This window comes from Crocodylus siamensis, chromosome 3 (genome assembly GCF_052110815.1).
Source record: "Crocodylus siamensis isolate JL-2025a chromosome 3, ASM5211081v1, whole genome shotgun sequence".
Classification (NCBI taxonomy): Eukaryota; Metazoa; Chordata; order Crocodylia; family Crocodylidae; genus Crocodylus; species Crocodylus siamensis.
The window spans coordinates 533,340-801,049 of NC_143397.1; the positions used below are offsets into that span (position 1 = coordinate 533,340).

The 267,710-nt window shown below is 60.2% G+C and overlaps 14 protein-coding genes, 1 long non-coding RNA gene and 2 other non-coding genes across 28 annotated transcripts; 7 read left to right on the top strand and 10 right to left on the bottom strand.

The window, feature by feature from the left end:
• Nucleotides 1-30,901: 30,901 nt before the first annotated feature.
• LOC149867854 (long-chain-fatty-acid--CoA ligase ACSBG2-like) lies at nucleotides 30,902-52,660 on the bottom strand. The gene is made up of 13 exons (XM_090037183.1): nucleotides 52,646-52,660; nucleotides 52,010-52,387; nucleotides 51,806-51,894; nucleotides 50,655-50,775; nucleotides 50,147-50,227; nucleotides 49,652-49,801; nucleotides 47,759-47,923; nucleotides 36,616-36,797; nucleotides 35,947-36,180; nucleotides 35,499-35,716; nucleotides 35,153-35,292; nucleotides 34,737-34,983; nucleotides 30,902-33,259 (listed from the first exon to the last, which is right to left on the bottom strand). The coding sequence occupies exons 1-13, from the start codon at nucleotides 52,658-52,660 to the stop codon at nucleotides 33,183-33,185; spliced, it is 2,097 nt and encodes a 698-aa protein (XP_089893309.1). The 3' UTR covers nucleotides 30,902-33,182.
• A 7,289-nt stretch (nucleotides 52,661-59,949) lies between these two features.
• On the bottom strand, nucleotides 59,950-70,760 carry TAF1C (TATA-box binding protein associated factor, RNA polymerase I subunit C). Of its 4 annotated transcripts, none has more exons than XM_090037451.1 (15): nucleotides 70,558-70,697; nucleotides 69,243-69,385; nucleotides 69,015-69,099; nucleotides 68,593-68,649; nucleotides 68,027-68,122; nucleotides 64,972-65,042; nucleotides 64,610-64,857; nucleotides 64,250-64,378; nucleotides 63,865-63,982; nucleotides 63,620-63,691; nucleotides 63,081-63,216; nucleotides 62,713-62,841; nucleotides 62,155-62,332; nucleotides 61,774-61,911; nucleotides 59,950-61,523 (listed from the first exon to the last, which is right to left on the bottom strand). In XM_090037451.1, the coding sequence occupies exons 2-15, from the start codon at nucleotides 69,272-69,274 to the stop codon at nucleotides 60,022-60,024; spliced, it is 2,991 nt and encodes a 996-aa protein (XP_089893577.1). In that variant the 5' UTR covers nucleotides 69,275-69,385; nucleotides 70,558-70,697; the 3' UTR covers nucleotides 59,950-60,021. The 4 variants fall into 4 exon arrangements, with proteins under 4 accessions (XP_089893577.1, XP_089893574.1, XP_089893575.1 ...); XM_090037448.1 differs by having other exon boundaries at nucleotides 68,593-68,699; nucleotides 69,243-70,143; nucleotides 70,558-70,677; XM_090037449.1 differs by lacking the exon at nucleotides 69,243-69,385 and having other exon boundaries at nucleotides 68,593-68,699; nucleotides 70,558-70,760.
• Nucleotides 70,761-74,563: 3,803 nt separating this feature from the next.
• On the bottom strand, nucleotides 74,564-85,285 carry LOC149867856 (avidin-like). Its single transcript, XM_090037455.1, has 6 exons — nucleotides 84,866-85,285; nucleotides 76,600-78,107; nucleotides 76,376-76,489; nucleotides 76,039-76,252; nucleotides 75,505-75,625; nucleotides 74,564-74,695 (listed from the first exon to the last, which is right to left on the bottom strand). Exons 2-6 carry the CDS (start codon nucleotides 76,669-76,671, stop codon nucleotides 74,632-74,634), a joined length of 585 nt encoding a protein of 194 aa, XP_089893581.1. The 5' UTR covers nucleotides 76,672-78,107; nucleotides 84,866-85,285; the 3' UTR covers nucleotides 74,564-74,631.
• On the top strand, nucleotides 78,810-81,050 carry LOC149867857 (uncharacterized). Its single transcript, XM_090037454.1, has 5 exons — nucleotides 78,810-79,028; nucleotides 79,987-80,112; nucleotides 80,265-80,544; nucleotides 80,803-80,866; nucleotides 80,984-81,050. Exons 1-5 carry the CDS (start codon nucleotides 78,810-78,812, stop codon nucleotides 81,015-81,017), a joined length of 723 nt encoding a protein of 240 aa, XP_089893580.1. The 3' UTR covers nucleotides 81,018-81,050.
• A 143-nt stretch (nucleotides 85,286-85,428) lies between the features above and the next one.
• On the top strand, nucleotides 85,429-89,285 carry LOC149867858 (avidin-like). The gene is made up of 4 exons (XM_090037456.1): nucleotides 85,429-85,593; nucleotides 86,412-86,619; nucleotides 87,263-87,383; nucleotides 89,011-89,285. The coding sequence occupies exons 1-4, from the start codon at nucleotides 85,522-85,524 to the stop codon at nucleotides 89,045-89,047; spliced, it is 438 nt and encodes a 145-aa protein (XP_089893582.1). The 5' UTR covers nucleotides 85,429-85,521; the 3' UTR covers nucleotides 89,048-89,285.
• A 3,587-nt stretch (nucleotides 89,286-92,872) lies between these two features.
• Nucleotides 92,873-94,512, bottom strand: LOC149867859 (avidin-like). The gene is made up of 3 exons (XM_090037143.1): nucleotides 94,305-94,512; nucleotides 93,541-93,661; nucleotides 92,873-92,954 (listed from the first exon to the last, which is right to left on the bottom strand). The coding sequence occupies exons 1-3, from the start codon at nucleotides 94,468-94,470 to the stop codon at nucleotides 92,888-92,890; spliced, it is 354 nt and encodes a 117-aa protein (XP_089893269.1). The 5' UTR covers nucleotides 94,471-94,512; the 3' UTR covers nucleotides 92,873-92,887.
• A 1,069-nt stretch (nucleotides 94,513-95,581) lies between these two features.
• LOC149867860 (avidin-like) lies at nucleotides 95,582-113,895 on the top strand. Of its 2 annotated transcripts, XM_090037142.1 has the most exons (4): nucleotides 110,563-110,769; nucleotides 111,352-111,565; nucleotides 112,910-113,030; nucleotides 113,341-113,895. In XM_090037142.1, exons 1-4 carry the CDS (start codon nucleotides 110,701-110,703, stop codon nucleotides 113,441-113,443), a joined length of 507 nt encoding a protein of 168 aa, XP_089893268.1. In that variant the 5' UTR covers nucleotides 110,563-110,700; the 3' UTR covers nucleotides 113,444-113,895. The 2 variants fall into 2 exon arrangements, with proteins under 2 accessions (XP_089893267.1, XP_089893268.1); XM_090037141.1 differs by lacking the exons at nucleotides 110,563-110,769; nucleotides 111,352-111,565 and adding an exon at nucleotides 95,582-95,898.
• A 14,935-nt stretch (nucleotides 113,896-128,830) lies between these two features.
• LOC149867861 (long-chain-fatty-acid--CoA ligase ACSBG2-like) lies at nucleotides 128,831-181,906 on the bottom strand. Of its 3 annotated transcripts, none has more exons than XM_090037457.1 (20): nucleotides 181,773-181,906; nucleotides 180,169-180,552; nucleotides 179,504-179,857; nucleotides 179,215-179,236; nucleotides 178,460-178,506; nucleotides 178,065-178,127; nucleotides 177,816-177,857; nucleotides 157,731-157,841; nucleotides 157,209-157,462; nucleotides 136,580-136,668; nucleotides 136,239-136,359; nucleotides 135,812-135,892; nucleotides 135,200-135,349; nucleotides 134,842-135,006; nucleotides 133,999-134,180; nucleotides 133,298-133,531; nucleotides 132,763-132,980; nucleotides 132,319-132,458; nucleotides 129,237-129,483; nucleotides 128,831-128,967 (listed from the first exon to the last, which is right to left on the bottom strand). In XM_090037457.1, the coding sequence occupies exons 1-20, from the start codon at nucleotides 181,810-181,812 to the stop codon at nucleotides 128,891-128,893; spliced, it is 3,021 nt and encodes a 1,006-aa protein (XP_089893583.1). In that variant the 5' UTR covers nucleotides 181,813-181,906; the 3' UTR covers nucleotides 128,831-128,890. The 3 variants fall into 3 exon arrangements, with proteins under 3 accessions (XP_089893583.1, XP_089893584.1, XP_089893585.1); XM_090037458.1 differs by lacking the exon at nucleotides 181,773-181,906 and adding an exon at nucleotides 181,269-181,392; XM_090037459.1 differs by lacking the exon at nucleotides 181,773-181,906 and having other exon boundaries at nucleotides 179,504-179,693; nucleotides 180,169-180,354.
• LOC149867862 (uncharacterized) lies at nucleotides 164,178-174,460 on the bottom strand. Its single transcript, XR_016441141.1, has 7 exons — nucleotides 173,127-174,460; nucleotides 171,371-171,479; nucleotides 167,858-167,877; nucleotides 167,706-167,767; nucleotides 165,735-165,771; nucleotides 164,384-164,470; nucleotides 164,178-164,191 (listed from the first exon to the last, which is right to left on the bottom strand). It is a non-coding gene; the product is annotated as an uncharacterized LOC149867862 (long non-coding RNA).
• Nucleotides 181,907-182,796: 890 nt separating the features above from the next.
• TMEM8B (transmembrane protein 8B) lies at nucleotides 182,797-205,043 on the top strand. Of its 2 annotated transcripts, none has more exons than XM_090037463.1 (13): nucleotides 182,797-182,885; nucleotides 191,966-192,155; nucleotides 192,548-192,755; nucleotides 192,907-193,040; nucleotides 193,457-193,728; nucleotides 194,339-194,694; nucleotides 195,026-195,122; nucleotides 195,318-195,441; nucleotides 195,729-195,871; nucleotides 196,051-196,229; nucleotides 197,698-197,844; nucleotides 198,156-198,272; nucleotides 198,548-205,043. In XM_090037463.1, the coding sequence occupies exons 1-13, from the start codon at nucleotides 182,819-182,821 to the stop codon at nucleotides 198,881-198,883; spliced, it is 2,370 nt and encodes a 789-aa protein (XP_089893589.1). In that variant the 5' UTR covers nucleotides 182,797-182,818; the 3' UTR covers nucleotides 198,884-205,043. The 2 variants fall into 2 exon arrangements, with proteins under 2 accessions (XP_089893589.1, XP_089893588.1); XM_090037462.1 differs by lacking the exon at nucleotides 182,797-182,885 and adding an exon at nucleotides 187,711-187,861.
• FAM221B (family with sequence similarity 221 member B) lies at nucleotides 183,891-187,509 on the bottom strand. Its single transcript, XM_090037460.1, has 6 exons — nucleotides 186,162-187,509; nucleotides 185,745-186,002; nucleotides 184,877-185,212; nucleotides 184,579-184,782; nucleotides 184,294-184,413; nucleotides 183,891-184,217 (listed from the first exon to the last, which is right to left on the bottom strand). Exons 1-6 carry the CDS (start codon nucleotides 186,799-186,801, stop codon nucleotides 184,012-184,014), a joined length of 1,764 nt encoding a protein of 587 aa, XP_089893586.1. The 5' UTR covers nucleotides 186,802-187,509; the 3' UTR covers nucleotides 183,891-184,011.
• A 6,891-nt stretch (nucleotides 205,044-211,934) lies between the features above and the next one.
• On the bottom strand, nucleotides 211,935-212,006 carry TRNAQ-UUG (transfer RNA glutamine (anticodon UUG)). Its single transcript has one exon. It is a non-coding gene; the product is annotated as a tRNA-Gln (tRNA).
• Nucleotides 212,007-217,509: 5,503 nt separating this feature from the next.
• TRNAQ-UUG (transfer RNA glutamine (anticodon UUG)) lies at nucleotides 217,510-217,581 on the bottom strand. Its single transcript has one exon. It is a non-coding gene; the product is annotated as a tRNA-Gln (tRNA).
• A 4,718-nt stretch (nucleotides 217,582-222,299) lies between these two features.
• On the top strand, nucleotides 222,300-224,929 carry LOC149867867 (beta-1,3-galactosyltransferase 5-like). Its single transcript, XM_090037467.1, has one exon. The coding sequence runs from the start codon at nucleotides 222,436-222,438 to the stop codon at nucleotides 223,432-223,434; it is 999 nt and encodes a 332-aa protein (XP_089893593.1). The 5' UTR covers nucleotides 222,300-222,435; the 3' UTR covers nucleotides 223,435-224,929.
• A 139-nt stretch (nucleotides 224,930-225,068) lies between these two features.
• LOC149867868 (uncharacterized) lies at nucleotides 225,069-228,645 on the bottom strand. Of its 3 annotated transcripts, XM_090037464.1 has the most exons (6): nucleotides 228,486-228,641; nucleotides 227,971-228,341; nucleotides 227,761-227,835; nucleotides 226,730-226,780; nucleotides 226,373-226,519; nucleotides 225,069-225,802 (listed from the first exon to the last, which is right to left on the bottom strand). In XM_090037464.1, exons 1-6 carry the CDS (start codon nucleotides 228,581-228,583, stop codon nucleotides 225,426-225,428), a joined length of 1,119 nt encoding a protein of 372 aa, XP_089893590.1. In that variant the 5' UTR covers nucleotides 228,584-228,641; the 3' UTR covers nucleotides 225,069-225,425. The 3 variants fall into 3 exon arrangements, with proteins under 3 accessions (XP_089893590.1, XP_089893591.1, XP_089893592.1); XM_090037465.1 differs by lacking the exon at nucleotides 226,730-226,780 and having other exon boundaries at nucleotides 228,486-228,644; XM_090037466.1 differs by lacking the exons at nucleotides 226,730-226,780; nucleotides 227,761-227,835 and having other exon boundaries at nucleotides 228,486-228,645.
• Nucleotides 228,646-229,643: 998 nt separating this feature from the next.
• On the top strand, nucleotides 229,644-235,860 carry LOC149867869 (killer cell lectin-like receptor subfamily G member 1). Of its 3 annotated transcripts, XM_090037468.1 has the most exons (6): nucleotides 229,644-232,103; nucleotides 232,550-232,660; nucleotides 233,715-233,804; nucleotides 234,233-234,381; nucleotides 234,880-234,983; nucleotides 235,244-235,860. In XM_090037468.1, the coding sequence occupies exons 1-6, from the start codon at nucleotides 231,884-231,886 to the stop codon at nucleotides 235,440-235,442; spliced, it is 873 nt and encodes a 290-aa protein (XP_089893594.1). In that variant the 5' UTR covers nucleotides 229,644-231,883; the 3' UTR covers nucleotides 235,443-235,860. The 3 variants fall into 3 exon arrangements, with proteins under 3 accessions (XP_089893594.1, XP_089893596.1, XP_089893597.1); XM_090037470.1 differs by lacking the exon at nucleotides 233,715-233,804; XM_090037471.1 differs by lacking the exon at nucleotides 235,244-235,860 and having other exon boundaries at nucleotides 234,932-235,226.
• Nucleotides 235,861-249,789: 13,929 nt separating this feature from the next.
• Nucleotides 249,790-266,981, top strand: LOC149867870 (uncharacterized). The gene is given in 14 exon segments (XM_090037184.1): nucleotides 249,790-249,948; nucleotides 250,024-250,122; nucleotides 250,528-250,815; nucleotides 251,199-251,855; nucleotides 251,857-252,035; nucleotides 252,366-252,466; nucleotides 262,034-262,167; nucleotides 262,248-262,337; nucleotides 263,251-263,340; nucleotides 263,817-264,134; nucleotides 265,407-265,561; nucleotides 265,999-266,099; nucleotides 266,506-266,670; nucleotides 266,844-266,981. Coding segments are annotated over 13 exon segments (2,421 nt in total). The 5' UTR covers nucleotides 249,790-249,863; the 3' UTR covers nucleotides 266,630-266,670; nucleotides 266,844-266,981.
• Nucleotides 266,982-267,710: the final 729 nt, after the last annotated feature.

A 267,710-nucleotide genomic window follows, 5' to 3' on the forward strand; every position in this document is an offset into this window, starting at 1 on the left:
AGCACTACAGAAGAAAGAGACTTGGGGGTCATCACTGACCACAAGATGAACATGAGCCTGCAATGCGATGCTGCGGCTAGTAAAGCGACCAAAATGCTGGCGTGCATCCATAGATGCTTCTCGAGCAAATCCCGGGACGTCATTCTCCCCTTGTACTCGGCCTTGGGGAGGCCGCAGCTGGAGTACTGCGTCCAGTTTTGGGCTCCACAATTCAAAAATGATGTGGAGAAGCTGGAGAGAGTCCAGAGGAGAGCCACGCGCATGATCAGAGGTCAGGAAAACAGATCTTACGATGACAGGCTGAGAGCCATGGGACTCTTTAGCCTGGAAAAGCACAGGCTCAGGGGGGATCTGATGGCCACCTATAAGTTTATCAGGGGTGACCACCAGGATCTGGGGGAACGTCTGTTCACCAGAGCGTCCCAAGGGATGACGAGGTCGAACGGTCACAAACTCCTGCAAGACCGTTTCAGGCTGGACATAAGGAAGAATTTCTTTGCTGTCTGAGCCCCCAAGGTCTGGAGCAGTCTGCCAGCGGAGGTGGTTCAAGCACCTCCATTGAACACCTTCAAGAGTAAATTGGATGCTTATCTTGCTGGGATCCTATGACCCCAGCTGACTTCCTGCCCTTTGGGCAGGGGGCTGGACTCGATGATCTCCCGAGGTCCCTTCCAGCCCTAATATCTATGAAATCTATGAAACAAAAAATCTGTGCCACCAGCTCCTACAGTGACTCCAAGGCCCTGTCCTGGAGGCGTAGCAGCCAGTGCAGAGCCCTGCACTGCGTACGTGCAGTTAAGGTTACGTTACCCATGTGAATGACTCTACGCACCTGTCAATGCTGAGGGTCACGTGAACGGTGAACTGAGCCCTGGGAGACCCCACCTTGACCATCATCCATCCTGAAAAGTGCCCATTCTGCCTTACCCTTTGCGTCCTGTCCGGTGCCCATCTTTCAGCCCAGGAGAGAGCCTGGAGAGTCTTTGTCACGGACCCTGTCAACTTGCCAGGGGCAGAAGTGAGACTCACTGCTCTGTCGCTCTCGGCCTTTGGAAAATGGGTGTGCCCTGGCACACTCCCCAGGCCTCTGCCATGGAGCCCGCGTGCAGCGATGGGCTACATCCTCGTGCAGCAGTTCTGCAGTTTCGCATGTGCCCTGGCTGGGTTCACATGACCCCAGTGTTGGTGACCCTTTTCTTGCATGCCAGGGACAGGGTCGGACTAGACGGCCCACGGAGGTCCCTTCCGATGCTGGCACCTGTGAATCTATGAATCTGAGTTAGTTCAGAGCTCGTGGGTGAATGCCACCGGTCCTGGCACCTTACTGAGGTTTAATTTACCAAGTGGTTCCAAAATCTTCTCTCACGTCACTTCAGTTTCATCTCACTCCTCAGATCTGATGTGATCCAGCGTGACTGCAGAGCTGCTGGCCATTATCTTTGAAAACTTGTGCCGATTCAGAGAGGTCCCAAACAATTGGAAACGGGCAGATACTGCCCATCTTGAAGACAGATCCAGGGAACTACAGAGTCTCAAGACCTTCTGTGGTCAAGGCTGATGCCAGGAATTCATTTAGCCCCCTGCTTCCCTTTCTCATGTCCTGGTGATGAAGTACTTAGCAGAATTCAAAGATCTGCAGGAATCTGACAGGGCTGCGCCATGAGTGCTTCTGCTATGGCCTCAAACTCACAACCTGTGGCTGTTAACCGCTTGCCTTCATGCCCATGCCGCCCCAACCCCGCTGCTTCTCTGCTATGGCCCCATGAGCCACGGGATGCCTTATAACCACACAAATCACAGGATCCTGGAGCCGCAGGGCTGGCAGGGCCCTCCAGAGGTCATCTCATCCAACCACCGCCTGAGGCAGGACCGGCTCCACCAAAACCATCCTACACAATCCATAATCTAACGCAAGACTCACCTCCACCCTGGCACAGCACACACCTAGCAGCTGACCCTGCCACGGGGAGAGCAGGGGAGCCGCGGCAGCCAGTGTGCTTGTTAGAAATGGAATATTGTTAGAAATGCACAGCTTGCATCTTGCACCCGATAAGAAAGAAACACTGCCAAGGACTTTGTTCCTTTCCCAGCCTTGCCACAGCTTTTCTTATACTAAATCGCAGACTCTCCCCCAGCTTCTCCCTAGCCTTTCTCATGCAGATTACAGAAGCTGGAATTCAACTGACTGTGTCCTTAAAAGGGGGAGGGGGTTGAACTCTTGGTGGCCTATAGTAGTCTCTGAGCATGCTTAATTAGCTGATGCATATTTACCTCTCCGCCCTGCATACTTAAGTAGTTAATTATACTATACATGCGATGCATGTAGTGATGTAACCACATGTATGCTTGTATGAAACGGAAGTGAGCTGTAAGAATTCCTGTTTCTGCACACGTGCCCAGGAGGAAAAAGATAAATACAGCCTGCAAAATTCCTTGGTGGGTTCAGAGTAATCTGAGTTTTTGACTCTGCTCTGACCCTATTTGCAAATATACCTTTTGTGCCATCTAATGAGTGTGTGTCTGTGATTTTGGTGGCCTCCAGAGAAACAAACCGCTTTATGCATCATGCTGGTGCTACGACGTGCTATCAACAGACGGTCGAGAGATCGGGGTGGAGGGCCAGGCCCCTGCTACGGAAGACAACCTTCCCCCCCACCACCCCCACCTACAGCAAGTATCAATGTGACCGTGGGGTAAAATCCCTTCCTGACCCCCAGCATGGTGTCGGGCTGACCCCGCGCACAGGACCCAGTCACAGTGTGCAGCCGGGGCAAACACCGACACCCTCAGCAGCAAGGGGGACAGGGGCAACCAGCAACCCCTGGTCATTAAATGGCCCCACAGAGTCTGTGCTCCTGGTGCATTTACAGCACTTAGAAATACTGGGCTCTTTTGCAAGAGGCTCCTCAGACTCTTCTTGTCTGTTTTTAGCTGGCTTTCACATCTGCCCTGCCAGAGTCCATGCCCTTTCACTTAGGCCTGCCCTCCACGGCCTGAACGATGCCACTTGCCCAAAGCAGCCTCCTGCGCTCAGATATTAAACCAGGCAGGGTTTTCCTGGGCCACACAGTTGCCTTTGTGATCTGTGGCGTACACTTGACTTCAGCCCCTGGCACGATGGCTGCTTTTTAGCTGCTTTCTAGTAACATCCTCATTTCTGGTCCACGCCCCATGCTCGATGCGCATCCGTGGCTGTTGGGTGCCTCTGGCTGGACTGACAGGATCACGGACAGGCAGGCAGCAGGACCATGGCCCCTCACACACAAGCCGCCCTCAGACGACACTGCTGGCACTGCCGGGGGCACCTCTTGCCCCTGGCTGCAGTTGCCCAGAGGTTGTGGTCGCCGCAGGCTGCAGCCAGCCCTGAGACGGCAGCCCGAGGCGGCGATCTGGGTGCACTGGGCACAGGGGACAGGGCAGCCTTGCCCCCTGCTGCAAGCACTGCAGCCGCTGGCAGGGCAGGCTCAGCTCAGGCAGGAGCAGGTGGGCAGGAGCGCCCCACCGGGGCCACAGGACAGGCTGCACAGGGGACTGCAAAGGGAGGAGGCGCTGGCGGCCAAAGACCCACGGGGTCACAGAATTGGTGGCTGCAGGGCGCCAGTGGTGGGGGCCAGGCCGGGCCAGGAGGCCCATGCAGGGAGAGCCTCCACACCTCAGGGCAGGACCCAGGCGTCCAAGACCATCCCGAGCCAGGACAGAGCCGGGGCGATGTTCTTCCCGCCCGCCGTGATCACCAGCTCTGCAACCAGAGCAGCATCACTGGGGTGGGAGGGGGCGGGAGGGCAGAGCCGTGACAGGGGAAAGCCCTGGGACAAAGGCAGGGAGGGTGGGGGTGGCAGGGGGCAGCGACAGGACACAGCAGGGCGATGCTTCCCCTGCCACCCCTCTGCACCAGGCCCTCCAGCCTTGCATCACCCTGCATCTAAGGATTTGGTGACCTGGTCGTAGAAAGGCCACAAGGTTGGTCTGACAAGACCTGCCACTAATGAACCCATGTTGGTTGCCCCTAAGCATGAGATCCCCCCCGGCCCCTCGTGGACACGCGCCAGGATAACTCTCTCAAAAAGCTTACCTAGGATCGAGGTAAGACTGACTGGCCTATAGTTTCCTGGGTCCTCCTTCCTCCCCTTTTTGAAGATGGGAACCACATTGGCCCTCTTCCAGTCCTCTGGCCCCACACCAGAGCACCACGAGTGCTCGTACAGCCGTGCCAGGGGTCCTGCAATGACCTCAGCTAATTCCCTCAGCACTCGGGGGTGAATATCATATGGACCGGCTGACTTGAACACGTCCAGTCCCTCCAGACATTCCCTGACTAGATCCGCCCTGACCCTGGGCCTGGGTGCGCCTCCCCGGGGGCCTGAGGAGGGCGTGGGGGGGCGGTGACTGTTCCAGTCCCTGCTTAGTAAAATGGAGGCAAAGAAATCATTAAATATGTTGGCTTTGTTGTCTGGTGTGACGACCAGATTTCCTAGCGTGTCCTCTTCAACCTTGTTGAAGAGTTCTGCCTTTTCTCACGCGTCCGTCACCAACTGCCCTGCCCTGCCCCGTAGGGGTCCAATGTTACCCCGAGACTTCTTCTTGCTACCTATATCCCTGGAAAAGGACTTTTTGTTATCCTTAATCCTAGAAGCTAATCTAAGCTCCAGTGCTGCTTTAGCCTTCCTCACCAATTCCCTACAAGCTCGGGTCCTTCTCCTTTGTCCCTGCCCCCTGCTTCCACGGCCAGTGCACTTTTTTCTTTGCCCTCAGGCCAGCCTGGATATCTGCGCTCAGCCATGAAGGTTTCTTGGACCCTTTTCCTGCCTTCCTGCACAGAGGAATTGCGTCCTGCTGCGCCCCAAGGATAGCCTCCTTGAGGAAGGACCACCTTTCCTGGACCCCCATACTAGCTAGCCCCTGGGCTCCGAGTGCCTCCCTGACTACTGCCCTGAGCACATCAAAGTTGGCTTTCCTAAAGTCAAGCATTTGCACTGTGCTAGTTATCCTCCCCACCTTCCTCTGAATAGCAAACTGGATCATTTCATGGTCACTGTCCCCTAGCCTCCCTTGTACTAGCACCAGGTCATCCCCAGAGGCTAACACCAGATCCAGCATGGTGTTTCCCTTCGTAGGGATGAGTACCTCCTGCACGAGGTGCAGGTCCTGGATGCACATCAGGAGCTTTCTTGAGTGGCTAGACCTGGCCGACTGCTCCTCTCAGCTGATGTCAGGGTAATTCATATCCCTCATGACCGCAACATCCTTTGCACCCCCAGCCTCCCCCAGCTGCCCGGAGATTTCCAGATCCAGCTCTTCCTCCTGATGTGGTGCCTGTAGTAAACCCCTACCACCAGATCCCTCTCTCCCCGCCCTCCCTGGAGCTTGACCCACAGGGTCTCAGTTAAGCCTTCCTCTGGTTCCATTTGGAAGGTAGAACTGGTATACTGGTCCCTAACATAGAGCACAACCCCCCCCACCTTTTCCCCCTTCATCTCTTCTAAACAACCTGTCACGGGGCGGGGTCCCAAGGGCGGCCGTGATCTCTCCTGGCGCCCCCTACCGTGCCAAGTGGGTGTCCATGCACCCTCGTTCTCACCTGCCACGTCTTTGATGACAAAAGTATTAAGGGAGGCTGCCTTTTTGCCCCCTTGGACACGGTACCCCTGCTGTATTCCAGTTTGTGTCTCGTCTTAGCAGACCCCATGAATTAAAGCCTCAAGGGCTACGCGTGGCTCCTACCACCCCTAATACCATGCCCCAAGCCTCTCATATGTACCTGTGATAACCCGGATTTGAATTGTTTTGAAAGGTGTCTAAACATTTGAAATAACCTGGGAACAGCCTGGAGTTAAACAGTTTGCCTCAAACATTGTAAGCAAGCACATTACCACAAATGCTGACTCTGTGGTAACAAGTGCTGGGGAAAGTAGGAAGCAATGCAGGTCCTGCGTAGGTGGCTCAGTGCACTGTACCAGCTTCCTTAAGCTGCAGCTTGTGTAAAGTTGGTTATTTGCTGATCTGAGCATGTGCCATACAAAGGTCACATTTCGGTCAACTCAGCTACCATCAGAAACCCCCAGTAAGCCCACCGACTCAAATGGGGAAGTTTCTAGAACTCTAAACTGCGCAAGTCCAAGTGACGACAGCCAGAGGCGGAACCCCCATGAGGGAAGAAGATAAAAGGCGGACAGAAAAACGCGCGCTCGTCGACCCATCATCCACGGATCAAGAAAGAAGCGCCAACGACGGAGACACGCGCTGACAACGCAGGATCCAGGGGTGGTGATCTCTCTCTCTCTTTCAAGTTTTCCTTCCTTCTCCTTACCTCAGGCGAATGTTTCTAGTACCGAGTTTTGACCAAGGGTTTTAATGTTGCTATTGAGTTAACCAAAATAAAACAGTGAATTGTTCACCTTGAGAGCGTTGCCTAACCATGCCGCACAGAGGATTGCAAAGTACCTCTCCCTTCACCCTGCCGAGCGGGACGGGACAGTACCGGACGTTGTCAAGTCAGTTTCTTAGGTGGCCTGCGTCCTCACAGATGCTCTCTGGCCTCTCCTTCCTTAGAGTCGCCCACGCTCCCTGCGGACACCCCCAGGCCTCTCTAGGACGAGCCCACACTGGGCCCTTCTCCCTCGTGTGCCCTCCCTGGGTTTCATAGATTTCATAGATTTCAGACATCAGGGCTGGAAGGGACCTCGGGAGATCATCGAGTCCAGCCCCCTGCCCAAAGGGCAGGAAGTCAGCTGGGGTCATAGGATCCCAGCAAGATAAGCATCCAATTTACTCTTGAAGGTGTTCAATGTAGGCGCTTGAACCACCTCCACTGGCGACTGCTCCAGACCTTGGGGGCTCGGACAGTAAAGAAATTCTTCCTTATGTGCAGCCTGAAACGGCCTTGCAGGAGTTTGTGACCGTTCGACCTCGTCATCCCTTGGGGCGCTCTGGTGAACAGATGTTCCCCCAGATCCTGGTGGTCACCCCTGATAAACTTATAGGTGGCCATCAGATCACCCCTGAGCCTGCGCTTTTCCAGGCTAGAGACCCCCATGGCTCTCAGCCTGTCAGCGTAAGATCTGTTTTCCTGACCTCTGATCATGCGCGTGGCTCTCCTCTGGACTCTCTCCAGCTTCTCCACATCCTTTTTGAATTGTGGAGCCCAAAACTGGACGCAGGACTCCAGCTGCGGCCTCACCAAGGCCGAGTACAAGGGGAGAATGACGTCCCGGGATTTGCTCGAGAAGCATCTATGGATGCACGCCAGCATTTTGGTCGCTTTACTAGCCGCAGCATCGCATTGCAGGCTCATGTTCATCTTGTGGTCAATGATGACCCCCAAGTCTCTTTCTTCTGTAGTGCTAGCCAACGTAGCACTGCCGAGCCTATAAGGGTGCTGCAGGTTTTTCCTCCCAAGGTGGAGAAACTTGCATTTTTCGGTGTTAAGCACCATCAGGGTCTCATCTGCCCATTTGCTGAGCTTGTCCAGATCAGCCTGGATCACCCCCCTATCTTCTGGCGTGGATGCTTTGCCCCAAAGTTTGGTGTCATCGGCGAACTTGGCCAGTCCACTCCTGACTCCAATGTCCACATCGTTAATGAAGATGTTGAACAGGATGGGTCCCAGGACAGAGCCTTGAGGGACCCCACTGGTCACAGGGCACCACGATGAGTGACTGCCATCAATCACAACCCTCTGGGTCCGACCACGGAGCCGATTCCCCAGCCAGCGGATCGTGGTGGAGCCAAGGCCACAACTGGGCAGTTTGGCCAAGAGGTGATCATGGGATACCAGATCAAAAGCTTTTTTGAAGTCAAGATATATGACATCAATCTCTTCTCCCTCGTCCAGGTGATAGGTCACCTGGTCATAGAAGGAAATGAGATTGGTCAAACAAGACCTACCCGCAACAAACCCGTGCTGGCTGTCCCTTAGGATGTTAGCCTGGGCCAGTCCCTCAAGGATGGCCTCCTTAATAAACTTTTCTAAGATCTTCCCCAGGATAGAAGTCAGGCTAATGGGCCTGTAGTTAGCTGGATCCACTCTCCTCCCTTTCCTGAAGATCGGCACCACATTGACCTTCTTCCAGTCTTCGGGCACTACACCAGAGTGCCAGGAGCTCTCGAAGACCCGTGCCAGGGGCTGGGCTATGACGCTCGCCAGCTCCTTGAGTACCCTGGGGTGCAGGTTGTCAGGGCCAGCTGACTTGAAGGTATCCAGCTTCTCAAGGTGTTCCTTCACGAGGTCAGCATTGTGTTTTCCCACCTTTCTCCCCCTCCAGGTAGCAAGGCCCTATATTTCCTTGTCATTTGACATTTTGCATTTTGTGCCTTTTTATATTTCACCAACCCACATCATTTGTTCTGCTGTTTGTGTTTTATGTTTTGTTAACCCTGTTTTTTGTCAGTGATTGTAAGTGTCTAACCTTTGTTGAATCCTGTGCCCTTGGGGCATTGTAGTGTCCACTATACCCTCTGATTTATGCCAGTTATGTTCTCAGTATTAAAAGGTACATGGTTAAGTCCCCATTGGTGGTCTGGCTCTGCTCTATAGGGGGAGGAGAGTCCCTACACCTCCCACAGCACTTGTGCTCCTGCTTTGATCCCTTCAATTGGAGAGGGGGCACCTCTTGGAGTACCGCCCGGGTTACACACCTGTCCAGGCGACTGTAGCTGGCCTGCAGCCCAGCGCCCTGCGCCCACTCCACCAGCTTCCTCTTGACCAGGGACAACTGTCTGAAGGCGGCTTTGAGCTTCTCCATCTTCTCCCACACGCGGGGGGGGGGGGGGGGGGGGGGCACAGCCAACGAGATGGTGGGGCACACGTCCTTCAGCGTGGGGAGCAGGGAGCCCTGGGCCCGCACAACAAGCAGGGTCAAGGGAAAGGAGCATGGGCTGGCAGCCCACACACCCACAGGCAGAGCTGGTCCCCCTCCTCTGGAGAACATCAACCCAGCCCCGGCCTCAGCGAGGGGCCATGCTCTGGGGGCTGGACCCTGATGCACTCCCTGCCCTGCCCGGGCTGCAGCTCTGCACTGTCCCTTGGGGAAAGTCACACCAGGCCAGCATGAGGGTCCCAGCAGTGGGGCTTTAGGGAGCCGGGAGTGGGTGCAGGACCAACAGGTGAACATAATGGGAACAACAAGGACAGGAAAGCTGAGTCCAGATGATGCTGCAGGGCAGGTGCTGAGCCATGGGACGTGCCACAGGCAGACTGGACCCCTCCAGCATTGCACCATCACCCCAGCAAGGCAGCACGGTGGGCAGCACAGACATCCCTGTGCACGAGTCCCTGCAATGCAGAGCCCAGGGGACACAGGGACAGGCTGGATCCCCGGTGGGCTCAGAGCTGCAGACAGGCTGCAGAAGTGGAGCGGCAGGTGCGGGGCAGGAAGGAACAGCCCCACCTCATCCAGGGTCAGTGACCTGGTGGAGAGGAGTTCGGTGCAACCCATGGGGCTGTATGTGTATGAGTGAGTGCATGTATGAGTATGTGCATGTGTGTATGGGTGTGTGCACATGCCGGCACTGCGATACCCGGTGGGGGGGGCTCCTCAGGGGAGCTGAAAGCCTCTTCTCTGGCTAAGGTAGAAACAGAAAGAGCCTTCCCTTGCCTGACTGAATGGGGGAGACAGCCTAGTGACAGAGCATGCAGAAAAGGCTGAAGTGCTCGATTTTTTTTTGCCTCGCTCTTCACAGGCAAGGGCAGGTCCCAGGCTGCTGCAGCACAGTTTGGGGAGGAGATGAGCAGCTCTCAGTGGTGAACAAACAGTTTAGGGACTGTTTAGAAAAGCTGGATGTGTACAAGTCCATGGGGCCGGATGCAATGTACAAAAGGGTGCTGAGGTTTTAGATTCATACATTGCCAGGGGCTGGAAGGGACCTTGTAGATCATAGGGTCCAGTCCCCCTGCACTAGGCAGGAAAAAACAACTGGGGTCAAGTGACCTCAATAAGGTGATGTCCAGTCTCCTTTGGATGATTTCCAGGATAGGGGAGCTTATTCCACAGTCTGGACATCCTGACAGTGAAAGTTTTTTCTGGAATTGAAGTGGCCTTGCAGGAGTTTGTACCCATTGCTCCTGGTCTTCCCCAGGAGTGCCCTGGTGAACAGCTGTTCACTGAGCTCCTGATGCGCTCCTCTGATGTAGCAGTAAGCCACTACCAAGTCCCCTCTCAGCCTTCTCTTCTGTAGGCTGAAGAGGCCCAAGTCCCTCAGGTTGTTGGCCGATGTGACTGCAGAGCCGCTGGCCATCATCTTTGAAATCTCGTGGCAATCAGGGCAGGTCCTGGACTACTGGAAAAGGGCAAATCTAGTGCCCATCTGTACGAAAGGGTAGAAGGAGGATCCAGGGAACTAGACGGGTCAGCCTCACCTCAGTCCCCAGAAAAATCATGGAGCAGGTCCGCAAGGATCCATTTCTAAGGATCCACTCAGAGGAGAAGGTGATTAGGAACAGGCAGCATGGACAAGGCATGCCTGACCAACCCGGTTGCCTTCTAGGGTGAGACGACTGGCTCCACAGATGCGGGGAAAGCAGCGGACATTCCAGTTTAGGTTGGATATCAGGAAAAACTCTCTCATGAGGAGAGTGGTTGGATTTTTTGTCAAACAAGTCCTGATGGCATCGGGTGATAAAGCCAACTGGAGGAGGGTGGTGAAGCACTGGAATGGGATACCTAGAGATGTGGTGGAGTCTCCATCCTCGGAGGTTTTTAAGCACTGTCTCAACAAAGCCCTGGCTGGGATGCTGCTTTGAGCAGAGAGTTGGAGTAGATGTGACCTCCTGAGGTCCCTTCCAGCCCACATTTTCCATGATTTCTAAGCAGGAACGGGAGCGTCACTTGCAGATGAAGGGAGGTGACTCTCTGCTCCGCTCAACACTGGTGAGGCCTCACCGGGAGTGCTGTGTCCAGCCTTGGGGCCCACAGTCAAGGGTCCATGAAGAACAGACAACAGGGTCGACCAGGAAAGACAGAGGCAGAGAGAGGCCTTGCAGAGTTCGGGAAGTCTGGGGTGAAGTGAAGCGAGGATGGCGGGAGGCTTGGCTGACTTGGGCCTTTCCAAGAAAACTAAATCAAGCAGCACAAGTTTCTCCAGGCACACGGCCAAGCAGGGAACCAGGCAAGAAGAAGAGGGCCATCGCCTCCCTTGCAATGGCTGGAGAACGTGGCAGTGAAGATCAGGGAGGGGAAGAGCCGGGTAGTGAAAGGGCAGCACGGGCTCGCCGGGGAACGAGCACAGACTGGTCAGGAACAAACTGGACCCGGAGACGGGAAGGTTTCTAGTCACTGGAGGAGCGACGCGGTGTGATGGGGGTCTGACCATGGCAGGTCTGGGCAAGGCACCGAACGGCTTCAGGACGGATATTGCGCAGCAGTGGAAGGGGCAGCGGGAGAGAAAGGGCTGATCTGGGGCAATCATCAGATTGCAACACAGAGGTTGGACTAGGTGCTGTCCCCGCGGCAGGGCAGGAAGGGAAAGCGCTGTCTGCGGGGGGGTCTGGCCATCCCAGGCATCAGGGCTCCAGTGGGTGCCCGCGGGGGGCAGGAAGGGATTTCCCCCAGGAAGGCTTCAGCTGGCTCGTCGCCCACCCGGCATTCGCCGCTGTGGACACTGGCCACGGCTGCAGGAGGAGCCGGTCCAGGTGGTGCCCGTGGGTGCTGGGGGAGGAGCCCAGCCCCAGCACCCAGCCCTCTGCTAGGGGTCCCCCCAGGCTGACTCGACAGGCTGCCAGGGAATGAGCCATAGCAGGGGCCAGACCTGGTCCCGGGCAGGCCGTGCTGGGCAGGGCGAGGCTGTGGGACTGAGGGTGGGGGCTGCTCTGCACTGTGGGGGGTGCAGGGTGCTGGGAGGGGACATACAGGAACCCAGGTCATGGGAGGTGGGACTGCCCTCCACCCCAACCACCGTGGCAGGCCGTACCATGTATACAGTGGGTCTCTCCTCCAGCCGGTCACGGTACTGGACGATGGCCTTGAGGCAGGGCAGCTGCTTTTGCACCTGTAGGGAAAGGGGGATCCATGCAGCTGCCTCAGGGGGAGGAGAGCCCCCACTCCACCCCCCACTGCATTCCCATCCAGTGCTGGGTGCCCCACGCTCTGCAATGGTCCTAGGTGCCAGAGTTGGGAGAGCCGGCAGCCCAGAGTGGGCATCGCTGTGCTGTGGGGCTGAGGTCAGGGGGAGGGGACAGCGTGAACACCAGGCAGATGAGCCCAGCGGGGCTGGGGTCCAGGAGGCCAGGGAGGACTGTGCATAGGGGAGAAGGGGAGACACGACACACCCATTCCTGGAACAGCTGGTGCATGGTGGTGGGGGGCAGGGACCCATGGCCCATGGGGTCCAGGCGCAGCTGTACCACCCCGTCCACGCGGGTGGTGAACAGGCTCTCCGCCAGTGCCACGGACCTGCTGCAGCTCCCTGCAGGCAAAAGGGCAGGGGGTCGAGGGCACCTGGTACCAGCCATTGGACAGTGGCCAAATGGAGACACCGCACCCCCACTGCCTGTTAAAGTAGCTTGTTATGTTTAATGCTTCAAAGTTGCACATGCTGATACTGTAGTATTGTTTATATTTTAGCCTTATTTAATCATTGCTTAAGTTTTGTCCGTATTCACTTTGATCATTACCCCAAGGTCCCTTTTGGCCATGGTGCAAGTCAAGCAACATATCTTCTGGCATGGCCACACTGACCCCATAACTTGGTGTCATCCGTGAACTTGGCCAGCGAGCTTTTCACTCCTCCATCCAAATCATTGATAAAGATGTTGAAAAGCACCAGTCTAAGCATGGATCCCTGAGGAACTCCACTGACCACTTCGCGCCAGTATGACATGGATCCATAGTTTCATAGTTTCTAGGGTCAGAAGGGACCTGAGCAGATTTCATAGATTTCATAGATATCAGGGCTGGAAGGGACCTCGGGAGATCATCGAGTCCAGCCCCCTGCCCAAAGGGCAGGAAGTCAGCTGGGGTCATAGGATCCCAGCAAGATAAGCATCCAATTTACTCTTGAAGGTGTTCAATGTAGGTGCTTGAACCACCTCCGCTGGCAGACTGCTCCAGACCTTGGGGGCTCGGACAGTAAAGAAATTCTTCCTTGTGTCCAGCCCGAAACGGTCTCGCAGGAGTTTGTGACCGTTTGACCTCGTCATCCCTTGGGGCGCTCTGGTGAACACACGTTCCCCCAGATCCTGGTGGTCACCCCTGATAAACTTATAGGTGGCCATCAGATCACCCCTGAGCCTGCGCTTTTCCAGGCTAAAGACCCCCATGGCTCTCAGCCTGTCGTCGTAAGATCTGTTTTCCTGACCTCTGATCATGCGCGTGGCTCTCCTCTGGACTCTCTCAAGCTTCTCCACATCCTTTTTGAATTGTGGAGCCCAAAACTGGACGCAGTACTCCAGCTGCGGCCTCACCAAGGCCGAGTACAAGGGGAGAATGACGTCCCGGGATTTGCTCGAGAAGCATCTATGGATGCACGCCAGCATTTTGGTCGCTTTACTAGCCGCAGCATCGCATTGCAGGCTCATGTTCATCTTGTGGTCAATGATGACCCCCAAGTCTCTTTCTTCTGTAGTGCTATGCAACGTAGCACTGCCGAGCCTATAAGGGTGCTGCAGGTTTTTCCTCCCAAGGTGGAGAAACTTGCATTTTTCGGTGTTAAACACCATCAGGTTCTCGTCTGCCCATTTGCTGAGCTTGTCCAGGTCAGCCTGGATCACCCGCCTATCTTCTGGCGTGGATGCTTTGCCCCAAAGTTTGGTGTCATCGGCGAACTTGGCCAGTCCACTCCTGACTCCAATGTCCACATCGTTAATGAAGATGTTGAACACCTTGCCATGGCAGGAAAGAGTACTGGGGTCAAACAACCCCAGCAAGGTGATTGTCAAGCCTTGTCTTAAACACCCCCAGGGTAGGAGCCAGCACCATTTTCCTTGGAAGTTGGTTCCAGCTCCTAGCCGCCCTGACCGTGAAGTCGCACCTCCTGGTGTCTAGTCTAAATGTCCCCTCTGCCAGCTTGTGACCGTTATTCCTGGTCACTCCTGGTCCTGCTCAGGGGCACAGGGACTCCCCCAGTGCCTGCTGGTCCCCCCTGACTAGTTTGTAACAGGCCACTAGATCCCCCTCAGCCTTCTCTTGTGGAGGCTGAACGGGTTCAGGTCCCGCAGCCTCTCCTCGTAGGGCCTGCCCTGCTTCCCCCGACCATGCGAGTGGCCTCCTCTGGACCCTCTCCATGCTGTCCACATCCCTCCTGAAGTGTGGCGCCCAGAACTGGACACAGTCCTCCAGCTGCGGCCTGACCAGTGCCGCAGAGAGGGGGAGGATCACCTCCCTGGACCTGCTCGAGATACATCTGTGGATGCACGACAAGGTGCGGTTGGCCTTCCTGACCGCCTCCCCACACTGCCGGCCCATGTTCATCTTGGTGCCAATGAGGAGTCCCAGATCCTTTTCCACCTCTGCTCTGACGAGAAGGGAGTTCCCCAACCTGTAGGTATGGTGCTGGGTCTTCCTCCCCAGGTGCAGCACCTTGCACTTGTCGGTGTCAAATCCCATCCTATTCTCATCCACCCACCCCTGTAACCTGTCTAGGTCCGACTGCAGCCTATTCCTCCCTTCTAGCATGCCCACGTCCCCCCACATCTTAGTCTCATCTGCAAATTTGAACAGGTGCTTTTTATCCCCTCGTCCAAGTCACTGATGAAGATGTTGAACAGTGCAGGCCCGAGGACGGAGCCCGGGGGGACCCCACTGCCCACGTCCCTCCAGGTCGAACACGACCCGTCCACCACCGCTCCCTGGGTGCGGCCCTCCCGCCAGTTGGCGACACATCTGACTGTGGGGGTGTCGACACCACAGCCCCCCAGTTTCTTAATGAGAACAGGGTGAGAGACAGTGTCGAAGGCCTTCCGAAAGTCCAGGAAGACGATGTCCACTGCTACCCCTGCATCTGAGGATTTGGTGATCTGGTCATAGGGGGCCATCAGGTTGGTCTGACAGGACCTGCCACTGATGAACCCGTGTGGGTTGCCCCTAAGCATTATCTCCCCCCGGTCTCTCGTGGACATGCGACAGGATAACTCTCTCAAAAAGGCTGCCCAGGATCGAGGTAGGACTAACTGGCCTATAGTTCCCGGGTCCTCCTTCTTACCCTTTTTGAAGACAGGAACCACGTTGGCCCTCGTCCAGTCCTCTGGCCCCACACCAGAGCCCCACCAGTGCGCTCGTACAGCCGTGCCAGGGGTCCCGCAATGACCGCAGCCAATTCCCGCAGCACTCGGGGGTGGAGATCGTCCGGACCAACTGATTTGAACACGTCCAGTCCCGCCAGATGCTCCCTGACTAGTTCCTGCCTGACTCTGGGCCTGGGTGCGCCTCCCCGGGGGCCTGAGGGGGGTTCGGTGAGGGGGGCTGATCCGGTCCCTGCTCAGGAAGATGGAGGCAAAGAAATCATGAAATATGTTGGCTTTGTCGTCTGGTGTGACGACCAGATTTCTGAGCGTGTCCTGCGGGGATCCCACGTTACCTGGTACCTTCTTTTTGCCCCGTGTTTTTAAAAAAGGACTTCTTGTTGTCCTTGATCCGGGTCACTCGTCCCAGTCCCTTCTCCGCCTTGGCCTTCCTGACCTCCCCTGCAGCCCCGAGCCACCGCAGTGTAGTCCTCCCTGGGGGTGGCCCCTCCCTGCCATCGGGTGTGTGCCCCCCTTTTAGCTCGGAGACGTTCCCGGATGCTTCTGGGGATCCGTTCATGAGGACTCTCTGGGTCCTACCCTGCAGCCAGTAGGGCTGTGCAGAGCAGGTAATATTTGATTCGACAGCCATGTCAAATATTAAACCGGGTCCCGCTTTGATTTGCTGTCTGCTCCGGGTCAAGGCGGCTCTGCTTGGACTCGAGGTCGACGCTCAGTCGAATATTCGAGCCTCTTCGACTTCCCCATAGGCTATAATGGGGAAGGCTGAAGCAGGTATAACTTTGGTGTTTCTTTTCTGACCTTGATGAGACTTTCAGGAATGGTAGCTCCTGAGGAGCCCACAGAGGATGCAAAGTTCCAACAAGATAGGTCCAGGAGGTGCAGAGAAACTGCACCCCAAATTCTTGAGAGCAAACCGCCTGTAACTTCTACGTGCAAAGCCACAGGGCGCTCAACCTTGTGGGAGTGGTAGCTCCTGAGGAGCCCGCAAAGCCTGCCAGCTTTCATGGTGCTAGGTGCAGGGGTTTGGGGGAAAATGCACCGTCGGCTGCCGACAGACACAACTCATGACACAGACGGAGCGAGGAGGTGGCGTTCGCTCATCTGCACCTGGCACGTGGGGGCCACGGCCACGGGAGCTTCACCCTGAGGAGCACCAGCTGCTCCCCCAAACCAGGATCCAGGCAGGTGCGGTAGGTGTCACAACCCCCCCAAGCCATGCTGAGCACCCTCTCGCTTGCACGCTGGTCGGTGCGCAGGACAGGCATTCCCGGGCAGCTGTGGCCAGATCTGGCCACATCGGGCTGCGGGTTGCCAAGGGGTCACAGGCCAGGGGCTCCACGGGCTGGCAAGATAGGCGACACCGCGGTGTGCGGGCTGTCTGCCCGATCCTGGGTCGGGTGGGTCTGGACACCCTCAAGTTTGCCTTCGCCCATATCGGCAGCGCCTGTGGTGGAGGGGAAGAGTGGCTCGGGGGCGGCTGGGTTCAGGCAGTGGCTCCCCCGTCCCACGTCCCCCCGCCTCCGCCGCTCCGCCTCCGTCACTGTCTTCATAAGCACCTCCCGCCAGCGACTCGATGTCTCGCTGCCACATCTGGTGCCCTTCACCCTTGGGGCACAGACGGCGGCCAGCAGATGCACTGTGCCGGACCCCAAGGGCTCAAGCCTTTCCCTAAGGCCTCCTTCAGCCGCCTCACCGGTGCCTGCACATCTGGCGACAGTGGCCTGCCCCAGCCAGGGACACTGGCCCCCGGGAAGCTCTCCGTTCGGCTGCGGAGCCCCTTCGCTATGGGGACCACCTGGCTGAGGGAGGCATCAGCAGCACGGAGGGTCTCAGTGGCCGCGAGGAAGGGCTGGAGGACCAGCAAGATCTGGGAGACGGCATCCCACGCAGCTTGGGTCAGGGGGCCGCTGATCCCAATCTCCTCAGGCAAGGCCAGCTCATGGATGGCCTTCTGTTGCTCCACCGGCCTCTCCAGCACCAGGTAAGTGGAGTCCCACCGAGTCTCCACGTCCTGGGTGATTCTGCACTGCGGAGCATTTAGCTCTGCTTGCTTGTCCCGCAGCATCTTGCCCCCCTTGATACTCCGGTGGAAGCAGCCTCCCACCTTCCTGCATCTGGAAACAAGCCTGCTGGTGTTGCTGGCGCCATCACCGGCAGCCCTGTCCCCCTCCAAGGCATCGCTCACAATCGGATGTAAATTGTGTGCCACACAGCGAATACCAGCGAAGTTGGCATCACGGACTGCCTTGCCCACATTGGCCCCGTTGTCGGTGACCATGAAGCCGTGGGTGAGCTCAGCCTGCCCAACGCCCAGCCGCCCCTGCAGCATGCGGTTCATGGCCCCCTTACCTCTGCTGCTCTGTGGGACTCATCCATCACCTTGGCGTGAAGGAGAGCCCACTGATGGCCTGACGGCCACACCAGTGCCCTATGTGGGAGGGGTACGCATGATCTCCACCTGGCTGCTCCAGGTGCGCGAGGTGAAGTGTACGGTCACCTGCGGACTTGCCTCGTGCCGCTCCTCCCACAAGTGCTCCCTGCATGCTTCGTATAGGGGGGCACCACTGTCCTGCTGAAGGTGGTGTGTGTGGGCACCTGGTAGGATGGAGCCAGCAGCGCCTGGAGCCGCCTGAGTCCTGGCCGCTCAGTAAAGGTGAAGGGCTGGCCATCCAGAGCAAGCATCTCCCCAGCGGTCTGGGTGACCTTGCTCGCATTTGCAACAGGTCCCTTTTGCCCCCCATGTTGCAGGGTGCCCTGCCTCTGCTGCAGGGGGACGGGGGCTGTGGGGCGAGCGGGGCCGTTCCTGCAGCAAAGGGGTGGTACCTGCGGAGATGATTCAGCATCATGTGCTTTGTTCCCTTGCCCTGGCTGATTTTGGCTCAGCAGTGCACGCAGACAGCAAACACGGGATCATCTGCCAGCTCATAATGATCCCAGTCCGTGTTAGGACTAGGTCTTTCTCGCTGGCGTGCGGGTGCATCTGTGGATGCTGCTGAACTCTCTCTCTCTCCGGCAGTCAGAGGCACAGCAAGAGAAAGAGCCGAGTTGCCTGCACCTGCTCAGAGGCACCTTCTGAAGCGCCTCGTGGCTTGAAAGCAAAAACCGGAGGGGTGTCAAGCACAAACTCGACTGATTCCCCCTCCTTCCCCAGAGCCTCCCTTGCCAGGGCACTGAGATCCGCATCCAGCGCCAGCTCTTCTTCTGGCGCGGGCAGGCTCAGCATCGGCAGTGCCACGGGGTGGAGCGGGTTGCAGTTATGGTGGGAGAGGTTGTGGCTGCCGTGTCTGGACACGAGAGAGTCTCGGGCACAGGCAGTGGCTCTGGTGGTGCTGCTGCTCCCCTCTCCTTACTGCTTGTAGCAGCCTCATCCCTTGTAGCGGGAGGAAAGAGGCTGCGTCTGAGTTTGGTGGGGGGAGAAACTGCAGCTCTCCCGCTTGCAACCCCCCTTGTTCCCCTTCGTGCAGGCTGGCCAGTGCGGCCACCCGCCTTTCCACCCCGCTTCATAGTGTGCTCCTTCGTATGTAAACTGGGACCTCGAAGAGTGCTGTGCGCCTCGGGGTAGATTTCTGGATGTCATCTCACTGTGTTTGTGTGCGTAGATAATATATTGAGAAGCGTTGGTGTGGTGGAAAGAATGAATGATGTATAAATATATATATATAAACTAAATTCCTGTATATAGAATAGATCCTAGGCTACTACTAACCCGATCCAATATAAGCGTAAACTAATATGAAAAGTAGTTATAAAATAAAAGCACCAAGTTCTCAGAAATCCCTGTTGCTAGCGTTGCAAGCAGGGAATCTGTTGAAGATCAGGGCTTCCAGCCGTCGCGGTCTGACGCAGCGGTGCTGGAGAGCACCAGCAGCTCAGAAACGGCCCGAGGCAGAAAGCAGGGAGCAGAAAAACTGCTGCCTTTTCTGCATTTTCGCTGGCCCTCCCCCAGAGCACTGGGATTGGATGGGATCTCAGAGAATGCTGACAGGTCACTGGCCAGCCACACGTGTCAGTCATGAAAGCTCTCCTTCCCCCTCTCCCCCTCCCGCCCTTACTTTCCTTCCCCCCCCCCAGGGAGTTCAGTATAGGCAAGTCAATATTTGACCCTTGTCGAATATTTGACCCGCGCTGTTAATATTCGACTTCCGGTATTCGATTTGACAGCTATTCGACCAGCTGCTATTTGACTCGACTTTCACTTTTCAGGGTCGAATATGTTGAATATTTGTCGAATCAAATATTAAGTTGAAGCTTTGCACAGCCCTAGTAGCCAGTCTCCCACCCACTGAACCATCAAGCAGCTGAGCCCACAATCTTCTAGTTTTCCCACAAGGATATTGTGGGATACTAGATCAAAAGCCTTTTGGACGTCTAGGTATATAACATTATATTATACCTTTTCTTTTTTATCACTGTGAGAAGTTCTTTTAACATATGGCAATGGCCTTGTTACTAGCCCCAATTAATTGAACTTGACACTAACCAGCTGAATCAGAGGGACGAAAAAGTTGGATATAGTAATGAAAGGTGATAAGGAAGACCAATGAACAATGCCCAAAGTAAGAGGCTGGAAAAAGGCCAAATTAAGAGGTGTGCTTGTAATGGATCTGTTAGACAAAGAAATATGTTGATGGAATAAAAGATGGACAGCATGCTGACTGCAGAGAAACCAATCCGAAAGCAAAAAGCCATCAGAGAAACAAAGCTGAAAAAAAGCATAAAAGGCGGGAGCAAGGAAGTTCATTGCTGTCATCATAAATCCAGCCTTCAACACCTGTCTGGAAGTACCTTTTGTTTCCAGGAACTGAGTGGTCATCTTTTGTGTTGAGCAAAGTAATATCTGAGATGGGGTGAGGTTATTGTACTGAATGGTTTTCTCTCTGAATATAAAAACTGCTAAGATAATACTGGTTGTATTAATAAAGTTCGACTTTGATTTTAAGGCACTGAGTTGTCTGATACTGAGTTTTCTGGGACACCGAGTTGTCCAAGCTGTTGGATTGCAAGACACTGAGTTTAAGTGAAACTTCGATTTTAGGACACAGTGGTCTTCATTTGTATTTCATGCTCCATTTAAGGGTTAAGTGTGCTTTAACGAACCCGGAGCACTGTGGCAGGCCAGTAGGGGGCGCCCCGGCACTTTACCCTCCTCCCACCTCACTGCACCCCCAAAAAGCAAGCCTCAAGTGTCTCCCCTGGGGCGCCTATGTCAGGCCAACCCTCCCGGAGCACACCTGCAAGCCTGGGGTACCACCGCCACCACCCAGACTCGGGTGAAGGTCTGGGCCTTGTGCTGCCTGGTAGACACAGGCCCTGTAGACCTTGGGGTTTTGAGTTGATTCTATTAGCAGGAAGCGTTCACCATCAGTCTCCCGTGTGCAAGGAGAGTAAATAGCCGTGCCCACCTTACCGGGTCCTTTCCTTCTCAGGTCCACACAGCGAGGTGTGGTAAAACAGATAGATTTATTGACTGAGGAGGGATGTGAAGGGGAAGGAATACCAACAGCAAAATAAAGAAAAAAAACCAGCTTGAGCAAATCTGAGTGGCTTGTCCACCTGTTGTCATGCAACTAGATTACAGTCAACTAAATTTCTGTTAGGTTTCTGCTAAGTTTGCCAACCGCAACTTGTCGTGCATCCACAGATGCATCTCAAGCAGGGACAAGGAGGTGATCCTCCCCCTCTATGCGGCACTGGTCAGGCCGCAGCTGGAGTCCTGCGTCCAGTTCTGGGCACCGCACTTCAGGAGGGATGTGGACAGCATGGAGAGGGTCCAGAGGAGGCCACTCGCATGGTCGGGGGCAGCAGGGGAGGCCCTACGAGGAGAGGTGACGGGACCTGAACCTGTTCAGCCTCCAGAAGAGAAGGCTGAGGGGGGTCTAGTGGCCTGTTACAAACTAGTCAGGGGGGACCAGCAGGCATTGGGGGAGTCCCTGTTCCCCCGAGCACGGCCAGGAGTGACCAGGAATAGCGGTCACAAGCTGGCAGAGGGCAGATTCAGACTAGATATCAGGAGGCGCGACTTCATGGTCAGGGCGGCTAGGGTCTGGGACCAACTTCCAAGAGAAGTGGTGCTGGCTCCTACCCTGGGGGTGTTTAAGAGGAGGCTGGATGTACACCTTGCTGGGGTCGTTTGACCCCAGTACTCTTTCCTACCATGGCGGGGGGTCGGACTTGATGATCTACTCAGGTCCCTTCCGACCCTAGAAACTATGAAACTATGACAGTAACTCACTTCTGGATCCTGAGTATGACAGAGGGCTTCTCAAGTCCATGCTGCTTAGCACGTGTCTTTAAAACGTCCACCCCTTCTTCCTGGAGGGGACCTCTTAAATAGCCCTTCTGACCTCACCTTCTAAGCCCAGTCAGGGGCAGGTGTTGTTTGATGCTGAGCAACCGATTTGAAAAGCATCACACCTTGGCCTGGACTCAAGTCCCTGCCCCACAGGTCATGAGGCCAGGGCTCAAGACAATCGAGGCTAGGTGACTCAGATCACATACGCCATAACCCGGGGCAACCAGACTAACAGGCAGGTGAGAAGACCAAGACAAAGAAAAGGAAAAATCCCTGAAAGTTGGAGGCTGGAAGAGGATTCTTCTTTACGTGCACTATCTGGTGGAGAGTGGTGCTAACATGCCCCTGGCACCGCACAGCCCCAGGCCGACCCTGTGCCAGGCACTGCATGCACTGCCCAGAGCAGGTCCCTGCACGTGAGTCAGGCAGCTGGGTCCCCCCTGCAATCCTTCACCTCCTGCCGGGACCTGGACCAGCTGCGCGGCCAAGCGCACCAGCCCAGCCCCGCCGCAGGATGCACGCAATGGGCTGCTCTCACCGGTGTGGCACCAGTTGGGGGTTGGGAGCTGCCACGACCCCCTGAGCCATGCCCGGCAGAGGCTGCTTTTCAGCCAGTGTCCTGCCCTGCGTGCTGCCATGCGGACGTGCTCTGCAGAGGAGAGACAGCGGGAACTGCAGTGTCCCCGGTGCCCCTGCCCAGGCCCGGGGCCCTCTTCGCCAGGAGCTGGAGGAGCACAAGCGTGGTGGGCACACAAGCTGCACGTGTCCCTGCTGACCCCCATGACTGCCAACGGGGCAGGTCCCAGGCTGCTGCCTGGTTGTGCAAATCCCTGGCCGCCCCAGCCCTGTGCCCTGGCCTGCCCCAGCCCTCAGGAGGAACTGAGCGTCCTGTTTCGTACAAGTGTGACGTCGTGGGTCGAACAGAAACTTAGCAGCGCCGGTCCCCACCTGGAATATCGGCACCGAGGGGCACAGCCTGCTGGGAGCCACACTCGGCTTTGAAAAGACGTGCTGAGGCCTGCTGCAGCAAAGAGATTCAGGCTTGTGCTCAGGGCCAGCGAGAAAAGAGCAGCGATCCTGGGTGCACCCGGGCAGACAGAGAGACTAGAAGGGCAGCGATGTCCTGGAGGGGCCCCACAGACACCGCGGCAGAAAGAAGCGGGCGAGGCAGTCTTCACGCAGGGCACGAGAGCGGCCGAATGCGGCCGACGGTCCTAGCAAGGGGTGGACACTCCCCGACAGCGGCTGCAAGAGCACAGCCACGCAGACAGCGCCCGGTGGGTCCCAAACACGAGCACGGGACGAGCTCCTGGGCGCGGCCGGGGCCCCCCTCCTGCGCCTGGGTCGCACCAGCACGGAGGAGCCGCGTGAACGGGAAGTGGTTGGAAACCTGGGGGGAAGCGACCATGTGCAAGGCACCAAGGCAGAGGCAGTCCGGCCTAACGGCTAGGCCACGAAGGGACGGCTGGGGCCAGTGACGAGGTGCAGAGGGAAGTCCAGGGACAGAGCCCACAACGCAGGGCAGGGGCAGGGGCAGGCCCTGCGAGTCAGGGGCCCAGTTGCCAAAGCCCAGGAAGGAGCCACAGGGCAGGGGCTGAGCTCAAGCCACGCCGGGGCCAGGCCCCAGGACAGCCAGAGAGCGCAGGAGCCACGCGGCTGCCCACAGCCCACGGCTCAGCGCTGCCGGGGGCCTGGTGGGGGCGGCGGCCCCCCCGGCACCAAACGGGAGCTGCGCTCCCCGCGGCCCCAGCCGGTCCACGCGCGGGGGCGGAGCGGTCAGGCCGAGCCCTGGCCACGCAGCGGGGCTGCCCAGGCAGTGACTGACCCCGCCTGGCCGGCCTCATCCGGCCCTGCCGTTGGACACCGAGGACTTGGTGGCGCGGAGAGAGGCAAGGCTCGAGACACGGCGCTGCCCTTGCTGCAACTCGCCTGCCGGAGGGAAGCGACAGGCAACCCCCGGGCAGGCGGCGCGGAGGACAAGGGCTGGGAGGACGTGGGGCTGGGGGCTCAACACAGAGGCTGTCCAGCTGGCACCGCTGCTCGTTACACAGTGTGGTGCATGCGGTGATGAGCCTCTGACGTCTGCTGCATCCGGCGTGCAAGTGACCGTCCTGCCCCAGGCAGGGCTCGCCCTCACGGCCGCAGCGTTCTGCGCTCCCCGCCCTTCATCCGCAGAGCCCCCAAGGACGCCCCGGCGTCCCTGCCAGCATCCCGACACCGGCGCAGCGACTGCCTCGTCCTACACCCTTCGCAAGCTTCAGACGGATCCAGCGATCCGGCTTTCACTTGACACCCGAGTCTGGTCTTACTAATCACCGTTCCCACGGCTCACATACTTAACACTTCCACACTGTCTTGCCATCTTATCCAAATAATTTTACGCAGGCATCTGATATGTTTGGTGTAGGCCGTCCATGTTTCTGAGCCATGGGGCAGAGGAGATAAAACATGTCTCAAACAGGGGACCCGGGTTTTGCCTGATAAACAATCGCAAATTCTCTCATAAAAACCCCACAATCTGAGATTAAAAGGAAACAACAGTAATATATTTATATATATATAAATTGAACACAATGTTTTATTGATACATTTACAATTTTAAAGCAATTTGGAATCCGACCAGTGCCTCAGTCACTACAGTAAAATAGAAACTGAATACCTCTAAATTTTGGTATTTTCATAGATTTCATAGACATTAGGGCTGGAAGGGACCTCGGGAGATCATCGAGTCCAGCCCCCTGCCCAAAGGGCAGGAAGTCAGCTGGGGTCATAGGATCCCAGCAAGATAAGCATCCAATTTACTCTTGAAGGTGTTCAATGTGGGTGCTTGACCCACCCCCGCTGGCAGACTGTTCCAGACCTCGGGGGCTCGGACAGGAAAGAAATTCTTCCTTATGTCCAGCCCGAAACGGTCTTGCAGGAGTTTGTGACCGTTCGACCTCGTCATCCCTTGGGGCGCTCTGGTGAACAGATGTTCCCCCAGATCCTGGTGGTCACCCCGATAAACTTATAGGTGGCCATCAGATCACCCCTGAGCCTGCGCGTTTCCAGGGTAAAGAGTCCCGTGGCTCTCAGCCTGTCGTCGTAAGGACTGCTTTCCTGACCTCTGATCATGCGCATGGCTCTCCTCTGGACTCTCTCCAGCTTCTCCACATCCTTTTTGAATTGTGGAGCCCAAAACTGGACGCAGTACTCCAGCTGCAGCCTCACCAAGGCCGAGTACAAGGGGAGAATGACGTCCCGGGATTTGCTCGAGAAGCATCTATGGATGCACGCCAGCATTTTGGTCGCTTTACTAGCCGCAGCATCGCATAGCAGGCTCATGTTCATCTTGTGGTCAATGATGACCTCCAAGTCTCTTTTTTCCATAGTGCTAGCCAACGTAGCACTGCCGAGCCTATAAGGATGCTGCAGGTTTTTCCTCCCAAGGTGAAGGACCTTGCATTTTTCGGTGTTGAACACCAACAGGTTCTCATCCGCCCATTTGCTGAGCCTGTCCAGGTCAGCCTGGATCACCCGCCTGTCTTCTGGCGTGGATGCTTTGCCCCAAAGTTTGGTGTCATTGGCGAACTTGGCCAGTCCGTTTCTGACTCCAGTTTGGTTTTGGGTTTTTTATCATGGAAAAATCAGAGCTCCCCCTGCACCCTTAGCTAGCAGCAGGCAGGTCCAGGTCCCTCACTCCCAAGCCACAGCCCTCTGGTCCCCCTCCACAACTCCCCCCCGCCCCGCCAGCCCTTCTGGTGCTCCCCCCAACACACACATCCTCCCCCGGCCCTGCTGGTGCCCCTCGCCCTTCTCCCACAGCTCTGCCTGCCCCCCCCAGCTGCCAGGGCTACGTGGCCAGGGACCCAGGTCCGCAGCCTCGTGCTCCCCGCAGCAGCGCTCAAGTCCCGGCGGCCGCCCGCGAGAGGTGGCGGCTGCTGCAGGCCAGTGGAGTGCGGGACTGGCCCCTGCACGTGGCGGAGCAGAGCCCGGTGCGGGGGTGCGGGTGCGGGCTGCCCGCTGCAGGCTCGGCTGGGGGGCGCTGGCTCCCCGCCACTGCGTGCACTCCTGGGGGTGGGGGGCAGGAGGGAGACCCGTGCCCCCAGATCTGGGCATGGGGCAGGGGTGGGTGCAGGCTGCAGGCTTGGGCTGCCCACCCTGCTGCCCTTCCCTGGGGCCTCCATGGCCCAGCGGGCAGGACCTGGTGCAGCAGGGCAGGGCAGGGCAGGGCAGGGCAGCTCCTTGCCACTGTGAGCCCTGCACTGCCCTGGTGACATGCCCCCTGCCTGCTCCACCACGGCAAGGGGCATTACCCTGCCCTGCTGCCCCCGCTGCTGCGGGGTGGGCACAGGCTGCTTCGCCAGGGCAGCGCGGGGCTCACAGCAGCTCTCGTCGGCCTCTGGAGATCCTACCTGCCCCGGGGGAGATCAGCAGAGTGGGCAGCCCGCGTCCACCCCTGCCCCACACACAGATCTGGGGGCATGGGTCCCCCCTGCCCACCCAGGAGTGCACACAGCAGCGGGGAACCAGCCCCCACCGTGAGCCACCCACGGGGGGGCCTGAGGCCGCACACTGTGGCCCCGGGCCCCAAGCCCCACTCGCTGCCTGGCTGGGCAGCAGCCCCAGCCCTGCCCAGCTCCCTCCCTATGGGGGCCCCAATCGCTGCCCCCCCAGACTCACACGCGAGAGCTGCTCTCCAGGCTGCCTGGGGCCGTGTGCATGCACATGCCCGTGGCGCTCCCATCGCAAGCGCCCTCCTCCCGCTCCCCCAGCCCCTTGCGGGCTCGAACGCTGCCCGCCTGCGGAAAGCTCTTTGCAAAACTGTAAAATCCGCGTGTTTTTCTGTTAAAATGAAAAAGCCACGGTTTTTTTCGGGTAAAAGGGAGAATCTGTTGTCTTTTCCATGGGAAATGGAAAACACGGATCCCTGCTCATAAGCGTGAATTGTCACTTGAGTTGACAGTTTTTTACTGTTCCAGGATCTGTCTTGCAAAGACCGAAGCTCCTGGCTGCTTTGCGGATCCTACCAGCGAGCTCAGCATCAAGCTCGACGCTGCCGGTAACAGCAGAGCCGAAGTAGAAAAACTGGTTCATAACATGCAGACGAGTGCCATCTAGGCCAGGGGTGGGCAAAATACAGCTCCCCAAGGTGTTTCATCCAGCCCACGGGCAGGTGCCTACCGGTTCACTGCATCTGGCCCAGCCTCGGGCTGCCCACGCCGTACTCGCATGGGGCCGAGCCCCGCTCCCTCCCGCAGGGGCAGCACCTGCTGCGCTCCCACCCTCCCCGCAGAACAGCCCTGGCCCCGGCCCTGGCCCTGGCCCCGCAAGTAGGGAAGCGGTGGCAGTGGGCAGGGGAAGGGCGGCAGCGGTGGCAGGGGGGGTGGGGGGTGAGTGGCACAGCAGGGTGCGGGGAAGGAAGCAGTGGTGGTGGGTGGGTGAGAAGGGCCAAGGTAGGGAAGCAGCAGGGGAAGGGCAGAAGTGGTGGCGGGGAAGTGGTGGTGGGCAGGCCCTGCTCTCCCACCCAGCTGCTGCTTCACCCCCTGGGTCCCGGGCCGGGGATGGGGCAGCAGGAGCACAGAGCCGGGGCCGGCGAGGGCGTGGGGTCCACCTGGCTCCATCGCGCCGGGCTCGCATGCAGTTCCCGCGTTCTCCACGCGAGCTATCCCCGGGTGTGTGGGGGTCAGGCATATGAGCCCTGCACGATGGAGCTAGTGGCCCACCCACATGCAGTCCTGGGGCTCGCCGGGACCACGCAGCTGGCAGGCTCTGCCTGCCGTGGGCCGTGAGCACCCCGAGGGCTGGAGGCTGGTGGTGGCAGTGGCAGCAGGGGCTGCGTGCAATGAGCGGGACAGCGCCTGAGACAGCGGCAGGTGCACAGGATAGTTCATAGTTTCTGGGGTCAGAAGGGACCTGAGCAGATCATCGAGTCCGACCCCCTGCCATGGCAGCAAAGAGTACTGGGGTCAAACGACCCCAGCAAGGTGTTCATCTAACCTCTTAAAGCCCCCCAAGGTAGGAGCCTGCACCACTTCTCTTGGAAGTTGCTTCCAGACCCTAGCCGCCCTGACCGTGAAGTCGCGCCTCCTGATGTCTAGTCTGAATCTGCCCTCTGCCAGCTTGTGACCGGTATTCCTGGTCACTCCTGGCCGTGCTTGGGGGAACAGGGACTCCCCCAGTGCCTGCTGATCCCCCCTGACCAGTTTGTAACAGGCCACAAGATCCCCCCTCAGCCTTCTCTTGTGGAGGCTGAACAGGTTCAGGTCCCATCGCCTCTCCTCGTAGGGTCTGCCCTGTTGTCCCCGGATCATGTGAGTGGTCTCCTCTGGACCCTCTCCATGCTGTCCACATCCCTCCTGAAGTGCAGCGCCCAGAACTGGACGCAGTCCTCCAGCTGCGGCCTGACCAGTGCCGCATCGAGGGGGAGGATCACCTCCTTGTCCCTGCTTGAGATGCATCTGTGGATGCATCCCAAGGTCCGGTTAGCCCTGCCAACCGTGACCTCCCATTGTCGGCCCATGTTCATCTTGGAGTCAATAATGACTCCAAGATCCCTTTCTGCCTCTGTGCTCTCAAGAAGGGAGTTTCCCATCTTATAATTGTGCTGCTGGTTACTACTGCCCAAGTGCAGCACCTTGCACTTGTCAGTATTGAAACGCATCCTGTTTATGTTAGCCCACTCCTGTAACCTATGCAGGTCTTGTTGCAGTCTTTCCCTCCCTACTAGCATGCTCACCTCACCCCAAATTTTGGTATCATCAGCGAATTTAAACAGGTTGCATTTCACCCTGTCGTCCAAATCGCTGATGAAGAAATTGAACAGCGCAGGCCCCAGGACCGAGCCCTGGAGGACTCCACTGCCCACTTCCCCCCAGGTCGAATATGACCTGTCCACCACCACCCTCTGAGTACGAGCCTTGAGCCAATCTGCAATCCATCCGACTGTGTAGGCATCAATGCCACAGTCACCTAGTTTTTAATGAGGATGGGGTGGGAGACGGTGTCAAAGGCCTTGCTGAACTCTAGAAAAACTACGTCCACGGAGACACCTGCATCCAGTGCTTTTGTGACCTGATCATAAAAGGCAATCAGGTTGGTCTGACATGACCTGCCCCTAATGAAACCGTGCTGGTTGCCCTTGAGCATCATCCCTGAAGCCGGCCCATCACAGATGTGCTCCTTGATGATCTTCTCAAAGAGTTTCCCAAGGATAGAGGTAAGGCTGACGGGCCTATAGTTGCCCGGGTCCTCTCTCTTCCCTTTTTTGAAGATGGGGACCACGTTAGCAATCTTCCAGCCCAAGCACCACAAGCACTCGTAAAGCCATGCCAAGGGCCCTGCAATAACCCCAGCTAGCTCCCTCAACACCCTGGGGTGGAGAGCATCTGGACCTGCTGACTTGAACACGTCCAGCCCCTCCAGAAGCTCTCTAACCCGGTCCTCCCCAACCCGAGGTGTGGAGGCGTTCCCCTCGAGTCCGTCTGGCATCACAGCGGGGAAGTCCCGGTCTATGCACAAGAAAACGGAGGTGAAGAATTGGTTAAAGAGGTCCGCTTTCTCCTCTGGCGCAACCACCAGATTGCCCAGCGTACTTTGCAGGGGCCCCACATTACCCGGTGCCTTCTTCATCCTCCCTATATATTTGAAGAGGGACTGTTTATTATCCTTGATCTTGGAAGCTAGTCCTAGCTCTATGTCCGCCTTAGCTTTCCTGACAGCCCCTCTACAGGCCCGAGCAGAGGAGGTATATTCCTCTTTGGAGATAGCACCCCCCTTCCACCGGGTGTACGCTGCCTTTTTGGCAAGCAGGCATTCACGGACGCCCTTGGTGAGCCCCTGGACCTGCTCGAGATGCATCTGTGGATGCACGACAAGGTACAGTTGGCCTTCCTGACCGCGTCCCCACACTGCCGGCCCATGTTCATCTTGGAGTCAATGATGACTCCAAGGTCCTTTTCTGCCTCTGCTCTGAGTTCCCCAGCCTGTAGGTATGGTGCTGGCTCTTCCTCCCCAGGTGCAGCACCTTGCACTTGTCAGTGTTGAATCCCATCCTGTTCTCGTCCGCCCATTCCTGTAACATGTCTGGGTCTGATTGCAGCCTGTCCCTCCCTTCTAGCGTGCTCACTTCTCCCCACATCTTAGTGTCATCCGCGAATTTGAACAAGGTGCTATTTACCCCGTCGTCCAAGTCACTGATGAAGATGTTGAACAGTGCGGGCCCAAGGACCAAGGCCCGGGGGGCCCCACTGCTCACGTCCCTCCAGGGCGAACATGACCCGTCCACCACCGCTCTCTGGGTGCAGCCCTCCAGCCAGTTGGCGACACATCTGACTGTGTGGGTGTCGACACCGCAGCCCCCAGTTTCTTAATGAGAACGGGGTGAGAGACAGTGTCGAAGGCCTTCCGAAAGTCCAGGAAGACGATGTCCACTGCTACCCCTGCGTCTAAGGATTTGGAAGGCCACCACGTTGGTCTGACAGGACCTGCCGCTAATGAATCTGTGTTGGTTGCCTCTAAGCAGAATCTCCCCCCCCCGGCCCCTCGTGGACATGCGCCAGGATAACTCTCTCAAAAAGCTTGCCCAGGATTGAGGTAAGACTAACTGGCCTATAGTTTCCTGGGTCCTCCTTCCTCCCCTTTTTGAAGATGGGAACCACATTGGCTTTTGGTGAGCCATGGGGGCTTTTGCATCCTCCTGTTCCCTTTGATCCGTGTTGGGATTACCTCCCTTTGGGCTTGGAGGATCGTCTCCTTAAGGAGTGACCACTCTTCTTGGACACCTGGCTCCCCTCCCCTCCAGGACCTCATGACCAATGGGAGTCCATGGACCATGTTTTCCGCATGGTTTTAGGAGATCTTGAAGTGCTTTTGAGAAATGCAAGCTGAGCGACGCTACCCTACTGACTCTGGTGAACCACTGCAGATACGGGAGGTGGTAAGGGAAAGGAACAACTAATTGCCCGTAGACTTACGACCTAGGACAGCTGCCAGGCCACGTGGGAGCGAATCTTCCACGAGGACTTGCAGGAGGAGCCCAGAGACCTGAACCAGCAGCCGCCCCCGGGCCTGGAGAAACAGCGCAGGGCAGAGAGGTCCATCCAACTGCCCAACACAGACCTGCCGCTGGCAAGCAGAAACAATTGACCATGACTTCTAGGACTGCCCATACACCAGAGAGGTGTGGAAGGACGTCTGTGCGCTCCTCCTGGTGGTGACAGGGCTCAGAGACCTGACCAGGGAAGCGGTTCTCTTCAGGCCCCTGAGCAGACACCCCCCCCACTATACACACGTGCACACCCCCATGCACAACCCACCCCACATACCTCCAGCCACCCTTCCTCTCCCCACACATCTCCCCAGGCAGCCACCCAAGCCCCATATACCCAACAACCCCCCACATACCCCATACTCACCCACACACACACAGCCCTACAACCCCCCCATACCTACGCACCTCCTGCACCCACAACCCTGCAGCCCCTAACAAACCCCATTCCCCTCCCATAACATACAAGACTGCGACTTCATTTTGAGCTATGATGCCATCACCTCCATGTACGTAAATGCACACAAATCAGGACAAAAATATTTCTTGAAATAAAATTAAAATATGTTATTGGGGATGTTTGATTTTTAGTTTGTTTTTTTTCTGGTTCCAAGACAGTGAACTCCTTCCCAAAAGGAGCACTTCTGGGGGTAAAGGGAGGGACTTCTGATGGCAAAGTTCAGGGCGGGACTTTCAGTCTCCAGATGGTAACCAGGGGGCAGGGCCACCCCTGCGGCCCTTGACCACACACCAAAACTCATTAAGTGGCCCTCCAGCCAAAATAATTGCCCACCAAGATGTAGGGTGACATCTGGGACTGGTTCTGAAGAGTCCTGGTGCATGACAAGTCTTCTTCAAGCTAACTGCTATTCCCAACATTTTGCATGGGCCAGAGACCTCGGGAGGAGACGTTGTAGGGCATCAACACTGTGAGCCCTACCTAAGGGCTGCATCACCTGCAGGCAGGCCCCTCATGACGATCTCCTTCACTTTGTCTTAGCTCTGAACTTGGCAATGATATACAGTCCTCCATCATGTCTAGTGCTGAGACAGATGCCCTCTCGAGCACCAGGGAACACATGTTCAAACAGGAATGAGAAGTAAATGTCAAACCATATGGGAGCCCGAGCGCAGCCCTATTTCTCTATCCAGCACCATGGAAAGAGAAGACCAACTGCAGGGGACTGACGTGGCTACACAAGACATCCACAGATGCCTCACCATCAAGGGAGATGTGAACGGTCAGAGGGGGGACCGGTCAGTCCCCGACGAGCTGCAAGAACGAGAAGGTGCAGGGGCAGAACCAGGAGAGCAAAGGGAAAGGGAGGCAAGCAGACGAGAGAGCAGGGAAACCGCGGGCCCTGCTCACCGGCGAGGGGAGCTGTCGGTGCAGAGGCACAGGAGGCAGAGCCGCTCTGCAAGGACATTGCTCCGACTTCCCAGACTACAGGCCCGCAAGCAGAGAGCGAGCGCAGCGGTGCTGGCAGACGGGGAAGGGCCGCGCTCACAGTCCAGAAGGACAGCGCAGCACCCGGGACCGCGGAGGGAACAGACGATGGCTGGGTCTGGGGAAATTCACCCCAGAGGAAGACACCTTCGAGCCAGCATACTATTCGCGAAATTGTGAGTGACCCATGAGGACCAGAGGACTGAAGAACAGGGAGCTCCATCCCTGGTGATTTTGAAGACCCGGCTCGACAAAGCCCTGGCTGGGATGACGTAGTTGGGGCTGGTCCTGCTTTGGGCAGGGGGTTGGACTAGATGTGGCCTCCTGAGCTCCCTTTAACCCTCACTGTCTGTGGCTGTGTTTGAGAAGAGGCTGGACAGCCACCGGTCAGGGATGATGTAGGGGAGCAGCATCCGGAGTCATTGTGAAGCCCAGGAGCCCCCACACCTGCATCGCTTGGAGACCCGGGAGCAGCTCTGCAGCGCAGGGCAGGGGCAGCTCGGAGAGGATGGTGCTGAGCCGCAGCAGGACCGGGCACGGCTCCACCGCCGCCTTGCACACGACACGGGACGGACGAGCTACGGGCACTGGGCAGGGGTGAGGTGACGGCCAGGGGAGTCCTGACTGCAGCTGGAGGCTGCCAAGGGCCAAGCTGCATTGGCTGAGGGCAGGGTGGAGGGCGCCGGGCTTTGCTGGTCACCGCGTGGGACTGTTTCTTCACCCCCCCGGAGGTGCAGGGTGCCAGCTGCAGCCCAGGCTGGGGACGGGGACGAGGACCGGGCTGGGCACGGCTCCTGCTGGGGCGTACGCCCGGAGGCTCCCGGCTGGGGATCTCGCCCCTCGGCTCAGGACAAAGACCCAGAAATCCTAGGCCCTGACAGGGCCCTGGCTCCGCTGCGGCAGGGACCCACCAGAACGACCCGCCCCAGGACACCAGAGCCCGGGGGCAACGGGACCTCCCTGGGGTGCAGGAGGGGTCCCAGGGACACGGCTCCCAAACCCGAGAGCAGCCCATTGGGGGCCCCACACCAAGGCGGGGAGGGGGTCCCAACCACAGCTGCCATCGCCAGCCCCTCTGCCGGGCCGGGCCCCCACCCGGGTCTGTGTGGGTGCTGTGGGCAGGGCCATGCCCCACACGGCTCAGCCCCCTGCCTGTCCCCAAGGAGCCTGGACACGAGGCACCGCTTGCCCTGCACTTTATTGTTGCTGCTTGCGCGGTCCCCGGAGCCCGGCAGTCCTGCTAGTCCCGGTAGCAGCTGCGGATCACGTCCTCATGGGCGCTCAGCACCACCCGGCGCTTCAGCTTGGCCGTGGGACCTGCCGCCGAGCAGAGGGATGGCGTCCGGGCTGGGCCCCATCCGCACTGCTCTCCGTGCGGGCCCAGGCCGTCCCCCGCAGTCTCGGCTGCACCCCGCACCCGGCACCTCGGGGGGAGGGGGAACACCCTCACGCATGGAGCCCTCCCCGCCCCACGTCGTGCCCACCCCTGGCCTGGAGCATCCTCGCCGGTGCCCGCCCAGCTGCCGCCTGATGCTCCCGCGCCGGAGAGCACGTGGCACCTCTGGGCTCGTCCCTGCCCCCGCCACCTGCCTCTACAGGCAACGAGGGCCGGATGGGACCTTGGGACGTCACGTCTAGTCCAACCCCCTGCTCACACCAGGACCAGCCCCACTACATCATCCCAGCCAGGGCTTTGTCTACCCAGGGCTGCAAAACCTGCAAGGATGGAGACTCCTCCACCTGTCTGGGGAGCCTCTTCCAGTGTTTCACCACCCTCCTCATGAGAGTTTTCCTCCAAATATCCAACCTCAACTTCCCTCGCTGCAGCCTGAGACCACTGCACCTTGTCCTGTCATCTCCCCCACTGCGAACAGCCCAGCTCCCTCCTCTTTGCAGCCCCCGGCAGGGAGGTGATGGCTGCTGTCAAGTCCCCTCCATCTTCTCTTCTCTAGACCCTGGCCCGCCAGCTGCCCGGCCCAGCTCCGGCGCACCACACCCCCGCGGGCTGGCGGAGCCCCCAGCCTGGCACGCAGGCTGCCCCGCGGCACCATCGACACCCCCACGTCTCCCCCGCGCCGGACCCCGCGTCCGGCCCCTCCGACTCGGCCCCTCGGTCTGTCCAACTCGCGGGCACCGCGGCTCGCTGCGCGGCCACCCCCACCCCTGGACGCTTAGTCTCGGTCCCCACTGCCCTGCGAGCGCCCCGTGTCTCTGCCCCCCAGCACCGAGCGCCCCTCACCCAGCCGGCCAGCCGGCCGGCCGGCCGGACCGTCCTGCTCTGGGAGACGGGGGCAGCACCGCACGAGGCATGTGGGGAGGGGAGAGGGAAGAAGAGCGGGGGCGGCCTGTGCCTGTCTTCTTCGCCAGCCACGACCCTCCGGGGTTAAGCCCAGCGCGGGCACGGGCACAGCCCAGCCACTGCCTAGCGGGGGGAAAACTCCTTCCTGGCCCTGCGCAGCCACCAGCAAAGCCCAGCAAGAACCAGCAAGGCCTGGCGCGGGGGGCTGCCGGGCCTTCCCATGTCATCCCCAAGGGATCGGGGGGCCCAGCCCAGCCCAGCCCAGCGCTCGGACCCTGGCTGCACCGGGTGGGCAGGATCGCTGCAGAGGCTGTGGGGAGGCTCCCGGGGCCCTGGAGCAGGTGGAGGCCGGGGCGGCCCCAGGAGCTGCGGGCAGTGGAAGCCGGGCAGGCCCGTGGCCGCAGGGGTCAGGCTGGGCATGGCCAGCTCCTCCTGGCTGCAGCCGTCAGCGCCAGGACCCAGCCCCAGCCCCTCTCGGGCTCCTGCCGCACTCACCCAGCTCCCCGCCGGCGATGGAGAAGTCCCGGGGCAGCAGGGCCCACTTCTGCACGCGGTGGGCGCGGGACGGGGCGCGCTGGTTCACCCGCTCCACGCCCTGCTGGATGGCCTGGTACACGGCCGGGTCCCGCGTGCTCAGCACCTCCGACACCCGCGTGGCCCGGCTGCCCAGCGCCCGGCAGAGCCGCACGGCCTCGGGGCTCAGCTCGTCCAGGGGCGCCCCCGACTCCGGATCCACCTCGCACTGGGGGAGGGGAACCCGTCACACGAGGGCAGGGGGGCAGCCGGTGCGGGCGGTGGGAACGTGGGCGCAGGTGTCTTGGAGTCCGCACCCACGGGACGCCCGTGGCCCTCCCTGCGGGACCCATCCTGCCGGGACGCTGGGTGCGGGCAGGGCCCCGAGGTGTCCCCACCTTCAGTGTGAGCAGCAGGGACAGGAACTTCCTGCCGTCGCCGACAAGCATCGCGTTGCTGACGATCGGCACCTCCCTCTTCACGGCGTCCTCGATGGGCACCGGGGCGATGTTCTTCCCGCCCGCCGTGATCACCAGCTCTGCAACCGGCGCAGCGTCACGGGAGGGCAGAGCCGTGGCAGGGGAAGCCCCGGGACAAAGGCAGGGAGGGTGGGGGTGGCAGGGGGCAGCGACAGGACACAGCAGAGCGATGCTTCCCCTGCCACCCCTCTGCACCAGGCCCTGCAGCCCTGCACCACCCCCGCCCCTCGCACGCCCACCCACTCCAGTGTGCGCCAGCCCGTACCCTTGATCCTGCCCACAATGTGGAGGAAGCCGTCGGGGTCGCGGCGTGCAAGGTCCCCCGTGTGCAGCCAGCCCTCCTCGTCCAGCGCCGCCCGTGTCGCGGCCTCCATGCCCAGGTAGCCCATGAAGACGTGGCGGCCCCAGCAGCACAGCTCGCCGGTGCCCTCCGCGTCCGGCTGCTCGATGCGGGACCTGCAGCCTGGCAGCTCCTTCCCGCAGCTGGAGGCAGCGCCCGCACCCTCAGTGGCAGTGGAGGCTGTTGGGGGGGCAGGACCAGCTCCCCGAGGTGCTCCCTGTCCTGACCCCCCTTCACCTGCACCCCCAGCTGAGAGCAGGGGTGCTTGTCCCTGCCCGTGCCAAGTGCTCAGCCGTCACTAGCGCCTGCACACCCAGCCTTGCGCCTCTGTCGCCGCACCTGCCGCTGCCCCCACCCCCTGGCCCTGCCCCACCTGAGGATGCGGGAGGACTGGGGGGTGCTGGTGGCGTGTGTCCCAGTGCTCTCAGTCAACCCGAACATGTCGAGGATGGGCAGGCGGAGGCTCATGAAGAACTCCAGCGTGTCCTTGGCGGTGGGCGCTGCCCCGGTCAGCAGCAGGGCGCAGCGCTGCAGCCCCAGCTCCTCGCGCACCTTCCTGAACACCAGGCGCTCGGCCAGGGCGAAGCCCCAGGGCACCGAGCCGTCCCTGTGGGGAGGAGGAGAATTAGGAGGGCTGAACCTGGGGAGGTCTGCGGGGCTGACCAAGGCTGCTTGTTCGGGCTGTGAATTTCAGGGACACTTTGCTGACTTGCAGAGCTGTTCTGGGCCCTGGCCCGCCACCGCCTGCACTGGACATGCTCTGCCCCGGGTGCCCCAACCCCTTGCAACGCTGGCCACAGCTCCAGCGCTGCCTCCCGCTCTCCGCACGTCTGGCTATTCTGCCCCCGGAGCAGCACCTGCCAGACCTGCGTCCCGCTGCCTCTCGCCCAGCTGGCCGGTCTTTCCTGATCCTCCTGGACTCTAACCCCGTCTGCCAGCACGCTCGCAGTTCTCCCAGTCGCCGCTCATGTCCCTGTCTGCTCCGTGCCCCCTGCGCGGCCCTCCCCGATGGAGCGCCATGCCCCCCGCTGCCCCTACCCACCCGTCCAGGCGGCTGTAGCTGGCCTGCAGCCCGACGCCCCGTGCCCACTCCACCAGCTTCCTCTTGCCCAGGGACGACTGGCCGAAGGCGACCTCGAGCTTCTCCTCCGTCTTCTCCCACACGCGGGGCACGGCCCCAAGGACCGTGGGGCGCACCTCCCTCAGCGTGGGGAGCAGGGAGCCCTGGGCGCACACAGCAAGCAGGGTCAAGGGAAAGGGGGCCCTGGCAGGCCACACACCCACAGGCAACGCCGGTGCCCCTCCCCTGGGCGCCCCCTGCCGACCCCAGCGAGGGGCTGTGCTCTGTGTGGGCCGGACCCTGCTGCACGCCCTGCCCTGTCCGGGCGGCAGCTCTGCGCTGACCCCGGGGCAGGGCCAGGCCAGGCCAGCGCGAGGCGTCCGGCAGCTCTCCCTGCCCGTGCCCCGCGGAGGCAGCAGGCAGGGCAGCGGTGGTGGGGGCCGGGGCGGTCCTCAGGCAGGAAGGCGCAGCCCCAACTGCCGCGGGGTCAGCGGCCTCACGGCGAGCGCTTCGGTGCCCTTGCGCGTCTGTGCTGGCTGTGGCGGGCCAGGAGGGGGCGCTCCCGCCTCGCCGCGCCCCGCCCCGCCCCGCCCCGCCCGTCCGCCGTCCGGGCTCCGCGGCTCCCCAGGCCCGGGCAGGCCCGCTCTCGAGCCCCCCTCTTATCCCTGTGCGCCCGGGGAACCACGGGCCTAAGAGCCCGACGGGTGCCCGACCCGGTACAGGCACTCGGGGCACCTCGCCGCGTCCGGGGGCCAAACGTACAGTCTCCCTCAGTCCGCAGGCCTAAGGGGCTTCCTAGGCACAATTCAGACCCACCCCTCAATACGTCTCTCCCCCCCCCCCCCCGGTCACAAAGGAGGGCTGTATTGGTTACAGGAGTAGGGGGCGAGACGGAGCAGTATCCTAGAAATCCCATCGAGCAAAACAGCCTGGCTGCGGTAGTCCTTTGATCACGCATCTGAGTTGCTGCCAGCGAGGTATGTCCCCAGATCTCGAGTCGCTCACTCACAAGCGTCATCCCGAGGCTGCTGGAGATCCCCTCTGGCGGCAGCCCGTTCCTCGCTCATCAGTTATGGGGGAGAGAGCCAGTTGCAGATGGAAAAGCTCCTCTGAGTCCCCGCATGGCTGCTGCCCCACCTCCTGGGCAGTCCTAACTTACATAGCCCCTGTAAGTGACCTCGTTCACCTGGTCCAGTGGAGGCCAGCCCCAGTGGGGGGCAATCTGAAATACATCACCAGTTGCCGGGCAGATCCCAGCCCCCCAGGCAGATGCCCCTCACCCAGGGGACCGATGCCAGTCCCGCGGGCAGAGGGAGCCGGTTCCCCCTCCCTCAGGACTGCAGCCAGCTCAGGTCACCTCAAGAGAGAGGGAGGTAAAGGTGCGTCTCCTCTGCTGGGCCGGTCCTCATCACATTGTCACAGGGCAGGGATTTTGGGGAGAAACAAAGGTGGCTTCCTGCCACATGCGTGTGTGTGCGTGCACGAGGGGTGTGTGCATGTGAAGCATCTCTAGATTTCTCCACAAAGAAACATCAGGACTGGTTTGATGAAAATGAGCAGGGAATTCAAGCTGTCATCGACAGAAAGGGCAGAGCCGTCAAAGCCTGGCAAAACAACATCATCCCCAAACAGGAGCCAGACAGCTCTCACCACATGAAAGCCAAGACCCAGGTGAAAATTCGAGAGGGAACGGGCAAGGGGAGGAGGACAAAGCAAAAGAGATTCGAAAGTCTGCCGACAGCCGCAACACACATACTTTCTTCAGCACAACCAAAGCAGTCTTTGGGCCGAACACGCCAGAAGCCGCTGCGCTGAGGTCCAAGAAGGAACAGCCCTCCCTAAAGACAGCTCCGCCACCAACACGCGGCGAAGGAGCTGTCTTTCAAGAGCTCCTATGGCGAGATGCTAATGTTGAAGACAATGCCTTCAAGGCCAATCCCCAACGCTGCACTAAGGACCTGAAAGCCATTAAGCACGTAACAAACAAAACATGCAGAACTGGAGCTTCAACTTAGAAGCAAGATGGATAAAGTTCTGACCAACTACACGTCTTTATTAGGAAGATCCAGAAACATGAACAGATTCCCAATGGCTTGAGAGATGCCAGAATCGTTTCCGTGTTCAAGGAAGGAGATAGAGCAGACTGCAGCAGTTACCACGGTGCTGAGCTCCCGTTCAGAGCTGCCTTCTCCTCAACAGACCCACTTGCCCCACTGACGGGTTTCTACCCAAGTGCCAGCGTGGGCTCAGACCACTCAGGTACAACAGACCCCACCTTTGTTGCTAGACGGCTGCAGCAGTGCCGTGAGCATGACCGAGGTCTTTTCATGGCCTTTGTTGACCTAGCTAAGGCCGGGGATTCAGTGTACTGAGAGGCCCCAAAGAAGAGCCTGATGAGATTTGGATGCCCGTCAACATGCATTAATTACCATTACCAGTCCCCTTCACAACACCACAACAACTGCCCTAAGCAACGGTGCAGAAAGGGACCCCGTCACTATCAGAACTGAATTCCAGCAAGGACGTGCAACTGCACCCGTGCTCTTTCCCACCTATATTGCAGCTGCCCCGCGTCTCTCTGCTGACATCCTCCTGTCGGGAGCCAGCATTCAGTATCGCGTGGATGGGAGTCTCCTTACCATCAACTGCTTTTGTCCCTAATCCAGGGTAACCAGCACCTGCATTGCTGATCTGAAATATGCTGCGGATTGTGTCATGTGCCCACTCAACTGAGGAGCTCCAGGTCATTCTTGACTGCTTCTGTAAAGCGTATGAAACACCTGGTCTCACTGTAAATATCGTGAAAACCAAGGTACTTTGCCAACCTATCCCAAACCAGCCAGCTGTTCCTCTACGTATTGCAATGACAGCACAGCCCTTGGAGAAGGCTGAGCACTTAGAAAGCGTCAGGGCAGGGAGGCCAAGATCACCCCTGCCCGGTGGCTGTCCAACCTCTTCCTGAACACCTCCAGCAATGGAGAGTCCGCACTGTCCCTGCAGTCTGTTCCACTGCCTCGCCATTCTCACAGTGAAGAAGTTTTCTGGATATCCAACCTAAACCTACTTTGCTGCAACCTCAAGTCATTGGTCCATGTCCTCCTCTCTGCAGCAAAAGAAAAAAGTTGCTTTCCCTCTTTAAGGCAGCCCTTCCAGTATTTGAGGACTGCAGTCATGTCCCCTCTTAAGTGCCTTTTCCACAAGCTGAACAAGAAAAGGCCCTTCAGCCTCTCCTTCTGTGACTTGCTTTCCAAGCCCTTGAGCATCTTTGTTGCTGCTGTGGGACCCTCTCCAAAATCACCACAACCTTTTTAAAATGTGGAGCCCAGAACTGCACGCAGTGTCCAGGGGAGGCCGAGCAGAGGGGCACCACCACCACCCGCGTCTTGCACCGGATGCTTCTACGGATGCAGCCCCAGCCACATTGGTCTTCTGTGCAGCCGCATCACTCTGCGACTCGTGCTGAGTCTATGATCTACCAAGACTCCCAAGTCCTTTTCCATAGCGCCGCCATCCAGCCAGGTGTCCCCCGTTTTGTACTGGTGGTTTTAATTATTCCTCCCTTGCGCAGCACCTTGCCTTTGTCTGCAGTGAACTGCATCCTGGCAGCTCCAAACCGGCTTTTCAGTCTGTCGAGATCCTCTGTGTTGCGCTTGCATCCTCCAACGTGTCCTTCCAAGTCTTGTGTCAAATGCAAGCTTGCTCCAGAAGTTTTCTATGCCAGCATCCAAATCATTAATGAAAATGTTGAATAGCACCAAGCCCATGGCAGACACCTGTGGGGCTCCACTCGAAACTGCCTGCCATTCTGACATGTACCTGTTATAATTACCCATTGCTTGTGGCTATTGAGTCGGTTCTCTATCCACCTTGTAATAGCTTTGTCCAGCCCACGACTCCAATTTGTTTATGAGAAGGGTGTGCAGGACCAAGTCCAAAACCTTGCTGAAGTCCACATACATGATACCCACAGCAGGCCATTTGTTCAGCCAAGTAGTTAACTTGTCAAAGAAGGAGATCAAGTTTGTTCGACACGATTTGTTTTTCATCAGCCCATGATGGCTGCTTGTGACCAGCCTTTCTGCCTCCAGAGGCTTGCAAATGGCCTTCCGTAGGACCTGCTCCAGTTACTTCCCAGGTACTGAAGTGAGCCTAACTGGTCTATAATTCTCCAAATCCTCCTTTTTACCTTTCTTAAAGAAGGGCACCATGCTGGCCCTTTTCCAGTGCTCTGGAAACTGGCCTGTCTCCAACAATTTCATTGAGATCCTTGCCAAGGGCTCTGAGATCTCTGTGGGTTCCTTCGGGACCCCGGGGTGTTCTTCTGGACCCTGAGATCAGCCTCCTGAGCCATCCATGGGCTCGCCAATGACTCCCCTATTCACCGGAAGACTGTCATCCCCATGTCAAGGGACCGCCGATGCCAGTGTGTGTGATCATGTACATAGCGGTGCTGTAATACTGCGAGTGGGATGGGGCCTTCCTGCCCAGGAGCTGAGGGCCTGTTTCCTGCCTGAGATCCCAGCAGAGCCTAACTGGAAGGGGAGGAGGGGCTGGTATCAGGCTTTAATTATCAGTCAGCCACTTCCCCAGGGAGTCTGTGACCCCTGCAACAGGTGAATAGGGGAGGAGCAGGTTCGCCAATAGAAGCGTTAAATGAATTGACCGGGGCTTAAAAGATGCACTCAGGGATCGCAGGGCTGCAGCAGAGAAGCTAAAGGGATTCCTTGCACTGGTCTTTACTGCCGAGGGGATTCCCACGCTAGATCAGCTGCCAGCTAGACCGTGAGCCATTGATTACTACTCTCGGCCCAACGCTCCAGCCAGTCCAGCCACCTTACAGTCCATTCATCCAACCCGTACTTCCCCATCTTGCTTGCAACAGTGCTGTGGGAGACAGTATCAAAAGCCGTGCTAAAGTCAAGGTATATCATGTCCACTGCTCTCCCCACATCCACAGAGCCAGTCATGTCGTCACAGAAGGCAATCAGGTTGTCCAGGCATGACTTGCCCCCAGTGAATCCATGCTGACTGTTCCTGATCACCTTCTCCCTCAAGTGCTTAGAAATGGACTGCTTGAGGACCTGCTCCATCATATTTTTGGAGACTGAGGCAAACCTGACTGGTCTGTAGTTCCCTGGATCCTTCGTCTTCCCTTTCTTCAAGATGGGCCAAGCCATGTGGGAACGCATCTTCCACAAGGACCTGCGTACAGACCACAGAGACCTGAACTGGCTGATGGCCCATCGAGCCCCCCTGGTGAGGGCCCAGAGACACAGAGAGGCACGACCGGGGAGACCAAGCTGCCCAAAGGCAATCTGTCAAGGTGCCACAGAGACTGCTGACCACCTCCTGTGGCTCTGCTCATACGCCAAGGAGGCGTGGAAGGTAAAGTGGCTCTGCAAAGCAGTGACAGGGGCTGGACAGCTGACCAGAGAGCAGCGCTGTACAGACAGCAGCAGTGGGTCCTCCAGTGAAAGCGACAGCGAATGAACTGAGTTTTAAACCCTGTATTCAGGGACAGGACTAAGAGACAAGGGGGTTGAGGGAGATGACGTCTTGTGGACAGGTGTGCAGGAGTGCCTTTCCACAGGTGTGCCTATTGTAACAGGTGCGTGGGTTAAGGAGGCAAAGAACAGTGACTAGAACGGGTGTGTGTGTGTGTGTGTGTGTGTACCTATAGACATATTTTTACCAAAAAAAAGAAAGGATTTCTTTTCTCAGCGCAAAAGCATCCCTGGGCTCATGAAGCACGAAGACAACATGGAGCAGGGCACTGGCAGGGAAGCATTGCCCCATCCTGCAGGGAGGTTTGGGTAATGTGTGGGAATGATGGGACACGGGAAAGGACAGAGCACAACTTCACACAGGTGGGGACTAAGACCAGGGACTTGAGCTATAAATGAGGAGGACCAGTGCAAGGCACCAGAAAAACCCCATTGGGAACAGCCTGCAGTTCTGTCACCCATGTTCAGGTCCAGTGCCCTTAGCCTGGCCCAGGGGTGGGGAAGAGCAACCGGGACAGGAGAGAGAACCAGTCCAAACAGAAGTGAGCAGAGCTCAGCTTGTTCCGCCCAACAGAACGAAGTTTGGGCAATGTGATCAATTCTGAGCTGCTGGGGATGAAGAGCAAGTAGGGGAAGAGTCAGGTAGTGAAAGAGCAGTATGGGCTCAGAGAGGAACGAGTACAACCTGGCCCATAATGAACTGAACACATCGAGAAGAAGAAGGAGTCTAGCGATCAGAGAAGCGCTGCTTTGCAGCAGGGGCCAGAACACGGCAGGTCCGGGCACGGCACCGTACGGCTTCAGGAAGGACATTGTGCGGTTGTGCAACAGTGGGGGCAGCAAGAGAGAAAGGGCTGATCTGGGAGCAATAATCAGCATGCGACACAGAGGTTGAGCTAGGTGCCATCCCTGTGGCAGGGCTGGAAGGGAAAGCGCTGTCTGCAGCAGGGTCTGGACACCTCAGGATTCATGGCTACTGTGGCTATTGGCAATGCATATGCACCCCCAGAGACTGGCTGTGGTCCCCCTGAGAGAAGCACCAGCCTGGCTGCAGGCTGCTGCAGCAGAGGGGAGGGGTGCGCCGGGCTCGCAGCCGGCCCAGCAGGCAGGTCAGTAAGGTTTCTTTTCTTCCTTTAGTTTCTGGGCTTGGGGAGGGGTGGGGGGGAGAGATCAAGACCCCCACAGTGCAGGAGGGAGTGGGGTAGGGGCAGGACCGAATCATTCACTCCCACCCCTGCCCCGCTCCCTGCTGTACTATGGGGACTGTCCCACAACCCAGCCCAGCTGGAACCCCATTCATGGTGAGTGGAGCCCCAGCTCGGCCGGGTCGTGGGACAAGCAGAGCCCGGTGGCTCCTGCAGAGCCACACGATGGGCAGCCAAGGCCCCCCTCCGATCTTTTCCAAGGCCTGCTCCATGCCTTGCTGCAGCCTTTGAAAGTGGCATAACATAGCACCACGTGCCTCAGTGCTTGGCCCACCCAGCAGCAGGACACACAAGCTGCCATGCCACAACAAGGCGCAGACAACGGAGCGGGCAGAGCCCAGCTCGCCTCGCAGCTGCAGCCCGCTCTTGCCCCATGCAAAGATCGGTGGGGGGGGCACGTGCCCCCCCTTGGCTGCCCATTGCCACGACTACAGGAGCTGCCCTCTTCCCGAGGATGACTTGGCAGGGTGGGGCAGGGGTCCCGGGGGCTCTGTCTCCTCTGGCCCGGCAGCACAGCTGAGGCTGTCCCCGCATCAGCTCTGGGCCCCCCTCGAGGGCGAGGGGCTGGGGGCGGCCCGGGGCCAGTATGGGGAGGCAGCCAGGGCCAGTGCAGGGCTGGGTGGGGGTGGACACCAGCGCTGAGCAATAACTCCTTGTGTGGGAGAAGGGGCAGTCACACGGGTGCTGCAGACCTCAGCTCCGAGCCCAATCCCCGCCCGGTGCCAGCCCCAGCCTTGCTCCCTCCCCTCCGCCATGGCCTTTTCCCCTCCCCCTGCCCCTTCTGCCACAGACTTTTATGGGGGGGGGGGGAGAGGGGCGTGCGCATGCTCAACTCCCCATCCCAAATTTTTTTTTTCCCTCCGCCTCCGGCCCTCCAGGCGGCAATCAGCTGCTGGTACCCCGTCAGCATTAGGAAGCACCAGTCGCCCATGGCTGTGGGTGCCTGCCAGGGCCAGGGAGGGATTCCCCCAGGAAGGCTTCAGCTACTTGTTCTGGCAGAGTCTGCTTTTCAGCCAGCGTCCCACCCTGCGCACTGCCATGCGGACGTGCCCTGCAGGGAAGATACAGTGGGAAATGCAGCATTCCCGGTGCCCCTGCCCAGGTGTGGGACCCTCTTTTAGCCAGGAAGCTGTGGGGAGCACAAACATGAGGTGCACACAAGCTGCATGTGTCCTTTCTGACCCCCCTGCCTGAAACAGGGTAGGTCCCAGGCTGCTGCCTACCTATGCAAACCTCCTGGCTGCCCCAGCCCTGCACCCTGTCCTGCCCCAGCCCTTAGGCCACCCCCTTTCCTGCCTGTCCAGGGGGCACCAACACTGCTGCCAGGAGTGTCCCTCAGCAGGCCGGAGACCACCGGGCCCTGAGCAGGAGGAGAGCGGGCCTGGGGCACAGGGGCTGCTCTCATCCATCCTGCCAGTAAGAAGTGTGTGTAAGGATCCAGCTGGGACTCCGCACCATGGAGGTGAAGGCCAGGCCCAGAGGACGGTGATGCCAGGAAGGCTCTGCACTCTTGGACGAGGGGTCCCTCACTCCTGCTGCAGGGTCTGGAAGCAGGGGTGCCAAGAAGCACTTGACACCCTAAAAGCTGCCCTGTTCAAACAACCGATCCTGAAGGCACCACTCTACGATAAACCCTTCTACGTAGCCACGGATGCCTCCATGTCAGAACTAGGAGCTGTACTCCTACAAGAGCACGAAGAGACACAGCACCCCATGGTGTACCTAAGCCAAAAGTTAATCCCTCGGGAGTGAAACCTGTCATCTATCGAGAAGGAGTGTTTGGCAATCCGGCCTTCAGTGAGTCCCTGGGCCAGCCCGGTGGTACTCGTCTGGAAGCAGGCTGGGTCCATCCGGTTCTGTGTGGACTACTGGAAGCTGAGCGCTATCACCACCCTATGCCCAGGCTGGACACTTTGCTTGGTCACCTGGGCCCAGCCAAGATCATCTCTACTCTCGATCTGTCCAAAGGATTCTGGCAAATGGCACTGGATCCGGATGCCATTGCCAAGTCCTCCTTACCACCCCTGTGGTATAGTTTACGGTTTTACCTTTCGGTATGCGCAACTCTCCTGCATCTTTTCAAAGACTGATTAATAACTTGCTACAAGGATGTGAGCAGTTTGCCAAGGCTTACATCGATGACATCGCCATCTTCAGTCAGGACTTTGAATCGCACCTGATTCATCTGACCACCGTGTTAAGCAAGATCAAGCACGCTGGTCTTATGGTGAAAGCCAAAAAGTGCCAGTGGGCACTATCTGAAGTGGTATATTTGGGACATCGTGTGGGTAGAGGTCATGTTGCTCCCTTGTGGGACAAGATCGAGGCCATTAAAGACTGGCCGCCTCCACAAACAAGAAGCAAGTCAGAGCCTTCCTTGGCCTGGCTGGATATTGCAGACGGTTTGTCCCGGGATTTGGAGCGACGGCAGCTCCCCTACGTGAGCTGACCTAGAAGGGCAGCCCTGATCCAGTGGTCTGGAAGCAGGGGTGCCAAGAAGCATTTGACACCCTAAAGGCTGCCCTGGTCAAGCAACCGATCCTGAAGACACTGCTCTACAATAAACCCTTCTACGCAGCCACGGACGCCTCCAACTCAGGACTAGGAGCTGTACTCTTACAAGAGCACCAAGAGACACGGCACCCCGTGGTGTACCTCAGCCAGAAGTTATTCCCTCAGGAGTGGAACCTGTCATCTATCGAGAAGGAGCGTCTGGCGATCGTCTGGGCACGGAACAAGATGAGGCCCTATCTATGGGGGCAGCGGTTCACCGTCCTATTGGACCATGCCCCACTGCAGTGGTTGCAGATGATGCAAAACACCAATGCCAAGCTTCAACAACGGGCCTGGCAGCTTCAAGAGTTCAAGTTCACTGTCGAACACATCAAGGGAAGCCAAGAATGTGCCAGCAGATGCCGTGTCGCGAAAGGACTCGGGGTAGTGGGTTGGATGGACTCAGACCCGCCTGAGAGAGCTCTGGTGGGGGAGTTCCTTAATGTGCGATCATGTTTTATATGTGTTATTGTTAGGATCAGTTTTATGCGTGGTGTAATTTCTCTTTAGGTGTGAAAGGCGACCCTTCCAAACAAAGCACACTTGTACCCATAGCTCTGTAAAGCTAGGTGTCCAAGCTTTTAAATGAGGGGGGCAAAGTGTGGCAGGAAGCCACCTTTGTTTCTCCCCAAAATCTCTGCCCTGTGACAATGTGATTAGGATGGGCCCAGCAGAGGAGACATACCTTTACCCTCTCTCTTTAGGTAGCCTGAGCTGGCTGCAGTCCTGAGGGAGGGGGGAAACATGACTGGTATCAGCTACCTGGGAGAGGGGCATCTACCTGGTGGGCTGGAGTCTGCCCGGCAAGTAGTGATGTATTTCAAATTGGTTGTCTGATAGCCAACCGGAGCTGTCCTCCACTGGACCAGGTGAACGAGGTCAGAGGGGCTATATAAGTTAAAACTGCCCAGAAGAAGGGGGCAGCAGCCCTGCGGGGGACTCAGAGAGGAGCTTTACCATCTGAAACTGGCTCTTTCCCCCGTAACTGATGAGCGAGGAACAGGCTGCCTCCAGAGGGGATCTCCAACAGCCTCGGGATGATGCTTGTGAGGGAGCTACTCGAGATCTGGGTAGATATCTAGCTGGCAGTAACTCAGATGCGTGATCAAAAGGCTACCTCAGCCAGACGGTTTTGCTCAGTGGGATTTCTATGATATTGCTCAATCTTGTACCCTACTTTCACCCTACCCCTGGAATCAATACAGTTCTCCTTTGTGACCGGTGTAGGAGACTTATTATGGGGTGGGTCTAAATTATGCCTAAGAGGCCCCTTAGGTCTGTGGACTAAGGGAGACTTTACTTTTTTGGCCTCTGATTTGGGGAAGTGCCCCAGGTGCCTGTACTGGGTCGAGTACCCACAGGACTATTAGGCCTGTGTTTCCCCGAGGACACAGGGTTGAGAAGTCCCTTCTCGGGGTGGTGGCAGGTGACGTTACCCCCGGACTCTGCGGTGGGGCTCGAGAGCGGGTCTGCCCGGGCTTAGACGCCCCTGGAGAGACACGCGGGGTCCGGAAGGTGGACGGACACAGGGAGGTAGGAGGCTCAACGCAGGAGCGCCCCCTACTGGCCCGCCACACCGCTCGTGCAGGACCGCTCATTCCTGGGGGCCGGGCCAGATCCGGGGAAGGCGGGGGTGATGGAGGATGCCCGGGGAGGATACCTGGGGAGGGAGGGGGGAAGAAGCAGGGGAGACATCCCAGCCGGCAGCAGGTCACCTCCCTGGAGCTGCTGCTGAGACTGCAGCCCTTGGCCTTGGGGTCCCCGACTGGGCAGGGATCAACCGGGAGGTCCAACAGGGGCTGCAGACTCTGTGCCCACCACCCCTGCACCCTCCCACCACCACCCCAGCCGGGTCCCCATTACCTTCAGGGCGTTGGGCTGGGCGAAGCAGGTGGTGCCCCCCATGTACATGAACAGCCAGAGGTCTGCGATCTGCGCGGCAATGTGGCTCAGGGGCAAGTAGCTGAGGACCACCTCGTGATCCTGGAAGCCCAGCACCTTCTTCAGCATCCTGGCCTGCCACGTCACCTGCAATGGTCCAGGCATCACTCAGCATTGGCCCCAAACCAGGGCCCAAACCCAGGCCCCTGCTCACCTGCTAGTGCCAGTGTGCCATGTGCTGCAGCCATGAGAGCCTTGGCTGGCTGTGGAGGCTGGGCCCAAGCAACACATGGGCCTGCTCTCAGGGCACAGCCAGCTCCCACCCCACCCCGGTCCCTCTGGTACCCGGTAGCTGCAGCCTGGCCCATTGCACCCCTGTGCCTCTCCCTGCCCCGCACCCCCAGCACCCAGGCTGCACTGGGGCAGGTGCTCGCTGCAGGCCTCAGACAAGCTTGCCCAATATCTGGAACATGATGATGTCGGGGCTGATTAAGGACCTAGAATAAGCCTATGCTATGGATAACATGTGCGTAAGCCTAAGTGTACAGAGGATGCACGCAGCAGTAAGGAGCAGCCTGGGAGGTGGAATGGAGTCTGCTGGTCAACGGCCCCAGTCACAGGCCTGGCCTGGTGCGTCTGCAAGGCCCTGCCAGCAGACAGCGGCAACGGCCACCCCAGCTCGGTGCTTTCCCTCTCGAGGAGAAGGACGGGTTGCTGCGCAGCTCGCCGGAGTCCGACTAACGGCTTGTGCGTGCCTGGTCGTGGAGCGCGGGAAGGCAGCAATGTATCATCGCCTGTCGCCAGCCGTGGCTGCTATCAAGGGCCTGGGCCAAGCGACAGATGCGTGGCTGAAGCAGGAGGCCCCAAGACTCTTTCTGAGTGGCCACAGAGTGAGCCTCCGCGCACATCACAGCTAGCCGGGCCAGCAAAGGAAAGCGAGCGACTAACGGCCAGCTGAACCGGTCGAATTAAGCAGAGCCAAGGGCCTGGGAGAAGAGAGTCTAAAAGAAGGCCTTAAAATAGATCATCCCAGGACACCGTAACATCAGTCTGCAAGTGCTAGCAGTACTGACTGAGGTAGCCCGATGTACTGACTGCTATCTGGCTATGACAGATACGCGTGTTAAGAGGTGGAAACAGAGCAACCTTGTCTGTGAGGGCACAGACCAAGGTGAGAAAAAAAAAGGCACGGGCTGCAGGCTGGGCTGGACGCTGGCTGGCACAAGCACGGATCGGCACACGCGCCACTCACACAAGGCTCTGCCAAGAAATGGCCGAGGACAGAAATCCCACGCAACCAGCACCCTCCCACTCCGTAAAAGTGCTGCCGTTCAGCTCCCAAAGTCCCAGTGAACCAAGCCGGTGAAATCAAATGAACCAGAGGTAGTTTCTTAGATCAGCAAATAACGAGTTAATAACACAGGGCGTGGGATGGAGGGGAAAGGTGCTCACTGAGGGTCTGACAGCTGTGCTTAACTCTGTCTGAGCTTGCACAAAGGAGTCTCATCACAGTCGGGCTGTGCTCTTGTCCAGTGGACAAATGCTGCCCAGTCCTGGCAGCGAAGCGGGCCACTGGGCAAGCTCCACCCCGGGATGGACTCCTGCCTCTCGAGCCCGGTGACGCGGCCAGAGGGGAGGGTTCGAGACCCCGCCGGTGCGCCCCAGACCAGCAGGGTAGCCCCTGGCAGCACGTGTGGGTGAAGCTGGGGTGTGGGCAGGCCTTGGGGGATCCCCCCACCCTGAGGAAGACGCAGCAGCTGAGCAAGCGGGGTGCACTTAGGTGTCTGGCTCAGGTGCCACCCCCCACCCGGGGCCACCCTGCTCTTCCCCCCTGCCCGGCTGCCATGCTGGGCCCAGGCTGGCAAAAGCACTCACATTGTCGTGGCTGAGCATGACGCCCTTGGGCGTGCCCGTGGTGCCCGAGGTGTAGATCAGGGTGCAGCAGTGGTTCACGCACTGGGAGCGGATGACGGAGTCCAGCTGCGAGTCCGGCACGGTCTTCCCCAGCTCCATGAACTCCTCCCACTGCCAGGGGACGGGTCGGCCAGGATCAGGGCCATGGTGGGGAGCAGCTGCCCCCTACCCACAGATGCCATGGGAACAGCGCGGGAGCAGGGAAAGGGGCCAGGGCCCTCTAGGCTGACAGCAAAGGGGCTCCCAGAGGACGCGCCATTGGAGAGGCCACACCAGCACCCCGGCAGGCTGAGCTGGGCAGGGCAAGGCTGCAGGACTGGGGGTGGACGCTGGTCTGTGGTGTGCAGGGCCACCGGTGCGGTGGGTGGTGCAGGGTGCTGGGTAGTGGACACACAGGAACACAGGTCCATGGGAGGTGGGGTTGCCCCCACCCTGTTCACTGTGACAGGCCCGTACCGTGTACACGTTGGGTCTCTTCTCCTCCAGCCGGTCGCGGTACTGGACGATGGCCTTGAGGTGGGGCAGCTGCTTCTGCACCTGTGGGGTCACGGGGATCAATGCGACTGCCGCGGGGGGAGGAGAGGGCCCCCCCAGACACCCCCCACACAGTGCCAGGTGCCCCATGGGTCTGCTTCCCCAGGCTCCCTGGGAGGGGGAGGGCATGTGGGGGTAAATAAGAGCCTGCAGTGGTTGTAAGGGTGACACTGGGGGGCAGCTGGTAGCCCAGAACAGGCATGGCTGAGTCACGGGGCTGAGGGAGGGGCAGGGGACTGGGCACCATGGGGAATGGGAGAGCGAGGACACCAGGGAGATGAGTCCAGCAGGGCTGGGGTCCAGGAGCCGGGGAGGACTGTGCACGGGGGAGCAGGGCACACAAACCCCTTGGGGTGGGAAGGGCAGGGACGGGCGACCCCTGTGGGATTAGGGGGGCAGGAAGCCCCTTGGGAGGGGATGCTGCCGTCACCTGCAGGATCTTGCCGAGCTGCGCGTTGTCCTCCACCACCACCACGCTGGCCGCGCAGTTGGCGGCGACGTAGCCACAGGCCTCGGGGGAGCTGGTGCTGTAGATCCCGACCGCCAGGCCCCTGGGGGGAGAGCAGCAGCGTGAGGCTATGAAGAAATCCCCCTCACTCGCCATCCTGCCTTGGGACTTCCCACGCACCCCTCCTCTTTCACCTGCGTGCTATTTGGTTTTAACCAGGTCACCTATGTGACAGAGCGGAGAGGGAGGGGGAGCTCACTCTTCCCTGTCCTACGAGGGCATGTTGGGAAGAGGACAGGCAGTCGTTCTGGAAATCACTCGCACAGAAAGATGTGCCCCAGAGCAATCCTACCCTCTCGGTGTAAAAGTGAGTAATTTATCAGAAATTTAGCTAGTATATTAGGGATATGTATTTTAGCTGTGTATTCAAAGGGTCTTCAAACCCTTTCTGTTTGGCTGAAGGCGTTTTTATCTAAAATCTCTTTGCTCTATATCTACCCCCATTCTCTCCCTCCCTGAACAATGAAAGGGTACCTGCATGCAGCAAGCTGGCTGCAATTCCTGTGGGGAGAGGAGTCAGACAGCCATTATAGCTCCCTTGGCTCAGCTAGCTAAGGCAGACAAGCCTTTTTACTGTTCTCCGGTAGAGGAGGCTACTTTTGAATGCTTTGAGCTAACAGAAGCACCCCAAGATACCACAGAGGGCCTAAGCACTCCCAAGGTCCACAGGGTCCATATCCCATGGGCTGCACAGAGCCCTAACAAAGACCAGGGCCTGGGTGGTGGCGGTGGTTACCCCAGGCTTGTGGGTATGCTCCTGGAAGGGGTTGGCCAGACGTAGGCACCCCAGGGGAGACATCCAAAATGTGGTATTTGGTTGGGAGCAGTGAGGCGGGTGACTCAGCGCAAGACTGAACCCTACTGGCCCACCACAGAGACCAGGGGCCCCGGGGCAATGCCTCATCAGCCCAGCCGCACCCGCTCCAGTCCCACCTGCTCCAGAGCCACTCAGGGACCGGCCCACGGAGCCCCCTCAGCCGGCCACAGCCTGCGCCCGCACCAGGGCCAGCCCCGAGTCCCCCCAGCAGCGCACGGGCCCCACCCCACCCCGCAGCGTGAAGGCACCCCCTTACCCGGCCATGATGGCCCCGATGTCAGCGATGACCCACTCGGGGCTGTTGGAGCCCAGGATCGCGACGCCGTGGAAGCGCTCCAGGCCCAGCTGGGGACAGCAGCGAGGGCTCAGGCCCACGTCCACACACCCGGGGCAGGACCCAGCCACCCCGACCCCGCTCCGGCCCAGCGCTCCTCAGCCCGTGCCCGCGGCGCCCGCTCACCTTCAGGAAGCTCTTGGCGGCGGCCCGGCACTGCTGCTGGTACTGCCGGTAGCTGAGGCTCTCCCACGTCTGCCCCCGCTTGTAGGCCAGGGCGGGCCGGTCCCCGTGGCGCTCCACCGCCGCCTGGAACAGCTGGTGCACGGTGATGGGGGGCAAGGCCGCGGGGCCCTCGGGGTCGAGGCGCAGCCGCACCGCCCCGTCCGCACGTGTGGTGCACAGGGTCTCCGCCGGCGCCACGGGCCCACTGCAGCCCCCCGCAGGTAAGGGGGCGGGGGTCACGGGCCCCTGGCACCGGCCATTACACAGCAGCGAAATGGGGACACCACAGCCCCACCGCCCCTGGCACCACGCACCCCCAGACTGATCCCGTGCAAGGTGCTACACGTGCTGCCCAAAGCAGGTCCCTGCACGTGCCAGTCAGGCAGCTGGGTCCACCCTGCACCCCTTCACCTCCTGCCGGGACCTGGACCAGCTGCGTGGCCTCAGCTCCCCACCTGCAGGGCCAAGGGCACCAGCTCTGCCCCTGGATGCACACCACGGCCTGCTCTCACCTGCGTGGCACCGGTGAGGGGTGGGGAGCTGCCACGACCTCCTGAGCCATTCCTGGCAGAGTCTGCTTTTCAGCCAGCGTCCCACCCTGCGCACTGCCATTCGGACGTGCCCTGCAGGGAAGATACAGTGGGAAATGCAGCATTCCCAGTGCCCCTGCCCAGGTGTGGGACCCTCTTTTAGCCAGGGAGCTGGGGGGGAGCACAAACGTGAGGTGCGCGCAAGCTGCATGTGTCCCTTCTGACCCCCCTGCCTGAAACAAGGCAGGTCCCAGGCTGCTGCCTACCTATGCAAACCTCCTGGCCGCCCCAGCCCTTAGGCCACCCCCTTTCCTGCCTGTCCAGGGGGCACCGACACTGCTGCCAGGAGTGTCCCTCAGCAGGCCGGAGACCACCGGGCCCTGAGCAGGAGGAGAGCGGGCCTGGGGCACTGGGGCTGCTCTCATCCGTCCTGCCAGTAAGAAGTGTGTGTAAGGATCCAGCTGGGACTCCGCACCATGGAGGTGAAGGCCAGGCCCAGAGGACGGTGATGCCAGGAAGGCGTTGCACCAGCACGGAGGAAACGCACGAATGGAGATTGGCTTGAAACCTGGGAGGAAGTGACCGTGACAGTGTGGACTTCGTGGTTCTGAGAGGGAAGGGTTGAAAACAGCAATAGGAGGACACAGGATTGTCCCTGCTTTGATTCGACTGACTCAAAGGCAGGCAGCCTGAAGGCTAAAGTGTCACAATCATGAAAAGCCTAGGTGGAAAGGATCTCCAGAAGTCATGTAGTCCAAGGATGTCAAACTCCTCTGGCCCCAGAAGAGCAAGAATGTGCAGGGACCGAACCAGGGAAGTCAAGGTGCAAAACGACCCACAACTGGCAGGGGATCGTGAGAGCACGCAAAGGGGCCTGGAAATGTGGCAAGCAGACAAGAGAGCAGGGAAACCGCTGGCCCTGCTCACCGGCAAGGGGAGCTGCCAGGGGTGGAGCACAGGAGGCAGATCCGCTCCCGGGGAGGGTGCAGAGACGTGGGCTCAATGGGATCACAGGGACGTGGCCTGGCAGGGCCCTCTGGAGGTCCCGTTTCAGACCAGCCCTGTCCAAACCGTCCCAGGCGAGTGCGTGTCTGACCTATTGCATAAACGCCACGATCAGCCCTGGTACGGCACTGCAGGGCCGCTTGCCCAAAGGCGCCAGAAGCACCGGGACCGGGACAGGGGGCCAAGGACAGTGTCACCGCGGGGAGGACACAACTGGCAGAATAACCCCAAAGCAGAGTAGCTAGAAATGGGTCAGCTAAGACTCCCGGGTGGTCTCTTGTGGGGTTGTGCAGGGGTCTCTTCCAAGACCCATGCAGCTGAACAGTCTCACCAGGGACTCGGCTCCAGTGCCCAGTGTCTGGCATCAGGATGCAGCCCGGGGCCGATTGCCCAGCGACCCAGGCCCTGCCACTCCGGCACGCATGGGCCCCCTCACCGACTGCCTGAGAAGTGCCCCGTGAGCCGTGGCAGTGCACAGCAGGTGGAGCAGGGCACCGTCTCAGCCCCGACCCCGCTCCATCACCCTCACCGACCTGACATGCTGCAGCCTGGCCCCGCGCTCCAGCTCAGCACAGCTACTGGACTAAGCTGAACTGCTGGACACAGAGCTGGTCCAGACCTATGTGCAGAATGTAAAGGAATAAATCATAATAACAGTGCCTTTTACACAACAATGCGAGTTCATGATTGGGACCACCCGAAAATACAGTATAGTTAATCCCAGCTCCGGCTTTTGATATCGAGTATACCTCATGTCTAACTCTGGTAGCTCAGTTACAAATGTTTCCCTTTCAAAGCGATTGCCTCTCCCTTGTTACCACATTCCTAGGCACCTATTCTGGTTGGCAAATATTTTGGGATCTGCCCTGATGTGTCTATACAGTCCGTGTCTCACCCTTCTTGGTCTATGGGGCGTGATTCAATTAATCAAGTCTTATTGCAATTAATTAAATGGTAACCTCCCGGAGGGATCAAGGTTTTTGTGCATGTCACTTTGACCAAGAAGAACCAGGGATGGACCCAAAAGGTTAACATCTACAATACAATCAAAGGCAGTGACCTGCCACCCTGGAGGCTTTGTCTGAGCTCTGATGCTTTGTTCATCAAGAAAATACGCTTTGAAGAATGAGTGTAAGGAAAGAGGGAAGCTGCCAGCAAAGCGCGCTCATCCCAGGAGAGAAGAACCACGCTGACCCATCGCGAACCGCACCTGCCTGACCACCCTCGGGGCGGATCCATGCCTGATCGAAGCTGCAATGATCAGAACCGCTCCCTTGCCCATGTTGATGAGAAAACACTATTATGGCCAAGAGAGATGCTGGACTTGATTTTAACTTGCTTTATTTGTTCATTGCAAGTCAAAATGCCTGCCAGTCATTTTCCTATAAGGTCATTATCTAATTAATAAAGCCTTTCTGCTAAATATCCACAGAAGTGTGACGTCAATCCTCTTAAAGCACTAAAATACCCCGTTTTATATGCAACAGAACTGGTTCAGGCAGGGCACGGCCTCCCCTCCAGGCACATCTGAGGCAACGCTAGGAGGAGCTGCCCACACGTGGGAGGGCGCCGGGCTCCGCGCCAGGCTCCTGGGAAGTCGGCTCCAGCTGAGCATGGCTGACGGGATCCCACCGACTGGCTCGGGTCCAGCGGCCTTGCTGGGGTAGCCAAATCTCTCCTTGCTTTTGTCCCCATACACTCGCTACTTCTAGGTTTGCACAGTGGTGGCCCCGTGCCCCAGGCAGCCCCCAACCCGCGGTCACATCTCTGAAGAGCTGCCATGGAGAAGAGAAAGAACACCTTTTCTCTCTTGCTGCAGCACAGATGACACACAGCAATGGCACCAAGCTGCAGACAAGCAGGTTTAGACTGGATACCAGGAAAAACTTCTTCACTGTTCAGGCACGGAGACTGGATCACACACGCAGGAAAGTGGTGGAAGCTAAATCACCAGAGGCGTTTGAGAAGGGGCTGGACAGCCGCAGGTCAGGGATGATGTAGGGGAGCAGCGTCCGGAGTCATTGTGAAGCCCAGGAGCCCCCACACCTGCATCGCTTGGAGACCCGGGAGCAGCTCTGCAGCGCAGGGCAGGGGCAGCTCGGAGAGGATGGTGCTGAGCCGCAGCAGGACCGGGCACGGCTCCACCGCCGCCTTGCACACGACACGGGACGGACGAGCTACGGGCACTGGGCAGGGGTGAGGTGACGGCCAGGGGAGTCCTGACTGCAGCTGGAGGCTGCCAAGGGCCAAGCTGCATTGGCTGAGGGCAGCTAGGATCGGGAACCAACTTCCAAGGGAAGTAGCGCTCACTCCTACCCTGGGAGTCGTCAAAAGGAGGCTAGACAGACACCTAGCCGGGGTCGTTTGACCCCAGCATCCTTTCCTGCCCATGGCAGGGGGTCGGACTTGATGACCTGCTCAGGTCCCTTCCGACCCGACCAACTATGAAACCATGGAGGGCGCTGGGCTTTGCTGGTCACCGTGTGGGACCGTTACAGCTGTGACGATTTCTTCACCTCCCCCCAAGGTGCTGGGTGCCGGCTGCAGCCCAGGATGGGGACGGGGACAGGGACAGGGCTGTGCCACGGCTCCTGCTGGCACGTGCACCGGGGGGCTCCCGTCTGGGGATCTTGCCCCTCGGCTCAGGGCCAGACCACGCAGTCGCAGGAATACCGTCCCATGACTGTGGGGGTCTCGTCTCACTCTCTACAGGTGCGAGGGCCTGAGGAGGGGCACGGTCCTCTCCCCGGGGTCTCTCCGGGGATCCTTGCAGCAGCAGGACACTGACAGTGCCCTCGTGCCCCTGGTTGTCCTTTGGCAGCCCAGGCTGTTCCTAGTGTTTTGGGCTCTGTGCCTTGCAGCTGTGCAGAAACGCTGCTCATGCAGTTTTAAAGACAGGTGAGACAAACTTTCTAGAGCAGTTTAGAAAGGGATGATCCTGCTGGGGCAGGGGACCAGAGGTGACCTCCTGGGGGCCCTTGCTCCCCTACTGTCCTGTGGTTTGACGTGCACAGGGCTCGCTGCCTCCCGCCGCCCCAGGAAGGCTCCCCCAGCCCTGCCCAGCCCTTGCCCCAGGTCTGGCAGGGGAAATGGGCTGCCAGGGACAGCTGCCCCGTCTACACAGCCCCCCGTGCCCTGCTCCGCCCCACGAGCCAGTGGCAGCATCGATTGGCTCCAGGCCCCCAGGCAGGCGCGCTGGGCAAACGTGCCCCACACGACTCAGCCCCTGCCAGGCCCATGGGCAGGACCCCTGCTCCCAAGCAGGAACCACAGGCACAGCGGGGACCGAACCGGCCTGTGGCTGGGCTCTGGGCACACGGCACAGGGCCGGGCCAGCGCCGGGCGGAGGCTTCAGGGCCCCAGCTGCCCACCTGTCTCTGGCCTCCTGGACTGCACCTGCACCTGCTCTGGCTCCGTCTCCTGCTCCAGCTGGCTCTGCCCCTGGCTTTGCACTGGGCTCTGCCCGGCAGCGGCACCGGGAAGGCGGCAGGCGTCACCTGGAGCCCAAGGAGGAGCTCGGTGCATGGGGCGGGGTGCAGGGGCAGGGCATCGCCCTTGGGCTGGTGCAGGGAGGTGGGGGCCATGGGAGGACACTGCCTGCCCCTGCCCCAGCCTACAGATTAGGCCCATGGCCCTCGGCCAGGCCCGTGTGCAAGACAGGGGTGGCGCATGGGAGAAGACCCTGCAGGCAGCACTGAGGTCCTTAGCCAGACCAGCGGCTGATCCATTAGGCCATACTGCTGCTCAATGCATTGCTTTGCTTCCTACTTTTTTAAAGGGATGCTGTTCTGATGAGTTTGTTTCAAATCAGCATTCTGGCGTTTGAAGATTGAGAACAACTGTTCAGTCTCCTCACCCTGCCTTTATATATATATATATATATATTTCTCTCTCTCTCTCTCTCTCTCTCTGTGTGTGTGTGTGTGTGTGTGTGTGTGTAGATAGCATCCAGTGTAAGCTCCCGTTGGTTGGTTGGTGTGTACACCCTCACAGTCTCAGGAGGTGACCTGCAAAGCACTTGATAAGACAGGCTGTTTTGGGTGATGGCCCAGCTGACAGCTTGCAGATCTGGCTTGAGTACCGTACCTTCAGGAACAAGGGGATGTCTGGCAGTCCCCTGCCCCAGTCTGCTTCTCCTTGTACAGGGTTTTCCTTGCCGCCTTCTCCATCCTGGATCCCCAGAAGATGCACACAGCTCTCTGGACTCTGTGGGCGATAGGCCGTGGAGGGGGAAGACCAGTGCACCGGTAGCTACACCGCCTTCATGAGCACCACGTGCCCCCCCGCCCCCCATGGAGAGCTGGTGCGCATGCCACAGACTTAACCTCTGCTTCAGCTTGGCCTCCTTCTCCCAGGCCCTCCTTCCACTCAGCTCAGGGTCCAACTCCACCCCGGGGATCTTGGTCCCCTCGTAGGGAACCGAGACCCCCAGGGACTCCAGGTCCCTGAGCTCGCCCACAGCCAGGCAGGGGCTCTCGCGCATGTTGACCTTGGCCCCTGCCCCTGCGCCATAGACCTGTGTGTGCCACAGGGATCTTTGTACTGCACACTTATTCTGGCACAGGATGCTCAGGTCATCCATGTAGGCCAGGACCTTGGTCTCTTCCCTGCTTCCTCTGGGGATCTGGACTCGGGCATCCCGAGGTCCTGTGTCACGTGCTGGGCCAGCGGTTCAATGGCAGAGATGCACCGGAGCAAGGAGAGCGGGCAGCCCTGGCAGACCCCCGCTCTACCGCGATCCGCGTGCTCAGGACCCTGCTGACCAGCACCTCGCTGCTCACATCCACGTGCAGCATCTTTATCCAGCCAGCGAAGAGCACGGGACGCCCATTCACCTCTGTGCCTTGAAGAGAAACCAGCGTGACACTCTCATGGGCCTTTTCCCACTTGCCCTGCCATGGACCCTGCTGGGTGCCACGCTGCCCTGGGCCCACCCTGGCCTGGCCCTGCTGCACGGGGCCACCTGTGCCTTGCGGGGCCAGGGCAGTGCCTGCTGCATCTCACGCACGCACCCGCCCAGGCCGCAACAGCCCCCACGTGCCACAGGGCTTTGCAACACGGCTCCAGGCCCGGACAAGGCCCCAGGAACCCCCAGCCCACATCCCACCCCCAGAGCCCCCGGCTGGCCGGCAGCTCCCTGACACGGGATTGCTTCTGCAGGGAGTGCTGCTTCTTCCCGCATCCCCCCAAACACAGGATCTGCCGCATGCAGGGCGCAGGCATGATACGGCGCCTGCCCGAGCCTGCAGACATGCATCCAGCGTGCAGCCAGGAAGCCTGGTCTATGCCTGCTGCTAACGGGCTGGGCCGAGCTGCGCTGCCGGCTGGAGCAAGGGGCCCCAGACCTTCCCGAGGGACCACAGCACCTGGGCCAGCAACGAACACGTCCAGCCACACTGGACACAACCAAACAGAACCACGGGCTGAAGGAAGAGTCTGCACGGCCTCTGAACAGCCCAGCCCAGAGCACAAGGGCAGTCTGAAGGTGCCAGCACCAGACCCATGGGGCCACATGCACTGGGCTCGGTTTTGCCAGGTGCACGTAACGTACTCAGAAGCACTGTAAAAACAGAGCAGGCCTCACCATGCCCAGCCCAAACCAGGGTACATTAGTGGTATCTGAATTGTGTGTAAAGGGCATGGACCAGGGTCACCCTGACAGGCGCTGGGGCAGCACCTCACCTGTGCCCCAGCTCCCAAGGGGTCCTGACAACACAGCTGCAGCCTGGTCCCGTGCGGTCCAGGGCTGCACAGCCCCAGTCTGCAGAGCCCGAGGTAGGGGTCACAGTGCAGCAGCAAGTAACGCACTGGGGGTGGGTGGTGGAGTCCTCAGGACCAGGAGACAGGTTGTGCAGCATGTGTCCCCATGAGCAGGTGCCTGTGCACATATTGGTGCCCACTGCAGGGCAGGGGAGCCTGTGCTGCCCCCCAGGAGGTGCTACAAGGTGCAGCCCTGTGCCCCAACACATTCCCCATCCCCTCGCACAGCCCAGGCCCAGCTGCACCACATGCAGAGTAGGGCAAGCAGCACCCTCATGGCCAAGGCCAGCAGCCCCACTACCCCGCCCAGACCTGATGAGCCCCAGGCAGGCAGCATAGCATCCTTCCTGGGGCAGGTGCAGGGGACACCAGGCAGGCCAGTCCAGCCCCTACAGGATGGAGGCAGGGAGCCCGCCAGGTCCCTGCCCACCCCAGCTGAGCATGCGGCCTCCACACGTAGGCATGGACATGCCCTGTGATGGGGCAGGTGTGGTGGAGGTAGCCGGGGACTGCTCATTCGGCTAACTAGAGCATGCCGATATCCAACAGCTGGAACCTGGATGTTGCAAGGAAAGGCCCCCTGCCCCACAGAGACCACACCGGAGCCCGCTCTCCCAGTTTATTGACTGCAGCACAGGAGCAGCTACCCCAGGAACGGCCGCGGCCGCCTTGCCCAGCTCAGAAGCCCATGCGGGCACGCTTGCGCCTGGCCTGGGAGCCCGCGGAGGCCTGGCTCTGGGAGAGGGGGACGCGCCGCTCCCCCCCCAGGCTGGAGGCCTGGCTCTGGGAGAGGGGGACGCGCCGCTCCCCCCCCAGGCTGGAGGCCTGGCTCTGGGAGAGGGGGATGCGCCGCTCCCCCCCCAGGCTGGAGGCCTGGCTCTGGGAGAGGGGGACGCGCCGCTCCCCCCCCAGGCTGGAGGCCTGGCTCTGGGAGAGGGGGACGCGCCGCTCCCCCCCCAGGCTGGAGGCCTGGCTGCTGGGCACCGCAGGTGGCGGCTCCACGGGGGACTCGGTGAAGATGGAGAGGAAGTCGCGGAGGGTCTTCCTGCGCTCCCTGGGGACCCCGCGCAAGCGCAGCATCTGGGATGACAGCAGCTGGGAGGGGGCCCCTGGGTCCTGGCTGCCCCCCGGCTCCTGGGAGGGCTGGGTGCTGCAGGCCAGCGGGGAGCCTGGCCCGGGCTCTGCAGGGGCATCCTCCCCTGGCTGCCCAGGCAGGGAAGGTGCGAGGCCATGCTGGGGGCTGGCTGCAGGCGTAGGGGCCCGGCTGCCCGCAAACCAGGCTGAGACATCACTGAAGTCCGACAGGTCCGACTGGTAGGTGAGGGAGGAGCTGAAACTGCCCGAGAGGCTGCGGAGGCCCCGCGCTCGCTTGCGGCGCCGTCTCTGCTCCCGCAGTGCCCGCACCCGTGCCTGCCGCGCCTGGCTCCTGCCCTGCTGCTCCTCCCACCAGCCGCCCCAGTCCCCCAGCCAGGAGGCCGTGAGCCGCTCGCTCAGGTCGTCAGGCCAGGCCTGTGGCTCCACAGGGCAGGGCGCAGGCGGTGGCGGGGGCTGCGGGCCCAGGGCACAGCCCGCCACCAGACCACGCTCCCTCATGACACGGCGCAGCTCCCGGCGAGCCCGCTGGTGCAGCACCCCGGCCCCAGGCGGCTGGCGCAGCTCCCCGGGGGTGAAGAGCCGCCTCGGGCGAGGGGCGAGGGGCACCCGTGGCCTGGCCGGTTCCGCCAGCTGTTTCCAGGCATGGGACAGTGCTGCCAGCCAGCGGCGGTACTGGGCAGCAATGGCAGGGCTGGGGGCAGGGAGCTGGCTGGGGCTGGCTCGGGGGCAGGGGGCTGGTGGGGGCTGGGCCCCAGGGTCTGCGGGCTGCCCGGCCCTGCCACCGTCCTCGTCCTCGTTCACGAGCACCTCCAAGCCAGCCAGGTAGAAGGTCTCCGTCCTTTCCTCCTCCTCACCCTCGCTGCCCAAACCACAGGAAGTGCCTGGCCCTGGCACGTGCTGCACTGCCTGGGCAGGAGTCTGCAGGGATGGGGATGCGGAGGGCTCATCTGCATGGCCCCTCTCCGGCGAGCTGGCTGCTGGCTGGGAGTGCAGCAGAGTCTGGTGGAAGAGGTCCCCGGCCTCGGACAGCTGGAAAACCAGCATGGACTCCAGCGGCCCCCGGCGCCCCAGGGTGGCGGTCACCCCTGGAGAGAGTTGGTTGAGCCAGGCAGGCAGGGGCAAGTGGCAGGGCCCGGGGACATTTCCCCTGGGCACTGGCCCAGCGCCCCCCACCACTGCCACGTGGGGCCATGGCAGAGCCCAGCAAGGGGCCTGTCCCATCCTGTCTGCCAGCGGTGCCCCCCTGCACACAGGCGGCCTGCTTCCCCACCGCCCTCCGGCCCCGTCCTGGGCACCACTGCAGAGGAGCCGCAGGAAGCCTGGCCTGGCACCTACCTGCAGCGGGCACACCCAGCCTCTGGTGCAGCCGGTCCAGCTGGTGGGGTGTCGTGGCAGGCAGGTACTGCAAGCTGTCAGCAATGGTGTGCAGCCTCCGTGGGGCCCCCACGAGCTGACAGGCTGATGTGCTGCTGCCTGCAGGGACAGGAGCGCCATGAGGAAAGGGGGCTGCATTCCCAAGCCCCACCTGGCCAGGGAGATGCTGAGCAAGCCAGTCCCGGGCAGGGAGACGGGACCGAGGGGAGAAGGCCCCCATGCACTGTGACCTCCCCCTACCCCAAGTGCTAGGAGCAGCCTCAGAGTAGCTCCAGCCACCTGCTGCAGAGCAGCTACCGCCACGTGTCCCAGCCCAGCCCCAATGCCCCTCGTGCCCCCGACCTGTGCACTGCAGCAGCAGCAGCTCCTGGGTGCGGTGGGTGCCCAGCAGCACCTTGTGGCTCCTGCCCGGGGCACCGCCCGGCATCACGTGTGCGAAGATGGGGGGGACCGTCATCATGTGCTCCCAGCGCAGCGCCGGCACCAGGGGGAAGCGCTCGTCCACCACGTACACCGAGAACTGCGGGGATGGCAGTGTAGCGTCGCCCAGGGCCCACCCCTCGTGGCCCGGCGGTGCTCTGGGCCCGGCCCACCCACCTGCAGCCGTGGCACGAGCCTCAGGGCGCTGCAGTCCCCACGGCCCAGCACAGGCCCTGCTGCAGTTTCCCTGCAGCCAGGCCCCCAGGGCATCCCGGGCAGCTGCCCCGAGCACCTGGGCCACAGCGCACAGATCTGCGACACAGACCCCGGCCAGCCCTGCAGCCGGGCGTGAGGCTGCAGGCCCCATGCAGCCAGCAGCCCCGAGCTCCAGGGGTCACAGCCCCTTGCCACAGACACAAGCTGCTGCCCTGTACCCACCCTAGCCCGAGGCCCTCCCTGCTGAACCCCCTCACCTCTCACCTGCGTGGCGATGAGGTGCTGGGCAGGGTGGGCCTGGCCCAGGTACAGGGGCAGCACTACACGCTCTCCACGCTGACACCCGGCTTCTGCGCCCACCTTGAAGAGATCTCGCCGGGCCTGAGTGGGGGCCTGAGGCCAGAGAGACCAGGACCTGCGAGCTGGCCTGGGGAGGGAGATGCCCCCTACCCCACTGGAAGGGCCCCGGGCACCCAGTGGGGGAGCTGCGAGGCCCGAGGGAAGGGCCCAGCCCGCCCGGGGCAGCCCCAGGGCCCCGCTCCCCCACATCCTGTACCCTCCTGGCAGGCACAGGGTCTTGCCTGTGGCATGTGAACCCCGATGCCAGGGCACAGCCCCTTGCCCCAACTCACCCGCACATCGAGGCACTGCACGCCAGTGCGGTCAGCGTAGCTCAGCACCCGCGGGTGGGCTGTGAACTCGCTCCAGCGCCACGGCGATGGGTCACGGAAGAACATAGTCTCCGGCTCCTGGCAGACGCGCTGCAGCCTGGGGAGGCCAAGGGTCCCCAGAGGTGGGAGTCAGCGCCCAAGCTGAGGACCCTGGGGGGGCAGCAGGACCTGGGATGTGGTCACTGCTGTGTATGGGCCTGGCTCAGGTCATGGCTGTCACTGCCTGGCCACAGGCCCTCGGACGGGCTAGATCCTGCTGTGGCCATGGCCTGACCGCAGCGCGGGAACGGGGAAAGATGCTGCTGTGCCCCCCACCCAGCTCTGGGGCCCTGCAGCTCCCAGCACCTTCTGAAGGCTCAGAACTGCCCCCACCTCCCCCTGCCACACCATGGACACCTCCCCCTCCCGGCAGCCTGTGCTGCCCGCCCCGCTCATCCCCGACCCTGGCTGGGGCAGGGAGGCCCCACGCAGCCTTTGCCAGTGCCTGCAGCCATGCTCACCCAGTCTCGACGCTCCACAGGTACACAGCCCCGCTGTGGGTGCACAGGGACAGCTCCCCGGGCAGGTGGGGGCTGTGGGAAGGGCAGTGTCAGTGGGGCCTCGAGCCGAAGCAGAGCAGAGCTGGAGCCTTCCTGCAGCGGAGGCACGGAGGGACAGACCGACCTGCCCCAGCTATAGGCCCTGCTGCCCCGGGGCTTGCAGCTGCGCTTGGCTCATGGTTCCCACCGGCAGGGGCAACACTTACCTGGCAGTGAGGCAGGAGGCTGGCGAGGTGGTGCGGACGACCTGCAGCGGAGTGGGCACAGCGCCAGGCTGCAGCCTCCAGGCCCCACAGTGATAGTCCGAGCGGACGCCCACAAAGGCTGCGGGCACAGGGGACACGCTGGTTTAGCTCATGGAGGGGGGAGGGGAGCACAACCAGGTTGTCCCACGGGAAGACAGGGCCATGGAGCGGTGACTTGAACTTAGCCCTCACGGGGATCCCTGCCCCTCAGCCCCTGCTCCAGGGGGCTGTCAGCCTGGGGCTCCCTGCTCCCGTAGCTGGGGTGGGGGGCCCTACCCTGGCCAAGAAAGCAGGGCTGGCTGCTGCCCCGAGGGCAGGGAGAGGCGACAGCCCTGGCCCCGCTCACCTGCCCCATCCAGCTGCATGGCAGACACCTGGCGCACCCAGCCGTTGAGCTTAAACTGGGCAGGGCTGCCCCGGGCGCGGGCACGCAGGCCACCGTCCTCCCCCGGCACCAGCACAATGTCCTGGAAGTCTGCAATGCCCTGGTTAAGCGCCGCGGCACAGTCTGATGGGACCAGGACTGCAACCGCCTGCAGTCTAGCTATCACCCCTGCCACTCTGGGCACCTCCCACCACTGCCCCACTGCACAGGGGCTCAGCTGGATCCCTTCCAGGGGATATCAGGGACACAGCAGTGTCCAGCCCTGGGCCCCCAGCACCTCTCCCCCAGGCCGAGCAGACCCCCCCAGCCGCAAAAGGATACAGAGCTGATCCATGGCGGGGCCGGCTGGGTGCAGCAGGCAGCCGCGGGATGCGCCTATGCCCCCAGCTGGCAGCCAGGCTAGCGCACCGCCAGTCGGGGCATCGTCGAAGAGCAGCTGGTCCCGCTGTAGCGCCAGCTCCTCGTGCAGCCGCTCGCCCAGCATCCCTAGCGGCAGCTCCCACAGCCACGGCCGGCTCAGGCGGCAGAAGCTGCGCAGCCGGGAGCTGACCCACAGCTGGTGGCACCCGCTACAGGAGGGGACAGGTCAGGGGCCACCTTGTACTGCTACAAGGGCAGGTGGGGCAGGCCCAACACACGGAGCCACATGGGCCTGGGGGCGCGGGGGAATGCCACACACTCACCGCCTGGCGTCCGCGTGCCCCAGCTTCCGCAGCAGGGCCGACAGCGGGACCACGTTCTCGCGCACCTTCCCCTAAGCGGAAAGGGGGCAGATGGGCCGAGGTCAGGGCAGGGCCACGCTACCTGACCGGGAAGCGCATGGATGTGTGCAGGCAGCACGGTCGCATGCCAGGAGGCTGAAGGAGGGGAGGCAAGGGGGGCTGATTCTCCCCCTCCAGCCCCATTCCCCACAATACCAGTGAAATGATGGACAGTGCCAGGCCACCCCGTGCTGCAGCCACAGCCCACCAGACGGAGCAGCCTCAGCACCCCTAGTCCATATCCATCCGCCCCCTTGTCCTGGATGGGGGCACGGGGCCAGAAATGGGACAGGGGTGAGGCTGGAACCAGAGGGCAGCAGTTGACAGAAGTCAATCGTCTTGGTGCACTGTGACCAGTGAGGTCCCTCAAGGCTCCATCCTCGGGCCAACACTATTCAACATCTTCATTAATGATTTCACAGATTTCATAGACATTAGGGCTGGAAGGGACCTCAGAAGATCATTGAGTCCAGCCCCCACCCAAAGGGCAGGAACTCAGCTGGGGTCATAGGATCCCAGCAAGATAAGCATCCAATTTGCTCTTGAAGGTGTTGTGCTTGAACAACCTCCGATGGCAGGCTGTTCCAGGCTTTTGGGGCTCAGACAGTAAAGAAATTCTTCCTCGTGTCCAGCCTGAAACGGTCGTGCAGTACTTTATAACCGTTCGACCTCATCATCCCTTGGGGCGCTCTGGTGAACAAATGTTCCCCCAGATCCTGGTGGTCACCCCCGATAAACTTATAGGTGGCCGTCAGATCACCCCCGAGCCTGCGCTTTTCCAGGCTAAAGAGTCCCATGGCTCTCAGCCTGTTGTCGTACGGTCTGCTTTCCTGACCTCTGATCATGCCCGTGGCTCTCCTCTGGACTCTCTCAACTTCTCCGCATCCTTTTTGAATTACGGAGCCCAAAACTGGATGCAGTACTCCAGCTGCGGCCTCACCAAGGCCGAGTACGAGAGAATGATGTCCCGGGATCTGCTCGAGAAGCATCTATGGATGCAAGCCAGAGTTTTGGTCGCTTTACTAGCCGCAGCATCGCATTGCAGGCTCATGTTCATTTTGTGGTCAATGATGACCCCCAAGTCTTTTTCTTCCGTAGTGCCAGCCAGCGTAGCACTGCCGAGCCTATAAGGATGCTGCAGGTTTTCCTTCCCAAGGTGGAGAACCTTGCATTTTTCGGTGTTAAACACCATCAGGTTCTCGTCCGCCCATTTGCTGAGCTTGTCCAGGTCAGCCTGGATCACCTGCCTATCTTCTGGCGTGGATGCTTTGCCCCATAGTTTGGTGTCATCGGCGAACTTGGCCAGTCCGCTCCTGACTCCAATGTTCACATCATTAATGAAGATGTTGAACAGTATGGGTCCAGGGACAGAGCGCTGGGGGACCCCACTGGTCACAGGGCACCATGGTGAGTGACTGCCATCAATTACTATCCTCTGGGTCCAACCACGGAGCCAATTTCCCAGCCAGCGGATCGTGGTGAGGCTGATGCCGCAGTTAGCCAGTTTTGCCAAGAGGTAATCATGGGATACCAGATCAAAAGCTTTTTTGAAGTCAAGATATATGACATCAATCTCTTCTCCCTTGTCCAGGTGATAGGTCACCTGGTTGAAGGAAATGAGATTTGTCAAGCAAGACCTACACACAACAAACCCATGCTGGCTATCCCTCTGGATGTTGGTGTCAGCCAGTCCATTAAGGATGGCCTCTTTAATAAACTTTTCTAGGATCTTCCCTGGGATAGAAGTCAGGCTGATGGGCCTATAGTTTGCCAGATCCACTTTCCTCCCTTTCTTGAAGATAGGCACCACATTTGCCTTCTTCCAATCTTCGGGCACTACACCAGACAGCCAGTTCTCGGTGTGGACATTGCTATCAGAAGCGGACTGCCCAAGTTCACTGACGACACTAAACTTTGGGGTAAAGCGTTCACACCTGAGGACAGGAGGATGATCCAGGCTAACCTCGACAGGATTGGGAAGCGGGCGGACGAGAACCTGATGGTGTTCAACACTGAAAAATGCAAGGTCCTCCATCTTGGGAGGAAAAACCTGCAGCATGCTTGTAGGCTTAGCGGTGCTGCGTTGGATAGCACCAGACAAAAGGGACTTGTGCTCAATCACGACCCCCCAAGATGAACATGAGCCTGCAATGCGATGCTGAGGCAAGTAAAGCGACCAAAACACTGGCTTGCATCCATAGATGCTTCTCGAGCAAATCCCGGGACGTCATTCTCCCCTTGTACTCGGCCTTGGTGAGGCCGCGGCTGGAGTCCTGCGTCCAGTTTTGGGCTCCGCAATTCAAGAAGGATGTGGAGAAGCTGGAGAGGTTGCAGAGAAGAGCCACGCGCCTGATCAGAGGTCAGGAAAGCAGATCTTACGATGACAGGCTGAGAGCCATGGGACTCTTTAGCCTGGAAAAGCGCAGGCTCAGGGGTGATCTGATGGCCACCTATAAGTTTATCAGGGGTGACCACCAGGATCTGGGGGAACATCTGTTCACCAGAGCGCCCCAAGGGATGACGAGGTCGAACAGTCCCAAACTCCTTCATAACCGTTTCAGGCTGGACATAAGGAAGAACTTCTTCACTGTCCAAGCCCCGAAGGTCTGAAATAGACTGTCGCCGAAGGTGGTTCAAGCACCTACACTGAACGACTTCAAGAGACATTTGGATGTTTATCTTGCTGGGATCCTTTGACCGCTGCTGACTTCCTGCCCCTGGGGCAGGGGGCTGGACTCAATGATCCTCCGAGGTCCCTTCCAGCCCTAGTGCCTATGAGATCTATGAGAGGGGGGAGCACACAGCACCCGCACAGCAAGGCCCGGCTGGGTTCTGGTTAGTCACAGCTGGGGACAGCACGCTGCCAGAGGTCAAGGAGCCAGGGCCTCAGGGAAGCAGGGGCAGCAAGATGGGGGCTGCCCCTGTCCCAAGCCAGGAGCGCAGCTGTCCCTGGGGTTGGGCAGGGACCACCACTCACCCGCAGCCGCGCCTCCCCCAGATGGAAGTTCTCCTGCAGTAGCTGGCCCATGGCCCCGAATGCATCCTCAGGGTGGTCCAGGAAGAAATGTGCCAGCTGCAGGGAGGGGCACAGGGTCAGGGGGGCCAAGCAGGGTCTGGCCAGCATGCGGGAGTCTGAGGCATCCACAGCAGGCAGCCAGGCACATGTAGCGTCCTCATGGCCTCAGCCCCAGCTGAAGCCCCCTGCCCCCTCCTCCCAAACCTCGCTCCAGGAGACACTGCACAGAGCCTGGTGGGGCAGAGCACAGCCATCCTGGATCCCCATGTGGGTGGGTGGGTCTGCTCGGATCCTCTGACACCCTCTCCTGCGCAGGGCAGCCCTGCTCCCCTTCCAGCCCCAGCGCTTCTCCCCAGGGAGGGCAGTGAGCCCAGTGGCCCTCTGCCCAGTCAGGCCTGGGGCTTTTGAGCTGGGCCTACAGGAGCGCTGGGACTCGCTGCTTTCCCAAAGACCCCCCTGCCAGGGAAGGGGCCATGTGGCAGGCTGCCTGGGGTGCTGGGTGCAGCCGCCAGCCTGCGAGGACTCACCTGCCTGGTGAAGTCAAGAGCGGCTTCAGTCCTGCCTGCCTGGAGCTTCCTCCGAACCTGCCCCGGGTAGAAGATGTCGTGGGGGGTCACGGCCGGGACCCTGCAGCCTGCAGGCAAGAAGGGGAGGGGGGGACCAGGCCCGGCTGTCAGCGCAGCATGAGCCCCCGGGCACAGGCAGGGGAGGGAGCCACGGAGCACAGCTCAAGGCACCTCCAGCAATACTGGGCGCAGGGATGGGCACGTGCACCCCCAGGCCCTGGCAGCGCCTGGGGATGGACTGCCCAGGGGAACCCGCAGGTCAGGAGCCAGTTCCTGCTGCTGGACGGCATGAAGGCCAGGGGGACCCTGCCAGTCAGGGCCTCGTGCTTTGGCAACCTCTGGCTCTGCTGGCCTGGGGCTCGAGGCAGCGTCTGGGCTCTCACCAGCGTCAGGAGGCAGGAGCGGCACCGCAACGACATCAGCAGGTTCCCAGCTCTCGCCTGTCTCGCTGCGAAGCGGCACGAACCCCTGTAAGGGCAGGACAGATGGATCAGCGCAGCTCCCTGCCCACTGCAGGGGCACCTCCACCCTAGTCCCCAGCTCCCCACCCCAACTGGGCCAGGCCCCTCCATTAGGCCTGCACTCCCTCCCCACTTAAGGTCAATGCTGACCGTGCGAGGAGCTGCCCCTCGGGAGGGATCATCACAAGCACAAGGACAAACTGGGCGACTCCTGGCTGGACGGCAGTGCCAAGGAGAAGGATGGGGGGAGTCTTGGTAGATCAGACTCGATATGAGCCTGCAGCGTGATGCAGCTGCAGAGAAGAGCAGTGCGGTTCGGGCTGCGCCAGGAGGAGCGTCAGGTGCAAGACACAGGAGGTGATGGTGCTTCTCTGCTCGGCCCTGCTCAGGCCTCCCCCGGACAACGGCTGCAGTGCTGGGCTCCATGTGTTAAGAGGGAAGCGGAGCAGCGAGAGAGGGGCCAGAGGCAGAGACAACGCTCAAGGGCTTGGAAGGCAAGTCCTGGGAGGAGAGGCTGAAGGAGCTGGGCATGTTCAGCTTGCATAAAAGCTGCTTCAGAGGGGACGTGAAAGCAGCCTGCAAACACCTGAAGAGCTGCCTCGCAGGAGAGGGGAAGCAGCTTTTCTCTTGGCTTGAAACCGCAGCAAAGTAAATTTAGACTGGATCTCAGATAAAACTTCTTCCCGGGCAGAGCAGGGGAACGGGCGTCCAGGGAGGCTGCGGCTGCTCCAGCACTGGAGGTGCCCTCGCAGGGGTTGGGCAGCCGCTGCTCGCGAGTGAGCTGGCAGCAGCAGTGCCCACAGCACTGTGGGGCACAACGGCCGACGGGCCACTGGGACGCCACGGCACGAGCGCCGCAGCCCAGGGCAGGCGGCACGTACCGTGGGGCAGCAGGAGAATGGAGCGATGCTCACGGCCAGACTGGAGAGGAAGGGAGACTGGCGGAGCTGCCAGGCAAGGGTTTTTGGGTAGATGTGTTATCTTGTCAACTGAGTGGCCCTTGGCAACCTTTCGGGCACAAGTGCCGGTCTCCGGGCACAGGGAGTCTCTGCTGTCGGGAGATCAAGCAAGGAAAGAGCTAAAAGTGCGACAGGAGGCCGGCGAGAACGTGCAAGGCAGGAGCGAGAAGGCCGGTCGGAGAAGGAAGCGGAGGTAACGGCAAAGGTGCAACGGAGAGGAGCTGGGACACGCACAGAGCAGAAGGGGGAGAGAAGAGGGCTGGCGAGCGGTGCCCAGCGCGCAGGGATGCGGCCCCCCGGGCTCCGCTGGAAGGGAACCTCCCTCCCGCCGTGCCCGCCTCGGGGCTCCCGGGGCCGCGTGCAGGCGAGGCGGGGACGGCCTTGCCCCGCGCTCGGGCTCGGCCCCAGCCCCCGCCGCACTGGGCACGAAGGATTTCCTCTGGTCCGCACCGGCGGGCCCGGGTCTCCGGGGTGCGCGGCTCCCGGGGCCCCGGGCGGACACTCACCTGCCGCGGCTCCGCGCCGGCCGCCAGCACCGCTCCGCGCCCGCCCCAGCCGAGCAGCGCGGGGCAGGACGGCTCGCGGCCGGGGGGGCCGGCGCGGTGCGGCCCCGGGAAGAGCGGCGCCGGGAACCGCATCGCGCCCGCGCCGCCGCCACGACGCAGCCGACCAATCAGCGCCCGCCGGTCATAGAGCGCCCGCCGGTCAGAGAGCGCCCGCCGCGCGGAAGGGGCTCGGGAGTGCGGCGCGGCAGCGCCCCCTGGCGGCCGGCAGCGTCGGAGCCGGCGTGCGCTTCAGCTCCCGGGGGCGGGGCTGGGAGTGCCCCGCCCCCCCCGAGGGGGCATGAGGCGGCTGGGGGTGCCCCCCCGGGGCGGGGCGGGCCAGTCGGGGGTGTCTCCCCAAGGGTGGGGCGGCTGGCGGTGCCCCCGGGGGGTGCCCCGACATCGGAGGGCAGGGCAGGGCAAGCTGCTCCAGGCCCCTCACCCCGGCCAGGGCCCCTTGCGGGGGGCAGTGGCCGGTGCCCTGCGTGGCAGGAAGTGGGCCCCGGGCCTCCGCGGCGCTGCGCCAGGGCGCTCGGGTGTGGAAAGGCCCCGGGAGGCCGAGGAGGGGTTTCATGTCAAGAACAGTATTGGAGCCGCGAACACTGGGGCAAACCTACGAGGGGCCCAGGGCCCCTGCGCCTCCTGCCCCGCCAAACCGGGAGCGCCCGCTGCCCCCCGCGCCCGCGCAGCTCGAGGGGGGCGCGGTGAAGGCCTGGTGCTCCCGCTCCCTCCCGCCGTGACGAACGCTGCCGGCAACGTGCGTTCAGGTTCTAGGACGAGCCGCTACAGACGGCTGCGGATCCTATCGCAGATGTCACCCAAACCCTGCACTTCCTGCGCGGTTCCCAAACCTGCTCGGCAACGGCTTTCCATGCCTCGGTTTGGCCTGGCCTTCGGCTGTGGCTTCACCTGCCGCTTCCCCAGCCCTGAGGAAGGCCACGTGCCCAAAAGCTCGTCCCACGCAAGCTCTCCCTCACCACAAAGCCTGTCTGGGCGATGCTTGCGGCCTGGCACAGGCATTAGCACACGTACTCCTTGCTTCCACCCCGGACGGCGTCCACAGGGGGGTCTAGGGCTTTGAAGAGGGGGGCGGGGGCCGGTGCATTAACGCAGCGCACCGTTTTCTCCCGGTAAAGAGGAACAACGGGCGCTGACATGCTGGGGCCCAGGGCTGCGTTATCAAGCTTAAGATCAAAGCAAAACAAAATGCAGCGTTAGTGGAATGGGCCGGACTGTATATTACATTTAGGAAGTGTGACCAGCTGAGCAAAGATAACATTGTGTGGCGATCGCTGCAGTCAGAGCAGTCAAATGCACTCCCCTTCCTGTAGTTTCATAGGTTCTGGGGTCGGAAGGGACCTGAGCAGATCTGGTCTGGCCCCCCGCCATGGCAGGAAAGAGCACTGGGGTCAAACGACCCCGGCAAGGTGTTCATCTAACCTCCTCTTAAACACCCCCAGTGTAGGAGCCAGCACCACTTTGCTTGGAAGTTGGTCCCAGACCCTAGCCGCCCTGACCGGGAAGTCGCGCCTCCTGATGTCTAGTCTGAATCTGCCCTCTGCCAGCTTGTGACCGGTATTCCTGGTCACTCCTGGCAGTGCTCGGGGGAACAGGGACTTCCCCAGTGCTTGCTGGTCCCCCCTGACTAGTCTGTGAGTCCTGATCCTTAATACAAAAGCCCAGGCGTGTGTTACTGAGCTTGTCCCTGGCCAGGAATCTCTCTGTAGGGACATGTTGCACCTGGCAACGGGCCCTCTGCTTTCCGTCCCGGCAGCTCGTTCTGACAAACAAGATACCAGCCAAGCATGGTCATACAGAAGGTGACAGCAACTGTGAGTGACCCCTCCGTGGACTTTCAGTAAGAGGAACAGCCCTTGCCTCACCGTTCTCGCTGGCCCGGCCAACACGGAGCAGCCCGAAGGCCAGCCCAGGCCCCTCCTGCACTTGGCTCTGCCTGTCGCACGCTCTCCCAGCGCAGCCTCCACACCCGTGAGCCTGCACCTCGTTCTCCCTCAGCTGCCCCCACCACACACACCTTTGCCCAGGGTCCATCCCTACCCACAGATGCCACCCGCAGACTACAACCAGCCCACCCAGAGCAGACCCTGCCCCCAGGCCCCCACGCACGGGCCTCCCAAGCCTCACGGCAAGGGCAGTCCACCAGCGCAGCTGGAGGCTGCTTCTAGCCCAAGCCCCCCGGGGAAAGGACCCTCTCCAGCCGACAGTGCCCATGGGGCCTCTGCCCCCAGCTCCGTGCTCACCTGCCCGCTCCGCTGGCCAAGGCGCTCCGGTCCCTGGCCTTGCTGCGGGGCAGCAGGTTCTGCCCCAGGGCTTCCTGAATTGTTCTTCCCAAGTCACCACCAGCTGCACGTGGTCTTTGCCTTATGGGCTGATTGTGTGGCTATGTTCAGCTGCTGTGCCACACCCCATGCCTCGCCAAGGGCGTCCTCGTGGCTCTTCTCTTTCACTTAACCCCCTTCTGGGGCGTTCACTGAGAGCCCAGGCAGCGACAGCCCCGAGGGCTTCTCCCGCAGCGCACGGTGACATGTCCCTTTCCTTATGCACCGGGCCAGGCAGTGCACTGCTGGGCAGCCTCTGCCACGGCCTGGACGTGGTGGATCCTTGCACAGCCCTATGAGACCTGCTGCCCATGACACAGCCTCTCCCACGTGGGGCTCACAGAGGCAATCCTCAGCATTTTCTGCAGGCATCAGAGCAGTCCCAGTCTGTCCCTGAGAGGCTTCCCACAGAGGCCTTGTGGCGACGGTGGGAACAAAGGTGGCTCCTCCTCTCCGTATGGCCCCTCATCCAGCCAACGGGTGCAGGCAGGAGCAGTCCTGGTCCCAGGACCTCCTTGAGAGAGGGGCTGGTCGAGCTGCCGGGCAGAGGGCCGTCCACGGCAGGCTGCCGCAAGCGGTGTGGGGCGGGACAGCCCCTTCCTGCCAGCACTGAAGGCTGCAGTCAGGTGGCAAAGGCCCATGGTGGCATGGGAGTGTGGGGCAGCTGGAAGACCCTGCCCTGCAGTGGCTGGGGCATCTGAGGGCAGGGTCAGCCCTGGGCTGGCTGACGGGTGTGAAGGGTGGGATCAGGTGGCTGAGATGGGCCCTGATTAGGGGACTGCCCCAGGGGCAACTGAAGGGAGACAGAAGGGCGGCGTGGGGCTCGGGGAGCAGGGGGCACGTGTGGGGCCGCCAGCACGGGGGACAATGCAGTGACTGCAGCACGGATACTGCAGTGGGCCCGGGAAGGGGTCGCACCCGCTGGAGGTCAAGGGTCAGGGCCTGGCCCAAGGAGGGGAACAGCCAGATCTGGACGGGGCGGCAGGCGTGGGATACCGGCAGCAGGTGGAGCGCGGGAAAGCTTTGGATGGGAACCAGCTCCAGCCGCGTCCACAGTGTTTACAGTCAGGAAAGACAGGTCCTTGATCCCATCTCCCAGGAAGGACGTCACTCGGAGTTGGTTCCCCAGTCCTGCCGAGCCCCGGACTTCACGTCTCCCTAAAGCACAACCTGCAGGTCCACAGAGCCTCTTATCGAAAACAACTCGCTCTTGGTTCCCGGGGAGGTTGTTGGGCTAATGAATAGCACTCTCTGCTGCAAATCGGTCTGACATCTGGGGTGAATTTACAAATGACTCCAAGCCCGTGTGAAATGGGCCACGCCGCCACCCCACAGAGCAAGCAGCGGAGAGTGGGCAGCAGGGGGGACTAACCGGCACATAACCAGGCGAGTTTTCTGGGGAAAAGGTTTATTTGGCATCCAGGTCCAAGTGGTCACACGGGTCAATGCCAGCCTGGGCCCTGGGCTGAGAGTGCTGGAGGTGGGCAGAGGCCGCTGGCACCAAGCACCGTCTTCACACGGATTGAGAGTGGGAGCGGGTGGGGCAGGGGCGCGTGGAGCTGGGCTGCAGAGACGAGCCGGCGAGGGGCAAAGGGAGAAGGATGACAGCCCCGGCACAGAGAGCGGCTGCTGAGAGAGGCCTGGAGCAGTGCCGCACGGGGGCCTGGAGCTGCCACGTGCATGAAGAGACGAGGCGCAGTCAGGGCCCGCGGGACGCTCCCACTCCCGATGGCTGGACCCGGGTGAAGAGGTTGGTGCCGGCCCTGTGGGGAAGCAGTCACAGAGTTGCTAGGATTTGGCGGGGGGGAACATAAACTCAGGGGGCAGCCAGGGCCACGGGGCAGCCACCCAGCCCTGCCCCTGCCCCTGCCCACATCCGACCTGCTGCGCGTGCCCCTCCGCACGGCAGCGCCAGGCCGGTGCCGTGGGGCAGGCAGGACACCTGCGGCTGCACAGGGAGCAGCTGCTGGTGCCGGGAGTGCAGTGGGGAGAAGCTGCCCCGCGAGGGGTGGCTCCCCTGCCCTGCGCCTCCCGCCCCCAGGGCCCGGCGGAGCAGACATGGAGCCATGGAAGCAGCGCCGAGCGCAGCAGCCCGGCTCCAGCCGTGCAGCCCGGGCCATGCGGGAGCTGCTCCTGGCTCTGGCTGTGCGCGCTGCCAGCGACTGGGAGCCCAGGGGCTCTGCCAGGCTCCTTCCCCATCCCCTGCTTGCGCGTCTGCCCACGCAGCTCAGGGCAGGGGCAGGGGCAGGGGCAGGAGGGGACCACGGCAGCACCACATCCATCTACTCTGGCCGAGGGCCCTCCGCAGCCCCCACTGCCCCTGCCCAGGGAGGGCCCCACTGCTCACAGGGTCGCTTTCCAGTTGTCCTGGCTGGAGTCGAGCCCAGCAGCGACTGGCACCCTGAGGGCAGCAGCCAACCCCTTTTTATACTCAGGTGGCTGGCGGCCCGCAGCATGCCGGTTCCTGTGAGGACCTGACGCCTCCCCACACAGCTCCGGCCCGCAGGACAGGGCACGGCGATGCCCGGGACGGCCCTTCGCGGAGCCCCACGGCCGTGCCTGCCCCACTCACATGGTCGCTTTCCAGTCGTCCTTCTCGGAGTCGACCTTCCCCCTCAGCAGCCACATGGTGCGCAGCAAGTCCTGCCCGCTCTCGCCCGCGAAGCACTGGCCCACGAAGACGGCGGTCGAGTCTGTGGGCAGTGGGCGGGTGAGCGCTGTGGGCCCGCCGTGGGCTCTGGCTCCCCATCCACACTGGCCGTGCTGGCCGGGCTGCCAGCTAGCGTCTGCCCAGCGGGCACGTCCGCAGGGGCCACTGTTGTCACGCTAGCCCTTTGTCCGGCCCTCGCGAGGGGACGGGTGGTGGGGAGGCGGGCAGGCGATGCGGGGCCACCCCGGTGCCTCCTGCCTCTCCTGCTGTTGCAGGCCAGGGCAGAGGGCTGGAGCCGGGGAAGGGGAGAGGGTCTCCTGCCAGGGCAGCCAGCGGCTGAGGGCAGGGGCCAGGCCGGGGCGGCAGGGTGGGAAATGGGGGAGAGGAGAGAGCAGACGAGGGGCAGGGCTGGAGGCTCCCCACCTCCTCCAGGGGCTGCGGCCGCCAGGCACGCACCTGAGAAGCTCTTCCAGTTGACGGTGAAGCCGAAGGTGGACTGGTCCCCCTCATCACGCAGGTTCTGGGACCCGCGCAGCAGCGCGAGCCGGATGGGCGCCTGCGTGGCCGACACGGCTGTCATGTACTCGCCGGAAAAGCTGCCGTCTGCTTCCACGTCAGAGATCTCCATCCGGGATCCCAGCTCGTTCTGCCACTTCCCGGACAGGACGCACTGCGTGGGGGCACACGGGTCAGCACGGGCCGCACGCAGCACTCACGGGCGTGGTCTCCCTGCCCGCTGCCCCAGGGTTGGCGCCCAGCACCACGGGGCAGCGAGAAGGCTGGCACAGCTGACCTTGCGGGGCCTTGCTGTCAGCTTTGGCCCCGGGCTTCCTTCTTGCCCGGCGGTCGCATCCTTGGCCGGCTCCTGCCCCTCACGGAGGTTTCCAGCCTCTTGGCAAAGCGACTTCTAAAAGAGCAGAAGGAAACGCAGCTGCTTCCCTGGGTCAGCAGAAGCCGCGAAGTGTAACCTGGACCCCCCGGAGCAAGCACCCGGCCCCAGGCACCACTGCCCCGCACCTTCTTCCATGACGCCAGGCCCAGCGATGCCAGGCCCAGGGACAGGGCCAGCGGGAGGCCCATTTCCCTCATCGTTTCCCCAGCGGCTGCAGGTGTCAGATGTGCTGCAGCAGAGCCGTGGCTCGCTCGCTCGGGACAGCTGAGCTGCGAGGGAAGGAGCAGCCGCTCACAGATGCTGCAGTGACGCCAGAAACAGGGGGCCTGGTGTCACAGTGAAACTGAAATGAAGACAAAGTTGTTTCTGAAGTTGTTCACGTCATTTCTTGGAATTCGTCTTGTTTTCTAGCCCTGCCGACTGCTTTCAGTTTTAGCTGGAAGTCCTGGCCCAGGAAAGTTATTTTAACTCAGGCAAATGTGAACTCCGGTGTGGCGATGCATAATGGTGCCAGGCTGGATGCTCAGGCAGGCAAGATTGCATCTCCTCGGGCACCTGCTGGGAGGGCCACAACACCGGCGGCGCGGAGGGGGAGCCTCGACGCTCCTCGTGCGTGCGGGGCCAGGCTGTGACGGTCCCTGCCCCCTGGGCGCTCTCTGGGAGGACCCATGCCGGGAAGGGGCAGGACCAGCGCTGGTCTTGGCCTTGGTGCAGAGGCAGCCGGCACTGAGCGAGGAGCAGCTGAGGGGAGACAGAAGGGCGGCATGGGGCCCAGGGAGCAGGGGGCACGTGTGGGGCTGCCACAATGGGGGACGATGCTCGTGTATTGCAGCGGGGCCAGGATGAGGATCGCACCCACGAGAGGTCGAGGGTCAGGGCCCAGCCAGGTCTGGACGGGGCGACAGCAGTGGGAAACCAGCAGCAGGCAAAGCGCGGGGAAGCTCTGGGTGGGAGCCAGCTGCGGCCGCGTCCATAGCGTTTACAGCCCAGAGAGACAAGTCCTCGATCCTGCCCTCCGGGGGGGCTCAGCCCTGCCCCTGGCATCCTGCTCTTGCCTGGCCCCGCTCGGCACCTGCTCGGTGCTGAGCGGCTCCGCCTGGCCCTGCCTCTGCCTCCAAGTGCTGCCAGGGGCACTGAACGCCATCCTGTCAGCTGCGGCCCAGGTGTCGAGAGCCGTCTACATTGCGCTCTGTCCTCCAGCGTGTTCCCAGCCCTTCCCCGTGCTGTGCTGTGCCCTGCACAAACCTGCTCCAGAAGCTTTCTGCGCCAGCGTCCACATCGACACACAGGACGGCCAGCCCCGGCCCAGGACAGCCCGTCGGGCTCCGCTCGAAGCCTCCCGCCATCCTGACATGGACCCAGTCAGAATTACCCTTTGCTGGCAGCCCTGAGCCAGTCGTCTCTCCCCCTTGCAGGACCTGTGTCCCACCTGCACTTCTCCAGGTCGCGTATGCGAAGGTCATGCGGGACTCTGTCCAAAGCCTTCCTCAAGTCCAGCTACACGATGCCCGCATCAGGCCCTTGATCCACAGCATGCCTTCTTGGAGATCAAGTTTCTTGGACACCATTTGCTCTTAGCTGATGTGCTGCAGCAACATGACACAATTTTGCGGGGGTTCCAGCACTACGTTATCTAGTGTAAGATCAAAGCAGAGCGAAATGCAGCGTTAGTGGCATGTGCACAAATGGGCTGGATTATATGTTAAGTTTAGAAAGCGCAACCAGCTGGACAGATAGTCAGAGGATGTTGCTGCCGTCAGACCAGTTTAGTGCACTCCTCTTACTCAGATTTCTCATACAAACTCTCGCCTTCGTGAGCGTCCAGCCCGGCACCCTTATGCACCTCTGCACCGGAGTTCACCTTCGCCTGAATTAAAATGACCGCACCCGGGTCAGGGCTCCCAACTAGAACTGGAAGCAGCTGGCAAGGCTGGGAAATACACGGCGACACCTGCTATATGCACAGAAAGGAGGAGAACTGCACGAACGGACCACAAAGCCCTTCGAAAAGGAGGGGAAGTTGTTAGGGCCTGTGGGGTGCAGAGCCGTGGGCAGGGGCTGCGAACGCCATCGCCTCCTCGCCATCGCTGCCCCCGGCAGTGGTGTGTAAAGTTTGGATGGAGCAGGAAGCGAGGGCGGTGATGCCCCACCCCGGGTCCTCCTCTGCCTGCGGGCGAAGGGCAGCAGGTGAACAGAGCCACCAGACGCAGACGCAGACGCAGACGCGGCACCACCCTGCTCCTGTCGCCAGCCAGTCGCCCTGGCCCTGGCTCGGCCCCGCCCGGCCCTTCTGCCTGTCACTTTCACTGGTGACGCCGGGCTCTCGGTATCCAGCATGCGGGCAGCAGCTGGCGCGGCGTCGGACACGTCACTTGCGGGAACCGCTCCTGGCCCCGCAGCCCAGCTGCCCCGAGCGGGCGGGAAGGACGGAGCCGCCCCTCTGCCGCAGCGGGACCAGGTGGCACGTCCAACACCCGCAGACACTGGAGAAACAGCGAGGGAAATCCGCCTCCCCCTGGCCCTGGCATCGCTGGGGGTGGCATCGTGGAGCGAGGTGCGGTGGTGGAGGTGCGGGGGGGCCGGGCGCTCGCCCTGGCAGGTCTGGGTCGCCGGGAAACACCGTGTATCTGGGTCCACGAAGGCAGTTTTCCTTAAGTGTTCCTGGGGATAACTGTTCTTCTGGCCTGGTTTAGTACCCGCCGAGGTGTTAGGGCTTGAAGCCCGCTTTACGGAAATACGAGGCTCCCCCCAGCTTGCGCCTGCGGCTGTACGGCTGAGGGCAGGCGAAACTTGGGGGCATCTGAACCCCAAGCCTTCGGCCTGGGGCCTGAGCATAGGACGCTCACCAAAAGACTTCGGAAGCATCTGAGGGCCCTGGCGGGGGTGGAGGATTTCTGCCAGTTCTAGGGTCACTTATGGTTCTGGACTGACCCACAGATTTGGACTTGATTTGGCTGGGAACACGGAAAAGGTCTTTAAAAATAAAAAAAAAGGTCTGGGTCACGCTTCGCGGCTTCTGCTGGCCCAGGGGAGCAGCCAGGCTTTCTTCTGCTCTTTTAGAAGTCGCTTTGCCAAGAGGCTGGAAACCTCCATGAGGGGCAGGAGCCGGCCAAGGATGCGACCGCCGGGCAAGAAGGAAGCCCGGGGCCAAAGCTGACAGCAAGGCTTCTCGCTCCCCCATTTCCCACCCTGCCGCCCCGGCCTGGCCCCTGCCCTCAGCCGCTGGCTGCCCTGGCAGGAGACCCTCTCCCCTTCCCCGGCTCCAGCCCTCTGCCCTGGCCTGCAACAGCAGGAGAGGCAGGAGGCACCGGGGTGGCCCCGCATCACCTGCCCGCCTCCCCACCACCCGTCCCCTCGCGAGGGCCGGACAAAGGGCTAGCGTGACAACAGTGGCCCCTGCGGACGTGCCCGCTGGGCAGACGCTAGCTGGCAGCCCGGCCAGCACGGCCAGTGTGGATGGGGAGCCAGAGCCCACGGCGGGCCCACAGCGCTCACCCGCCCACTGCCCACAGACTCGACCGCCGGTCAGTGACCGTGGGCCAGTGCTTCGCGGGCGAGAGCGGGGAGGACTTGCTGCGCACCATGTGGCTGCTGAGGGGGAAGGTCGACTCCGAGAAGGACGACTGGAAAGCGACCATGTGAGTGGGGCAGGCACGGCCGTGGGGCTCCTGTAGGTATCCGCCTTAGGACCCTGGAGGAGCGGGTGCAGGAGCTCCTGGAGGAGGTTAGCAGGCTGAGGGGAATCCGTGAGGCAGAGGAGGAAATTGATAGGTATTTTCTTTCTCTGCAGGGTGATACAACAGAGGAGAGGGCAGACCGGGATGAGCCCTCCACCGCTGAGTGGCAGACAGTCTCCCGCGCCAGAGCTATTAACCATGTTGCGGCACCAGTTCCTCCTGTCCATCTGGAGAACAGATATGAGGTCCTGGCAGCCCTGGAGGAGGAGGGAGCAGTGGAAGATTCCAGGGAGGAGACTTTGTGCACACAATGTCCTGTGCGGGCGGCGGGAGTCAAGAGGCCTAAGAGGAGGAAGCGTCGCGTCATCGTGATTGGTGACTCCATCCTGAGAGGTACGGAGGGCCCCATCTGTCGCCAGGATCCCTCAGCACGTGAGGTATACTGCCTGCCCGGAGCGAAGATTCAGGATGTGAAGGGGATGCTCCAGTCCATCATCCAGCCCTCCGATTATTACCCCATGGTCCTTGTCCATGTGGGTACTAACGATGCGGCCAGGAGAGCCCCTGATCGCCTGATGGAGGACTACCATGCTCTGGGAGGCGTGCTGAGGGAGATGGGCGCACAGGCGGTCTTCTCTTCCATCCTGCCAGTGAGCGGACGCGGCAGACGTCACGAGATGTGCATTGCGGAGACCAACTGGAGGCTACAGGAATGGTGCTTCGAGGCGGGCTTTGGCTTCCTCAGCCATGACCGGCACATCGTGATGAGAGACATGCTGGGATGGGATGGGCTCCACCTTTCCCCTAAAGGTAAGCGTGTGTTCTCTTCCAGGTTGGTGAACCTCCTTCGGCGGGCTTTAAACTAGGCTCGTCGGGGGAGGGGGAAGATGAGGGCGGAGGAGACGATGACATACCAGGCCCAGCAACAGCCAGCGAGCCCAGACCAATGGTCAAAACGGAGAAACGGGTAAGCGATAGGGGACGGGGCATTGCTGAGACTAGGGGGTCAGTGGGCACAACCGCTGAAGGCCTCAAATGCCTCTACACGAATGCTCGAAGTATGGGGAAGAAGCAGGAGGAACTCGCCCTCCTCCTAGCTGTCACCAGCCCTGACATAGTAGGGATCACAGAAACGTGGTGGGACTCATCGCATGACTGGGCGGTGAGTGTCAAGGGCTATAGGCTATACAGGAAGGACAGGATAGGAAGGAAAGGTGGAGGAGTAGCACTCTACATCAAGGAGGAATATACTTCCTCGTTAATTAGCATGGGGGTAGAGGGGGGGCACTCTGAGGTGCTCTGGGTTAGAGTAAAAGGCAGTCCAGGGGAGAGAGACTTAACGGTGGGAGTCTACTATAGACCTCCCAACCAGGGAGAAGAGCTCGACCTGGAATTCTTAGGTCAGCTTACAGAGGCAGTGAGGGCTAAGGATGTGGTCATCATGGGGGACCTAAACTTCCCAGACATCTGCTGGGAGGAGCAGTCAGCCAAGTCTGATCGCTCACGTCGGTTCTTAGCCAGACTGCAGGACCTCCATCTAACCCAGGAGGTGCACAGCCCCACCAGGGGAGACGCCTTGTTGGACCTAGTGCTGGCCACGGGTGATGACCTGGTGAGGGGGCTGCGGGTGATGGGCCACCTGGGAGACAGTGATCATCGCTTGCTGGAATTCACCATCCAGCGTAAGGTGGCAAAGGGCTGCAGCAAGGCAACAGCCCTAGACTTTAGGAGGGCTGACTTCAACAAGCTAAGGAGGATAGTTGGGGAAGCGCTGAGGACCCAGAGGGGAAGGGAATCAGATGTCGAAGGTGAGTGGTTGCTCCTTAAGGAGACGATCCTCCATGCCCAAAGGGAGGTAATCCCAACAAGGGTCAAAGGGAGCAGGAGGGCACATAAACCCCCATGGCTCACTAAGAGCATCCGGGAATGTCTCCTTGCTAAAAGGGAGGCATATACCCAATGGAGAGATGGGGTCATCGCCAAGAAGGACTATGTTATAGTCGCCCGAGGATGTAGGGGGGCAGTCAGGAGGGCCAAGGCAGAGTTGGAGATAGGACTAGCTTCCCGGATTAAGGACAATAAGAAGTCCTTCTTCAAATACATAGGGGGTAAAAAGAGGGTCCCGGGTAATGTGGGGCCCCTGCAGGACACGATGGGCAACTTAGTCATCACGCCAGATGACAAAGCTAACATATTTAACGATTTCTTTGCCTCTGTCTTCCTAAGTAGGGACCAGTTCAGCCACCTCCCTGCTGGGCCCCCCTCGGGCCCCGAGAGAGACACGCCTGGGCCAAGGGTTAGCGAGGAGTTAGTTAGGGTACTTCTGGAGAAGCTGGACGTGTTCAAGTCCGCTGGTCCGGACGATCTTCACCCTAGGGTTCTACAGGAACTGGCTGAGGTCATTGCGGGACCCCTGGCACGGCTCTATGAGCACTCGTGGTGCTCTGGCGAGGTGCCGGAGGACTGGAAGAGGGCCAATGTGGTCCCTATCTTCAAAAAGGGAAAAAAAGAGGACCCGGGAAATTACAGGCCAGTTAGTCTGACCTCAATCCCGGGTAAGCTCTTTGAAAAAATTATCCTGGCACACATCCAGGAGGGCCTTGCGGGGGAATGCATGCTCAGGGGCAACCAACATGGGTTTATCAGTGGCAGGTCTTGTCAGACCAACCTGGTGGCCTTTTACGATCAGGTCACCAAATCATTAGACGCAGGGGTTGCTGTGGATGTAGTCTTTTTGGACTTCCGGAAGGCTTTCGACACTGTCTCTCACCCTGTCCTCATCAAAAAGCTGAGAGACTGTGGTGTCGATGCCCACACGGTCAAATGGGTCGCCAACTGGTTGGAGGGCCGCACCCAGAGGGTGGTAGTGGATGGGTTCTTCTCGACCTGGAAGGATGTGGGCAGTGGGGTTCCGCAGGGCTCGGTCCTCGGGCCTGCACTGTTCAACATCTTCATCAGTGACTTGGATGAGGGGGTAGAAAGCACCCTGTTCAAGTTTGCTGATGACACTAAGATGTGGGGGGATGTGGGTGCACTAGAAGGGTGCAATAGGCTACAAGCTGACCTTGACAGGTTGCAACGGTGGGCGGATGAGAATAGGATGGGGTTTAACACTGATAAGTGCAAGGTGTTGCACATGGGGAGGAAGAACCGGCACCACACTTACAGGTTGGGGAACTCTCCTCTTGCCAGCACGGAGACGGAAAAGGATCTTGGAGTCGTCATTGACTCCACGATGAACATGGGCCGGCAGTGTGGGGAGGCAGTCAAGAAGGCCAATCGTACCCTATCATGCATCCACAGATGCATCTCGAGCAGGTCCAGGGAGGTGATCCTCCCCCTCTATGCGGCACTGGTCAGGCCGCAGCTGGAGTACTGCGTCCAGTTCTGGGCGCCACACTTCAAGAGGGACGTGGACAATATGGAAAGAGTTCAGAGGAGGGCCACTCGTATGATCAGGGGTCAGCAGGGCAGGCCTTATGAGGAGAGGCTACGGGACCTGAACCTGTTTAGCCTCCACAAGAGAAGGCTAAGGGGGGACCTTGTGGCCTGCTACAAACTGGTCAGGGGGGATCAGCAGGTATTGGGGGAGTCCCTGTTCCCCCGTGCGCTGCCAGGAGTGACCAGGAATAACGGTCACAAACTGGCGGAGGGTAAGTTTAGATTAGATATTAGGAGGCGCTACTTCACAGTCAGGGTGGCTAGGGCCTGGAACCAGCTTCCAGGGGAAGTGGTGCAGGCTCCGAGCCTGGGGATTTTTAAAAGGAAGTTAGATGAGCACCTTGCCGGGGTCATCTGACCCCGGTGCTCTTTCCTGCTAAGGCAGGGGGTCGGACTAGATGATCTACCTAGGTCCCTTCCGACTCTAGCTACTATGAAACTATGAAACTATGAAGGGCCGTCCCGGGCATCGCCGTGCCCTGTCCTGCGGGCCGGAGCTGCGTGGGGAGGCGTCAGGTCCTGCTGCTCTCCGGTGCCTTTGCCCGGCCCCCCTCGGGGAGCGCCTGGCCGAGGGCCCCGTGGGTGTGGGGCTGTGGTGTCGTGGGTGCTGCCCCTGTGGCGCATGGCCCTGGGCTGGGCTGCTGACGCCCGGGGAGGCAGGCCTGTGACGAGGAGCTCCCCCAGGCTGTGGTCCTCAGCTCCAGGCAGCAGGGGCTGGGGACCAGGCCTCCCTGGGGGCTCCATTCCTGCAACGGCTGATGCTGCCTGCATCCGCTCCCACTGACACTGGGTCGGCTCCGACGCTTGCGCCTGCAGCAGGTGAGCAAAGCAGCAGGACGCCAGCGCCGCAGCCCCTGCCCCCGTCCCCACAGTTCCACGTGCATGCGACACAGCCCCCGGGCTCTTCCTCCCGTGCACACGAGGCCTGCGTTTGTCCTAGGGGTGCGGACCCCCTCCCGCACCATCCCGTCAGCCTGGGCTCTGCGCTGGCTGCATGCCTGGCTGCCTGCTGTGCATTCAGCATGGCGAGCACCAGCGCTACCTCGCACTGTGGCCTTGGGCAGTGCACCTCTCCCAGCTTTAGCTGGAGGATGCTAGGAGCACCGAGTGGTGCCACTAAGTGCCTGGGCTGTGGATGTGCTGGAGCAGAGATGTCTGCACACCAGGCTCGTAGGTAAGTTGTTAACGAGCCGCCTTGACTGTGCGGACCCTAAATCAAGGTGAAAGATGCGGGCAGGAAAGGGAAGGAGAGAAGAAACAGTCCTGTGCAGACCTGGCAGGGATCGTTCCCGGATGACCAGAAGAAGCACCGTGTACACGTGGGGGGCGGCGCTGGGAGCTGGTCCGGCACGCGCGGAGCGGCTGCCCCCTCTCCTGCGTCTCCCCAGCCGGCACCGGGGAGGAGCCGCTCCGCGCTGCTGTGGGCCCCGTGGGCGCTGAGATACGCACACGTGTTGCCGTTCACGGGGAGTAATAAAAGACAAGGCTGCCAGCCTGTCTCATGTCTCTTTTCTGACCCACAGTGCGTCTGCGCCCTGCCTGCCACGGTCTGCTGGGCCCAGGGGTCCTGTTGCAAGTGGTCACAGGTTACAGAGTTTGTCCCTGGCTGGGGATCTCTCCCTCTGTGCACATCTTGGACCTGGCCACAAGTCACTTTTACTTTCCCTTTTTCTGTTTGCTGTCTGGCAGCTGTTCCTGAGAAGCAAGATAATAGCAAGGACAGTCATAAAGAAAGTGACAGGAACCGTGAGTGACCCCTTCATGGACTTCCAGTAAGGGGAACCGCCCACGTGACAGATCCCAACAACACCTGCTTGGCGGGGGCATAAAAGGGGTCTTGCAGGGAGCCCAGGCACAAGTCGCTGCCTGCAGACTCACCAAACCCACAAGCAGCTCCAGCTCCAGCTCCAGCTCCAGCTCCCAGTGATCATGCAGAGCACTGGCTTCATCCTGGTCCTTGCCCTGGCTGGGGTGACCCTCAGCATCCCTTTAAACGACAAGGTACTCTCCAGGCAGGGGTTCACGCTTGCTCTGCACCATCTCGGGCTGCTCCAGCATGCACCATCCGGGATCCTGGGGGTTGGAGCCCAGAGCAGGGGGTGGTAGATCCTGGCAGGGCTGGGAGTGGGGAGGGGAGGGGGCTGGGACCTGCCCCCCTGCAGGGGCTCTGCTCTGGGGTACCACAGGATCTGTGCCCCAGAGACCCGGGCTGAGCTGCTGGCTGCCCAGGCAGGGGACATCTCGCCAACGGGCAGGAGCAGCGATGGCTCTGAGGCGTGTGACCTCAGCGTGAAGGTAGGCTAGGATGCCCCGTGGCTGTGACCATGGCAAGGTCGGGGCACCACAGACAGCTCGGGCACAAGCCTAGAGTGTTTCAGCAGCCATGCAACAGGTCTGGCGATGAGCTGACCATGCAGGAGGTCTGGTGGGATGTGCCAGAGCCAGGTCTGCAAAGGGGTGCACTGCCCAAACCAGCGCACTGGGAGGTTCTCCAGCCCCCCACGCCCGTCCCTGCCCTTTGAGAGCTCCCTGGGTCTCAGGACCAGCTGGGCAGAGGCTTCTTCAGAGCCATGTGCCTAGTCCTTCGCCTGGCCTCCTCAGCAGCTCCATGTCCCTGGAAGCAAATGCACAGATTTGGAGCTGTCTGAAATGGGACAGCCCCAGGGAATGGCACATGGCCAGCAGACGCTACCCTGCACGGCTCAGGACCCCCGTCCTCTGTCTCCTGGTTTCTGGGTTCGTCCCCAGGGCTGGGGGCTCTGGGGCGATGCCCTTGCTCAGGGGTCAGACCCTCTGCTGACCACAGCCCTCCTCCGCAGTGCTCACTGGTCGGACACTGGCAGAACGACCTGGGCTCTAAAATGAACATCACAGCTGTGAGCACTGCTGGGAAAATCTTCGGCACGTACCTCACCAAAGTCTCTAGCACAGACAAGGCGATCGCTGTGTCCCCGCTGAGGGGCAGCCGGCAGATGGGAGACGCGGAGCAGCCGACGTTCGGGTTCACCGTCTCCTGGTCGTTCTCTGGTGCGTGTCCCTGCATGCAGTGCGGTGGGGTGCGGTGGGGTGGGGTGGGGTGGGGAGGCCGGGGCAGCCCCGTGCCAGTGCAAAGGCTGGGCTCCTTCCGCCCGCGCTGGGCAGCACCCAGCTCCTGCCTCCGCTCCCCCTGTCCCCGGGTCGCCCCTTTCGGCTCCTCTTCCCCATCCCAACAGCCTGTCGCAGCCACCCCGTGCCTGGCACCAGCCGCAGCGCCGCGCCCAGCAGTCCTCTCCCTGCCCCGGGCCCTCTCCTGCCCCGCCACTGCCCGGCTCCTGGTGCTGTGCCGTGGAGGCCAGGCCGGCAGGACCCCGCAGTCTCTGGTCCGGTCCAGTCCAGGCCAGGCCAGTCCCTGCTGTCACGGGCACCCCGGCACATCAGCCCTGCCACCAGCTCACCTGGCTCCAGGGGTCCGTGCCCCACTGCTCCACCACCCCCAGCCCCTTCCCTGCCCTCCCACTCGCACCCACCCTGCTGCGTGGTGCTCGTGGCATCCCAAGCAGCTGCGGCCACACGTGCCCCGCTGGACCCCAAGCCCTCCTCCCTGCCTGGACGCTCTCCGTCCGGGTCCCAGGACGCCGCGGTCTCGGCTGCCGCAGCATCGGCTCTCGGTCCAACCCCTGCCCACCCACAGACTCGACCACCGTCTTCGTGGGCCAGTGCTTCGTGGACAACAATGGGAAGGAGACTCTGCAGACCATGTGGCTGCTGCGGAAGAAGGTCAGCTCCAGCCAGGACAACTGGAAAGCGACCATGTGAGCATCCCGGGGACCACGGCTTGGGGGAAAGGGAGGGTTGGGAAGGGTCCTCGGCCAGAGCAGACGGACGTGGTGCTGCCGTGGTCCCCTCCTGCCCCTGCCCTGAGCTTTGTGGGCACGAGCACAAGGAGGGGATGGGGAAGGAGGCTGGCGGAGCCCCGGGGCCCGTGGCCCCTCACAACTCTTGCAGCCAGAGCCAGGATCAGCTCCTGCTCGACCCGGGGTGCACTGCTGGAGCCAGGCTGCTGTGCTTGGCACCGCTTCAGCAGCACCGCGTCTGCTCCGCTGGGCCCCAGGGGCGGGGGGTGTGGCGGGCCAGTAGGGGGCGCTCCTGTGTTGAGCCGCCCACCTCCCTGTGCCCAACCACCTTCCCGGCTCCAAGCGTCTCCCGGGGGCACCTCGCATCTGGCCGACCCCCTTCCTGGAGCACACTTGCTAGCCTGGGGTAACGTAGCTGCCACCACCCCGAGAAGGGACTGTCTCGGCCCTGTGTCCTCAGGGAAACACAGGCCTAATAGTCCGACGGGTACTTGACCCAGTACAGGCGCTTGGGGCACTTCCCCAAGTCGGGGGCAAAAAGTAAAGTCTCCCTTAGTCCGCAGACCTGAGGGGTCTCTTAGGCATAATTTAGACCCACCCCTCAATAAGTCTCCCACACCAATCACAAAGGAGAACTTTATTGGTTACAGGGGCAGGGTGAGAATAGGGTACAAGATTGAACAATATCCTAGAAATCCTAAAGAGCAAACAGTGTGGCTGAGGTAGCCTTTTGATCACGCATCTGAGTTACTGCCAGCTAGATATCTACCCAGATCTCGAGTAGCTCCCTCACAAGCATCACCCTGAGGCCGGTGAGGTTTCCCCTCTGGAGGCAGGCAGTTCCTTGCTCATGAGTTTTGGGGGAGAGAGTCAGTTTCAGATGGTAAAGCTCCTCTGAGTCCCCCGCATGGCTGCTGCCCCCTCCTCCTGGGCAGTCCTAACTTGTATAGCCCCTGCGACCTCGTTCACCTGGGCCAGTGGAGGCCAGCCCCAGGTGGCTGTCAGCCAACCAGTTTGAAATACATCACTAGTTGCCGGGCAGACTCCAGCCCACCAGGTAGATGCCCCTCCCCCAGGTGGCTGATGCCAGTCCCGTGGGCAGAGGGAGCAGGTTCCCCTCCCTCAGGACTGGGGCCAGCTCAGGTTACCTGAAAAGACAGGGTAAAGGGGTGTCTCCTCTGCTGCGCCCGTCTTAACCAAATGGTCACAGCACAGAGATTTAATCACATTGTCACAGGGCAGAGATTTTGGGGAGAAACCAAGGTGGCTTTCTGCCACAGGGGGCACGGGGCAGGGGAGCCACCCCTCGCCGGGGCAGCCCCTCCATGGTGTGGCTTCTTTCTGCTGCGCCCCTGGCACCAGCAGCGCAGGTGTCCAGCCGGCCCCGCGGCACAGGCCTAGTGCTGGCACCAGGGCTCCCGGCTGCCCGGGCTTGCTGAGCCACGGCACGCGGGCACCTGCAGCAGGTCGGATATGGGCCAGGGCAGGGCTGGGCAGCTGCCCCGTGGCCGTGCTGGGAGCTGGCAGGGCTGGCGCGTGGCCCCACAGGAAATCGCAGCAACTCGGTGCCTTTCCTTCCCCACAGGGTCGGCACCAACGTCTTCACCCGGGTTCAGCTGTAAGGAGCGGGAGCGTCCTGCAGGCTCCAGCTGCAGGCGCCTCGTCCCTCATGCCCATGGCAGGGCACCAGTTGGACCCGGTCCCCCAGTCTCACCCCCCCGCCCGCTCCCACTCTCACTCCACGTGGAGACAGCGACCGGTGCCGCCAGCCTCTGCCCACCTCCCGCCCACAGCCCAGCCGGGCTTCGACCTGTGTGACCGCTCGGCCCTGGATGCCAAATAAACCTTCTCCACTGAAAACCCTGCCTGCTTGTGTGCCTGTGAGTCCCCGCTGCTGCTCACTCTCCACTGCTCGCTCTCCGAGGTGGCAGCGTGCCCATTGCACACGGGGCTGGAGTCACTTGTAAATTCACCCCAGATGTCAGACAGATTTGCAGCAGTGAGTGCTGTTCGTGAGCAGAACCAAGAACCGGTCGCTTTCGGTCAGAGGTTTGTGGACCTGCAGACTGTGCTCTAGGCAGACACAAAGTCCGGGGCTCGGTAGGACGGGTGAACCGGGTCCACCTGATGCCATCCCTGGGGGACGGGATTGAGAACCTGTCTCTCCAGGCCAGAAACACTACGGAGACGGCCGCAGCTCAGTCCCTCCCTGCGCTTCCCCGCGCTCCGCCCGTTGTCAGCATCCCTCCCTTGCCGCGCTGCTCGGACCGCGGCTGGTCCCTTCCCGCGGGTGTGATCCCTTTCCTGGCCCCGCCGCGGTACACGTGCCACAGTCAGTGCACTCTCCTGCGCGCAGCCAGCCCCGCACGTGGGGCTGTAACAGGGACATGGAGGCTCCCAGTACAAACCGGGATGAGACTCGTTGAAGCAGCCCTGGACGCGTGGCGAGGTAAGACATGGTAGCCAGAGAGCAGGAGGCAGGGGGTGGAAGGAGCTGCGGAGCACTGGAGGCCGGGGTGACCGTGGGCAGGGCCAGGTGAGGGCTGGCTTGGGGAGGCAGCAGAGAAAAGGAAAGGAAAGCGAGGATGCACAGGGGTGGGAAAAGTCCTGGGAGGAACTGAGGCCTCCGGCAAGGATGGGGAGAGACAGCGGGCTGAGGAAGCCCGGGAGCAGCGGGCGGTGCAGTGAGGACCCGGGGGTGGGTTACCGGGGCGGGCTTCATCTGCCCCAGGAAACTGGCTGTATTGCTGCTCGACACCGGGTTGTAGGAGATAAAGACGTGTACTGTTTTCCTTCCGCGCCCCGAGGTGCGCGCGTGTGGCATTAATGCAGGAGCCAGGTTTTCGGTTTGTCTTCTCATTGGAGGACCAGAAAGGAACTAGCAGGGGAAGCTTGGGGGTCCCAGTCATGCCCGAGAGGCACGGAGAGGCTCAAGCCTGCCATGGTGGGCCCAAGCTGAAAAATAGCCAGACGCAGGAACCAGGGCCAGGAGCCCAGCACCCAGCTCAGAAAACCTGCAGAAAGGGAGGGGGGAAATCTGTCTCCTTTCTTAGAAATCATGGAAAATGCAGGCTGGAAGGGAGCTCAGGAGGCCACATCTAGTCCAACCCCCTGCTCCAAGCAGGACCAGCCCCAATTACACCATCCCAGCCAGGGCTTTGTCTACCTGAGTCTTCAAAACCTCCAAGGATGGAGACTGCACCGCCCCTCTGGGGAGCCTGGTCCAGTGCTTCGCCACCCTCCTCGTGAGAGAGTTTTTCCTAATATCCAAACTCAACTTTCCTTGCTGCAGGCTTGTGCCCATTGCTCCTTGTCCTGTCATCTGCCCCCACTGAGACCAGTCCAGCTCCATCCTCTTTTGATCCCCCTTCAGGGAGCTGAAGGCTGCTATTAAATCCCTGCTTCGTTTTCTCTTCTGCAGACCAAACAAGCCCAGTTCCCTCAGCTTCTCCTCACAAGTCCTGTCTCCCAGCCCCACAACCATTTTCATTGCCTCCGCTGCAATCGCTACCATGTGTTCACACCCTTTCTTTTGTGGAGGGTGTGGCGGGCCCACCCCCCTGCGCCCAACCACCTTCCAGCCCCGAGCGCCTCCCCGGGGCGCCTCACGTCTGGCCAACCCCTTCCTGGAGCACACGTGCTAGCCTGGGGGTAACGTAGCTGCCACCACCCCGAGAAGGGACTGTCTCGGCCCAGTGTCCTCAGGGAAACACAGGCCTAAAGTCCTACGGGTACTCGACCCAGTACAGGCACTCGGGGCGCTTCCCTAAGTCGGGGGCCAAAAAGTAAAGTCTCCCTTAGTCCGCAGACCTAAGGGGGCCTCTTAGGCATAATTTAGACCCACCCCTCCCACACCGGTCACAAAGGACAACTGTATTGATTCCAGGGGTAGGGTGAAAATAGGGTACAAGATAGAGCAATATCATAGAAATCCCATATGGCAGGGGTACCCAGCCCACAGGCTGCAGCCCCATGCCAGACCGCAGAGGGTTGGCTGCCGGTCCACAGGATGGCTGGCTGCCGGACCGGAAGTGCCCACAGGCTGGCAGACTGCGGACTGGGAGTAACCGGCATACTGCAGGCTGCCTGTCCGCATTATGCCGATCACTGCTCGTCTGTGGTTTGCCGGTCCTCAGGATAAAAAGTTTGGGAACCCCTGCCATACAGGGTGCTTGGGCACATGTGCGTGGGGGTAAGTCTGTGATGTCACAGCGGGGACGACAGCCATGCAGACACAGCCTGGAAACACACAGCAGACTGTGCACCGTCTTGGCAGACACGTCCAAGTCTCCGACCGGACACAATGCCCAGCAGGAACTGGCGGGGTGGAGGGGTCTCCAGTAACCCCTGCAGCTTCCCTCTCAGGACTCAGCATCACTCTCCCGGGTCCTCCCTGCCAGCCTGCAGTGCCTGCAGCACAGGGATGAGACCCTCTAAGAAACCTTGCAGAGGCAGGGGCTGGGCATCGGGCTGCTGGCCCTGCTGCAGAAGGGCAGGAGCGGTGGGGCTGCCCCACATGAGGCCAGGAGCCGTGCTGGAGGATCCCCAGCATGAAAGGGGAAGGCAGTGATGACTTGTGCGTGGGCATCTGGGGGCAGGGTCCGCTCCGGGTGGGCCGGGCATAGTCTGTGGGCAGGGGTGGACCCTGGGCAGAGGTGTCTGCAGTGGGGGCAGCTGAGGGAGAACAAGGCAATGGCAGGGTCAGGCTCACGGGTGCAGACGCCGCACTGGGAGAGGGCGCATGCAACGGGCAGGAGGGGCCTGGGCGGGTCTTTGGGCTGCTCCGTGTCGGCCAAACCGGGGAGAGTAGCGAGGTGAGGGCTGAACCTGCCCTGGTTTGTTTGGTGCCTCTTGGCTGGGTTGCAGCCGGGAAAGATGCTGGACACTTCCTGGTGCCAAGCGCCCTGCTGCAGGGAGAGCCGGCACGTGTGCGGACACGGGTGCGTTCCCCAGGCTGTGGGCAGGGGGGCCTCCAGGAAGGGGGCTGGGAATGAGCTGGGGCCATGCCCCTCGTGTCCGTGGCCACAGACCCGAGTCCCCATCAGTCCTGATCCCTGGGTGCCTCAGGCCTTACTCCCTCCCGGCTCCCTTGCACCCGCCCGTGCGGCTGGGACGTTTCATCTTCAACAAGGTTTATTTGGTGCCCTGGTGACTCCTGCCTGAGAGGAGCCTGTGGGCGAGAGCGCTGGAGGGGGAACTGCTGGGCCCACGCAGGAGCAGTGGGGAGGGAGGCTGTGTCCCTGCACCCACAGCTTGGGCTGGGGTGGTCTCTGCAGCTGTGCACTGGGGAAGGAGTGTGGCCCTGGGGAGGAGGCCCAGAGGAGGATTTGGGGAGCAACAGGACGAGACTGCCGGCTGCAGCACGACACTGAAGGATGGCGGGTGCCAAAACGTGCCATGTGGGGACTGGAGCCCTGCAGCAGGGATGGCTCCTGGCACAGCTGCGGGGACTGGGTGTGGGATTACAAGACCCAGCCAGCCCTTCCAGGACTCTTGTATTTTATCCTGGTGAAAACGTTGGTGCCGACCCTGCAGGGAAGCAAAGAGCCCCTATGACGTCTCTGACAGGGCTGTGTGCCCGGAGCTGCCCGATGCAGGCAAACGCTGCACTGCCGGCCCCTCTCCCTCCATGCCGGGTCTCAGCAGGGCCTGGGGCAGAGCCTGGCGGCAGCAGCAACACATCCACGCCTGCGGGCGCCCTGTGCGGATGGCAGCGCACTGCAGACCTTGCCCCTGTGCAGCTGGGAGCTCGCAAGTGGGGCTCAGGCAGGGTGGCTGCGGGAACCCCAGGTCAAAGCTGCCCTGGCCCCCTGCCCCTCGGTCCCGGAGGAGCAGACATGGAGCTGTTGAAGCTGCGCTGAGATCAGTGGCCTGGCTCCGGCAGCGCACCCCGGGTCGAGCAGGAGCTGATCCTGGCTCTGGCTGCAAGAGTTGTGAGGGGCCACGGGCCCCGGGGCTCCGCCAGCCTCCTTCCCCATCCCCTCCTTGTGCTCGTGCCCACAAAGCTCAGGGCAGGGGCAGGAGGGGACCACGGCAGCACCACGTCCGTCTGCTCTGGCCGAGGACCCTTCCCAACCCTCCCTTTCCCCCAAGCCGTGGTCCCCGGGATGCTCACATGGTCGCTTTCCAGTTGTCCTGGCTGGAGCCGACCTTCTTCCGCAGCAGCCACATGGTCTGCAGAGTCTCCTTCCCGTTGTTGTCCACGAAGCACTGGCCCACGAAGACGGTGGTCGAGTCTGTGGGTGGGCAGGGGTTGGACCGAGAGCCGATGCTGCGGCAGCCGAGACCGCGGCGTCCTGGGACCCGGACGGAGAGCGTCCAGGCAGGGAGGAGGGCTTGGGGTCCAGCGGGGCACGTGTGGCCGCAGCTGCTTGGGATGCCACGAGCACCACGCAGCAGGGTGGGTGCGAGTGGGAGGGCAGGGAAGGGGCTGGGGGTGGTGGAGCAGTGGGGCACGGACCCCTGGAGCCAGGTGAGCTGGTGGCAGGGCTGATGTGCCGGGGTGCCCGTGACAGCAGGGACTGGCCTGGCCTGGACTGGACCGGACCAGAGACTGCGGGGTCCTGCCGGCCTGGCCTCCACGGCACAGCACCAGGAGCCGGGCAGTGGCGGGGCAGGAGAGGGCCCGGGGCAGGGAGAGGACTGCTGGGCGCGGCGCTGCGGCTGGTGCCAGGCACGGGGTGGCTGCGACAGGCTGTTGGGATGGGGAAGAGGAGCCGAAAGGGGCGACCCGGGGACAGGGGGAGCGGAGGCAGGAGCTGGGTGCTGCCCAGCGCGGGCGGAAGGAGCCCAGCCTTTGCACTGGCACGGGGCTGCCCCGGCCTCCCCACCCCACCCCACCCCACCGCACCCCACCGCACTGCATGCAGGGACACGCACCAGAGAACGACCAGGAGACGGTGAACCCGAACGTCGGCTGCTCCGCGTCTCCCATCTGCCGGCTGCCCCTCAGCGGGGACACAGCGATCGCCTTGTCTGTGCTAGAGACTTTGGTGAGGTACGTGCCGAAGATTTTCCCAGCAGTGCTCACAGCTGTGATGTTCATTTTAGAGCCCAGGTCGTTCTGCCAGTGTCCGACCAGTGAGCACTGCGGAGGAGGGCTGCGGTCAGCAGAGGAGGCACTGCCTGGTCTGACCCCAGCCGGAGGCCGCCGGCACTGGAGACCAACCAGAACCCTGCTGGGAAGCTGGCGCTGACCTTGCGAAGCAGATTTTGAGGGGTTGGGGAGAAGGAGCCCTGCTTTCTGGTTCCTACCCCCAGCGCAGGGCACCCCCAGGACCCTCTGCCCCTCTGGAAAGCTTCTCTCCACAGTGACTTTGTCAGAAGAGAAACCTCTAGGCTGAGTGGAGCTGGTGCTGGTGCCCAGGTTGGCTGTGATGCCCCTGGCAGCTGCTCAGCCCTTGTCTGCTCTGCCCCGTTAGTTCACACCCCTCTATGCTCGCCTGCCACGCCTGGGTGATAGATAGTGTGTAGAAGAAGGGCCTAACCTGACATGGGGACTCGACCTTCCCGGTCTCAGCCACCTTTTTCTGCTGCTGGTGCCTGCAGCCCAGCCCCACTGCACCAGACCTGGCTTCTGGGTCCCAGTCCATCCCTGCCCCGCTCCATGCTCTGCTCCCTCTCTCTGCCTTGAGCCTGTCCCCAGCAGGGCCCCTAATGAAACTGTGCTGGTTGCCACTTAATAGTCTCGGGATTCGATGTGGTATTAGGAGTGCATGAAGGAAGTTTCTGCCCCCTGGAAGGGTCCTGCCCTGACATGTACCCTGCTCATTGTGGGTGTCTGCAGGGCGTGGGTCCCTGGTTGCATGCCTGCCCAGCCGGCGCCTAGCCTCCTGAGCATCCATGCCTTGGTTACGGGTCCACACTGTGTGGATCCTAGAGCATCACAGATTGCAAACTGTGCAGCTGAGTGAGTGTCCCTCCCTTGGATGCACAAAGGGAGCAGGATTCCCCCCGAGAGCTCAGTGTCATCACAGAGACATGCACCCCCCCCCGCCCCAAGCCATCCCATGGGTGTTCCCAGTGCCTCGTTCCCCCTCACAGCTGTGCACACACACACACGCACACACACACATACACACTTCACACTGAGGTCACACACCCTGGAGCCGTCACTGCTCCTGCTCCTCGGGGGACAGCATCCCTGCCTGGGCAGTCAGCAGCTCTGCACTGGTCTCGGAGATCCCGCCGTGCCCTTGAGTGGACCCCTGCAGAGGGGCAGGTCCCAGCCCCTTCCTCTCCCTGCTCACAGCTCTGCCAGGTCCCATCGCCCCCTGCCAGGACCCCCTAATGCTGGAGCAGCCCAAAACTCCCCTCTGCCCCCCACACTGCACCCACCCGGTGAGTACCTTTTTACTTAAAGTGGGCCTGAGGGTTGCCCCAGCCATTGCGAGGACCAGGATGAAGCTGATGCTCCGCATCATAATGATCATCATCATCATCATCGCTGGGAGCAGAAGCTGCCTCAGGGCAGGTGAGTCTCTGCTGGTAGGGACCTGTGCCCAGGCTCCCTGCCAAACCCTTTTATACCCTTTCCCCCCACCTCCCACCCCCAGGCAGATAGAGCTGTGCCCTCTGTGGTTTTTACCTGCTGGAAGTTTCCAGCAATGGCCATGTGCTCTGGGTGTGGTTTTCTTTGCTAATATTTTATTTCTTAAAAAACAACTGAAAACCCCAGCTTCCGGGCTGGAAAGAGGAAGTGTTGGGGGCCCAGAGCCGGGGCAGAATTGTCTATATGTGGCGGGGTGCAGGGCCCGGACAGGTTGATCCCTGGGCAGGACTGCAGGCCTCCAGCGTGGCTGAGCTGCAGCACCTTGCTTGTTGGAGTCACCATCCCAAGGGAGCTCCAGCTGCTGCAGGCCACAGGTCCAGGCTGCTCCCCGCTCGCCGTGGCATCCAGCTGCCTGAGCCATGCACCCTCTGCGTGGTGCTTTTCCTCCTGGCCTCGTGCGTCACTTTGCTGAGCTGGCCAGCGGACCTGCGCTGCTGGGTGGCTGCCACCTGAAATGTGGTGGGATTTTGCCCCAAGCATCTGGGTAATAAGCCCAAGTAAGTGGAAACTCTCATTGGTGCATAGTGTTTTGAAATGAGTGGCCTTGCTGAAACCCGGGGCAGTGACACACAGGGCTGAAATGCCAAGGCCACTGGTTACACTCTGGGCAGGAAGGACAGAGACACGGTTACCTGCCAGAGTGACAGGCAGCTGATCCATGCACACGGCCAGGGGGCTAATGGGCAGAGCTCTGGAGGCCGGGCCGGTGGGGGGTCTGCTAACAGCCACCAAAGAAACCAGTGAGCAGGAAGCTCCAAAGCGCCCATCTAATGTGTGGGAAGAAAGGGTATGTTGCTATGAAGACCTCCCTCTGAGGGTCAAATGCTGATGTCTCCAGTAGCAAGTAGTGAGACTTATCTGGAGCTCTTCTGAGCCTTGTTATGACAGACAAAAATAAAATGATCCCTAGGCTGTGACCTGCTGTAATCAAGGGACCAGGATGCTACAAAGAATGGGAGGGCGCAGGTCCCTGCAGGACCCCGGCACGGCTTTATGAGCACGTGTGGTGCTCTGGCGTGGTGCCAGAGGACTGGAAAAGGGCCGGTGAGGTCCCCATTTTCAAAAAAGACAGGAAGGAGGACCCAGGAAACTAGGGGAAGAGCTAGACCAGGGATTCTTAAGTCGGCTCACAGAGGTCGTTAGGTCCAAGGACATGGTCATCATGGGGGACCTGAACTTCCCAGACATCTGCTGGGAAAAGCAGTCAGCCAGATCTGACCGCTCACGTAGGTCCCTAGCCCAAATGCAGGACCTCCATCTACCCCAGGAGGTGCACAGCGCCACCGAGGAGACACCTTGCTGGACCTGGTGCTGGCCACGGGGACGGCCTGGTGCGGGGGCTGCGGGGGCTCGACCCCCTGGGCGACAGGGACCATCGCCTGCTGGGATTCACCATCCAGCGCAAGGTGGCAAAGGCCGGCAGCAAGGCAGCAGCCCTGGACTTCAGGAGGGCCGACTTCACCGAGCTAAGGAGGATAGTTGGGGAAGCGCTGAGGTCCCGGAGGGGAGGGGAGCCGGTGTCCAAGGAGAGTGGTCGCTCCTTAAGGAGACGATCCTCCAAGCCAAAGGGAAGTAATCCCAACATGGAGCAAAGGGGGCAGGAGGGCACGGAAGCCCCCGTGGCTCACCAAAAGCATCTGGGAACGTGTCCTAGCTAAAAGGGAGGCGCACACCCAATGGCGGGGGGGGCATCCCCAGGGAGGACTACACTGCGGTTGCTCGGGGATGCAGTGGGGGTCAGGAAGGCCAAGGCGGAGATGGGACTGGGATTAGCTTCCCGGATCAAGGACAACAAGAAGTCCTTTTTTAAATACGTAGGGGGCAAAAAGAAGGAACCAGGTAATGTGGGGCCCCTGCAAGACACACTAGGAAATCTGGTCGTCACACCAGATGACAAAGTTAACCTATTTAATGATTTCTTTGCCTCCATTTTCTTGAGCAGGGACTGGGTCACCCTGCCCTCCCACCAGGACCACCTCAGGCCCCAGGGGAGGCGCAGCCAGGCCCAGGGTCAGGGCGGATCTAGTCAGGGAACGTCTGGCGGGACTGGACGTATTTAAATCAGCGGGTCCGGACGATCTCCACCCCCGAGTGCTGCGGGAATTGGCTGCGGTCATTGCGGGGCCCCTGGCACAGCCGTACGAGCACTCGTGGTGCTCTGGTGTGGGGCCAGAGGACTGGAAGAGGCCAAAGTGGTTTCCATCTTCAAAAAGGGGAAGAAGGAGGACCCGGGGAACTATAGGCCAGTTAGTCTTACCTCGATCCTGGACACTTGTGGTGCGTCATAGCCCAGCCCCTGGCACGCATCTTTGAAAACTCCTGGCGCTCTGGTGTAGTCCCCGAAGACTGGAAGAAGGCCGATGTGGTGCCGATCTTCAAGAAAGGGAGGAGAGTGGATCCGGCTAACTACAGGCCCATTAGCCTGACTTCTATCCTGGGGAAGATCTTAGAAAAGTTTATTAAGGAGGCCATCCTTGATGGACTGGCCCAGGCTAACATCCTAAGGGACAGCCAGCACGGGTTTGTTGTGGGTAGGTCTTGTTTGACCAATCTCATTTCCTTCTATGACCAGGTGACCTATCACCTGGACGAGGGAGAAGAGATTGATGTCATATATCTTGACTTCAAAAAAGCTTTTGATCTGGTATCCCATGATCACCTCTTGGCCAAACTGCCCAGTTGTGGCCTTGGCTCCACCACGATCCGCTGGCTGGGGAATCGGCTCCGTGGTCGGACCCAGAGGGTTGTGATTGATGGCAGTCACTCATCGTGGTGCCCTGTGACCAGTGGGGTCCCTCAAGGCTCTGTCCTGGGACCCATCCTGTTCAACATCTTCATTAACGATGTGGACATTGGAGTCAGGAGTGGACTGGCCAAGTTCGCCGATGACACCAAACTTTGGGGCAAAGCATCCACGCCAGAAGATAGGCGGGTGATCCAGGCTGACCTGGACAAGCTCAGCAAATGGGCAGACGAGAACCTCATGGTGTTTAACACCGAAAAATGCAAGGTTCTCCACCTTGGGAGGAAAAACCTGCAGCACCCTTATAGGCTCGGCAGTGCTACGCTGGTTAGTACTGCAGAAGAAAAAGACTTGGGGGTCATCATTGACCACAAGATGAACATGAGCCTGCAATGCGATGCTGCAGCTAGTAAAGCGACCAAAACGCTGGCGTGCATCCATAGATGCTTCTCGAGCAAATCCCGGGACGTCATTCTCCCCTTGTACTCGGCCTTGGTGAGGCCGCAGCTGGAGTACTGCGTCCAGTTTTGGGCTCCACAATTCAAAAAGGACGTGGAGAAGCTGGAGAGAGTGCAGAGGAGAGCCACGCGCATGATCAGAGGTCAGGAAAACAGATCTTACGATGACAGGCTGAGAGCCATGGGGGTCTTTACCCTGGAAAAGCGCAGGCTCAGGGGTGATCTGATGGCCACCTATAAGTTTATCAGGGGTGACCAGCAGGATCTGGGGGAGCGTCTGTTCACCAGAGCGCCCCAAGGGATGATGAGGTCGAGCGGTCACAAACTCCTGCAAGACCGTTTCAGGCTGGACATAAGGAAGAATTTCTTTCCTGTCCGAGGCCCCAAGGTCTGGAACAGTCTGCCAGCGGAGGTGGTTCAAGCACCTACATTGAACACCTTCAGAGCAAATTGGATGCTTATCTTGCTGGGAGCCTATGACCCCAGCTGACTTCCTGCCCTTTGGGCAGGGGGCTGGACTCGATGATCTCCTGAGGTCCCTTCCAGCCCTAATGTCTATGAAATCTATGAAATCTATGAAACCTTTTTGAAAGAGTTATCCTGTCGCATGTCCACGAGGGGCCGGGGGGAAGATCATGCTTAGGGGCAACCCACACAGGTTCATTAGTGGCAGGTCCTGTCAGACCAACCTGGCGGCCTTCTACGACCCGGTCACCAAATCATTAGACGCAGGGGTAGCAGTGGACATCGTCTTCCTGGACTTTTGGGAGGCCTTCGACACTGTCTCTCACCCCGTGCTCATTAATAAACTGGGGGGCTGTGGTGTTGACACCCCCACAGTCAGATGTGTCGCCAACTGGCCTGAGGGCTGCAACCAGAGAGCAGTGGTGGACGAGTCGTGTTCGACCTGGAAGGGTGTGGGCAGGGGGGTCCCCCAGGGCTTGGTCCTCGGGCCTGCACTGTTCAACATCTTCATCAGTGACTCGGACGAGGGGGTAAAAAGCACCTGTTCAAATTCACAGATGACACTAAGATGTGGGAGGATGTGGGCACACTAGAAGGGAGGAATAGGCTGCAATCGGACCTAGACAGGTTACAGGGGTGGGTGGATGAGAACAGGATGGGATTCAGCACTTACAAGTGCAAGGTAGGCTTGTCAGTCTTACCTCAATCCTAGGGAAACTCTTTGAGAAGATCCTCAAGGAGCACATCTGTGATGGGCCGGCTTCAGGGATGATGCTTAAGGGCAACCAGCATGGTTTCATTAGGGGCAGGTCATGTCAGACCAACCTGATTGCCTTTTATGATCAGGTCACAAAAGCACTGGATGCAGGTGTCGCCGTGGACGTAGTCTTTCTGGACTTCAGCAAGGCTTTTGACACCGTCTCCCACCCCTTCCTCATTAAAAAACTAGGCGACTGTGGCATTGATGCCTCCACAGTCGGATGGATTGCAGATTGGCTGAAGGGTCACACTCAGAGGGTGGTGGTGGTAGACAGGTCATATTTGACCTGGGGAGAAGTGGGGAGTGGAGTCCCGCAGGGCTCAGTCCTTGGGCCTGCGCTGTTCAATTTCTTTATCAGAGATTTGGATGATGGGGTGAAAAACAACCTGTTTAAATTCACTGATGATACCAAAATTTGGGGTGAGGTGAGCATGCTAGTAGGGAGGGAAAGATTGCAGCAAGACTTGGATAGGTTACAGGGGTGGGCTAACAAAAACAGGATGCATTCCAACACTGACAAGTGCAGGGCGCTGCACGTAGGCAATAGTAACCAGCAGCACACTTATAAGATGGGAAACTCCCTTCTTGAGAGCAGGGAGGCAGAAAGGGATCTTGGAGTCATTATTGACTCCAAGATGAACATGGGCCAACAATGCGAGGTCACGGTTGGCCGGGCCAGCCGCACCTTGTCGTGCATCCACAGATGCATCTCGAGCAGGTCCAGGGAGGTGATCTTCCCCCCTCTACGCGGCACTGGTCAGGCCGCAGCTGGAGGACTGCGTCCAGTTCTGGGCGCCGCACTTCAGGAGGGGTGTGGACAGCACGGAGAGGGTCCAGAGGAGGCCACTCGCATGGTCGGGGGCAGCAGGGCAGGCCCTACGAGGAGAGGCTGCGGGACCTGAACCTGTTCAGCCTCCACAAGAGACGGCTGAGGGGGATCTTGTGGCCTGTTATAAACTAGTCAGAGGGGGCCAGCAGGCACTGGGGGAGTCCCTGTTCCCCCGAGCACTCCCAGGAGTGACCAGGAATAACGGTCACAAGCTGGCAGATTTAGGCTAGGTATCAGGAGGTGCTACTTCACGGTCAGGGCGGCTAGGATCTGGGACCAACTTCTAAGAGAAGTGGTGCAGGCTCCTGCCCTGGGGGCTTTAAGAGGAGGTTAGATGAACACCTTGCTGGGGTCGTTTGACCCCAGTACTCTTTCCTGCCATGGCAGGGGGTCGGACTTGATGATCTGCTCAGGTCCCTTCCGACCCGACCAACTATGAAACTACCTTTGGATGTGATCACTGACGGACATCTCTTGTCGAATGGCCCCATAGCAACAGAGGCTGTGCTAGCTTAGATTTAGTCCAGGCAAGTAGTCCTTCCAGAGGGCATCATGTTGGAAAAGGATCTTGGGTCACAGGCTGATCCGGTTAATGTCAAAGCGTGGACAAGGAGAGGTCTGCAGTCTTCAGAAGAGCTGCTTGGAGAGCCTGAGCTGGGAGTCTAGTCCCCTCTGTGCAGCTCTCTCACGGCATAAGTGCTGGTTTTGGCATTTGCACACAGTAGTGATTCTATTACCCCAGCTGTGAGGATGCCCAAGTGTGCCGGCATAGCCTGTCCACGCGCAGGAGGCTACGTGCCAGCCAGGAATACACACATCCACTTACTGTGGCCTGTAAGCCACAACAACCCAGCCAGCAAGAAATCCTAGACTAGGGGGGAGAGGGGAAGGGGCCTCCAGTCTTTCAGCCCCACCACAGAGCAGCTGTGGCACCAGTGCAGAAAGTTGGTGCCCACTGCCCAGGTTCTGGGCACACTCCTCTACCCAGTGCTCAGACTAGCGCCTCTCTGACACGTCGGCACAGCATTGCAATAATAGTTTCATAGTTTCACAGTTGGTAGGGTCGGAAGGGACCTGAGTAGATCATCTAGTCCGAGCCCCTGCCATGGCAGGAAAGAGTACTGGGCTCAAACGACCCTGGCAAGGTGTACATCCAGCTTCCTCTTAAAGACCCCCAGGGTAGGGGCCAGCACCACTTCTCTTGGAAGTTGCTTCCAGACCCTAGCCGCCCTGACCATGAAATCGCGCCTCCTGATGTCTAATCTAAAGCTACCCTCTGCCAGCTTGTGACCGCTATTCCTGGTCACTCCTGGCAGTGCTCGGGGGAACAGGGACTCCCCCAGTGCCTGCTGGTCCCCCTGACTAGTCTGTAAACAGCCACAAGATCCCCCTCAGCCTTCTCTTGTGGAGGCCGAACAGGTTCAGGTCCCATCGCCTCTCCCCGTAGGGCCTGCCCTGCTGCCCCCGACCATGCGAGTGGCCTCCTCTGGACCCTCTCCATGCTGTCCACATCCCTCCTGAAGTGCAGTGCCCAGAACTGGATGCAGTACTCCAGCTGCGGCTGACCAGTGCCGCACAGAGGGGGAGGATCACCTCCCTGGCCCTGCTCAAGATGCATCTGTGGATGCATGACAAGGTACGGTTGGCCTTCCTGACTGCGTCCCCACACTGCCGGCCCATGTTCATCTTGGAGTCAGTGATGACCCCCAGATCCTTTTCTGCCTCCGGACTGAGAAGAAGGGCGTTCCCCAGCCTGTAGGTATGGTGCCGGTTGTTCCTCCCCAGGGGCAGCACTTTGCACTTGTCTGTGCTGAATCCCATCCTGTTCTCATCTCCCCACCCCTGTAACCTGTCTAGGTCCGATTGCAGCCTATTCCTCCCTTCTAGCGTGCCCACATCCCCCCACATCTTAGTGTCATCAAATTTGAACAGGTGCTTTTTACCCCCTCGTCCAAATCACTGATGAAGATGTTGAACAGTGCGGGCCCGAGGACCGAGCCCTGGGGGACCCCACTGCCCACGTCCTTCCACGTTGAGAAGGACCCAACCACCACCGCCCTCTCGGTGCGGCCCTCCAGCCAGTGGGCGACCCATTTGACTCTGTGGGTGTTGACACCACAGTCCCCAGTTTCTTGATGAGAACGGGGTGAGAGACAGTGTCGAAAGCCTTCCGGAAGTCCAGGAAGACGATGTCCACTGCTCCCCCTGCACCTAATGATCTGGTGATCTGATCGTAAAAGGCCACCAGGTTGGTCTGACAGGACCTGCCACTGATGAACCCGTGTTGGTTGCCCCTAAGCATGCAGTCCCCAGCTGGCCCCTCCTGGATGTGTGCCAGAATAATTTTCTCGAACAGCTTGCCTAGTATCGAGGTAAGACTAACTGGCCTATAGTTTCCCGGGTCCTCCTTCCTCCCTTTTTTGAAGATGGGAACCATGTTGGCCCTCTTCCAGTCTTCCAGCACCTCGCCAGAGCACCACAAGTGCTCGTAAAGCTGTGCCAGGGGTCCTGCAATGACCTCGGCCAATTCCTTTAGAACTCTAGGGTGGAGATCGTCCGGACCGGCTGACTTGAATACGTCCAGTCCCTCCAGAAGCTCCCTAACTAGTTCCTCACTAACCTTGGTCCAGGTGTGTCTCCCCTGGGGTCCGAGGGGGGCCCAGCAGGGAGGTGGCTGTTCTGGTCCCTACTTGGGAAGACGGAGGCAAAGAAATTGTTAAACATGTTAGCTTTGTCAACTGGTGTGACGACCAAGTTACCCATGTTGTCCTGCAGGGGCCCCACACCCGGGTCCGCATTCTCCCACGACAAGGAGGTACATGCAGCTCGGAGGAAGAGAACTAGAGCTCCACGGCCAGGCATGGCTAGAAATCTGCACTTAGGTGCAGAAGGGGAAGTAGTCTTCCACCCTAAGGAAGCTAGCTGAGGAGGTTGGCTGGGTTTGAGAGCTAAAGGATTTTGATACAGAAGCAGTACAGAATGACTTTAAGGAAGGTGCTGTCAAGTGCTCACAGCTTTTGTCCTGAGTAAGAAGAGAGACTTGGGAGGGAAGGGTTATGGAGCTGCTTAGATGAGCAAGCACCCTAAATAGGACATTAAGAGCAAGCTGAGGGGTACAAGCAGCAGAAAAAGAAACTGAGCAGTGAGGAGAGATCTTCAGTAGTCAAAGAGCAGAAGTGAAAATAGCCAAGTCTCATCTGAGTCAGACCTTGTAAAGGCAAATAAAACCAACAGAAAAAGGGTCTCTGGTCCTATAAATGCAAAAAGACTTCAGAGGGAGGAAGTGGGGCTGCCCTCCACTGAAGGTGGGGTGGAGACTGTGGAGAGAGTGGAAATGGCCCCAGGGCTGAAAATGCTTTGCCTCTCTCTTCAGTAAGGAGGCAGACATAATCCAGGATAAGGTTTGAGCACCACCTGGCTGTGAGGACCTGGTTATGGGTTTACCACATCTGAGGTACATGACAGAGTCAAGGAGGACCTGGGCAGTATCCATCCTGAACATCGGAAGAACTGGCACGTGAAGGAGAAGATCCTTTAGCAGGGATCTCCAGAGTGTGTCAGCTGGCGGACAGCACCCTATGTGAATGGAGCATTGCAAATACAGGGCCTATTGTCAGCAAAGTTAAAAAGAGTGATCCAAGCAATCACAGGCCCGTTTGTTTGACAGGTCTGTAGTATGTAAGATCATAGAACAGATGGTGATGATCAGAATAACTGCAGACATGGAGGCAAACAGAAAAGGAGACAGTGCAGAGCAACGTTAGCCAAGAAAGATAACGTCAAGCCAATCTGGTATCTCCTTATGACAGGATAAGTGACCTTTTTGACAAGAATAATGCAATTTTATTTAAGATTTTTGCCATTGTGCCTCCTGGGAAACTATTCCCTGAACTGGAGAGGGCGGAGATCAGTTATTCCTGTAAAATGCATAAAGAGCTGGCAAAAGGGTCATGTTGGAAGGCGAGCAGCATCTGGTTGGGAAGCAGGTATCAGTTGTGTTCTCTAGGACCCATCTTCTTTAATGGTTCCTTTCTGACCTTGATAAGCGTGTGCTTATGAAATTAGCGATAACCTACGGCTAGGGGGAAATTGCTAATAATGAGGAGGATTGGATTATAATACGGGAAGAGTTACCTAACCCTGTGAAATGGAGCAATAGAAACGGTGCAAAGTTTATGTAATGAAGTGCAAAGCAGTGCACTTAGGCACAAATAACAAGAATCACAGAATCATAGAAAATGAGGGTTGGAAAGGACCTCCAGAGGTCACATCTAGTCCCACCCCTGCTCAAAGCAGGACCAGCCCCAACTACATCCTCCCAGCCAAGGTTTCATCTACCTGGGTCTTAGAAACCTCCAAGGATGCAGATTCCACCTGTTCTACTGCTTCACCACCTCCTCATAAGAAAGTTTTTCCTAATATCCAACCTCAACTTTCGTTGCTGCAGCTGGAGCCCATTGCTCCTTGTCCTGTCACCTGCCCCCACTGAAACCAGTCCAGCTCCATCCTCTTTGCAGCCCCCCTGCAGGGAGGTGAAGGCTGCTGTTCAATCCCCCTCCGTCTTCTCTTCTGCAGACTAAATCAACCCAGTTCCCCCAGCCTCTCCTTACCAGTCACATGCCCCAACCCCTAAACCATTTTCGTTGCCCTTCAGTGGACTGTCTCCAAAGTGTCTGCATCCTTTCTGTCGTGGGGGCCCACAGCTGGACACAGGACTACAGATGTGGCCTCCCCAGTGCTGCATAGAGGGGAAGAATCGCTTCCTTCAACCTGTTGGCAGCGCTCCTGCCAATGCAGCCAGCATGCCATTAGCCTTCTTGGCAACAAGGTGCGGGCGGCGCGTGGCGGTGCACCCCCTACAAAAAGGTGCCACCAACTCTGTTGGCAGCGCCTGCAGGCGGTCGCCGCTCGCCACCCCGCTGCCAACACGGCTGGTGGCGTCTGCAGGCAGTCTGCGATCCCCACCGGCCACCGCCGATGGTGCTGCCAGAGGCCGTAGGTGGTCGCCAACCCTTGGTGGGCACTTGCCACCCTCCCACCCTCGGCCAACAGCACCGGTGGCGTCTGCTGGAGCTCCCCCGCTGACCGCCACTGCGCTCCTGCTGCTCCCGCCGCCTCCGTGCCCCCCAGCCCCCAGGAGCACACGCTGTTTATGCAACAAGGGCACGCTGCTGGCTCAGGTTCAGCTTAGCAATCCCCAGGTTCTTTTCTGCAGAGCTGCTGCCCACCCAGTCAGCCCCAGCTGGTACCAGTGCATAGACTGTTCGTCCTAAGTTGAGGACTTTACATTTGTCCTTCTTGAACTTCATGAGATTAAAGCAAAGGTGCTTTTTATTTGATTTTATTTTAAATTGTTCTTTATTGTGTGCTTAAAGGAAGCTATTTTACCTATAATCCACATTTGGGAAGCTCATTTTTTTCAAAAGAATTCTGTTAAATCAACAGAGACCCTTCAAAGTATACCCATGCCCTTTGACAAATAACATGAATTCAATGTTTAGTTATCTGATAGGTTTGAAATTTGGTGTCATTGAGAAGGTTCCTGTTTAGTCTCTTGATGCCCTTCCAGATGGGCCTTTGCACTGGGACAGTCTGGCAGTGGTGGATGGATGGGTGGTGAGAGGGGGCCATGGCCCCCAGGCGCTGGCTTTGCGGAGGTGCCGGCCAGGTCCTTTGAAGTTCTTACAAGTGGCGTGACTCTAAGTATTGCTACGGGAGAGATGTGGGGGCGCAAATGCAAGCATTGGTCTCCGGGCCACGGTACCTCACTGCAGTCTGGTTATGTGTCCACAATATTGTCTTTTGTTTCGAGACACAGAGGCTGCAACTACACAAGGTGTTTACTGCGCAATAGCTCGTTACTACTGCACGGTAGCATCGCGGGGCACAAACTGTGACACAACGCTACTGCACAGTAGTAATGAGCTGTTGTGCAGCCGGCATCACCAGGAAGCTGTGCAGGGAGACCACTGTGCAGTAACTTGGTTATGCAAGTACTAAATGACTGTGCAGTAACAACTGTGCAATCAGCATTCATAGATTTCATAGATTTCATAGACATTAGGGCTGGAAGGGACCTCGGGAGATCATCGAGTCCAGCCCCCTGCCCAAAGGGCAGGAAGTCAGCTGGGGTCATAGGATCCCAGCAAGATAAGCATCCAATTTGCTCTGAAGGTGTTCAATGTAGGTGCTTGAACCACCTCCGCTGGCAGACTGTTCCAGACCTTGGGGGCTCGGACAGGAAAGAAATTCTTCCTTATGTCCAGCCTGAAACGGTCTTGCAGGAGTTTGTGACCGCTCGACCTCATCATCCCTTGGGGCGCTCTGGTGAACAGACGTTCCCCCAGCTCCTGGTGGTCACCCCTGATAAACTTATAGGTGGCATTCCCTGGCTATAGGGTCTGAGTCACGCCTTCGGGGTCAGACCCAGTGCCACACTGGGGCCAAAGAGAACGTGTCCCCGAGATCAGAATAGAGCAGACTGGGGGGGAGCAGCACGGGCAGGGGCCTCTCCTTGGATGATCTGCACACAGGCTATCCTGCTGCCCTGTCCCCACCATAGCAGGATGCTGCTTCCCCCGTTTCCCTGTGCCACGCCGGGGGCTCCTGGTGCTCCTCGTACTGCGCCTTGCAGCTGTGTGTGCCCCCATGGCATGGCAAGTGACCACCTGCACAGGCTGGGGCTGCACACGGCGCCCCAGAGGCCCCTGCCCACCCAGGGCAGCGTTGTTCTTGCGCAGCAATTTCCTCTTCTCTCAACCCAAAAGCGCCAGACACCGAGTCTGCCAGGGAGGCGGGCGAGGACAGAGCTCTGGCCCCAACGCTGGTGCTGGTCCCGTCCGCACCGGCTGTGCCAGCCAGGGCACATCTGCCCACGCGGCTCTGTCTGGCTTGGGCTTTCCCTGTCCTGGCAGCATCAGCGGGGACACAGGAAAGGCTCTGAGCGGATGGACCAGGCTTCACCCCCTGCAAAGCACAGACTAACAGCACAAACCAGCGCCTCCCGGTCTGTGCCTGGCGGGATGCGGTGACCTGGGGTCCGCCCCAGCCGGGGGTCTCCAGGGGAACATGCTGCCTCTCTGGGGCGAGCAGACGGGCCGGGCTGAACCGGAGGCAAATGCCACCCAGAGAAGAGCTCGCAGGGGCTCACCTGGATCCAGGGGTCACATGTGCAAGCAAGGGTTTGCAGGGACTGTGCTGCGAGGCCCCGGGACGGTGCCTCGGGCCCCTGGCAGGGCACCGTGACCCATTCTGGAGCGGATGAGGCAGCCAAGCTGTAACGTTAGAGCCCAGCTGGAGCACGCACCGTGCCCGAGGCCATCCGATACCCTGGGATGCCCTGCCCTGCCCAGCCCACCCGTGTCAGCCTGCCCCCAGCTCCCCGGGGGGGCCTTGGTGGACCTGATCCCAGGCCCGAGAGCACCTGTTGTTTGCACTGCCACTTCCAGCAATGGGGTAAGACCTAGGGCTGCCCCCAGCTTCACGGGATGCTGTCCCAGCCAGGCTCCCAGCAGGCCGCGTGCAGCTGCGGCCCAGCCTTTGCCTGGCACTGCACGAAGCACTGGGCTCCCTGCTTGCTGACCCCCTGGCCTGTGCTTGCCTCCCAGCCTGTCCGGGCACCCGGGGGTCGTCTCCCCAAGGGGCTGTTTGGCAGAAGGAGGCGTTTGTGAGTGGGACGCAGGTAGCTGGTGCAGAGCCTGGCACAAAGCTGCCGGTGCCTTCCCGTGCTGGCAGGCGATGGGCTGGACAGATCCGGGATAGCGGTGCGGTTGCACCCTTCTCCACCCACACTTGAACCCCAACCGCCTGGGAAGGACCACGACTTTGCACGGCAGGCAGTACCACATGGGCTGACCTCGTGGCTCGCTGTCATCTGTCCGTTCCTTGCTTGGGGCTCTTCATGGCACAGGTGTTTGCAACCCTCTCATCTGGCAGGACCTTGCCGTGCCAGTGTCCGGACTCGCCGTGCTGAGTCTCCTTGCCCTTCCTGGTAATGCCACCTTTCTACGTCGGGTCCGTTTAGCTCTAGCGAAAAACCTCATTTCAGGTGTGGTCATAGGAGCTCAGGTATAGAAGTGACTAATGGGGAAGTACTGGAGGCCCTGTCAAGACACAAGGCAAGGCTAGACTTTGTTTTCCTAATCTGAATGAGAGATGCATGGTTAATTATAATGACTCTAGGGCTAGTGACACAATCTCTTTTGCCTATTTTGACCATTTTTTGTTTTGTAAACTCAGTATATAAGCTAGCACATTACTTCACGTTCCAGTAAAGCGGCACTTGTTTTTGCTTTGACATTAAGCTGAATAACATAGCGCTGGCCCCATCAGTGACGTTTCTAGTGACGTTTCTAGTCTCGCTTTAACTGAAGAAAAATGTATGTCATGCTCCACGTGAGGAAGCATCACACTGTCTGCACCCCGTTTTTAAACCCTCGATCCGCCCGTGGTAAGGGGGTCAATGGTGCTGTACCCTGCCAGGTGGAAGCCACAATGCCACAGGGCTCTTCCCCTTCCTAATCCCATCCTCACCCTCATCAGGGAGGATGGTAAATGGTATCAGACCCAAAACTGACCTTGGGGAGCTCTCGGTGTGACACAGAGCCACTGATGACTGTGCTTTGAGCACGATGATCCACCCAGGCATGCTCCCGCTCGGTGGGAGTCTCTCTCTATGTCCTATTTCTTTAGTCGCCTGATGACAGCGTCCAGGGAGATGGGGTTGGGGCCTTGCTGAAGTCGGGGTGCACCACAGCCCCTGTCCGAGATCCCACAGCTTGTCGTGGCAGGAAATCAGCCATGCCTTGCTCTGGGTGAATCCGTGCCGGCTGCTCCCGTCACCTTGTTCTCCTCCAGGTTTCCTGGTACTTACTCTAGCTTCTTGTGGATCCCAGGACCAGAGCACCTGGCCTGCGGCTCCCCGGATCCTGTATCTTTCCCTTTCCTGAAGGGGCCTGGGGGCTAGTCTGTCCCACCCCCGCAGCATGGGCAGCTGCCAGGGAGCGGGGAGGCCGTGTGCCCTCACCAAGCTGGGCACAAGGGGCCACAGCCCCAGCTAGCACTAGGGTGCCACACGCTTCAGCCACCCGTGGCCCACGGGCCAGCATCGCCGGCTGCGAGGCCAGACCGTGTCGTAGCTGCAGATGTCCAAGGAGTAGCAGGAAGACGGGGGGCTGCTTGGTGATGTCTCGCTGTGCAGCTGGGAGAAGCCGGACCGGCCCCAGGGCACGCAGCCCCTTCCTCGCGCTGCTGACACAGGGCACTAAGCCCACACTGCATGCAGCACTGCCTGGGTTGCCTCTTCCCACGCCCCTGCTGCAGGCATCAAATACCCACTGCGACACCAACACCATCCGTCAGCTCGGAGAACCGCAGGGGACACAGGCTCTAGCCCCACTCGGGTTACAGCCAGTCTCAGCGCTATATAGACGGGCTGCGTGCAGGGCCCCGGGCAGAGGCACCGGGTGCGATGGGGAACAGCGGCCTGGCTCTCCTCACCCTGGCGTTGCTGACCCTCGGCACCATGGCGCACAGAAAGGTACTGGGCGCGCTGGCGCAGCACGGGAACGGGAAAAATGCAGGGGAGCCATCCAGGGCTGGTACAGGGCCGGTGCACTACGTCCTGCCCCTCCAGTGCCCTGGCTCCCGGGGCAGGCAGCCAGTGCCCCCACATGCACCCTCTGAGCCGCAGGGGGGATAGGGCCCCTGGTACCAGCGTCATGAGGGCGGGGGCAGCAAGGCGGGTGCCGGCCCCCTCCAGCTGCATTTCATCCCGTGGATTCTGCTCTGAGTAAGCTCAGGCTCAGGTCCCTGGAGCTAAGGCTGCTCCGCTCCCGGGTGCAGCCAAAGGGAGCAATGCTGGCTCCCCACAGAGGTGTTAGCTGGCCTGCAGTGCCTGCAGCCCCGGGCTGGGGGAGCCAGGGCTGGTCTCAGACAGATGGGGGGCAGCACCCGCTCCCCATCAGGCCAGTCCTGGCCTTGCCGCCTCTGCACCAGGCAGAGGGCGGACAGCACCGCTGCCCCGGGCCCTGGCACCTGCCTCCTGCCCGGGCCCAGCAGCGTCAGCCCCTGCAGAGCTGCACAGGAGGCACCACCGCAGCTGAGCTCCCTGCCCCTCCAGTGCCAGCTGCCAGGGCTGTGGCAGAACGAGCTGGGCTCCCTGATGGAAATCCACGACCGGAGCAAGAACCGAGAGCTCGCGGGCAGGTACCTCACTGGCGTGACGGCCACGAGCAGCTGCATCCACCAGGCGCTCCTGCAGGGCTCGTGGCACGGCCCGGCGCGAAGGGTGCACCCTACCTTCGGCCTCATCGTCACCTGGGAGAAGTTCTCGAGTAGGTGCTGCGCGCTGCGGGGGCGTGGGGGAGGCTGGCACCGGCCTGCAGGGATCCAGCGCGGGGCCCAGCTTCAGCTTTGCCCGTGCTTGTGCTGGGCGGTGACACGGGCAGCGAACACGAGTGATGCAGGGCAGCCCTGAGGGGTCGTGGGAACCTCGGAGAAGTCGGGTTTCCTTTTCGGAAACAGCCTTCCTGGCCTGGGGGGAGGGGAAGGATGGGCAGGTGGCCGGTCTGCAGGGTGATGGGCCTGCGGCAGGCTGGAGCCAGCAGTCGCTCACGGCTGTGATGCGATCAGCTCCCCTCCGTCTCTCTTGGGCCGAGGGGGGCAATGGGCAGGTCTGGGAGGCAGAGAGGAGGTGGCAGAGCCAGGCCTGGCCGTGGCTTGCCTGTGGGGTCTGGAGAGATGAGCTCTGGGCTGCAGGGGTGGATGCTGCAGGGGATCTGGGAACAGCCTGGACTCCAAGCTGCCTCCTCCCGCCCCAGGCACGTCCACGCAGCAGGCGCTGTAGCTATGGCAGTGTGCACGGCCCCAGTAAGGGGATGCCGTGGGCAGCAAAGCCCATCTTCGGGCAGGCAGCACAGCTGCTGGGGCTGCACAAGCTGCAGGCAGGCGTCTCCCAGCCTCTGTGCCCCAAGCGCGGGATCAGCGCACTGACAGTCCCGGGGCCTCGCAGGGAGAGGTGCTGTCAGGAGCAGCAAGTGGCTCTTGGTGAGGCCGTGGCAGGAGCACGGTGCCCTCCCGCTGCAGGCACGTGGCAGCCTCGCAGCAAACGATCCCTTCGACAGCCCTGGAGGCCCCTGCACCAGGTTCAGCAACAGGAGCCTGTGTCCTGGCTGCAGGCTCCGGGCAGGGCTCTGCTCTCGTGTTGGGTACACCGGGGTGAGCTCGGGGCTGCTTGGCAGAGGTAGCAAAGGGTGTGCCAGGCCAGTAGGGCCCAGCAGCTGGGCTGAGGGAGATGGGGGATGAGAAACTGGGACCAAGCCAGGCAATGTTACAGGCAAGGGCATTGCGGGAGGAGGGCGAAGGTGGCACCAGGGATGGGAAGCGCATTCGGTTCCAAACTGGCCACGTCTGATTGAACAAGGAGCTCTGCTGCCTGTGCAAGTGCTACAGCTGCTGCATTGCACCGCCGACTGACAGAAGGAGCAGTTCACCCCAGATCCCACTGCTCTCCGCGGGGGTGACCCCGCTCCTCCTCTTCCCGACCCCGCCTCGGCCTGTGGGACGAGGTCCCTGCAGCGAGCGTCATGTCTGGCGCTGGGTCCTCGTTCTCCACCAGGCTCAGGCCATTCGGTCGCTTGTGGTTTTGCTTTGGTCTGATGCTGGGTTGATTCCTGCAGACTCGACCACTGCCTTCGTGGGCCAGTGCTTTGTGGACAAGAGTGGGCAGGAGACACTGAGAACCACGTGGTTGCTGTGGGAGGAGGTCGATTCTCCAAAGGACGACTGGAAAGCAACTAGGTGAGACCCTGGGACCCCCTGCCCACAGGAACAGCCCCTGGCGTGCAGGACCCCCGTGTGGGGCCGTGCCATAGGTGCTCGGGGCCGGACACCGAGGAAGTGACGCATCCCCGGGGCCCGGTGCTGCCGGGGCCCTGAGTCACAGCCGGGAGTAGCCCGGGATGGAGAAACTGAAGAGGGTCTGGGGCGGGCAGGAGCAGCACGTGCAGCCTCTGCGCAGGGCCTGGGCTGCCCCTCGGGGTCCCTGTGACCCCGAGCCGTCAGGCCTCGGTCCGTGCCTGGCCAGCGACTCCTCTCTGCTTCCCTGCAGGGTCGGCACCAATGTCTTCACCCGCAGACCGAATCCAGGCCCAGATCACGTCCTGGACACCGTGGCTCGGTCTTGCGAGTCGCCCCCCGCCCCGGCGCCGTGAACGCGCTCCTGCTCAGCCCGGAGCCGCCTGGCCTCTCCTGCATCCTCGACTCCCGCACATGGGGGCTGCCGGCCACAGCACCTCCTCGCCGCCCCGCACGCCGGCTTCCCCTTCCCCGACTCTCCACCGCGCCCTGCATCTCCGTCGCTGTCTCCGTCTCCCCAGGACGGCGCCAGTGCCGGCGCCAGCTCTGGCCGCAGACGCGTCTCCCGTCGCTGCTGCCCCGGGCTCTCGCCGAGCCATGGCTTTCCCCTCCCTAGACTTCCCCCGTGAGCCAGGCCCTTTCTGGGGCAGCCGCGGGCTGGCTCCCGTCCTCAGCCTGTCACCAACGGCAGAGACCAGCCCAGGTCCTTCGCCCTCCCCATGGGTGCTCGGGACTCTGTTTTGCTGGCCTCAGCCCAGGACTCACGTCGGGCCTGCCTGCGCCTTCCTGCACGGTGCCAAGTAAACGATTTTTCTAGCATGGGACAGCGTGTGTGTGGTTTTAAAGGGCTCCTTATCCAGGAGCTCAGGCCTTCGTGGCACCGGAGCGATGCTGCAGCCGGGACGGTCCCGGAAATGTGCGAGCGACGGGAGCTGGTGTGGATCAGAAGGGCCTTGGAGAAGCTCCCGAGTGCCGTGCGTTCGTGCCCAGGTCACTGGGCAGGGCCCTGGTGTCTCCCCGCTCAGGGAGGGGCTGCCTTGCAAGCATGACCCCCATCCTCCTCCTCACCGGGCCTCCAGCAAGCGGTCACATCCGCAGCCCCTGCTGTCCGACTGCGCTGCAGGGTCCCGTCCTCACCCCGTCATTCCCTTCCTCCCTTCCTGGGGCCGTGGGGGCTCAGCCCAGCCAGCCACGCGCCCCCTGAGGCAGCCCAGGGCCCCCGGCCCCGTGCTTCTGCCGGCGCTGGAGGACCGGGGCGTCTGCTCTCTGGGGCCCTTCCCTGGGGAAGGACTCTTGTTCAGCCTCTTCCTGTTGGTGAAAGAGCCCTTGCATCCTGGTGCTTTCTCCCTGCTGGACACGAACCAGTCAGCACTGACCAGTAAGCGTCTCATGAGAGAGCCAGACCGCTGACCCCAGGGCATGTCTGGCCTGAGCTCGCTGCCTGGCTCTCTTCTGCATCCCCTCTGGCTGCCGCGTCCTGCGCCCCAGGCCTGTGCGTGGCACCGCCATGTCGGTCCTGGCAGCGCTGCCAAGTGCGGCAGAGTCCCTTCTTCACTGCAGAGGGGCCCTGCATGCACCGTGTCCCTGGGAGCGGGGGTTGCAGCACGAGTGCCTCCATGAGGGATCTGCGCTGCAGGCGGGCGCAGGACAGAGGGGCCCACGCCAGCCTGGCTCCAGCCACTGCGCCAAAGCGGGGAGCTCCGTGCGTGCCCTCCACACAAGGGCAGGGAGCCAGACATGCCACATGCAGACAGTGCCGGCAGTCGCTGTGCTTGGTGCTGGGTGACCCTCGTCTGCTCCCTCCCTCCGCAGACGCAGATGCAGACGCAGCCCTCGACTCCAGACCAAGAAGCGTCCCACCAGATTACCATGTTTCTGCAGCTGACTGAGTGTGTCCGGTCCTGCAGACCCTGCATGTCGCTGTGTGAGCAGCCAAGATGTGTTCTCCCCTCGGGGTCTTTGCTACCTTGGTCCAGTAGATTCATGACCCCAGTCCTCCCTGCTCCAGGCAGACGGCCCTGTCTCAGCCGTCCCACCCCACTGCCTGTCTGACCCGCACTCAAGCGCCCCTGTTGATGCAGAGTCACGAGCCCTTGCTGACTGCTCCAGAGAAGGGCCTGGGGTCAGCTTGATTCGCAGCTCCAACTCTAGCACCAAAACAATATGTTCCTCCAGGAGACCCTGAGCTGGCAGCTGCCCCAGGTCCAGGACCTGGAAGGAGACGCGCTGCAGGCGGGGGTGAGGTGCTGCGCTGGACCGAGGCTGTTTGCTGGGGGTGCTGGGTGCCGTGTCCGTGTGCATTCAGAAAACGTCCAGTTGCTGCGGTGGGAAAAAGTGCTGGCGGCACGAGCTGTACATCCAGGCAGGGCGCTTCCTGGGCCAAGGCACACGGGGAACGTGCTTTCCTTAAAGGAGCCTGTGGCACTTAGGATCCTGTGAACTGTCCATGCAGGACGTGTGGGGAAGGAGCAGTAGAAGAGGAGGGCACGAGGACTAACTCAGCAGCCAGGGATAGACAGAGACTGCCCCGCTATAGCACATGCCTCCCCCGCATCCGGCTCGGACCGTTTCGGCTGGCAAACAGTGGCTGGGCCATATGCTGTCACTGGATTGAAGGACGGGGTGGGTGGCATCCCATTCACTCCTGTGGAAGAGATGAGATCCGATTATGCACTGTGAGCGAACAGCACAGTGGAAACACCATGTATCTGGGTCCACGAAGGCAGTTTTCCTTAAGCCTGGGAATAATAAGTGTTCTTCTGGCCTGGTTTAGTGCCCGCCGAGGTGTTGGGGCTTAATGCCCGTTTTATGGAAATGGGAGGCTCCTCCCTAGCTTGATCCTGTGGCCATATGGCTGAGGGCAAGCGAAACTTGGGGGCATCTGAACTTTAAGCCTCTGGGCTTGGGTGTGCACATAGGATGCCTGCCAAAGACGTTGGAAATATCTGAAGCTCCTGGTGGGGATGGAGGATGTTTGCCTGTTATAGGGCCACTTGCGGTTCTGGACTGACAAATGCATTTGGACTTGATTTGGCTTGGAACACGAAAAAGTTATTTAAAAAAAAAAAGGCATCACTGCTGTGGATCCCTGGCCCTGCAGGCTGGAGCTGCCAAGGTGAGCTAAGTCGGAATTGGGTAGTTTAATAGTTTCATCGTTTCTAGGGTCGGAAGGGACCCGAGCAGATCATCAAGTCTGACCCCCTGCCATGGCAGGAAAAAGTACTGGGGTCAAACAACCCCAGCAAGGTGTTTATCCAGCCTCCTCTTAAACACCTCCAGGGTAGGAGCCTGCACCACTTCTCTTGGAAGCTGGTCCCAGACCCTAGCCACCCTGACCGTGAAGTCGCACCTCCTGATATCCAGCCTGAATCTACCCTCTGCCAGCTTGTGACCATTATTCCTGGTCACTCCTGGTCGTGCTCGGGGGAACAGGGACTTCCCCAGTGCCTGCTGGTCCCCCCGACTAGTTTGTAACAGGTCACTAGATCCCCCTCAGCCTTCTCTTGTGGAGACTGAACAGGTTCAGGTCCCATAGCCTCTCCTCATAGGCCCTTCCCTGCTGCTCCCTGACCATGCGAGTGGCCTCCTCTGGACCCTCTCCATGCTGTCCACATCCCTCCTGAAGTGCGGCACCCAGACCTGGTGGCAGTCCTCCAGCTGCGGCCTGACCAGTGCCGCATAGAGGGGGAGGAGCACCCCCCTGGACCTGCTTGAGATGCATCTGTGGATGCAGGACAAGGTGCGGTTGGCCTTCCTGACCGTGTCCCCACGCTGCCGGCCCATGTTCATCTTGGAGTCAATGATGACTCCAAGATCCTTTTCCGCCTCTGTGCTGACAAGAAGGGAGTTCCCCAGCCTGTAGGTATGGTGCCGGTTGTTCCTCCCCAAGTGCAGCACTTTGCACTTGTCAGTGTTGAATCCCATCCTGTTCTTGTTCACCCACCCTTGTAACCTGTCTAGGTCTGATTGGAGCCTGTTGCATCCTTCTAGCATGCCCACATCCCCCCACATCTTAGTGTCATCAGCAAATTTGAACAGGGTGTTTTTACCCCCTCGTCCAAGTCACTGAGGAAGATGTTGAACAGTGCGGGCCCAAGGACCGAGCCCTGCGGAGCCCCACCGCCCACATCCCTCCAGGCTGAGAAGGACCCATCCACTACCACCCTCTGGGTGCGGCCCTCCACCGAGTTGGCGACCCATTTGACTGTGTGGGTGTCTACACCACAGCCCCCCAGTTTCTTGATGAGAACGGGGTGAGAGACAGTGTCAAAGGCCTCCCGAAAGTCCAGGAAGACGATGTCTACTGCTCCCCCTGCACCTAATGATCTGGTGATCTGATCGTAAAAGGCCACCAGGTTGGTCTGACAGGACCTGCCACTGATGAGCCCGTGTTGGTTGCCCCTAAGCATGCAGTCCCCTGCTGGCCCCTCCTGGATGTGTGCCAGCATACTTTTCTCAAACAGCTTCCCTAGGATTGATGTAAGACTAACTGGCCTATAGTTTCCCGGGTCCTCCTTCCTGCCTTTTTTGAAGATGGGAACCATGTTGGCCCTCTTCCAGTCCCCCGGCACCACACCAGAGCACCACAAGTGCTCATACAGCCGTGCCAGGGGTCCTGCAATGACCTCGGCCAATTCCTTTAGAACTCTAGGGTGGAGATCGTCCGGGCCGCTGACTTGAATATGTCCAGTCCCTCCAGAAGCTCCCTAACTAGTTCCTCACTAACCCTTGGCCCAGGTGTTCCTCCCCCGGGGCCCGAGGGGGGCCCAGCAGGGAGGTGGCTGTTCTGGTCCCTACTTAGGAAGATGGAGGCAAAGAAATCGTTAAACATGTTAGCTTTGTCGTCTGGTGTGACGACCAAATTTCCCAACGCGTCCTGCAGGGGCCCCACATTACCCGGGACCTTCTTTTTACCCCCTATATATTTAAAAAAGGACTTCTTATTGTCCTTAATCTGGGAAGCTAGTCCCAGTCCCATCTCTGCCTTGGCCTTCCTGACTACCCCCCTACATCCCCGAGCAACTGGAGTATAGTCCTCCCTGGTGATGTCCCCTTCCTTCCATTGGGTGTAAGCCTCCTTTTTAGCAAGGAGACATTCCCGGATGCTTTCGGTGAGCCACGGAGGCTTGTGTGCCCTCCTGCTCCCTTTGATCCTCATTGGGATTACCTTCCTTTGGGCTTGGAGATTCGTCTCCTTAAGGAGCGACCACTCTCCTTGGACACCTGGCTCCCCTCCCCCCGGGATCTCAGCGCCTCTCCAACTATCCTCCTTAGCTCGTTGAAATCCGCCCTCCTAAAATCCAGGGCCGCTGCCTTACTGCCGGCCTTTGACACCCTGCGCTGGATGGTGACTCCCAGCATGCGATGATCGCTGTCGCCCAGGTGGTCAAACACCCGCAGCCCCCGCACCAGGTCATTGCCCGTGGCCAGCACCAGGTCCAACAAGGCGTCCCCCCCGGTGGGGCTGTGCACTCCTGGGTTAGATGGGGGTCCTGCGCTCTGGCCAAGACCCTGCGTGAGCGATCAGACCTGGCTGACTGCTCCTCCCAGCAGACGTCCGGGAAGTTCAGGTCCCCCATGACCGCCACATCCTTAGCCCTCACCACCTCTGTGAGCTGACCCAAGGATTCCTGGTCAAACTCTTCTCCCTGGTTGGGAGGTCTGTAGTAGACTCCCACCGTTAAGTCTCTTTCCCCTCGACTGCCTTGTACTTTAACCCAAAGCACCTCAGAGTGCCCTTCCTCTGACTCCTTGCTAATTAACGAGGATGTGTATTCCTCCTTAATATAGAGTGCCCGCACCTCTCCTTCCTATCCTGTCCCTCCTGTACAGCCCATAGCCCTCAACATTCACCGCCCAGTCAAGCGTTGCGTCCCACCACGTTTCCGTGATCCCCACTATGTCCGGGCTGGTGTCAGCCGGCAGGAGGGTGAGTTCCTCCTGCTTGTTGCCCATGCTACGAGCGTTTGTGTAGAGGCATTTGAGGCCTCCTGTGGGTGTGTGTACTGACCCCCTCGTCCCAGCGTTGCCCTGGCCCCTCTCTCTTACCTGTTTGATTGCTTTGCTCGTTGGGCTGGGCTGGGCTGTAGTTGTGGGTGCTGTTTGGTCTGGCAGTCTGATGTTTCCTCCGCCCTCATCTTCCCCTTCCCCCGACAAGCCTAGTTTGAAGCTCGCCGGAGGAGGTCGGCCAACCTAGACGAGAACACGCTTACCTTTAGGGGAAAGGTGGAGCCCGTCCCATCCCAGCATGTCTCAGATGGATGACTCAGAGCAGGTCAGGGTGGGCATCCCAGGGGCTCCATCCCCATGGCACAGCCAAGACTGGCCCTACTCTGGTCCCTGGCTCCAGGCCCTGCAGGCAGTGCAGGGTCTGGGGCTAGTATAGGGATGCACCTGGGGCTGGTGCAGGGCTGAGGGACAGCAGATACATTGGCATGGGTGTATGCTAGTGCCAGGCCACTAGCGCAGGTGAGGGGGAAGAGGCAGCCACATGGGTGTAGCAGGCCCCATTCCTGATCCTGATCCTGGGCCCAGATCAGCTCTACTCCCCGCAAATCCCTGTCTGGTACCATCCCCAGCCCCACTCCCTCCCCCTACCCCACCCACAGCCCTTTCCCCTCCACCCACCTCTTCCCCTGCAGGTGCAAGCAGCCCCCCTGGCCCCATTTTTTTCCTCCCTCCACCTATGCCTACCGCTGCACATGTGCAAATTAGCCTGTGACTGGAAGGGTCTGCCTGTAGGAAGTGGCAGGTTTTCTGAAGAGGTCTGGATATGTGTGCTCTGGAGTATCCCAGCAGTCACACTTACAGTGAATAAAGGCTGTTTATTTCTGTTTAGTTTCTTTCCCTCTCTGGCAAATCAGCAGCAGTGGGGCTGAAGGAGCATCCCTGGGGTTTGCAATGATATTCCTGACATGGACACACACACAGCTGAGGCTTCCAGGACACACACACACCCCCTCCGCACACCCAACCCCAGTACCCTGACTTCTGCTTTCTTTCTCCCCCGCCACTCTGCACAAGCAGAGGCAGGGGAATGGCACTGGGCCTGGATGCTTTCGCCCCCTCCCCCTGCTCAACCAGCTTCTGGTTGAACCAGAGGCAGATTAAGGTGCACTGGGGCCCTGGGCAAGCACAACACTGGAAGCCCCCACCCTCAACAGGAGCTGGGCTCCCATGGGGGAGAGCCAAGCTGAGCCAGGGAAGACTCTTCAAGACTTGGTGGCTGTCTCCGAATTCAGTGTTTCACTTTGCCACAGTCCTGATTGTAGGCAGGTTATGGTCTCATCTCTCCAAAAACCGAACCATACTGGGTTTTGGTAGCAAAGAGAAAACAGAGATGAAGAGATGGCTGAGCCACCCACCTCAATGCACTTGACAACCTCCCAAGCTCTGAGTGCCTCTCTGGGGGTGCCTAATGTCTAGCTGACCCCCTTTCTGGAGCACACCTGCAAGTAACGCTGCCCATGAGTCTCAGTCTGTTAGCGGCTCTATGCCTCATGAGGTACACAGGCTTTATAGACCTGAAGGGTACTCGACCCACTGCAAGAACTTGGGTGCTTCCCTTAGTCTGAAACACAAAAAGTGGTTTCCCTCAGTCAGCTGGACCATAAGGCATAATCTAGACCCTCTCCCAATAAGCCTCCCATGCCAGGTACAGAAGAGAACGCTACTGATTACAAGGAGTAGGTTTGGAACAGGGTACAGGGTAGAGCAATATCAAAGAATAACCCTTAGATCAAACAGTGGCCTGGTAGCCTTTGATCACACAGTGGAGTTATTGCAAACTATATATCTAGTTAAATTTCAAGTAGCTTACTCACAAGTATCATCTAGAGGCTGATAGAGCTTTCCTCTGGAGACAGGCAGTTTGTAGGGTGTCACTAGGCTCGTCGGGGGAGGGGGAAGATGAGGGCGGAGGAGACGATGAACTACCAGGCCCAGCAACAGCCAGCGAGCCCAGACCAATGGTCAAAAGGGAGAAACAGGTGAGTGATGGGGGACGGGGCATTGCTGAGACTAGGGGGTCAGTGGGCACAACCGTTGGAGGCCTCAAATGCCTCTACACGAATGCTCGAAGTATGGGGAAGAAGCAGGAGGAACTCGCCCTCCTCCTAGCTGTCACCAGCCCTGACATAGTGGGGATCACAGAAACGTGGTGGGACTCATCGCATGACTGGGCGGTGAGTGTCAAGGGCTATAGGCTATACAGGAGGGACAGGATAGGAAGGAAAGGTGGAGGAGTAGCACTCTACATCAAGGAGGAATATACTTCCTCGTTAATTAGCAAGGGGGTAGAGGGGGGGCACTCTGAGGTGCTCTGGGTTAGAGTAAAAGGCAGTCCAGGGGAGAGAGACTTAACGGTGGGAGTCTACTATAGACCTCCCAACCAGGGAGAAGAGCTCGACCAGGAATTCTTAGGTCAGCTCACAGAGGCAGTGAGGGCTAAGGATGTGGTCATCATGGGGGACCTGAACTTCCCAGACATCTGCTGGGAGGAGCAGTCAGCCAAGTCTGATCGCTCACGTCGGTTCTTAGCCAGAGTGCAGGACCTCCATCTAACCCAGGAGGTGCACAGTCCCACCAGGGGAGATGCCTTGTTGGGCCTGGTGCTGGCCACGGGTGATGACCTGGTGAGGGGGCTGCGGGTGATGGGCCACCTGGGAGACAGCGATCATCGCTTGCTGGAATTCACCATCCAGCGTAAGGTGGCAAAGGGCTGCAGCAAGGCAACAGCCCTAGACTTTAGGAGGGCTGACTTCACCAAGCTAAGGAGGATCGTTGGGGAAGCGCTGAGGACCCAGAGGGGAAGGGAGCCAGATGTCCAAGGTGAGTGGTTGCTCCTTAAGGAGACGATCCTCCATGCCCAAAGGGAGGTAATCCCAACAAGGGTCAAAGGGAGCAGGAGGGCACATAAACCCCCATGGCTCACTAAGAGCATCCGGGAATGTCTCCTTGCTAAAAGGGAGGCATATACCCAATGGAGAGATGGGGTCATCACCAAGAAGGACTATGTTACAGTCGCCCGAGGATGTAGGGGGGCAGTCAGGAGGGCCAAGGCAGAGTTGGAGATAGGACTAGCTTCCCGGATTAAGGACAATAAGAAGTCCTTCTTCAAATACATAGGGGGTAAAAAGAGGGTCCCGGGTAATGTGGGGCCCCTGCAGGACACGATGGGCAACTTAGTCATCACGCCAGATGACAAAGCTAACATATTTAACGATTTCTTTGCCTCTGTCTTCCTAAGTAGGGACCAGTCCAGCCACCTCCCTGCTGGGCCCCCCTCGGGCCCCGAGAGAGACACGCCTGGGCCAGGGGTTAGCGAGGAGTTAGTTAGGGTACTTCTGGAGAGGCTGGACGTGTTCAAGTCCGCTGGTCCGGACGATCTTCACCCTAGGGCTCTACAGGAACTGGCCGAGGTCATTGCGGGACCCCTGGCGCGGCTCTATGAGCACTCGTGGTGCTCTGGCGAGGTGCCGGAGGACTGGAAGAGGGCCAATGTGGTCCCTATCTTCAAAAAGGGAAAAAAAGAGGACCCGGGAAATTACAGGCCAGTTAGTCTGACCTCAATCCCGGGTAAGCTCTTTGAAAAAATTATCCTGGCACACATCCAGGAGGGCCTTGCGGGGGAATGCATGCTCAGGGGCAACCAACATGGGTTCATCAGTGGCAGGTCTTGTCAGACCAACCTGGTGGCCTTTTACGATCAGGTCACCAAATCATTAGACGCAGGGGTTGCTGTGGATGTAGTCTTTTTGGACTTCCGGAAGGCTTTCGACACTGTCTCTCACCCTGTCCTCATCAAAAAGCTGGGAGACTGTGGTGTCGATGCCCACACGGTCAAATGGGTCGCCAACTGGTTGGAGGGCCGCACCCAGAGGGTGGTAGTGGATGGGTTCTTCTTGACCTGGAAGGACGTGGGCAGTGGGGTCCCCCAGGGCTCGGTCCTCGGGCCCGCACTGTTCAACATCTTCATCAGTGACTTGGATGAGGGGGTAGAAAGCACCCTGTTCAAGTTTGCTGATGACACTAAGATGTGGGGGGATGTGGGCGCACTAGAAGGGTGCAATAGGCTACAAGCTGACCTTGACAGGTTGCAACGGTGGGCGGATGAGAATAGGATGGGGTTTAACACTGATAAGTGCAAGGTGTTGCACATGGGGAGGAAGAACCGGCACCACACTTACAGGTTGGGGAACTCCCCTCTTGCCAGCACGGAGATGGAAAAGGATCTTGGAGTCGTCATTGACTCCACGATGAACATGGGCCGGCAGTGTGGGGAGGCAGTCAAGAAGGCCAACCGCACCCTGTCGTGCATCCACAGATGCATCTCGAGCAGGTCCAGGGAGGTGATCCTCCCCCTCTATGCGGCACTGGTCAGGCCGCAGCTGGAGTACTGCGTCCAGTTCTGGGCGCCACACTTCAAGAGGGACGTGGACGATATGGAAAGAGTCCAGAGGAGGGCCACTCGTATGATCAGGGGTCAGCAGGGCAGGCCTTATGAGGAGAGGCTACGGGACCTGAACCTGTTTAGCCTCCACAAGAGAAGGTTAAGGGGGGACCTTGTGGCCTGCTACAAACTGGTCAGGGGGGATCAGCAGGTATTGGGGGAGTCCCTGTTCCCCCGTGCGCTGCCAGGAGTGACCAGGAATAATGGTCACAAACTGGCGGAGGGTAAGTTTAGATTAGATATTAGGAGGCGCTACTTCACAGTCAGGGCGGCTAGGGCCTGGAACCGGCTTCCAGGGGAAGTGGTGCAGGCTCCTAGCCTGGGGATTTTTAAAAGGAAGTTAGATGAGCACCTTGCCGGGGTCATCTGACCCCGGTGCTCTTTCCTGCCAAGGCAGGGGGTCGGACTAGATGATCTACCTAGGTCCCTTCCGACTCTAGCTACTATGAAACTATGAAACTATGTGTTTCAAGACAGAGAGATAGAGAGCTGCTGATATTCAGCTACTCTCAGTATCTTCATCACAGCTGCCACCCCTTCTTCTGGGTGGTCTTTAACTTATTTATGACCTCATTTACCTAATCCATTGAAGGCCATCAGGTGTTGGCTGCCAGCCAACCAATTTGAAATGCATCACTGGTTGCCAGGTAGACTGGCAGGATCTTCAGCCCCCTCCTAGTCAGGTTGGCATTGCTTAGAACAATAGGGAGCTTAAGCCCCCACCCCAGGCACGTGGAGCCAGTGATGTAGGCAAAAGGAGCAGGTTCCCCCCTCCCCCAGGAATGTATCCAGCTCAGGCTACAATTCGGGGTTACCTGAAGCTGATGGGGGCAGGGGTGCTGGCCCTCTGCAGTGACCATGGTACCCAAGTTGTCAGATAGGTAATAAGTAGGGCTGTGCAAAATTTCGCCGCCAGTTTTGTTTCGAAGCTGTTTTGACCCATTTAAAGGTCAAAACTACAAAATTGAAACAGAACAGATATGGTCGAAACAGCCTCCAAACAAAATGAGGCAAGTTGAAATGATTCACGGTTTCGGCGTTTGACCCATAAGCTATAATTGGGAAGGACAAAACAGCCTATAACTTTGTCATTTCTGGCCTGTTTTGGATGAAACTTGCAGGAATGGTAGCTCCTTCTGAGGGCAGGCCAAGTTTCAAGGAGATAGGTGCAGGGGGTTCAGGGAAACTGCACCCCAAAATCTTGAAAGCAAAACTCATGTCATGTGTATATGTTAAGCTGCAGCGGGGTCAAGACTGCAAGCATGCTAGCCCCTGTGGAGGCACAAAATCTGCCACGTTTCAAGGAGCTTGGTGCAGGGGTTTGGGGGAAACTGTACCCCAAGCTGTGGACAAGCAAAACTTGTGACATGGCGCTGTCTTTGCTGCGATTCAACTGTCACAGGGAAGCTAGCGGTGACTCATAGGTAGATGGTGCAGAGGACAAGGGCTGGGAGGACTTGATGCTGGGGGCTCAACACAGGGGCTTGCCAGGACTGTGGAAAGAGAAGGGGACTGACGTGGCTACACAAGACACTTGTAGCTGTTTGAGCATCAAGGGAGATGTGCACAGTCAGTGCAGGGACCAGGTCAGTCACTGACGAGCTGCCTGGGAAGAGCAAGAAGGTGCAGGGGCAGAACCAGGAGAGCGAAGGTGAAGAGGGCTAGAAACGAGTAAGCAGATGAAAGAGCAGGGAAACCTCGGGCCCTGCTGACCAGCAAGGGGAGCTGTCAGTGGCGAGGATGTTGCCTCGGACTTCCGGACTAAAGACCTGTCAGCAGAGAGCGAACACGGCGAGGCTGGCAGAGAAGAGGGAGAGCTGCGTTCCCAGTACAGAAAGACACAGTGCGGCACTTGGGGTCACCCAGAACATAAGATCGTTGGGTCTGGGCAAATTCACGCCAGTGGCACGATTTGCAAAGGAGTGGGTGACCACCAGGGATCCTGGTTTTCCCTGAGAAAAATATCACAAATTATTTGATTAACGCCCCCAAATCCCTGATGAAAATTAAAGCCCCCTCACAGCCCCTCTGGCCTTTCTGGTGCCCCTTGCTGCCCCCACAAAAGCTCCACAGGTGCGCAGACACGTACACATGCATGCAGGTACACCCCCCCAACAGGTGTGGGGGGGAGGGAAGGGGCTGGTGGGTGCAGGTTGAGAATGGGGGGAGTGCGTCTGTGCCCGCTCCCAGGAGCAAGGCCAGAGGGGCGAAGGCAGTGATGCCCCCTGCAAGCCGCACACGGGCTGGAGGAGGGGAGGGGAGCTCACCCACGACGGCCGCCGCTGTCCCCCATGAAGCCATGCGGCTGCAAAGCTTGCGTGCAGAGCTGCGTGGGGGGCGCAGGAAGGCAGTGCGGGCAGCGGCAGCGGCAGCGAGGTGGTGGTGGCCCCGCAGGCAAGCGGCGCAGGGCAATGGTGCCCCTCCGAGGGCCGTACGTGAGCCGGCCATCTGGCCAGCCGGGGAGAAGGAGGGGGCTCACAAGTGGTGGCTGCCACCGCCCCCCCGCCGCCGTGCCCTGCGCTGCTTCCCCGCAGCCGGCTGCACGGCTCTGTGGGCGCAGCTCTGTGGCCCCGCAGGCACGCGGCGCGGGGGCGACAGCAGCAGCAGTGCCGTGGTGATGCCCCCCCCCGGCCAGCCGGCTTGCGCGTGGCCTGCAGAGGGGCACTGCTGCCCTGTGCCGCTTGCCTGCAGAGCTGTGGCGGCGGAGCCACGCGGCTAGCCGTGGCAGCTGGCAGGTGCGAGCCCCACCGCCTGGCGCTGCCTTCCCGCGGCTCGCTGCATGGCTCTGCGGGCAAGCTCCGTGGCCGCGTGGCTCCGCAAGCGAGCAGCAAAGGGAAGGCAGGCTCCCGCTGTCCAGACGATCCAGCTGGATTAGATGCGACCGCATGAAGTCCCTTCCCACCCTTTCTGTGTTTCTCTCATTCTAACAGTCAGTCTGTAAATACCGAGGAGGAAGGGCCATAGCGAGCTGCCGGCAGTGCAGGAGCCCCCACGCCTGCGTCGCTTGGAGACCCGGGAGCAGCTCTGCAGCGCAGGGCAGGGGCAGCTCGGAGAGGATGGTGCTGAGCCGCAGCAGGACCGGGCACGGACGAGCTACGGGCACTGGGCAGGGGTGAGGTGACGGCCAGGGGAGTCCTGACTGCAGCTGGAGGCTGCCAAGCTGCATTGGCTGAGGGCAGGGTGGAGGGCGCCGGGCTTTGCTGGTCACCGCGTGGGACCGCTTCTTCACCCCCCCCGCCCCGAGGTGCTGGGTGCCGGCTGCAGCCCAGGCTGGGGACGGGGACGAGGACCGGGCTGGGCACGGCTCCTGCTGGGGCGTGCGCCCGGAGGCTCCCGGCTGGGGATCTCGCCCCTCGGCTCAGGGCCATGGTTCAGGGCCTTGCTCTCTACAAGCACGAGGGGGTGAGGACAGGCACGGCCCTCTTCCCGGCGTCTCTCAGGATCCTTGCGGCAGCAGGACGTGGACAGTGCCCTCATCCCCCTGCTTGTCCTTCGGCAGCTCAGGCTCTCCCTAGTGTTTTGGGCTCTGTGCCTCAGAGCTGCGCAGGAGAGCTGCTCATGCATTTTTTAAAGACAGCTTAAACAAAACTTTCTAGTGCAATTTGGATACTGATGAACCTGCTGGAGCAGAGGGGAGCAGAGGTGACCTCCTGGGGAGCCTTCTCCCATACCCTCCTATGGTTTGAAGTGCACAGTTGAAGGGCACTTATGGCACAAGCGCAGACCGAGGACTGGGCATGCAGCAGCCATGCGGGACAGGAGTGGAGGCCTATGGGGGACGGGGAAGTGGATACATGACCCCAGGGTGCGGGTACATAGGGTAGGGCCATGGGGTAAGGGTGGGCACTTTCTTTGGGGAAACCGAGGCTTGTGGCACAAAAAGCCATGTATCCCAGGCCCTGACAGCACAGGTGGATTAGTGCACGGGACTCACTGGATGCCTGGAGGTCTGGCATGGAGGGCAGCTGGGCGTGGATGAAACTGGCTGCCAGGCTGGGTGAGGCATGAGATGAGGCGGGCCGTCACTGCAGGGCACAGGGAACAATCACACCAGAGCCCTGGGGGTGGCCCGAGCCACCAGCATCAGGGCACAGTGTGGCTCAGACCTGCCGAAGCTGCAGCCAGGTCCGGCGTAGTCAAGTCCCAAACCAGCCCAGCTGCAACCCTGCACGTTTGCTGGGTGCCACTGCAGCCGGACTGAACTGTGGCAGGGCGAGGGGCCACCTCCGGAGCTCAGACCACCGTGCAGGCCCCCGGCATGCGGTGGCTGCACGCCCCCAGTGCTGCCCAGCTGTGGGGCGATGCGGTGCGGGGCGCTGTGCAATCAGCCCCAGGCTCCGTCTCCACCATGTAAGTGTGAGCGGAGGTGGCCATGGGTCCTGCTCTGGGCCTGCGGGGCAGTGCATCCCACTGCCGAGGGTGAGGCCCTGGGCCCCAATGAATCTTCATCTGCCTCTGCGTGGCAGGGACTGACCAATAAGATGACCTGCCCCTGGACACCACATCCGGTAGGAACGGGATCTCCCTGGGGTGCAGGAGGGAGGCCCTAGGATACTGCTCCCAAACCCCGGAGCAGCCCGCTGGGGCATCATGCCAAGGAGGAGGAGAGGTCCTGTACGCAGCTGCCATTGTTGGCCCGTCTGCCAGGGCTGTGCCCACAGCCCAGGTCTTCACCATAGGCCAGGTCTCTTTCTGACCCTTGCCCTCACTGGGCTCCCAGACCAGGCAGCTCTGGGCGGCTGCAGCGATGGGCTGCACCCGGCATGGGGCCCACTGCCTCCTGTGCCTGGGGAAGCTCCCCCATCCCATCCCATCCCATCCCAGCCCCGGCCCTGGCCCTGTGTCTGGCGAGGAAGCCGGGCTGCCAGGGACAAGGCTCTTCCCTACGCTGCCCCCGAGCTGAGGGCAGCGTCGACTGGCCCCAGGTGCCTGCGTGGGCCCGCTGGGCCAGGCCCCCGGGCAGGAGCCGCGGGAGAGCAGGCGCTGAGCCGGCCTGGGGCTGGGCGCACGGCTCGGCCAGAGGCCGCAGGGCCCCAGTGCCCACCTGGGCGGCACCCCCACCCCCACCCGGCTCTGCCCCCGGCTCCCGTGGGCTGGCCGGGCAGTGGCGCTGGTGGGGGGCAGCGCTGTCCCGTGTCACGGCGGCCAGAGCGGGGGCGCTGGGGCCAGGCAAGCCGGAGCGGGCGCGAGGGTGGCGGCAGGGGGCAAGGGGCCGGGGGACCGCCCGGGTAGGGGAGCACAGAGCCTGCGGTGCTGCTCCCGCCCCGCGCCCGAAGCCAGACAGGAAGCCCCGCTCGTCCTGCCGTTTATTTTCTCTGCTGTCGTGGCCCGGGAGGTCCTGGAGCCACGGGCGCTAGTCCTGGTAGCAGCCGCGGATCGCGTCCTCGTGGGTGCTCAGCACCACCCGCCGCTTCAGCTTGGCCGTGGGACCTGCCGCCGGCGGGGAGAGCATCAGTGCCGCCTGCCCGCTCCCTCCCTGCCGCCACGGGCACCCGTGCAGGCAGCTCCCGGCCAGCCTGGCTCGGCCCCTCGCGCCCGCACCCGCACCCGCTCCTGGGCGCTGCAGGAGGCTCACACTCGGGGTCTGGAGCAGCTGGAGGCTGGGGCAGCCCAGGGGGAAGTCGGGCAGCAGTCGCGCCAGGCCCCAGCTCCTCTCCGACTCCTGCCCCGCTCGCAGGGGCCCGGTGCCCAGCACTCACCCAGCTCCCCGCCGGCGATGGAGAAGTCCCGGGGCAGCAGGGCCCACTTCTGCACGCGGTGGGCGCGGGACGGGGCGCGCTGGTTCACCCGCTCCACGCCCTGCTGGATGGCCTGGTACACGGCCGGGTCCCGCGTGCTCAGCACCTCCGACACCCGCGTGGCCCGGCTGCCCAGCGCCCGGCAGAGCCGCACGGCCTCGGGGCTCAGCTCGTCCAGGGGCGCCCCCGACTCCGGATCCACCTCGCACTGGGGGAGGGGAACCCGTTAGACATGGGAGCAGGCAGGGGAGAGCTGGGCTCACGTGCTGGATTGTCCTTCTCTGCAGACAGAACCTGCTGCTGCACCGCCGGTGGGACCTCCAAGAGCGGCAGGGAAGCGAGCGATGGGATGGGGACGTTATGCCTGAGGAGCTCCTCGGTGTGATGGGAGGCACTGAGGAACAGGCGCTATTGCCAGCCTTGGCCATTTTAGGTGCCATAGGCCAAGCCGCACAAGTGTGGCCAAGCAGAAAGCTCCACAGCCTGTTTCTGACTGACCATAGCATGAAGCTTTACAAGTGACCACCAGCTTGGTCAGCAAAGGACAGGAGGCCATCAACATGTCTGACTAAACCAGTCATGAGATGTCATTAAAGAAAGCACCGGGCCTGAAAGGAGACGTTATAAGGGGACCCTATGCATGAAGTAATCCAGATGTACTATATCATTGCTTTATCTTAAACTCTGAGCAGTAGTGATTCATATAACCGAGAGTATGTCATGCTGTTTTGCTGTAATAGTTATAATAGGCTTAGATCATTTGTAAAAACGAAATGGCCTTGTTGGAGAAGACCATAAACTAAGGTAAAGAAGAAACAGGACAGCAATGCACAATGGAAATGAACCCTCCCTTCTTACTTTCCCAAGAATATAAATCCCAACAAACTGACACCTTTCAAATCTGCCGGAGATCTGGTTCAGCCCAGTCCTCAAAACGTCAGTGCAACAAAGAAACATGAATAAAACCAAGCAGACTATCAGGACCAGTCATCTCTGAATACAGGGCAGGGGGGAGCTCAGCAAATCCAAGAAGACCTGCGGCCCATCTGCGCACCACCCTTGTCCCCCCAGAGCCTCCTGAGCCCAGGCAGGTGAGGATCTCCACGTGGAGCCAGAGGGACCTTAGGATAAATGTTTGTTTCTGTTTTGAAGTGAAAGCAAAGACAAGGTTGGTGCACTCCATGGGATTCTTCCTGTCTCAGGGAGTGGGGGGTGAAGGATGATGAAGATCAGGGATAGCTCAATCCCATTGGGAAGCCTGAGGATGTTTAGTCGAAAATGCAGGAGGGCAGTGAGCAGTGGGGTTTACAGATGGTGCTTGGGGGCAGCCAACACCAGGAGAGTTTGGCTCTCAGTGAGGGAGGCCAATGGGACTCAGGGCTTGAGGACTTCAAACCAGGAGATATGTGGGATGTCAGGTGGAAAAGGAAAAATGCAGCCTGGTGCTTGCTCTCCATGCACCAGGGTAGGATGGGCAGGGAAGGGCTACAGGTCACTTGAACTGGACACTGAGCATGAGCTCAGGATTGATTAGGAGAGACAGAGGCTCATGCAGAATCCCAGTTGTGGGGCTGGCAGGGATCTGCAGAGTGTGGCAGAAATGCCACCGCCCGTGTCTGTCTCCAGGAATCTGTCCCTGCCCGCCAGGGACACTGGGGCCAGATTCCTAAGGGAGGGGGGATTTTCCTCCCTGCCTACATGACAAAAGCTGGTGCCCAGGGGGTGGTCCCTCTGGTCACCTGGGTGGGGGGAGGGAAAAGCCCCTGCTCATCTGCCCAGTTCTCCAGTGATGCTAAATTGGTCGGCTAGTTGCTTCTACTGGACTGGGCTGCTGAGGTCAGAAAGGCGCTACAAGGGCCTGGACCAAGAAGAAGCAGCAGCATGGCACTAGCATCAGGACACAGGGAGAGAGTCTGATCCATCTGAAATGCTCTCTCTGCAAATGTCCGAGCCAGATCTCTACCGTCTTCTGCATGGTACTTGTAAGTGTTTCTAGAGAGCTAGTCAGCTCCCAGTGATGCATTTGCGTACCAAACGGCTACCTCAGCCCGACTGTTTTGCTCAATGGTCATCCCTTGCTAGTGCTCTACCTCTTACCCTATTCTGCCTCATCCTGTCAGGAGCAATAAAGTTCTCCTTTATGACTGGTGTAGGAGACTTATTGAGGAGTGGGTTTAATTATGCCTAGGAAGCCCCTTGGGTCTGCAGACTAAGGGAGACTATTTTTGGCCCCCGATTTCGGGAGGTACCCCAAGTTTTTGAATTGGGTCGAGTACCCATAGGACTATTAGGCCTCTGTTTTCGCAATGACACAGGACCTAGACAGTCCCTTCTTGGGGTGGTGGCAACACGTTACCCCCGGACTCTGCAGTGGGGTTCGAAAGCGGGTCTGCCCGGGCTTAGGCGCCCCTGGGGGGATGCGTGGAGTCCGGAAGGTGGTCAGGTGCAGGGAAGTGGGAGGCTCAACGCAGGAGCTTCGCCTACTGGCCCGCCACACAGAGCTCACATCCAGTCCACCCTGTTCCTGAGGCAGTAGCAGCCCTGTCCAAACCAGCTCAGACAGTTCTTCATCTAGACTCTACCTACGCCCAGCCCAGGCACAGCACGGACCTAACACCTAACCCTGCTGCAGGTGAACCGTGGCAGCCAACATCCTGCTGCTGTGAAATGCTGTCAGTAGATGCTTAAGAGGTCCTAGAGAGAGGCCGTGCCCCCACTACAGAGAAAGGCAACATCCCCCAGTGTGTACCAATCTGACCAGGCAGTAAAATCCTTCCTGACCCCAACTCTGGTCCCTATTGACACATGTCTGCCTGTGAACTCTGGGCCTGAATGCACTGGGCCGAGAGCCCCCTCCTAGCCCTGTGTGTGCCTAGGTCACAGTAGCCACAGCTTCCCCAGAATGGGCAGAGGACAGGGACACAGAGGCCATGGCTTCACAGCCTGAAAAAGGGCATGGAAGCTGCAGACAGTCACGAGTACCCATGACCTGGGACATGTGAGACTGCACTGAACCAGGGAGCTCAGAGGGATGGTCTCTCACCTTCAGGGTCAGCAGCATGGACAGAAACTTTTTGCCATCACCGACCAGCACTGCGTTGCTGATGATCGGCACCTCCTTCTTCACTGCATCCTCGATGGGCACCGGGGTGATGTTCTTCCCACCTGCCGTGATCACCAACTCTGCAAGCAGCACAGGGTCACTAGGGAAAGGAGGCCTAACATAGGTGGCATGTGGTAGGGAAAGGCTGGTGGCAAAGGCAAGAAGGGCAGATGCCACTGACAGGATGCAGCAAGGTGATAGCTTCCCTCCTGTGTCTTCTGCACATGGCCCTCCAGTACCCCTGGGGCACCCAGACCACAAACGTGCCCCCAGAGCCACAGCCTTGTGACCCCTTTCTTGGGCACTTGCCTCACCTGTGTATCCATCCCCCCAGACCTGCGCCAACCCAGCACCCCTGCCCCTCACACGTCCCTCATCCCCTACCTTTGATCCTGCCCACAATGTAGAGGAATCCATCAGGGTCACGGCGTGCAAGGTCCCCCGTGTGCAGCCAGCCCTCCTCATCCAGTGCCTCCTGCGTCGCGGCCTCCATGCCCATGTAGCCCATGAAGATGTGGCGGCCCCAGCAGCACAGCTCGCCGGTGCCCTCCGCATCTGGCTGCTCGATTCGGGATCTGCAGCCTGGCAGCTCCTTCCCACAGCTGGAGGCAGCGCCCGCACCCTCAGCAGCAGTGGGAGCTTTGGGGGTGGGAGGGCTGGGCTGGCTCCCCCAGGAACAGACACCTGCCTGGAGATGACTGTGCGGTCCCTGAGGTACTTCATCCTGAACCCCCTCCCCTGCAGCCCAGCTGGGAGAGGGTCCCCACTTCCCCACCCATACCCTTGTCTCAGCCCCTGCTGTCCCCCGACCTGTGCCAGGTGCTCAGTCTTCACCAGGCCCCTGCACACTGGGGTTGCACCTCTGTCCCAGTGCCTGGAGTGTGTTGCTCTGCCCTCCCCACCACACACCCTGCCCCACCTGTAGATGCGAAAGGTCTCATTTGCGCCAGTGCTGTGTGGCCCACTGGTCTCGCTCATGCCAAACATCTCGAAGATGGGCAGGTGGAGGCTCATGAAGAACTCCAGCGTGTCCTTGGTGATAGGTGCTGCCCCAGCAAGAAACAGGGCACAGCGCTGCAGCCCCAGCTCCTTGTGCACTTTCCTGAACAGCAGGCGGTCAGCCAAGGCGAAGCCCCAAGGCATGGAGCCATCCCTGTGGGGAGGAGAAGGAGGGCTGAGGCGAGGCAGACAGTGGGGCTGGGACTGGGACATCCATCTGGCCAGGGATTTCAGGTATGCTTGGCACATCTGTAAGGCTCTGGGGACCTGGGCCAGTCCCCACTGCTAGTGGCAGTCATCTGCATTTGTCTCAATGGGAATCACCATGTCCCACCAGCTGCAGCTGTGTGCCCCGCCCCCCCAGACCCAGCCTGGAGAGCAGGGTCCCCTGTTAACCTCATGGGTGGGGTGGGATGGGAGGCTTGAAGGGTCAGGCATGTGCCAGGCATCCCAGGCCACACCTGTGACAGCCCCAGTGCCAGCTGTGCACATGGCTGCTGGGTGCCCCAGGCCCCCAGTGACCTGACAGTCACAGTCTGTCTGCCTGTACCTCCTGTGCTGCCCTTCCAACTCATCCTGGATGGTGCTACCCACCCCGAGCCCCTGGCTACCCCTACTCACCCATCCAGGCGGCTGTAGCTGGCCTGCAGGCCGATGCCCCGTGCCCACTCCACCAGCTTCCTCTTGCCCAGGGACGACTGGCCGAAGGCGACTTTGAGCTTTTCCTCCATCTTCTCCCACACACGCGGCACACCCGCAAAGGCCGTGGGGCGCACCTCCTTCAGCGTAGTGAACAGGGAGCCCTGGGCCCACACAGCAAGCAGGGTCAAGAGAAAGGGGTCCCAGCTGGGGGGCACTGGCAGCCCACACACCCACTGGCAAAGCTTGTGCCCCCCCCCACCCCGGGGACTCCCCTCCCCAGGGTTACCAACTGCTTGTAAATTTACAGACAATCAATAAAAATAGGGCAAAAAAACCCCTGTCTGTAAAGTCTGCAAAAAAATGGAGCCATCAGTAAAAAAAATTCTAGGAACCTTGAGCTTGACGGATAGTCAGGGCTGCCCTGTGTTTCTTTGACCATCCCCTGCCTCTAAAAGCTGCTTGTCTGTCTGACTGTTCCCCTGTTTGTCTGGGATGCTGCAGCCACTAGGGCAGAGCTGGTTTGTCTGGCACAGCTCATGCGGCGCTGCCTTCTTACCTGGGCTGGGGGAAGCCCAGCCCTGGGACCAGGCCACCAGCTCACGGCTTCGATGGAAGGGGGGAGCCTTTGGTAGCACACAGGTGGGGCAGACAAAAAGTGATGGGGGGGTGGGGGGATTTACTAGCAAGCAGCAACCCCCCGCCCCCCCATCCCTGTCCCCTCCCCAGAGCTGCTGCTGAGACGCAACAACTTGGCCTGGACAGAGCTCTGCAGCTCTGCCTGGGTAGGGAGTGGCTGTGCTCCTTCCCATCTGGCCCCATTACCTTTAGTGCATCAGGCTGGGCGAAGGAGGTGGTAACCCCCAAGTACATGGGCATCCAGAGGTCCAGGATCTGTGCAGCCACGTGGCTCAGGGGCAGGTAGTTGATGAATACCCCATGATCCGGGAACGTCAGCATGTCCTTCGCCGCCTTGGATACCCATGTCACCTGCAGTAGTCGGGGCTTCGCTCACCACTAGCCCGGCACAGTTCCCAGACCATGGCCCTGACCTCATCTATGAGGGCTGTGGGCCCTGGAGGCCCCCCAACTCTCCTGTTCTGCCAGGGCAGCAGGGAGTGGAGGGGCAGCTAGGGTCTCTCCTGTGCTGTGGGGGTTGGAGAGAGCAATGTGGGGCACTCACATTGTCGTGGCTGAGCATGACGCCCTTGGGTGTGCCCGTGGTGCCCGAGGTGTAGATCAGGGTGCAGCAGTGGTTCACGCACTGGGAACGGATGACGGAGTCCAGCTGCGAGTCCGGCACGGTCCTGCCCAGCTCCATGAACTCCTCCCACTGCCAGGGGACGGGTCAGTGTATCAGCCAGGATTAGGGCCAAGGTGTGGAGAAGGGCACCAAAGAAGACATTCCCCCTGCCAGCTCATGCCATTGCCAGGGAGCGGGTCAGCCAGGATCAAGGCCAGGGTGGGGATGTAGCAATAGCACAGAACACCTGATCTCCCTGGTGCTAGGAGAAGGGTGCTGGCATGGGTGCAGGGGGAGAGGTCTAGTCCACCCAAGCTGACTGCAATGTGGCTAACAGGGGATGAGCCACAGGATGAGCCAGACCCACTCCCAGGCAGGCTGTGCTGGGCAGAACAAGGCTGTGGGACTGGGGGTATGTGTGGAGCTGGTCTGTGCTGTGGGGGACACAGGAGCTGGGGGTGTTGCAGGGTGCTGGGTGGGGGGCCATACAGCAACAAAGGTGCATGGTAGATGGGAGCTCCCCCCCTGCTGACCACCATGACAGACCCATACCGTGTACATGTTGGGTCTCTTCTCCTCCAGCTGGTCTCGATACTGGATGATGGCCTTGAGGTGGGGCAGCTGTTTCTGCACCTGTGGGGACATGGGGATCAATGCAGCAGCCTCAGGCAGGAGAGCCCCCTCCACTGCCCCACGGCGTCCCCATCCCAGTGCTGGGTGCTTCACACTCTGCAACAACCATAGGTGCAAGAGTGGGGAGAGCTGGCAGCCCAGGGCAGGCATGGCTGTGCCATGGGACTGTGGGGAGGGACAGGGGACAGGACAACACAGGGAATGGGAGAGCGAGGACACCAGGGAGATGAGTCCAGCAGGGCTGGGGTCCAGGAGCCGAGGAGGACTATGCATGGGGGAACAGGGCACACAAACCCCTTGGGATTAGGGGGGCAGGAAGCCCCTTGGGAGGGGATGCTGCCGTCACCTGCAGGATCTTGCTGAGCTGCGCGTTGTCCTCCACCACCACCACGTTGGCCGCGCAGTTGGCGGCGACGTAGCCACAGGCCTCGGGGGAGCTGGTGTTGTAGATCCCGACCGCCAGGCCCCTGGGGGGAGAGCAGCAGCGTGAGGCCAGGGGCCCCGGGGAGATGCCCCGTCAGCCCAGCCGCACCCGCTCCAGTCCCACCTGCTCCAGAGCCACTCAGGGACCGGCCCACGGAGCCCCCTCAGCCGGCCACAGCCTGCGCCCGCACCAGGGCCAGCCCCGAGTCCCCCCAGCAGCGCACGGGCCCCATCCCACCCCGCAGCGTGAAGGCACCCCCTTACCCGGCCATGATGGCCCCGATGTCAGCGATGACCCATTCGGGGCCGTTGGAGCCCAGGATCGCGACGCCGTGGAAGCGCTCCAGGCCCAGCTGGGGACAGCAGCAAGGGGCTCAGCTCTGACTTTGGTGCACCCCTCCCAACTTCCTGCCCTTGTCCACAGGTTTTCCCCCGGGCACCAGGTGAACCTCCCATAGGAACGAATGGGGTTGCCTTGGTGCCTGGCTGTGGGCTGACCTGGTGTCCAGGGAGCCACCACAGAAATGCCTTGACAGCAGTGCCAGGGATCTCCATGTGAGGCTGACCCCTCACATGGGGCTGGGAGAAGGGCAGAGCGATGGAGGCCCCCGTGGAGCAACCAGTGAGCTGAGCATCTGTGTGAGTGGAGAAGACCCCTCCCCAGCACCACAAGCCCTGCCACCCTTGCTGGTGCTTGCTGCAGCTGCACCTTTGCCAGGCAGTGCCCAGTGTTGGCTTCTGTGGTCAGTGTCTCCTATTGGGCCACCAGGCATGAGGAGCCCATCCTCAGCCACCACAGCCTGACTATAGGAGCCCTGGCATCTCCGGCCTCACCCTCTCTGACCCATTTGGACCCATTGCAGAGGGAGCAACAATCCTTGGCACGAGGCAGGGGCAGCAGTAGGTGTCAGACATCATAGCTTAGTTAGGATCACAGTCATGGAGAAGTCAGCTTGGAAAGGACCTTGTGGTGGCACGTCTAGTTCAACCCCATGCACCCCACCCTGCCACAGGAAACGTGGTGGGGCTGCAGCAACCAACATCCTGCTGCTGCAAAGGGGGTTAACAGACACCCCAGATGGAGGCCATGCCCTCGCAGCAGAGGAAGGCACCCCCACCTCCACCTGTACCAATCTGACTGGGGGCAAGCAGAGAAATTCCTTTCTGACCCTAAATGAAGAGGCAAGACGTCAGTAGTCTTCAGGTTCAGGTCCCAGCAGGAGCATTGGCACAGCCCAGCCCCAGCTGCTGCAGAAGATTTTTAAATAAATAAATAAAACAAATCCTGGCAGCTGGAGTGAAAGGAAAATTCCTTCCCAGCCCCATGTGGCAACCAGGAGAGCCCAGAAACCTGGAAATCCCCATAGCAGAGCACAGGCATTGCTGCACCTACAGCATCCCCCGACCTGTGGCTGTCCCACCTCTCCTTGACACCTCCAGTGCTGGAGAGTGTCCCCCTTCCCTGATGTCCGTCCCACTGCCGCCCTTGCTCTGACAGTGAAGATGCTTGTCCTGATCTCCAATCTAAAACTACTTCGAGCCATTGCTTCTCATCCTCCTCTCTGCAGCAAGAGAGAAGAGGTGCCTACCTCTTCTTTATGGCAGCCCTTCAGGTATCTCTAAAGTGCTTCTTGTTGACATATAGGGGAGAGGGACAAAGTCAAAGCTTTGGAAGAGACCAGCCACACAGAGGACAGGCCCAGTCCCGGGTGTGCTCCCCACGGAAGGCTGGGAGCTGGTGCCGTGGGGCTGCAGCTCTGTGCAGACACCATGCCTGTGGGAATGGGCACAGTGGGAATCTGTGCACCTCTCCATTTAGGAGCTGGCAGAGTTACTTAATTGCCCACTGCTTGATCACACACCCCTTGGGGGTAATGTTTTGATGTCTTTGGGTGCATCCGGCACAACTCGGACCACAGCCCTCTGCAAGCAGGTGGACCAAGCCTGCTCGTATCCATCCACGTGGGCAGATACCCTTAGGCTCTGGTGGCTGTGATGTAACCAAAGGCTTGACCAGCAAAACTTCTCCAAGACTCCAGACCAGGTCCCAGGAACTGAGATAGGAAAGCCGCTTCCACACAAACCAGCCTTTTAGGGGGTTTCAGGGAAAATTTAAGCACGTGATTCTGGCAGAGTGCACTCAGGGTGCCCTCCTCAGCTCCTTTGAGACTCAGAGGAACAGCACCCCTTGCACTGAGACTATAAGGCAGCTGGAGAGGCCCAGTTGCAGGGGACCCATATAAAGGCTAAACAGCAGGAGATGATGAAACCTGGACCATTGTGACAGCCAGAACCAAAACAGTTAATAAGCAATACATATGTGCTTCTTAGAAGCATTCAGAAGTTTTGTCTAATATAAAGCTTGTATTTTTGTAACCCACAAATGTAACTTGTAACTGTCTGTAGAACTAACTAAGCCTCAAAGACAAAGCTATAACTGTAAAATTAGCTGACCTAATGGTCTTTTCTTGTTCAAAATTTAGCCCTGATAGTGATAAAAACTAGATTCAACTGCCTAGTTTATCCAGCATATTCCAGGAAAGCATGTCTCAAAGAAGCATAGTCAGAGAGTTCTAAAGGGGTTAGATTTAGGCAGAGTACTGTTAATTTCAAACCTGAAGATGCTGCATTGTAATTTGCTTATTAGATAAACCCAAGTTTCAGTAGTAACCTTTTATAATAATTTTAACACCTTTTAATCCCATAGAGTAATAGCTATAACACAAGATTGTGAATGGCCCTGAGACCAGCAGATTAGCATAAGACTACGTAGAAAAAGCGCGTGTGTCAAGCAACCAACAGGAAGGAGGGAACAGGATGGAAATTGCTGTTCTAAGCGCAGACTCCGGACTCCTAGTGTGAGTGAAGATCAGATCCTGATCAAAGGACCTTCCCCAGTAATCCTTCAGACAGCGTCAGTCGGGGACGCCTGACTTTGCTGGAATCATCTGGCGTGCACCTGGCACTGAGGGACTATCGATAAGCTGTCAACCCATGTCTGTCTATTTGTTGTTTTAAACAGCCCAGGAGCTGATACCCTCGCAACGCCTAGCTGGCCTGCGACAGATTGATCTATTTATCTGTTGTTATTATCTGTTATTATTTACTATTAGCTTTTTAATACTGCATTATCTGCTTATTGCGTTTATCATTCTGTTAAATGGTGGGTGTGTGTAAGCTATAATAAATTTGCCATTGTTTTACTCCCAACTCTGCCTCCTCGATCCCGAACCAAACAGCTGAGTGGCTAAACTGATATACTCACAGTGCCCAGCTGGCCTGTGACAAAACTGGCATCACGAACAGGACTGAGGATGGAGAGTTTGGAGGGAAAAGATGGTGCAGAGGGGGTAGAGGGGTGGACTCCACTGATTGCTTTGATAGAAGAAGTTACGGGTATTAAGAATCAGGGGTGGGATAAAGAGAGGTTGAGACCCGCCTGGAGTGATCCCACCACAGTACCCTGTCAGTGGGCTGTGTTCACTGCTGTGCAGAGGGGCAGACCTGAGAAGAGATGTCTGCCTTGGCTGCTGGCAACCTGCCTAAGACTGGGAGCAAAAGAAGCCACTCAGCTCCATCAAGAGAACCAGTCCCTAAAAGACCGAGTAACCCAGCTTGAAAAGGAATTAAGAGAAGAAAAGGATTCTAGCAGTGTCGCATGCGCGTCTGCCAGAGCAGCTCAAGATCGAGTAGCGATACTAGAGCGGCGGGAGGGAAAAATACTAGTCATACAGGCAATCAGCTCCCTTGAGCAGAAAGTGCAAGTGGCACGATCAGTTGAACCTTGCCCTGAAAAGGTCTGGCAGTGTCTTATGGTGAAATTCCAAAAACTGAGCTGTGGGATGACTCAGAAAGCGAGAGTCTGTGTGGTAAAACTGCAGAAACTAAGCCAAAAAATGGTAAGTATGTGAGGCTTGCAGAAGAAAGAAGCCTGTGAGATCCCACCTCCTTATGCCCCACTAGCCCAAGCGAATTTAGGAGGGGAGTTAGCCCAAACCTTCCCAGGAGTGATAACCCGTGCAAGGCCACAAGGGGACAATCTCCGGATGGAGACATGTTTCACAGAAATCAGAGACTTGCAAGAACAACATAAGGCCAAACCGGGGGAGCAAATAATAGACTGGTTAGTTCAAATGTATAGAGAAGGAGCCTCAGTAGTATCTGTGAGTTGCACTGAGGCAGCACAATTGGTTCTCTACCCCAAACTCCAGTTGGGTCAGTGAGTCAGGCAAGACCACGACATTACTGTTTTCTGCCGCAATACAGGCGGGTGCTGCAGGTTATGGTAACATGGAAGAAAAGCTTAACCCTCCCCCACAGGCATAGGCTAACTTAGAAGAAGCTATCCATTGTCTGTATCAGCTGGCTTTAACTAAAATCATGCGAGCAGGAAACTGGAAACACACTCTAGATGAAGAGCTAGTGACAGAAGCCACGTGGAGGAAGTTCTGCCAGCGAGCACCGACGGAATGCACTTCAGCCCCGCTGGCTTTACAACAAGAGTTAGTAACTCACCCGGTAAGAAACGCAATACAGCAATTGTTACAGCTTCTGCCCATTTTGCAGAAGCCGGGGCTTCCCAAACCAACAAAAACTGCCAGGGCCATGGCAGTGGCCCCCAAGAAAGATGACCTGGCAGGGCCTCCCCCAAGTCCAGGAAAGTGGGAAATGAAAGATCTAAAACCCCGCAGGTGCAAATGTGGAAAGAGTTACTGGCGGTAGTAAAGAGCAAATTGATGGACTGCCTACCATAGTCCTGCAAGAGCTATGGGTCAAACACTGCAGGGGCAGGAAGGGGAAGAAAACAGAACCCTCAGCACGCCCGGACCCCCCGAAGTAGAAGTCCCGGCTGACCCAGCCCCCCGAGCAAGGGGTCATCGTGGGGGCAGTAGAGGATTGGAGACCAGTAATCAGAATAATATTGGCCCCTTAATCCAAGTACCTATAAAGATTTGTTTAAATCGGAGGAAAAAGTCAATTGACATGCTAATAGACACTGCTGCCCAGCTGTGCATTTTAGACTGTGCAGAATGGAGAGGGGCACGGGGGACCCCCTACCAGGTAGCAGGAGTTGGAGGTGCCGGACAACCAGGACATTTAGTCCGACCCACTTTCACCTTGTCTAATGGCTCCGTAGTAACAGCAGCTGCTCTGGGAAGGGCCAAATTTGCTAAGTCTGAATGCATTGCAGGGGCAGCAGTTTATCCTTAAGCAGGAAACCTGGCAGTTTGGCTACGCCATGGCCCAAGAAAGCGAGCAGGAAGACGTGATTACGGCAGTAGCCCGACGTTCTATGACCCCACTCACCCTGCCAGCCATGAAGCGGGCACACTGACCGCAATACCGCACCCCCCCGAGGCAACACAACCCATCCAAGACATCATCAATTGGCAGCTGGAGGATGGAACCATCATTCGAACTCATTCCTTGTACAACAACCCAGTGTGGCCAGTATGTAAACCAAATGGGCATTAGCAATTGACTGTTGATTTTAGGGCCAATGCCAACACCGACCATTTGATGGCCACGGTCCCGTCCATGCCTGCACTGACGGAAAGCATTAGGTGCTATAGCCCTCAATGGATGGGATCCGTAGACATTAAAGACATGTTTTTTGCTATCCCCATCCATGATAATCACTAGCCTTTGTTTGCCTTCACATGGCTGGGACAGCAGTACACCTACACAGTCCTACCCCAGGGTTGGGTACGCAGCCCCACCTTGGCCCACAGAGTGCTAGCTGTGGTAGTCCATGAAGTCCAAGTAAGCCACCTGAAGGTGCATGTCTGGCAATATGCCAATGATGCCATGGTGGGGGGCCAGGACTGGGAATTAACCATTTGTGCTTTTGAGTCCCTAAAGGAGAAGATGCAAACATTTGGGTTCATGCTGTCCAGCAAAAAGATCCAAAAAGTCAGACCCCAGTGTGAATTCCTAGGAATCCAGTGGCAGCAAGGTGGACCCACCATACCGGCTAAGGAGCTGCAAAGCCTGGTAGATACCCCTGACCCCAACAATGTAAAAGAATTGCAAGCCCAGCTGGGAGCGCTTAATTTCTGGTGCCTGCATGTCCCTGAGTTTAGCGTATTAGCCCGGCCTCTGTATAATTTATGCAAAACAAAGGCACAGTGGAAATGGGGCCCTGAGCACCAACATGCCATGCGGGCCCTCAAGGAGGCAGTAACCATCCACGCCTCCCTAGCAGCACGGCATCCAGAAGGGGAGCTCTGATGCCATGTAAATGTGTCCAACGAGGGGCCCCAGTGGAGCTTATGGCAGAGGGATACATTTAAAGCAGAGGGAAAGCCCCTTGGATTTGGAGCCAAGGCTGGAAGGGAGCTGAAACCCGATACACCCTGCTAGAACAAATGCTGTGTGCAGCAGCCGCGGCTTTGGAGGCCACAGAGGCCCTGAGCGGGGAGTTACCCACTGTCATAACCACCCCGGTACCCGTCCTGGGAACGGCATTGTCTGACCGACACCTCCTGCCTGGAGGGAGGGCCCAAGAAACAACAGTGCAGAAGTAGATCTATTATATCTTAAGACAAGCCCAACGGGTAACCCCAAAGAGGCGTCCACCACTAGTAGAAAAACAACACAGAAAGCACAGTTAACATATACCCAGATGCAGCCAGCTCTGATGAGCCATCTCCGATCAAGGAAGCACCTCTCTCCTCACCCGAAATGGAAACATTAAAAAACACAAAAGTCTAGTTTCCTGACGGCTTAGCCAAAAGTTGTACCTGGAGGAGTGCTGCCATATGGGTTTGAGGTGGAAAGCAGCTTAGGATGGGGGGAAACGGTCAAAGTGAGCAGTATGATGAACTGGCCACTGTAGTCAACATAGCCAACTATAAACTGTTACTAAAGTCAAGCTATACAAAACCCATTTAAATCTACTGTGATTTGTCGATGGCAGTAGAGGGGTGCACCAACTGGCTACCCCTCTGGAAAAAGGAAAACTTCAAAAGCAAGGTAGAGACATTTAAAGCTGTGATGAGTGGGAGGCTTTTTGAGCAACGGCACAGGGAGGCCTTCCCCTACATAAACGACACGTTAGTGCAGCACATAGTAGCAAAAAAAGCATCCGGGAATGTCTCCTTGCTAAAAAGGAGGCTTACACCCAATGGAAGGAAGGGGTCATCACCAGGGAGGGCTATTCTGCAGTTGCTCGGGGATGTAGGGGGGTAGTTAGGAAGGCCAAGGCAGAGATGGAACCGGGACTAGCTTCCCAGATTAAGGACAATAAGAAGTCCTTTTTTAAATACGTAGGGGGTAAAAAGAAGGTCCCGGGTAATGTGGGGCCCTTGCAGGACAACATGGGTAACTTGGTCGTCACACCAGACGGCAAAGCTAACATGTTTAACGATTTCTTTGCCTCCGTCTTCCTAAGTAGGGACCAGAACAGCCACCTCCCTGCTGGGCCCCCCTCGGGCCCCGGGGGAGACACACCTGGGCCACGGGTTAGCGAGGATTTAGCTAGGGAGCGTCTGGAGGGGTTGGACATGTTCAAGTCAGCCGGCCCGGACGATCTCCACCCTAGAGTTCTAAAGGAATTGGCCGAGGTCATTGCAAGTCCCCTGGCACGGCTGTACGAGCACTCGTGGTGCTCTGGTGAGGTACCGGAGGACTGGAAGAGGGCCAACGTGGTCCCCATCTTCAAAAAAGGCAGGAAGAAGGACCCGGGAAACTATAGGCTGGTTAGTCTTACCTCGATCCTAGGCAAGCTGTTCGAGAAAATTATGCTGACACACATCCAGGAGGGGCCAGCAGGAGACTGCATGCTTAGGGGCAACCAACACAGGTTCATCAGTGGCAGGTCCTGTCAGACCAACCTCGTGGCCTTTTACGATCAGATCACCAGATCGTTAGACGCAGGGGTAGCAGTGGACATCGCCTTCCTGGACTTCCGGAAGGCTTTTGACACTGTCTCTCACCCTGTTCTCATTAAGAAACTGGGGGGCTGTGGTGTAGACACCCACACAGTCAGATGTGTCACCAACTGGCTGGAGGGCCGCACCGAGAGGGCGGTAGTGGATGGGTCCTTCTCATCGTGGAAGGACGTGGGCAGTGGGGTCCCCCAGGGCTCGGTCCTCGGGCCCACACTGTTCTACATCTTCATCAGCGATTTGGATGAGGGGGTAAAAAGCACCCTGTTCAAATTTGCTGATGACACTAAGATGTGGGGGGACGTGGGCACATTGGAAGGATGCAACAGGCTACAGTCAGACCTCGACAGGTTACAAGGGTGGGCGGACGAGAATAGGATGGGTTTCAACACAGACAAGTGCAAGGTGATGCACCTCGGGAGGAACAACCGGCACCATACCTACAGGTTGGGGAACTCCCCTCTTATCAGCACGGAGGCGGAAAGGGATCTGGGGGTCATCATTGACTCCAAGATGAACACGGGCCGGCAGTGTGGGGACGCGGTCAGGAAGGCCAACCGCACCTTGGCATGCATCCACAGATGCATCTCAAGCAGGTCCAAGGAGGTGATCCTCCCCCTCTGTGCGGCACCAGTCAGGCCACAGCTGGAGTCCTGCGTCCAGTTCTGGGCACCGCACTGCAGGAGGGATGTGGACAGCATGGAGAGGGTCCAGAGGAGGCCACTTGTATGATCAGGGGACAACACGGCAGGCCCTATGAGGACAGGCTGCGGGACCTGAATCTGTTCAGCCTCCAAAAGAGAAGGCTGAGGGGGGTCTAGTGGCCTGTTATAAACTAGTCGGGGGGACCAGCAGGCACTGGGGAAGTCACTGTTTCCCCGAGCACCGCCAGGAGTGACCAAGAATAACGGTCACAAGCTGGCAGAGGGGAGATTCAGACTAAACTTCAGGATGCGCGACTTCACAGTCAGGGCGGCTAGGGTCTGGAACCAGCTTCCAAGAGAAGTGGTGCTGGCTCCTACCCTGGGGGTGTTTAAGAGGAGGCTGGATGTACACCTTGCTGGGGTCGTTTGAACCCAGTACTCTTTCCTGCCATGGCAGGGGTCGGACTAGATGATCTGCTCAGGTCCCTTCTGACCCTACAAACTATGAAACTATGAAAAAAGCTAAAGGGCATGAAGTAAAGTAGAACAGACAAATAAATAAACTAGCCAAAGACAGCATAGAAAACCTTGTTGCTGAAGCAGAAGCTCAGCCCCCCAGAGAAGGTGCCCAGCCCCTCCCTCCAGGCAACCCTTGGAGCGCTAGACGCAGAGTGGCTGCATCGGCAGCATGGGCATCCTGGCCACGACGGTACTGCTTGCCCAACAGCCACCTGGGGCATTCACCTAACCAAAAGGGAAGCACGGGAATTAGTCAACTCCTGCATCACCTGCCAGGAAGTCAAGGCCCAGCTAACCCCTGCCTTGACTACCCCTTTGTCGTTACGTGATGAGAAAGTAACATGGCAAGTTTGGCAATGTGACTTTATAGGTCCACTTCCTCGCACACCCAGAAAGCGACAGTATGTGTTTGTAGCAGTGGAAGCAGTCACCAGAATGATGTTTGCCCGGGCCTCTCCCAAGGCACTAAAAAACCTGCTAGCCATCTACCCACCTCCCGTAAAGCTGCAAAGTGACAACAGCTCACATTTTCACAACCATCTTGTCTATGATTGGGCTGCAAAACATCATGTGCTGTGGACTTATCACATTGCCTATCACCCGCAACCTAATAAACTAGTAGAATGAGCCAACGGTATCTTAAAGTGCAACCTGCGAATGGCCACTGCTTCAGCCTCAAGGACTGGGACCTGCACCTGGATCTCTCAGTCAACTGGGCCAACAATTGGCCCCGCCCCAGAGGAAGCCCCATGCAGCAAGCCTTTGGTCAAAGCAAGCCTCGCGAGCTGGCAGTAGAACAGCCAAGGGGTGGCTGGGAGAAACTCCAGGCGGGGGATCAGGTAGTAGTTAAGCATCCACATGGGACAACTAAGAAGAAGTACTAATGGCACAGGACATACATAACTCATAGTGGGTGTCGAAGTCAGATCTGTCTAACGGGAGCCAGACTCCACTTTTCCTTGTTCCTGCAGATTGGGTCCGTCCATGGGCACAGCTGTAGCAACCTCGGGGTGCTCTGGAGTCGTCATCCTGCTCCAGAGCAACGCTGCCACCCCCATCCAGCAATGAAGGGGTGGAATCCCATCATGATGGGACTGTTAATCATTTGCTGTCGTTTGACTGACGTGGAGCATTCCCATGCTCCCGCACCCCAGATCAGACCCACCTCCAGGGCCTCAGACAAACTGGGATACTGGGAGCACCCAGCTGCAATCAAAGAAGTGAGAAACTGGCCTTTCAGCCATTGGCAATAGATTGTAGACTAGCAAGGGGGAGTCTGTTAATGTTACTGTGGGACAGGGCGGTTACTTGGTTTCCTCCCATACACGAGAATTGGGAAAAATGAGTGTAGAACAGGGGGAAATTGTTGTGGTTTCTTCCAATAGCCCTGGTGCTGTTATATTCTGCCTGCAAGTACGCTGCCCACCCCGGGTCCTGACGTGACCACTGCTGTAACCCTGCTTGCAGCTCGAGATTCTACAACCACCTGGAGCCCAAAGAGGCGACCAAACCCTCTGACCTCACCTCCATGGGAAACAATCGCTCCAGCGGTTCCCCTGCCCGATGATACTTTGGCACAATGGTGTACTGCTCACCAAATACACTGGTCTTCCAAGTACAGCAAATACTATAGTGGTTTAAAATCAGCTCTTATGCTGCTATGTGGTGGTTCACGGAATGGGAGGCCAACACGTCCCATGTTCTGGGTATTTTGTGGTTCCGCCATATGGATGAAGGGGGGCACGCTCACAGAACTGAATATACCATAGCCGCCTATCGCCAAACAGTCTGGGAAAGACTGCAGGGCACAGCCCTGGTCGACCCAGAAGAACTAGGTGGACCCATGGGGGGCACCGTGCCAGAATCATTTTTGCAAGATACCTATGCCATCGTCATACCTGGACAGTGTGTGTTCAAGTACACAGATGGAGATTCACTCCAGCGAATAAACCAATCCCACTAGGAAGTTTACCAATCCCAGGAGCAAGAAGGGAAATAGTTAAGCACCCAAAAGGGAGACCCTCTGTCTGTTTTTTGCATTAAGCAGGGATGCACGCTGCTAATTCAAAAAGAGCCATCACAGGTGTATCTGCTACCTCACTTGTCTAATGTCACCCCATAATGGAGGTCCCAGACCAGAGCTCCAGTTCTCCTTAATGCCTCCTTGTTCAATGCCCGTATCACATTTAACCCCAAGCAATAGTTTGTCAGAACAGCATTTCCCAACTGCTCTGCTGGTGCTTGGTTGGCAGAAAATATGCTGTGCTGGGCCTAGCCAACTGTTTTCCAACCCGTAGCCCAGCCTCCAATTGCCTGGAAAAAGAGGGATACCTTAGACCACGTGTGGAATGGCTTAATTCAGCCATGGGAGTTTAGAACATAGATAACTCTCAGAAAAACACCCAAGGAATCATGGATATATGACAAGCCATAAGTTTTCTCACTAAAGGGGGCATGATTAATAACATAGCCCTAGAATACACTAATGAATTAGTAGCAACCATTGGCCGAGAAGCAGCAGAAATAAATTACCTTTTGATGCATGCAGCCTTTCAAGCCGATGCTAATCAAACTTGGAGCACTGCGTGTGCCCAAGTGCAGCTTTCACTTAACTTTCACTTCTCCCAGGTGATGAGAGATCTCAAACACAAAGAATAGCCTGCTGGCTTAAAACGACATGGACTACCCCCAGTTTTAACCCAACGGTTAGTTTACCGAGATACATGAAGCACACGATAGGAGGGGTGTAGCAAAACAAAATGCTTTTTTGTCGTACATGGGGTAGCAAATGGCACATAGTCCACTGCTTATCTCTTAACAACAGGACCGGGGGGAGAATGTATATGAGACTGGGACTTAATTGTCACATTTAAGAAATTATAAGCCCCAAAAGCCCAAGTATTTAGCTCAATCACTAGTGTACCCTGTAAATAGCATTTTAATAAGCTTAAGAACTTTATGGAGGGGGTAGCCCAATAGTCCCCCCAACATGATTTGTGTAACACCCCTACCAGCCACTCCCTCTGTTACCCCACCTTAGCAAGTTTGTTAAAAATGTTCTAGCCGCTTGTACTATCCCAACAGTACATTTTAGATCTACTGCACCAACTGTTGTGCAGAAGCTCAAGATTTTCAAGGAGCATCAACTATTTTAAATGTCCAAAGCCAGAAAGCTATTTTAACGTGGCCGAAAACCCAATTAGAAAGCATCACCCTTAACCTAAGTCTTCCAAACTCCTGGGTTAAGGAGGGAACAGGATGGAAATTACTGTTCTAAGTGCAGACTCCAGACTTCTGGTGTGAGTGAAGATCGGATCCTGATCAAAAGACCTTCCCCAGTAATCCTTCAGACAGCGTTGATCGGGGATGCCGGACTTCGCTGGAATCACCTAGCGTGCACCTGGCATTGAGGAACTATCGATAAGCTGCCAACCCAGCTAAAAGGATGGGGAGAAGTGGCAGCCCACATTAAAAGTTTGTTCAAAGATGCCTGAAAGGGAAAACAACTTGCCTTCATAGCTCAGGAGGGAGGACAAATTATTAAATGTGCTACTAATATTCCCCCCCTGTGTAAGTAGTATAAAGTAATCTGTACTGTGCAAATGTATACCTTTACTAAAAATACTCCTTTTCCTTAGTTCATAGCAGTAATAAGTTTAGTTATGAAATTAATATTATTCAATATAATCTTTAAATGTTGTTGTTATAAAATTAAGTCTAATACCCATGCCAAAATAACTGCTGTTGTTTCTGCCAACCATGCATATGCCATCTGGCAGAAATCATATTTGAAAGCCTTACCAAATGCTCTAAAAAAGCAAGGGGTGGATTGTGATGGCCAGAACCAAAGAAATTAATAAGCAATAAATATGTGCTTCTTAGAGGCATTTAGAACTTTTGTCTAATATAAAGCTTGTATTTTTGTAACCCACATATGTAACTTGTGACTGTCTGTAGAACTGACTAAGCTTCAAAGACAAAGCTATAACTGTAAAATTAGCTGACCTAACAGTCTTTTCTTGCTCAAAATTTAGCCTTGATAATGATAAAAACTAGATTCAACTGCCTGGCCTACCCAGCACATTCCAGGATAGTACGTCTCAAAGAAGCATAGTCAGAGAGTTCTAAAAGAGTTAGATTTAAATGAAGTAATGTTAATTTCAAACCTGAAGATGCTGCGTTGTAATTTGCTTATTAAAAAAACTAAAGTTTGAGTAATAACCTTTTATAATAATTTTAACACCTTTTAATTCCATAGAGTAATAGCTATAAAACAAGATTGTGAATGGCCCTGAGGCCAGCAGATTAGCATAAGACTACGTAGAAAAAGTGTGTGCATCAAGTGACCAACAGGAAGGAGGGAACAGGATGGAAATTACTGTTCTAAGTGCGGACTCCAGACTCCCGGTATGAGTGAAGATTGGATCCTGATCAAAAGACCTTCCCCAGTAATCCTTCAGACAGCGTTGATTGGGGACGCCGCACTTCGCTGGAATCACCTAGCATGCACCTGGCATTGAGGGACTATCAATAAGTTGCCAACCCATGTCTGTCTATTTGTTGTTTTAAACAGCCCAGGGGCTGATACCCTGCAATGCCTAGCTGGCCTGCAACAGATTGATCTGTTTATCTGTGTTATTATCTGTCATTATTTACTATTAGCTCTTTAATACTGCATTACCTGCTTATTGCATTTATCTTTCTGTTAACTGTTGTGTGTGTAAGCTATAATAAATTTGCCACTGTTTTACTCCCAACTCTGCCTCCTCGATCCCAAACCAAACAGCCGAGTGGCTAAATTAATATACTCACAGTGCCCAGCTGGCCTGGGACATACCACCCACGATCACATCCATCCCTTTGAGTGGAGAGGATGAGAAGAACCTGCCCTAGGGAAGCTGAGCCCCTTTTCACCATCTAGCAGATCGCCTGTCAACCTTGATGCGTGGGGATGCCACACGCTGAGCCAGCAGAGGAGAACATGGGAAAAAGCCTCATCAGACACAGAGGCAGCTAAGTCCTTAATGCAGCAGCTGGACCTGCACAGACCACAGTCTGGTGATCTTCTGAGGCCCCTTCCAGCCTATGAATCTCTGAAAAAGCTGAGGTGGCAGAAAAGCTCCAGCTGTCATAGGGAACCACCCAAAATCAACCTAGAAGCAAATTCAAAGGCTCAAAAATGTTCAATGCCCAGGGGCCAGTTCCACTTGTGTCCATAAAGCCAGTTCAAATACACGGAGGAAAGATAATCTGCTGTGTTACACCACGCATCAGTCAAGCATGACACAGGCCAACAGCCTGCTCTTATGCCGGGCCTCACTGGTGAAGCTTGTTATGGCACATTTGGAGCTATGCCAGCAACTCATAATTTCAGATTAACCTTTAACTGGATTTGCTAATCTGGTTGCTACACATTTATTTTATTGTTTTAAGCTCCAGTAAGTGCTTGTAGTTACGGCATATGGGTACACATTGGATGCAAAGTAGACACATTAAGTTCAGAAGCATTTAGGACTAATAAATCACTCTTCTCATTGCATCACAGAGATGTGGGGCTGGAAGGGACCTGCAGAGGTCATATCTAGCCCAATCGCTGCCTGAAGCAGGATCAGCCCTGTCCAAGTCATCCTATACAAATCCATAATCTAACTGCTTAGCAAAACTACACAGTCACCCCTGACACAGCACCAGACATCACACCTGACCCTGCCACAGGTAAAATGGGGGGGGGCGGGCCGTGGCTGCCAATGCCTGGTTGCTGTATAAGGTTGCTAATATACTCTTAAGAGGTGCCAGGCCAAGGCCATTCCCCCGCTGCAGAGGAAGGCAAGCCCTGCCGGTCCGTACCAATCCAATGTTGCATGTTGTTGTGCCAGTGTTACTAAGAGCCCCGTGATGGTGACGGGGCAGTGGAACTTTCCCTATGCTCGGGCTCTCAGGTGAGGTTTGTTATGGCACATTTGGAGCCATGCTAGCAATGCATAACTGCAGTTAGTTTAACCCTTGACTCATGACAGGGATGTCTTAGCCTAGAAAAACAAAGTCCAAAAAGGACTTCTATAAAGCCCTGTCCTTAAACTCGAGTAAAGCAAAAAAACTAAGAAGAGTTAACTCTTTTTTAAACCACTGTGAGTTTCCATTGCTGTTTTAAATTGCTAGGCTTTAAAAGTAGTGCCAATTCTGTATACACTATTTAATTGGGTTTATGCTTTAAGGTGCCAAACCAACTTGAGTTTCCTATTCAGATCTGGTAAACAGCTGCTGGTTCTTCATGAAAAGCTTTAGCTTTCGTTAACCCACAAATCTCTCGGGGTTTTTGTTTGCTTTGTTTTGGTTTTTTTGCTGTACTGTAGAGTAACAGTGCAATTCATCAAAGCCCTGAGTTAAAAGTCCCCAAACCTGCTTGAATGTATTTAAAGAGGAAAGAAACTTCTCTCTCCTGTTTTCAAAAACAATTACAAAAAGCTTACCCTAACTCTGACTAAATGCCTTTATTTTACATTTTTTACTCTGTGCTGAAAAGATTTAAATGTGAAATCGGCCTTATTTGGGATGGGCAAATGTATATGAAGGTTGGAACCTGGCTTTTGACTGAGGGTTTTATATCTATGCTGCATGTTGCAGGTCACATCAATCATGCTGTGACATGGTTTGTAAGTTCATTTTTTTCACCTGTTAGTTTCTGATAACATCGTTAGACCAGCAAAATCAGTGTTTGTTACAAAGCATTTTCTTTGTCAAATTAGCATTGGTAGAGGCACCGCATCACTGAATAACGACTTCAGCCATGACAATCAGCGCATCCTCACAATCCATAAAATATTCTGCAGGTTAATAAACAAGGCCTTTAAAATCTAAACCCATGTATAAGTTTTTGCTTTCTCACTGTTAGGGCAGAAGTGGTTATTAATGGATATTATTAATGTTATTAAACAATTTTAAATAATGTTTGTATTGGAAGTTCAAAGGCAAGCTAATCTGATATAATTAAAAACACAAGGAAAATGGCAGGAGACTGATGTGCTGCACAAGGAGTTTCTAGGATGCCTCAAAAGCAAAAAGGAAAAAGCATCCAGGCAATGGCAGAGTGGACGATTCACCAAGGAAGCAGACCAGGAAAGAGCAGGAGTTTGCAGGGGCAAAAACCAGGGAAAAAAAGGTAAAAAAGCAAAGGTTAACGCTGGCAAGGGAAGGTGAGGACAACAGGAAGGAGTTTTAGAAATGGGTTGGTCAGGAAAGAAAAACCAAAGCAGCTGTAAAATAGCCAGGGTGAGCTCTTAGTGGAGACACTAAAGGTGAAGCAGCTCAACAGCTACTGTGCTTCAGACTTCACCATACAAACCATACAACAAAGCTTCAACCAGGCAGCAATTACAAGGATACAGACAGGGCAGGGAAAGGCTGGAGGCCACGATAATAAGAGAATGTCACGGAGCTTTTGATGCACTTGAATTAATTCAAGTTAGCCAAGCCAGGTGAATTTCACCCGGCAGGACAGAGGGACCTGGCAGAGGACATCTCGGAGCCCTTGGCAATAACATTCATGAAGCAATGCAAGATGAGAGGTTGTTGAGGACTGGATACAGGCCAACGTAATGCCTCTTTAGGAAAGGGAAAAAAAGAGGCCCTGTTCAGCCTGATTTCAGCACTCTGGAAGTTCCTGGAGCAAATGATGAAGATGTCCAAGATGTCCATCTGAAGGAGGAAAGGCTGAGCATGAGCAGGCAGTAGATTTGCTAGGACTAGATGGTGCCAAACCAACTTGATCTCCTCGTTCCACAAAGTAAGTGTGTTGGAGGATTAAGGGAGCAGAGCAGACACCGTGTACTAGGACTTCAGAAAGGCTTTTGACAAAGACCCTGCAAGGGTTCAGCTGGGACCTGGAGCAGCCCCCAGGAGCAGCAACGGGATCCGCAAGGTGGGAGCACAGATTACCAGCACGTCAGGCTGGGGTCTGGGCCAGAGGGCTGAGGACGGGGCATGGGGATCAAGTCCTGCAGCGCCGAGAGGAGAAATCCAAGCAGTGCAATCTGGGAAGCGAGCTGAGATCAGAAACTGGGATCAGCGCACTGGTGCCTCATGCCAGGGGAAATCTGAGGTCAGAGTTGGGAAGAGCCACAGCCCAGTCAGGGGAATCGGATGCAGCACTGGGCCCACAACCAAAACTGCAGCAAGTTGCACTGGCAGCCTGAAGCGGAGCAAACTGGAGAAATGTAGACTAGATGAAATGAGCACAAGGCTGACAAATGCAGGTGCTGCATCTGGGGAAGAATAATCACGTGCACAGATACCTAAAGGAAAACAACTGGCCAGGGGCAGCACAGCTGAGGGTTTGGAGGTTTTGGTGGATCAGACACTCAGTATGAGTCTGCAGTGTGATCCAGCCGCAGAAAGAAAAGCAGTTCTGGGCTTCTTCAATAGGACTATTAGGTCTGAGACATGGGAGGTGTTAATGCCACTCTACTTAGTCCTAGTTCATGCAGGAAACACATTAGAGGCTTTAGCATAAGTGCCTCCAATCTTATAGACAACCTCCAGACATAAAGGTTGGAACAAACTTTGGATAATGTTGCAGAGAGAGGTTTGCAAGGCCAGATGCAGCGGTTTTGCTGATGGAAACAGGAAAGCACTGCCTCAAGTGTCTGACCATCCTAACGCAAGCCAAGCAACTGAAACCTATTAGGATAAGGAATAGTTCTCCTTGTCAAGAGTCCAAGCCTAACTAATGACATCTGAGGCCATCCTAGCTAAACAAATGTTAAGTATTTATTATAAAGTCTTCACTTAGCCGAGGAAGCAGATCTTCATGTTCAGGCCCTTTCATTAACATTTTTCCAATCAGGTTGTAGATAGATGCATGTCATTAATGACTGTATATTTATGTTTGTAAACCAGAGGGAAGTGAGGACTCATGGACCTGAGCTGCTGGACGGACTGAGCAGGAGCTCAGACATCCTGGGGTCTGGTCTGTACCCATCCTCCCAGGTGGGAGTATGTTTCTGTATATCCGTTGCCTGAACTGAATCCTAGTTACATGCCTGTCCAGCTTTCCAACAGAGTGACTCTCTTGAGAAGACATGGATGGACAAACTCTCTATGTGAGGGCCCCATCTGACAAAGAGAGCTCCCTCAGTCCCCGGTTGGGGGTAGAGGTCTTCCCTTTGGTTAGGTCTCATTGAGGGCACTGCGGCAGCTCTGGGCTCCACATTTTAAGAGGCTTGTGGGGAAATCAGAGAGGGTCCAGCATCAGGCAGGACAAACAACACAGGCCAGCCTGGAACTGTGCTGGGCTTGTGACCATCGCACAGGAGGGTGGTGGGCAGCTCTAGCTGAGGCAAGAAAGCAAATACAAACAAAGCTGCATGATGAATGCCTCCACCTTGGAGCCTGATAGACCCAGCCACTCTGGCCACAAGCAGCACACAGAGAAAGGGAAAGAAGAGCCTGTCTGGGCAGCCCCCAAATGAACCTGAAGCAACACAGTCTATTCAGTGATGGTGTATGCACAGGTTGGCATCACAGGCCAGAGAAATCAGGGTGAAAAAAGAAAAATAGATGGCCTGGAATAAATACCATGTAGTCTGGCAGCCTGACATGAGAAAAGTAATGGTTTTGTTAAACCACAGCAAAGGTTTAGGCCAGTCTCCTGAAGAAGTTAGTTCTATGGTCCTTTACCTATGGCTTCAAGTGTGACCCATCACCTCTGATAGCTGGCAGTGGTTTTATTCTGTAAATACATACAGGCTGTTCCAAAGGAACAGGACAGCCCCGTTCATGGCTTATCTGCTGGCACTGGAGCCAAAACTCCCCTACTGAACAATGAGTCCCAGGCAGGCTCTGCTCCTTGCGTTACCTCACTGCAGAGGATGCATGTCCAGTACGGGAATGACCAGCTCTTGCCAAGAAACTCTACCCAACTTTAAACAACAGCTGTGATGAAGTAACAGGATGTCTAAGCCAGCACTAAAGGATGGCCTGTACTCCCTGGCTGGCAACGCACCGCCTGAGATCAGAAGAATGAGAACGAGCTGAAAAGAAAGATTGTGGCAGATGAAAGACACCAAGCGTCCACTCTGCGGTCACACAGAAGTAACCAAACAGCTCCGAGCACAGAAGAGTGCAGCGACCCGTGCTGCAACCTTGGACACGACGGCTGACAGGGCACGTAGCTCCCTGCATCCCCCTTTTTGCCTCTCTAAAGAGGGGTACTATGTTGGCCCTTCTCCAGGCCTCTGGCACCTCACCCATCTCCCAGGACTGGTAAATATCATTGCCAGGGGCTTGGTGATCCCCGACAACTTCCTCCCTGCCCTTGGATGAAGGACATCAGCCCTGCTGCATTCAGTTCATTCAGGCCCATTGAAAGCTGCCAGACATGCTCCTTTGCGATCCCGACCCTCCATCTGTCCCCTCTTTGTCTACATCATGTTTATTAGCTCTCTGGTGGCAGCTTCTATTTCTTGCAAAGCCCGGGGCAGAGGAGCTGCTGAGCAGTTTTTCATCTTCGCTCTCCTCTTACAAGCGTATTCGGTGCCCCATGGCTGTCGGCTTTGTCTTTTGTTACCAACATGCTCACAGAAGCCTTTCTCGCTGTCCTAGCTGCCTGTTTTGCTGTCTTGTCTGCTCTCTGAGAGCCTAAGCAATTGTAGAGTCCAAGAAAAGCCGGGCTGGAGGGGACCTTTGGAGATCACCCCTTGTCCAGCTCCCTGGGCACGGCAAGACCCCCACCCAGGCTGGGCATTTCTGTCCATCATAATGAGGGACCTCATCAAGGCGGGGGCTGCTGAGCACCTCAGGAAAGGGCCCAGACCTAGTCACTGCTACAGAAGAACTGGGCTGGGCAGGATTGGACTCTGCCCACAGCATGGAGCTCTGCTCTGACCCATTCAGACTCAGGACAGAAAGGAGCAGAAACCCTGGGCACAAGGGTGGGCGCTGGAGCAGGAGTTCGACAGCCTCTGTGAGCAGGTGAGACAGGGGAACGGGTCAAAGTCATGTCTGGACAAGGCTAACGACATAGTGGGAGGGACCAGCACCTGCTGGGATCCTCAGGGAAGGAGGAGGCAGATGCTGTGGGCTGCACTGCTGAGCAGACAGGGATGCGACTGACTGTGGGGGAAGGGGGGCTGGCGTGCACCAGCATCTGCTCTGAAACGTGATTGCTGCCCTATATCCTCTGCCTCAGGACCCTGCTCCTATTGGGGTAACCTCTGTACACAGGCCTGAGCTGCTGGGTCCCCGCGCGCCGGGGGTGCTGCGTTTGGTGTCAGGACCCTGCTGCATGCCCAGGCTGGGGTGAATGTGGGTGGACACGCAGCCGGCAGACATGCAGACGTCACTGCCGGGTGAAAGCTGAGCAAGCAGCTATGTATTATGTTAAAGCATCCACATGGTCCGTGACAGCGGGGAGGAGGGTGCATGATAGAGGAAAGGCAGGTGATAAGAGGCATGTAGGTGTGGGCGTGTGCATGCAGATAAGGTTTCAGGAAAATACCCAGGAGTAAGAAATGGAGCACAGAAGCAGTATGTACATAGCCAGCAGTGTCCAAGCAGTAGCAAAAACAATAAATATGCAGGAAACAAAAAGTATAAAACAGTTTGGGAGGAAAGGGTTACCAGACTGCTGAACTAGGAGGACATGCCCTGAGGGGTCTTCTCAACAGCACAGGCAGCAAGGCTTACTGACAAGGAAACTAATGCATTTTAGTTTGAAGAGTGTGGTTGTTGGCTGCATAAACCTACATGAGTAGAGGGGAAACTCCTGTCTCTAAAGTATTTTCTCTTAACCCACTGGTTTCCTGATCCAAGGTTTTGGGGTAACAGCCCCCAGTGCCCACTCACCTTCAGGAAGCTCTTGGCGGCGGCCCGGCACTGCTGCTGGTACTGCCGGTAGCTGAGGCTCTCCCACGTCTGCCCCCGCTTGTAGGCCAGGGCGGGCCGGTCCCCGTGGCGCTCCACCGCCGCCTGGAACAGCTGGTGCACGGTGATGGGGGGCAAGGCCCCGGGGCCCTCGGGGTCCAGGCGCAGCCGCACCGCCCCGTCCGCACGTGTGGTGCAGAGGGTCTCCGCCGGCGCCACGGGCCCGCTGCAGCCCCCTGCGGGTAAGGGGGCGGGGGTCACGGGCCCCTGGCACCGGCCATTACACAGCAGCGAAATGGGGACACCACAGCCCCACCGCCCCTGGCACCATGGACCCCCAGACTGATCCCGTGCAAGGTGCTACACGTGCTGCCCAAAGCAGGTCCCTGCACGTGCCAGTCAGGCAGCTGGGTCCACCCTGCACCCCTTCACCTCCTGCCGGCACCTGGACCAGCTGCACAGCCTCATCTCCCTTCCAGGATGCACGCCACAGCCCGCTCTCACCTGCGTGGAACCGGCGGGGGGCTGGGAGCTGCCACAACCCCTTGAGCCACGCCTGGCAGAGTCTGCTTTTCAGCCAACATCCCGCCCTGTGTGCTGCCATGCGGACGTGCCCTGCAGGGAAGACAGTGGGAAATGCAGTGTCCCCGGTGCCCCTGCCCAGGTGTGGGACCCTCCTGAGGCCATGGAGCAGCGGGGAGGCCATCAGGGCCGTCTCCAGTCCTGGTTCCAGGGTGAACAGGGGCTGTTGGGTTACCCTGTCCTATCACCCTTGCACCTTCCTCACTGCACCCCACCCCCAACTGGGGCAGGGGGACACTCAAGCTGCATGTGTCCGTGCTGCCCCCATAGTTTGGCGCGGACCTGGCACCAGCCTTACCCTGGCCAGGGAGACCCCCTGCCGTTGTGTGCGTCTGCTTCTATTGGCTTGGCCTGGCCTGCCCAGCAGCAGCAGTCAGGAGACCCCGGGCAGGAACCCCACAGACTCCGAGCTCACAGAAAAGGGGATCATGGCCTCTGGCACACTCAGCCAGAGCAGTCTTCCCAAGGAACCCGGCAAGGTCAGGGAGGTGGTGGGGGCCACGGAGTGCCACAGCCACGCTCAGGGGAGAGGGGCCACGGGCAGCAGCTGTCTCCCCAAGCTGCCACTGCGCCAGGCGTAGGGGAGACAGCAGCGTCGTGGGCAGTCTGACTCGGCCGTGCAAAGTGCAAAGGAAACGATTGCACAGCTGACTGTAAACGTGCAGAGCTGCCAGCTGACAGGAAGGGCCTCGGATGCTGGGAGTTGTGGGCTGAATGGCACTGGCAGTCCTAGCACCTCTGCAATTTGCAGAAGACACAAAAGGCTAAGGTGTGAGCAGGGACTGAGGGTGCAGGCACACGGCACAGCTGCCATGGATTAGCTGCTTCCTACTGGGGTGAATGTGGGTGGACGCACAGCCGGCAGCCCCAGGCCAGGGCCCAGTGAACAGATACTTTTGCTTAAGGAGGGTTTTAAGGTTAAATGAACTCACTGCCCTTCAGCTCTTGGTTTAGGAAAGCTGAGGAGCCGGATTAAATACATGGGCTGGGCCTGAAACCATAACATCATGGAGAAGTGGGGCAGGAGGGCCCCTGACTTCCCTGGCGCCTAGGTCCACTGCCTCCTGCTCTGACAGCAAAGAAGTTTTTCCTGATCTCCAATCTAAATGTGCTTTGCTGCACCTTCAAGCCACTGGTCCATGTCCTCCTCTCTATAGCAAGAGAGAAGAGGCCAACACAGGATTAAACAGGCCACATTAGGCAGAGCAGTAGCAGGACAGAGGGTGGAGGGCACCGAGAGGTGATATTTGCAGGCTGTAGTCCTGCCCAAGGAAAAAAACCTTCTGGCCCTGGCTGGCTCCCACTGCTGGATTTCCCTCATTGACCATCTGCTGTTCTCCGATGCAACCAGAACCAGACAAAACTTCTCACCCAGCATGAAGGAGGCACTAAACCAGCATGTCCGGAGGTCTTTTGCCACCAGCAGGGCCCCTTTTAACTCACTCAGGCTAAAAAAAGGCAACTGGGATATCACTTGCACCAAAACAGCCGTGGCAAAGATGCCTACACACTAGACTTAGATGGCAACCAAGTCAAATATGCCCAAGGCAAAGTGTTCATTTGAATAATTCCCAGGTACTGCATGTGGGACATAGCTCAATGTCATCACCAACCTGGAAGATGAGGTGGCATGCACGCTTAGCAAGCTTGCAGACAACACCAAGCTGGGAAGAGTAGTAGATACACAGGAGGGCAGGGCTAGGATTCAGAGTGACCGTAACACATTGGAGGATCAGGCCAAAAGAAATCTCATGAGGTTCAACAACGACAAGTGCCAAGCCCTGCACTTAGTAGGGAGCAATCCCATGCATCGGTACAGGCTGGGGGCCAGCTGTGTGGGCAGCAGCTCTGCAGAAAAGGACGGGGGGGGAGACAGCATACAAGGATGAACAAGAGGCAGCAGTGTGCCCTTGTTGCCAAGAAGGTGACCGGCATCCTGGGCTGCATTGGCAGGAGCGCTGCCAGCAGATCGAGGGCAATGATTCTTCCCCTCTATTCTGCACTGGTGAATAAACAACAATTTTGTTTCCCCAAAGCAGAAATAATACAGATTTCATGTGACCCCATCTGGGTAATCAAGGAACAGCTCCCTAGTTAATAAAAACAGTGTCTTTATTACAGCAGTTTCTTACAGAGCAGTTATAGGGCCTGCTATTCTCCCGCAGCCTCCCCAACTCTCTCGTTTTTTCCTGTCTCTTCTCCCTTGTGTCCTGCTCCTCCTTCGGACTCCTCCTTTCTGCTGCTGCTGGTTTTGCCTCTGAGATCATTGCGTATTGTTACATCTTTCCTTTCAAGAGTTCAAAACAGATGATTAACTTATTCCCCTGGTTGGGCCAGAGGTTGCTAGCATCTAGCCCGCTGTGGAGAGCGAGCCTTTACCACTGGCCTGCTGTGCTCGTTGTCACCCAGGCATGCTGGTCACTGTACCAGCCTCCTGCTCCTTGTTCGGCTGATTTTCCTGGGTGCGACGCCTGCTTCTGCTCTGTCCGTGTCCTTGTTGTGCGGGCTGGACTCCGCTTGTGCGTCTCTGTCCTTTGTGGAGTCCATGACATCTCTCTCCCCTATCAGGCTCGCTGATGACTGACCAGTTGTCACAGTTGTCTTGGTCCTGATCCTGGGATCACTTGTATTTCCGCTCTGCCAGCTCTCCGCAGCTGCTTCCAGGTATGTCTCAGTCACTGTCCACTCTCTGTGACCACTTCGTAGGACCCATCTCCCACTCACCTTCAACGGTGGCCTTTTGCCTTTCTTTCACATGTGGACTTACTGGCCAAACCCAGACCTTTCCCCTCTGCACAGTGGTCTCAGGTCCCTGGCCCCTTTGCTGTACTGTGATACTTGCTAAGACTGTTGCTTTTTTAATGGCTTCCACGTCCTGTTGCCCCTTCCTCCTGGGGTCGTAGCATCAGTCTCTCAAGGGGAGTCAGGTCTTGGTTCTCCGGCCCATTTATCCTTGGGCTGGGCTACTGTCCATTGCCTGGGAGGGTGTGTTGCAATGGTCCCATAGAGCCAGGTAGGGATCCCCTGGAGTCTTATTTGCCTTCAACAAGAGTCTCTTGGCTGTCTTTACCGCCGATTCAGCCTTCCCAATGCTCTGTGGGTACGCGGGGAAGATGTCTTGTGCTGGACGTCCCACCTAGCGCAGAACTGTTTGAATTCTCTTGCGGTGCATCGTGGGTCTTTGTCTGAGAACCCAGTGTCAGGTATCCCACGCCGCGCAAAGTGGGCCTTCAGCTTCCTCATCACCGTTCCTGCCTGTGTATCTTCGAGGTGATCCACCTCCCAAAAACTGGAATAGTAGCCTATGGTGACCACATAGTTTCTGTCATGACGTCGAACAAGTCAGTCCCTACCTTCTCCCAGGGCCGAGAGGGGATGTCATGAGGCTTCGATGTCTCTTTGTCACCATCTTCCTCGCACACCTGACACTGCTCCGTGCATACCCTCAAGTGCGTATTCGTGCCTGGCCAGTCGATGCACTCCCGTGCTCTCCTCATCATGACTCTGTTCCCACATGTGAAGCATGGAGTCGGCTCATGATGTCTTGCCGCAGAGCTGCTGGGATCACTGCCCTGTCTCCCTTGAGCAGAATACCATCCTGTGCACTTAGTTCACCCTCCATTGGTAGTATGCAGCAGCTTCTGGTGGTACGTGTGCCTTGTGCTGTGGCCAACCCTCTAGGATGGTTCGTTTAACTGCTTGTAGCACCATCCTCTTCCATACTCTGTTGTATGGTTTTGAGACTGCTTTGGAGATAGGTAAGTCTCATACCATATTAATGGACTCTATCTCCTGTTCTACATGTCCATCTGTGCTGCCTTCTCGAAGGTATGCTCTACTTAGTACGCCTGCCACTTGCGGGGACTTCCCTGGGCAGTATTTTATATTCACACCATCGGCCTGGAGTCTCAGCAGCATGTGTTGAAGTCTCTTAGGAGCGCTCAGCAAGGGTTTTTTCATTATGATCTCTAATGGTTTGTGATCTGATTGCACATCTACTCTCTGTCCACAGGTGAACTGATGGACTCATGCCAGTCCAAACAACACTGCTAGTAACTCTGTTTCTATTTGTGCATATCTCATTTTGGTTTCAGTCACTGCTCTACTACCAAAAGCTACAGGCTGCTGGTTCTGCATCAGTACTGCTCCCAGACCTCTTTCCAACGCATCCCACTGTGGTACTAGTTGCTCAACTGTGTTGTAGTACTTCAGTGTTGGGGCCTTGCTGATGAGTTTTTTAATTCTTTTGAATGCCTCCTCTTGGGTCCATGCCCATTCCCAGGCTGCATCATTGTGTGTTAGCAACCTGAGTAGCTCACAAGCATTAGACAAGTGTGCACAACATTTGGATAGATAGCGAACCATCCTAATAAGGTGTTGGACTCCTTTGACATCCTGTGGCCTGGGCATCTCCATAATGGCTCTCACCTTCTCTGGGTCTGGCCGTAGTCCTTCCAAAGTCAGCAGATGTCCAATGTAGAGTACTTCGATTCTTCTCAGCTGTATTTTGTTGGCATTCAGTTTAATGTTCCTCTCCCAGCATCTGTTAAGGAGTTGTTGCAGTTTGGCATCATGGTCACAGATCGCCTCTTCCTTATCATCCCCTTCTCCTGTGACCAGAATATCATCAGCCACAATCTCGATACCTGGAAGACCTTCCAGCTCCTGGAAAACATCCCGGAGCTGGACTGATCCCCATGGGCATCCTTAACCAGCGATACCTGCCAAAGGGCGTACTAAAGGTTGTCAGGTGGCTGGATCATTCATCTAACTCCACATGCCAAAATCCATTCTTGACATGGAAACTGTGAACACTTTTGCCCTAGACAGGTCAGGTAGTACTCCTCAATTGCTGGCAGTGGGTAGTGGCTTCTTTTGAGCGCGCTGTTAAGTGGTTTCGGATAGATGCAGATTCTGAGTTTGCCTGACGGCTTCCTAAGTACTAATAGTGCTTTTTTCACCTGGTGTGATGATGCCTGTTTTCTGCAGGTTTGTCAGTCCTTTCTTCAGTGGCTCCAATATGGCTAGGGGAAATCTGCATTTTGATTTACAGGAAGGACACTGCAAGTGGCTCCACAATCCACCTGGAATCTTGTAGGTTTTGCTCTAGCATCATTGGTGCAAATATGGCTGAGCTGTTGCCCACTTTTTTCTGTAATGTGCGTATCCTGTGAGTCTGTGAATCTGTCAAATTTACACTGAATGCTTCCTCCTCATCTGTAGTCTCCTGAACGCTCATCACTGCATGGACTGCTGTTTTTTTCTATTTGGGTGGCAACAACACTGACCCTGAAATGATTCTTTTCTCCACATTTTTGCACTCTTTTCCATCGGCTGGGCATTTGTCCTTCCGCCTTTCATGTAGCTTCCCACAGTACATGTACTGAATCATACAGTCGGCGTTTGCAGCTGGCCTGTCAGGTTCCTGCTTTCCAGAGTCCTTTAGGTTGAGCCTGTGAACCTGCTCTGTACATGTGGCTGTTGATATCATTTTCATCCTTTGTTTAGACAATTCTGCTGCCCTTGCAATTTGGTGACACTTTTCCAGAGTTAGATCTACCTCTCTCAGTAGTCTCTCCCTCCGGGCAGAGTCCCGTGTGCCACATACAATCCAATCCCTGATTAGGGAGTCTTTGAGGTCTCCAAAGTTATGTGAGGATGCCAGGGTTTTCAGTGCTGATACAGGCCTCTATTCCTTCCTCTTCCTCTTGATTTTGGGTGAAAAACTGATCTCTCTCTAGAGTCTCATTTTTCCTGGGGTCACAGTATGCATCAAATGTTTCTATTAACTGTTCTGGCCTGTCCAGGTTCCCTGGCATCAGCATCGCTCTTAATTCATGGCCTTTTCCCTGCACTAGATCGTAAAACAGCTTTACCTTCATTTTCTCTTTTTTATCAGCCATGGTTAGCTCTGTATACAGACTGAATTCTTGCTTCCATTGTGTCCATTCCTGTGGCAGGCTCTTTGTGTTGAAATCCAGCTGTCCCAGGGGCTTCAGTCCCTCCATGCTTCTTGCATTCTGTCTGAATCACTGCTGGGGCCCAGGACTCTCTCGTCTTGGGCATCCTCACAGACTTTCTGCTGCCACCATGTTTCATGTGACCCCGTCTGGGTAATCAAGGAGCAGCTCCCTACTTAATATGAGCAGTGTCTTTATTACAGCAGTTTCTTACAGAGCTGTTACAGGCCTGCTGTTCTCCTGCAGCTTCTCTAACTCTCTCGTTTTTCCTGTCTCCTTCCCCTCACGTCCTGCTCCACCTTTGGACTCCTCCTTTCTGCTGCTGATGGTTTTGCCTCTGGGATCCATATGTCTCATTACAATACTCGGATCTGATCGGAAGACTTTAGATACCACTTTAAACATAGCGCCTGTGCCCAAACCCTGGGAAAACAGAAATATCTACATTTCACTTGAGCAATAAACAAGCTAATTACTAACCCTTCCTTGTTTTCAGAAACCAGCTCCTGCATTATAATGGTACTCCTAAATATTTAGGACGCTGCCCTATAAATATCACTTAGCTATGACAGCTGCTATGTTAAAAACCCATAATAATTTGCTGCAGAAACTTACTGGGACTTCTTGGGGAGAGGATGCCGATGCACTGAGAACAACAGCTTTAGCGGTGGCCTACTCCTCGCTGGAATATGGTGCCCCTGTCTGGATAAACAGTGCGCACACTGATAAAGCTGACATACAACTTAACCACGCAGTGCAAATAATTACAGGAACAAACCAATCCACCCCTCTGCTATGGCTCCTGATTCTCAGTAACATACACCCTCCCCCATTTAGAAGAAAAAATGCCTGAAATAAATTATGGACTAAAGTGAAAAATAACCTGCAGCTGCCTGTGCACAAAGACTTCTTAAACATACCACATCCGAGATGAAAATCTAGACATCCTCCTCGGAGAACAGCAGTTCAACTTGAGCAAGACTCAATTAACATCCAAGATGCCTGGATGCAAGAGGGGAATTCACTCTTCAATACAGAAATTATTAATAATCCCCCATGAGACCAGGTGACTTTGATTCCCCTAGACACCTTTGGTCTTCTCTAAACTGGATCAGGACAGGATGGGGCAGATGTGGATTTCTGTTACATCAATGGGGCTGTTACATCGATGGGGCTGGACTAGCTCATTCAACTGCGACTCTGACACCTTTTCAAGCTCTGAACCACATCCCTGCTGAATGCGTCTCCCTGCACATAATGCAACACTGTTGGATCCACACAATACTACACCGGAGACCATCAGCTGGCTGCAACACTTGGATGTAAAATTGTGGATATGTTTTTCCTTGTTCTGTGATCACTGTATCATCATGCGCTTAAAAAAAAGAAAGCACTGATGAGGCCACATCTGGAGCCCTGTGTCCAGTTATGTGCCCCCACTACAGAAAGGACGTGGACAAATTGGAGAGAGTCCAGCAGAGGGCAACCAAAATGGCTGTGGGGCTGGGGGACAGGACTGGTGAGGAGAGGCTGAGGGAACCGGGCTGCTTGAGTCTGCAGAAGAGAAGACCGAGGGGGATTGAACAGCAGCCTTCACCTCCCTGCAGGGGGTTGCAAAGAAGATGGAGCTGGGCTGTTCTCAGTGGGGGCAGATGACAGGACAAGGAGCAATGGGCTCAAGTTACAGAAAGGGAAGCTGAGGTTAGATATTAGAAAAAACTCTCACTAGGAAGGAAGTGAAGCACTGGAATGGGTTACCCAGAGAGGTGGAGGAGTCTCCATCCTTGGAGGTTTTGAAGACTCAGGTAGACAAAACCTTGGTTGGGCTGATCTAGTTGGGTGGGGACTAGATGACTCCTGAGGTCCCTTCCAGCCCCCGTTGTCTGTGGTTCTATTGAGTTCGGCTTTCTGAGAGGTCTGGACTTGATGCAGTACAAAACACTGTGATGTGAATCAAACCAATTACCTTTTTTAGCTTGCATCTGAGCTGAGTATGGCTGAATCTAGGAAGAGGAGAATAAAGACAGAATTAGAAAGAAAAGGAAAAATCATCTCACTGGCTACCATGATCCATAAGAGCAGTGCAATGACCACCTCAAGCTACCCTGGCGTGCGCTTCACACCCCCATCTTGAGTGGCTACACTGGGGATCTGTTACCGGTCCCCTTGTCCCCGGGTGCTGAGGCACAGACTGAGCACCCTGGAGCCTGCTACTCTGGGATGCACTGATTGTCTGTCTGCAGCACCCTGGGGTAACTCCCCTCAGCTGACCAGCCTGGAGCGAACGGCATCAATGTCTGCATGTGGAGGGTCTGTGCCCAGGGACGGAAAGGAAAACGAGCCTAAAGTATCCAGCTTGAAGTGTCAGGCCCCTGCACTGAAGCCCGGTTCAGCTCTGCCAGGCCCCTGCCCTGCAACCCTTATGAGGTGCACGGACTCAGTTAGTACTAATCCAGGCCAGCTCCCATCTCTGAGCAGCTCTTGTCCTGACAGCATGTCCGGCTTCCCCGGTTCCCGACCCTGCCTTCGGCTTGCTTCTGTATTTTGGCCCTGGGATTCTTCCTGCAGATCTTTTTCCTGACTCCTGAGCCTGGCTTTGCTTCGCCTGGACTTCACTCTGTGTTTTATCCTTTGGACTTGGTAACCAGGCTTCTGATTCCTGGCTCTGGACCCTGGCTTTGTGTTTCAGCTTCTGACCATTACCCCTGCAAAGCTCAGCTCCACGCCTGGCTCTACTTACTGGGCCAGGGGGCCTGGAAAACCATGACCTTAATAAAGAATAAAAAAGTAGGAAAAAACACTAAACAACAGTCAGAAGGCTTAACTAAATTATGGACCAAGACAAAAAATAACCCCCAGCTGCCTATACATAAAGATTTCTTAAACCCGTCACTTCTGAGAGTGAAAGGATTGAGCAGCAATTGAACTACTGAAGTGTGGGGGGGGGGGAGAGGGGGAGCTTATTAATGATGTGATAACTCCCTAAATGCTATTGATATAGGCTTGGGGTTTTTCTGGCTGAAGGGTAATTAGCCAGTGGCAGTTAATAGAAAATGATTACCCTTTATTAGCCCTGAAGCCTCACTTTTTGTTTTTTACATCAAAAAGCAATTTGCGCTTCATTAACCTGAGTGGCAGTTCTCAGCCCTATTTAAATACACATAGAAAAAGGGTTGAAAAGACTCTTCCATTTAAAGGAGGTTTTAAGCAACCCTGGCTTTGTTCCAGCTTTGCCCGGATTCCTTTTAAGTCATTTTTAGTTTTTGGCCTTTTTCCAAAAAGGGTAAAACAAATATTTCACTTGGAACAGGGAAGCACAACAGTTGGTGCTACAGGGTTTGGAGTGCAGTTTGTTTTATGTATGATGCAGGTTGCAAGATGCATCTATGTGACATGTGATATGGTGCAAGCTCAGTACTATGCTGTGTGCATGCCACATGCGTCTTCTGCGTGCATAACTGCTGAATGGGGTGCTATAGCACACCCCCACCCTTACTACCTAACAAGTAGGAACTACTACCTGAATTCAAGAAGGAATTTGAAATTTTGAATGTGCATGTGTGCTTCTGTCTCCTCAGGCAGAGAGGCAGCAACAGTCACAGAAGCTGTAAAAGAGCTTCTCTAAGCAGGGCTGGTTGCAATGGGGTAAATTTGAAAACAAGTGCCAACAGTGAAGCATTGCTCTCTCAGCTGCTTCTCCCCCTTTTGCTTTGTCAGCGTTTAAAGCAGTGGTTCTTAATCAGGGTGTGAGTGGAGAACCAAGATTTACACGATAAACCCAGAGATTTCATACAACAATCTGTAGGGTTAAAACATTTCTGCCCTGCTGGGAGCTGTCCAAGTTCTTTGCAACAGGCGAATCACTATTATTCTCCTGTGGTCAAAAAACAGAGCGCCAGGATTTTCCAAGGGGTGCCGTGAGCCTAATGAAAGGCACCTGGAGTCTGAGCAGGTTGGGAACCACTGGTTTCAAGTCCCGACTTGCTTCAAAACTTCCAGCTGACAAAGAAAAAGGGGGAAAAAGTGTTTGTTATTCCATAATCAAACAGAAGGAGATGAATGTAGGGAGGCACAAATATTTCAACTTACCCTGGCACGGATTTACAAGGCTGGGCCACGCAAGCAACCGCCACAAGCAAATGCAGACAGAAGAGAGAAGGGTTACAAAACTCCTCTCTGGATCTTTTCCAATCCAAGTTACTCAATGGCCACCAAAAGCTGTTTGTTTCCACATAGGAAAATTAACCAGGGACAGCTTGGAGAGCCTCAGAACAAATACACAAGCCTGTGATTTCCCAGGGGAATATTACACACCCAGTGAAGCCCGGGGAAAGAATCAACTGGTAGGTTCAAAATAAAATAAAATAAAGAACCAACATCTTTGTTAAAGTTGCATGGTCTGTGAGTAACAAAAACACCCGCTTAGGTCCAGCACAGTGTGCAGTCCTGCTCTGCTCTGCAGGCTGATCTTCCTACAGTCCTAGAGCCACGGGGCTGGAAGGGACCTGGGGGGCCAAATCTAGTCCACCCCCTGCCTGAGGCAGGGTCAGCCCTGTCCAAACCAGCTGAGATAAGCCCACTGTCAAACCCTGTAGTAAAACTACATGGATGTCACCCCTGACCCTGCTGCAGGGAAAGCAGGGGGACCACGGCCACCAATGTCCTGCTGCTGCAAAGGATGTTAATAGATGCTAGAGAGCCGAGGCAGAGGATGCGCCCCAACTGCAGAGAAAGGAACGCCCCCCCCCCAGACCAGTCTGACCAGAGAGGAAATTCCTTCCTGACCCCAAATATGGGGGTGGGTCCTTCAGCTGCAGCTGCAGAAGGAAGCCCATGATTGTCCAGTTTTGTGCCCACTACAAAAAGGACGTGGATACATTGGAGAGTCCAGTGGAGGGCAACGAAAACGGTTGGGGGCTGAGAGACAGGACTGGTGAGGAGAGGCTGAGGGAACTGGGCTGACTGAGTCTGCAGAAGAGAAGACCGAGAGGGATTGAATAGCAGCCGTCACCTCCCTGCCAGGGGGGCTGCAGAGAGGATGGAGCTGGGCTGTTCTCTGTGGGGGGAGGTGACAGGACAAGGAGCAATGGGCTCAAGCTGCAGCAAGGGAAGTTGAGGTTAGATGTGACAAAAAACTCTCACTAGGAGGGTGGAAGCACTGGAACACGCTCCCCAGATAGGTGGTGCAGTCTCCCTCCTTGGAGGTTTTGAAGACCCAGCTAGACAAAGCCCTGGCTGGATGATTTAGCTGGGGCTGGTCCTGCTTGGAGCAGGGGCTGGACTAGATGTGACCCCCTGAGGTCATAGTTTCATAGTTGGTCGGGTTGGAAGGGACCTGAGCAGATCATCAAGTCTGGCCCCCTGCCATGGCAGGAAAGAGTACCGGGGTCAAACGACCCCAGCAAGGTGGTTGTCAAGCCTGGTCTTAGACATCAGGAGGTGCGACTTCACGGTCAGGGGGGCCAGGATCTTGTATCAACTTCCAAGCAAAGTGGTGCTGGCTCCTATCCTGGGGGTCTTTAAGACAAGGCTTGACAATCACCTTCTGGGGTTGTTTGACCCCAGTACTCTTCCCTGCCATGGCAGGGGGTGGGACTTGATGATCTGCTCAGGTCCCTTCCGACCCTATTAACTATGAATCTATGACCTCAGGAGGTCGCATCTAGTCCAGCCCCTGCTCCAAGCAGAACCAGCCCCAACTACATCATCCCAGCCAGGGCCTTGTTTAGCGGGGTCTTCAAAACCTCCAAGGAGGGAGACTGCACCACCTCTCTGGGGAGCCTGGTCCAGTGCTTCCACCCTCCTTGTCTATGATTCTGCGATTCCTTCAGACTCTGTGTGAAGAGGTATGAAACCAGCCCTGTTCCAACACAGACAGGGATTTCCCTGCGTGCACAGAAACGAGGGGAACTGTTCTTGAAAGATGGCTTTTTATGTAACAAAAGCATTCACAAGTGGAGTAGAAATAACCGGCCTTCCAGGGGAGGGCCGCTCACAGTAGGGGAAGTGATTGCACACAGCACCCCTTTATTTGAGGGAAGGGGCTGAATTAAAGGCAGATTCCCAAAGGGGCTTGGCAATCAAATCTTTAAAGAGAAGCTGGTGCTTTCAACCACTGGTTTCACTGCAGCTGTCACCTGCCCTGTCTCAAAGGGTTTTGCCCAGCAAAGCCAGGCCCGTCTTACCCAGGACTGCTCCGAAGAGGAAAACTTGCCCTTCCACAGGGATGCGCTGCCTTCCAGACCTGCTGTAGCTGGAACCAGTCCAGCCCTGCAAACCAAGCACGCTGCACAGAGCCGTGGGAAAATGCAGAAGCATTGCTGCCAACTCGGCCACGGGCGCTGCCCCAGCCAGCCTCATCTAGGATGCATCCATGGAAATAACTTTCTGTATGTCAAATACAAGTGATGGTGCCAAGGGACACGGATCAGCTGATGCCAGGCAACGCAGGGGACTAAGATCCTGTCATGAGGCAGTGGCTTGACTCCCCAAGCAGGATTTGCTGTTCCAGAGCTGTACCTATGCCCATGAGGAAGAGACAGCAACAGCCTGAGAAGGCAGATCAGGTGCTTCTAGCAGGCATACCGGAGCATGCTGCCATGAGCACTGTATGGAAAGGCCAGGACTGGGGCTCCCAGCCCTGCCCAGAGGCTGCACTGCCTGAGAAGCCCCAAAGCACTCAGCAAGGGGAACCGCCGTGTGCAGGCGCTGCCAGTGTGCAATGCAGACTGTGTGTGCAAGAGAAGCAGCATGGTGGTGGGGGTGGGCAGGGGCTACTGGGGCATTGTTCGACTGCCCAGTGGGGATAAACAGCAAAGCATCACCCCGTGCCAAAGCATCACCCCACTTTTCTCCATTGTGTTGACAGCCATCTGGGGTCCCAGGAAGGATGCCTTCCATCTGGAGCTGACCTCACTGAGACGTGGGGCTGCCAGGGAGCTCCAGAAGTCATATCCAGTCCAAACCCTGCCTGAGGCAGGATCAGCCCTGTGCAAACCAGCCCAGACAAGCACAGTCTAAACTCTGCATAAGACCCCTGACACAACACACACTTCACACCTGAGCCTGCCAGAGGCAAAGCAGGGGAACCGGGGCTATGAAATTACGTCAATATATGCTCAAGGGATCCCAGGTAGAGGGCCACAGCCTTGGTACAGAGGAAAGCAAAACTCCCCAGTCCAAACCAATCTGATCGTGGTGTAAAATTATTTCCTGGCCCCAAATGTGGTGATCAGTCTGACCTTGAATGGAGGGACAAGACCTTCTAGCCATGAACCTCCGGCTTCAGTCCCCATCCCCAGCCTTAAATCCTATTGAATACTAAACAGATGAAGGGCTCTTCCATTTTTGATGTTTCACTTTGAGACCAAAGTATTAACCATTCTTGACCTTCAATATACTAACTGCGCCACCCTTGAACTCAGTGAGGAAAGCCTCCAGGCTGCACTGGATCTCTTAGACCAAAGTTTGGTAACTTCTCCGTTCTCAACATCGAGAAGCCTGAAGTGCTCTATCAGCGTGCCCCCAGCCATGAATGTGAGCCCCCTTCCCCAAATAACCACTGAAGGAAACACCCAGGAGGAAGTCAAGCACCTCCCCTACCTTGGTAGCCACCTCTCAGCAAATGAATCTTGAGGATCCAGCACAGGATCTGGTGCACAAGTGCCTTCTCTGGGACATTGCTTTGGTGTGTCTTTATTCATCACAATCTCTGGAAACACACCAAGATAAGGTCTGCAATACAGTCATCATCCCCCTGACCATCATCATTTCAAAAGCCTGGACAGGCATCACCGTCGATGCTTCCAAAAAATCCTCCGCATCAAGTGGGAAGATTGCTGCACAAATGCCAGCATCCTTGCTGAAGCCAGTGCTACCAGCACTGAGTCAGGGACCCCCATGCATCAGTGATGCTGGACCACACAGTGTGTGTGGATGCCTGACTCTTGGGCCCCTAAAACAAGCTGAGCTGTAATCCAAGATCTTGCAGCAGCCAGAGGAAGTGCTACAAGATGTTGGAGGCAGACCTCTAGAACATGGATGCTGACGCCAAGAGCCGGGTGCCACAACCTGCCCATTTCAAGGGAAAGTGCCTTGCCCTCGAAGCAGAGAAGAGAGAATGGAGGAAGGAAAAGCAGAGGTCTCAGGAAGGACCCGTGACTTCTGTAGATGGGTCCACAGCTCAAGAATCGGACTCTTAAGCCACCTCAGACTCATCAATGAGCTGTGGTAGAGATCATCCTCAAATCAAGGCAGTGCCAGTGACACCAGCAACCAGGCTGCCGGGGAACCCATTTAGGCAGTGCCAACATCTGGGCCCTCTGTTCCTCCACTAAGCTCACGGCCCTGCCTTGATGCCCAGAAACAAGCCAGCATGACGCTCAGACTGAACAAAAGCCCCAGGACGGAGGCAGCCTGGGCTCATGGGGCCACCTTTCATAGACGCATAGAAAAGGGAGCTCGAGGCCACTTCCAGTCCACACCAGTACTGACCAACCATCATGTAAACTCTATATAAGACAGCTGTCAGCCCTGGCACAACAGACATGCCCCTGACCCTGCTGCAGAGGAACCACCATGGCCAACATCCTGCTTTGTGAAATGTTGTCACTAGATGCTCAGGAGGTCCTGGGTACTGACCATAGCCCTGGTACGGAGGAAGGCAAAACCCTGCAATACATACCGATCTGACCAGGGGGAAGGTACCTTCCTAACTCCAAATGCAGCATTGATCTGAGCCTGAGCACAGGGGCAAGGCCCTCCAGCCAGGACCCAGTGGGGTCGGTTGAGCAGGAGCATTGGCACAACCCAGTGCCCAGTCCGTCTGGGCTGCAGCCAGCACCCAGCGCCTCTGGGAGAGGCTTGAAAACCCTGACACATGGAGCAGAAAGCGTATGGAGGCAACCAGCACAGCCCAGAAGCCTGGAAATCTCCACAGTGGAGCACAGGCATCCCAGCCCACTGTCTGCCCAACCTCTCCTTGGTGCCTCCAGTGCTGGAGTCCCCCCCTCCCCTGGCCATCTGGTCCACCGCCCCCTGCCCCAACAACAAAGACATTTTTAAACGCCCCAGTGATCCCTGCACAGCCCTGGCCATGGCTGCAAGTGTTTTCTGGTGCCAGCAACCAGCCGCTTTGGCCGGCTCAGCAGGGCGGGTGGGTTCCTCCTCTCGGCCCATTCCCCCCAGGGGGTCCCTGCCAGCCCAGGAGCAGTCTGAAAGGGGGGTGCATCCACACCACTGCACCTGCCCTGGTCATGGGCAGTCCCCCCGGCGCACGGCATGACCCAGCCACTGTTTTCTTGGCCAACCACCTTTGCTGTCTCCACCTGAGGAGTGTCCATGGACACGAGATGCTCACCTCCAACTGCCCGTGCCAGCCTCCAGCCCTGAGCTTCCAGGTTCCCTGCAACCGCAACCTCCTCCAGCAGCAGAGGCACGGTCTGCAGCGCCTCTGCCGCCCCTCCCAGAGCCTGGGGAAGCAAGGGACAGCTGGGAAGAGTAAGTGTAGACAACAGGAAGGGATTTAGGCAAGAGTCATGCAGGGGGGACGGGGAAGCCACTGACAATACGGAGCAGCCAGCGCGGACGAAGAACTAGTCGTGCCAAGCCAGCGTAGTCGTCAGTGGGATCTTAATCCGCTGGAGAACCCAGCCACACAATGCCCCTGGCTCCCATCCACCGCTGCCCTGCCCCTGCAGCTCGGTGCCCCGGTCACCAAACCGGTCGCACCAGGGCTGTGCCCCTGGGGCGGGGGGTTGTGTCCCTTGCATGGTTTGGGACACAACCATACAAGCGAGCTGCACTGCAAACTGGATGGTAGACACGAGCTGGCAGTGCACTACCGTTGGGGGAAAAAACCCAGTGCCACCTGGGCTGGGAGGAGGCAGCGACAAGGAGCATGAGGTGGAAGAAAGGCAGCCATAGCACTGCCCTGCCCAGAGCTGGTCTGGCCTCGCCTGGAGACCTGCAGGCAGGTCCCCAGTTAAAACAGGTGGAGAAACTGGAGGGTCCAAGAGGCAGGCATCGGAGACCATCAAGGGTCTGAGACGCAGCTGGGGAGAAGGGGGCACGTCGATACCAGGGGTGGAGGAGGGAAAAGACAGTGACTCGTCAAGCCCAGGAGAGGAGGGAGAAGAGCTGCAGTGCTGCGGCTGGGGCAGGGAACAGGAAAGCCAGGCGCTCGCAAACTCTCAGCCCCCCTGGGAACGGCTTTGGCGGACCAGCCTCATTCCCCCGGGGCCAAACGGCCTGGCACCTCGCACAGCCCTGCCCCACCCACCCCGAGCCTGGCGCCTAGCCTGCCCGGGGGCCCTTGCAGCGCAGCATTCGCTGGCACGGCCTGAAGCGGGGCCAGGGCCACTATGAATTAAGAGCTGCTGGCAGGAACTCCTCGGCCAGCTCCTTGGTAACTCCTGGACAGGAGAGAGGATTTCACAAGCTCCTCTCTCTAGATCAGGGTCCCCGGGCCTCTCCCCCGTGCTCCACGGGCGGGGCACGGCAGTGCCCTTGGCCCCCGGGCCCGAGCCCCGGTACCAGAGGCCTCTCGCACCGTTGGGGACGTTTCCGTGAGGGGGCGACGGAGGCGCGCGGGGGCCAAACCACGGCAACAAGGCGAACGGCCCGGCCCCGGCCCCGGCCCCGGCCGTACCACGGGGGGAGGCTCAGCCCGCGTCTCCGGGCGGGCCCGGCCCCGGCGAGCGGCCCAGCAAGGGCGGTGGGCAGCGGGAGCAGCTCCGCTCCGGGCCCTGCGCCGGGCGGGCTCAGCCCCGCCGCTTCCCCGGCCCGGCCCCGGGGTCAACCGCCCGCCCGCTCCGGCCGGCTCCGGCAAGCGCAGAGGAGCCCGGCCGGGCTCCCCAGCCCCGCGGCAGAGGCCCGCGGCGCACCCCCAGCCCTGCTACAAAAATCCCCCCCGAAAAGATTATGTCACCGCCTCCGCCCGACCCTATTGGCCCGGCAGAGCGGAAGGCCGCAGGATCCTGGGAGGAGGAGCCACCGTGCCTTTAAGGGGCCAGAGAGGTGTTTCCGCCCCCCCGCCCGCGCGTGGGGGAGGGGCAGCCTGAGGACGCCCCACCCTGAGGGGCGCCCACAGCACACGGGTGTCCACGTGCAGGCACGTGTGCGGGGTGCTGCAGCAAGGCCTGGGAGTGACGGTGACCGCGCCCCGCCCGCTGGGCCCCGCCCGGCCTGCCGGCGCGAGCTCTCCTCGGCGCCTGCCCGACGTGCCCGCCTGCCTGTGCCACGGTTCGGCCAGGCCGGGGCAAAAGCTGCGCCGCTGAGCGGGGCTGAGCGGCTGCTTTCGGCAGATACTTTGCGTTTTCGTAAGAAGGAATCGCCTGGGGCTGGCTGGAGTCGTCCTGGCACCCTCGCGTGTCCGCGCTAGCTGAAGCTGGAAGGCGCATCCGGGAGCGGGGTGGGGCGGATCCAGGACGCTGCCACCCAGACCCGTTTTTTGCTCCAGGATGGGCTCGGGCTTGGCTGCAGCCGTGTGGCTCTCGCCGAAGCGCAAGGTGCAAAGGCCGGCGGCAGCACCGGGTGTCAGGAGCGCGGATTTCAATGAGCTAGGGAGAATAGTCGGGGAAGCGCTGAGGTCCTGGGGGGGGAGCCGGGTGTGCGAGGAGGGTGGCCGCTCCACAAGGAGAGGATCCTCCAAGTACAAAGGGAGGGAATCCCAACACGGATCCAAGGGAGCAGGAGGGCACACAAGCCCCCGTGGCTCACCGAAGCATCCGGGAACGTCTCCTGGCTAAAAGGGAGGTGCACACCCAATGGTGGGGGGGCATCCCCAGGGAGGACTACACTGCAGCTGCTTGAGGCTGCGGGGGGGGGGGGGGTCAGGGAGGCCGAGATGGAGATGGGACTGGGACGAGTGACCCGGATCACGGACAACAAGAAGTCTTTTTTTAAATACATACGGGGCAAAAAGAAGGTACCAGGTAACGTGGGGCCCCTGCAGGACGTGCTAGGAAATTTGGTGGTCACACCAGACGCCAAAGCCAACATATTTAACAATTTCTTTGCCTCCATTTTCCTGAGCAGGGACCAGGTCACCCCCCCACCGGGCCCCCGCCAGGCCCCAGGGGAGGCACACCCAGGCCCAGGGTCAGGGCGGATCTAGTCAGGGAATGTCTGGAGGGACTGGACACGTTCAAGTCAGCTGGTCCAGACGATCTCCACCCCCGAGTGCTGCAGGAATTGGCTGCGGTCGTTGCGGGACCCCTGGCAGGAGCTGAACCTGTTCAGCCTCCACAAGAGAAGGCTGAGGGGGGTCTAGTGGCCTGTTACAAACTAGTCGGGGGGACCAGCAGGCATTGGGGGAGTCCCTGTTCCCCCGAGCATGGCCAGGAGTGACCAGGAATAACGGTCACAAGCTGGCAGAGGGGAGATTCAGACTAGACATCAGGAGGCGCGACTTCACGGTCAGGGCGGCTAGGGTCTGAGACCAACTTCCAAGAGAAGTGGTGCACGCTCCTACCCTGGGGGGCTTTAAGAGGAGGCTAGATGAACACCTTGCTGGGGTCATTTGACCCCAGCGCTCTTTCCTGCCATGGCGGGGGGTCGGACTCGATGATCTGCTCAGGTCCCTTCTGACCCTAGAAACTATGAAACTACGAAGGCCCTGGTGTGGCCCCACATTTAGGCTTTCCTGAGCCTCCAGCTCCCCTGGGCTGCGAAGTGCCAGCAGCAGGAGAAGCCGAGGAGCCTTGGCTGTCGGGAAGGGGAAGCCCATGCACACGGACACGGAGCCCAGCCACCGGCCTCTGCCCAGTCCCTGGGAAAAGCAGCCTTCGCCAGTGCCCAGAGCCTACGTGAAACACTTGGGAACGAAACCGAGCAGAGAACTATGAGCACCGGACACATGTATGAACATGGCGTGCGTGGGCAGCCCTCGGTCAAGTCGAGGCAACCAGCTTGCTGCCTCCCTCCCCCACATCTCCCAGCTCGCCCGCGCTAGAGCTGGTAGTGTGCTGCTGCAGGTCTGCGGGCACGGCGGCTGCGACTGGCGCAGGGTAAGGCCCGCGCTCCTGCCACCACCGCCGGGGCAGGACCCATCCTGGGTCGGGCTGGGGACCAAGGCATTTCCCTGCTGCCAGTGCAGTGTACAGGACTACCCGGGCAGGGGCAGGGCTGGGCAGCTGCTCCCCAGCTGTGTGCATCCGGGCCTGGCCCTGACCTGCACCCCTGGGCTGGGCACAGCAGAGAGGGGCAGTGAGGGGGTCCCTGCTGGGGGGAGCTGGGGGCTGGGCAGGGGAACAGGGCTCCCAGGAGCTCCAAACAAGATGCGCACTCAGGTGCCAGCGTGAGGCAGGACCCCGCCAGGCCCAAGCCCCGCTGGGCTTGCAGCAGCAGACACGGAGCTGGCTCGTGCGCTTCCAGCTATTTAATGCAGACAAGTGCCCATCCAAAGCAGGCAGAGAGGACTTGCTGGAGGTTGCACGAAAGCCCTGGAGTGGCCAGCACCGGAGACGGTGCTGGGATGGCCCCTGTGCTCGCTGCGGAGGAAGGGCTGGGGCTTGGCCTCACCTGGTGTCTGTTGGAGATGATGCAGCAGGTGCCAAGTCGCACAGCCCCGGGAGCTCCCCAGGACACAGGTCAGGGCACAAGGGGCTTGTCTTGTCAGTGCTGTGGGGCAGGGGTGGGGTGTGCAGGGTGCCTGCAGCCCCCTGGGCCAGGCTGGGCGCTGAGCCAGGAGGAGCTGCAGGCAGTGATGGGCTGGTGGGGGCTGGTTGGCACGTCCAGCACCGCTGTGTGCCTAGGCAGATCTCTGCCCTCGCCGGGGATGGCAGGGAGCACCGCCTGGCGCCTCCCCGCAGCTGGCTGCAGTCCCTAAAAGACCAGCTCTGCGTAGGTGATGTCTGCAGAGGGGCAGGCACGGGTTAGGAGCCGCAGGGGCTGTGGCCGAGCCCCACCCCGCCATATGGCGTGGGAGGTGTGCACGGGCAGGGTCCCCTCCGCACCCACACGGTGTGCCCACCCTAACGCACACAGCGTCTGGGGCCCCGGGCACAGCCATAAGCCCCCCACCAGGTGCATGCCAGCAGCCTCTTACCTTCCCCTGGGGTTGGAGGGAGCCAGGCTTGGGGCTTGGGAGCTGCAGGGAGAGCAGCCAGTGTTGGCAGGGTGAAAGGCCTCCCTCCCAGCCCCTCCCCGGGGGCAGAGTCTTTGTCCACCCCCAGCAAAGCCCCTCCCCTAGGCTCAGGCCGGGCTCTGTGCCCCCAGCAGCCCTGGCCATGCAAGCCCTAGGGCAAGGGAGAGCCGGGCAAGGCCCGTGGGAGCCCCCGCTCCTGATCCCACTCACCTGCACCAGCGTCCGCGCCAGTCACCCTCGCTGTGCTCAGCTCCGCGTAGGTGCAGATGCCTGCTGGGAGCACAGGCAGTGTGTCGGGGGGGGGGGTTGTGCCCATGCCCCCAAGCCCTTGGGGTCCGTGCCCTCATGGGGGCCCTGAGGGACAGCCAGCCTCCATGCCCCCACCCCTCCATGCTGAACCCCAGGGGAAGGGGCCCTAGGTGACCTTTGCCCCCCCACAGCAGGGCACCCCTGTCTCTCCCTGGGGCTGGGGCTGCCTGCATGGAGCAGCCTTGGCCCAAGCCTGGCTTCGGAAAGGGGCTGTCAGCGTGGCAGGACTTGCTTGGAGAATGCACTGCCTCCCCGGCGAGCTCGGCACGGGGGGCGCGGGCGGTCAGACCCCCTACCTGCATGAGGCGTGTCGCTGGCCGGGCTGGCGTGGGCTGCGCTGTCCCTGTGGGAGAGAACCAGGGGCGAGCACATGAAACAAGCAGGCCAGCAGTTTGTAATGAAAAATGGGAAGTTTGTCTTCCCCCGCGGGTGGTTGAAGGCGGGGCTCGTGGCCACCGGATGCGCTGGGAACTGAGTGCAGCCGGATGCACGAAGGGGCTAGACGCGCTTGGAGGAAAGGGGCATTGGTGGTGATGGGGCAGGGAGCGAGGGGCCTCAGACCTGCCTGGGCCCTCAGTGCAGGAGGCCGCTGGGGAGAGAGGAACAGGGAAAAACCCTGCTCAGACTCCGTCAGTCTCCCTTCAGCCTCCGCTCTCTGCCCGTGTGACCTCGGAGACAGGGCAAGACAGACCTGGGTCTGAGCCAGCTCTTCTCTTCTTAGGAGACCTTACAGCTGGTGCCCACGAAACACAGCCTGGCCCCATGGCCCTGCCCCACGGATGTAGCCCCAGGCTTGCAGGGGAACCTGGGATCACGTCTGCAGCCGTGAGCAGCTGACAGCAGAGGCCCTGTCCCTGCACCCAGTGGCTGCGGGGTCGTTGTGGAGGGAACAGCCCATGGGGACCCCTGGAAGGCGGTGGTGCAGGGCAGTGGCCACCAGCTGGAGGAGGGAGCAGATGGCCCTGCCCCGTGACCACCCCCACGGCATGCCCATGCCACCCCTACTGCCCACCCCCCGGCACCTTGGAGCAGGTATAGTGGTGGAGCTTACCTCTGCGAGCCCTGGCATCGCCCTAGAAGAGAGCAGGACAGACCCTCAGTGCCTGCTTGTGGTGGTGCTGCCCAGCCAGCCCCCCACCCTGCTCCCCACAACCCCCCTGGCACCCCCTACCCACCCCCAGACCGCCTGCCCCGCCCCCTACACACCCACCCTCTTGCACCCTCTGTGCCACCTGGCACAGCCCCCGCACATCCCTGTGGACCCCTGGCCTCCCCCCGCCCATGCTTAGGACCCCCTGTCTCCCCCCTCCATCACTCCCCAAGCCTAGCCCCCCCCACACCTTTCCGCCTCTGGCAGAGGACGAGAGCCAGGACCAGGAGCACCAGGAGCAGCAGGACAGCAGGGAGCAGGGCAGCAAGGAGTGGGAAGTGGTCACTGCCCACAGTCAGGGAGCGCTCGGCCTGGCCCCACTTGTTGTTTGCCCGGCAGGTGTAGGTCCCGTTGCGCCGCAGCGTGATCTCCACCGCGCTCTGGAAAGGAGCCTGGGCCTTCAGTGGGGATGGGCTCTCTGGGGTGTTGCCAGGGCCCCACCAGGTGATGTTGGGCAAGGGTCTGCCCTCGACTGTGCAGACGGCCCGCGCTGGCCCTGGCTCCGGCCCCTCCAGCAGTGAGAGGTTGAGGATGCTGGGTGCTGCTGCAGGGCACAGGGCACCGTGGGCAGGGGCTGGCAGACCCGGGTGCTGGTTCTCCCCTCTCCCCGCCAACACCTGAGGACTGGGAGCAAGTGCTCTTGGCCCGGGGCCCATGATGGCCTGCCCTGCCCCAGCCGCCCCTGCTGCCAGCAAGCCCTGGGGTAGATGCCGAGAAGCGTCTCAGCTGCAGGGCACAGGCACCCAGCAGGGGCCACCCCAGGGGTTTTGCCCCCGGAGCCTCCACCCAGCTACAGTCTAGTGGGCAGAGCCCAGCGCCCCGGGCACCCCGTGGGCTGCCAGCTTGGCGTGGTACCTTCCACAGTGAGGTTGAGGGGGGACGGGTGCGTCCAGTACTGCCCATGTATGTCCAGCTCCACGCGGCAGTTGTAGAGCCCGCTGTCCTCAAAGCTCAGCCTGGCCACGCGCAGGGACAGGTTGTGCTGGCGCGGGTCCCCAGCGAGGCTGTAGCGACTGTTGGGCCCCGGCTCCTTGCTGCAGTTGCCATTTGCGTTGCTGTCGTTGGCCACCCAGCAATGGAAGTGGGGCTCCCAAAGGACACGGATGGTGCCCGCGTAGTTTATGTTTGGGTGTGTGAAATTGCAGGGTAGCACCACGTCACAACCCTTCAGCTGCGTCGCTGCCGCGGGCATCTGCATGCCCCACTCGGGCCCCTGCGTGCTGCGGGTTAGCACGGCCCCTGCAAGGAGAGCGGGGACACCTGAGTGTCCGGGCAGGCGGGGGTCAGAGAGCCGTGCAGCGGGAAGGGACCTGCGGGGTCACATCTGGTACAAGCCCCGCCTGGGGCAGCATCAGCCCTGTGCAAACCAGCCCGGACACACGCAGCTTCTAAAGTCTACAACCGCTTCCCCTGCCGGGGGGGAAACGGGGGCACAGCAGTGGCCAACGTCCTGCTTTTATAAAAGGGGTTACTAGATGCTGCGGGCAGAGGTCGTGGCTCTGCTGCAGAGGAAGGCAGCCCCCTCCCCCGTCTGAGGTGGGAAATCCCCTTCTGCTCCCAGTGCAGTGTGGGGCAGAGCCTGAGCGCAGGGACGACCCCCCCAGCCAGGACCCTGCGTGCCGGCGCAGCCCCAGCCCCAGCCCGGGCTGCAGCAGCACCAGCGCCTCGGGGCAGGTGAAAGCCCCCCAACACGGAGCAGCGAGAAGGGGCAACAGCACAGCCCAGAAGCCTGGGAAATTCCCACAGCAGAGCAGGGGCATCGCTGCCAGTAGTGCGCAACCGCTCCTCGACACCTCCAGCACTGGTGAGCCCCCCCCACTGCCCCCCGGCTCCTCCCCCACGGCCTGCCTGCTCCGACTGCGAAGACGTGTCTCCAAACACCCGATCTAAATCGCCTGCGTGGCAGCTTCAAGCCATTGCTCTGCATCCGCGTCTTGTGGGACGTCTGCACCCACCTGGCCCGAGGTGGGCCACGCTGCTCCTGAACTGCCCTCACAGATGCCGGCATGGGCTGGGGAGGGGGATGTCCGGCGTGTGCTGCCTGGGCCCCAGCTGGCGCGGTCCCCGCCCTGAGGGCCGCCTCGACCCTTCCAACTCTTGTCACAGTTGTCTGCTAAGCTCAGTGCCCTGCCCCCGGCCGCTCCTCCAGCCCGGGGGCGTAGGAATGGGTTTTCCAGGATGGCGAGGCCTCAGCTGCCCACAGCACTCAGGGACTTCAGTGGGGCTCCCAGGGCACAGCCCCAGCCCGGAGTTTGCTCCTGCCTAGGCCCTGTCCATCCCAACCAGGCCCTTGCTGCCAGTAGGCTCTGCCCATCCACGCCTGGCCCGGGTGTGCGCCATATCTTGGGGACCCCCAGGCTGAGCGTGCAGACAGCCGGATGCACCGGGCTGCCTTGGCCGGAGCCCCTGCCCCCGAGCGCGGCTTCCACAACCCCGCCCGGGCCCAGTCCGGCTCCTACCTGCCAGCAAGGCCAGGAGGTGGAGGCCATGCGGGACCATGGCTCTGCGCCAGGAGGGAGAGGGCTGGCTGGTCCTGGGCAGGCGGAGGCTGGAGCTCTGCAGCAAAGGGACGTCTCCGGCCGGCCCTTGCCCCGCAGCCGGTTGGGCAAGAGTGGAACCGCAGACCGGGGAGAGGGGCGCATGGCCCGGGGGGGCACTTCCCGTTTGCTGCGGCTGCTGGGAGCGTTCAGCCAAGAGCAGGAAGGAGCCGGCCGCAGCCCCTGGGCCTCAGCCGTCCCCGGCCGGGGCCTCGGCCCTCTGGCCGCCCCCGGGGCGCTCAGCGCCGCCGCACGCACGCTGCTCCCCCGGCGCAGCCCCGCGGGCGGGTGCAGCCCGCCGTGGTGGACCCGCGGGCACGTGCCGGGCCGTGCGGCACCTCTCCGTGGCCTCCTCGGGGTCGCCTCGTCCGTCTGTCCCGGCAGGCGCCCGGGTGAGTCCCGTCTGCGCGCACCCCGACCCCGACTCGGCCCCTGCTGCCGGCAGGCCCAGCTCGTGAGTCCTGGCGCCGCATGCCGGGTGGGGATTTATAGGCACAAGCCCCCGGGTCCTGGTGCAGGTCCCCCGGCACCTTTCTCATGAACTGCGGCTTCCTCCCGGGGCTTCAGCTTCCCTTATCTGTTTCCTTTACTTCACAGCTTCTCGTTCCTGTCAGTCGCAGCCGGCCGGCTTCCCCCGCGCGCTGGGCGTGCATTTCTGCTCCTAGCAGCGCCTGCCATTGCGCCCCTGAGCCGTGCCGGGGCAACCTGCTGCCGGCCGACACGTGCCAAGTCGCGCAGCACACGCAAAGCCTGCCGGCGCGTCCCAGCCCTCGCTGCACGCAGCTTCCGCAGCCCGAGGCCGGCGGGCCCGTGGATCTGGCGTGTGCGCCGCCGCCCGGGGGCCCGCGCCTGGTGCCTCGCGGGGCCCCGGCGCTCCAGGACGGTGCCAGCAGGAGACCCCCAGCAGACCCTGCCTGCCCTCGGGGCCGTCGCGGTGACCGCCCAGGGCACTGCGATGGCCTGTTCGGATGGGATCTAGCCCTGCGTCCAGCAGGCCGGAGAGCTGCTCTCAGACCTTGGCAGTGACGGAGACTGGTGGGTTTCGGCGGGGTTAACACCCCGTGCCCTCCTGAGCACTGCTCCTCTCAGGCCGGGGCTAGCGCCTGCCCCGGCGGAGCACGCTGCGCGCGGCATCTCGCCTCCAGGCGCGCAGCCTGAGGCAGCTCCCCGAGCTGGGGCGCGTGGCGAAAGCCAGAGACCCGGGGCCAGGAGAGGCTAGGTGGATTAACGCGTGGACTGGTGGGGCCCGGGCCCAGGGGCCTCTGCGCGTCGGGGCCCCCGCGTGCCTGGTTCCCGTGGGACATAGGGGTTTACGCTTGCGGGCCGCAGACTTCGAGCTTGCGCGGGGCTGCCGGGAGCGAGATGCGGGGGTGCCGGGTGTGCGTGTGCACGGCTGCACGCATGCACCTGACCCCGAGCAGGGCCGGGCGGGGTGCGGAGCAGCTGTCTTCGCATCAGTGTGTGTGTGGGGGGGCAGTCTGAGGCCCCCCCGGGGAGGGAGGGAGGCAGTGGGGCAGGAGTGGCGGTGCTGCCCAGCCAGGGTGGTGAAGGACCCGTGACCATGGCAGGGAGCAGGACAGAGCAACGGGTGGGGGGCAGCTCCCCACTGCTGTGTGCACCCCCAAGGGGAGGCACGGGTGGGGCATGTGATGGCTGGATTTCTGCGTGGGGCAGATGTGGGCTGCCTGCTGCAGACCTGGGGCTCTCTGCCTTGCTGCCTTTGCCCCGGGGACCCCAAGCTGGCCGCGTGTCCCCTGCCCGAGTTGTGCCTCGCACTGCTGGGTGGGCAGGGGGCACGCAGGGGGGCCCCGGGGCAAAGGGCCCTGAGCCCGCCGTGGCCAGCCCACGTCCGCCCTTGGCCCACTCCCCTCCAGTGGGGAGCAGGGAGGAGAGGCGGGCCGGGCCCTCCCAGCCTCCCGCGCGGGGCACGGAGGCCCCCCCCTTGGCAGCGTCAGCACCCCACTCGCAGCCCCCGGCCGCGGCAGAGCTGCTCCAGTCCGGTTCCCGCGGCCCCGGGGGGCACCAGGGAAGGGCCGAGCCCGCCCGGGCCGCCGCCCCCGCCGTGACTGTCCCAGCCCCTGCAGCCCAGGCGAAAGGAAGCGCAGGAGTCGCCCGCCCTGTGCAGCCCCCGCCCCAGGCCACGGGCGCCGGCTGCACCCCTTTATTGGTGGGCGCCCCACGCCGGCCCGGGGCCGCCCGGCTCCGCGGGGCTCCGGGCTCCCGCGGGGGCCAGGGGCGGAGGGCGGGAGCCGGACGGGGCGGGCAGCCCCCCGCGCAGGGCGTCGTAGGCGGAGCTGTCGCTCTCGCGGCCCGTCAGCACGGCGTCGCGGAGCGCGGGCATCTCCGCGAAGGGCAGGTAGGCCTCTCCTGGGGGCGCGGGAGGGGCGGTGAGGAGCCGCAGCGCCGCGGGGCGGGCCCGGAGCGCCCCCGGCCCCGCGCCTACCGTGCGGCCGCCCGCCCTGCCGCCGCGCCGCGGCCGACTCGAAGAAGGTCTCGTGCTCCTCCCAGCGCCGGTCGCAGGCCGCGCACAGGAAGCCGGACTCGAAGCTCGCGCAGCCGCAGCCTGGGCGGGGGGCGCGGGTGGGGGGGTGCAGGGCCCCAGCGCGCCCCCCCCCCCCCCGTCTGCCTTCGAGAGCCGCGGGGCCTGGCGCAGGGCAGCTCCACGGCCCCCGCGTGCACGTGCCCACGCGCGTGCACCCCGCCCACACGCGCCCGGGCGCGCCCTCACCTCTGGCGTGGCAGGCGCGGCTGCCGCGCGGCGCGTGCTGCTCGTGGGTGTGCTTGCAGCGGCACGTGGCGCGCCAGGCCGCCGCGTTGAAGCCGGTCCTCCTCCTCAGCCAGAACTCGCCCACGTCCTCGGGCCGGGCCGGCACGAAGGCGAAGGCCTGGCACTTGCAGCCGGGCACGGCGCAGGGCACCAGCACCCGCGTCTCTGCGGGCGCAGCAGGGCCCTCAGCCCCGGCCGAGCCCTCCCGGGCCCCGGCGCTGCCAGCGGGAGGGCCAGGGGCGGGTGCCCCGCTACCCACCGGCGTAGACCTGGTGCTCCTGCAGCAGGTGCCCGCAGAAGCACTTGGAGCGGTCGCCCACGCGGAAGCAGTCCCACAGGTACTCGGGGCAGCGCCACCCGACGTACAGGCCTGCGGGGCGCGGGGGCGTGAGCCGGCCCGGCCCCGGCCCCCGCCCCGGGGCGGCCCCCTCCCCGCTCGCCCAGGCCCTACCTGTCTGGATGGCCTTGAGGGCAGCCTCGCGCTCCAGGCTGAAGAGCTCCTGCACGGTGCGGCCGAAGCGCTCGCGGTGCATGGCCTTGGCCACCGACACCAGCTCCGCCTTCTCGGCTGGCACCACCGCTCGCAGCGTGTAGCCTGGGTGCGGGGGGCGCTGAGCATGCCCTCCCACCCCGCCACGGCCCCTCGCCCGCGACCAGCCCAACGGCTGCCCCTGGGGCCTGGGGCTGCCGGTGCTGAGACCCCGGGACCGTCCCCGGGGCCCTGCGCGCCCGCTGGAGGCTGTCCTGGGCCGCCGGCTGCGTCGCGGAGACTGGGGGGCTGCGCAGCTTTTGGGACGAAGGTGCCAACTGCTGAGCCCCGGCAGGGAGGTGGGGGCGACCACCGCAGCCAGGTGCTGGCCAGTGCCCGGGCAGCACCCGAGCTGGGAGCCCGCAGGACTGCGGTGCAGACCCCCGGGCAGGGGAGGAAGGGGCCGGCTCTCGCAGCAGGGCTGGCTACGAGACCAGGCTCGTTGCACCCGCCCTGCTGGGGTCCCCCCTCGCCCCCAGCCCTGCCAGTGCCCCTCGCCCGCAGCCCGCAGCCCCTGCCCCGCTCCCCTCCCAGCCCCGCCAGTGCAGAGCCCCGGCCCCGGCCCCGGCCCCGGCCGGTCGGGGTCCCCGCACCGTACCCGCCGCTCCCTGCTTGGCCTTCGCCTTGCGCTTGGTCTGCGTGTGCTGGTGGTTCACCTCTACCACCTCGCCCTCGCCCTCCTCGTCCTCCACCTCCGGCCCCGGGGCCGGCCCCGGCGCCGCCTCGGCTGCTGCCGCCCCCGCGGGGTCCTCGGCCAGCAGCGGGGGTGCCCCGTGTGGCTCTTCTCCTGGCGGGGGGGATGCCCCGCTGGGGTCCTTGCCCCCCAGGCCAGGCTGCTGGCCCTCCATGCCCAGCGCTGTCCGGACACGCGGAGTCAGGGCCGGGGGTGGGTGGGGGGCCCCGTCAGGACAGGGCGGGGGGGGTGGCTGGGGGGCCGGCGGTGAGGGGCACTGGGGGAGACACCAGGCAGGACTGGGGAGGGAGGTGGGGTGGGGGGAGCGCGGCGCACCCCTACCTCGGGCGGGGCCGGGGATCCTCCCGCAGGAGATGCTGGGAGGCCGGGGCAGGAAGGACCAGTTCCCGTGGCAACAGGAAGGAAGGGGCATTCCCCATAGCAACGGGGACAATGCCACGGCAGCCTTTAACCCCTCGAGGGCCGAGCCAGGGCTGGCAGGGCGTGAGAGCTCTGGCGTGACTCCGTTTCCCCGCCCGCTGCAGTGTGTCATGTGGACACTGGGGGCAAGGGGCTCATTTCCACCCAGGTCGTCGCGGGGGGCGGGCTGGGTGGTATCAGGTGCATGGAGCAGGGGATGCCGGAGACAGGGAGGCATCCCCGATGCACCCCCAGTGGGGGGGGGGGTCTGAGCACGGGGCCCAGCAGCCCGGAGCAGGGGGCTGGCTGCTCCGGCCCTCAGGAGCCCCCGGCAAGAGACCAGGAGCGGGGATGCGGAGCCGCACCTGGGGCTGGCCAGAGCCCCCGGCCCGCGGGGCAGCCTTCGGCAGCGGGCAGCGGCGCCGGGCCGTGTGGTGGGGCAGCTGGGGCCGTTCGCCTGCCTGCCCCGGCGCCCGGCGCTGCCCTTGCCCTGGTCGGGTCGGGTCCTCTCACTGCAGCGCCGAGGCCTGGCCCGCGGCGTCGGGCCCGAGCTAACCCCCATCCGGCTCCGTGCTGTCCCGGCTCCCTGCAGCCCGGGCCTGGAGCAGGGGCGCAGCCGCCGCCTCGTCCCGCACAGGCCCCCGGGCCCACCGCCCCGCACGGCCCCAGGCTGGGAGCACGGGGCCCGGCCCTGGGCCTGCAAATCCGACCCCCGAGCTCCCGGGTAAACACCAACCTAAATCTCCGGCATAACGGGCGGCGCCGGGACGGGCACCAGCGCCAGGCCGCAGCGGGCGGGCCTGGCCAGGGCCCCGAGGCTCCTCCGTGCTCGCAGCACCCTGCCCGCCGAGCCCTGGCCTGAGCCGTGACGCCCCCGGCGCTGCCCCTGCGCCGCAGCTGTGCCGGGCAGAGGCGGTGGGTGCACGGCGCTGCCGGTGGAGCACCGCGCGCGCCCTGACTCGCCCGTGGGTGGCGGGCGGACACCCCGAGGGGCGGGCCGGGCCCGAGGACGCGCTCGGCAGAGCCGCGGGCCGCCCCGGGGGGTGCAGGGCCCGACGCTGGCGGGCGCGGGCAGCCCCCGCCAGGAGCACGGCCCCGTCCCGCCGGCCGCTGCCGCCCCCGCGCCGTGCCCCGCGGCGCCTGCTCCGGGGCTCCGGCCGCGGGTCCTGGGGGCGCTCACGTCACGGCCGCGGCCGGGAAGCGAGGTGACGTCAGGCGGCCCCTGGTGGGGAGCCCGGTGAGGTCACGGCCGGGGCAGCCGGGCGGACCGTGTCCCGCTGGCGGGGGCGTGCCGCGGGGGGGTCGGCCCCGGCCCCCCCGCACCTGCCCCTTCTTTTGACTCCCGCCCCCTGCACCTGCTGCCCCCGCCCCACGCGCCCCCCCAGCCGGGCGTCGGGGCGGGGCCGGCCGTGCGTGGCAGGCGCGGGGCCAATGGGCGCGCGGGGGCGGTCTCGGGATCGGGGCCGCTCCTCCTGACGTCACGGCGCGCGGGGGCCGCGGCGCAGCGCTCCCCGGTGAGGCCGGGATCGGCATGGCCCGGCCGGGGGGCGCCCACGGGCCGCGACCGGCCCCGGCCCCGCTGCTGCCGCTGCTGCTGCTGCTCGGTGCGGGGCCCCTGGCCGGTGAGTGCGGGCCCCACGCGGGGCCCTGGCGTGGCTCCCACCCGTGCGCCGTGCGCGGGGGCGCTGGCCCTGGTGCTGATCGCCGGGTCCCGCGGGGGGGGGAGCTGGTGCTGGGCACCCCCTCGTGTCCCGTGGGCGGGGGCGCTGGCCCTGGTGCTGATCGCCGGGTCCCGCGGGGGGGGGGGGAGCCGGTGCTGGGCACCCCCTCGTGTCCCGTGGGCGGGGGCGCTGGCCCTGGTGCTGATCGCCGGCTCCTGTGTTGTGGGGGGCGGCCCGGGCTCTGCTCCCACCCGTGCCCCGTGGGTGGGAGCACCGGTCCTGGTAGCCAGCGATCCCGAGGGCCCCGTGCGGGGTAGAGGCGGCCCCGGTTCGAGTCGCACCCGTGTCCCGTGGGCGGGGGGTGCTGGCTCTGGCGCTCTCGCTCCCACCCGTGCCCCACGGGTCGGGGATGCGGGCCCTAATGCTGATCCCACGGGTTGCGGGGGTCCTAGCCCTGGTGCTGCCCGTGGGTGGGGGCACTGATCTGGGGGCGATCCCCAGGACCCCGTGGGGGGGGCGGTCCTAGCCCTGGTGCGGCCCGCGCCGGGGCCGCTGTCCGCGGTGCTGGCGGCCCGCCCCGCTGCCCCCGCCCCACGCCCCGCTGCCCCTGCCCCCGCCCCACCCCTGCCCGGGCAGCTGCCGTGGCCGCGGCAGGCAGGCGGGCCATTCCCACCACCCTGCACGCCAGCCCCGCGTCCTCCTCCCGCTCCCAGCGCCCCAACCACCCGCCACGGGGCCCTCAGCCCCACAGCCGGTCCCAGCCCCCGGGCCCCCAGGCCTCCCGGCCCACACCCCTGCCCAGCGCAGCAGCTCCCTTTGTGTCTGGGCCACCTCCATCCCAGAGCTCAATTAGGCCCATGACATGGCGGTGGGGTCCCCAGGGACCCCGTGGTGCTGCCCAACTCCTGGCCCCACTGGGTGCTCCCTGCACCCCCACCCTTCCCGTGCCAGGCTTCCCCCTGCCCCCGCTGTCCGAGGGGCTGGCTGGTTCTTCCTCTCCCCCTGGCCTGTTGCCCCAGGCTAAGGGTAGGCATGTAGATACTGTCACCACCATCCCGGGGCATTTAATTAATGCAGAATTGATGGCTTTTGGCGAGAACAGTGAGCTCATTGCCAGGGGGGGAGGCTTGGTTGGGGGGAGGGAGATGCTGCTGCTCCCTTGCACTGAAGCAAGTATTTTATGTCTGAGGCTGACAGCTCTGCCGTTGATTTACAGTGAGCACGGTGGGGGCTGCTGCCTTTGTTACAAGCAAAGGAACAGACACATGTCAGGCTACAGATGGCTGTGCCTACACACACACACGCACAGACACGTGTGAACATGTGTGCATGCACATGCATGGTGGCATGCACACGAGCGGTGCGTGGTGGGCTCTTCGTGGAGCCCTCGCTCTGTGCACCTGGCCCCTGGGGGGAGAGGTCTGCTGAGCAGGAGCCTAGCTGGCAGCCCCCTCCAGCCCTGTGTGCTCCCTGCCACAGCCCATGGGCAGTGCCTCCTGGGCCTGCCTTTGCTGTCGCCTGCAGGCTTTCAGGGAAAGGCTATAATTAATGCATCTCTTGCTTGCTGGCTCTGGGGACCCAACACGCGCATCTCTGTGCTGCTCTCCTGTGAGCTGGCATAGGGAAGCATGGCAAGAAGAGGCTTAGTGCACCGGAGGAGGCATTTGCTGCTGCTGGCATGCATCGCAGGGACGGGTGGTGCTCAGCTTGGCCCAGCACCCACCCTGCCTTCCTCTGAGTGCCTGCAAAGAGCCAGAAGCAAGGGAGCTGAGACAGAGCATGAGCTGCCCGTGGTCTCCAGCCTCCATGGTGGGCCTGGGGCAACGCCGTGTGTGCCAGACCCCCCTGGGCACCCCTTGCAGCTGCCAAGGTTGGGGGTGAGTGCACCCCCAGGGCCACCCGGGGGAGAGGTGGATGCAGCTACGTCGTGCTGCAGGGAGTGGGCCAGGACACACAGCCCACGTCTCCTTTGCCAGGGCAGGCCCCTCTCTGTGGCTTGGTGGAGACGGGGCTGGTGGCTGCAGCCCATGCTGTGCGCTGGCTTCCGTGTGTCTGGATGCCGTGGCCCATCCACTTGACTCCGATGATCGCTTGTGACAGGCTCATTCTTGTTCTCAGAGACACCGAATGGAGCCGTGACCCCGCAGAGCCCCAGCTCCCCCCTGCCTCCAGGGAAGGGGCTGGTGCATGCGGAGGGCTGGGCTCAGGCTGAGCGGGTGGGGGCAGGGTGACCCCCAGGTGTGGTCCCGTGTGCAGCGGGGAGGAGGACGGGGTGACTCCATGGGGTGGCAGAGGTGGGGGCTGCTCAGCTGCAGCTCAGAGGTCTCTGCTTCAGAGCAGAAGAGGGTCTGTATTTATCTGTAAATCGCCCCTAGGATGGCCCCATGGAGCATGGGCAGTTTTAGTGCTGGTCCCCTGATCCCAGGTATGCACTCCCTGTTGTGGGGGGAGCAGCAGCAACCTGCCCAGGGAAGCAGAGTAGGGAAGACCTCCACAGACCCAGGGGAGAGCGGGGCGGGGGGGAACCCTCCAGATAGCCCAACCCCTGCTCCGAGCAGGATCGTCTCCGTCCGAAGCACGCCAAACACGTCCTGGTCTGGCCAGTTCCTGACGCTATGCGATCAACCTTGCTGCCTGGCACCCAGGCCCGTGGCTCAAAAACATGAGAGCCGCCAAGCCTGCCCCAGGGAGACCCGGGGACGAAGGTTGGAGGGTCCTGCTGCTGCCAGGAGGGTTACATGCACGTGAGAGAGCCCAGGCCCAGGCCCAGGCCCAGGCCCAGGCCGAGGCTGTGCCCTCACTGCAGAAGAAGCCAAAATCCCCCAGTCTGGACCAGTCTAAGCAGGGGAGAATTCCCTTCTTGCCCCAGTGCAGTGTTGGTCTAAGCCTGAGCATGGGGGCAAGACCCTCCAGCCAGGACCCTGTGGGGTGGGTCCCTCAGGAGCATTGGCACAGCCCCACAGCCAGCACCCTGATGTTGAGGAAGAAAACCCACCTGATGTGTAGCAACAGGAGGCAGGGAAATCCCTTCCCACCCCTCGTGGACACCTGCAAAGCCCCAGAGCCTGCGGCAGCCACGCACCAGGCAGCCTGGGCACAGCAAGCAGAGCCACCCTCAGCCCCCTCCCTGCACGGCCAGAGCTGCCGCTGTGCTCCCCCCCATGCACTTCTCCGGGCTCCTTATGACCTTCCCCGCCCAAGCCGCTGCGAGCTCCGCTTCCTTCTCCCGCTGCTGAGCACGGTGCCCCCCGACAGCCCCGAGCACGGTGCCCCCCGACAGCCCTGCCCCGGCTGCAGAGCAACATTCGTGGCCTCTGTGCCGATGCACATGTGTGGTGGGAGGGGGAGCGTCTAGCAGGCCCTGCTCCTCCTAGATCACACCTGCCACAGGCCCCCCCGGGGCTGCAGAGCCCACCCTTCCCCATTCCCTTGCCCCCTGCTCTGACAGGGAAGAAGTTTTTCCCCATATCCAATTTAAGCCGGCTTTGTAACTTCTAGCCGTTGGTCTGCCTCCTCCTCGCTGCAGCAGGAGCGAAAAGCTGCTTTTCCTCTCCGGCATGGCAGCCCTTCAGGTGTTTGCAGACTGCTGTCAGGTCCCCTCTTAAGCCCGTTTTCTGCAAGCTGAACATGTCCAGCTCCTTCAGCCTCTCGTATGACTTGACTTCCAAGCCCTTGAGCATCTTTGCTGCTGCCTCTGGACCCTCTCTGGTTTCTCCACCTCCTTTACAAAATGCGGAGCCCAGACCTGCAGGCAGTATCCAGATGAGGCCAAATTAGCATCAGATCCCAGGCCCACACCCCTGCGCAGTGCTGGGGCAAGGGCAGCCAGCCTGGGTCTGAGCGCTGCCAGGGAAGGGAGGAGACACTGCGTTCCCCGCATTGGGCTGGCACCCCCTGCCCGCGGGACTCAGGAGACCCCGGGCTCAGCTGAAGGGACAAGGCCCCTGTTCGGGACAGGGTGAGTCACCCAGTCCCTCCCTCCACAGCAGGCCCAAGGGTCGATGGCCCATGCAGGAGTGGTCAGGCCCCCACCCTCTGGCTCACACCCTTTTGGCCCCCCCGCAGACGGGCTCTTCGTGACCGACTACTTCACCCGCACGCCGCGCAAGCTCAGCCCCTTCCGCTCCTTCGCCAGCATCGAGCTCTTCCACTTTCACATCCCCGAGGACACCGTCATCGCCGTCTGGAACCTCATCACCTTCAAGGAGCAGGGCGGCACCTTCGGGGACCAGTGCCCGGACCGCAGCGTCACCGTGTGAGTGCCAGGGCTGGGCAGGGCCCGGTCCTGTGTCTCCGGCTCCTGCCTCCTGGCTTGGCCCTGCTGTGTCTGCCCTGAGCACCGCTCTCATGGGGTCGGTGGGCCCTGCACATAGCGGGTCCCTGCCGCATGCCCTGCCTGGGTTTGCTCGCGGAGCTGGTGACCCTCAGCCCTGCAGTGCTTGGCCTGTCTCCCCGATCAGGGACCCATGCAGCAGGCAGCTGCTCGTCCTATGCTGCTGCTGGAGAGGTGAAGTGACTTGACCAGGGCCACAGAGGGAGTCAGTGGCAGAGCCAGTGCTTGCCTTCCCAGTGCAGCTGCCAGGGAACTGGCCCTGTCCCCCTGCCCTGCTCCTTCCCATGCCGTCTCTCATGGACCTCTGCCTGCAGGTACTTCCGCTCAGGGGCTCCTCCCGTCATCAACCCCCTCCACACCCACTTCCCCCAGGACACGGCCGTGCCTGGCTCCTTCGCCCTGACTCTCACCTGGACGCTACCCAACCGGACGACCGGCGTCTTCAATGTCACCAGCCCGCTGCCTGGCGACTGGTTCCTGGCCGCCCACCTGCCCAAGGATGATGGCAAGATCTCCGTCAAGGTGAGCGGGTGCCGGGGAAGTCCCAGGGTCCCGACCCCTTGCCCTGGGCAGGCCGGGCCAAGGCCCTGCACGGCTGCCCACGACAGAGTGGGGGCACAGCTTGGGTCTGGCTGCCCTGGCCTGCCCTGACGCCCGGCCCGGTGGCTCGCAGGGCCTGTACGAGGAGTGCCAGTACCTGTTCCAGCCTCAGCTCATCGTGCAACGCCTGGTGGGCATCGCCGTGCTCTACCCCGGCTACATCACCACCCAGAGCATCGCGCCCCACAACCGCTCCAGCCTCTACAAGTGCGTGGGGGTGCCAGCATGGGGCTTCCTGCTGGGGGTGGGGTGTGCCGTGTCCCGGGGGGACCTCCCCGGTTGTTCTGCATTCAGGGTCCTCTTCTCGGTGCCTGGGGCCGGGGGCCCTGCCTTCTCCGTGCCCAGCCCTGTGCAGTGGGGCAGGGCTGGGCAGGGGCTCCAGTCTGTTGACATGGCACCCTGGAGCCCCCCACCCAGCAGCAGCCCCAGCTACCTGTGCCCATCCCCCTCCCCAGCCTGACCCACGGCCCTGCCCTCAGAGCACCCCAAGTCGGGTCCTGCTGACCCTAGGCTGGAGCTCGCTGCCCCAGTGCCAGCACTGGGGAGGGGGGTCCTGGGTAGCTGAGGGGGGTGGGAGCTGCCTTGGGGATGAGGCGGCGGCTTGATGCTGGCCGTGCCTGCAGGGTCTTCGTGCCCAGCTACACGTCGCGGGTGCTGGTGCAGGTGCTGCAGTGCCATACCTCGGACCGCGGCGCCCAGGGCTGCCCGCTCTGGCTGCGGGTGAGGGCCAAGGCACCGCCGCTGCACAACTCCACAGCGCGGGACTGCCGGGAGCGGGCACCCTGCCAGCTGGCGCTGGACCTGCCCTTCTGGCAGCAGTGGTACTACGTGCTGGTGGAGAAGCACCCGGGCACGCCGGGCACCATCTCCTTCCAGGTCACTGTGCAGGTCACAGGTGAGGAGCTGGGCAGGGGCACAGTGGGGCAGGGACCCCACAGGCCAGGCGGCCTGGAGACAGGAGTCAGGATGGAGGCAGGCCCCCGGAAATTAGGAGCTGGAAGCCGTGGGCTGGCTAGAGGCCCTGCTGGTGCAGCTGCCTGTCAGCCCAGCCTTGGAGCCTGCCGCCCTGCGCGTGTCGGGCAGCTGGGGGTGATTCTCCTGCCTCCCAGCAGTGAAGGAGCTTGGACTCCTGGGTTCCTTCCCAGGTCCACTGCAGCTGGTTGCTCCGTGCCTCAGTTTCCTTTCTGGGAGAGGGGCAGGCCATGGCTGGCCCCCAGGGCTGCATTCAGGTGGGTGGCTCAGTGTCCATGGGGCTGGGGGTGCCAGGGGAACAGGGTCCTCAGCCCCACCCCAACTTCATTCCCCTCCCTGCTGCTCACCTCCATTACAGTCGGCTCTGGCACGTTTTCTGGGGCAGGCGTAGGGGAAGGTTTGTCATGGGGGGCTGTGGTGAGCAGTGGCCAGGGCTCCCTGCAGGTGGGATGGGCAGGGGGCATGGGGCTGTCTGTCCTGGGGGGGCTGGGCAGGGCGGGCCGTGGCTGACGATGCTGCTCCCTCCCTGGCAGACTGCTCCCGGCCCAGCCTGGCTCGAGCGCCCTTCCTGCCACCCGGCGCTGCCATGAACATGCCACAGTCCTTCGGCTCTACGTCCAGCTTGGTGCCGGGCGATGGCCTGCCCCCCGCAACTGCCAACGGCACCCAGCGCCGCGGCCCCGGCCCCGGCCCCGGCCCCGAAGCGGAGCGGTGCTGGCCCATCCGGCCTACGCTGCGCAACGAACTGGACACCTTTTCGGTGCACTTCTACATCTTCTTTGGGCCCAATGTATCGGTGCCACCCGAGCGCCCTGCTGTTTTTGTCATCAACCTCCTGCCCGTGCTTGACAGCGGTGGTGTCCTCAACCTCGAGCTCAAGCTCAACGTGGTGTGTGGGTGCAGGGCACCTGGCCCAGCCAGGGTGGGATAGCTGGCGGCTGCGGGGTGGGAGTGGGGGGTGCCGGCGTGGCTGGGGTGGGGCAGCAAGAGGCTGCGGGTCGGAAGCGAGGAGCACCAGCACGACGGGGCACTGGGGTGGGGTAGCAGAGGGGCTGCAGGTCGGAGGGCGGGGGCACCAGCAGGACCACGGGGGACAGGGTTGTGGGGCTGGGGGGGCACTGGGTGTGGGGTAGCAAGGCAGGAGCTGTGGGCTGGCGTGGGGTAGTGGGCACTGGGGCTGGATCCCCAGCTCCGTGACTTGCTCCCCGGCCCTTTTCCAGTCCTCCCTGTGGGGTGAGAACGTGACGGTCTTTGGGTGCCTGAACCACGAGGTGCCACTGACGTCGGGGGACAACAGCTCCGTCACCTGTGAGACAGGTAGGCGTGGGCCCGCGGCTCCCAGCGTGGGGTGCTGGGACTTGGCTGGGGGGCAGAGCTGTCTGTAGTGGTGGTGGGGGGTGCTGGGTGGGGTCCTCCAGACGCCAGGGCCTGTTTGCGCTGGCTGGAGCAGGGGGGTGGCCAGGGTCCCGTCCCGCTCAGCACAGCCCCCGCTTTCCCTCCCTGTCCCTGCAGAGTCCTTGGCTGGGTTCCTGCTGTCCGTCAATGCCACCACCAACCTGAGCCGCCTACGCATCCCCTACCCCCAGACCGGGAGCTGGTACCTCAGCCTGCGCTCACTCTGTACCACCGACCGTGGGTAAGTGTCCACCATGGCCCTGGGCTGGGGTGCCCAATGTGGGGGAGATGGGGGGATCCGTGGCTTGGCCCTTGGGGTGGTTCAGGCATCCTGTGAGAGCTGGGGCCGGGGCCTAGCGGGGCAGGTGATGGATGGGTGATCTCAGCATGGCCAAGGTGGGGGAGATGCAGGGGCTGGGCCCAGGGAGGTGAGCCACAGGTCCATCCTGAGTCTACGGGCACATGTATGTGCAAGCCTACATGCCCGTGTCTCCACACTGGGGCCTGTGCTTACGCCTGTCCCCATAGGCTCGAGCCATGTGCCAATGCGACGGCAGAGGTATACCTGCGCACCTACCTCTCGCCCTGCATCAATGACTGTGGCACCTATGGCCAGTGCAAGCTGCTGCGCACCAACAACTACCTGTACGCCGCCTGCGAGTGCAAAGCAGGTGAGACCGTGCCCCCTGCCCCATGCAGCACCAGGGGCCCTGCTCACCTGGGCCCACCTGCTGCCCTGTAGCCTGGACAAGGGGCCACCCCCTCGCTGGCCCTGGGGAGGGCACTATCCTAGCCCATGCCCTGAGCCCCCGGGACTGGCCCTGCTCAGCTGATGGGGTTGTCGCCGCAGGCTGGAACGGCTGGGGCTGCACGGACAACGCGGAGGCCTTCTCCTACGGCTTCCAGCTGCTCTCCACACTGCTGCTCTGCCTTAGCAACCTCATGTTTGTGCCTCCCGTGGCCATTGCCCTGCGCAGCCACTACCTCCTGGAAGCCTCCGTCTACATCTTCACCATGTTCTTCTCCACCGTGAGTCCCCGGGTGGGATGGGTCGAGGGGCAGGCTGGGGCAGTCCCCTCCCTTGGGTGGATCTAGGAGTTTGAAATGGTGGGGTGCAGATGGCCCGGGGTGCCAGCTCATCCAACACAGCATCAAGTTTCCTCCAGTTAAAAGTAAATGAGAAGCATCACCAATGGACCCAGGGCCTCAGGCTGGGTTGCTCTGTGCAAGATGAGAGCAAAACCAGATAGAACTTCATTGCAGTGGGTTCACGGCAGTCTGCAGGGCTCAGAGAGCAGCCTGGCAGAACAAGGAGCAGCCTGATGGAGGCACATCCAGGCCATTAGAAAGGAGAGAGGGGCAACAGCACTGTCCCAACTGCCTGCGGAGGGTTCGGGATTGCGAGTATGGGTGGGGGTAGAAAGGTAAGAAAGGTTTATTGACTTAACAAAAACTCAGCTACGCGCAGTAACAAGACAAACAATGACAGACAAGAACAGTTTGTGTCAGCAACATATCAGCAGTCCCCTCTTATACCTGATGTACAAAAAGTTTCTCTTTCCACAAAATTCAGCGAAGTCAGTCATCTCCGATCAGCTCTGTCTGAGGGGTACCGGGAAGGACCGTGCAATTCAGTCCTTGGGCTCCTCGAGATCCATGGGCCTGCTGATCCAGGCCAACAGCTAGCTAATCCTTTTCACAGAGCAGTATCTTCCTTCTGAATAATTTCCGGATGTTTAACCAATTTATAGCTTCTGAACGGTACTGATAATGTGCAACCACTCAGATTCCTTTTACTTCAACTGTCCTTAGACTGACCAATAGCAGTACAAGCCTTGCATTCCTTTGATAAGGTTAATTTAACTATGCCACAGGGCCTGACTATTTCAAGGCTTTGCTAAATTTACTAGGCCTTACTTTATATGAGGCCTGACTACATCTTAAACTTTGATTAGGCTGTTAGCAACAACATACAGCTTAATATCTACACATATACAGAAAAACACTTGGTCTAATCTTTATAGAGCCTTGAGCAAGCACCTTTATCACACAGACGTAATTTCAGCTGTCACACAGCACCTGTGGAGTGAAGAGGTTAAGAGGAATCAGTGGCTGACAATGAGCCAGGAAGTTGGTGCTGCCTGACTGGAAATGTGGTGGCCGCTGCCAGACAGCTGGTTTTAAGCTTTGGGAGGAGCAGGAGTTGAAGGGGGCAAGTGCACCAGTGTATCCATCCAACCTCCCCCCATCCTGTGCTCCATGGTGCACACAGGGCTGCAGGCAGTCCTCCCTGACTGCTTCCGGGCAGGGGACTCCGTCCGGCTGGTGCCCCGTTCCCTGTCCGGCCGGGCAGGCACACCCACAGCCACCCAGCTGAGCTGTGCGTCCGGGGCTGGGGAGCATGTCTGGCGGTGAGATGGGGGACACCCGGGGTGGGAGCTGTGGGGGGATCCCTGCAGGCATGTGGGGTGTGCTCAGCCCCCCGCTCCACCCCCAGTTCTATCACGCCTGTGACCAGCCGGGCATCGTGGTCTTCTGCATCATGGAGTATGACGTGCTGCAGTTCTGTGACTTCCTGGGCTCCCTCATGTCCGTCTGGGTCACCGTCATCGCCATGGCCCGGCTCCAGCCTGTTGTCAAGCAGGTGAGTGCTAGAAGCAGGTGGGGGGCTGGTATGGGGGGGGTGGGGGGCGGATGCCTGGCACTGGGCACAGGATCTGCCCCTGCCCCAGCCTGCGGTGTGCTGGGCCAGGAGATACCTCCTTGCTCCCCCAGCCCCCTGCTTGCTTCATGTGGGTCTGTGCCCTGGCCCCCCAGCTGGCAGGGCGGAGAGGGAAGGGGCTTGGGGGAGCAGGGAGCAGGTGTGGGCTGCAGCGTGGGCATCCCCAGGCGGCAGGAGGGGGACATGTCCGCAGCTCCCTCCCTGCACTACCCTGCCCTCTGCTCCGGCGCCAGGTGCTGTACTTGCTGGGTGCCATGCTGCTCTCCATGGCCCTGCAGCTGGACCGCCACGGGCTGTGGAACCTGCTGGGGCCCAGCCTCTTCGCCTTAGGGATCATGGCCATCGCCTGGGTAAGGCTGCGGGTGCCATGCGGGTCATCAGCCCTGGGGCAGGAACCACCTCCCTTGCCTGGCCCCCACCTCATCCCCCCATCCCTATTTGCCTGCAGCTACCCCCAATGCTGGCCGCGCGCCCAGCCCCCACGGGGCCTCCGACACCGGAGCTCCGCACCCTGCACCCCCCGCCCCTACAGGTCCCCGGGGCACAGGTCTGTGCCCGGCAGTGCCCCCGCTCCTGCCAGCCCCACACGCCTGTGCCCCGTGCGTGACACCCCTCTCACCTACAGACGGCCCGTAGCATCCGCCGGCGCCACTGCTACCCGCCCACCTGGAAGCGCTGGGCCTTCTACCTGTGCCCGGGGGCGCTGATCGCGGCGGCCGCCGTGCTGCTCTACGCCTTCGTGGAGACCGAGGAGAACTACTTCTACATCCACAGCATCTGGCACATGCTCATCGCCGGCAGTGTCGGCTTCCTGCTGCCACCCCGTGCCAAGCCCGACGGGCGCCTGGCCCCGCTGCCCCGCCGCAAGGGTTGCGGATACCAGCTCTGCGTCAATGAGCAGGAGGAGCTGGGGCTGGTGGACCCCGGCGCTGCCTCCATCAACAGCATCTGTGCCAGCTGATGGTGCCTGCCTGCCCCCATGGCACAGACCAGACTCACTGCCGCGGGCACGAGGCACAGCACTGCCCGTGCCCTCTGCCACAGCCACGGACACTGGGCTCTGCCTCCTGGGCCCTGCACTCGCGTCCCGCCGCCTGGGGACGAGCCCTCTGCGGAGCCCCTGGGGCAGGGGCAGGCTGGCACCGGGTGGAGGCACCAGCGCCGGGACACCGGGACCTTTCCAGTGGCAGGCACCGTCCCTGGGGCCCTGGCCCCATGTAATTGCAATTACAACCTGATTGAACTGGGTGCGGCGGCATTGGCACGGCTCAGTCCGCAGGGGCAGCGGGCACAGGCAGCCGGCTGAGTCTTGGAGCCACGTGGCCCCAGGAGGGGCTACAGTGCCGGGGTGCTGCGATGCGGGGAGCAGAGCCCTGCCAGGGAAGCGAGCCGGGCTGTGGGGTCCCGCAGGCCGGCGGCCGCAGACAAGGTGATGCCCCGGCGGGGGGATTGGGGCGAGGGACATGGGGTGTTGGCTTCAGCGTGGGCTGTGCCCGAGCCCAGTGCAGCCCCGCTTGGCACGCTGGGGCTCCCTGCCCCGCAGTACGGTAGAGCTGGGAGGGAACGGCTCCTTGGCCTGGTTGCAGGAGGCTGTGGGGCTGAGTGGGGGCAGCTCCGCTGCATTTGGACCTGGCCTGGGCCCTGCCCCAGCTCCAGCCCCAGCAGCGTCCAAAGCACCCTGGGCCAGGGGCTCCTCCCGTCACTGACACCCAACATGGATCCCCTCCTCAACCAGTGCTCCCAGCCCCCAGCACAATGGGGCTGGGGCCACAGGGAAACTGAGGCACAGAAACCACAGAAGCTCATTCAGCTGCTTGGAGCTGGTCAGTGGCTGAGATAGGGATTGAACCCAGGAGTCCTGGGCCCCCAGTGCCTCCTGGGCCCCTCCACAGCCCCACCCTGGCCCAGCCAGGACCCTCTGGCATTTCTCAGCAGTGCATGGTTGGGCCCTGGGTCTTCAGAGCAGCTTTGAGAAGGGTCCCCTCTCCTCTCCCCAACTCAGGGAGGACCTTCTCCACCCCTGAAAGCCTGCAGCACCGCCTGCCCGAGACCCCTCCACTTCGGTGCTGCCCTTGGCTTCCGGACCCCCAGCCTGTGCCCTGCCACTCCAGGCAACGGCACTTGTAATGGGCTGGGGAAACTGAGGCAGTGGGGAAGGCCCCAGGCAGGGCCAGAACCCAGGAGCTGTCCTGAGGTCCCCCAGGAGCCCTGGCGGGCAGAGCCTTCCTACAAGGCTGGGCTCCCGACACAGGCCCCAGCCTAGGTGCAGAGGAGCCTTATGCCCCCAGGGCCGTGCAGCTGAGCCCAGGTGGTTGGAGGCAGCAGCGCCTCGTGCTTCGGAAAACACGCCCAAGGGGCTCCCACCCCCAGCAGCCGGCGGCTCTGGGCACAGCGATTGTTGCTCTTCCCTTGCAGCAGAGCTCGGGGCCTCGGCCTGGGCCTGGGCCAGGATAGTGGGGTTTGGCCAAGCCAAAGGCCAGCCTCAGGCCGCGCTGCACCCAGCAGGTGGGTGGTGGGAGGCAAGTGTATGGGCACTGCCCGCGCACCCTGCGGTGATGCTGGGCACAGTGCCCCAGGCCCGCGGCTGCCCCAGGTAGAAAGCAGCTCCGATCCTGGCATCTGCTGGCAGCCAGCAGCTCCGTCCCCAGGCAGGAGCAGGTCTGTGCAAGGCCCTGCGGGGCTGAGACATCATTGCCCCTATGACCAGCCTGGCACTGCCACCCTGGTGCTCCCCCTTCACCACGCAGCCCCACAGGTACCTGCTGCCACCCCCGGCTAAGCGTGGTGTGGGGCATGGTTCACAGGGCAGCCAGTCCAGCAGACGGCACAGGGCTCCTGGCCCCCGGCTCTGTGTCCCCAGCCATGTGCCAGGCCTCTGGAGCCCCCCAGTCCCCAGGCATGACATGGGACGGGGACAGGCATTGCCCACTGCTCCTCAGTCCCCTCTTCCCAGCCTCTCCCCCTGTCTGTGAGCTCAGGGGCTGCCCAGGAGTGGGGATCCCCCAGCATCCCCTTTGGGGCCAGCCCCAGCAGCAGCAGTGGGGAGAGATGTGGACACAGGGGAGAAGAGACCTGTGGAGAGCAGAGATGTCAGCCTGCGGCCCCTGCGCCCAGGAAGGCACTGTTGCAGAGCCAGACCCGGGCAGGGCAGGGCATGCGGCCACCGGCCCTTGGTTGTCCCGCTGGGCTTGGCCCCCCACCCTGCGTCTCCCCCAGAGGCGAGCCCCAACCTAAAGAGATTTCTGTCTGTCTAAAGCGATTACCGGCTCCATTGGGAGCCTCCCTAATAGGATTAGGAGCCAATTAAAGCCAGATCTGTCCCAACAGACATCCAGGACGGGGACTGGGGAGTGGGAAGAGACTGAGGTGGGAAGAGGGCAGGCACCAGAGCAGCCCCCACATGGGCCTATTTGTTCACCTTCAGTACAGCCCCCATGTAGGATGCAACCTGCATCCCAGGAGCGCTAGCTTGTTGGACACTGGCCTGGCACAGCCCGTGCCCAGCCCTTGCGCCAAGGCGGCGCTGTACAGAACTGTGGCTGGGACTGGGGGCAGCCGTTGTGGGAGCCCATCCCCATCCCCATCCCCGCTGGGCTGCAACCCCTGCAGTACTGGGGGGAACCACCAGCATGGGGGGACAGGGTCACACGTGTGTGAGCCCACCAGCTGGCCAGGGCCAGGGTGGGGACTGGCTGGGTGCATGAGTCTGGCAGTGCAGGGCAAGCTGCATCATGCGTGTGGTTGTTCATATGCGTGTGCTGTGCCAGGGCATGTGCACATTCATGCTGGAGCACGGTGGCATGGTCAGCAGCACCACATGGCACACATGTGCCCTGGCCCGTTCTGGCTTGCTGCACCCATGTCCTTGCACCTCTGGTCAGCACAGGTCGGTCGCTCCTGTCCTCGGTGAGCCCGTGGGCTGCACGCTGGGGCTCTGAGCAGTGGCATGGCCTGTGGCGGCCAGTAGGGGGCGCTCCTGCGTTAAGCCACCCACCTCCCTGCGCCAGACCGCCTTCCCGGCTCTGAATGCCTCCCGGGGGCGCCTCGCGTCCGGCCGACCCCTCTCCCGGAGCACACTCGCTAGTCTGGGGGTAACGTGCCGCCACCACCCCGAGCAGGGACTGTCTCGGCCCTGTGTCCTCGGGGAAACACAGGCCTAATAGTCCAATGGGTACTCGACCCAGTACAGGCACTTGGGGCACTTCCCCAAGTCAAGGGGGCAAAAAGTAAAGTCTCCCTTAGTCCACAGACCTAAGGGGTCTCTTAGGCATAATTTAGACCCACCCCTCAATAAGTCTCCCCCACCGGTCACAAAGGAGAACTTTATTGATTACAAGGGGTAGGGTGAACTAGGGTGCAGGATTGAGCAATATCTTAGAAATACTAAAGAGCAAACAGTGTGGCTGAGGTAGCCTTTTGATCACGCATCTGTGTTACTGCCAGCTAGATATCTACCCAGATCTCGAGTAGCTCACTCACAAGCGTCTTCCAGAGGTCTCCAGTTTCCCCTCGGGAGTCGTGGGGTGAGAGAGAGAGCTAGGTCCCGATGGCAAGGCTCCTCTGTCTCCCCTGCTTTGCTGCTGCTTCCCCTCATGGGCGAAGAGAGAGAGAGCACCTCCTTCCCCACCTCCCAACCTATATAGCCCCCGTGACCTCATTCACCTGGGCCAGTGGAGGTCAGCCCCGGTTGGCTGTCAGCCAACCAATTTGAAATACATCACCTGTCACCGGGCAGATCCCAGCCCCCCAGGTAGATGCCCCCCACCCAGGTGGCGGATGCCAGTCCTGTGGGCAGAGGGAGCAGGTTCTCCCCCCCCAGGACTGCAGCCAGCTCAGGTCACCTGAAGAGACAGGCTGAGGTGTGACTCCTCTGTGCTGGCCCATCTAATCACATAGGCACAGGGCAGAGAATTTGGGGAGAAATGAAGATGGCTTTCTGCCACACGGCCCAGGTGGAGCTGGGGCCTGGTGTCTCAGGACAGCGACTGGGCCTTGCTTTGCTCTTAGTAGCTGCTTTATGGAGCCTGGGGTGTCCCCATAGCTAGTGGCCACGTCAACGGGGCTGGGGTCAGCTGTGCTCCAGTGGCATCAGGGGCTGCATGACCTCTCTGAGCACGGGGATGGGAACAGCCCACCTCGGGTCCTCACCTCCCTCCCCATCCATCAGCGGTGCATGCAGGGGCTGCACAGGTGCACTTGCTCCACCCAGTGCTTAAAACCAGCTGCCTGGCAGTGCCCGGTGGCGCTTGGAGCCTTCCCAATCCAGCAGCGCTGCGGGGGTCACTCGACCTCCTGGCTCATTGCCATCCACCTGCCCCTTCTAAGATCTTCATTGACCCTGTCTTTTTTCTAATACCCTGGATGTGCCACCCCTCGGCTGCCCCTTGCGCTGCCAGGTTGCTGTCTGTCAGCTGCTCCTGGTCCTGAAGCTCCTGTTCCACAGCCCAGCGGGTTGTCTGGAGCTCCTTCCTGTTTGGTTTGCCTTTGCTTCCACCTTGAAGGGAATGACCCAGTCCGAGGCCCTGGGCCTATTGGTAAAGCTTCTCATTTTTTTTAATGATACTGTGTTGGACAACCTGTGGCCCACGCTGTCTGCCCCCCGCCTCAAACTCTGACACCTGCTCAAGCCACCAGTTCCAGCAGCACTGCTGCATCGACAGCGACAGTAGGCAGGGAGCTGGCTCCTCGCCCGGTACGACAGGCACCAGGACCTGGTCCGGAGAGGCCCCCAGGGCATTTGGGTCCCAAGGTGGGCGGCGGGGTCACTTGTGCATTTCCTGTGGGTTGTGGCGCTAAGACAGAGTGGGGTGTCTTCCAGGGGGGTGGTTTCCCCTTCCCTAGCCCCCTTCCCCGGGCAGGCATGGCCTGGCCCATGGCAGGCCGAAATGAGCTGCGGCATGGTCTTGGCCCCCTGGGAAGCAAAGCTGTCTCGTGGCTGGACCACGCGGAAAGGCGGTTGCTTGCAGCTTGGAGGTTGTGCCTGGGTGCAGAGCCGAGGGCGAGTGACTCCGAGCTACCAGCTCTCACGTGCTGGGTTTCTCCATGACCAAAGTCAGTGGCCGTCGTGTCCTGTGCATGGGCAGGAGGCTGCTGCCAGGGTCCCGCAGGGTCTACCACAGCCACGTGAGCAGGACAAGGGGCTGCAGGGCTCAGAGCTGCTGCATCTGTGTATGGCCCCAGGCCTTCTCTGTGGGCTCTCACCATCTTCCTCCTGGCCCTGGAAAGCCGGCTGCCTGGAGGGAGGGCTTTCTGTAGCAGGATAGGAGGAACATGGGGACACTTAATCAAGGGGGATGTGGCCAGCACTGCCAGGGCTGGCGGAGCTCCTTTCCTACACGGGCCACGAGACCCACATGGCTGCGTCGTCAGAGCCTCCCCGTGGCATCCCTGCAGCTCGCCCTGGCACCTGTGCGGCACACGGCCTCTGCATCCCTGCAGCTTCCAGTGTAGCAACCAGCTCCCCATGGCAACAGGGTCCCCATGGCAACCAGGTACATCTGCAGCATTGACATCCCCATGGCAACGGAGTACTATGGCCCCCACAGAGTACAGGCAGCCACCGAGGATACCAGCTTTGCCCTGATGGGGGATGGCGGGGTTGGGGCAGGGCAGGGGACAGGGCCGCAGGGCACTGGCGACCGGGGTCAGTGCCTCTCTGGGCCCGGGCCGCGACCCAGGCAGGGCCCATGGGGCAGGGGCTGCGGCTGGTTCCAGCGGCAGGAGGCTCGGGGCGGCTTGGCTCTCGCCCTGTGGGGACGCCGTGCAGCGCGGAGGCAGGTCCCAGCACGAGGGAGCGGGGGCTGGGCAGGGAGGGTGCAGGTGCTGCCCTGGCCACGCTCTGCGCAGAGCCCCAGCGCCAGCCGCCCTGCCAGCAGCAGCCTCCAGGCCCATGAATCACAGGCCCTGAAGGGCCGCGGAGCCGGCAGCAGTGCTCCCAGGCGGCGGTTGCAGCCGTTCCAGCGAGCGCCGGGTAATTAAATGTGCTTCCCAGCCCAGCTGAGCGGCCTGCCAGAGCAGACGCCTCCGCTCCCGGCGTCTTCTGCCGGCTGGGGCCCAGCCAGGCGAGGCCGGGAGCTGGCGCCCAGAAGGATGAATCCCTGGAGAGCCCTGGAGCAGCCCCCAGCCCTGGCTGCCTTGCGGCCTGCCCCTTTTTTTTTTTTTTTTTTTTTTAATATTAAAAACATTTTATTAGAAAAAGCTGTCACTATGAAACACATTAAGAAAAACTACAATTAAAAAAACGCACCTGAGGTTTCACAAAGTTAATACAAACTCACTTTTACAAAATTTCCTAACATTCACAGAAGGAATAAAATCACTTGTGAATTCCTGAAAAACCATTTAGACATCATTTAACTTGTTTCTTATATAATTGCCCGTGCCTCTGACGTGGCCTGGGTCACCCCAGCAGCTCCTGGCCTCACACCCTCCCCTTGGTCCTGGCCGGCTTTGCAGCTGCCCATGACTTGCAGCGCTGCAGAACGGGCTTGGCGCCGGGCTGCGACTGAAGAGAGGGCCCGTGCGGGGAGCTGCCCCACGTCGGCCCACGCCTCAGCATCTCTCCCTGCTGCTGCACGGGTCTGAGCTGGGCCAGCCCTTGGTGGGGCCACGCGCCTGGTCCCCCTGTGTGCACCCAGCTCCCCGACGTGGAGACAGCGTGCCTGCGTGTCCCAGAGTGTGCCTGCACCATGGTGCTTCCCCAGGGGTGAGAGCCTGGGCAGGAGGGGCAGGTAGGGGACCCCCGGGGAAACAGCTGCTCTGTTCCACCCCAGAGCTGGCTGCCGGGGGGGACTGGGCTGCCCAGTGCCTGGAGGCACCCCCCTGCCCCGCTGGCAGGAGAGGCTGCGGGTCCAGGCAGGGCTGGGGTCGATCCCAGGGACCCCGTGCACGGGCGTTGAGGACTCGAGGCCAGTGGGTCCTGGTGGGTGATGCAGGCTACCGCCAGGCTCCCTCTCGTGTGGGCTCGTGGCCCCTGCCTGCCTCAGGGGGGCTCAGCGCTGCGAGGCCGGGGGGCCTGGGGCGTCTTTCTTCTCTTACAGTCCCTGCTTGTGCTGCAGGTCCCTGGCCCGGGGCTGCTCGGGGCCTGGCAGCACAGCATCCCTGCAGGCAGGGGCACGGTGAGGGGTGGCGTGCTGCCTGGAGCCGTGGTCCCCTGGCAGGGTGCGTGGAGCCTGGGCAGTGCTGGGCACACATGGGGCATGGACTGCAGTGCCTATGGTCAGCGATGCAGCCAATCCCATTGCCTGCCTTGGCAGCCCCTCCAGCTGCCTCTGGCATGACACACGCCCCAGTAAGCCCTGCCCTGCGCTGGGTCTGTGCGTTGCTGGGTGCAACTGTGAGCATTTGTGGTTTGCTAGGGCCTTCGACCCGGCCCTGCCCCACCCCTGCCATGTGCAGAGCCGTCTCCTGCAAGCACAGGATCGCGGCGCGGCCGGCGGGCAGGGCCCTACGGGGTCACGGCTAGTGCAGCCCCAGCTCCCGGCAGCACGGTCCCCATCCAACCCATCGAGACCCGCCTGTGTCCAGCTTGTTCCTCCATCAACCCTGCTGCACAACGACAGCCCCAGAGGAAGCGAGGAGGTGACGGTGGGTCGTGTCCTGCCAGTGCCAGGGGTATTCGGTGTACTCAAGGCACAGGCCGTGCCCCCGCTACAGGGGAAAGCAAAGCCCCCCAGCCCAGACCAGTCTGAGCAGAAGGGAAATCCCTTCCTGCCCCAGTGCAGCGCTGGTCTGAGTCTGAGCGCGGGGGCAAGGCTGCGGGGTTGGTGGCAGCGGTTGCACCGGCGCAGCCCCATCCCCGGCCCTGGCTGCAGCCAACACCCAGCGCTGCTGAGCAAACCCTGACTCCTGCAGCAGCCGGGGGGGGGAACGTATTCCTTCCCAGCCCTGTGGGGCCAGCAGGAAAGCCTGGGGTGGCCCCACAGCCCGGGCACAGCTAGCAGAGCCGCCCCCCAGCCCTCTCCCTGCACGGCCAGAGCTGCCGTCTGTGCCCCCCAGCAAACTTTTCCCGGCAGCTTTATTCTTCTCTCCTAAGCAGGTTGTGAGCTTGGCTTCGTTCCCCCGCGGCTGAGTCCGTGCCAGCCGCGTGCCAGCCAGGGCACAGGCGGTGCCGGGAGCTGGAGCAGGGCCAGGCTGCTGTGGATGCCAGTGCTGCCGGGGCGGTGGGATGGGCCCCAGCAGTGGAGCAGGGGGCATGCAGGTCCTGGATGCACCTGGGGTGCCTGGCCACATCCCTCGGAGCTGGCATCTGCCTGCCCCTAGCTCTGGGCCTCGGCCCATCAGAGGGCGGGGAGCCAGGCTCCGGCTCCGGCTCCGGCTCCTTCCCTGGCCCGGCTCACCCGTGGCAGAGCGGTGCATCTGGTGACCGTCCAGGCATGGAGCAGGCCCAGCCGGGCGGGGGGAGAGACGGCGGGGGGCTCTGGGCACCGGGGCCGTGCCTGCTCCCTGCAGCGCAGACTCTGCTGGGGCTCTGGGGAGACGCAGGTGCCTCAGGCTGGGGTCCAGCCGGGAGCCTGGTAAGTCTGCAGCACCCACAGCCCCAGCCCCGTCTTGCGGGAAGTGGGCACAGGCCTGGGCAGAGCGCCCAGCAGCCCGGTGCCCGGCGCGCACCACGCTCCACCCGCCACGAGGCAGCAGCAGGCGGGCTGCGAGGGCTACTGGAGCAGCCTCTGCAAGGCTCGTGCTGGCCACAGGCAGGGCAGGAGCAGCTTAGAGCAGCCTGAGCGGCACGGACCAGACAGCTGCTTTCCCACGGCTGGGGCAGGCACCAAGGCAGGCGCAACACCAGGGCTCCTGGGACTGGGAGCCACGAGGCCGCTGGGAGCTTCCCAAGCAGCCGGCTGGGCCCTGGGGCAGAGCACCCGCGGGGAGCCTGCAAGAGGAGCCCCCCCGGGCAATCCGCTCCTGGTCTGGGACACCGCCCCAGCCAGGCCCGTCTCCCCTGGGCTTGGTGCAACGTGCGAGTGGGTTTCTCACACAGCTTGCAGAGCCAGAGACCCCGCAGCAGCCAGCGCCTCTGCAATTAGCTTCCCAGCTGCCGGGAACCACGTGGGTACGTGGGGGGAGACGGCAGATACGGGAATCCTCAAGCTGCAGCCGAAGGCAGGCAGAGCCCCGACGGGGAAGGGCCGGCGTGGGCAGCAAGGGCTGGGATGGAGCAGCTGCCACGACGAGTCGAGGCACCAGGGACGCAGTGAGGACCAGTGAACCATCCCCATGGCAGGGGCCGGGTGTGACAACCCTCGCCAGATGCTGCTTTTGACTGGGCCTTTGGGCCTGGACGAGTTGTGCTTGCCCTGGAGCAGGTATATCCTGGGCCTGGCGAATACACACGGTGCCCTTCCAATCAGGCTGAATTCAGCCACGGGTGCCACGGATTCGGAGATGCTCTCCCGGGATAACCATTCAGATGCACCTGGGAGAAGCTGCTGGCATCTCTGCCCCCGTGAACCTTTTACAGCTTTATCCCAGGACAATGGGCGCGGACGTCTGAATCACTGCACTTTGCCTCGGGATAAACAGATTTATTCTGGGATGAGTGCACTCTGCTTGTCGCCTCTTCTCTTCCCTTTGCCATTCCTGTGAAACGAGGGAGAAGTCAGGCAGCTGCTGTCCCGGCCCCTCGCTCCGAAGGACGATTGACCAGCTGGACAACTGACCAGAACACTGATTGCACACTGGCATTTTCCAAGCGGGGCTTGAACCTGATGTGGGGGCCCGGAGTCCAAGCGGTCTGAGAACCAGCGAGGGCTGGGCCGGAGCATGCACCCGAGCTCGGGGGACCGCAGGACAGCTCCTCACATCAGCCTCAAGGGGCGGAAGGGAAACCCCGGCTGCCCGGTCATGCGGGGGCTGCTGAAAGAGCAACGAAACTCTGCCCAGAGACGCGAGCTGCCCAGAGCAGCAGATGAGGCACCACAGACCATGGAGAACAGCCCGGTATCCTGGCTCCGACACCGGCACAAGATGATGCTGTATCAGGAGCACTGACCTGGCTCTCTCTCCATCCTCTATCCATTATCCATGATTATTGGTGTAGCAATGCCAGAAACATCTCCAACCCTTCTGTTCAACAGCCATTAATAGACCTAGTCCCCTGCTGACCCTGACCGTGCTCTCTGCCTCCCTTCCCTCCTGTGCCGATGAATTACACAAGATAACAAGAGGTTGGGTAAAAAAGGACGTCCTCTTGTTGGTTTAAAACCTAATTTCAGCAGGTGTCCCTCGTTCTGGCGTCCGGGAAGTCAGTGAACAACAGTTCCCTGTTCACTTGGTCCACTCCGAGCACCATGCAACCAACACGGGTTCATTAGCGGCAGGTCCTGTCAGACCAACCTGGTGGCCCCAATGCAGCGCGGGGCTGAGCCTGAGCGCAAGGGCAAGACCCTCCAGCCAGGACCCTGCGGGGCTGGTGCTAGCAGGCGCCTTGGCACAGCCCATCCCCATCCCCAGCCCGGGCTGGGGGTGTTGGTTTGAAATCCCTGAGTTGCTCTTGCGGGTCACATGGGGTGTTGGCACACTCACAGTGCTGACAGAGTGCGGCACTCCCAGCACGCTTGAAAGGGTCTCACGGCACCCCGGAGTGCCCCTACGTGCCAAGCCCCACTGCTCCAGCTGTGGCTTAATCCTCCACCTGTGAGTCTTGTTTCTCGACACTGGTTTCACTGAAAGCAAAGAAACTGGAACCGGTTCTCGCAGTGACTACTGCTGGCGGCATCTCCCCATGCACAGACAAGTCTCTCGGGAGAAGCCGGGCTGGCCCTGGCACGGAGAGTCCTGACAGAGAAGAAATCGAGCTGCCTGCTTTTGCAATCACTTTTTCTTTGCTACAAAAGCAAATGTCACTTGATGAGATGCTTCCTTGGCCAGTCTTCCAACTTGTGCTGCTTATAGATTAGCCTGAAATCTGTCTTTAGCAAAGGATGCATGGCTCCATGCAGGAGGAGACTGCAAGCAGATCTATAGCACTGGACACGCTGCCCAGACCCAATGGTCCTTGTGGCCTTAAGCACCAAGGACCCATTTCCAAGCTCCACTGAAACCCCATGTTTGTTCGGAACAAGCCCTGATTTCTACTAAGACTAGCATGTTTTATGAAGAGACGTGGGTTCAGCAACAAGGGAGCCCTCCCAGCCATGAACTGGGCTAGACGAAGCTGGCAGCATTTCTAACCTTCCCACCTGGTTACCTCTGACACACTGGGGCTGTAATAAGGCACTACAGCCAGATCAGTTTTCCCTGGGTTAAGAGGAAAGAGCTGGGGCTTGCCCTCTGTTCGGATGAGTGCAGGTTCCTTATCTATAATTAGATTTGCAAATCCATGGGGATAGTGAGTGCATGTATGTGCTGGGCAAGGGGGTTCCCTGGCCCCCCGAGTTCCCTGGCTGCTTCCCTGCAGGGTAGGGAGTGTGTGTAGCGTGATGTACTTTGCCCTGGATGCGTTAGCCCACAAGGTCTGCTCTGCGCCTGGGGCTTTTTAACGTGATTCTTCATGGCACAGAGGTAGGAACAGAGGTAATTCTGCAGACATCTCGAAGCCAGGAGAGCCTGCAAATCTGCAGGCAGGCACGATTCAGACCCAAAGGGATCTTGCCTATTTGTGACCGATGTATGTGGGTTTAAGCCTACCAAGTTACATAAGAGATGTGCAAGTGGGGTCAGAGGGGCAAGACAAGTGCACCCTCGGGGGGCACTGAGCAGAGCACCCCAGACAGCACCCATTGGCTCTCAAATGCAGCCAGAGAGCTGGCGGCTACTTCCTAGGGGTGCTCCGTTCAGAGACGGGACTGCAGGAAAATGGCCCCACAGTCCCTGGGGACCCTCCCGGCCAGAGCCTCCTGCCTGGTGACACAGATGGCCAGGACCAGGAGGAGGGAGACCAGGAGGTCCCAGGCTTTGGTGAGGCCACTGACAAAAGGGAGGAGACAGGCCCTGCTCCCCGCTTCCGCAAGGGGAGGCTCAGGGCCCCTGCAGAGACCCGTGCTGTCCCAGCCAGAAAAAACTCCAGTGCCCGTCTCTGAAACCCAGCCAAGACCTCCAGGGGCGCAGGCAGGGTGCTGAAGTGGTGCCAGAGTATGGACAGGACCAGCTGGTTCAAAGCCAGCCCCCACCTCGCAAAGGGACAGGCACTGCAGCAGGCCCATTCTCCAGATAGAGCAGCGAGGCCATGCTCCGGCCAATGCCTTGGAGCATGGGTGGGAGTGAGCCCATCAATCACCAGGCCAGAGCTCTTGACCAGGCTCACAGAGGACACCGCCTGGCAGGCCCCTACCCACACCAGACTGCCTGGTCCTGGTCCGCAAGAAGCGCATCATCAGTGTACGCAGACAGGACCAGCCAGAGCACCAGCGCTGCCACCTGCCTCCGCAGGATGCCCCGGCAGGGCTCCAAGGTAGAAAACAGGCTCTACTGAGAGCTGAACTCAAATCGCTGGATTCAAAGTCCAGAGAGCTCACCATTACACCATAGAACAAGGCAGACAGGGCAGCCAGCCTTGAACTCATAAGCTTGGTCTTGTGAAGCCACGAGACAGGGATCTGGAGAGATTGGCCTATTTGTGACCTTGTGCTTACATGGGCCTAATTCACAACTGGCTGCCACTGAAGGGCAGCAAGGGACAGAAGGCCACAACTGATCACGGGGGCCAGAAAATAACAATAGGAAATGTGCATGTGGGTCAAAAGCTGAAAGCAAGTGCAGCCTCTGTGGACATGGAGCAGAGCACCCCGGGCAGCACCCAGTGACTCTCAAACTGCCCAGTGGCGCGCTGGTCAGAGACAGGACCAAAGGAAACCCGGGAGCCCACACGCCCCAGGCTCCTGGAGCAGGCTGAGGCCTCAGACGAAGGGTCGCCCCAGTTGGCTCCATGCCGCATGGCTTAGTCCTCCATCTATGAGTCTTGTTTCCCAACAAGTAAGGAAACCAAAATGGCTGGTCCATGCCCACAAACTAGCATGTTCCAGAGCACCATCCTTGTCACCTGTATCAACAGGAGGCACACCAGGGGAGAAAGCTGGTTCTACTGAGATTTGAACTCAGATCACTGGATTCAAAGTCCAGAGTGCTACCCATTACACCACAGAACCAGGTGGAGGCAGAGGCCAGCCTTGAACTCATAACCTCGGACCTCAGCCCCCTAAGGTCGTGTAGGATGCCACAGTTGGACAGCAGGAGACTCCAAGTATTCAACTAATTGCGGGGGACAAGAAATGAAAAAAAGGAAGTGCCAGTGGGGTCAAAGGGCTAAAAGTGGTGCACCGAGCAGAGCACCCCAGCCAGCGCCCACCAACTCTCAAAGGCTGCCAGAGAGCCAGCGGCTACTGCCCAGGGGTTCTCTGCTGGGGTACAAGAATGGACTAAACCCAGGAAAAAGCCCCCACTGTCCCCAGGGACCATCTGATCCAGAGCCTCCTTCCTGGTAGGTGAGATGGCCAACGTGGCCAGGGCCAGGAGGAGGTAGACCAGGGGGTCCTGGGCCTTGGTGGGGCCACATATGGGGAGTGTGAAAAGAACCCTGTGCGGGGAAAAGTGCATCCAGAACCTCAGCAGAAGGCTGTGCAGGAGGAGGTGCAGGGGCTGCACCCTGCCGCACGCCAGGACCAGGTGTGCCAGGGTCTCCCTCTGCCCACAACATGGGCACGTGTCGGGGGCCGTCCTGAACTATGCCAGGTACGTGCCTGCCACAATGGCTCCATGGAGGAGCCGCCTGCCTGAGACCCGGATGGCGCGTGGTGTCAGGGTGGAGTATAGACTGTGCGACCGGGGTCCCTGGCCCTCGCCCTCGCTGAGGGTGTTCCTCCACTTGGTTTCGGGTGGGGCATGTGTGCAGCGTGATGGAGCATGTGGTGGACAAGTGTGTAGAGCTGGTGTCCGTGGGCCGTGGAGAAGCCGACGGGCCGCGTGTCCTTCAGCTGCCTGCGATGATGCAGCAGGAAGCGCTGCGGGGCCGGACAGAGCACGGGCCCCACCAGCAGCTCCACCGGGGGGGCGAGGACCACCCTCATGCAGGACTCACTCTAAATGGGCAAGGTCAAGGTGACTTTCACCTCCTGCACTGGGCGTCCACTCCATGGGCAGACCCGTGCACCGGGCCAGTGCAGTGGGGCCTACCCACTCCCACCGATCGTAGTCCAGGAGTCTCTGATCTGTGAGCCCAGGGTGCCACTGGTGCCACCAAGACTGCCAGCTGGGGGATCCACAGCAGGTTTTTGCCCTGAGCCGCCTGCAGTGGGGATCTGGCGGCACAGAGCAGCCCCCAGGCCCTGAGGAGGTCTCAGTAAAAGACTGGCACCTCCCCTCATCCCGCGTGAGACTGAGCCCGCGCAGGTAGAAGAGGTGTCAGCATGGACAACTGGTGCCACCTTAGTCAGGGGGGGCATGTGCTGTCCCAGCAACCAGTCAGCGACTGGTGGGGAGGGGTCAGGGCCAAGCGCACCAGCTGGGAAGTGGCCACGGTGCTCCCAAATGTGGCTGTGGCTCGCCCATTCCCCAGCCGATGCTCCAAGGGGGGCCAATGGTGCTCCCGCCTGCCCGCTTGCCTGTCATCTGAGTGGGGAGCGCAGCCGGAGAGGGGGTGCACCGGAGCGCTCAGGCAGTGCATGTGCACCCCCGTGCATGCCCTATGCATCGCCACTGGCTGCCAGTCTTATCAGAGCCCTTGGAGGCGGTGGAGAAAGGTGTGCTCCAACTGGCTCCACGCTGCATGGCTACTGGCACCGTAGAGGAGTCTCTGTAGGGCCTGAAGGCGAAAGACAGGACCTGGCTGCCAAGGCAAATCAGGCTGTGCCACATCCCACAAGGGGAGGCTCAGGAACTTCGCATTGACCCAGTGCCATCCCAATCAGAAAAGTTACAGGGCCCACCTTGGGTACTGAAATTGTCCCAGGAAATGGACAGGTGGTTCAACACCAATGCCCACCCTGAAGGGAACAGGCTCTGTGGCGGGCCAGTAGGGGGCACTTCTGCGTTGAGCCGCCCACCTCCCTGCGCCCGACCACCTGCCAGGCCCTGAGTGCCTCCCCGGGGCGCCTCGCGTCTGGCCGACCCCTTCCCGGAGCACACGCGCTAGCCCGGGGGTAACGTAGCTGCCACCACCCCGAGAAGGGACTGTCTCAGCCCTGTATCCTCAGGGAAACACAGGCCTAAGAGGCCGACGGGTACTCGACCCAGTACAGGCACTTGGGGCACTTCCCCAAGTCAGGGGCCAAAAAAGAAAGTCTCCCTCAGTCCGCAGATCTAAGGGGTCTCTTAGGCATAATTTAGACCCACCCCTCAATAAGTCTCCTACACCGGTCACAAAGGAGAACTGTATTGATTCCAGGGGTAGGGTGAAAATAGGGTACAAGATTGAGCAATATCCTAGAAATCCCATAGAGCAAAACAGCCTGGCTGCGGTAGCCTTTTGATCACGCATCTGAGTTACTGCCAGCTCGATATCTAACCAGATCTCGAGTAGCTCACTCACAAGCGTCATCCTGAGGCTGTTGGAGATCCCCTCTGGAGGCAGGCTGTTCCTCGCTCATCAGTTATGGGGGAGAGAGCCAGTTGCAGATGGTCAAGCTCCTCTGAGTCCCCGCATGGCTGCTGCCCCCTCCTCCTGGGCAGTCCTAACTTACATAGCCCCTGTAAGTGACCTCGTTCACCTGGTCCAGTGGAGGCCAGCCCCAGTGAGGGGCAATTTGAAATACATCACTAGTTGCCGGGCAGATCCCAGCCCCCCAGGTAGATGCCCCTCACCCAGGGGACCGATGCCAGTCCCGTGGGCAGAGGGAGCAGGTTCCCCCTCCCTCAGGACTGCAGCCAGCTCAGGTTACCTCAAGAGAGAGGGTAAAGGTGCGTGTCCTCTGCTGGGACCATCCTCATCACATTGTCATGGAGCAGAGATTTTGGGGAGAAACAAAGGTGGCTTCCTGCGACAGGCTCCACCACAGCAGGCTGGTTCACGCACAGAGGCACGCTCACACCCACAAAGTACCAGCTCTGGCACCCATCTCTGCCGAAAGGGCAGGAAGGGCTCCGAGAAAGCAAGCAAGCAAGCGAGCTGGCTCTGCTGAGCGCTGACCTCAGATCACCGGATTCAAAGTCCAGAGTGCTAACCATTACACCACAGAAGCCGATGAGCAAACAGCAGCCAGCCTTGAGCTCATAACCTTGGGCTCCCCAAGCCACAACAGGGATCTGGAGAGATTGGCCAATTAGTGACCTTGCATTTACATGAGACTAAACCCCTTTAATTCAAAACTGGCTGCCACTGACAGCAAGGGACAGAAGGCCACAACTGAATGCAGGGGACAAAATAAGAGCAAAGGGAAAGTGCATGAGGGTCAGAGGACCAAATAAATGCACCCACAGGGGACATTGAGCAGAGCACCCACACAGCACCCACTGACTCTCAAATGCAGCTACAGAGCAGGTGGCTACTGCTCAGTGGTGCTCTGCTTAGAGATGGGACTGGAGGAAACCCAGGAAAATGGCCCGATAATCCCCGAGGATGTCGAGGAGGTGAACTAGGAGGTCCCAGGGCTTCATAGGGCCATGAATGGGGAGTGGAAAAAAGAAACAAATGAGGGGAAAACTGCAGCCAGAACCTCAGTAAGAGATTATGGAGGAGGTGCAGGGGCTGCAACCTGGTGAACTCCAGGGACGCATGCCCAGCATCCTCCCTGGCCACAGAATGGGCACCTGCTGGGGGCGGATCTTGAACCATGCCAGACACATACCCATTGCAACAGCTCTGTGACGGAGCCATCACTGTAGGTCCCCCGGGGCCCGTGCGATCAGGGTGGAATACAAACTTGCCGCCTGCCACCAAACTTGCCTTGTGTGTCTGGGTGGGATGCGAGGACGGCATGATGGAGCGTGCTGTGAATGAGTGTGTAGGACGGGCAACACTGGGTCGTACAAAAGTGGACTGGCCGCGTGTTGTCCAGCCTGCTAAGATGATGGAGCGGGGAGTGCCGTGGGGCTGACCAAAGCGTGGGCCCCAACAGCAGCCCCACTGGGCTGGGGAACAAAGTGGGGTGTGGACCACCCTCACGCAGGAATCGCTCTAGATGGGCAAGGGCATTTACAGGCAAAGTGACTTTCACCCACTGGACTAGATGTAAGCAGGATGCTCACTCCGTGGCTTGACCCATGCACTTGGCCAGCCTACCCAGTCCTGCCTGGCGTAGCCCAGGAGGTCTCCACTCTGGGTGAGACCCACCCGGGCTGGGTCACCCCAGGCTCTGAGGAGGTCTTGGTAAGAGACTGGCAGCTCCCCCAAGCCCCGTGTAAGACCGAGCCCATGGAGGTAGAAGAGCTGCTGGTCCTATCAGGGCCCTCGGACGCAGCAGAGGAAGGTGTGCCCCAACTGGCTCCACGCTGCATGGCTATCGGCACCGTGCAGGAGACTCTGTAGGGCTGGAAGGCAAGCCAGGCCCTGCCCCACCTCCCACACGGGGAGTCTCAGGACCCTCGCAGCCACCCAATGCAGTACCAACCAGAAAACTTACAGGGCCCACCTCTGCAGGCTGGCCAGGATAGTGAAAGTGTGGCCAAGGATGGACACAACCTTGTGGCTCAAGGCCAGGAACAGGCACCACCGCAGCAGGTTGGTCCATGCCCAGATGCACTCTGAGACCCACAGGGTACCAGCTCCTGGAGAGACCAACCCTGCCACACACCTGCACAGGAGGCTTCAGGGGAAAACATCAGCTGCACTCAAACCACTGGATTCAAAGTCCAGAGTGCTAACCGTTACACCGTAGAGCCAGGTAACAAAAGCGGCCACCCTTGCACCCATAACCTGGGCCTCCCTGAGCCAGGACACGGCTCTGGAGAGATCGGGCTGCCGGGGAAGCTGTGGCAGGAAAAGTTCTTTGAGTAAATCTATTTGTTGACTAGGTCCGTGGGCGTCAGCCCACTAGTGGGGAGCCTGCCAAAGTGTGGGCCCCACCAGCATCTCCATTGGGCCAGGAGACATGGGGAGGGGCAGGGATAGCCCTCACACAGGACTTGCTGTAGATGGGAAGGGGTGTCCACGGGAAAGGTGGCTTTTGCCACCTGGACTAGGTGCAAGCAGGATGCACGCTTCGTTTCCAGACCCATGCACCAGGCCAGCGTAGCGGGGTCCAACCACCCCTGCCCGGCATAGTCCAGGAGGTCTCCAGTCTGGGTGAGATTGATCCGCCTGGGCCATCCCCTGGCACGCCCAGGGTGACGCCCTCGCCAGGATCACCAGCCGGTAGGTCGGTTCTGCCGGCCACCCGCAACAGGGACCTGGAGGCCCTGAAGAGCTCTTGGTAAAAGACTGGCAGCTCCCCCAGGTCCCTGCGAGACTGAGCTTATGCAGGCAGAAGAGCTGCTCATCGTAGCAAAGCCCTCAGAGGAAGTCTGTAGGGCCTGACGGCAGAAGATTAGGACCTGACTGCACAGGCAAACCAGGCCCCGTCCCCCTGCTGCAAGGGGAGGCTCAGGACGCTTGCAGAGACCCAGTGCCTTCCGGATCAGAAAAGAGGCAGGCCCTGTCCCTGGAGCCCAAACAGCCCCAGAGCAGAGGCACCTGGGTGCACACCACACCAGAGCAGCAAAGGCTCCAGGGCAGACAGCTGGCTCTACTGAGATTTGAACTCAGATCATGGGATTCAAAGTCCAGAGTGCTACCCATTACACCACAGAACCAGGCAAAGACTGCGCCCAGCCTTGAACTCCTTGGGCTCCCCACGCCACAGCACAGGGACCCAGAGAGACCGGCTTATTTGAGACCAGTGCACGTGGGTCAGACTCACCAAGTTATGTGAGGCCACCACACAAGGAGGGTGACTGGAGCTAATAGTCCCAACTGATTACTAGGGACAACAAATGACAAAAGGAGGTGACAGTGGGGTCAGGGGTCCAAAATAATTGCTCCCTTGGGGGTCACCAAGCAGAGCACCCAGAGAGCACCCACTGACTCAACTGCTGCCAGAGAATTGGTGGCTACTTCCCAGTGGTGCCCTGCTTGGAGACAGGACCGGACCATACCGAAGAAGATGGCCCTATGGTGTCCGTGGACCTCCTGGCCACAGCCTTCTTCCTGGTGACGCAAATCGCCAGCTTGGCCAAGGTGAGGAGGAGGTTGACCAGGAGGTCCCTGCCCTTCGTGGGGCCATGGATGGGGAGTGAAAAAATAAATGAGTGTGGGGAAAAGTGCAGCCAGAACCTCATCAGGAGATTTTGGAGGAGGAGGTGCAGGAGCACCTCGCTCTGACCCTGCTGTCACCTCCCTTTTGTCATTTGTTGTCCCTAGTAATCAGCTGGAACCATTAGCTCCAGTCACCATCCTTGTGTTGGCCTCACATAACTTGGTGAGCCTGGCCCACCTTGCACCTTGCAGGGTCTTGCTCTACTCACAGGAGGGGCATGTGTCAGGGCTGTCTTGAGCCGTACCAGATACATGCCCATAGAAATGGCTCCATGAAGGAGCCACCAGCCAAGGTCCCCGGTGGCGCATGGGATCAGGGTAGAGCACAGACTCTGCCACTGGGGTCCGTTGGCCTCACCCTTGCCTAGGGTGTCCTGCCACTTGGTGTCTGGATGGGACACGAAGCTGGTGTGATGGCACATGTGGTGGATGGCTGTGTAGAAATGGCAATGGTGGGCTGCAGAAAAGTGGACCGGCTGCGTGTTCTCCAGACTACTAAGATGGTGGAGCGGGGAGTGCCCTGGGGCCTGCCGAAGCGTGGGACCCAACAGCAGCTCCACCAGCTGGGGAACTCAGGGCGGTGGGGACCACCCTCGCACAGGACTCGCTCTAGGGCAAGGGCATCTACTGGCAAAGCAGCTTTCACCGCCTGGACTAGGTGCAAGCAGGATGCATGCTCTGTTGCCAGGCCCATGACCGGGCCGGTGCAGCATGGCCTACCCACTCCTGCCCAGCATAGTCCAGGAGGTCTCCAATCGGGGTGAGACCCACCAGGGCCATCCTCTGGTGCACCCAGAGGGGTGCCATCATTGAGACCGCCAGCTAAGTAGGTCTGCGCCCCGTGCCACCTGCAACAGGGCCCTGGGGACGGACAGCAGCCCCAGGCCCTGCGGAGGCCTTGCTAAAAGACTGGTGGCGCCCCCGAGCTCCGTGCAAGGCCGAGCCTGCGCAGGTAGGAGAGCTGCGGGTCACATCAGAGCCCTCGGTGGCGGCGCAGGAAAGCGGGCCCCAAGTGGCTCCACGCTGCATGGTTACTGGCACCATACAGGAGCCTGTGCAGCGCCTGAAGGCGAAGGATCAGGACCTGGCTGCGGAGGCCGCAAGGGGAGGCTCAGGACCCTTGCAGAGACCCAGTGCAGTCCCAACCAGCATGGGTGACTGGTGCCACCTTAGTCAGGGGGTGCGGGCACGTGCCCTACCAGCAACCACTCATTAATCATTGGGGCTGCCCTCCAGGGCCGATCACAAGGCGGCTGATTGATCGCTGCGGCCGCTTCTGGGAGCACCGTCCCCCGGCTGGCACTCGGGGGGGGCATCGTCACTCCCGCCTGCCCCACCTGCCCATCGCCCTAGTGACAGGCGCAGCCGGTCAGGGGGTGCACTGGCACTCTCAGGGGGCGCTTGTGCACCTCCATGCACCGTGGCACTCCCAACTGGAAAAATATAGCAATACCTAGGGATCCCAGCCAGGGTATTGAAGTGGTGCCACAGCATGGACGGGACCAGGTGATTCAACACCAGCGCCAACCCTGAAGGAACAAGCACCCCTGCAGCAGGCTCTTCCATGCCCAGAGACACTCACAGAGTACCAGGTCCCAGAGGGCTAACCCCGCCAGCCACAGCCACACAAAGGGCTTCACTTCAGAGCAGCAAGTAGGCTCGACTGAGGTTGAATTCAGATCACTGGGCTCAAAGTCCAGAGTGCTACCGCTACACCATAGAACCAGCCAAGTAAATGAGCCAGCCTTGAACTTGTAACCTTGGGCTGCAAGCCACCCTAGGGAGCTGGAGAGATTGGGTTGCCCAGGGAAGCCGTGGCAGGCAAAGTCCTTTGGGTAGATGTGATATCTTTTATTAGATCAAGTGAGAAGTTGGAATAAAGTTCTTTGCAAGCTTTTGGGCACAGTCACCCTTCTTCAGGCACAGAAAGTCTCTGCTGGTCTGAGATTCCAAGGAATTAAAGGAGTTGAAAGTGTGACAGGAGGTCAGTGAGAATGCAGATAGGTGGAAATTAGGAAAACAAAAGATAGAGTAGGGGAGGGAGGGGAAAAATGAGGGGGAAAACAGTGAGCAAGGGAGACTCTACACTTGTAGGTTTTCATGGTAGGAATGAGGGTGTCTGAGAAAAAGAAAATAGCTGGAAATTAGGAAGTCAAAGGCAGAAAAGGAGGGGAGGACAGGGGAGGAAGTGGGAAAAAGGAAAGTATAAGAGGTCAGGTCTCGCAGGTACCTGGTGAATCAGATGTCAGGCAGGTTGTAATGTGTCATAAATCCAATGTCGATACTGAGTCCATGGTTTCCGTATCCAGATTTGTGACGTGAAGTTCAGAGGCTGTGGAAGCTGCAGACTCTCCAGCACTAGAAGGGGTCAAGGAAAGGATGGACAGACACCGGGGAGGGATGATCTAGGCGCTGTACTGTGGGGATTTCCCAGGCTTCTGGGCTGTGCTTTGCCACGTGGCAGCGGGAGGAAACTGCCCCCCGCTCCGCGCTGCTTCATGTGTCAGGATTTTAGAGGCGCCAGGTGCTGGCTGCAGCCAGGCTGGGGATGGGGCCTGGGCTTAGCCAATGCTCCTGCTGGGACCAGCTCTGCAGGGTCCTGGCGAGACGGCTTTGCCTCTCTGCTCAGGCTCAGACGGATGCTGCATCGGTGGCAGGAGAGGATTTCCTGCCCTGGTCAGACTGAACGAGACCGGGAGTTTTGCCTTTTTCTGCAGTGGGGACACAGCCCTGGCTCGGGGTCTCTGGGGTGTCTATTAACTGTCTTTGCAGCAGCAGGATGTTGGTGGCTGCAGCCCCCCCGCCCCTTTCCCAGGGGCAGGATAGGGTGTGAAGCTTGGTGCTGTCAGGGGCAATAGGGTCATTTTGCTCAGAGGTTGGTCTGGGCTGGTTTGGACAGGGCTCATCCTGCCTCAGGCACGGCTTGGATGAGATGGTCTCTCGCTCGAGCCTCTGATACAGCCGCAGCAAGGTGGCTTAGCCCTCAGCTGCGGTGCAGCAGGCCCCACGGCCTGGGTGGGGAGCAGGAGCCGGGCAAGGCTGTCCTCTGATCTCTGGGCGGGGGAGCCGGCAGGCGAAGCTGCTTGCAGTGCAGCTACCCGTCGCTGCCCATGCAAAGCCACGGGGAGCTCTGAGGAATCTCAGGGTCACAAGCCACGGGACCGGACATGTGCAGCAGCCACGCCAGCCTCGCGCGAGCACCCTCCACGTGACTGAGATGCTGCAGAGAAACACCCTGTTGCCAGCAAACCGACTGTGCCAGTCACCCCCAAATGGCTGCAATGGCAGGCATCTGTGCTGCAGTCGACAGCATCCGCTCGGGTGTCGCGGGAGCAAAGGCCTCCCCTCCTGCTAGCTGCGCCACCAAACCTCGGGCCCAGGAGGGCAGGGGTACGAGCCCCAGGGCGTCCCAGCGGCCGCCGTGCTGGGCACGGCTTCTGTGCTGCGCCCCAGGGCGAAGGCAGTGCAAGGCCAGGAGCTCGGGAAGAGGAGCCTGAAGCCAGGTAAGCTCCCTGGAGAGGGAGGTTCTGGAGGGCACCAATGGCGGGGAGCCCCGCACCCGGCCACGAGGGGAAACTGCAGATCCAGGGCCCGGAGACGGGTGCTCACAGGCTGCTTCTCCGCCCGAGGCCTGGAACTGCACCGCGGTCGGGGGAGAACCGCTTCGGCCCGGCCCGGGCCGCAGGGATGGCGAGGGCCTGGAGCAGACTTCCACGACTTCAGAGGGAGCAGCCCCAAACCCGCGCTCCCCTGACCGGCGCAGGCTGTCACAGGCACCCCGGACTCCTCCGCCATTCCTCGGCGGGGCGGCGGCGGGTTTGCAGGCCGCTTGACCTCCGCCGCAGCAGGGGACGCTGAGGCCCGAAGGACCCTGCGGGCGCCGGAGGGGGGAGTCTCCCTCCAGCCGCGGGGGTCAGCAAAGCCGTCCCGCTTGGGCTCGGCGGGACCCGAGCTCGTCTCGGGCCGGGGGCGGCTCTGCCTTCGCCGGGGGGGCACAGCCCCCGCCCGGAGCCGATCCGGGCACGGCGGAGCCGCCCGCGCCCTTCGGGGGGGGGGGGGGCGCCCATGTGCCGCCCCGATTGGCCACAAGTTTTCAGCCCCGCCCCGCCTCCGAACGCCCTCCCCTGATAGGCTGCGGCCCGCGGCCCCGGCCCCCATTGGCCCCGGCGCCGCCGCTCGGCCGCCGCGGGGTTGCGCCCGGCCCGTAGCGGGGGGGGGGGGGGCGGCCGCCCCCCGGGCCGGGTCCGGCTTCTCCTCCCCGCCGCAGCCCGGCGGAGCCCCGCCACAGGCAGCGCCGGGCCGGCGGGCGCGGACCAGGCCCGGCCCCGTCGAGCGCCCGGCCCGCGGCCCCGATGCGTGCGCCGCGCCTGAGACGGCTGCTTTGCGCCGCCCTGCTGCCGGCGCTCCTCCTGCTGTGGGGCCTGCGGCTGGGCGCGGAGGAGGCGCGGGCGGCCGCCGGCCGCCTCCCCCTGGCCCGCTGGCGCTCCGGGGGCGCGGCCGCTGCGCCGCGCGGGGTGGACTTCCCGGCCCTGCTCGCCGGCCCCGGCGCGGCGCCGCGCTGCGAGCCGGGGCAGGTGCTGCTCATCTTGGTGACGTCGGCGCCGGGGCACCGGGAGCAGCGGCGCGCGATCCGCGGGACGTGGGCCGCCCGGCCCGGGCCGGCGCCGCTCCCGTGGCAGGCCGTGTTCCTGGTGGGGCAGGCGGCGGACGCGGCGACCGCGGGCCGCATCCGGCAGGAGCAGCGGGACTTCGGGGACGTCCTGGTGGGCAGCTACCGGGACACGTACCGGAACCTGACGCTGAAGGTCATGCACGGGCTCAAGTGGGCGGCCGAGCGGTGCCGGCCCCGCTACGTCCTCAAGACGGACGACGACTGCTTCGTCAACACCGACCGGCTCCCGGGCTTCCTGGCGCAGCTCGGCCCCGGCCCCGCCGGCCTCTACGCCGGCTCCGTCTTCTCGCGGGAGAAGCGGCAGGTCATCCGGGAGCCCTCCAGCAAGTGGTACGTGTCGCGGCAGGACTACGGCCCCGACGAGTACCCGCCCTACGCCAGCGGCATCGGCTACGTGCTGTCGCTGGAGGCGGCCGCCCGCGTGCTGGCGGTGGCGGAGCGCGTGCGGCCCATCCCCGTGGAGGACGCCTACGTGGGCATCCTGGCGCAGGCGGCGGGCATCCGGCCGCAGGCCAGCGCCCGCTTCGCCAAGCACAACGTGCGCTGGCGCGTGTGCAACTACCGCTACCTGATGGTGATCCACCACCTGAGCCCGCCCCAGCAGGAGGCCGCCCGCCGCAGCATGCTGCAGGCCCGCGACGCCTGCCGCGACAGCCTGGAGGTCACGCGCTGGAGGTGACCGCCCGGCGCGCGGCCTGCTCGGGGGTGCCGCCAGCCGGGCGGCGCACCTCAGCCCCGGGCTGGAGGGAGTCCGGGAAGCCTAGGCTATGCAGCTGCTTCTGTAACCCGGGGGGCTGGGCTGCACTCCCGGCCTGACCCTGGACGACCTCGGGCGGCACTGCCCGCTCCCTGCCCCAGCTCCCTTCACGCTAACACGCTGACCTCGCCAAGCCCTGCCTGCCTCCAGCAGGAGCAGCCCGGAGGCCTGTGCGCAGCGATGGAGCCTGTCCGAGGGTCACAGTCGTAGAGACGTGGGGCTGGCCAGGACCTCGATGGCCACATTCGGTCCAGCCCCTGCCTGAGGCAGGATCAGCCCTGTGCAAACCGGCCCGGACACATCCGCAGTCCAACCTCTGAGCAGCGCGACACCGTCACCCTGAAACGGCCCCCGGCATCGTCCCCGACCCCGCGCAGGGAAGGCAGGGGGCTGTGGCAGCCAAAGTGCTGCTGCTGCAAAGGGCATTAACCGTGTGAGAGACCCCAGGGAGAGGCCGTGCCACACTGCATAGGAAGGCACCCCCCCCGCCCCCGACCTGTCTGATCGGGGGAAACCCCTTCCTGCCCCCAGTGCAGCACTGGTCTTACTTCGAGCACAGGGGCAAGACCCTGAGGGGCTGGTCCCAGCAGAAGCATTGGCACAGCCCCACCTCCACCCCAGCCTGGGCTCCAGCCAACACGCAGCACCCTTGGGGGAGGCAAAAGCCCCTGATGTAGCGGAGAGGAGGGAACAGCAAAGCCCAGCAGCCTGAAAATCCCCATAGCAGAGCATGGGCACAGCTGCGCCGGGAGCATCCCCGCCCAGCGTCTCCTTGAACGCCTCCAGCGACGGAGAGTCTCCGGCGTCTCTCCCGCGGCCTCCCGGCTCTGACAGCGAGGAAGCGATTCCCGCGACCCGGTCTAAACCGACTGTGCTGCAACGTCAAGCCATTGGTTCACGTCCTGCTCTCTGCCTCTCCGGGCAAAGCTTGAGGTCGGGATGCTGGGGTGGCTGTGGCCCCCCTGAGGAGAGGGCGCGATCCCCGTCCCTCTCGCCCCACAGAAGCCCACCTGTGTCACTGCTGTTAGGGGTGGTACCAGGCCACCCCCAGCTCCTCCCCAGCCAGCACAGCCCCATGGTCCCTGCTCCCAGCCAGGGGCCGTGCGGACGAGCCGGGCAGCTGCCTGGTGCTGGCTGGGTTGGCCCTGGAGCCCCTTGGGAAGGGGAGGACGGGGCGATTCCCCCTCTGCAGGAGCAGGCCCGGCTGTGGGCAGGGGAGGGGGGGAGGGCTCGGGGCTCAGGCCCGGGGGTGCCTTGCAAACCATTAGCACTACAGGACGCAGAGCGGGGAGGGGGGGGGGCAGGCGCTGCCCACTGCTCCCAGCGCCGCGGGCTCCAGCGGCCGAGGGCAGAGCTCGCGTCACCAGCGCTCCAGGGTGCAACAGAAGTGACGCCTGCAATAAAGGTGACAGCCGCAGCCAGAGGTGCGTGCTCACTTCCACCCCCACTGGGCTTCCCCACCTGCCCTCCTCCTCATGGCCCAGGCCAGGGGCTGGGCCCCCCTGCCAGCATGGGGTCGTTGCCACCCCAGGTGGTAGCCGGGCGAACAGCTGGTGGGGAGGGTGTTGGCGCCCAGGCTCCCCGCTCCCAGGGCGGATCAAAGCCCTGGTGGGGTCAGCGCGGCCGCTGGGCAGGGACTGGCCGTGTCCCAGCTGCCCTGCAGTGACCGTCCCCATCCCCAGGGACGCCGAGGCTATGCCCAGACGGGCCTACAAGTTGCCCCTGCCCCTCAGTGTCTCCGAGACTGACCCCCAGAGATCAGATGCCCCCTGCCCCGGTGAGCGAGTCAGCGCTGAGCAGGTGGAAAACCCTCTGCGTTTTATTAAAAACAGTAAAAATGCCCCAGAGACCCAGGGGCTTCACTAGGCCGGTCCCTGCAGCGACCCCACACGCTAGACCCCCCCGCCCCCTCCTCAGTGTGGGGTGAAGCGGGGTGTGGGGTAGGCCGAGGTGGGGGGCACGGTGGGCCCCTTGCGGTAGGGCAGGGTGCGGGGGGCGCTGGGGACACCGGGCTCCCTGGGAAGGAGCGGGGGCTGGGAGCCGGCCCTGGGGCAGAGGTCGGGGTGGAGCGGGGTGGGCAGGCCCCCAGGGGCCGTGGGGTGGGGCTGCGCCCGCAACAGCAGCTCCTGCAGGGTCTCGCCCACCTGGGCCAGGCTGTCGGAGAGGCCGTGCAGGCGGGACACGGTGTCGCTGGCCAGGCTCTCCAGCAGCGCCTGCTGCCGCTGCGAGGTCTGCAGGATCTGCACCAGCAGCTGCTGCATGCTCTGAAGCAGGTGCGCCGCACCGGGGCCTGCAAGCAGACGGGGTGCGGGGGTGAGCGGGGGGTCCTGCCCCGCCTGCCGGTGCCCGGGGTGCAGAGAGGAAGGCACGTCCCCTACCGGAACTTCATATCCCCTCCAGGCTCCCCCCAGGAGCAGGGGGAATAGGCTCCCTAATTGCCCGGGGCAGTGCTCACCCCTGCCCAGCATGGCAGGCTGCAGCTGCCCATGCCCTGCCCTGGTTTCCCCACCCCAGCGCTTTGCCCCTTTCCCTGGGGCCCCGGGGGAGCTCTGCCCTGCTCCAGGTCCAGCCAGGAGGGAGCCGGAGAGAGGAAACAGCCTGTCCCAAGACAGTCCTGGGGAGTGAGGACCCAGCCCCTAACTGGCCTCTCCAGCTGCCCAGGGCCGAGGGGGCTCACGGGGACGGAGGCTACAATCCATCTTGCTAGGAGCCAGACTGAGACCTGGCAAACTCGCTGCACCCACACCGCCACGGGATGCACAGACCGGCCCTAGGCCCTACCAAGGCCCGGCGGCTGCACCCGGGCAGCGACGGGACGCGGGCAGCACGGCGGCTGGGGGCACGCGGGCGGCTGGCGTACCTTGGAGGGCCGCAGCCGATGCCTCCTCACCGTCCAGGTGCTCATCCTCCACCGCGGTCTCAGGTGGAGCCGGGTCTCCGGCAGCGACCGGTACTGCTGGGTCCTGGGCCCCCCATGCTGTGCTCGCCTGATGCTCCCCGGGGGAGTCTGTGAAGGGAATGACAATCACGTGTCTGCTGCGAGCACCGGCCTGCCACGACCCGTTTCTGCCCGCTGGTCACAGAACAGCAGCCACGGCCCCAGGTCCCCCCCGTGGCCCCCGCAGTGCTTGCCCGTAGCGGGGCCTGCGGCCGGCTGGGCTCAGGCAGGGCCAGGGGCCACGGGAGCTGCCCGGGGCAAGGGGGTAACAAGTCTTACGTCCCACAGGAGCAGGAGCCGTCTGTGCTGGGGACGTTGTGTCCTGGGAAGCTGTGGGGGGAGAGTCAAGAGTGGTGTGATGGCGGCTGCTGAGAGAGCACGACTAGCTCTGGCCCCGGACCAGCGTCCGTGCTGGCACCCGTCACCCCCCCCGGCCACAGCTCCGCAGCCCCGCGGGGCTCACAGCATCATACAAGCTGCGGACAAAGGCCGGCAGGAGTAACTCGCCCATCCCTGCAATGCAGCCGTCTCTGGGGTGGAGGGTGGCGGCTGTGTAACAGCGCGACCAACGCTACCCGGCAGTTTCGGGCAGGAAGTGAACAACCCCACGTCCGCGTGAACAACCGGGGGGGCTTGGGAGACAGAGGGGTGATTTCCCGAGGTGGAACGTGGCCAGGACGCCAGGGTTCGTGGCTGGCCGCGGCCTGGACAGAGACCCCTCCTCCGTGGCGCGGGGCCCCCGCCGCAGAGAAGCAAGTCCTCCCGTGGCATCAGTGGGGAGGCAAGAGGGGCAGGCATCTGTACAGGCCCGGGCACCCCGTGGAACAGCAGAGCCCTGCCTCCCCCCAGCCCGTGCCGGTGCCTGGATGCGGCCGCAGCCCCAGCCCCAGAGAAAGGTCCTGTGCCCCGTTACCCGCCCCGAGCTTGCCGAGAGCAGGCCGGAGCCAGAGCCGCGCTGCCCCGGGCTGCCTCCCAGACGCCGGCAGGGCAAGGCAATACTTGGCTCGCCCGCGGAGCCCCACACCTGGGGGGTGGGAAAGGGATTAGGTTTGCACCCGAGTGCCAGCTCTGACGGGCAGCCCAGGGCCAGGGTGCGGCGCAGATGGACAGCGGTCCCCGCCATGCACCCCCAAGCCAGTACAACAGCCGCACAGAGCAGCACCCCCGACCCTGGGGCTCAGGGACCGCCCGGGGCAGGTGCCACGAGGCTGCCCGTGGCTGGGGCAAAGTGGCAGGAGGGGAAGAAAAGCAGCCCCTGGCTCCTGCCTGTCCCCCCCCCCAGTCCCGTGGTAGGCCAGGCCCCGAGGTACCTGGCAGCTCTGGCGCAGAGGGAGCCGGGGCCTGGAGGGACGGTCGACGCCTGGCAGGAGGCGGCTTCGCCAGGGCTGGGAAGGAGGGAGAGGTCAGGCCACGCGGCGGGCGATGGAGCCCCACCCGGGACGGGCTCGCCCCGCAGCCCCCTGCTGCAGAAGGGGCCCCGGGCTGGGGCAGACCCTGCGGCAGGGCCCGGTCGCGCTCACCGGGCAGGCGCCGCTCCCCGAAGACGGGCCGGCCCGCGGCCTCCCAGAGCCGCTCCATGGCGCGGTAGTGAGGGGGCGTGCGAGGCGGGCGGGCGCCGGGCTGCCGGCGGGTCTCCCGCTCGGAGTAGAAAGCCTGCTTGAGGGCCTTCCACTTGGCGCGGCACTGCGCCACGCTGCGCCCGTAGCCCGCGGCCGCCAGCCCCCGGGACACCTCCCGCCACCGCGCCTCGTTGGGCCGCGACGTGGAGGCCATGAGCAGCCCCACGGCCCCGCAGCCCCGGACCAGCGCCAGGAGGCAGCCCACTTCCTGCGGGCTCCAGGCCTGGCCGCGGGGCATCGCGGCGGGCTGGCGCGCTCCTGCGCGCGGGCACCTGCGGAGACAAGGGCCCGGTCAGGGGGGCGCCTGCAGGCTTCGGGTTAGGGTTAGGAGCTGCGGGGGGGGCCGGGAGCTGGCACCCAGCCCCGCGCCCGCCGCCGCCTGCCGCGGCCGCGCCCCGCCCCGCCCCGCCCCGCACCTGCGGCCCGGCTCCCGCGGCGGCTCCAGCGCGGGCGGCCCGGGGCGGCGCGGAGCTCCCGCCCGGCCCGGCCCGGCCCGCAGCGGCGCTCGGAGCATGTGCGGCCCCGGCACGGCCCGGCCGGCCCGGCCACGCAGGGCGGCGCTGGGAAACGTAGTCCGGGGCGGGGGCGGCACGGACAGACGGCCGGCGGGGGAGGGACACAGCCAGGGATTTGCCGGGCGCGCAGAGACAGAGATGGGTGCGCGTGGGGGCCGCACAGACACCACCCGCCCGGTGCGGGACGGACAGGCAGCCGTGGGGGCGCTCGCGTGGCGGGCGGGGGTGGAGAGGCGGCGATGGGGACCGGGGCTGGGCCCCTGTTCTGGGCGAGGTCGGGGCTGGGGCCCTGAGCTGGGCATGTCCCTGGGGGGCTGGGCGAGAGCACCCACCTCCACCCAGCCTGGCTGAAGCATGTGCACGTGTGTGCGCACACGTCTGTATGTGTGTGCCTGTGCATGCGCGTGATGCTTGCACATTTTTTTAAAGGGAAATTTTTCGTGTTCCAAGTCAAATCAACCAAATCAATTCCAAATCCATGAGTCATTCAAGAACCAAATGTGGCCCGGCTACCGCAAACATCCTCCACCCTTGCCTGGGGCTTCAGAAGCCTCCAGATCCTTTGGCAGGCATCCTGTGTGCAGGCCCAAGCCCGAAAGCTTGTGGTTGGGATGCCCCCAAGTTAGGCTTTCCCTCGGCCACGTGGCTGTACGCCCAAGTTAAGGAGGAGTCTCCCCTTTCCATGAAGCTGGTGTGCACACATGTACATACATGTCTGTGTTAGAAACACGTGTGTTAGAAGCAGCTCCAAGTGCTCACTGCCCCTGGAGAGGCAGGGAGGGTGATGCAGGGCAGGCCCCCCCCCCCCCGATCATCTGGCCCCCCCTTGCTGAGCAGAGCTTGGGGGGGGGGCTAGGGCAGCAGGGGCTCGGACGTGCTGGGTCTCCAAGCCCCCAGGATCCAAGCTCTGACACAGAGGGACAGGACAGGGGGAAAGGCAGGGACGTGGCTCTGCATCAAAGAGTGATACACGTCCTCAACTAACAGCACGGGGTCAGAGGGGGGCACACGGAAGTGCTCTGGGTCTGAATACAAGGGGGTCAGGGGAAAGGGGCTTAACGGTGGGGTCTGCCACCGACCTCCCGGCCGGGGGGAAGAGCTGGACCGGGAATTCTCACGTCAGCTCACGGAGGCAGTTAAGTCAAGGGGCGTGGTAGTCATGGGTGACCGAAGCTACTCGGACATCTGCTGGGAAGAGCAGTCTGCCAGGTCTGACCGCTCACATAGGTCCCTAGCCCGAATGCAGGACCTCCGTCTAACCCAGGGGGTGCACACCGGGGAGACGCCTTGTTGGACCTGGTGCTGGCCACGGGGACGGCCCCGTGCGGGGGCTGCGGGGGCTCGACCACCGGGGCGACAGCGATCATCGCCTGCTGGGAGTCACCATCCAGCGCACGGTGGCAAAGGCCGGCAGCAAGGCAGCAGCCCTGGACTTCAGGAGGGCCGACTTCACCGAGCTAAGGAGCATAGTTGGGGAGGTGCTGAGGTCCCGGAGGGGAGGGGAGCCGGTGTCCAAGGAGAGTGGTCGCTCCTTAAGGAGACGATCCTCCAAGCTAAGGCAGAGATGGGACTGGGATGAGTGACCTGGATCAAGGACAACAAGACGTCCTTTTTAAAATATGTAGCGATTAAAAAGAAGCTACTGGGTAACGTGGGGCCCCTGCAAGACATGCTAGGAAATCTGGTCGTCACACCAGACGACAAAGCTCATCTATTTAACGACTTCTTTGCCTCCATTTTCCTGAGCAGGGACTGGATCAGCCCCCCCACCGGCCCCCCCTCAGGCCCCCGGGGAGGCGCAGCCAGGCCCAGGGTCAGGGCGGATCTAGGTGGGGAGCGTCTGGCAGGACTGGACGTGTTCAAATCAGCTGGTCCGGACGATCTCCACCCCCGAGTGCTGCGGGAATTGGCTGCGGTCATTGCGGGACCCCCAGCACGGCTGTACAAGCACTCGTGGGGCTCTGGTGTGGGGCCAGAGGACTGGACGAGGGCCAACGTGGTTCCTGTCTTCAAAAAAGGGAGGAAGGAGGACCCAGGAAACTATAGGCCAGTTAGTCTTACCTCAATCTCCCTTCTTGTCAGTGCAGAGGCAGGAAAGGGATCTGGGGGTCATCATTGACTCCAAGATGAACATGGGCCGGCAGTGTGGGGCCGCGGTCAGGAAGGCCGACCGCACCTTGTCGTGCATCCACAGATGCATCTCGAGCAGGTCCAGGGAGGTGATCCTCCCCCTCTACGCGGCACTGGTCAGGCCGCAGCTGGAGTCCTGCGTCCAGTTCTGGGCGCCACACTTCAGGAGGGATGTGGGCAGCACGGAGAGGGTCCGGAGGAGGCCACTTGCATGGTCGGGGGCAGCAGGGCAGGCCCTATGAGGAGAGGCGACGGGACCTGAGCCTGTTCAGCCTCCACAAGAGAAGGCTGAGGGGGATCTTGTGGCCTGTTATAAACTAGTCAGGGGGCACCAGCAGGCACTGGGGGAGTCCCTGTTCCCCTGAGCATGACCAGGAGTGACCAGGAATAACAGTCACAAGCTGGCAGATTTAGGCTAGACATCAGGAGGCGCGACTTCACGGTCAGGACGGCTAGGGTCTGGGACCAACTTCCAAGAGAAGTGGTGCAGGCCCCTACCCTGGGGGTGGTTAAGAGGAGGTCGGGTGAACACCTTGCTGGGGTCGTTTGACGCCAGTTCTCTTTCCTGCCATGGCAGGGGGTCGGACTTGATGATCTGCTCAGGTCCCTTCCGACCCGACCAACTACAAAGCCATGAAACTATGTTGGCCCACATCCCAGCCTGTGTCATGGGCTGCAAAGCGGCACAAAGCCGGCCACGGGAAGGTGCACAGGACGCCGTGCAGGGGCTGGCCCCTGGCACTGGGCACCGGGCCGTGGCCTGGCCACAGTCCCAGGCACTGCTGTGTTGATCATGAGACCTCTCTGCAGGGAGTGCCCCAGTCAGGGGAAGCCGCCCACGGCCCAGCTGTCCATCCCAGGGGATGGGGGGACTTGTCACACGCTGCATGCATGAGCCACCAGCTGTGATGGGGCAAAACGGGGGCCCACGGTGTTTACAGCGTCATGGTCCGATGAGGACGGCTGTGGGCAGAGCGGAAGGGCAGCTCTGGGCAGGGACAGCGGCTCCAGCACTTTTGGAGTTGGCCTGGGTGCTGGCCCCTGCCTAACACTGTGGCTGGCGTCCAGCACAGCCCACCAGCCCTCGGCACGGCCCCGGGGGTCGTGGCTCGTCAGTGAGAGTGGAGTCCTTTCCCCTTTCTAGCAGAGCCGGCGGCCTCGAGCGAGGGATGTCGTGGGGATTCCCAGCCCGGCGAACGCTGGCCCAGCTGGTGCCTCTGGGGATGCCGCAAGAGCGACACTTTTCATTTCACGTCACGTCACGGGGGGGGGCAGTGGGGAGGAGCAGTTCCTGGTTGTCCCCAGCCGGGAGCCCCGTGACAGTCCCCAGGATGGCGGAGGAGGTCACCTACGCCGATCTCCAGTTCCCCCCGCCAGCCGTGACTACAGGTAACGAGCCCCCCAGACTGTGCCCACCCTGGCACCTGCCCCACCCTGGCTTCTTGGGGGCCGGGCGGGCGGGCCAGAGCGGCCAGGGAGGAAGCTGCAGCAAGTGTGGGGATGGGGGTCATGGCAGCTCATGGGGACAGACCCACGGGCCGAGCTAGCGCTCACGGGCATGTGGGTGCACAAGCACTGCCACGCAGCCGGGCAGGAGGGGGCAACCCTGTTTCCCTGGGGCATGAAGAGACCTGCAGGGCGGGGGCACAGCTCCTAGGCTGCGGGGGGTTGACAACATGCAGCAGGGGCAGCAATGGGCCAGTGACCCTAACTCTGGCGCTTCATGTGCTGGTTTCGGGGGACCCTCCCCAGCCCCTGTGTGCTGTTCCTGGGGGGTCTGTGCTGACCCCTCCCGGGGTCCTGCTCCCAGCTCTGGCTGCCCATGTCCCCCTCAGCCCTGCAGCACTTCTTCCAGCTGTCCTGGCGTGGGGCTGCGCTTGGCCTGGGCTGTCTGTGCACCCTGTTCCTGCTCTGCCAGGTCCTGCTCATCAGCCTCAGCCTGCACCGTGAGTATGGGGCATCAGGCAGCTGCTCCCCCCTGCCCCCAGCCTCTCACCTTGCACAGCCCCCGGGCTCTGGGGCAGGCCAGGACATAGCCTTCCCACCCCCCCCTCCAGTCCCTGCCCTCCTGGGGGCATGTCCCAGTGCCAGGGCTCAGCCTCCCCTTCCTGGGACATTGCAGCACAAATCTCTGCAGCCCAGAGGGGAGGCAGAGACCCCAGCAGCTGAAAGCCAGGGCAGCAAGAGGGCGGGGGCGGTTGTGTGGAGGGGGGAGGGCAGATGGAGGTGCCTTAGGAGCATTTGCATCAGCCTCATGACTCCAAGCCAGGCCCTGCTGCAGGAACCGAAAGCCACAGCATAAAAGTGAGACAAGGTGCTGTCTGCTCGCGCTGCCGGGTCCTGCCGTGGGCACTGGAGCGTGGCCTGGCCGGGGTGATGCCGGGATCTCAGGCAGGGGTGGATCTGGGGGTGCAGCGCTGCCGTTGCACCCCCTCGCACTCCTGCTGCACCTGGGCTCTAACACCATTGCCTGGGAGGGGCCGCGGCATTTCTATTCAGACAGGGCCAAGAGATGCAATTGACTTCATGGCTGGTTGTCATCTCCACGACTCCTGCTAATCTCTCCACTCCGCAGGTTTTGTTCAGGAAGACTAGGTTTTGTTTTATGGATCTAAGCAGTGCCAATTTAACTACAACTCAGGATACAATCTCTTTTGATTATTTTTTGCCTAGTTCGTTGTTGTTGTTTTTTTAACTTCATCTATACTCTAGCATAGGAGTGCACGTTCCAGTAGTTACGTTTGGCTTCACTTTGATCTGAATCATATCGTGCTAGCCCCCTACCCCATTGGCAGGGCTTCTAGGAGAAAAATGTGTTGTTATACGTGATGATATGTCACCCCCTCTGCACCCCCCTTTCTAAAACCGTGGATTTACCCTTGCTCCTGGGGCGGCCGTGGGCACGGGAGGCAAGGGCCAGCTGGTGCCAGGTGCTGCCCGAGCCATGAGGCCAGACTAGAGGGTCCGTGGGCAGCCGGGGCTGAGGCTCGTGCTCTGTAGTTGTAGGGCAGATGGGGAGCTGCGGTGAACGTACCCGGAGCAGAGAGGATGGCCTGGCCGGTGGGCAGGCCCCGGGGAAGCTCCTGGCAGGTAGGAGAGCAGAGCAGGGCCCATGTGGGGGAAGGTGGGAGGCTGCCCCATAGAAGAGAGGGCTGGAAGTCCCCATGACCTGGCACTGGCTGTGCCCAGCCTGCTCGCTCCTGCTGCCTGTCACCAGTGGACCCCTCTGGCCACCAGCCCCGGCTGGGGGGGGCAGGGAGCAGCGCCATGCCCCCGAGTGCATCCCTCCCGGGGTCACAAGCCCCCGCCTGTGCCAGCTCCTTGGGGATGCCAGCTGGGCTCCCCTGCCCCACCACGCTCAGCTGGGTGACAGCACCGTGCCCCAGCTCGGCTCACGCTGCGGCCCTGGGACCAGGCCGCAGTGGAGCTCCCCTCTCTGCCCCGCTGCCCGTGTGCCAGGGGCTTTGTGTGGGGCCGGCTCGGCTCCCTGTTGTGCCCACTGCTCGCTCTCCCTGCAGGGCAATGCCAGTTCTGCCCGGTCGGCTGGCTCTGGGAGGCTGGGAGCTGCTTTTACTTTTCTGCAACCAAAAGGAACTGGGAGGGGAGCAGAGAGGACTGCAGTGGCCGAGATGCCCAGCTAGCTGCAGTCCGGCCCACTGTCATGCTGGTGAGTGCCCCCCGACCTCCTCAGTGCAGCTGGAGCAGGGTGGGGGCCCCCAGGGATTTGCCCATGCCTGCAGCTGTGGCAGCGCATGCAGTCACCCCCTGACGTCTGCAGCAGGGCCCACGACCCCAGGGTCCAGGTCTGGGTTCTCGTGGCCTGGCCGGGCTCGGGGACCCACCTGGCCGTGGGAACTTCAATGCAGGCAGACCTGGCAGCCTGCAACTCAGCCCTGCAGACAGGGAGCTGCCCCTCTGGGGAGCATGCATGTGCGTGCACGCCCGCAGCAGGAGCATGCATGTGTGCCAGCGTGTCCATGCTGGGCTGGTGGGGGGAGCCCTTGCATTTGTGCCTGCAGGGTCCCGGGGCCACGGGCTGGTGCATGCAATATAATTGTGCCAGGGCAGCACCTCTTTGCCCACATGTGTGACCACGGCAGCAGGTGCAGTATGCGCATGACAGGCGTGGGACTTGCGCTGACTGTGCCGCCGCACGGTGCCCTAGGCTAACCTGCAACAGGTGGCTAACACCAGCGTCTTCTATGTTGGGCTGAAAGAAGACAATCCGAGTTCGGGCTGGAAGTTTCTGGATGGCTCCGTGCTGGACCGGTGAGACCCAGACTAGCCCCCAGTCACCGGCTGGAGGCCCGCGTGGTGTTGGGGGACTCCTGGCTGCTGCTGCAATGTCAACGTGGATGAGGGTGGCATGGGCATGGCAATGAGACGGGGCTGGGGCATTGCACCCTCCACAGGGGGGGCTGGGGCTATATAGGGCTGGTGCTGGGGTGGGGGCTGCTCCCAGCCAGGATGTCCTGGCGTGCTCCACGGAGCAGCATTGACGCCCTGCCCTGCCTTGCCCTCCCCTCCAGGCAGTGGGTGAAGCGGAAGAGCGGCTCATACCCCTTCTGTGGCAAGCTGTCGGGCTCTGGGCTGTCGGGTGGCTACTGCTGGGAGTCCCATCATTGGATCTGTGAGCAAAGTGCGGCCGTGCTGCAGTGGGACTCTGGCACCGTGCCCCCCACCCTCCACCGGGGCAGCATGACCTATGTGTGTGCTGGTCCCCTGTGAGAGCCTGGCTGCAGCCCCATGCAGGGCACTGGTTCCCCTTTGCACCCAGCCCAGCCGTGGAGACCCCCGGACCCCCAGGACTCTGCTCTGCCCCAGCAACCCCTACCCCCACCCTCTGTACCCCAGTCCCTGCTGCCCAAGCCCCCATGCCCTACCTGGGGGTCCTGCTCCCTTGCTGCCTGCACACTGCAGGCCCGTGTGTGCTGAACCCCCATGCATGCTGCCCAGCACACATCCCCCTGCCTGGCCGAGCTGCAGGTCCTGGGGACAGTGCCCAACCCCGCGCATGTGCATGTGCTGCTTGACCGGTGCTGCTGTGACTGGTGGCTGGGGAAGACACCCAGGAGCTGGGGTGAGTGGCAGCAGCATCCGCAGGGTTGTGGTTCCCATGCATCTCCACAATAAACCATGAAGCTTTCCCCAGTTGTCTTCTTTCCGGGCAGTGTGGGGCTGGGTTGGGGGGGGTCCTGCGGGGATCAGGGCTTGCTAGCTCTCTGGGGAGCAGTTTGGAAGGGCAATGCAAGCCTGAAAGGGCCTGACATGAGACAAGCATCTGGGGGACGAAGCAGTGCCCCCAGGCACAGGCCACAGCACCCAGCTCAGCTGCATGAATGGGCAAGTGCACTATTGGGGGGAGGCCTGGGAGGGCAGAGAAGCAGATCCAGGGTACCTTGTAGCATCTGGAGCTGCCTGAGGACATGCACAGGAGGGCAGGGAGCGCGGGGCCCTCAAGGATCACCTCCAAGGCGCCCCGAGCCTGACCCCGCGCATGCAGGACAAGGGCTGCATAGGGCAGGTGGGCACCGTGACCTGCAGCAACATCTGGCCAGCAGGTCGTCCTCACCCCACCTGAACAGCAGGGCCCTGGTACCCGGACAGCTGTGAACCAGCCTGGGGATGGGACAGCTCTGGCCTGCCCCGGCCTACCCTGATGGCTTGTGTGAGGTCCCAATTAACTGCCTGGCGAGGCTGGTGTCATATCAATAGCAGCAGGGCAGAGCTCCACAGCTTGCTGAATAGGGTGAATGTCTTCCTGCCGAGCCCTAGGCTGAGCCCTGAGCCCTGGCACGCACCCTGACCGGCTGTGCCCCGGTGCAGCAGTGATGGCTCTGGGTGGAAATGGCTGCAGGCTGGAGGGCTGTGCAAGCAGGGACGTCTGTGCACGGCCCAGGGGACGGTGGGTTGACCTGAAACAGTTCTGGGGCCTGGAGAAGCTGGCAGGGTAGGTGAGTGACTGGATGGGCATTTGGGTCCTCAGGTCATGTCCCCACGATGGGAGGCTGTCTGCCTTCATGGCCCTGCATCGGTCGGTGGCACGTCAGACCTGCCGGCCCCGGGCGCATTTACACCGGTGTCGTCGGTGTCCTGGAGCAGCGTTTCATGGACTTTCATAGATTTCACAGACATTAGGGCTCGGAAGATCATGGAGTCCAGCCCCCGCCCAAAGGGCAGGAAGTCAGCTGGGGTCATAGGACACGGCCCGCACGGGCTGGGGAAGTGTAACGGCTATCGCTTGCTTTCCCACCAGCAGGGTGGGACCCTGGGGCTCCCAGCCCCCCACGACCTGTCCTGGTGCTGGATGACAGGCCGCGGCCCGTGAGCCAGGGACGCAGAGGAGACCGAAGGTGGCTGCTGCTGCTGCAGGGGAGCGTCTGGGTGGGACCGCGCTGTGCCCGTAGGACGCCGGAAGCCGCCGGTCCAGCCGCAAGCCGGGCAGATGAGTCAACAGCTGAGCCCAGCACCCCCGGCTCCCGGCTGGCCTCCCCAGGACGGGTGCCGGCACAGCGGAGCCTGCCCGGGCAGAGCAGCCGCTAGCCCGCGAGGCCGCGGCCGCCGTGGCTGTGGCAGGGGCTGGCATCCGTGGGCGACAGGGAGTCCCGTCTGGGGCGGTTTGCAGGCGGAGGCGCCCCGCTGTCCTGCAGACACCCCCCTGCTGCAGCTGCAAGCAGAAAGAGCAGCCGGGAGCAACCCTGAAAGAGGAACTGACACCACGCTTGTTCCTGTACATGAGCCAACGAAGCACGGGGTGGCCGCACTTGTGGCAGGATGGTGCCTGGCCGTGTCTCTCGTGGCAGCTCGGTGTCTGGCTGGGGGGAGGCGTGCATGCCCGCCCGTAGCCCCCACGCCGCAGCCTCTGGTGGGAGGGGGGGCCAGGCCACCCAGACCCGCCGGGCAGGGGACGGTCGTGCTGCGGACGAGGCGTGCCCTGGGGCCGGCAGGAAGCCGACCCTGCCCCAGCGCAGCCTTAAAGCAGGAGAGGGAGGCCGCGGAGAGCGTCTCCGCCGGGGATGCTCCCAGCCTCGCTGCTGTTTCCCGCCGCCGCCCGTGACCTGTCCTGACCCCTGGGTCTCGGCTCCGGGTCCTGACCCCGCGTCTGAGCGCTGCCCCTCTGCCTGGATTGCCCTCCCAGGTCTCTCTGGTCCCTGGGGAAACCAGGGGGCCCTCGCCATGCCTCAGCTGCCTGGCCCGCTCCTGCTGCGCGGGGGGCCTCTGCTGCAGCCCCACAGCTGCTCCAAGGGCCTCCTGCCTCTCCCTAGCTCTGTGCTGCGGGCCCCTGCTTGGGCCTCTCTTTCCACTTCCCCCCTGCTGCTTCTCCCTTTCATTCATCGAGAGGACACCCGGTCCCTGGGGTCCCCTCTGCGCCTCGCTTCTGACGTCGCTGAGCCGCCCCTGCCATCCGCTCCCCGCTGAAGAACAAGCTGTCCCAGTGGCTTGTTCTGCTTTGCCTGCTGCCGCTGTGCAGCGAGGGTTTGCTGTTTGTGTGCACGCAGGCGAGGCCACGGCTGTGCTCCCCGGGGAGTCGCTCACTTCTGCACAGAATCCTAGAAGACGAGGGCTGGGAGGGAGCTCAGGGGGTCTCATCGAGTCCAACCCCTGCTCCAAGCAGGACCAGCCCCAGCTACATCATCCCAGCCAGGGCTTTGTCTACCTGCACCTTCAAAACCTCCAAGGTTGGAGACTGCACCGCCTCTCTGGGAGGCCTATTCCATTGTTTCACCACCCTCCTCGTGAGATTTTCCTCCTAATATCAAACCTAAACTCCCCTTCCTGCAACTTGAGCCCATTGCCCCTTGTCCTGTCATCTGCCCCCACTGAGACCAGCCCAGCTCCATCCTCTTTGCAGCCCCCCTGCAGGGAGGTGAAGGTGCTATTCAATCCCCCTCAGTCTTCTCATCTGCAGACTCAATCAGCCCATTTCCCCCAGCCTCTCCTCACAAGTCATGTGTCCCAGCCCCTGCACCATTTTTGTTGCGCTCCACTGGACTCTCTCCAATGTGTCCACATCTTTTCTGTCTTGGGGCCCACAGCTGGACACAGGACTCCAGATGTGGCCTCCCCAGTGCTGAATAGAGGGAAGAATCACTGCCCTCGATCTGCCGGCATTGCTCCTGCCAATGCAGCCCACGATGCCGGTAGCCTTCTTGGCACCAAGGGCGCACTGCTGGATCCTGTTCAAATTATTGTCCCCTGTCACCCCAGGTCCTTTTCTGCAGAGCTGCTGCCCAGCCCGTCACCCCAGCCTGCCCCGGTGCATGGGATTGCTCCCTCCTAAGTGCAGGACTTTGCTTTTGTCCTTGTTAAACCTCATGAGATCCCTTTTGGCCCAGTTCTCCAATGTGTCAAGGCCTCTCTGAATCCCAGACCTACCTTCCAGCACACCTACTGCTTCCCGCGGCTTGGTGTCCTCTGCAAACTTCCTCAGCCACGACTGGCACATCACGACGAGAGACATGCTGGGATGGGACGGGCTCCACCTTTCCCCTAAAGGTAAGCGTGTTCTCGTCTAGGTTGGCCGACCTCCTCCAGCGGGCTTCAAACTAGGCTCGTTGGGGGAAGGGGAAGATGAGGGCGGAGGAAACATCAGACTGCCAGACCAAACAGCACCCACAACTACAGCCCAGCCCAGCCCGACGAGCGAAGCGAATAAACAGGTAAGCAAGGGGGGCCAGGGCAACGCTGGGACTAGGGGGTCAGTACACACACCCACAGGAGGCCTCAAATGCCTCTACACAAACGCTCGTAGTATGGGCAACAAGCAGGAGGAACTCACCCTCGTGCTGGCTGACACCAGCCCGGACATAGTGGGGATCACGGAAACGTGGTGGGACGCAACGCATGACTGGGCGGTCAATGTCGAGGGCTATGGGCTGTACAGGAGGGACAGGACAGGGAGGAGAGGTGTGGGCGTGGCACTCTATATCAAGGAGGAATACACATCCTCGTTAATTAGCAAGGAGTCAGAGGAGAGGCACTCTGAGGTGCTTTGGGTTAGAGTACAAGGCAGTCGAGGGGAAAGGGACTTAACGGTGGGAGTCTACTACAGACCTCCCAACCAGGGAGAGGAGCTTGACCAGGAACTCTTGGGTCAGCTCACAGAGGTGGTGAGGGCTAAGGATGTGGTAGTCATGGGGGACCTGAACTTCCCAGACATCTGCTGGGAAAAGCGGACAGCCAGGTCTGACCGCTCACGTCGGTTCTTGGCCAGAGCGCAGGACCTCCGTCTAACCCAGGAGGTGCACAGCCCCACCGGGGAGACGCCTTGTTGGACCTAGTGCTGGCCACTGGTGATGACCTGGTGCAGGGGCTGCGGGTGCTCGACCACCTGGGCGACAGCGATCATCGCCTGCTGGGATTCACCATCCAGCGCAAGGTGGCAAAGGCCTGCAGTAAGGCTGGAGCCCTAGATTTCAGGAGGGCAGACTTCAATGAGCTAAGGAGGATAGTTGGAGAAGCGCTGAGGTCCCGGGGGGGAGGGGAGCCGGTGTCCAAGGAGAGTGGTCGCTCCTCAAGGAGACGATCCTCCAAGCCCATAGGAAGGTAATCCCGATGAGGAACGAAGGGAGCAGGAGAGCACACAAGCCTCCACGGCTCACCAAAAGCATCCGGGAATGTCTCCTTGCTAAAAAGGAGGCTTACACCCAATGGAAAGAAGGGGTCATCACCAGGGAGGACTATACTCCAGTTGCTCGGGGATGTAGTGGGGTACTTAGGAAGGCCAAGGCAGAGATGGAACTGGGGCTAGCTTCCCAGATTAAGGACAATAAGAAGTCCTTTTTTAAATATGTAGGGGGTAAAAAGAAGGTCCTGGGTAATGTGGGGCCCTTGCAGGACACGATGGGAAACTTGGTCGTCACACCAGACGGCAAAGCCAACACGTTTAACGTTTTCTTTTCCTCCGTCTTCCTAAGTAGGGACCAGAACAGCCACCTCCCTGCTGGGCCCCCCTCGGGCCCCGGGGGAGGCACACCCGGGCCACGGGTTAGTGAGGATTTAGTTAGGGAGCTTCTGGAGGGGCTGGACGTATTCAAGTCAGCCGGCCCCGATGATCTCCACCCTAGATTTCATAGACATTAGGGCTGGAAGGGACCTCGGGAGATCATCGAGTCCAGCCCCCTGCCCAAAGGGCAGGAAGTCAGCTGGGGTCATAGGATCCCAGCAAGATAAGCATCCAATTTACTCTAAAAGAACTGGCCGAGGTCATTGCAAGTCCCCTGGCACGGCTTTACAAGCACCCGTGGTGCTCTGGTGAGGTACCGGAGTACTGGAAGAGGGCCAACGTGGTCCCCATCTTCAAAAAAGGCAGGAAGGAGGACCCGGGAAGCTATAGGCCAGTCAGTCTTACCTCAATACTAGGCAAGCTGTTCGAGAAAATTATTCTGGCACACATCCAGGAGGGGCCAGCTGGGGACTGCATGCTCAGGGGCAACCAGCACGGGTTCATCAGTGGCAGGTCCTGTCAGACCAACCTGGTGGCCTTTTACGATCAGATCACCAGATCATTAGATGCAGGGGGAGCAGTGGACATCATCTTCCTGGACTTCCAGAAGGCTTTTGACACTGTCTCTCACCCCGTTCTCATTAGAAACTGGGGGGCTGTGGTGTAGACACCCACACAGTCAAATGGGTCGCCAACTGGCTGGAGGGCCACACCCAGAGGGTGATAGTGGATGGGTCCTTCTCAGCCTGGAAGGACGTGGGCAGTGGGGCTCCGCACGGCTCGGTCCTCGGGCCCGCACTGTTCAACATCTTCATCAGTGATTTGGACGAGGGGGTAGAAAGCACCCTGTTCAAGTTTGCTGATGACACTAAGATGTGGGGGGACATGGGTACATTGGAAGGATGCAACAGGCTACAATCAGACCTAGACAGGTTACAAGGGTGGGTGGACGAGAATAGGATGGGATTCAACACAGACAAGTGCAAGGTGTTGCACCTCGGGAGGAAGAACCAGCACCATACCTACAGGCTGGGGAACTCCCTTCCTGAGAGCACGGAGGCGGAAAGGGATCTGGGGGTCATCATTGACTCCAAGATGAACGTGGGCTGGCAGTGTGGGGACATGGTCAGGAAGGCCAACCGCACCTTGTCCTGCATCCACAGATGCATCTCGAGCAGGTCCAGGGAGGTGATCCTCCCCCTCTATGCGGCACTGGTCAGGCCGCAGCTGGAGTACTGGGCCCAGTTCTGGGTGCCGCACTTCAGGAGGGATGTGGACAGCACGGAGAGGGTCCAGAGGAGGCCACTCGCATGGTCGGGGGCAGCAGGGCAGGCCCTACGAGGAGAGGCGACAGGACCTGAACCTGTTCAGCCTGCACAAGAGAAGGCTGAGGGGGATCTGGTGGCCTGTTACAAACTAGTCAGGGGGGACCAGCAGGCACTGGGGGAGGCCCTGTTCCCCCGAGCACGGCCAGGAGTGACCAGGAATACCGGTCACAAGCTGGCAGAGGGCAGGTTTAGGTTAGGTATCAGGATGCGCGACTTCACAGTCAGGGCGGCTAGGGTCTGGAACCAGCTTCCAAGAGAAGTGGTGCTGGCTCCTGCCCTGGGGGTGGTTAAGAGGAGGCTGGATGAACATCTTGCTGGGGTCGTTTGAGCCCAGTACTCTTTCCTGCCGTGGCAGGGGGTTGGACTAGATGATCTGCTCAGGTCCCTTCTGACTCTAGAAACTATGAAACTTTCTGAGGGTGCACTCCATGCCAATTTTTGGGTTGTTGATGAAGACGCCTTCCTGTCATCAGAACTCAGCAAACCACCTCTCTGCAATGCCACAGCATCCGTGGGCCCTGTCTCCACTACATTGCCAGTGTCTGTTTGCTGGAGATGGCCTCTGGGCTGGCAGGGGGCTCTGGGGTCAGCAGGCTGAACCCCCTGCTTGCATGTGGCACGCTGCTTCCCAGCGCCTTTTCTGCAAGCTGAACATGCCCAGCTCCTACAGTCTCTCTTGTATGACTTGCCTTCCAAGCCCTTGAGTATCTTTGTTGGCCCCTCTCTCACTTCTCTGCATCCTTTTTAAAGTGTGGAGCCCAGACCTGCATGCAGCATCCAGTTGTAGCCTGACCAGTGTGGAGCAGGGAGGCACCATTACCTCCCGGGTATTGCCCCTAATGCTTCCACTTCTACTGATGCAGCCCCAACCCCATTTGTCTTTTCATGACCGTGTCCCATTGCTGATGCAGGCTGAGTCTGTGGGCACTAGACCCCAGCTCCATGCAGCCAGCTCTTTCCCAGGCTATACCCATGCCTTGGATTTATCCTTCCTGGGGTGCAGCTCTTTGCATTTGTCTGCCTTGTTTTCCTGTTGGCTCCAGCTCCAGCCCAGCTGCTGCTAGACCCCAGTCTCCAGACTCGCTCAACTGGCTCTTCCTGGATAAACCCACCCGGGAAAATCAAACTGGCCCTGCTGCCCCTCCCTGCTGCCTGTGACATCTGGGTTCTCCCCCCCACATATTTACAGCCGGTAAACATGCCCCGGGCTCTGCTGCTGCCTGGAAACATCCTCTTTTTCCAACCGCCTCTCGCATGCTTCAGTGGCAGCCGGCTCGCATGGCCACCCTCGTGCTCTCGCATGTCTCCTGTACAGATAAACCCTTCTCTTCTTCTCATGGGGGCCTTGGCTGCACGCTGGTCTCTGCCTGGGTCTTATCAAATGGTCCAAGCCCAGGACAGCCTGGAAGCACCTTGACCGATCCCAGCCTTGGTGTAGTGGCACGGGCGACAGGATGAAGCAGATGGTTTTACCAATGCCCGTCCTCATCAATGTGCCCGTAGTGGACCCAGGGGGGTGCACGTGCACCCTCCTGTGATTCCTGGCACACAAAGATTTTAACCAGGGCAGCAGGATTTCTAGTCAGGCAGTGCTGAGGGAGTCCCTTGAGGTCATGGCTCACTGTCCTCTACCTCATTCCTAATAATTTGTCACTCCACAGGTGCTAATGACCCGCTCTCCTTTCTAATGTCCTGATGTCCCATCAATCCAGCTGTTCTTCGTCCTGCCATGCTGCTGTCTGCTGGCTGCTCCAGTCCCATAGCTCCCATTTCACAGCCCTGAAGACTGTTTTTAACTCATTCCAAGGACATTTTATTTGTTTTTGCTCTGGTACTACACCGAATAACCCAGCCCTGGCGTGGGTGTATTGGTAATGCTTCTCATTTCTTCTTAGCTGGAGAAACACCTGCATTGTGTTAGATGCAGTGATGCAGCTCATCCCCTACACCCCCCTTTTCAAAATCCTAGATCTGCCCATGAATGTACTTATATGCCAGAGCCAAGGTGCTGTGCGCCCACCCTTCCCTGCCCCTGGGGCTTATTCCCAATTCACACTTACAAAATGCCCCCAGAGGAGCCCTGTCACCTGAAATAGCACCAGGAAAACAGAAAACAACTGCAGACTCTCCCTGTGGCTGAAGAAGCATTTGTAAAGAACATTTTTTTTATAAAGGACATTTTTTCCAACTATTTAGTTGATCTAATAAAAGATACCACATTTATACAAAAAACCTTGTCTGCCTGTCTCCTTAAACCAACATGGCTACAACCAGCACCACCGAACAAGGTGCACGTGACCCCAGCCATGCACACCTGCCCACAACACAGCAGTGTTAACACCCGCCTGCAAGCAGGAGCTCCCTTTCCTGCCTTCCTGGACACCAAGTGCTTGTATGGTGGGAGGCAATTGAGCACAGGTCTGCTACTGTGAGCAAAGCACACTGTCCTGGGAGGACAGGTCCACGCTACCCAGCTGAGCTGTGGGGCAAGGCATGAGCTGCCAGTCCTGTCTGCGGCTGGTCTCATCTGGGTCTGCTTGAGGGATGGCGACACTGAGTCCCCAGACTCCTGTGCAAGCATGTGGGGCATCAAGCCCAGTGGGGACTGTGGCAGGCAGCCACCTTTGTTTCTTCTCAAAATCTCTGCCCTGTGACAATGTGATCAGGATGGGCCCAGCAGAGGAGACACACCTTTACCTTATTTCTTTGGCTACAGTCCTGTAGTGTGCTCCAGGAAGGGGGTCAGCCGGATGCGAGGCGCCCCCAGGGAGGCACTCAAAGCCTGGAAGGTGGTCGGGCATGTGGCGGGCCAGTAGGGGGCGCTCCTGCGTTGAGCCACCCACCTCCCTGCACCCGACCACCTTCCCAGCTCCGAGTGCCTCCCTGGGGGCGCCTCGCATCCCGCTGACCCCCTTCTTGGAGCACACTCGCTAGCCTGGGGGTAACGTAGCTGCCACCACCCCGAGAAGGGACTGTCTCGCGGCCCTGTGTCCTTGGGGAAACACAGGCCTAATAGTCCTACGGGCACTTGACGCAGTACAGGCACCTGGGGCACTTCCCCAAGTCGGGGGCTGAAAAGGAAAGTCTCCCTTAGTCCGCAGATCTAAGGGTCTCTTAGGCATAATTTAGACCCACCCCTCAATAAGTCTCCTACACCGGTCACAAAGGAGAACTGTATTGATTCCAGGGGTAGGGTGAAAGTAGGGTACAAGATTGAGCAATATCATAGAAATCCCACTGAGCAAAACCGTCTGGCTGAGGTAGCCTTTTGATCACTCATCTGAGTTACTGCCAGCTAGATATCTACCCAGATCTCGAGTAGCTCCCTCACAAGCATCATCCCGAGGCTGTTGGAGATCCCCTCTGGAGGCAGGCTGTTCCTTGCTCATGGGTTAACGTGTGTCTTCTCTGCTGGGCCCATCCTAATCAAATTGTCACAGCACAGAGAATGTGGGGGGAAACAAAGGTGGCTTCCTGCCACAATGATCCTGATGTATTCCTCCGCATCTTCGAAAGGCAAGCCCGACGGTGGAAGGTGCCCGAGGAGGAGTACATGATGCACATGGTTGTTCCGGTAGAAGGCGACATGGCGGTGGTCCTGAACAGCCTACCCGTGGATGCAGCTGATGACTATGATGCCTTAAAAAAGGCCGTGTCTTCAAGGTTCAAGTTAGGACTGGATTATTTCTGGAAAAAATTCTGGAATGTCCGCCCACCGCCCGAGAAGACGATGGCTGAATTTGTGGCCCTCATGTGGGATGCACTCCTTAAATGGGCAGATGGAGCCAAGGCTGACAATAGAGAGAAGTTGCTCCATCTCATGGCACTTGACCAATTTAATTACTGCTGTCATTCAAGTTGAAGTTTGAGAGGTGAGCTCGAGGTCGTCTCGATTTGGTGAGAGAGGAGTGGGAAGCAAAAATCCCTTCCACCAAGACATCCGTGTTGGAGTATGTGCTGAACTTTCGTCAGACACTGACTGACATGATGGAAGTGGCACGAGAGTCTCTGGGACAGGCCCAGGAGAAGCAAAAGTCCTGATATGATGAAAAGGCGCGCTTACGTACCTTTGACTGAGGTGATAAGGTTGTGGTTTTCCTGCCACTAAAGACAGACAAGCTGCAAGCCACTTGCGAAGGTCCTCATGTTGTCCTGGACAAGCTGGATGATGTGACCTATGTTGTGGCCCCTGACTTGGGGAAGTGCCCCAAGTGCCTATACTGGGTCGAGTACCCATTGGACTATTAGGCATGTTGCAGCCTGGTTCCTCCCCAAGGTGAGGCAAGGCCGGGATGGAGACTGGGGCAGGCTTCACCGGCTCCGGGGAAGTGCTCCACTCCTCAGCCCTGATGCGGAGCACTTCCCCGGAGCTGGCGGAGACCACGCTGGACCCCGGCCCCAGCCTCTAGCCACCAGCCCCAGTCAACAGCCACTGGCCCCCAGCTCCCAGCCCCGGTCCCTGGCCCCATCCCTTGTCCCCCAGCCCCAGCCTCCAGCCAAAAGCCACCTGGCCCCCGGCTTCAGCCTCCAGCCGCTGGCCCCAGCCTCTCCCCTCTGGCCCCTGCCTCCAGTCCCTGGCCCCTGGCTTCCAGGGCTGGCCTCTGGTCTCTGGCCCCCAGCATCTGACCCCAGCCCCCAGTTCCAGTCTCTGGCCCCTGGCCCCAGCCTCCGGCCCCCAGCCCCCTTCGGTAAGTGTCCCATGCCGGACCGAGGCGGCGCGGTCACGGACCGAGGCTCCTTAGAGGGAACATTGTGCAGGACCACCTCTGGCTCAGGCTTATATTGGCCCTCCTGGTCACGTGACTGTCTAATTAGCATGCACTCCATACCTGCCGTCTGGTTTGCATGCAGCATCTTCCCTCTTAAAGTGACTGGTGTGTGCTGAGCACAGTGTTTCCCAACTGGTGTTCTGTGGCATCCCGGTGTGCTGTTGGACATGTCCAAGTGTGCCCAGGAATCTTGGGGCATGGCTCCCGATGGGGCATGCTATAGCCCACACCACCACTGCTGTGCCCTGGCTGGCCCTGCACTGATACCCCCTCTCTGTGTTCAGCCACTCGCCACCACCCCACTCCCCGCTCAGCATTCGGCCGGTGTGCCAGCAGACTGAAAAAACTGAGAAACGCTGGCTTAGCCCCATCACAGGGACTGTGTCCAAAGCTGTGCTGAAATGCAGACATGTGACATCCAAAGCAGGGCCTTCGTCCCCCTGCACAGTTACTCTCTCATAGCAGGAGATCAAGCTTGTTGGACACTGCTGCTCAGGGCTAGTCTTTCCTCCTCCGCATGCTTGCAAATGGCCTTCCTTAGCATCTGCTCCAGTAACTTCTTGGGGATTGAGGTGAGGGTGATGGGTCTCTAATTCCTGAGGTCCCCCCTTGTCTTTTCCAGAGAGAGGCCCCACATTACTCTTCTCCCATCTCTGGACCCCACCTGTGTCCCATGACTGGGTCAGTGTCATTGCCAAGAGCCCCGAGGTCCCCTCTGCCCAGCCCTTCAGTGCCCTCCGGTGCAGTACCTAAGGCCCCGCTGACCTGAGTTCACACAGACCCATCAGACGCTGTTTAGGAAAGGGCTTGGTGGGGTGATCTCTCATTGTGGACCAAGTCTGTAGCTGGGAAAGAAGCCAGACAAGCTTTTGGGCCCAAAGGGCCCTTCCTATGGGCTAGAGCCACAGCAGTTGCAGCCTCAGCTCAGTCCTGAAACAACAGAAACCAGATCAAGTGCAAGCCGTGTGGCACACGGGGTGTTTCCCACTACACCTGTGCCCTGTGGCCTGGGTGAGGGTGACACAGTGCCCCCATCTCCGAGGACCCCATAGCCAGGAAAGGCAAAGCCCCATCAGAGCCAAAATGGATGCAGGGACCTGTGGTTCCTGGTGACCCTAGACATAGCGCAGGGGGTCATACCCTGAGGGCTGGGGCTCAGCACCCAGGGGCCATGGGGTCCCCTTGCCCAGAGCCGGTACTGGGAATGCTGTGAGGAGGCTCCAAGATGGTGGAAAGGTCCTTAGCAAGGCCCCTGACTTGGCATTGTGAAGGTGTGGTGCAGGAACATGATGTCTGTGCATTGCCCATTGCACATGGTGCAGTCTCTGTCAATGATGCTGTGCCATTTGCCCCACAAGAACAGAAGAGCTGCCCTGGGCTGGCTCAGACCTACCCTGTCTCCAGTGTCACACAACAGTAGAGAGTGGAGGTGAAGGGGAGTGATCGGGTCTGACCAGGGTTGATCCCCGTTCCTCTCTCCCCTGCAGCTTCCAGCACTGAAGGTCCAGGCAGGTCTGATGCAGAGGCCGTGCCCTCACTCCCTGCTCACTAGCGACCAATGCTTCTTTCCTCCAAGCATGAGTCCAGTCCCTTTTTTGGATGGGGGAGTGTAACAGGCCGCCCCCCCAGTGCCATCTTCTCTCTTAATCCATGCCTTACGTGGGGCGCCCTTGGAGTCTTCTTTGGAGTTCTTATGTCCCGCCCTCTACTCACCTGCCACGTCTTGATGGAAATTATTGTTGATGGTCTTGCAAGTGGGAGACTGCTTACTGTATTTTGTATGTTGGGGCCTTTCACCTATACAGGCCCGACCCCGTCTTTCTCTAGCTTGGCCTCCCTGTCTAAAACCCACCAAACAGGGTTTGACTCCAAGGCTCTAGCCTTTTCCAGTGTTTGGAGCTCCGATCTGAAGCCTGGCTACCCCTGGCCCCAAGGCAAGGCCACTGGCCCAACAGCTAGGGTGGGCCGCAGGCTCAAGGCCAGGGGACAGCCCTGAACTCACCCCCCGTCTAAAAAAAACAAAACAAAAATCGCACCCCAGGTGCACCAGGCATCCCCGGCCTTTCAAGATCGTGCCTTCAGGTGCCAGTGTCACCCCAAAGTCCTGTTTCACTCGGTGCCTCACTGGTGCCTGGGCTTTCCACAGCCCTGCAAAATGCTGCGCCTTCTCTAGCGCTGAGGTTGGTGCACCCCCAAATGCTGCACCCTCTCTGGTGCCGAGGTCCCCACACTGCTATGGGTCCCCTATGAGGCCTCCTCCATCCCCTAGTAGCCTCACTCAAACCACCGGTCTCATTCAATAATCAAAAAGGAAAAAAATGATAACTGCCACCAACCCATATGACCAAGCAAAGCAGCAGGTCAGCTTATATTCGCAGGGTTTGTGCTTCAGCTCCCTACCATGGGCTACAGTCCTTGCCGTGGTGCGGCTGCCGTCTTGCCACAGCTTCTGTAGTTCCTGTCTTTGGACCACTCACCAGGCTTCTCTGCGGAGCTCCCAGAGGCGCCCCTGCCCCTTCCCCTGCCCCTGCCCCTGCCCCTCCCGCTGCTGTCTCCCTTGCTGCCGCTCTGCCGGGGGCTCTTGTAGCCCCGCCCCTTCCGGTCAGCGGGAGGTGGCCAGGCTCAGCGCTGAACCCCTGCCTTACCCGCAGTCCGTGCCCAGAAAGTTCTGGCCTTAAAGGGGCGGACCTGCTTTCTGGTGACAGGGCGAGGGTTCCCTGTTGCAGGGAGTCAACTGGATGCTGGTGTGGGCACCCGAGAGGCCCCTGGTGCCCAAAGATGGTGAAGGGGGCTGGGGCTGGACACAGTGCAAGATGAGCCTGGCTCCAGCACCAGGCTGGGCCATTAATCCCTGGTCAGCTGGACCCCCCCAGTCCCTGCCCCGCCCCGCCCGCCCAGCCCTGTCTGCATGGTGGGGAGGGCTGGCAACCAGAGCCAATGGCAGCGCTGTGTCAATGCTTGGCCACCCCCACCTGCTGTTGAGACCACTTCTGCTTCTGGCTGATGCTCGCACACTTCCCTCGTGCCAGGACGCACCACACCGCACACCACACCATACCCACGCCACCCCGGCAGCTCAGCACCTGCTCTGTGCCCCACGGCTGGGATGGGCGAGAGCGTGACGTATGCTGACCTGCGGTTCTCCAAGGCCCCCCCGGGAAGGAGTGTGAACCCCTGGGCGCAGGGGACAGGTAGGAGCCAGCACCCCTCCTGCCCAGACCTGGTCCTGGCAGGACCAACACCCTGACCAGCACCTGTGTCTGCAGCCCCCCCGGCCCCAGGCGAGGCTGATGGGAGCTACGAGAACCTGCATCTGGATGCAGTGGGCAAGGGGCCGGCCGGGCACGGGGCCCAGCAGTGGAGAGGTGAGTGCGAGGCAGCAGGAGCCTAGAGCAGAGCTTGCAGCTGGCTCAGGTGTGCAAGAAGATCCACGGTGCTGGGAGAAGTTCATGGGGGGAGCACAGATGTGCAGCTCTGGCTGCACGGGCAGAGGGCTGTGGGTTGTGCTTGCTGTGCCCAGGCTGCAGGCCTTGGCCCAGGCGTGGGGCTTGGCTGGTGACCACATGGGGCTGGGAAGGAATTTCCCCCCTCCTCTTCTACAGATGCCGGGGCAGGGGTCCCTTCATTAGCAGCCGGATGTTGGCTGCAGCCCAGACTTGAGACGGGGATGGGACTGTGCCAATGCTTCTGCTGGGACCAACCCCGCAGGGTCCTAACTGGAGGGTCTTGCCCCTTTGCTTAGGGTTAGACTGATGCTATATTGGGAGCAGAAAAGAATTTCTCCCCTGGTCAGACTGGTCTGGACTGGGGGGGTTTGCCTTCCTCTGCAGCAGGGCCGTGGCCTGTGGCCGGGGTCTCGCCAGTGCACGGTCACAGTGTCCTTCCTGCCCTGGCAGAGGCAGGATGCTGGCAGTGCTGCATTGGCTGCAGGTGTCGGGGCCAGTCCCACGGTGCCTCATCTCTTGCAGCGCCCCGGTGGAGCACGCGGCCCCTGCTCCCTGGCCTGCTGGCAGCCTGCCTGGCCCTGCTGGTCACCGCCATCGCCCTGGGGGTCTGCTGTGAGTAGGGGCTTGCTGTGCTGGCAGGGAGTGGGCGGCTTGGCCTGGGGGCAGGGCACTTGGGGGGAGGAGGTGGGTCGCTGAGCCAAGGAGGAGCCATACTGACTGGGGTAACCTGCACCATGGGGTCGTCTGGGGAGACCCAGCACTAGGGCCAGCCCTCGTGGGGGAGGCAGTGCAGAGGGGCCCCGGCCTGGCGGCACACGCACGCTCCTGCCGGGCTGTGTCCGTGCCCTGGTTCCGCCAGGGGAGGCCTCCACTGTTCCCATGGCTGGGGGTGGTTTGCGGGGAGGTGTGAGCACAGGGGTCCTGCCCCGCTGCAGCCGCAGTGCCGGCTGGAGGTGCCTGGCCCTGCCCCCGGCACTGACAGCCCCTGCCCGCAGACTGGCAGGAGAGGCAGCGCCTGCAGCAGGCGTCCCGTGCCCACGCGGCCGAGCGCGACGGCCTGTGGCAGCAGGTGGGCACGCAGGAGCAGCGGCTGGGGCAGGCGGGTGCGGCGCTGGCGCGGGCCCAGGAGGAGATGGCACGGACCCGAGCGGAGCTGGCACAGGCCTGGCAGGAGGGGAACCGCAGCCGTAAGGAGCTGCACCACCGGGACACGGAGCTGCAGGAGACGAGGGGGCAGCTGGGCCAGATGCAGGAACAGGCCTGGGACCTGCAGCAGCAGCTGAACAAGACTGAGAGCGCCCTGGCCAGTGCACGGCCCTGCCAGGTCACAGGTACCCCAGGGTGGGGCAGGGCAGGGAGTGGGGTACCCCCAGGGCTGGCAGTTCATCAGGACAGCCCTTCCCTGCAGGCAGTGCTGGGCTCAGGCCCCGTGGGGAGATGGTGGGGACATCACCGGTGTCCTGGCCCGGCCCCCCCAGATCTTCCACCCCGCCTCCACTGCTATCCCACGGCCCGGGCACTGCCTGGCTCCCACCGCGGCTGCCCCAGTGCTGGGCTGTGGACAGAGCCAGTGGCTCCTGGGAGAGCCACGTCCCTGGGGCTGGGTAGCTCCCGCAGCAGCAACCTTTGGGGCTGGCACGGGCCCTGACAGCGGTGCGGGTGCGAGCGGCTGCCTGTGCCCAGACTGCTGCCCGGAGACCTGGGTGCTGCACCGCGGGAAGTGCCTCTTCCTCTCCAAGGAGAAAAAGACCTGGGACCAAAGCAAAGAGGCATGTGAACAGGAATCCTCCCAGCTCCTCATCCTCCATAACTGGGACCAGATGAAGATGCCGGTATGGGGCAGCAGCGGGAGGTGGGGATTGGAAATCCGGTCTGGGAGTGAGATGGCCGGGCAGGGCAGGGTGGGCATTTCCCTGGTGTTGGTTGCTCTGGGGTCCTGCCAGGGACTGGGGCCAGGAAGCAGATGCGGTTGCCCTTTATGTCTGCAGCTGCCAGGAGGCAGGTGCAGGAGCTGGGGGGGGCTGGTGCCACAGATGACCCTGCCTCCCCTATCCCCCTCCTGCTGCCCATCCACGGGGAGGTCCCATGGCCGCAGCTGCCCCCTGTCCTCTGGCTCTAGGCCAGGCCTGGGGCTGTTTCTGAGCAGTCGCTCCCTCCCCCAGAGCTTCCTCACCACCACGGATGCCTTATACTGGATTGGGCTCTGGAGAGACTGGAAAAAGAGGCACCGGTGGACTTGGATTGATGGGACTGAATACTCAGAGTGAGTTGCACTCTGGTTCGTCATCCTGGGAGCCCCGTTCGTCTCGTCATGGCTGTCGTGTGGTGGTGGGGGGTGTGCGCGGTGGGAGGACAGGATCCGTGCAGTGCGGGCAAGGGGGGATGTGGGGAGTTTTGATCCCAGGCTGCGCCTGTGCCAGGAGCTGCCTGTACGGACTGGGCTCGGCTCTGGCAGCCCCGCTGCAGCCCGGCTAGGAGCGAGAGGCTGCCTGCCTGCTGCATGGGCTGGGGCGGGGGCTGTGGCCCAGGGAGGGGGCTGCAGCGGTCGGAATGGGGCTGGGGACTGGCTGCAGCCAGAGCGGCGGGGCCTTGGGGGGCTGGGATGGTCTGGGGGCCCTCACATGGCCTCTGTCTTTACAGTGCTTGGAAACTTGTATCTTATGGTTCTTACGGAGCAATTAAAGGGGGCATCATAAAGGAACAAGATCGGAAGGGGAATAAACTCCCCTGGATCTGTGAGAAGAAGGCTAGCCGTCCACGGGGAGCCACAGAGAGCAACCCTGGGGTCTGAAGACAGGAGGCTCCGTAAGTACAAGATCGTGTGCCTATGCTGGATGCCCCCGCTGCAACCTGTCACCCTCATGTGCCCCTCTCCTCCCCTGGCAGCGGGAGCGCTGCACCCCTATGCATGAGCCTGGCGGGGGGAGAGGGGCTGCGCTCCGCCTCTCAGCAGCCCCAGCTCACCCTGCCCCTTGCCTTCCAGCTCCCCCCACTCCAGCACGGCCGTACCGGACACTTCCCTCCCTGCTCCCAGCACGCAGCATCGCCTGCTCTCCAGCCCTGCCCCAGCCTGGCCGCCCTTGCCCAGCCACCTCCACCTCCACCTCCAGCACCTTCATCCTGCCCGTCCCACAGCCCAGACCCACGCGGGCTTCTTCACGCAGCTGCAGCACACCGCAGACTCCTCTTGGGTCTGGGACCTCCTGAGACGCCCAGGTCCTTCTCCATAACACTGCCCCGGTCATGTCTCGCCCACTCTGTGCCTGTGTCCATTATCCTTCCACCTGAAGACAGCGCCGTGCACTTGTCTGCACTGACCTGCATCCTGTCGCTTCCAGCTTGGCTTCTCAGTTAGTCGAGATCCATCTGTGCTGCTCTGCACACGCACCCTCCAGCGTGTTCACGGCCCTTCTCAGGGTCATGTCATCCGTAACTTCCTTAGAAGTTTTCTGTGCCAGTGTCCAGACCATGAATGGACACGTTGAGCAGCCCCAAGCCCAGGACAGACCCCTGCAGGGCTCCACTTGAAGCCACCGGCTGTCCTGACATGGACCCAGTCTGAATTACTGACCCCGTTGCTGCCCGGATGGACCCAGCTGTCTGTCTACTATGTAGTAGCTTTGTGCAGCCCATGCATCTCCAGCTGTTTTATGAGGAGGTCGTGTGGGACCTTGTCCAAACCCTTGCTGACATGCAGACGCCCAATGCCCACAGCAGTGCAGCACGGACGGATCTGGCTGTTACTTTGTAGTAGCAGGAGTTCAGTCTTGTTGGACACGGTTTGTTGATAGTAAACCCACACTGGCTGTGGACCAGCCTTTCCTCCTCCACATGCTTGCAAATGGCCTTCAATTAGCATCTCCCCCTGTAACTTTCTGGGAATTGAGGTGATGGCAGCAGGCCTATAATTCCCTATGTGCCCTCTTGTCTTTTCCGGAGAGGAACCTTATCTTGCCCTTCTCCTGTCCTCTGGGCCCCACCCATGTGCCACAACTCCATCATTGTCATTGCCAAGGCCCCAAGGTCCCCCCGCCCAGCCCTTTGGTGCAGGTCCTGAGGCCCTGCTGACCCGAGCTCATGCAGACCCATCAGACACTGCCTAGGAAGGGGCTTGGTGGGGTTGATCTCTCATTGTCCCGTGATGGGGACAGAGCACAAAGGAACGTTTGGGTTCAAAGGGCCTTTCCTGTGGGCTGGAGCCATCTCAGCGGCAGCCTCTGCTCAATTCTGAAGACAACAGGGACCAGATAAAATACCAGCTTTGTGTCATGTAACACACTTCCTCACTGCGGTGACATGCATGTTCCTCATGCTCAGATGGGTGCCAGCGCCATGCACCAGCCCACTTGACTTCATGGCTCCTTGTCATCTCCATGATTCCTGCTAATCTCTCTTCGCTCTGCCGGTGCTAACAAACCTCTCTCCTTTCTAATGGTCTGGATGTCCAATCAGTCTAGCTGTCCTTTGTCCTGCCGTGCTGCTATCTGCTGGCTGCTCCTAGCCCTGTGGCTCCTATTTCACAGCCCTGAAGGCTGTTTTTGACTCATTCCAAGGACGTTCTATTTGTTTTGGCCCCGGTCTTACTCTGAATAATACAGCCCTGGCCTTGACATTTTGGTAAAGCTTCTTGTTTCCTTTTAGCTACAGAAAAATCTGTGTTGTGTTAGATGTGGTGATGCACTGCACCCCCCGGCCCCCCCACCTTTTCAATCCTCGATCCACCTATGACTGTGCTTATGTGCCAGAGCCAACATACTGTGTCCTCCAGGAATTATTCCCTATTCACATATGCAAAAGGTCCCCAGAGGAGCCCTGTCACTTGAAATAGCACCAAACAAGGCGCACACAACCACATCCACGCACACTCCAGTTTCTCAGCCTAGGAAACCCATTCACCTCCTGTTGTGCATTTCATGCAGGTGGGGGGGATCAGGGCAGGGTTGTGCTTGGTGGGAGGACAGGATCTGTGCAGTGTGGGCAGGGGAGGATGTGTGAAGTTTGAATCCCAGCCGTGCTGGTGCCCAGAGCTGCCTGTATGGACTGGGCTTGGCTCTGGCAGCCCCAGCCTGGCTGGGAGCAAGGGGCTGCCCCTCCAGCAGCCTGACGGCTACATGGGCTGGGGAGGGGGCTGTTGCCCAGGCTGGGCGCTGCAGGGGTCAGGCTGGCCAGAATGGGGCCTGGCTGCATGGTCCTTTTAGAGCAATTAAAGGGGCACTAACTTCATAACAACGAACTCCACTGGATCTTTGAGCAGCCGGCCGGTCACCCCTGCAGAGCTGCAGAGACTGACCCTGGAGTATGAAGATGGGAGGCTTCATGAGTACGGGAATGCGTGTCCACACTGGGCGCCCTCACTACACCCTGGTGCCCAGGGGCCTCAGATGTCCTTCTCCTCCCCTGGCAGCGGGAGCCCTGTGCCCCAGCGCAGGAGCGTGGCCGGGGGAGAGGGGCTGCGCTCTGCCTCTCAGCAGCCCCAGCTCACGCTGCCCCTTGCCTTGCAGCTTCCCCCACTCCAGCACGGCCGCACCTGGCGCGCTTCCCTCCCTGCTCCCTGCACGCAGCATCGCCTGCTCTCCAGCCCTGCCCCAGCCTGGCCGCCCTTGCTCCTGCCCAGCCACCTCCACCTCCGGCACCTTCATCCTGCCCGTCCCACAGCCCAGACCCACGCGGGCTTCTTCACGCAGCTGCAGCACACCGCAGACTCCTCTTGGGTCTGGCACCTCCCTGGACACCCAGGTCCTTCTCCGTAGCGCTGCCCCCAGCCGTGTCTCGCCCACCCTGTGCCTGTGTCCGTGATCCTTCCTCCCGAGGACAGCGCCATGCACTTGTCCGCACTGACCTGCATCCTGTCTGTCCAGCCCGGCTTCTCAGTTTGCTGAGATCCGTCTGCACTGCACTCATGCCATCTGGCATGTTCACAGCCCTTCCCAGCATCTTCTTGTCTGTAACTTGCTCCAGAAGCTTTCTGTGCTGGTCTCCAGGCCATCAATGGACACGATGAGCAGCCCCAGACCCAAGACAGACCCCTGTGGGGCTCTGCTCGAAGCCTTCTGCCATCCTGATGTGGACCCATTCAGTACTACCAACCCCTTTGGTGGCAGTGATAGAGCCAGTTGTCTGCCCACCATATAAGAGCTTTGTGCAGCCCATGCAGCTCCCGTTGGTTTTATGAGGAGGTCTTGCAGGACCTTGTCCGAAGCCTTGCTGAAGTGCAAACATATGACACCTGCAGCAGGTCCTTTTTTCATCCTTGAAGTTACTCTGTCATAGCAGGAGACCACACTTGTGGGCATAATCTGTGCATAGTAAACTCACACTGGCTGCATGGGACAGCCTTTCCTCCTCCACATGCTTGCAACAGGCCTTCCCTAGTGCCTCAGTCACTTCCTGGGGTACAAGGTGAGGGCGACAGGTGTATAATTTCCCAGGTCTCCTCTTGTCTTTTCCAGAGAGAAACATGAGTGTTGTCACAAAAGCCTTGGATGCAGGTGTTGCTGTGGATGTAGTCTTTCTGGACTTCAGCAAGGCCTTTGACACTGTCTCCCACCTCATCCTCATTAAAAAACTAGGCAACTGTGGCATTGATGCCTGCAGAGTCAGATGGATTGCAGATTGGCTCAAGGGTCATACTCAGAGGGTGGTGGTGGATGGGTCATATTCAACATGGGGAGAAGCGGGCAGCGGAGTCCCCCAGGGCTCGGTCCTTGGGCCCGTGCTGTTCAATCTCTTTATCAATGATTTGGACAACAGGGTGAAAAGCAACCTGTTTAAATTCGCTGATGATACCAAAATTTGGGGTGAGGTGGGCACGCTACTAGGGAGGGAAAGACTGCAGCAAGACCTGGATAGGTTACAGGGGTGGGCTAACATAAACAGGATGCGTTTCAATACTGACAAGTGTAGGGTGCTGCACGTGGGCAGTAGAAACCAGCAGCACACTTGTAAGATGGGAAACTCCCTTTTTGAGAGCATGGAGGCAGAAAGGGATCTTGGTTGCACCTGGATACGTGTTGACTGTGCTTTCTGTGACCTTTTCCACTAGTGCTGGACATCCATTTGGGGTTACCCGCTGTGCCTGACTTACAATATAATAGATCCATTTCTGCACTGTTGTTTCTTGGGCCCTCCCTCCAGGCAGGAGGTGTTGGTCAGACAATGCCGTTCCCAGGACGGGTACCGGGGTGGTTATGACAGTGGGTAACTCCCCCCTCAGGGCCTCTGTGGTTTCCAGAGCCGCGGCTGCTGCACACAGCATTTGTTCTAGCAGGGTGTATCGGGCTTCGGCCCCCTTCCAACCTCAGCTCCAAAACCCAAGGGGCTTTCCTTCTGCCTTAGGTGTATCTCTTTGCCATAAGCTCCACCGGGGCCCCCCATTGAACACATTTACATGGCATCAGAGCTCCCCTTCTGGGCGTCGTGCTGCTAGGGAGGCGTGGATGGTTACTGCCTCCTTGAGGGCCCGCACATGTTGATGCTCAGGGCCCCATTTCCACTGTGCCTGTTTTTTGCACAAGTTTTACAAAGGCCAGGCCAACACAGTAAACTCAGAGACATGCAGGTGGCAGAAATTAAGTGCACCCAGCTGGACTTGCAGCTCTTTTACATTTCTGGGGTCAGGGGTATCTACCAGGCTTTGCAGCTCCTTAGCCGGTATGGTGGGTCCACCTTGCTGCCACTGGATTCCCAGGAATTCACACTGGGGCCCAACTTCTCAGATCTTTTTGCTGGACAGCATGAATCCAAATGCCTGCACCTTCTCCTTTAGGGACTGTGTGAGGGCAAGGCGGCTAGGGGCGGCCGTGAGCCCCCTCAGCGCCCCCTACCGTCACGTTAGGGTGACGTAGCACCCTCAGAATCTCGCCCGCCACGACTTTGATGACATATATATATTATGGGGGCTGCCAGTTCCCTAGTGGACGGTATTGGTGTTCCTGTCCCTATTCCAGACTGGGGTATCTATGTGCGTCCCGCCTTAAGGGCTATGCGTGCCTCCAAACCTCCCCCTCAGCACGCCCCACGCCTCGCAGCTGTTCTGGGGGACGTTTGTGTAGTCCCTCGCCCCTCGGGTCCCTCGCTCCTTCGCTCGGGGCCCCGGGGCTCCTCGCCCCAGCACCCCTTCGGGTCGGGCTCTACTCTCTAGCCCGTTCCCCGTGCCCTGGGTCCGGCTCCCTTAGAGCTGCCTAATACCGGCGCCCCCTTGGGTCAGGTTCTCGCCGGCGCCTGGCTAATTGCCGGCTCCGCCTTGGGTCTGGGGCGATATCGCCACCCTAGTCTCGGCGCCCTTGGGCCGGGGCTTGCCCTCTCTAGGGCTGACACCGCGCGCCTCGCGCCCTGCCGCTGCCCCACTCTGGAGCCTTGCCCACTCTAGGGCTGACACCGCGCCTCTTGCGCTCTGTCTCTGCCCCGCTCTGGGCCTTGCCCTCTCTAGGGCTGACACTGCGCGCCTCACGCCCGGGGCACAGGCGCTCGCCGCCGTGCCTGTTCCCTTGACCCCGCTCTGGGTCCGTTGGCCCAACTGGGCCAACACCGCCCTTATGGGCTGGGGTCTGTAACCCCGCACACCGCGCCTCCCTGGCGCAATATGGTGCCCTGCGGCACCGACAATAGTGCCCTGCTGGCAACTGTGCCCCTACTGGGCACTGGGAACCCCCAAGCTGTTGGGGAGCTCCCGTGAGGCCTCCTCGCTCCCCTACAGCCTCACCCGGTCCTCCGGAGTAAACTGTAACGTAAACTCAAGCCCTCTGGCTGCAACATAAACAGAGGCTCCACACGCCTAACAATAACTCCAAGCCCCGCCAGGGCTCTCAGTCCTACCTTCCGTCCGGGTGATCTTGTTCCCGCATCATCGCAGCCGGTTAGCGTGGTAAGGCTGCGACCACTAACTCAGGCCGCTCAGCTCAGCCGCAGAGCTCCTGCTCCTGCGGCAGCCAGAAGGGAACTGTGTTTCCAGCTCCGGCCTAAGCTGGTTATAAAGGCCTGGCCCCGCCCTCTTCCGGCCATGTGACCACCTGGTTGCCCCGGCAACCAGGCACCTGAGCTGCCTGGGTGATTGACAACTCTGCCAATCACCCTCACAATCACGGGGCAGACTGAAAAGCACAAATGGTTAATTCCCCGTCCTGGCCCCCCACCGTGACATCGTCGACATACTGCCAGACATGCACCTTCGGGTGGCTCAATTGTACTTCATGGACTACCGCAGCCAGCACTCCATGGGCCAAGGTGGGGCTGCGCACCCAACCCTGGGGTAGGACTGTGTAAGTGTACTGCTGTCCTAGCCATGTGAAGGCAAACAAAGGCCAGTGATCTTCATGGATGGGAACAGCAAAGAACATGCCTTTAATGTCCATGGATCCCATCCACTGGGGTCCATAACACCCAATGTTTTCTGTTAATGCAGGCATGGATGGGACCGTGGCTGTCAAATGGTTGGTACTGGCATTCAAAGCTCTAAAATCAATAGTCAGTCGCCAATCCCCACTTGGTTTACATACTGGCCACACTGGGTTGTCGTATGCAGAATGAGTCCAAATGATGGTTTCGTCCTCCAGCTGCCGATCGATGATGTCCTGGATGGGTTGTGTTGCCTCAGTGGGTGTGTGGTATTGAGGTCAGTGTACCCCCTTCATGGCTGGAAGGGCAAGCGGGGTCATAAAACATTGGGCTACCGCCGTCATTACATCCTCCTTCTTGATTTCCTGGACTGTGGTAGAGCCAAACTGCCAGGCTTCCTGTTTAAGAATACACTGCTGCCCTTGCAACGCATTTAGTCCCAGTAGGTTCGGCCCTCCCCGGAGCGTTACGGCGGCTGCTGTTACTACGGAGCCGTTCGGCAAGGTGAATGTGGGTCGGACTAAATGTCCTGGTTGTCCGGCACCTCCAACTCCTACTACCTGGTCGGGCGTCCCCCGTGCCCCTCTCCATTCTGCACAGTTCAAAACACATAGCTGGGCACCAGTGTGTAGCAGCATGCCAATTGACTTTTTCCTTCCATTTAAACAAATCTTTGTAGGCACTTTGATTAAGGGGCTAATATTATTCTGTGTTACTGGTCCCCGATCCTCTACTGCCCCCATGATGGCCCCTTGCTCGGGGGGCTGGGTCGGCCGGGCCTCCTACTGCGGGGGGCCGGGGGGTGCCGGGGGTTCTGTCTTCTTTCCCTTTTCACCCTCACAGTGTTTGATCCATAACCCCTGCAGGACTGTGGTAGGCAGTCTGTCAATTTGCTCCTGGATTTGGGGGTCCGGGCTGGGTCATCTTTCTTGGGGGCTACTGCCATGGCTTTGGCAGTTTTTACTGGTTTGGGAAGCCCCAGCTTCTGCAAGATGGGCAGAAGCTGTACTAGCCTCCGTATCGCATCTCTTACGGGGTGAGTCACTAACTCTTGTTGCGGTGCCAGGAGAGCTGAAGTGTATTCAGTAGGCGATCTGCGACAAAACTTCTTTCACGTGGTCTCTGTTATTAATTCTTCATCTAAAGTATGCCTCCAGTTTCCTGCTTGAACAATTTTGTCAAAGACATCTGATAAAGACAACGAATGGCTTCCTCCAAATTAAGCCATGCGCGTGGGGTGGCGGGTGGGGGGGGGGTGTTAAACTCTTCCATGTTGCCGTAACGCTTGCATTGCAGCAGCAAACAGAGTGATATTTTGGTCCTGCCCGACCCACTGGCCCAACTGGATTTCAGGGCGGAGGACCAATTGTGCTGCCTCGGTGCGGCTTACAGATACTGCTGAAGCTCCTTCACTACACATTTGAACTAACCAGTCTATTATTGGCTCCCCTGGTTTAGCTTTATGTTGCTCTTGCAGTTCTTTGATTTCTGTGCGAGTAAAGGACCGTGTCTCCGTCCCGGGATTTCCGCCTTGTGGCCCCGCTCGGGTCATCGCCACAAGGGAGGTTTGGGCTAACGGTCCTCCCAAATTCTCTTGGACTGCTGGGGCGTAAGGAAGTGGGATTTCATGAGCTTATGCAGCAAACCTGACATACTCATTATTTCCTGGCTTAGTTTTTGCAATTTCACTATACAGACTTTCACTCTCTGGGTCATCCCACAGCTTAGTTTTTGGACTCTCATTATAAAGACACTGCCGAAGCTTTTCAAGGGAAGATTCAACTGATCGTGCCACTTGCACTTTCTGCTCAAGGGAGGCAATTGCCTGTGTGACTAGTATCTTTCCCTCTTGAGGTTCTAGCATCTCTAGTCGATCTTGGGCGGTCCTTGCAGCTGCGCACGCGACAGAGCTAGAATCTTTCTCTTCTCTTAATTCACTTTCAAGCTGGGCTGCTCAACTCTCCAGGGATTGAATTGTTTGATGGAGCTGAGTGGCTTCCTCTGCTCTCGGTCTTAGGCAGGTTGCCAGCAGCCAAGACAGGCATCCCCTTCTCGGTTTGCCTTTCTGCACGGCAGCGAACGCAGCCCGCTGACAGGGAACTGTGGCAGGGTCACTCCAGGCGGGTTTCAGTCTTTCTTTATCGCACCCCGGATGCTTAATACCCATAACCTCTTCTGTTAAAGCAATCAGTGAGGCCCACCCCTCTGACCCCTCTACACCATTCTTCCCCTCCAAACTCTCCATCCTCGATCCTGTTCACGATGCCATTTGTCACAGGCCAGCTGGGCACTGTGAGTAAGTATATCAATAAAGTTGCAGTGCACAGTCAGTCTGCAACTAAACTGATATACTCACCGTGCTCAGCGGGCCTGTGACAGGCACCCTGCCTTGCCAGGGAGGGCAGGGCTGTGGCTGCCGGAGCCAATGGCAGGGTTGGAGCCGTGCTTGGCTACATGCATCTGGGGTAGAGGCTACTTCTGCTTTTTGCTGATGCTGCAGCATTTCCTGTGTGCCGGGATGCACTGCTCTGTGCCCTGATGCCATGATGGGTGAGAATGTGACATATGCCGACCTGCAGTTCTCCAAAGCACCCCTGGGACGTAGTGCGACCCCCCAGGTTCAGGGGGCAGGTAGGTGTCAGCACCCTTTCCTCACCTGGTCACGCCCTCGCCCCACACCCTGACCGGCCTGTGTCTGCACCCCCCTGCAGCCCTGCCCGAGTCTGACAGCACCTACGAGAACCTGCATCTGGGCACAGCGGGCAAGGGGCCGGCCAGGCACGGGGCCCAGCAGCGCAGAGGTGAGTGCAAGGCAGCAGGAGCCTGAAGCAGAGCTCACAGCTGGCCGGGGTACGCGAGAAGATCCACGGTGCTTGGAGAAGTTCATTGCAGGGCATAGATGGGCAGCTCTGACTGTTTAGGGGCAGGGCTGATCACTGGACTCTGCTTGCTGCGCCCAGGCTGCAGGGCAGAGCTGGGGATATATGGCTGTCCCAGGCTCCAGGGCTTTGCTGGTGGCCCCGTGGGGCTGGGAAGGAACGCCCTCCCCCAATTCCTGTTGCTACAGATGTTGGGGTGGGGGTTCTTCCTCAGTGGCTAGGAATTGGGTACATCTCGGGCTGGGGATGGGGACTGGGCTGTGCGAGTGCTCCTGCTGGGGTGAACCCAGGATGGTCTAGGCTAGAGGTCTTGCCCTTGTGCTCTGGGTCAAGCTGACACCGCACTGGGGGCAGAAAGACATTTTCCCCTTGTCACATTGGTACTGCATGGGGTGGGGGGGTGTTTGCCTTCCTCTGCAGTGGGGCCATGGCCTTGACCTGGGATCTGCCCAGTGAATGGTCACAACCAGGGCTGGATTAATGCATACGCAATGCCTGAGGCCCTGAGAAGTGTGGCCCCCGGTCCTTCCCTCCACGGTGCTGGCACAAATGTCCCGATCTGTCTTCTTTCACTTCCCTTCACCTCCCCTTCGCTGGCGTCGCTGGGGCGGCAGCTGCTTCCTAGCAGTGGCTTTGAGCCCCGCTCCCCGCAGTGCTGGGGTGGGGAGGGGGATCCCAACTGGCCTGGGGCCCACGAGTTTGTTTGGGCCCACTAAAGGGTTAGTCTGGCCCTGGTCACAATGTCCTTCCTGCCCTCACAGCAGCAGGATGCTGGCACAACACTGTGGGTGTTGTGGGTGCTGGAGATGGTCCCACAGCACTGCATCTCTTGCAGAGTCCCGGCGGAGCGCACGGCCCCTGCCCCTGGGCCTGCTGGCAGCCTGCCTGACCCTGCTGGCCACCACCATCACCCTGGGGGTCTGCTGTGAGTTGGCCTGGCAGAGCGCATGGGGCAATGGGGGGTGGGCATGGGGGGCAGCAGCATGGGGGATACGGAAGTGCCTGGGCCTGGGGGCAGGGGCATGAACTACCTGCAGGGGCAGGGCAGCTGGTAGGGAGGGGGTGGGTCCCCGAGGCAAGGAGGATCTTTAGTGCCTCTGGAGATGTCTCTAGGGGTGACTTGCACCCGGGGGGCCATCTGGAGAAACCCAGCACCGGGGCCAGCACCCATGAGAGGGGGCAGTGCAAGGTGCCCTGCCTGCTGCAGGCACGTGCCCATCTCCTGCCCGCCATGCCTGTGCCCTGGCACTGCCTTGGGAGGCTCCCACCAACTGCTCTGTCCCAGTAGCCCTGGGTGGTTGGATGGAGGTATGAACAGGGGGGTTGTGCCCCTGTCTTGGCTGCATCCCCCAACCCAGGGTGCCAGGCCATGGCCCTGTGCTGACAGCCCTGTCCCCACAGACTGGCAGGAGAGACAGCGGCAGCAGCAGGCATCCTGCACCCACAGGGCTGACTGCAATGGCCTGTGGCAGCAGGCGGGGGCCCAGGAACAGCGGCTGGGGCAGGCGGGTGCGGCGCTGCTGCAGGCCCAGGAGAGACTGGCACAGATCCAAGCAAGGCTGGTGCGGGAGAAGGAGGAGGGAAACCGCAGACAGATGGAGCTGGAGGAGACCAGGTTGGTGCTGCAGAAGACCATGGCGGACCTGGAGCGGGCACAGGAGCTGGCCTGGGACCTGCAACAGCAGCTGAACAAGACTGCAAGGTCCTGCCAAGTCACAGGTAGCCCTGGGGAGGGCAGGATGGGGATCATGGCACCCCCAGGGCTGTCAGCTTGGGTGGGACAGCCCCCAGACAGATCTGGGCCTAGGCCCCATTAGGAGAGGGTGGGAATATCACCCTGGGAGGAGAGAGCATGCTCGTGTCCTGGCCTGGCAACCCCAGACCTCCCATCCTCCCCCTCCCCTGCTGCCTGTAACCCAGATGTGCCCCACGGATGGTTGTGATACCCCATGTCCCCATAACCCATGCCCCACTCTGCCTCTAGGGTACCTTTCCCTCCTTCTCACCCTCCACACCTTGATGTTCTTATTGGATGGAAAGGGAAGCTGCGCAAGGGTCCTAGTGCCAGCCTCAGTCTGTCTAATAGCCAGCCAGCCCCTCCTGGACACTGCTGGTCTCCATCCTGCCTGCCCTTAAGCTGAGTGGGCACTCTCAGCCCGTGCATGCCCCAGGGCACCTGCAAGCCTTAAGGGTGAACTATGGGGCTCTAACTGCCCCTTACACCATGCCCATGCACCACAAATGTTGCCTGTCCAACTAGTTTCCCTTCATGGGACCTTGGTCCGCTTGGCCTCCACCCCTTTTCTCTTGCTGAGCCCAGATTCACTGTGTTGGACCCAGCTTCCGGGCTTCGGCCCTATTCCCACCCTATCCGACTATGACTGAGCCCCTCTTGGGCCCCAGGCCCTGTCTCAGCCCCTCTTGGGCACTTGTTTTGGCTCTCGCTGGGTCCCTTGTGTCTGCTTCCACTGTTCCTGGGCACTGGGCCTCTGGCTGCTGTCTTGCTCTTCTCAGGCCTCTGGACTCCTGGTTTGTCTCAGCCCTTCTTGGGCACCTGGCTCCCTGAGCTACCACAGGAGTTTTGTGAGCATGCTTCCTGCCTAGCCCCCCGTGCAGCTGACGGTTGCTGGCCGTGCTGCTGCAGCAGGGCCCGTGCTTCCCAAGCAGGTTCTTCCTTTCCTTGCTGGATTATCACAGTCACCAGCTCTGTGCTAGATTTTCTCGCTTCTGCCACTTCCCCTGGGTGGCTGCTTTCCTTGTAGACAGCTCTGCCTGCTACTCGTTTCTCCTCAAGTAATGGCATCCTTCTGGCTCTCTGGTACACTGCCCCTTGGCCTGGGCACTGCCTGGTACCCAGTGCATCTGCCCCAGGGCTGAGCTATGGGTAGAGCCAGTGGCTCCTGGAAGGGCCCACATCCAGGTAGCACTCCCAGAAGCACCCTGGCACTGCCCCTGACAGCGGTGCGGGTGTGAGCGGCTGCCCGTGCCCAGGCTGCTGCCCGGAGACCTGGGTGCTGCACCGTGGGAAGTGCCTGTTTTTCTCCAAGGACCAGAAGACCTGGAAGGGAAGTAAAAAGGCGTGTGAACAGATATTCTCCAAGCTCCTCATCCTACATGACCAGGACCGGGACCAGACAAAGATGCCGGTATGGGGCATGCAGTGTGGGGGTGCAGCAGGAAAGCAGCTGCCTGGTGGAGGTGTGGATCAAAAATCTTGTGAGGGAGTGAGATGCTGGGGGCAAAGCAGGGCAGAATGGGGTCGGCAGCTTCTTCAGAGGCATTTTCCTGGGGCTGGGAAGAGCCAAAGTGTGCAGGGGGTGGTGCCTCCAGCCCCCAGATACATTGGCCCCATGAGGGGCTGGGGCTGGGGAGCAGCTGGACCCAGTGTGGATGCCCTCAATGGGTGCAGACTCCTGGGGGGCAGGTGTGGGAGTTGGGGGGGGCTAGTGCCACACATGTCCCTGCCCCCGCTGCTCCCCTCCTGCTGCCCATCCATGGGGTGGTCCCAGGGCTCCAGTTGCCCCCTGTCCTCTGGCTCTAGGCCAGGCCTGGGGCTCTTTCCAAGCCATTGCTCTCTCCCCAGAGCTTCCTTGCCAACATGGACACTGTGTACTGGATTGGGCTCCAGCATGAGGAGGGCACCTGGGACCAGTGGTCTTGGATCGACGGGACTCAGCACCCAAAGTGAGCTGCGCTCCGGTTCCTCAGCCTGGCAGCCCCATTCAGCTCTGGTTGTGGCCCCTGCACAAGGATGTGCCCTGGGGCTGGGGGCCAGGGTGGGGGCTGCGCTGGGTGGGAGGACAGGATCCGCACAGCGCGTGTAGGGGAGCCTGGATCCCAGGCTGTGCCTGTGCAAGGAGCTGCCTGCACGGCCCGGGCTTGGCTCTGCAGCCCCGCTGCACCTGGCCAGGAACAAGGAGCTGTCAGCAGGGCTTGTGGGCTGGGGCTGGGGGCTGTGGCCCAGGCGGGTGCTGAAGGGGTCAGACTGGCCAGAATCAGGCCTGGGCCCTGGCTGCAGCTGGACAGGTGTGGCCTTGCAGGGGCTGGGATGGTCTCGAGGCCCTGACACGGCCTCTGTCTGTCTTTGCAGAGATCAGAAAATTCCAGGTTTTGGTTATTATGGAGTAATTAAAGAGGGAAACATAGAGAGAGCAGGCCTGTTGAATGGGAAACACCGCTGGATCTGTGAGAAGCCGGCCAGCTGCCCCCGGTGAGCCGCAGAGACTGTCCCCAGGTCATGAAGACAGGAGGCTTTGTGAGTAGGAGAGCGCGTCTCCGTGCTGGGCACCCTCGCGCCCAGGGACGCGTGTGCCCTTCTCCTCCCGGGGCAGCGGGAGCCCTGTGCCCCAGCGCAGGAGCGTGGCCGGGGGAGAGGGGCTGCGCTCTGCCTCTCAGCAGCCCCAGCTCACGCTGCCCCTTGCCTTGCAGCTCCCCCCACTCCAGCACGGCCGCACCTGGCGCGCTTCCCTCCCTGCTCCCGGCACGCAGCATCGCCTGCTCTCCAGCCCTGCCCCAGCCTGGCCGCCCTTGCCCAGCCCAGCCACCTCCACCTCCGGCACCTTCATCCTGCCCGTCCCACAGCCCAGACCCACGCGGGCTTCTTCACGCAGCTGCAGCACACCGCAGACTCCTCTTGGGTCTGGCACCTCCCTGGACACCCAGGTCCTTCTCCATAGCGCTGCCCCCAGCCGTGTCTCACCCACCCTGTGCCTGTGTCCGTGATCCTTCCTCCTGAGGACAGCGCCATGCACTTGTCCGCACTGACCTGCATCCTGTCCGGCTTTCCAGTCTGTGGAGATCCATCTGCACTGCAGTCGCATCCTCCTGCGTGTTCACAGCCCTTCCCGGGGTTGTCATCTGTCGCTTGCTCCAGAGGGTTTCTCTGCCAGCACCCAGCCCATCAATGGACACATTGAGCAGCCCCAGGCCGAGGACAGGCCCCTGCGGGGCTCCACTCAGTCCTTTCCGCCACCCTGACATGGACACTGTCTGACTGACTGATGCCTTTGCCGGTGGCGGTGGAGCCAGTTGTCTACCTACCGTATAGTAGCTTTGTGCAGCCCACAGTTCTCCCGTTGGTTAATGAAAAGTTAATGCGGGATCTTGTCTGAAGCCTTGCTGAAGTGCAGACACATGACACCACAGCAGGCCCTTCATCCATCCCTCCAGTTACTCTGCCATAGCTAGAGATTAAGGTTGCTGGATACGATTTGTTGGTGTCCAACCCATGCTGGCTGTTTGGGATCAGACTTTCCTCTTCCTCATGCTTGCAAATGGATTTTCTTAGCATCTGCT

Excerpts from the sequence above, each read along its gene's own strand:
- TAF1C (XM_090037448.1), bottom strand. The coding sequence starts at position 69,518 with ATGGAGCCCAGCACTGCAGCCGTTGTCCGGGGGAGGCCTGAGCAGGGC. Across the intron at positions 62,333-62,712 it reads AGCACCTCATCGCCACGCAG|TTCTCGGTGTACGTGGTGGA; the intron begins GTGAGAGGTGAG and ends CCATCCCCGCAG. Across the intron at positions 61,912-62,154 it reads GCTGCTGCTGCAGTGCACAG|GCAGCAGCACATCAGCCTGT; the intron begins GTCGGGGGCACG and ends CTGTCCCTGCAG.
- LOC149867857 (XM_090037454.1), top strand. The coding sequence starts at position 78,810 with ATGCGGGCAGCAGCTGGCGCGGCGTCGGACACGTCACTTGCGGGAACC. Across the intron at positions 79,029-79,986 it reads GGGTGGCATCGTGGAGCGAG|ACTCGACCGCCGGTCAGTGA; the intron begins GTGCGGTGGTGG and ends CACTGCCCACAG. Across the intron at positions 80,545-80,802 it reads TGGTGACTCCATCCTGAGAG|TGAGCGGACGCGGCAGACGT; the intron begins GTACGGAGGGCC and ends CCATCCTGCCAG.
- TMEM8B (XM_090037462.1), top strand. The coding sequence starts at position 187,771 with ATGGCCCGGCCGGGGGGCGCCCACGGGCCGCGACCGGCCCCGGCCCCG. Across the intron at positions 192,156-192,547 it reads CCGGACCGCAGCGTCACCGT|GTACTTCCGCTCAGGGGCTC; the intron begins GTGAGTGCCAGG and ends CTCTGCCTGCAG. Across the intron at positions 194,695-195,025 it reads TCGAGCTCAAGCTCAACGTG|TCCTCCCTGTGGGGTGAGAA; the intron begins GTGTGTGGGTGC and ends GCCCTTTTCCAG.
- LOC149867858 (XM_090037456.1), top strand. The coding sequence starts at position 85,522 with ATGCAGAGCACTGGCTTCATCCTGGTCCTTGCCCTGGCTGGGGTGACC. Across the intron at positions 85,594-86,411 it reads GCATCCCTTTAAACGACAAG|TGCTCACTGGTCGGACACTG; the intron begins GTACTCTCCAGG and ends CCTCCTCCGCAG. Across the intron at positions 87,384-89,010 it reads GACAACTGGAAAGCGACCAT|GGTCGGCACCAACGTCTTCA; the intron begins GTGAGCATCCCG and ends CCTTCCCCACAG.
- LOC149867868 (XM_090037464.1), bottom strand. The coding sequence starts at position 228,583 with ATGCTCCGAGCGCCGCTGCGGGCCGGGCCGGGCCGGGCGGGAGCTCCG. Across the intron at positions 227,836-227,970 it reads CGGGGAGCGGCGCCTGCCCG|CCCTGGCGAAGCCGCCTCCT; the intron begins GTGAGCGCGACC and ends CCTCCTTCCCAG. Across the intron at positions 225,803-226,372 it reads ATCGGCTGCGGCCCTCCAAG|GCCCCGGTGCGGCGCACCTG; the intron begins GTACGCCAGCCG and ends GTCTGCTTGCAG.
- LOC149867869 (XM_090037468.1), top strand. The coding sequence starts at position 231,884 with ATGTCGTGGGGATTCCCAGCCCGGCGAACGCTGGCCCAGCTGGTGCCT. Across the intron at positions 232,104-232,549 it reads CCCGCCAGCCGTGACTACAG|CCCTGCAGCACTTCTTCCAG; the intron begins GTAACGAGCCCC and ends TGTCCCCCTCAG. Across the intron at positions 234,984-235,243 it reads GATGGCTCCGTGCTGGACCG|GCAGTGGGTGAAGCGGAAGA; the intron begins GTGAGACCCAGA and ends CCTCCCCTCCAG.
- LOC149867859 (XM_090037143.1), bottom strand. The coding sequence starts at position 94,470 with ATGAACATCACAGCTGTGAGCACTGCTGGGAAAATCTTCGGCACGTAC. Across the intron at positions 93,662-94,304 it reads CGTCTCCTGGTCGTTCTCTG|ACTCGACCACCGTCTTCGTG; the intron begins GTGCGTGTCCCT and ends GCCCACCCACAG. Across the intron at positions 92,955-93,540 it reads GACAACTGGAAAGCGACCAT|GGTCGGCACCAACGTTTTCA; the intron begins GTGAGCATCCCG and ends GCTTCCCTGCAG.
- FAM221B (XM_090037460.1), bottom strand. The coding sequence starts at position 186,801 with ATGGGGGTTAGCTCGGGCCCGACGCCGCGGGCCAGGCCTCGGCGCTGC. Across the intron at positions 186,003-186,161 it reads GATCCCCGGCCCCGCCCGAG|CGCTGGGCATGGAGGGCCAG; the intron begins GTAGGGGTGCGC and ends GTGTCCGGACAG. Across the intron at positions 184,218-184,293 it reads GCAGGGCGGGCGGCCGCACG|GAGAGGCCTACCTGCCCTTC; the intron begins GTAGGCGCGGGG and ends CCGCGCCCCCAG.
- LOC149867860 (XM_090037142.1), top strand. The coding sequence starts at position 110,701 with ATGGGGAACAGCGGCCTGGCTCTCCTCACCCTGGCGTTGCTGACCCTC. Across the intron at positions 110,770-111,351 it reads GCACCATGGCGCACAGAAAG|TGCCAGCTGCCAGGGCTGTG; the intron begins GTACTGGGCGCG and ends CTGCCCCTCCAG. Across the intron at positions 111,566-112,909 it reads CACCTGGGAGAAGTTCTCGA|ACTCGACCACTGCCTTCGTG; the intron begins GTAGGTGCTGCG and ends TGATTCCTGCAG.
- LOC149867856 (XM_090037455.1), bottom strand. The coding sequence starts at position 76,671 with ATGAGGGAAATGGGCCTCCCGCTGGCCCTGTCCCTGGGCCTGGCATCG. Across the intron at positions 76,490-76,599 it reads GCCTGGCGTCATGGAAGAAG|AAGTCGCTTTGCCAAGAGGC; the intron begins GTGCGGGGCAGT and ends CTGCTCTTTTAG. Across the intron at positions 75,626-76,038 it reads CAACTGGAAGAGCTTCTCAG|ACTCGACCGCCGTCTTCGTG; the intron begins GTGCGTGCCTGG and ends CACTGCCCACAG.
- LOC149867854 (XM_090037183.1), bottom strand. Across the intron at positions 36,798-47,758 it reads CCCAGCCCAACGCCCTGAAG|GGCTCCCTGCTCCCCACGCT; the intron begins GTAATGGGGACC and ends GTGTGCGCCCAG. Across the intron at positions 35,293-35,498 it reads CATTGTGGGCAGGATCAAGG|AGCTGGTGATCACGGCGGGC; the intron begins GTACGGGCTGGC and ends CGCCGGTTGCAG.
- LOC149867861 (XM_090037457.1), bottom strand. The coding sequence starts at position 181,812 with ATGGTCCCGCATGGCCTCCACCTCCTGGCCTTGCTGGCAG. Across the intron at positions 178,507-179,214 it reads CGATGCCAGGGCTCGCAGAG|GGACAGCGCAGCCCACGCCA; the intron begins GTAAGCTCCACC and ends TCTCTCCCACAG. Across the intron at positions 132,459-132,762 it reads CATTGTGGGCAGGATCAAAG|AGTTGGTGATCACGGCAGGT; the intron begins GTAGGGGATGAG and ends TGCTGCTTGCAG.
- LOC149867867 (XM_090037467.1), top strand. The coding sequence starts at position 222,436 with ATGCGTGCGCCGCGCCTGAGACGGCTGCTTTGCGCCGCCCTGCTGCCG.